Genomic DNA, 274,552 nt, shown 5'->3' on the forward strand with positions numbered 1-274,552 from the left:
GAGCTGAGACATGCCAGGATAAGGTTATGCTCTGACTGCTCTCTCCCTTCCATCTTCTCCCTGATCATGAATTTTTTTTTTTTGATAGCCATTCAATTAACAAGCTGATAGAAAACAGGAAAAAAAAAAAAAAAAGGTCTTGTGTAGATTCTCTCAAAACAGGGCCTGAGACGAATTGTTTTGTAAATTACTGAGGGAGTGCTTCCAATTCCCCTGAGAGTAAGAAATGAAGCAGGAGAGGGAAAGAACCTAGGCTAAGAGGTAAGTTCAGCTGAAGTCTAGCCTCAGTCTGATCCTACGGGCAGTTCTGGAGCAGGAGTTATATCACAGTGTTCCTTTCTTTTGTACCCTGTATTGATCAGCGATTGGCTGCAGGCCACTGATGGGAAGGACATAGTATCTCAGAAATTTCCAGGAGTGGTTCCTAACAGACCAAGAGTAAGTCCCAGGATAAAAACATGAAAACATCCCAAGTGCCCATTAATAGATGCATGGATAATAAAAGAAGTGAGATATTATATATATATATATATATTATATAAAGTAATATATATGAGGGGGACCTCCAAAACCCAGTATTTATAAAAATTTGTGTATTCTTACATGTTCCTCCAAAGTCCTCTCCATTTGATGCAATACACCTACTGAGACATCTTTTTCACGGCTCAAAACAGTTTTTGAACTTTTCAATGTTTTGACGCCTTTTAGTGCTTCTGCCATTTTTTGTTTCACCTCTTCCACATCAGCAGAACATTTCCCTTTGAGGACTGTTTCCACCTGGGGAAATAAAAGAAGTCACCTCCAGCTGAGTGGGAGAATAGGGAAGGGGGGCAATGGGGGTCCTGCTGTTTCTGGTCAAACACTGCTGAACACCCAGCATGGTGTGGGCAGCTACGCTTGTAAACCACCCATCATGAAACGGACAAATGCGTTGAGAGAACCTTCAAAAAAAATTCACTGAAGCCGAATGTAGCCTCTCACAACAACACTAGCTGGTCCACCGATACAGATGGGTTCCTAGAACACTCACGTAGCAGGGGAAGCCTGTACTACAAGGGGCTCACCCTCCATAAGATAATTTGCATTTTGGGCAGGCCCCCTTCATATATAGTAAAATAGTGTCCCTTCTGTAAATAGAGCCAAAATATACTTTTTCCTAAGTGTTTGAAGAAAAACCACACAATAGCTGTAGGTGCTGTGATTTTGGTGGTAATGTCAACCCTCTAATACATTAAACTATAAAGATTTTGAAGGCGATAGTCATTGCACCTGGGAAGCCTAAAGTAGGAATAAACAGAAGGCATGTGGGATGGTAAATAAGCAAATAATATTGCAGAGTATTTTCAGATGTCAAAAAAAAAATCCATTTGAAAGTAAACTTTGCCACCTCAGGAAATATTAGAGCTATTTCAAATGCTCATTGAACGTACCACCAACCTACCTGAAAAAAGCTAGGACTGCTTACTTGGGAGCAGTAGTATTTTCAGAATATAAAAAATGTCAACATTCTTTTTGCCTGTTAAGTGAAATATTGAAAATTATAAACTAATATAAACAAAATAACTTATAAGAAAAATAGAAAGTATCAGGGTGCAAGTGTATTTTCCTAGTTCTTCCACCTGTTTTCTAGGCTTTGTGAGCCTAGAAAAGCTACTTGATTTCTGAGCTCATGCTTCTGTATTTTATAATGAAATTATTACCAATAATGTAGTGATAGACTGTTGTTAAAGTGAATAAAGCAAATGAAGCAGAGTGTATACAGGGTGGGGCAAAAGTGGGTTTACAGTTGTGAGTATGTGAAACAGTTTATTCTTGTATTATTACTGTATTATTTTCCATATGAACAACTGTAAACCCACTTTTGCTCCACCCTGTATAATATGTTACTTTTGTGTAAGAGAAATAACAAAATAAGACACTGTACTCAGAAATTCTACTTTTTGGAATTTATCCTAAGGGAGTAATGAGATGTACTCATACAATGACAATTTATATACAATGCTCTTTACAGCACCCTTATGTGTATTTGCAAGATATCATCCAAATCCTGTACAATCAGGAGAGTGGTAATGTAGGTGATCATTCAAATAGGAATTCTTCTGAGAGGGGAAGGCAGTGCTTTTAATAATTAAACCAGGACAACAGGTATCAACAGGGGTGGTACCAGACAAGCCAGCATGTATTACATTTAAATCAGGAAACAGTTACTTTGAAATCTACTAAATTCTAACAGAAAACACAAGGGCAATGAACAAAGAGAGGGCGTGAGTTGTGGGGTCTTTCAGCTAATGCAGGCTGAAATACTACAATGCTAGCATCAAAGGACTAGAGCAACCCAGGAGGCTTGCCTGGGGACCTTAACATCTAGTTGCTGGCTCTCATGACTCACCTGCTCACAATCTGCTGTTAGATGTGACCCTTTCATGATTCCCTGCTATACATCTAGGACCTCTTCATCCAGAGTTTTGTTAACCTTTAGATCATCAGAACCATCTAACAATATCTTAAAGACATAATAAATCCAATGAAAGAAAAGCTACCCAACACTCGAAGGCCATTTCTTTATGCACACCTCTGTTAATGCGCCAGGAATGACCACGCACAGAGAGAAGCTCTGACAGTTTTGTCCCCACTGTTGTGGAAGCTCAGAGGGTTACCTCACTTGGCCAACCTGACCAGAGACAGGACCAGGGAGGCTCTCTGAGAGGATGGGACATGGAGGTAGAGGCTTGAAGAAAGTCTTCATGTGCTGAGACTGCAGGAAGTCTTAGTATAGTCGTCCCTCTCTATATCGCGGTTCACTTATCGCGGCCTCCCTGTATCGCGGGATTAAAAAAAATATTATATGTAATTATTGATCGCGGATGTTTTGCTATATCACGGGATTTTGCAGTACTGTATATGTATGTTGTTAAAGTTACGTAGGTTTAAGAGAGTAAATATGTTTAAGAACATAAGTAGTGTTTATAAAAGTGGAAAAGGTTAATAAGGGACTGGGAACGGTTTATAAGTGTGTGGGAAGGGTTTATAAAGCCTTAAAATATATATAAATACTAAAATGAATGTAAGGTTCCTACTTCGCGGATTTTCACCCATCGCGGGGGGAGGGGGTTCTAGAACGTTATACCCGCGATAAGTGAGGGAATACTGTATAGCGGGTGCATGAGGTCTAACCTGAGAGCCCAGATTAGATTCCAGGCAAGGTGGGATGACAAGGGTGCACAGGTCCTTCTGCTCCTCCAGTTCCCACAGTCGCTCTCAGGGGTCAAGCCTGGTACCTAACACAACCACCCGTTTGTGTCAGGGGTGGAAGCGAACTGCTGGACCAAGGACTGCCTGTGTTTTGTCAGATCTCCATGCTCACAGCCTCCTTGGGCAGAGATGACAAGACACACCACTGCCCCTTCTGCTGCCCTTGTCTGAGAAGCGGAACTAGCAAGTCGCTTCTACAAATGCGAGCGCTTTAAACTGTGTCTGGGACAAGCACAGACACAGTGGGGTCGATCTACGGGAGCGGTATTAGCAGCCACGGGTCGTCCCACATCACTGAGAGGATTAGCGTTCAGAAAATAATCTCATTATAATTTGCGTCATCAGACCAAGGAACTAAACGGCAATATTATTAAAAGATAAATCAGAGCTGATATGCAGATCCAAGGCTGACTTTTCTTCTCGCCCTTGAATCCACTTATCACCCAAACATTGAGCAGAACACCCCCTCTTTTCCCAGGGCCCCTGTCTCAATACAGTATTCCCTCACTTATCGCGGGTATTACATTCCAGGACCCCCCCCCCCCCGCGAAGTAGGAACCTTAAACATATTCTACACTCTTTAACCTATGTAACTTTAACAACATACGTATACAGTACCGCAAAATCCCGCGATATAGTGAAAAATCCACGATAAATAATTAAATACAATATTTTTAAAAATCCCGCGATACGGGGAGGCCGCGATAAATGAACCACGATATAGCGAGGGACTGCTGTAAAGGCCATCCCTATCCCCATAAAGCTGTCTTTCTCTTATACCTCACTTCCACTCCATCAGCAATTCCTGATCACTCTGCTTTCAAAACATATCCAAAATATCGCCACATCTCTCCACTCCTCTGCTCCAGCTCTGACCAGGCCACCGCCCGCTCACTGGAACTGCTGTCATCGTCCCCTGACATGTCACCTGATTCCAGCTACCTCCCTCCACTACCGAACATGCTTGGCACAGTGGCCTGCGCGTCAATACTTTCACAGGGTAAATCTGAGTATTCCCTAGCTAACCCCCCTCCCGTGGCTTCCCACGCATTGAGAATGAAGTCCGCAGACCCTGTAGACTCTGGACTCCTTGCTGTCACGCTGACTTCAACTCCCACCACCCATCCACGTTCCTTCCCACCCCAGACACTTTGGGCCACTTGATGTTCTTGGCACCACACAGCAGGTTCCCTCCCCGGGGTCTTTGCAATTGCTAGGCCCACTCTTTCCCCAGACACCCAGAAGGCTTGCCTTCTCACTTCCTTTAGATCTCTTTCTACTCAAATGTCACCTCCTCAGGGAGGTGTTTTCTGATTACTCGATTGAAGAAAGCACTGTCTCACTGTCTCCTTTTCTTCTCTCCATGACATTTAGCAGTAATCCTCCCACCACACAGAAACACACATTTGTGTGTCTATTTGTTTAGGGTCTGTCTCCTCACTTAAATGTAATTACCCTAAAATGTAATTTCCACAGATAGTAGGAAATATGTCTTAAAAAATTTTTTTGTATGCCCAGCACCTTGACTAGTGCCTAGAGAGAATAGACATTCAATAAATACGTATTGAACAAATGAACTGTGTAACTAGAATATTGCAAATCGTTAACTTTGTTTAATAACAACTCATATTGTCCCTATAATTATGTCACTGTCACTAACTTGCATTTTTAAATGCTTTCTTAAATAGAATTACAGCTGGGAGCTGAGCCTTGCCTGGGTATCACAGCAGGACAGTGTCATGCCCTTGAATAGTGTCCACCATATGTGTGACAACAGAAGAAAAGTTCCTCTAAAGAGAGAGCAATTGCTCTATAACACAAGTTCTGGCCTCACTGTGCAGTTATTTTTTCCTGGAGGCATTTGGTGACAAGGCAGGGAGCATGGCTTCGAGAAGCTGTCCACTGGCCCTCTTTGGGGAGGAGCTGGGACAGTGTCACCGCCCACATTTAATGCGGAGGCACTGTGCTGAGCCTCCTCTGCAGCAGAGCAAAGATCTGAACATCTGCAGTAGGGCTTAGGATCAAGTGATATTCCTCAACGTTGGAGGGTGATGTCCCTTCTACGATGGCACTTGTCGTTAACCTTGACTGCATTTAAGAGTCACACATCAGCTTTTGTGAAGTAGCAATGTACAGCCACACCCTCCAGAGATTCTGATTTAATTGCTTTAGGTGAGTGTGTAGGAGTTGTTGTTTCTTCAAAGCTCCCCTGGGGATTTTAATGGGCAGCCAGGGGCCAACCGCAGGTCTATAATACTTGGGTTATTATAGAAAGAGGGCTCCCCTGGACAGAGCCAACTCTGAGGCATGGGGGTGAGACCTGGGGACTGGAGCTGCTGTCAGCCCTAGGAAAACTGACAGCCCTTTGGAGAGCTTCCCAGCGGCACCGTCACTTCCCAGGTAGAACACCTGAACACTCTGGGGTCTGACAGCTCTAGAGGTGTGGAGACCTTAGGAAGATCCAAGGAAAGGATGAATGAAAAGATGGAGAATTCTGAAGTATAAGATATGTGGGGCAAAAGTGAAAAGTTAGATTTATTTAGCCTGGAGGATTACAGCTAGTAAAAAAGATTTAGTAGAAGTAGAGTTAATTTTATAACCATCTTTAAGTGTATACATATATCCCCACATAGAGAAAAACCTGTATACCAAAAAACCCCAGATGCATGAAATAGAAGAGAGGGTAATTATCTATACCTGTACTACATACAAAAACACACATTAATTAAAGGCAGATGCTTACAGAGTGTTTAGCATGTGCTGGATGTCATGCTAAGTCTGTGTAGAACTGTGCATATATTCTCACATGTAGTTATTATGACAACCCCATGAGATAAATACAAATATTGTTCCTGTTTTAGGATAAAGAATCAGGTACTCAAGGATTAAGTAATTTGACTTGATTACTATATGGATCTGGAATTTAAACTTAAGCAGACTGGTTGCAGAGTACACAGTCTTAACCATTACTTTGTACTGTACACACATATGTACATATGTCTCTCTGTGTACACATGTGTTATATACATGTCTAGATATATGCACACATACATACTAGATAGGTGGATAGCTACTGCTATGTGTGAGCACACACACACACACACACCTATAGATATGTAGATAATGTTTTAAAGAACATATATACACATTTTGCTTTACAAAAAGATGCACAGTTTCCTTTAAATAATAAGCATCCCTATTTAAGCAACAATTTATAACACTGGGACGCACAAATAAGTAAGCACAAGCTTTACAGAGGAAACCGCTTCCGTGACCATGTGATCACCCAGTACAAACCCCCTGCAGTGGAAGCTGTCTGAGCTGGATTACAGGAGAGGCAAGCAGTTCAATGGAACGTCTTGTGCACTTGTTCTGGGTTATTTCAGCATGTGATAGACAAATGCGGTGAAAAATGTGTCCTTCCCGGGATTTTCCCACTGAACAAGAAACTAACAGAAAAGGCTGACTTTTCAATGTTAATGAAGGCTCCACTTTTCAGTGACTCAATGTCTCATTGTTCTCTGGCTGGCTAACTGGTGTTGGGGGAGTGGGCGGCGGCTTTGAGGGGGTGATCTGGCACCTTAACAGGGCCATTAAAAAGCTGGGCGAGTTTTGGTTTGGTTTGGTTTGCTTTGCCCGTTGCTTTTTTTAAATGAACTAGGCAAGGTGCTTGAAGAATAGTTCAGAAAGGTAGTTGAAATATCATTTTTAAAATTTGATCTAAAATTTTCTTGGAAATAAGGTCTGGGTTTATTTCAATGGTCTGTTAAGTAACAAATACATATATGGTAATAATTATAATGAAAGTTGGGAACCTTCCTATCATGGATTGAAATACCTTTTTGTGTGTATAATGTGATGATTATAATGTGGAAGTTAATTCAAAGTTAATTGAAAGTTAATCCAAAATAAACTCACAACATAATTGGCTAATTTAATTAAATTGTACTGAGTTAAAAAAAATGTGTAGTAATAATGAACAAACAAACATAAATCGAGGAGGAGCATGTAAGTCTGAGAAGCCTCAAAATGAAGAATAAGTAGGAAGGGTGATACCAGTTATATCGGCTTTGTTTTCATTGCACTAAAGTTGTAGGCAGTTACTAAAATATTTGAGTCACAAAGCTAAGGGACAAAGACGCTTTATAAAACACTGCCGATGAAACTCTTTTTGTAAAAGGGCAGCCACCCGACTTGGTTGATGCCTATTAAATACCAAATGAGCCTATTTTTAAACAACAGAAGCCCTGCAGTCCTTCTTTCTCTAGGCTCCCATTCTCCTTTGTCTAGCAGGATGTGTGGTGTGGATGTCAATGAACTTTCCAGACTCAGTTACGAAGTGATTCACGGAGCATCGTCACGCATTTCAGTCCTCTGTTAGCTCGGTGTCCTGGGGTCTGTGGCTGCTACCTCTCTCCCCATGTCCCATCCCGTCATCTCTGCCACTTAGGGTCTCTGGGGGACGGGGCACGTTTTCCCCGTGCAGCTTGTACCCTGCTGATTCATAGCTTAGGTTCTGCTCTAAACCCTTCCCTGTTTCCCGACCCTGGTGAGTGGGGCTATAATTTCAGGCTCCCTACTTTTATCCTTCTGGACAGAGACCTGAAGCAGGTACAGCCCCATGGCCCACCCCCCGCCCCCTTCTCCTGGCACTGTCCTTATCAGTCGGAGGCCACCTTCCAAGCAGGAGGTACCATTGCATCATGTCAGCCCCAGGAGAAAAAAACCAGGCAGCAATAATAGGAGGAACGGCTCAGCCAACTTCTCAAAGAGACAGAACGTGTCTTATTCACGTTCACATTTCCAGAGCCGCCAACAGTGCCTCGCAGTCATAGGTGTTCAATAAATATCGGTGGCGCTGAACTTGAACTTCTTCTCTTCCCCTTCCCAACTTCATCCGCAGAATCGGTGGCTCCATTGTAAGTTTCTTATGAAGCTACCATAAAAAATACTTTACTGATAATGCTTAACATGAGATTTATTCCAGATTAACACAATTTCCAAAATTTAGATGCCTTAAGTTAAAAATTTTTTAAGAATATATGATATATAATTTGGGATATAAAGTGTAATAAATAACTACACATATTAGTCAAAGATTGGCAGTTACTAAGGTGTACTTCAACAGTTAATAGATAAAAAAAATTGTGTTATATTCATGCAATGTAGTATGATACAGCAACAAAATTGAACATCTACAACTACACACAAAATATGAGTGAGTCTCCCAAAGATAATATTCAGAGAATAAAGCCAGATTGTGAGTATAGTGTATGAGTTTACTTATATAAAGTTCAAAACAGGCTAAATTAATCTATGCTATTACAAGTCATAATAGTGATTATTCTAGAAACAGATGTTCTCAAACAGGCATAATTTGGTCCCCAGGGGATATTTTGCAATGTTTGGAGAGTCGTTTTGGTTGTCACACTGGAGATAAGGGTTGCTTCCTGCAGCTAGTGGTAGAGGCCACTTATGCTGCTAAGCATCCCATAATGCACAGGACAGTCCCCCACAGTAAAGAATGGTCCAGTCCAGAACACCTACAGTGGTGGGGTTGAGAAGCCCTGTCTTAGAGGAGCTGTGACTGAACGTGGGCATGAGAAAGCTTCTGGGGTCTGGTAATACTCTCCTATCTGCATGTTGATTACACAAGTGTGTTCCATTGGTAATGTCATCAAGCTGTACACATTGGCATGTATACTCTCCTATATGTATATTACCCTTCAATGAAAAGTTTTCAAAATGTTAAAAAGCTATCTAAGCTTTAGAAAAACTTTATTTAATAAAAATATGTCCTAGGACTGAATTAAAGAATATATTAAGCAGCTATCAGTTTACACTGACCAAACCATCTAGATTTAGTAGAAAACAAACAAACAAACAAACAACAAACATTGCCTAGGAAACACTAAATATCTAATAATAAAACAAAACATAAATATTTTACTCATCAAATCTCAATGAATACCAGGATTTAGGGTGCACTTCAAAATGGCAACGGTGACTTTTTTTTTTTAAATCTTCACCCGAGGACATGCTTATTGATTTTAGAGAGAGAGGGAAAGGTAGGGAGAGAGAGAAAGAGAAATATCAATGTGAGAGAGAAACATTGATCAGTTGCCTCTCGCACATGCCCTGACTAGGGACCAAACCTGCCACCTAGGTGTGTGCCCTGACCGGGAATCGAACCTGCAACCTTTCGGTTTATGGGATGCCGCTCCATCCAACTGAGCCACAATGGCCAGGGAAGCAATGCCAACTTAAAAAAAAAAAAAAGAATTATACACTAATGAAAAAATGCATGAATGTTTTATTTATTAGAAAATCCTGTTGACCTGTAGATAGGAATCTGGCCAAGTCACTTAGAATTAGAATTTGTTATGTCAGCATCTGCCAAAGCCAAGGAAGAAAATAGCCACTTAAAAAAAATGCCTCAGTGCCATCCACAGCCTCTTGCTGGGACCTTTCTCTTTGGCCTGAACGTCTGCAGCATCCTCTGCTCTGTGACTGTTGCTTTGCACACTGGTTCCTTAAACAGAGGAAAAGAAAGACCAAAGAAAGAGGTGGGCCACTCCAGATTGGAAGGTGGCAGGTTTAACAAGCAAGGGAATTTACATAGGAGGTTTGTCTGGGTGGCCACAAGACAAGGAACTCTCTGCACCCACCTGCTAGAATCTTAAAAGGTTATTTAGAGGCCTTAACTGGGTTCAGTCACATATTCAGTCCAGATGGCCTCAACACCACCAACTCATTCCAGACCGCGTCCTTGCAACAGCTCCTAGTGTGGGAACGGTGGGTAGAATGTACATTGCAAGGACAGTGGAAGGGTGAGGAGCCTCCAGATCGCTGGGGTCCAGCTCAAGGGTCAACTGGCAGCCACATCCTCTCAATGACCCCATCCAAAAGTGGTAAGGTTCTTCGGTCCATAACATTTACAAGATTTTTCACAGCATGACTTGTCCTTGACAGGGTATTTTGAATGGAAAAGTCTCCTGTGGCCCTCCATCTGTGCCTCACATTTCTATGTTGGGTGTGTTGGGGGGCATATAACTTGTCTTTTTAGTTCACAGGCCTCTAATCAAAGGAAGCCTCCACTGGCAGGATGTAGGTCCCCAAAACGTGCACTCCATTCCAGATGGAAGGAGATCTCGGGAGGAGGGAAGTGTATTTTGTATGTAGAGGAGACATGAATCGTTGGGCTTTGAAGGTAGATGATGGAAGTTTATTTACAAAAATGGCCATAATTATTTCCTTACCTCTATGTAGACCTCCATGCAATGTGACTTTGCGGCTCTTCTCATATGAAATGGAGTCTACTCCAACACCACCACCACCCCCCTTTAAATCTGAACTGGGCTTGAGACTTGTTTTGACTAATAGATTGTGGGGAAAGCGAGGCCATCCAAGTTCAGAGCCTGGCCCGTGAGACCTTGCATGCTCCCACTCACTTCCTTGGAACTATTCCCCTGCCCTCTGAACTGGCCGAGGCCAATCTGCTGAGAGTCAGAGACCACATACAGTAGAGACAAATCATCCCAGGCGAGGCCACCGTAGACCAGCCAGGCCTAGTTATCCAGGGGCAGCCCATAGACATAAGAAGCAAATCCAGCCAAGGCCAGCTCAGACCGGCAGCCCAGAAAAATCATAAACTAAAGAACTCGGAGTGATTATTTTATGGAGCACATACTTTTGCTCTCAGAAAGATGACTGTAAGGAGCCCTGACATTTATTCTATTCATGTCAAGTCCAGTTTTATTAATAGCCCCTCTTTCTCAATAGTTGAGGGAAAGACCCTGAACTGAGCATCAGTGACCTAGCTCAAGTAACCTGGCTCAGTCACCAGGGCCAGAGCGTTGGATGCTTGGTGATCAGGCCTTGGGTCCTGCCCAAAATATGGGGGAATGCAATGGACTGAGAACGCGATAATTCCCAAAGAGCAAAAAATAATGGACGTCCAGTGAACAGTGTACTCTGTATCTCGTTGCCTCAAATGTGAGAACTGAGCTGCCGTGGACTTTCTAACTGTCTAGTCATTCATTCCTTTGTAGATCCTGTCCCCAGCACAGACACCAGAGCGATCCATTCATTCACCAACTTACTTACATAACTCGAAACATAGAATATCACAAGGAAACAGATGTCCATTTACAACAAATTTTGTATTTTGGATGCTTTAATGCTTGCATTTGTACATAACATACTGATATTTTCTACCCTGTTTCATACTTGAAGCATACCAGAGATCCCTTCTCCCAGAAAATGAAGGGAGAATATAGTTTGGCCAATTTTGTGCCCAAGATGTTAAGGGATGACACACATAGCAGATACTCCTGTGTTTATGGAAAGTAGAAAAACACTAAGCAAAAACTCTAAGAAAGAGATGCTAATGCTTGAATAGTTAAGAACAGAGAGAACTGACAATGGGCAGAAGGATACTATTTCCTTTAATCTTACGTAATAAGCCCTGTCTTCTAGCCTTTTGATTTTCTCTGGCTGACTTGTGGATGTACTTGACTTGAATTCACTTACCCTCAAAAATAATGAAGACTAAGAGGCAGACACAGCACATGAGGAAGAAATCTGGTGGAAAGAATTGACAGAGCTTAATAATCTTTCAGCAGATGAAGACTGTATGGGTACCTTCTGTTAAAACACTGGCTTTGTGATGGGTAAGTCACCAAATCATCCTTGTAAGTACACCACTCAGGGATCAAGAAATGAATTCTAATACATCCATGGGATGGAATAATCTGCAGCTATTAAAATAGTGACATGGGGAAGCATACATAATATTTGACAAGTGAAAAATATTTCTAGAAGTGAATTATGTCATCATTTTCATAACATATATATGTTATAGATATAACAGTAGGGTATCCATAATTTGAGTGCATTTCTCCCTTAAATGCTTCTTTATGTTATATAGGCTCCCAGTGTAAGAATGTGTCATTTTTGCTATTATAAAATATAAAAATAAAAATGCAAAAATGTATCAATGAATTATGGTAGTACCACGTAGAAAGTCATGCTGACAAAATATTTGCAACTGGGAAAAACAGATTCTCTAGCTCCTCAAGATGTGCCCCTCTTGCATACATTCTGAAATCAGTATTATAGTCTGATGTGGTATTTTTTTGAGGGCTGCCAGATCTAAGGTAAACAAAATAATTACTGTCATCTACAGAGTATACCTTATTGTCAGACCCTGTTCTAAGAATCTGACATGTTTTAACTCATGTATTACTCACAGCAACTGATGAGGTAGTTGGTACTGTTATCATCTTAAAAATGAGAAAAAATGAAGCATGGAGATTTTAAATGAAGATGTGTTAAAGTTAGAATCCAGGGTTCTTGCTCTTGATAACTGTTCTGTAGTTCTCTCCTGTTCTGTGAGAAAGAACATTCCAGGCAGCACTCATGGGAAAAAGAAGGGTTTCTTAGAAAGGAAAGCAGATCCGTGAACGCAGAGCTCAAGTAGCCACTAGACAGCCTTGACCTCTTTCTCTTTGTCTATTCATGGAGGAATTCACCTTGAGCTTTGAGGACAGCATCTACCATGTAGAAGCTGGAGCACAGGAAATCACTAAGATAAATCATTTGTCAGATGATTTCTGTTGTACAGCCCATTTCATTCAGTGAGCGAGGCCATTCCAAACCATCTAGCCAGCAGCTAACCTGCTTCCTGAATGAGCGCAGCAAGATCAGCTGAGCCAGTCCAGTTCCAAAGACACCTAACCACCCCATAGAATGCTGCGCTAACAGAGGCTTATTGTTTTACATCACTAAGGTTTAGGGTGGTTTGTTACACAGCAAAACCTAACTGGTACTGTGTTCTGGACATGGCGAGGACTTAAGAGTCTTTCCCTGGATAACTGACTCCACTTTGGCTCATAATGTCTGGACAGAACCTCTGAAGCTCAGTCACACCCCCATCAGGTCCTTGGCCTTGGCAAATCACCTCACATCCCTGTAACAGTATTGCCTAGTTCCTCCCAAAAGTGGCCCCTGCAGGCTTGCTGGCTCTCAACTCACATCACCTTGAACATTCTTTCTCAGGGAGTATGCAGGGATTTATGGATCCCTTCTACACTGTATAAGAGCCAAAGAAGTATCAGGTACCATCTCCTGTTCTTTCTTACCTTAAATCTGCCACAGTTCCATTCCTGTTTGTCTGCAGCTGCTAGGTGTTGCAAGATGGAAGCCATGGGAGGCCGTCTCCTTCCAGAGCTCCAGACTAGCTGTGAAAATAAAGATCATGCAAATAGGGAGACCACCATCCCTTATGTTTGGTAGAGCCAAAGTCTGGCATGGTAGTAGGAAAGCTTTATAATCAAAGTAATAAAGAAGGCGTTAGGTGTGCTTTGATTAGAGGTTGTTGGCATAGGAAATCTGGATGCAGGGTAAGCAGAAGCGGGGCATCTTGTATGATTGGTTTGGAAAGCATATTTGGCTTTCATTGGTTGGTCCTAAGTTGGATGCTGGGGCAAAAACCAGGAAATCTGGCAATTACCAACAAATTGTGAATGGCTCCAAACCAATTGCTATAAAGGTGTTTTCAATTCCCGAACTGGTTGCTGCAGAGGTTGTAAGCCAGCCCACTGTCGTCATCTATGGGCTGGCCATTTTTGACTTGCACACTCAGCCTCTGAGTCTCCCTTTTGGACAACCTCTCGCTGGAAGGGGCTGACCAAGTCAGGGAAAGCTGTAAATCCAGATCTTCACGGTCTGGCAGTTGTTCAGTTTCTCCACGATCAATTGTCTTGCCAGCTCTTGTTGAATTTTTTTGTTGGTGCATCATCATGGTGATTATCTGTTAAGAGAACAGCTATGCAGTAGGATTTAAGATTCTGGAGAGAATGCAAGAGACCAGCATCATGACCACGGACAAAAACTAAATTAATACAGCAGTCCCGCTCTATATTGTGGTTCACTTATCGCGGCCTCACTGTCTCGCGGGATTTAAAAAATATATTATATTTAATTATTTATCATGAATTTTTCACTATATCGCGGGATTTTGCAGTACTGTATACATATGCTGTTTAAGTTACGTAGGTTTAAGAGTGCAGAATATGTTTAAGAACGCCAGTAGTGTTTATAAAAGTGTGGAAAAGGTTAATAAGGGACTGGGAATGGTTAATAAGGGACTGGGAACAGTTTATAAGTGTGTGGGAAGGGTTTATAAAGCCTTAAAATATATATAAATACTAAAATAAATGTAAGGTTCCTACTTTGTGGATTTTCACCTATCGCGGGGAGAGGTCTAGAATGTAATACCCGCGATAAGTGAGGGATCACTGTAGTCCCTATAAGATACTTCAGAAAACCCAGACCAAATACAAACATTAAAAAATGTGCCAGAAGAATCAACCTTTAAAAGCCAAGTAGCTTTTTCCTTAAGGCAATGTATTGCTGGTGCTGCTTTGCCTGTTTTATAAATCTAAGTACAGCAAGAAGGGTTAGCAATGGTGCAGACGCCGCCTTGACTAGCCAGCAAAAAATCTACGGCAATGCAATTGTCCATCACTGCTTGTGATGATGAGTTGAGATTGGTCTGTATTTCATCTAGGGTGGAGATGGTATTGCTAATAACCTCTGCCAAAGTTAATATTAATAATAAGTTGCTTGTAGTACTTTCTGCTTGTAAGGTTTCCACTGTTGGGAACACTGCTCTGATTGTTTATGTAAATAATTAGTAATTTCCCAGTTGGAGTGCCTGAATAATCAAGGATTGGCTTGTTGGAGAACTTACATTTGAGCTGGGATTACCTAAACTGGTGATTCCAGAATTAGGGTCTCTGGGTACACATAAGTCTTGGAATACTATTCCTAAAGTGCAGGATGTACGTATTAGTCGGAGGGAAACAAGATCAGCCATCCTGGCTGCATAGAAGTAGTAGCCAGTAGGGAGCACATGGAGACTCGGGAAAGAAGGGGTTGTTGATAATGGGAGGTCAGAAAAAAGACCTTACATTAGCCTAGTTACATATTTGGATCTCAAGGAGTCTCTCCTAGGAGGCAAGTAATTGGCCCATCACTCCATGAAGGTTGAATTCAGAGGTAAAACCAATTGTAATCGGTGCTTTTTCTGGGAGAGAAGAGCACTACCAAATTCATTGATTTAAGGCCATTTGTCTATGTAGATGCAAAGGCTGTCAGCTGCAACCCCCTATAATCTTGTTTGATAAGACTGAAGTTGTCCAGAGGTTTTATTTTATCATGATGATCTGAGGATGGATGGCAGATACAGCAATCAGTAAGATTCAGGGCAGTGGTTACTGTTTGGAATAATCTAAGAATGGTGTTAGAATGAGGATGTTCTGGCCTAACTATAATAAGGAGGGAAGAAAAGAGAAAAGGGGCCCTTCAGAGTGGACAACAACCAGGAGTCTGAGCAGAGGAATGGTTATTAGGAAGCAGATGAATAACAAAACTGGAATTAGTCAGGGTATCTTAGTCCCATGTCTTGGGCAGCACTGTCCACTGTCCGAAATTATCTGCAGTTTCCAAAGATCTTAGGTCAGCTGTCTGCTTCCAAAGAGTAGCTGCTACTGGCGGATCTCTGAGAATCCTAAACTTGAGGTCTGTTATTGGAGTAGAACTGCCAACTGTGTGGAATTCTGAATTACTTCTTCAGTGGTAAAACATGAAGCCAAGGATGAACTCCCTAGACTTTCACTATGGAATTTGTTAACAGTACCTGATAAGGTCCCTTCCAATGAAGTTCAAGATTCGCTTTTCTCTGGTGTCTTCTCCAATAGATGAAATCTTCTGGTTTAAGATCAGGAGCAGGCCAAGGCTGTTTGAGAAGATGCAGTGGGCAGGTAGCTTTAACCTGCTGATGATAGGATTGAATACATGAGTTCCTTGTAGTATCCGGCCATCTCTGCACGTAGCAGGGCAGAATATCAGAGGTGAGACCTCTAAGTGCACAGGTCTTCCAGCTACCAGATAGTGGGTAACTGATGTGTCGTCTTGGATGTAGTGGCCACAATCTCCTATAGTTCCATCTTTTCTCGTGTGCATGAGTGAATTATGGTCTAATCAAAGTTCATGAGAAATGTTTTGGGTGTGGCTTTTAGTGGACTAAATTTGGGATCTCTCAGGGGCTCAACTCTCTAACCCCCTCTGTACTCAGGGTCCATCTCAAATGCTCTATGGTTTCCATCATCTCACCATCCTCCCCAGGGGGCCAAGAAAGGTTCAGTCCTGGATCCTCAGGAAAACTAAATAGTGTTTTTTAGCTACTCACGTTAATTCCAAATGATTCTCTTGCTCCCCCAGGAGAGAGAGCTGCTTCCTTTTCTTCTTCTTATAGATTAGAGACTTCCTTCAAGTTATATTCCCTTTCTCCTCCACCTTTAGATTTCTATCTTCTAGTGGGATCCACTTTTCTGTCTCTTAGAACTGTAAGTCTCTTGGCTATGTCTTAAAGGTAGTGGTGGTCATGGTGGAGGGGGGATTACTGGGACGAGAAATATCCTCAGTGAACTGGTAATATCACTGCAACCAGCACTGCGATTCATCACCTCTCAAAGGAACTTTAAAATATATTAAAATTCAGGTCCCCTGATTACAAAATATCAGTGTGAATATTCAGCAGGCATGAAAGCTTCTGAACATCTTCGACTTGTAAATGTTGATGGATGAGCATTTTCTCTGGTGGCTTCATTCATTCAATATTCATCCAGCACGTCCTTTGTGCGAGGGTCTGTTCAAGGCACTTGGAGATACCAGTGAACAAAACAAAGATCTCTGCCCTTTTGTACATTTCATTCTAGTGGGGAAGATAAACAAGAAGTACTAAACAGAAGAAGGAAGTTAATAGTGTGTGAAGGGGTGACAAGTACTAAGGAACAAAGTAAATGCAGGGCAGGGCAGGGAGGGTCAGGCACCAAGGAAAAAGGGCAGGTGCGTGTGTCTCCTTGTCTTTGGTGATTCCCGAATTCGCCATTTCAATAGCAACCTCATTGCTAAGCCTCAGTGAACTAGATCATGACAATTAAAGCTTCCCTCGGGGTTTGAGGATTGTTAGGAAGGAGATGCACACTCACACACAGGGCTCTAGCTAAGTTTCCGGGAATTACCGATAATTTTATTAATCCTCAGCACAGCTGCAGGCTGAGTGAGCTGCCACACATCTTCACTGGTTCCGGATTCAGAGAACTCTGGGCTTCATTGTGGAGACGTGATTTTCAGTATTAAAAAAAATAAAAATTAAGAGGAGAAAGTCACAAATCCAGGTTCTGTAAGTCAGTAACCACAGTATTTCTGTAAAATAATATTGTTATTACCAGTATCTCTCACCAGCATCAGGATCCCTTATTGGATATCCTAGTCAGTGAATGACAGGATTCTATTATTACCTCTACATTGTCCTTCCAAGATAGAATCAACTTTACGAAAGAAAGCAGCAAAGCTTTTTAAAAGCCAGTATTTAGTAGGAAACAAAGAGCTGCATAATAAAATATTAATTATTCTAAAGGATATCTTGGAGAAAAATATTATATTCACCAGAAACAATAAATTCTTTTCTCCACATTTCTGTTTCTATTTAGGCCAGTATGATCTGTTTACCCAACTCAAGTTACGCCTATGGTCACATGTCTTTTTTTTTTTTTTAACTAATCATTGCTGAAGAGCAGAAAAATCCAGAATTTCCATTTTGAACCCTCCTGCCCACTGTGAATCATCCATAAACATGAGTATTTTCTTAGTCCAGTGGGGTCCATCCTGTTTCCTTACACAGCAAGCAGAGTGGATGTGTGTTGTGGTCCTCTACCTCCTGCTGTCTGATGGTGGGGTTGTTGAGGACTGGTCCTGTGTGGCTTGATTTGTACAAGCTTTTTTCTGAGCAGCAAAGCGAGGCATTTATTCACGAGTCTGCAGAGTTGGGCGCACTGCCAGCCAGGAGCATGTGCGTGTGAAGTAGACAATGAAAACTGGTGTACGAGCTTTTATGAAATGTAAGTTTCCAGTTCTCTAGAATAAATGCCCAAGGTGAAATTGCTGGTTTGTATGATAGATCCGATTTTAGTTTTAAGTGAGAGAGCCAAATTATTTTCCAGAGTGATCTCACCATTTTACATTCCCGCCAGCAATGAATAAGTGACGTAGTTTTTGTTTCTTCACCAGCATTTGGTGTTGTCACTATGTATCATGTCCATTCTGTTAGATATATAGTGATACCTTGTTATGCTTCTAATTTACATTTCCCTAATGGCTAATGATGTTGAGCGTCTTTCCATGTGCTTATTGGCCAGCAGTATATGCTTTTTGGTAAAATATCTCTTCATGTCTTTTGCCCATTTTCTGATTGGATTGTTTGGTTTTTACTATTGAATGTTGAGAGTTCTTTTTTCTAGATACAAATCGTTTGTCAGATATGTTATTTGATGATATTTTCCCAGAATGCTATTTGTCTTTTCCTCCTAAATAGTTTTTATAAAGATACTGCCTTAGGCACCCAAAGGAATCAAAGATGTGACATGGTGCCAATTTTAAGGCATTTCCACTCTCGTAGGGGATATTGGATGGAGATATAGCCAAATAACTAATATAACATAGCAAATGCTATATGCCATGGAAGAGGTAGAGATACGTTTTTAAAAAAAGAAAATTAGATATATTTTAGATGATAGAGAAGTGGTAGGTGAACAAAAGGGCACAGAAACTTTCTTTATGAACTCATTTTTTTCAGGTTAAAATTATAATTTTTAGATAGCTAACATAATTAAATCTCATTCTGTGCAAAGCAATTCCAAATACACCATATCAATTAATAACAACCTTACAGGGCAGTGGAGAGGATTGAACCATATATTTTATTTGGAGAATCTAGGGTTCAATGAAGCTAAGTAACTTGCCCAAGGTCACACACGCAGGAAGTGGTAAGGTCAGACTGGCACTCCAGTCTTGTGATTAATCTCCCTTTAATTCTACCCAGAATCCTCCTGAGACATGTCCTTTTCCTTTCAGTATAAACTCATCAATCTTCTGGCTAAAAAATGGACTGTCTTATTCACATTTAAAAGAACACATGATACATTTCTTTGGCACTCAAATCAACAAGCTCTTCTTTATAAAGAAAGTCTCCATGAAAACTCTTACAGGGGTCAAGATCATGCAGCAAATGGAAAAACAGGCACTGCCTGTGAGTCATGAGGGGCAAATGAAGGGATGGCTATTGCTGGAATTCAGTAAAATTTTGCTAGATGACAGCTCAGGATGGAGTCATTGAGGAGAGAGCATTTTAGGTCATCTTCTTGCAGGCTCATTGTTACCCTAGGCATCTTCCAATGCCGAACCTTTCATGAGGAATGATTTTAAAAAATCAATAATAGCCCTGGTGAAGAATCAAAGTGGCGTCTGTTTTTGACCTAAAGAACAACAAATAGGGAACTGGGCTCTTTCTCCTTCAGAATGTCTCTGGATTTCCATCTATACTTTCTTTCTGGATTATCTGTGACCTTGCCCAAATCAGTGAACTATCATGTATTTATTTATCTTTCTTTTAAAATGCTTACAACTTAGGCAAGATGTTAGGACTTGTAAAGAGGTGAGTCTATATATTAGGTTCAGCTTTGCCAACACCTGCATGATGTCAATAACCTTTGAACCCAGCCCTCATTCTTGTCCTATGCAAACACTGTTGGGTCACATGTAGAGAGTAATCTTTTCCCATTCTACATTCTCTTCTACATTCATACACCTCACTTGAACCCTTGAATCCACACGTGCCAGAGGTCAGACCTACCATTTTGTATAACAAATAGTAAAAATGAGAACATCAGACAAACACATTTTCTCTAGGGAACTACACAAGAATATGATGGTAATGGTTGCCTCCAGGGAGAAGAATTAAGAGGCTTGGAGACAAGGGTGGGAACTGGGTACTCACTTCCACTTTTCGAATTTCATACCATGTCAATACCAATCAAGCACAGATAAATCAACAGAAACAAAACACAAACATCCTTCTACTTGAACCAGTTTGTAGATAATAATAAAACCCCTTAAAGAGAGGAAAACAGATTTTTAGAAAAGAATCAATTTCTTTACCTTCCAAGTTCCCTTCTGAGAGGTTGTTTTGTTTTGTTTGTTTTTCTTGCTTGCTTGTTTTTTTCTGCTGCGGACAGATCAACAAACGGGGGAGCCATCCATTTCTCCTGCGCCAATTTATGCGCAGAGAACAGTCTCAATCCACAGCCTTGATTGAGGGTTCCCAGGGTTTTGGGAATCACCAATGTAGCTCCACAAACGGTTTATTCTGATGGCGCGTCTTCCATTCTGCAGCTAAAACCGACGATGTGTTTTCACAGCCTAGTATTTGGAGCTGAGGCAGTGCGCCGTCTGAGGAAGATTCCAGGCCTCGTGCCTGATGGATGCAAACGCGCCATGAAGCCCTGGCCTGGAGCGGAACCTTTCAACTTCCAGCCGCTCTTCCAGGACCTGGAGCTCCTGGCCTGGGCCTGGACGCGTTCTTCCCTTGTCGCAATCATGGGGCGTCCTTCTGCCATCGCGGCTCACTAACCCCGCGGTGCGTCATTGACGGGGCTTCGGGGGATTTGGCTGTGCAGTGGCCCGGGACAGCTCCCCAGCCCAGCGCGAACCCAGTCCATGTGTGGAACGAATGAGTGTCACTAGCACAGTCAATTCATGAGAATGAAAGGAATCCAGACCAGGGGATGGGTCACCGCGTTGACTTTAAGTACCCAGGGACTGACTCTGAAGTGAGGGAGAGGTGATCTGCAGAAGCGCCACGCCGCCTCTGGTGAGGTTCAGGCTGGAGGACATCCACAGTCCGGCCCGCGAGCGGCAGTTTGGAGCGGGGGATCCGATGACCTGTCACTCCGTGGTCAGGGAAAAGCCGGGCCCCCCAGGTGCCCAGGGGCTGGGGACAGGAAAAGCCATACTTCGAAGCTGGGAGTGACCTTAGTTCTTGCTTTGGGACTCCCGGGCGGGGGCCCGGACACCGCACTGCGCCGCGAGGAAGAGCCCAGGAGGGGGCGTAGATCCCAGGCCGGGGCTCGCGCAGACCCAGCCCCGCCTCCTCCTGGGGCGCCCCGCCCTCCCCGCGCGTGCCGCCCGCGCGCCGGAGGAGCTCGAGAGGAACCCGCGCGCAGGCAACTCCAGCCGTGGCGCAGGCGCCATCGCGCACCGCCCCTCTTGTCCGCTCCCTGCCTGCGCCCCCGCCCCGCCTCCGCACGCGCCCTCGCTGGGGGCGCCTCTGATTGGCCGGCAGCTGGGCCAGGGTATCAGCCGCGGCTGCGGCCGGGCTGGCCCTGGATGCCTGCGGCACGGGCGACACCCTCACAGCCACTGCCGCCACACTTGCGACTCCAGCCTGCTCCTGGACTCCCGCTGCGGCTGCGGTTCTGGCGGCTGAGCCCCGTGGCGTTGCAGCTCAGAGCTGGCGCGCCGACATACCTGCGCCCCTGCCTCGCAGCTTGCAATCTCCTAACACACGCACCGTGCTGCGGCAGGTGCCCCAGACACCCTGAGGCGCGGTGGCCCGAGCCTGGCCACCATCGATGACCCAGGTCACGGACCTTCTCCGGTCTAGCTACCGCGTGTGAGTACAGTCCCCTCCCCTCCCGCGGCTTTGCGCCACTGCCCCTCTTACGTTGCGGCAACTTCGGGGGTTGGTGTGTGGAGGTGTCTCTCCTGTCTCCCCACACCCTGTGCGGGTCCTGAGCCAGGGTCCCCAGCGAGGCCAGTGCACCCCTGCGGAGGGGGTTTGGGGCGGAGGACTGAACTTGCCAGGGCATCGTCGCAGAGTGGGAATCTCGCCTTTCTCCCGCTGCCGGGGCTGGAGCTTGCCTCTGGTTTCCCGGGCGGTTTCCGATCCCCACGGCCACGTAGCTCTTGGGCTGTGGTTCAGCGCGCACCTATTACGCTACGGACGCACCGGCGGAGCGCCTTAAACCGTCGAGTAAGGGCTGGAATCAGCCCCACTCAGCTGACTTGACTCTTTCGGACTCTTAATTTCTGCAAAATGGGGCTAATCAGGGACTCGCTCAAGGTCACGGCTGGTGCGCGGAGTAAGAATCTGACTCGGTAGCCTCTAGCCAGGTCTCCGGACTGTGGAGAGGGGCGCTCTGATGCAGGGTAGAAAAGGGAGGGGTGTCACCTCAGCTTCATCCTGGTCTCTTGCTCATACTCCCTTCCCCCAACTCTGCCTTATTTGAAGAGGACGGGAGCTGATCCCAAGCAACTCCATGGGGGACCTTCGGGGTGAGCAAGTAGAGGAGCGATTCCGATTCCGCGGTGGGAACGCTCGGACGTGCGACATTTGCAGCATCCCTTCCAGTCCCCGTCAGTTTGCTAACGTCTCGGCAGGGTTTGTGAAATTTACTAGGTGCCTATTCCTAGATCCGTCCTGCTCCATCTCCTCCCAAGTAAGCCCTGTCCCCGAGGATATGTATCCGAGAGATTCACATCAGTTGCGAGCCAGGGACTTCCTTTGAGAAGGGGCTGGGCTCTGGGGTTGGCTTCCCCAACACTGGCTCCCACCAGCCTTTAGAAAATGTCTTGAGTTTGGCTTCATTTCTGCTCGCTCTCCCTACCCCTTGATCTGGATGTTTCACACCTTCCTGGGAGATGGTGGAGGCTGGTCCTAGGAAATGTAAATGCTGTCAGATGCAGATCTTTTACTCCAGATCCTTTGAGGCAGTTCCTTTGGGGCTGTGAGCGGTTCTTAGAACCTTTGGGCTGGAGAGAGGGTTGCCTCTCCTCTTTTGAGATTATCACCCTGTTTCTCCAGTTCAGCCTGCCTCCCAGCTCAGTGATGACATGACTACTTAGTTTTGTGAAGTCTGACAAACATCTTTGAGCCTCAACTTTTTAATCTATAAAATGGAACAATTCCTATCTTTTAGTCTTCCCAAGGCAGTTGGGGTTCAGGGGACATGACATATGTAAAAGTGGAAGGAGGATAGTTGAGGAGGAACTGAACCGTGGGTGGAAATGGAGGCAATTTAAAGAATTTTTTTTTACAGCAGGCTCTAGGCCCCGATTCCCAGATCTAAAAAGTCCTTCTTTCCTGAGAAATTTGGTTTGATAAGACTTTGGGCAGGGAGAAAGGAGACAGTCTATACCCCTGTTAGTTTAAATTGCCATGGCCAGGAAAGAAATAACAAGAGGATGAAAAGTACTATTTTCAGAGAGACAGAAGGAGAGTTCATCTGTGGCCTTGGCCTTGAGTGCAATTGATTTCACACAGACTGAAATACCTCATAGAGAACTGAGCACCCCCTGGTTTTGCCTTCCTGGTTGTTATTGTGTTGCCACAGGCTTTTGTCTCAAGGGCAAGTTGAGGAGGAAAGACTGGGTAGACAGACCTTGGTGTGCTGATTTTAATATTATATTGAAGTGTTTGTGCAGTGGGTTTTCATAAATTGAACATGCCTGTGGAACTAGTGCCCATATTAAGACCTAGAATATTCCCAGTCTTTTCATTATCTCTACAGGCACTATCTCTGAAGGGTAACCACTATCCTGCTCAGTTTTGTCAGATGACTTGCTTTTATGACTATTATTATTTATTTTATCATTTTAGTTTTAAAGCGAAAATGATATGCAAACCAAAGGTAGTTAGTTATACCTAAGTCAGCCCAGAGAGCTAGAACGAGGAATTCGGCCTTGAGACCTGGGTGGACTTTGAACTGCGTTTCCCCCCACCCAACATCCTGATCATTGGTTCTTGGGTGGTATAAACAGCTGGACCCCAGATATAACAGTGCTGACACTGATAAATGAAGGCTGGTTTATTCATCGTGTATTTGAATAATACAGATCTGAAATAGTGTGATAATAAAATATGAATTAAGAAAATATATGAATGAATTCTCACTTGAAACATAAAAATGGAAGTAATTTGAATTCCTCAAAGTTAAAAATTCCACGGAATTTCAAGGCTCTGATTTTATGCGCCATTTGTAATGTTGCCACATGGTGGCGCCACATTGGCGGGAGAACTGAAATGCCCACCATCCTTCCCAAGGCCTCTGAATGGAATCCCAGGAGTAAAATCCAACCGTTAAGAATCTCCAGAAGTGATTTGCAAGCACCGCGGTTTTCCCAGGGTCTGGCAGTCAGGCCTCCCCTCTGATGCCTGCTAAGTCCATGGATACAAGGCTCTCCCAGCGTTTTAGGAGGGTAGCCTGTGGGTTGGGGCAGATAGAGCCAAGGCATTGTTGCCTTCTCTCTAGTAATAATGGAGCTGCAGTACGTCCTTGGAATTGAAAGAGGGTCAGTGGAGAAGCTAGCTTAGGTTAGTTATGGTCCTTTTGGTGTCATTTCACTCCAGAACCCCCCAAAAGTGTGAGAGAAGGAACTGTCTTTCTTGGGGTTGGTAGATCGTTTCACAGTCCTTTGGTGAACTTGAAGAATAAATAGGCCTGGGTGTAGCCTAACTGCTGCTGGAAGAAATGTCCCCTGCCTTCCAGAGTATGGGGGCTGAGTTGTCAGGGGAACCGTCAGGGGGTGGGGATGCCGTATCCAGCCGTGAAAACCTCTAAGGGAACCCAGCCAGTGCCCTTCTCGCATCCATCAGCTTTTCATTTTACTGCCCGTGTGGCTGCGATGCTGCTTAGGTGATTGTAGTCATGTGACGGCTGCCACGCCTCTGTTTGCTAAGTGTGTCGGGTATTTGCCATGTGCTGGACACTATGTATGTATTCATTTAACCTTCGCCATAGGAGAGGGTGCCTTTCCCATTTTATAGATGAAGGAACTGGGCCTTGAAAGCTAAACGCTCCCAGTTTAGACACTATGCGACCCAGAGCGAGGATGGGGCCAGGTCTCTCAGACTGCTTCCCTGGCTGGATTGTACCCTTCTGCAGGGAGAAGACAGCTTTGCGGTTTCTTTCGCTCTTCTGGGCAGCCTGCATAGTATTTTACATTCAGTAGCTACTTAGTGTGGGGATTGCCATAAATAGAAAATTCTCAGCTGAGCAAGAGGGCAATTCCAGCGCTGAAGAATGAGAATTTGGGATTGAGCTCAGACAGCCTGTCACATTGGGACTGAATGTGTGCCCACTGGGTGTTGTCTTCCTTCGTGTATAAGATTTTAGGTAAACGGAGGCCTGTCATTTATTTTGGTGAATTTTTTTAACTTAGTATTGTTTTTGACATGTGTTGATTACATATGTTGATAACTATAGTATAATATTTCTTTGATATCCCAGAGTTTAACTATTTCCCATTGAAAGATGAAAAAGATGTTTTTACCTTTTGCTGTTATAAACAGGATTGCAGGAGGTATCCTTGATAAGACCTTGTAGGAACGTACATGAGTGTGTGGAGGGTATATACTGCCAGAAGTTGAATACCTGCGTAGTAAGATACTCTTGCATCAACACCTGCCTGGTACATCAGCCCTCCTAGGTCTTGCCAACTGCCCTCTGAAGCAGTTGTGCCAGTTACCACTCCCACTGACCCTCCGTGGGAGTTCCTTGGATCCCCATGTCCTTGACTGTGCCTGCTATTAATTTGATGCTCTAATTTTGGTTAATGTGATAAATATGGAATGTATTTCACTGCTTTTTTACTTTTTGTTTCCCTTAGAGATCTTAAAAATATATGTACACCTTGGTTTTCAAGTTTTCTTGTCTATGCATTGCTATTTTTTACTAGGTAAAATTTTAGATTTTTAAACTCATCTGAAATTTATATTTCTGTGTAGTGCGAGGCAGGGATCTAATTGGTTTGCATATTGTAAACTATGCCATTATCATTTAATGACTAGTTAACTATTTCTTATTTATTTTGCTGCTATCTATGACATTTGCCAATTTCTGTTATATTTTTGGATCTGTTTTCTAACTCTGTTCTGTCCTTTTTGTGATTCCTGAGCTAATACTATTTTACTTATTATTAAGGCTTTATAATAAATCTTCCCTCCTTAGCTTTTTTCTTCAAAATTGTCTTGGCTATTTTTGACCATTTAGGCTTCACCATGAATTTTAGGATCTATCCTAAACTAAATATCCCTTCCCATGAAAAATACTGTCATGAAAAGTTGGTAAAATATCAAATAAAATTATTTTCTTGTTTCCTTTTCTTCAAATATAGTGCTAATCAAATCTTTTAAGTTCCCATTCTTTACTGTGACATTTTGGTCCCCATTTTATGTGGATTTACTTTAAGTGACTCTTCTCTGGTACCAGATATCCTTGATTAATAAGGCACACGTGACTATAATTTTTAAGCATTTAAGATCATTTTTTATTAAACAACATATGAGCAGCATTAATACCAATAATTATTCTTCTCTGTCATTTTTATCCTCTTCCTAATCCATTTCATCTATATGCCATAATTTATTCAATAAAATCATTCTTTTTAAACATTAAGCAGTTAACCTTTATTATAATTTAATCTTCGTACATATTTTTATTTGCTTAGGATAAATTACTTTGTCAAAATTTGTTTACTTTAAAAAATTTTTTTGATTTACATTGCCAAATAATCTCCTGGAAAGTTTATAAATGTCAGTTGCTGTTGGTAGTGTCTGAATGTGCCAGATCCCTGTGCTTTGCCAACAATGAGGATTCATCAACTTTGCCAATTTCACTGGCAAAGGAAAAAACCCAGAATCTTGTTTTTGCACTTCGGTTTTTTTTTCCTAGTGAGGCAGAACATATCCTCATGTTTATTGCTTCTTTACAGCAGACTTAACTGTAGAGGTTTCCATAAGGGTTGCTTCTTCCTGTAAAAGAAACTTACATTATCACTTGGTGTTTTTGAGAGAACTATCAGATTGTTTTATACAGATTATGTTTATATTTTAACTGTTAAGTATCATTCCATCATATGAAAATACCATCTTTTATTCATCTGTTCCTCCATGATAGACATTTGATGGCCTCTGTATTTTTTAGCTATTATTGGGTTCGCCAAATGTCCATTATGTTTTTTTCCATACAATGGCTCTAGCTGTGCTTTGTGGTCTTTAACTTCATTTGAAACAATTTTAGTAGATTTTATTGTGACAGCTGTCATATCAGTGTGCATTTTTAAAAAACTTATCAAAATTGGTGAATTTTTGTGTAGCCATTTTAATATTGAAGCTGAAAGAAAATATGCAACATTTGTGGCGTATTAGGCTTTATTATTTCAAGAAAGGTCAAAATGCAACTGAAACACAAAAAATGACTTGTGCCGTGTATGGAGAAGGTGCTGTGACTGACAGAATGTGTCAAAAGTGTTTTGCAAGGTTCCTTGGTACTATTGGCATTTGGGGCAAATAATTCTTTGCTGTGGGGCTGTCTCATCCATTGGGAGATGTTTAGCAGCACCCCTGGCCTCTACCCACTGGACGCCAATAGCAGGAGACAGCTGACATACTCAAAATATTCAGATCAATTAAATTATTGGTGAAAATGAGACATGTGCCTTTTATTTTATGGAAAAAATGTAATGGGCTTTTTGGCCAACCCAGTATATAGATGTGTACAGTAACATCTTTGAAATATATTTAGGCACGTGCAAAAGAAATTCTTGAGGACCTATGCCCAGAACTGGAATTGCAGGATCATAGTTTATATAAACTTACAATTTGACCACTTGGTGCCAAATTGCTTCTCGAGATTGCTATACTCACTTAAACTTCCAGAGCAGTGTGTACACACAGTATCTGTACATTAGGAAACAATAATACTAGAGAAGGAAGAACAAGGTGTTAAAGTAAAAAGTAGAAGGCCTGTCCAGAAAGTATCCAGCCATGTGCTATGAAAAAGAGACATTTACGGAAGAAGATACAAGAAACATTGTACGTAGGACAATGACACCTCAGTCCCCCTCAAAGTAGGCACCTTGGACCTCACACAGTTTTCCCAATCTCCATCAGCTGCCCCATCATATTTTTCTGACTCTCATCAATGGCCTGAAATCTCTTCACTTTCAAAGGTGATTTCAGTTTTGGGAAAAGCCAGACATCAGAGGGCACCAAATCTGGGCTGTAGGGGGATTGAGTCACCTGAGTGATTCGATATTTCACCAAAGAACTCTGCACAAGACGTGATGCATGAGTGGGCTCGTTGTCGTGCTGAAGCTGCCAGTCAACAGTTGCCCAGAGCTGCGGCTGTTTTCATCGTATTGAAGAACAGTGAGGTAGTGCTCTTTATTAACTGTTTAACCTGGAGGGGTGTACTCATGATGGACAACACCTTCCTAATAAAAAAACACAGTTAACATGGTCTTGATCTTGCTGCAACTTTGTTGCGCCTTCCTCGGGCCTGGAGAACCAGGAGACTTCCATTGGGATGGCTGGGCCTTCGTTTCCAGATCCTAGCCGTAGACCCATGATTCGCCTCCAATTATGACCTTGAGGAAATCCGGTTCATTGGTAGCAGTTTGAATCAAGTCATTAGCAACTACAGCACGGTGTTCCTTCTGCTCTGGGAGCAAAAGCTGTGGAACAAATTTTGCCCCCACACATTTCAGGCCAAGATCCTGTGTCAAAATCTCATACATAGAAGTTTTTGGAATTCCCAGATCAGCTTCTAGTTCTTGACTGTCAGTCGCTGATCCTTGTTGACTGCAGCCCGTACACAGTCAACATCCTCAGGTGAAGCCCAGAAGCTCATTGCAGGCCTTCCAGAACGTGGGTCACTTTCAGCAGATTCTCGACCAGCTTTGAAGCGTCTGTGCTACACTTTTATTGGCATTGCACTCATGGCATCGTCCCTGAAAGCCTTCTGAATCATCTGAATAGTTTCCACAAAGGAATGTTCAAGTTTAACACAAAATTTGATGTAGATTCGTTGCTCTGTTTGCTCATTTTGAATGAAATGGCCACACAATACACATGCTCACTCAATCACATCTCCTGCTTCCACTGACTAGGATAATAAAGTCATCGTTTTTTACACATGTGCATTCCAGTCCCCGCTCCTTGGCTGCCAGGTTACATCATGGTCGTGCAAGGCATCCTTGTTATATTAACAATGGCTGGACTTTTTCCAGAGAGAATATGTGTGTGTGTGTGTGTGTATGTGAATATATATATATATGTGTGTGTGTACATGTAAATATCCTTAAGTTCATATAGAAAGCTCAGAAGTTTATGACCTTTTCATTTCGAATTTTGCATCACGTAAGTGATTATGTATAAGAACATAAATCATAAACATCATGTAAATATTTACTTAGCGTAGGAGAATTGGTAAGGGTTTAAGTAAATAATCAACTATTTTTGTGGTGCCTTTAATCCAGGCGGCCTGCAGGAGGAGGTGAGCACCTGTTGATGACCAGAAAAACCCCTCAGTCCCTCTCTGTGCCTCCCCATCCCAGGGCATGGGTTCCACCATTGGACAATTGTTCCTTTTCATAATACTTTTTTTTTTTTTTTTTTAATTGAGAAGACCTTGGTTGGGGAAACTCTGAAGTCTAATGGACTGTGAGCACCCTCATGTGACTGTGTTTATGTGATCAGTTGTCACTATCAATGGTCACTGTCAAACGACAAGACCAGAACAGCATGAAACCTCCAGAAAGTTATGGGGAGGGGAGGCCGAAAGATGGTCTTGGTTGGGAGTCTGGCTGCGTCCTGCACTGAGGGGAACCTCACCTACTTCAAACTCACTTCGAGAATCAATTCTGCCTTTTGTAAGGAGAGCGAAAACAGCTATATGAAATTGCTGGAATGCTGTTTGAAAACTGGTTTGGGTATTGTATTCAACCATGTGTAATTTTTCCTCATTACCGTCCCTGGGTAATTATGAGCTAAATTTTTTGGTATAATATTTATATATCATCAGCTGGGAAAAGAAAAGCACTCCATAGAAAGTTGTTTTGTGGCTTTTTGTGATTTACAGCCTAATAAGACTGATGAGACAGATCATGGGATCTGCAGCTGGGAGGCCCACGTCCATTCCGTGGGTTGACCACTTAACCACACCGAGCAGACACTTGGGAAAAGAACGCAAGACACACAAGGAAGGGTGGGCACCTGGAGGACAGAGGTGCCCATGGCCTCAGGGTCTACTGTGGCTATTTGCCAAAGTCCCCAAATAACCTTCTGACACTGGTGGCTCAGATAACTGTCATTGTGTATGGTTCTCCCTTTTTGGTATGAAATGTAGTTACCTTCAAGTGTGCAGGGTCATTTTCTAGGTGTGGAAGCCTAGCTCTCACTGGAGATTAGGAAATAACCCAAGCCTGTTTAAATTATGTGGTTTTTTTTTTCCCTAAAGACACCCCAATCTACATAGCGGTCGCTTCCAGCCCCGACCCCTTCCTGACCTCCTGTCAAAGACCATTGTCTCAAGTGTCACGTCAGCTTATCTGTGTAGTTCCAGCTTCAGAAGACATGGCAGGGGCTGTCTTCATGTTTGTGCTAAAGAAATGTGGTTTTGTTGTTTTGCTTCTTTTGAAAAGCAATTTAGGGATCATTAGGGACTTTGATTTACTAGAATGACATGTAACCAAACCAGAGTGTGCGAGACTGTTCTCTTCCTTTCTGAGCTAATTAGAAGGACAATAAAAAATGCTGTTTTGACAGAATCCTTGCTGAAAGTCTTTTAGAAATTAGCCGGTAATGGCAGGTGCCTCTCCCAGGACTGCAGATCTTGCCATCTGGTGCCTCGGTGCCCGAGACCCCCCCCCAGCCAACCCTTTGCGTTTCCAGCTCGGAACTCTTCCTGCCCCAGCTCTCAGGAGATGTCTGGTGCTCTTCCCACCCCCACCTGCCTCACCTTCTGCCTCAGTTTCCCTGCTGTCAGATTACGGCTGATGGTAGGTTGTGATGTAACACTGAACTTCCCCCTTCTCTTCTATACATGACCCAAAAGCAACAGGGAGAATGAGAAGCAGAACACCAAACACCATTTTTGACAAATCTGGGAGATGGTTCAAATTGTTTCCCAAAATAGGGGGGGAAAGGCTGCTGGAAGGATCAAAGTCAAGCCGGGGTGTGTGGGAGGATGCTCCGCGTGTCCAGTCAAGACCATTTCTCTGGACGGCGAGGGCTCTCGGTAGGATGCAAAGCCAAAGTCCCTTTTAAGTCACAGTGGGGCAAGGAAGCTTGTAGAGGTGGCCCCAACTTCCTAGCACCCCGACTCAACGCCTTCCCTCTTTTGCTCTTGGTCCTCTTCACCACGGTCGTTACAGGTTCCTTACAGACTTTCCATAGAACCAGCTCTGCCTTGGGCAGACTGGGGCGCCTCCCATCCTGCCCTCGGTTCCTGTCCGCCGGCCTGCAGGGCCACTTATGCTCCATTCCGCGTGACTGAGGCTCCAGCCTCTCTACCCCTCCTAACCTTGTCCAGCTTATATTTCATGGTCTGCCCTATAACCAGTTGTGGGAGCACACCCCTGGCTCCCTTACCCCTCTCAGGCAACACCTTCGTCACGTGGCAGAACCGCACACTGGTTAAATCCTAATTTCTGCCTGCACTTGTGCTACTGAGTGAGGCTGGAGCAGAACTACCGACAGTTGACTCGTCTCACAGGGCCACGAGTGTCAGGTGGATCCTTAATGCTGCCTGACCTTCCCCCTGGTCCTTGCACTCTCTGACTCTCTTCGTTGGCAGTTTCACATTTTCTCCCGTGTCCTCAGACAGCCACACCTCCTCTCTACCTTCTTACACAGGGTCCCTGCTCCCAGTCTCACTGAGAAAATGGAGACCATCAGAGAGGAATCTCCATGTATGAGCTCCACTGTCTGCCACCTGCCCGCATCTGCTGCCATATACTCTGCCTTTGGTTCGCGACTCAACACGAAATATCTACGCTTGTATCTCAAGCCAGCTCCCCCACTCCTCGGCCCTGGAGTCGAGGATATTCCCCACGGTAATTCTCTCCTCTGTTCTGTCTGTCACCAGTTTTCCTCTCTACTGCATAATACTTATTGGCTTACAAACACGTTCCTTCTCCTCTCTTGGAAGACATTCACTCTTCAGCTCACTTCCCCTGCTAGCTGTGGTTTCATTTCTCTGCTTCTCTGTATATAAACACTGCCTTAAAAAAAGAGTGGTCTAGACTCACTGGCTGCAAATCCTCTCTTCTGCTTCTCTGTTAAACCCAGCCCTGCAGATTGCCCGCCCAGCTTCATCAGCTGCACAGGAAGCTGTAATGACCTCCACCTTGCTGAGTACAGGGTCTGCTCTCGGTCCTCATCCTTTATGAGCTTTTCTTGACACCATCTGACTCAGCCAGGCGATCCCTCCTCCTTGGGAACGCGTTCTGCAAAAGCCTGGAGGATGCGCTCTTGATTTTCCTTCTAACTCCTTGGTAGTTCTTGCTCCTTGGTCCAGCTGGTTCTTTGTCTCTTGTTTGACTTGTTAATATTGGAGTGACCACAGCTGAGTGTTTGATCCCCTTTGCCTCTTATTGATATCCACTCCCTACAGACCTTGTCTTATTTCATGGTTTTAAATACTGCCCATGCCAATGATCCCCAAATATATATCTCTAGGTTGGACGTCTCCCCCATACTCCTTGAACAACCTACTTGACATCTTCTCTTGGATGTGCAATAGTCCTCTTCAAATCAAATTTTCGAAAGCTGAATCCATGATCTTTTCCTCAAACCTGTTCCACCTATATTTTTCTCATTTTTGTTGCTTAGATTCCAATCAATATAATCAATATAAGAATTACAGTAATCCCTCTCTATACCATGGTTCACTTCGCGGCCTCACTGTATCGCAGGATTTTTAAAAATATTATATTTAATTATTTATCATGTATTTTTTGCTATATCGCGGGATTTTGCGGGTACCGTATATGTATGTTGTTAAAGTTACGTAGGTTTAAGAGTGTAGAATAAATGTAAGGTTTCTACTTTGCGGGGGCATCTAGAACATAATACCTGCAGTAAGTGAGGGAACACTATTTTTATGTGTTGTATTATCTTTTTTATACTAATCTTTGGAATCTGGTGCATATTTTTTGATCACGGCACATCTCAATTTGCATGCTAAATTTTAATCAAAATTACTTGATTTGTATTTAGATTTGAAATCCACAGTTTAAAAGTACTTCCACATACCCAAGTTGTTCTAAGTAAATTTCAATATTTTCCAGCAGCCAAATGAAATATCATTTCATGGGAAAAGTTATTTTGCACTCTTTTGGTGAGAAGTTCAGAATTTTGTCTGGAAGACTCTCATTTCTGCAACACTGAGAATGGGAGGACGTGGGAATGCAGAAAAGAATAAGCTGACCTCCAAGCGTGTTCTCTTACAGCCCCTTCCACACCCCTACCCTCTCGCCCTGGGTTCATCCCTCCGTATCACCGGCGCACAGCTTTTGTTCATTTGTTTATTTTTTTGGAAATAGTTTCACTGTCTCTCTGAATAGAGAAGGAGGGTGGTTACCACCCAGAACATAGTTGTAGCCACCTGGCCTTAATTTTCTTCCAGTGATTCTTCTCCAGGTTCATGGAAGAACTCTAATCGTGACTTTCCAGTGGAGATGGACGCCTTGCAGTAGTTCCTCTTTTCCTATTAGAAACGTGGGAGAAATTCACTTAATTTCTAGACAGAAACTCAGGGGGCTGAGATCTTCTAGTTTCCTCTCTTAGACTCATTATGGTGAAGCCCCCTTGGAAATAGGCTTTGAGACTTGGGAGGACAGGCATTCACCACTTAATACTCACAACAGATAAATCTGACCCAATCAAAGAGTTTTCAGAAAATGCCATCCATCTGTAGCAGGGGCGTTTGGAGCACCTAGCACTCATCTCTCAGGTAGGGGCTTACTGGAAATCTTCCAGTGAGCAGCAAACACAGTTGTTTTATTTGTTTAAAAGCACTTTATAATGTTGTTTTAGTTAAAGCAGTGTCCCCAGTAAGGCTGCACAAATAAGATGGTTCGACACTAGGCATGTCGTCACCTGTGTCCGTTTTGCTCATCCAGGTGGCTTCACTGTGTCACGGTTGCTCTTCGACAGGTGCCTGAAAATGGGTCTCAGGGGCCTTAATGTTCCTCCCCGTAGACCTAGTCGTTTTGCTTCTTGGAATCCAGGCTAAGGGAGACAATCTTCAGTATGGAAACCCCTTTATGCACACAGATGTCTATCATGGTCCTCTATGAAATAGTCCGAAACTGGAATGAACCCAGATGCGCAACACCAGGAGCAGGTCAGTAAGAACATCTGTTAGTATAATGTAATGTAACCCTTAAGAGTGATACTTAAAGGTGACCATACTCACATAGGGACACACTGGAAATCAAGTATGTAGTGAAGAAAAGATGCTACATTTGTGTGTAATAGGACAGAGACCACCCAGCACCTACCAAGAGTGCGGGAATTGGACTTCAGTGTTAGCATTGGTTGGATTTATGTGATAATGTCAGATGATTCATGTTCTTCTACGACATTATCATATCTTTCTAATTTTTTTAAATGGGATTGGGGAGGGGGGTGGTGCTGAAAACCACACAACAACTCTGAAGAAGGAAATCAGAACGAAAGGGGCAGAGAGCTGTGACCGCCTTCTTCTGAGCCCCTGGGTGGGCTGTTCCCCTTGGGTAACTGTTTTTTATTTTTTTATTTTTTTGCACAGAATGGAGACTTCCAAAGAAAGAGAGGGCAAAGAGGGGGTACAGGAAACGTGCCCTCACCAGGCCAGGTGGAGGTACACATCGTTAGGAGGTTACCCCACCCTTGCCTGTGGAAACTCAGAGCAGGGCTGTGTGCTTCATTTCGGGGTTCTCCTTGGTCTGGCATCTCTCTGGGTACTCATGGGCACTCAAGTTGAGTCTGTTGGCTTTAGGACCCATGGGCAGAGACTACGACAATTCCCACTGGCCATGTTGTGGAATAACTTACATTATTCTTTTAGGGTATTAACTTTGGTTTTTGAAGGGGAAAAACTGAAGAAAACATTGTTTTTCATTTCTACCAATTTGAATTAAATATCCATGGGCACTACTCAATACCAAGCTACCTCACCAACCTTCTGTTGTCCTTATCAAATTCCTGAATCACTTCTTAAAGCATAAAGCTACCGCTCTCTTGGTTAGCTTATGAAGAGTTCTGCGGTCTCGCCTATGGAGTTCTGCAGCACACCTTTAATTATCCTTGAAGTAGCTAACTTTAATTAAAGTCTGTGTCTCTGAACCTCCTGCCGATGGAAGATGTATTGCTGAACCTGCTGTGGATCAGGCTGCTGTTAAAGATCATTAAAACATTTCCCTCCTGCTATGCTACTGAATTGGAGATTTCTTTTTTATTGCCTAGGACAGCTTCATTCTTCTCTTTGTTATCTATTCAAAAAGATATTATCGAGGATCAGATTTCTATAATGTCCTTGCTTATATACCTTTGAATATAACCAGTTTGAAAGGCCTGGCTGAGAACGATATCTTATTGTAAGCTTTTCTGTTTAAAACTATTTTCCTTTTGAAAGTGTCCACTCCAGTCTAGTTTAAACATTTATTTCAACTTTCACTATATGGAGGCTTCAAAAAAAGAAAAGAGGAAGAAGAAAGGAAAAACCCTATTTATTGCATTTGGGCCTTGGGTCATTGCAGAAACCACAGCATGAAAGAGGCAGATCAGAGAGGTGTTTTGAAAATCGTCTGGTCCAGAGGTAGAAAACTGATCATTTTACCAGGGGAGGCAGCACCTGGGTGACACTAGTGAATTCGGTGAACAGGAGTCCGGGGTGAAGTTTTTATGCTACATGGTAGTGATGATTATAATAACAATGAAATAGCAGCCCTGGACCGTCTAGGACAATCCATTAGGAAACAGAGCCTAGAGCAGCGGTTCTCAGCCTGTGGGTCGCGACCCCTTTGGTGGTTGAATGACCCTTTCCCAGGGGTCACCTAAGACCATCGGAAAGCACATGTATAATTAGTTACATATTGTTTTTGTGATTAATCACTACGCTTTAATTATGTTCAATCTGTAACAATGAAAATACATCCTGGCTATCAGATATTTACATTACGATTCATAACAGTAGCAAAATTACAGTTACGAAGTAGCAACAAAAGTAATTTTATGGTTGGGGGTCACCACAACATGAAGAATTGTATTAAAGGGTCGCGGCAAGAGGAAGGTTGAGAACCATTGGCCTGGTGGGACTCTGTGTTTTGGTCAGCCTTGCATTCATTGCCAGGAGAGCAGGAAGGCCTGCCCCTAGTGCCAGATGCCGTCTTGGGAAGAAGGAGGGAGAGAGAAGGAGCGGCCTCTTTGGGGAGTTGAACTTTGGACTGCCTGCACATTTTCCAGGAGGCAAGAGTTTTAATCAGGGAGTCAATTAGTAGGGCGGAGTCCTTTTTCTCCACCTTCTTCATGTCTTAGAGCCCTCATATGGACCACACCGTGGCTTCCACTTACCTGCCTCTGCCCTGTTCACCTCGCTGTCTTCCCCACCGCTACCGGGTGGGTGGGGGGGGGACCCCAGAGAAGCACAAATGCTGCACCTCCAGTTGCTCACCTGTTTAGGACCCTGCCCGTGGCTCGCAGGGCTCTCAGGTGAAACCCATGCTCTTTAACCTGGCTTCCTAGCCTCCCTTCCCAGCCCTGCGGCAGACAGCCTGAGTGAAAAGCTCATCTCCGAGGACGTGTGAGTCTGCAGCCTTCCCTCAGCCTGGACACCTGGCCAGCCTGGCCCGGGCACGGCTAACTCCTGGGAACCTCCCCGTCCCGCCTCAGTGCGGCAGCTCACAGCCCGTTCTTCAGGTAGCCCTTCCCATGCTGCACCTGACTGTCCTTTATTGCAAGCTGCCCCAGACTCTACCCGGTGAAGGCGTGAGTGGCCCGGACAACCCTCGGAGGTTTGCAGAGCCCCAGGCTCTGCAGCTGTTATTTGCTTATACTGTACCTGTGGTGTTTACATATAAATTGATACTCCTAAGTGAGCACCTGATAATGATCTGCTCTCTTTGGAAGGTAAATATTCTCTTTTGCTCCTGTACTATTGGCTGTCTTAATAGCTTTATTCTGAGAACAAATGGAACAGTGCATTTTAGCCTACCATGTTTGATCACCAATTTAGAGTTGATGAAGTCTGAATTAGTGAGTTTTAATGTATAGTTTCTCTTAGTCTCATGTTCTCCATTGTAATTACGTGGTCTCATTCCAAACACAGCCAGCTGCCAGCTCTTATCTTGATGCACTTTTATTACAGACAGAAGAAATGTACCAGACTTTTATCCAGTAGAAAGAGCAAAAAGCATCATTAATCCAGGTGACACTGAAGAGGAAATTCTCAGGAGGCTGAAGAACTGTGTATTTTTATCGGGTGCTCATTATGCTGTCCTCTGTGCAGGGATTAATATGAAATCACCCAAATGATGGGAAGCAGACAGGGAGGCTTCACAGGGCTTCCACTGTGTTCAGAGCCTCAGAAAACAAAAGTAGAGGATTGAAGGCGTGGCTCTAATTCAAGATGGCAGAGAAGTGCGTGGGGCTTTAATGCAGATACTGGGTCTTTGTTTCTTTTAAGTACAGTCATTGCAGAGAAAGCCAGGAAAATATAACCAAGGTTTATAAAGCAGGTCATTTATTTGCCAATAACTTATAATGTGTGTGTACTCGTCAGAGTTCTCCAAGAAAACAGAACCACTAGGATGTGTGTGTATAAATACACATATATGTATCAAATAGAGATAATTATTATGAGGAAGTGGGTCACCTGGTTATATAGTCTGACAAATCCCAAGATCTGCATCTGGAAGGAAAACCAGGAGAGCCAATGATGTAGGTCCCGTTTGAAAGCCAGCAAGCTTGAGACCCGGGAAGAGAAGATGTTTCAGTTTGAGACCAGAGGCAGGAAAAAGCCAATGTCCCAATTTGAACACATCAGAGAGAAAGAATTCTTTCTTGCTTGGGGGAGGGTCAGCCTTTTTGTTCTATTCCGGCCTTCACCTGATTGGATGAGGCCCACCCACATTAAGGAGAGCAATCTGCTTTATTCCACATTAAGGAGGGCAATCTGCTTTATTCCACATTAAGGAGAGCAATCTGCTTTATTCCACATTAAGGAGAGCAATCTGCTTTATTCCACATTAAGGAGAGCAATCTGCTTTATTCCACATTAAGGAGAGCAATCTGCTTTATTCCACATTAAGGAGAGCAATCTGCTTTATTCCACATTAAGGAGAGCAATCTGCTTTATTCCACATTAAGGAGAGCAATCTGCTTTATTCAGTCTAGTGAGTCATATGTTCATCTCATCCAGAAATACTCATACACACACCCAGAATAATGTCTGGCTAAATATCTGGGCACCCTGTGGCCCAGTCAAGTTGATACATAAAATTAATGATCACAGCGTCTGTGAATGATCTCAGAGCCCAGAGTCTCTGTAGTGATTTCAGTCCCTCATGGCTCCGTGCACAGTGACAAAAATGAAGATCCCGCGTGAACTCTGCTGGGCAAGCTTGGGTGTGTTGGGAGGCACAGAGCAGGAGCCTGACATGCTTTGTACCTTTCTGTTTAGACCAGAGCTCCTCAGCCTTGGCAATATTGACATTTTGGATCAGATAACTCTTTGTTGTGCATCACAGGACATTTAGAAGCAACCCCTGACCTCCTCCCACTAGATGCCAATAGCATGTCCCCAGTTGTGACAACTAAAAGCTTCTCCACACATTGCTGAATGTCCCCTGGGAGGCAATATAGCCCTTGGCTGAGAATCACTGGTTCTGACTCCTACTCTCTTGGCCTCCTGCCACAGCCTTGCTAAGTCCCTTCAGTCTGCGCTTAGGCTGTGTCTGGGTGCCCCTCCAATACCATTTGAAACCATCTCCCAAAACCCGGTGCCACCAGACCCTGCCAGCAGAGGCCATGGAAGCATCTCCTCCACCTTTACCATTCTTCTGAAGAAGTTTCCACCATGGTCTAATAGGTAGGAAATGCAATCAAATCTCGTATAGATGTAGATATAAGATCTCTCAACTAGTCTTCAACTTCCAGACCTGCTCTCATTTGCCAGATATAAAATCATAGTGTCACTTCTGTTTAATGGAGGAGGAAGTGTTGCCTAAAATACCACGAGCTTGTATCTTCCATGAGGTATCGGGAGGGTCAGTGGCTCAGATGGAGGTCACAGGGTCACTGGTGCCGGCAATCTTAAGATGATGGCATCTAGACTATGGAAAGCCATGTTTTTGTCTCTCAGCAATGTCTAGATTTTTTCATTTTTGAAGGATAACTTCTCTGAATATAGAATTCTTAAATAATAGTTCTTTCCTTTTAGTTCTTTGAACATGTCATCCCACTACCTTCTGGCCTCCATAATTCCTGATGAGAAGTTGGCCGTGAATCTTATTAGGATCCCTTGTATGCAATACGTCATTTTCTCTTGTTTTTAAGAATCTGTCTTTTCTTTGACTTTTGACTGTTTGACTGTGATGAGTTGAGATGTGCATCTTTAAAAATGTATCCTACCTGGAGTTTGCTGAGCTTCTTGGATGAGCAGATGAATGGTTTCCATCAAATTTGGGAGGTTATGCACCATAATTTGTTCAGATATTTTTTTATCCTTGATTCTCACTCCAGTTTTTCTGGTGTGCTTAATGGTATTCCAGAAGTCTCTGAGACTGCCTTCATTTTCAGTCCTTATTTTTTCTTTGTATCTCAGACTGGATAATCCCAATATTAAACAATCTCAAAATTTATCTTTAAGTTACCTTATTCTTTCTTCTGCCAATTCAGATATGCTGTTGAGTCTAGTGATATTTTTTTCATTTCAGTTATTGCACTGTTAAACTCTAGTATTTCTACTAGAAACGCCACTCTTGTACTTTCCTTAACTCTTTAGGCACGTTTCATTTAGTACTTTGACCGTATTTATAAATAGCTAATTTAAAGTCTTTGTTCAGTAAGTCCAATATATGGCCTTCCTCAGGGACAGTTTCAGTTGGCTACCTTTATTCCCCTGTGTGAGTCACTTTTCTGTTTCTTTAATATTACATTTGTTGTTGTTGTTGGAAACTGGACATTTCAAATAACATAATGTGGTAACTCTGAAAACCACATCTCACCTTCTGTTGGGTTGTTTCTGTTTGTTTGTTTTTGACTTTCCTGGACTCATTGTGTAAGTTCAGTATTCTTTGTCATGTGTGGCCACCGAAGTTCTGTTTGGTTAGCTGAGCAGTCAGCTGATTGGACACAGATTTCTTTAATCCCGTGAATCATTGTCGCCCAGCTTTTGCCACAGGGATTCCGTGTTCGCGTTGGAGTATGTTTTTGATGCTCTGGCAGTCAATTTACACATCTGGCTTAGCCTTCACTTCTCACTTGCTCAGTGCCTAAAGGTTCATTTAGACACAAGAGATGAGCCTTTTTAGCTGTTTCCTGAGCATATGCAAAACTCCGTATATGCACACAACGTTGTATATGCAGGTGGCCTAGTAGGTTCCCAGGAATATATTGGAATTTTTGAAAGCCTCCTGTGGACATTTTATTCCTCAGGCTTTCCTTTGAAGTCTTTTGATCAACATCTTGTTATCTCCAACTAGAAATTCTTCTGTGTGCCTTTTCTGGGCCCCCTTCTGTTCTCTCCACTCCCAGTTTGTTGCGCCCTGTGCACTTCCCAGACCGAGCATGGCTCATTCTATGTGAGATAGTTTGTTGCCTTGCATGACTCTCCTACTAAATGATGATGCTCTTGGAGGACAGTTATCAATATTTTCTTTTTATATCTGAAGACGTGTAATACACTTCCAGATGTTTGTAGAACAAATGAGTATTTATAGACTCTGTAACATAAGGAAAATTCCTCATTTATATGATGTGTGGAGTTTACCATATTGCATTTGGGGTTCTTGTTTGGCACTGAGAATAGTAATTCTTTTTGGATGAACCTTTCTTTGCAGCCTCCACCTTTCAGGCTCGCACTCGAAGTGTGGGAATTATTTATATTCTTGAAATGTGCTGAATATCCTCCAGTTTCTGATGCTGGTTTGACAAGTCTGCTGGCTCTGAGTTCAAGTGGAGCTGACCTTTTCAAACCAAGCCATTCTGTTACTGAAAGCTTGGTATCATATACTGGAAGGTAAAGATTTATTTATTGGGCCATTCAGTAAAAGACAATCTGCTTCACATTCCTTAGAGTAGGCCACCACGTAGATATGATATGAAACTGACATTTTCCTTTGGAAGTAAAGATTACATTTATATAATCTAAAATATGGGTTGGGTGATGTTTGAGCCTTTTAGGTAGATTGAAATGAATTATGCTATTTGGAAGCCGTGTGTCACCATAGGCAGAGCATTGACTTTGGAACTCGACCAATGTGTATTTGAATGGCTAGGCTTGTAACCTTGGGTAAATTACTGAATCTTTGCAAGCCTGGTTTCTTCAGAGGAAGAATCAGATTGTTGATATCTTTTGCCTGATTAGGCAAGGGCTTATATAGGTATTATTATTTATTGTCCTTTTGTTTGTGAAAAAACTGAAACCAACTTTGTCACTATCATTTCCCTTTTACTTGGAATATTTACCTTCTCCTCCTCATAGAAAAATCTCTACTATGAAAATTTGTATCTGTCCCTGTGTTTTATAATTTCAGTATTTTCTAATCAATGAATTAACATGGTTATTTCTAAAAAGCTTCATGTTGTATCCTTGGTAACAAAATTTGTATTTTCAAGCTTTAGCTCAAAATGCCTAGAAGGTAATTTCAGCTCCTCTTCAGGTGAGGAAGCAAGAGTCCTTTAATTCATACATGTGATTATGCCAGTTTTAGTTCTTTTTATTGCAAGAAAAATTTTGGAAAGAGACTTGGAGGCCTCAGTGAGAAAGGAATTAGGATGTCTCAAAGGATCTTGGTACTTGGTAGAATGGGTGATGGAGAATCTCTTCTTGGAGGGGCCTTGGGAATTACTCTCCTAGGGGAGAGATGGATTCTGAACTGGGGGATCTGTGTAGGTGCCATCACTAGAAGGGAGACCCGGAGCACTCCATGCTTGGGGGGACTGCAGGGGCTTTGGCATGACTGGAGTATAACCATGCCCTGGGTAAGCATAGGGCCACTGCTGGAGACTCACCCTGTCAATCCTGTAGGAAGGGCTTAGGATCTCATGCCAGAAAGTTTTGTCTCTTCCTGTCTCTGGAAAACCTCTTCAGCAAAGTGCAGTTCTTCCGGATATCTTTCCTTTGTCCTAAAAGAGGGAGGGAGGGGATACCTGGTGCAGACTAAATAATGTGCAGGGATGTGGGCACCAGGAAGGGCTGGCTGAGGTTGCATCAGACCTCATAACTCCCTTCTGAGTTCCCAGCTGGCAAGGCACAGCACTCTCCAGTGGTGCAGGTAGACTGACATTTTCATTTAGCCAGAGCTAAGCCCGTGCTTCATAACAGATGTTTCCCCCTGGCCAGAGGACTGCTGTACGGTTAGGAAAGATTTTTTTTTTTTGTTTTAGTTTGTAAGCTTCAGAAATACTTATTTAAAAGGGTGTTTTAATCAGTATTCATGTCTTTTCCCCAAATCCTATACACGAAGGAAGCCAAAGGGAAACTAAAATATAACCTTGAATGCAAATTCCAAGCAGTTAAAGAAGTTTTCATCTGCCTTACCCCTAGTTAACTTGCATTTTTTTCCCATTGAAAATTCCATATTTAAACAGCCTTTATTTATGAGCTTAATTTCAGCAAGCGCTTTGTCAGCAACTTGAGCAACAGGGCGATGTGCACACAGGAGTGTCTGTGGGTCCCAGCAGCAGCTCATACTGTCATTGGGGGACAGGCTGACTGATAGGTCTTTTAGTGTGAAATGAACGATGACATGCCTTCAGGTTTTCTGATCTTGATTCCTGCCAAGGAAATGATCATGTTGATATTCCAGCAAAGGGTTTTATTCTCTCCAGTCTCCTTTCTTGTGTGGGTGGGCTGTCAGACCTACTGGAGATTTACTGGGATTTAATGACACTTGCCCTGGGGACCTTCCAGGGCTCTGTAGCTATATCCTGTTCTAGAAGCCACGAGGGCTCATCCAATCTAAAAAGCTGATAACTTCGGCAAAGGCAGAATGTACCCCAAGAAGCGTCACGGAGGAAGATTCTAGAGCATATGCTTGAATACATGCCAATCAAGGGCTTCAAGTATATAAAACTGTATGCAAGTTGAAATGTCAGTCACTTAAATTTAAATAAAGGTGGGTTTGTAATTCAGGTTCAAATTTGAAAACATGCATGGACTTTAGGACTATCCTTTAACATTTTTTTTTCCTGCACGTGGAGGAAAAGATTTGGTCAGTGTGATTACTTCTTACAGTGAGCCTTTGAGCAGCAGGTAGGATGGTGAACAGGTTAGGGACATAGATTCAAAAGTTAAGTCTCCTCACCTGTCGCTTGGCACAGCCATTTGCCAGTTGGTGACGTCCTGCTTATTTAACTCTGCACCTCAGTTTCCTTCAATGAAAGAATAGGATTACAATAACTGTGATATGATTTTTGAGAGGCTTTGGAACAGACCCTGTCACAAATAATACAGTCCATAAAAATATTAGCCACCGTTGTCATTGTTAAGTAAGGATCATAATCATCATTAACATCACCTAGGCTGTGCGCTGGGCCAGTGGAGATATTGTTTGTGGTGTTGTAATGATGATGATGACCTATCAATAGAAATATCTCTGAGTTATCTAGAGTCATTTTTAACTTTCTGAAAACAATTTCTCATGTTATTAGCATGGGAGAAAGAATAGTAAAAGGGCTTAAAAAGCATCAGGCATTCTATATGTATTATACAATATTAGACAAAATACACAGCAAAAAATCAAACCCAGTGCAAACCGTTGTATATCCTGTAGAGTTTTCTGTGGCTGTCATGCATTTTGGATGCCTCAAAACTATTATTTTTTTTAAAAAAATTTATTTGTTTGTTTATTTATTTATTTATTTTTTAGAGAGAGGGGAAAGGAGAAAGAGAGGGAGAGAAACATCACTGTGTGGTTGCCTCTCACTTGCGCCCCCAACTGGGAACCTGACGTGCAACCTAGTCATGTGCCCTGACTGGGAATCGAACCAGCGACACTTGGCTCGCCGGCCGACGCTCAATCCACTGAGCCACAGCAGCCAGGGCTTAAAACTATTATATTTTTGAATCTCTGTATTTGGCCCTTGAGGCTCATTTATAAAATATGGACTACTAGTGAATATTTTGTCTCATAGCCCAGCTTTATTTTTCAGAGTTCATATTATTTTTTACTTACTTTCCCCCAATATGAAACATATACTCTCATATGTCCATATACATCCATACATATACACACACATATAGTTTCTGATTATAAAGTTAATGAATACTTATATAGAGGATCATGGAATTACTGTCTTAATAATTCCAACTCTCTACATACTTTAGTCTAACTTTCTAACAGTATACACTTGATACTTTCAGGTGATTAATGAACATTTTTGAAGACAGGTATACTACATGTCTTCCTACCAAATGTGTTTTCTAAAGCATTTTTACTAAACAGTATACCAAGGAGGTATCAATGAATGTAGATGTGCCGAATTCTGTTTTTTTCTTGAAGTATACAGATTATTAATTTAAATTTGTGTAGAAAATTGACTGATACATATACTGCAAACTTTTGCTTTTAAGCTGTATCATATGAAGTTTTACCACTCAAGGTAAGCTATTGGTAATATTTCTTATAATTATCTTTCTGTGTATTTCTAGACTATTTACGTAGAATTGTACTATTCATACTATGTTCTCTACTTTTTACTGAACCATGCCACACATAGAAGAGCGCACAAATAAAACGTGTACCTACACTTCAGTGAATTGTCACAAACTGAACACACTTGTGTAACAAGCACTCAGCTCAGGAAACGGCATCTCGGCCTGGCCCCTTCTAGCTGCCGTCTTCCTGCCCAGTGGCAACCTCCCCAATGGTAACCACTACCCTGCTTCTAACATGACAGAACAGTTTTGCTGATTTTGAACTTTATATAATTGGAATCATCATTATGGATCTAACTTGCATCTAACTTATTTCGCTCAACATAATGCTTATGACATTCACATGTACTGTTATGGGTAGCTGTAGTTTATCCACGTTCATTGCTGTATAGTATTCCACTTGGTGAATGTACCACAATTTAGTCTCCTATTGGTGAGTATTTATATAGTTTCTAGCTTTTGTCTATTATTAATAGTGTTGCTATATACATTATTGTATTAACAAATGCTCTTGGTAAACTACATGCTGTGTTTTTCATCTGATTTTTTTCCTTAATATTTCATAAATGTTCTTTTTAATACATTTTTGTAGGCACAAAATATTCTATTGTGTGGTTGTATCACAATTTAGCCAATTGTACTTTTGGACCTTCTGTTTATTTCCAATATTTTTCTATGATAAATAATATTAAGATGAACATCCTTGTACATATACATTCTTGCACATTGTTCCAGTTTCTTGAAGAAAATTCTTAGACTGAAATGACTGGGCCAATGTTTAGGTATATTTGATTACTTTTAGATGGCCAGATTGCCATCTAAAACATTTACATTTATGTCTTCCTACTACTGTCTATGAGTACTTGTGTTCCTCAGATCTTCTTAAATGAAAATTGCAACTTACTATAATTATCAGTGCTTCAGTAACTGGTGATATGGAATATTTTATTAAATTATGTTTTAGACATTGATAGTTGCTGAATTGATATTTTTCCCCATGAACTTTGTAATTTAATCTTTAGAGAATTTGATATATTTCTTAGTATTTTAAAAGGCCGCTTAATAAATTAAATAATTATCTTTTCTGTTTTCCCCCAGATCGTCACTTGTCTTTTAAATTTATTAATTATCTTTTTTTGCTCTGTGAACTTTTTAATTTGATGCAGCAAAAGGTTTGGTGTTATTTTTAGGTTATCCATCAAGTTTGAATGAACTTTTACCTCTTCTCAATCCCTTTGTTAGAAGACCTAATATTAAAAAGATGGCAGTTCTTCCCTAAATCAAACAATAAATTTCTCACTCAGTAAAAAATTTATTTGAATTTCAAGTTCTAACTCAGTAAACTGATTTAAAGTTCATGTGGGGATATAAATGGATAATGTTAACCCAACAGGTTTGAAAGGAAAACCACTGACAGGTGACTTTCCATCCCTGTCTGGTCTTGAAGTGTGTTGCTGGCATGAAATCCGGTAGTAGATCACCAGCTTAGGACAGCTCAGGATGCAAAGTCCTGAGAAAGAGCCATGTGTGTCTGTGTGTTGATCTTTGTGCACCTACCTATTTTTCTATCTGTCTATCATCTATCTAACTCCTATTTATCTTTCAAGTCATGTAGATTGGTCAATAAATGATATGGGGACAGCTGACCAATCATGTTAGGCTTGTGAGAGATCTAAGGAGCATTTGTTAGTGAGTTAAAGAAACTGAAGTGATAAAAAGAAACAAAAAGCAAAATGGAAACCTTATGTCACGGATAAAGGGCACTTGGTGGCATTCTCAGGCTGTACTGCAGCAGGCCCCTGCCATGAACAAGCTGACGGTTTCTATCATTCCCAGGAGAGTGACTCTGACATTTAGTATTGGTCCCCTCAATCGTGCCCAGTGACACGGCCACATCTGTGCTGGGCCATTCCTGTGACACACGCTTGAAGGGGAAGGAATGAAGGTCAGTGAGCACTACTTGTTGCCCTAAAGAATAGTCACAGTGAAAGCATATCTCGTGTGTTTTTTCCCTTCCAGGTCAAGTTTCCCCCAACCCATACCAATTGTCTTAAGTGGAGGAGGCGTAATATTTCGATTCCTTTGTAGGAATAAGAGATTTCTCTTCGGTTCTAGTCAAGATCTAGCCAGAGCAAAGAGGGAAGTCCCAGAGTATTTACCCTCTATCACTTTTGGGACTTTGGATGTTCCAAGTTAATCTTTTTTACTTTTCTCTCTATATTAGGTACATCATCACACACATGCACACGTGTACACACACACACACACACACGCACGCACACGCACACGCTTACTGTGAATTTGTACAGATCCCGTTCAATCTTTTGTCCTTGACCTTTCTGTCCTAGGGACTTTCCAGAAAAGTCACCTGTGTATGTAGATATTGACCTTTCATGATGAACCTTCATGTATTTAATGTTCTTGGAATTCTGTTTTTTTTTTTTTATTTGCAAGGTTTGTGCTGACCAGCTTCCTGTAGCAGTGTCTACATTCTTCCGTATGTTAGTTATTCTAGCCAGGAATAGTGTGGACAATTTTCCTTTATTTTGGTCTTTTAACTGCAAAGTTGTTTGCATTTGGTTTTTTTTTAGTCATCATCTTCTAAAGCTCATCTAACTCTGTGGCTTCTTATGATAATCATATTAAAACAACTAAATCAATCCAGTAACCATAGTAGAGTAGCTCCTGAAGTTTGTCATCATGGGATGGATTTTTTGCAGTACTTCTCAAATAGTCATTTTCTGGATGCAAAGAGGGAAGTAGCTGTTATCAAAGAAAGTGGTGTCTGTAGACAAATACATTTGAGAAATACAGGGTTGGGGGGTGGAGGGATTGAGCCAAAAATATGTATATAGGGTTAAAGAAAGTCACAGTGGTTCCTTAGTGACAGGCTTCTCAGAGGCTCTGATAAGCTTACATGCATTGTGCGTCCCCAAGAGAGCAGTACAGTTTGAAACAGTTCTCAAACTTATTTAACTGCTGAGCTCCCCTTTCTCAGATCTCGTATGGGAATGGTAACCTGAGCAACACAGTAGGGAAATGGTTATGTGATTAAATCTTGAAGTGGTATTAATTTTCTCATTACTCAATTTATTAAATGTATTCTCCTGGCTGGTGTGGCTCACTGGCCTGAGCGATGGCCTGTGAACCAAAGCACTGCCAGTTCGATTCGCAGTCAGGGCACATGCCTGGGTTGCAGGCCAGGTCCCCAGTTGGGGGGGCGTGTGAGGGGCAACCACACATTGATGTTTCTCTCCCTCTCTTTCTCACTCTTTTCACCTCTCTAAATATAAATAGATAAAATCTTAAAAAAATAAAATGTATTCTCTCTGCTACTGTGTTAGTTGGGTATAAACCAGAGCAATTCAGAGGCAGGTGTATTGGTCTGTGTGTCAGGAGCATCTGAACTGGGTTTTGTTTGGAAAATCACCTCTTCCTCCTTTTTTTTGTCTTTCCAAAGCACAATTTATTTGATCAGGGTATACTATATATATATGGTAGCACGGTAGCACACAATCATCTTTCTTTCTGTTATTTAGCAAACATACAACTAGGCAGACATATACTTTTTTTTTCTAAATTGGTGGTATAATAGTGATTATAATATTGCTTCTAATATTAGAATCACCTCCTTCTTCTGGACTTGCAGTCAGCCATCTTTCAATGAAAGAATCATACCCAAGTGACCTCTGACGCACGGACACTGAGGCTTCTCCAGCTCTAAGATGCTATTTGTTGCAACAGAGACTCTAATTGTGTTTATTGTAGAAAACAAAAGACGCTTTCCCCATTTCCCCAGAAAGATTTCCTCATTATTCTCTGACTTACCCATTTAGCGCTGCTCTATTTATTTCTTCACAGAAAGCATTTATCGCTCCTGGGTCCCAATCATTCTTCGTGGATTGGATATGATCGGAGCTGCCACTTCCGTCTTTTACTACCCGGGCATCTTAGAGTCTCATTTAGAATTCTCAGAAGCCAGAAGCCAGGGATGTAAAGTAGAAGGGACAGATGTGTCACTTTCTGGGAAACTCCAAAGTGCCATTATCATCTTTAATGGGGTGTTTTATAGGAGGAAGTCGGCCTGCACTTTTCCTGTGCCCTCCTTTGTTTCTTTCTAACCTGCAGAGAAGATGGTACTTTATGAAGTTTCCCTCTTACCTGTGCCGCTTACAGGTGGGGCCTTACTCTTAATTTACTTCTGTGTACCAGCAGGTGCACGGGGTTCTCCCACTGTCCCCATTTCCATACCCCCCCCCCCCACATCACTTGGGCAAAGTGGGCCAAAGATTTGCTTTTGACAAATAGAGTTACTGGCATGAAAAGAAAAATTAATAGATGAAATATTTGTTGTGATTTGTTGGTTAAACCTTGAGATTAGTTCGCATTATACAGTCATGAGGTTTTTAATTAACAAAAGATGTTTAAGGACTGAGACTGTCCTGTTCTGTGTGATTATTGCTGTTGTGTGGAGACTAACCCAGCAGATCACCTTCATCTGAGTAGCAACCAAAGAACGGGGTCTGCTGTTCTTAGCTGTCACGTGCTAGAAAGAGAGGGCAGAGAACTCTGGACCTCAAGTTTGAAAATCTGACCTCCAGAGTCTCGCCCTGCATCTCACAGGAAGGTGTGTGCATGGGTGGACGGGGTGGCTTCTGAGTCAGACCCTACCTGTCATTTGTCATTTGTCTTAGTCAGCACATGTAACTATGAGCCTGCGTATTCTCATATGTCAGTGGTGGTCATGGTAGTGCTTGCCTGTAGGATTTTGTGAGACTTAAGAATATTAAATATTATATGTGTATGTAGAGATAAATGAAAAGATAAGCGTCTGGAACATTGATACATGCTCAATCCATAATGGTAGATGAAAATCATTATCATCATTTTTATTATAGTTCTCAGATATTCCTGAACGATGTTTCATGTTTTTTTACTTTAATAATCATGTCTCCATTATGATGCATAATGTGAAATATTTGCTTTAATTATAATAAAACGAGGTGATTTTTGTTTAGTGCTAGGTTTATTGTGCTTTATGTGCTTATGAATGATGCCTTACAGACAATAATAATGATGATAAGGATGGTGATAGCAGCAGCAGCCCCTCCACTGTCTCGCTAATGAGACAGAACACATGAGAGCTCTGACGCCCTACGTAATCATCCTCGATCAAATCCTCTGTCTCCTTTCAGAAGTCCCATCTTGTTCTTTATAGCTGTACCACATTGATTCCTAACAATACATATTCTCTGGCTTTGTATGCTTTTGATCTTCATATAGAAGGAATCATACTGTATGTATATGTATACTGTGTTTGTAGACACAGGTGACATGCTTCTCAGTCTCAACATTATGGCTTTAGGATTCATTCATGATGATGAATAAACCTACAGCATGTTCTTTTTCAGTGCAGTAGAGTATTCTGTTGTATGAAACAAATATACACTATTTATCTTTCCTCCTGTTTATAGATGTTCGATGTCATTTCTAGGTTTTATTTATGATGTTTGGATTTATTTTGTACTATTCTGCATGTGGCTGCTATAAATATTTTTGTGTTAGGTTGAACTATAGGTGCATTTACAGGTGAAATACTACAAACTTAAAAATTTCTTATGATCCAATCCAATTGGTGCAAATCTGCAAGATTCTATCTGTGGAAGACACCTAGGTGTGGTGGAAATGTTAGTTCATAAGGTGCATGCATCTTCATCTTCGAAATGACACCTAATTGTGTTATGAAGACATCGTATCAATTTATGCTTACTATTTGCCATTGTCTCCTATCAACACTTGATGGAGACTTTTTATTTCAGTGGGTAAGAAATGTGGTTTGAATTTGCAGTTCTGTAACTACCAATGAAATTAAGCATCTTTTCCTATGGGCATTGACTATTTTTATTTTTTTCTATACAAAAATGTGCAAGTGGCTTTGGAACTGGCTGATGGGTAGAGTCAGGATGGCTTTGAGGCACATGCTAGAAAAAGCCTAGGTATCCTTGAAGGACCTATGGGTAGAGATATGGACTTTAAAAGTGATTATGCTGAGGGCTCAGGAAGAAAAGGAGAGCTAGAGAGAAAGGGTCTATCACCTTAGAGAAAACGTATCACTGTGAACAGAATGTTCGTAGAAATATGTTAAAGCTGGGTAAGGTGAGACCTTGGATAGAAATGAGGACCATGTTATTGTCAACTGGAGGAAAGGCAATCCTTGTATTAAGTGGCCAAGAATTTGGCTGAATTGTGTTCTAGTCTTTTGTGGAAGGTAGAACTTGCAAGAGATGAAGTTGGATATTTAGCTGAGGAGATTTCTAAGTCAAGTAATGAAGGCATGGCCTGGTTCCTCTTTGCTGCTGATACCAAGACGAGAGAGCAGAGAGCTAAACCGGAGAAGGAATTGTTAAGCAAACGCAAACATGAAGATCTGGAACATTCTCAGTCTATCCATATTGCAAAAATGGGAAAGCCTGTCTGGGGAGAACATCAGAGGGGTGGCCGGACAACCACGTGCTGAAGAGGTCACATGTGTGCCTCAGGGAGCCAGTCAACAGCTCCAGCGGAAACCAGGAATAGAGATTCAGCTTCCCAGGACCCTCTTGTCTGGTACCCGTCTGCCCCCCGCCCCGCCCCCACTGAATTCCACTAGAAGCCAACAAAGCTTTGGAGAACATATATGAACAGAAACACTGCCAGCTCGGACTACGCAGAGACTGGCTGAAATGAAGGCAGGCTGTTGGACTTCTGAGACTCTACAGGATGGGCCAATAGAGCTCTCTGGCTACAGGCGTGTTATTTTTCAAGAAGAGGGAAGAATGGTCCTAAAGGCAATTCAGAGGTCTGCAGGGCTGCCACTGTCACTGCCACCACAGCCTGGTGGGGGGTGAGGGAGTCTCTCTTCTCAGTTACAGAGGATGGGGCCACTTCCTTGATTTCAGCAGGCCAAGCCACTGTGGCTGCGTCCAGGGTCAAGGGGGTGGGACAGCCACCCTCATGGGCTCAGAAAGCAGGCCACCCTCGTGGGTATAGAAGACAAGAGCATGGAGTCAAAGAGGATAATTCTTGGGCCTTAAAATGGAATAGAGTTTGCACTATTTTCAGGCCTGCTAGAGACCCAGGACCCTTTTCTTCTTTCTGATTTCTCCCCTCTAGAACGGGACTATCTGTCCAATGACCATCCCACCTATTGTATTTTGGAAACAGGTAACTTCTTGTCTGGTTTTCCAGGCTCACCACCGGAAGAGAATTTTCTTTGAATGAATCATAGCTCAAGTCTCACCTATACTTAATTTAGATGATATTTAAATGAGATTTTGGACTTAAGAGTTGATGCTGGAATAGGTTACGACTTCTGTGGCTGTTGGTATAGCGTGAATGTATTTTGTATATGAAAAGGCTGTGACTTTGTGGTTCTAAAATGTGAAGCGTTATGGCCTGAGTTGGGCCGCCCCCAAATTTATATGTTGAAGTCCTAACCCCAGCAGTTCAGATTGTGACAGGATTGGGAGATAGGGGATTTAAAGGGGCATTTCAGTTAAAATGAGGTTATTAGGGTAGACCCTAATTCAACATGACTGATGTCCTTATAAGAAGAAATTTAGACACAGACATGTACAGAGAAAGACAGCCATCTATAAGCCAAGGACAGAGGTCTCAGAAGAAAGCAATTCTGCCAGCATCTTGATCTCAGACTCCTAGCCTTCGGAACTGTGAGAAAATAAATTTCTGTTGTTCAAGCCACCTAGTCTGTGGTACTCTGTTATTATAGCCCTAGCAAACCAATATGCCCACCTGCATGCCAATACCACACTGTCTTGATTAATGTAGCTTTGCAGTAAAGATACCCACTATTGAGTAGACATAGTGAGAGTAGACATTCTTTCCTTTTTCTTGATTTTAGGGTCAAGCATTCAGTCTTTTACCATAAAATACAAGGTTAATTGTAGGTTTTTGTTGTTTCTTTCTTTAAAAAAAAAAAAACCTTTATATGATTGAGGAAGCATCCTTCTAGTCTATGTTTGCAAAGGGTTTCTATCATGAATGGGTATTGAATTTTGTCAAATGCTTTTTCTGCATCTAGTGAAATGATTATATGATTTTTCCCTTTTATTCTCTTAATGTGCTGAATTACACTGATTTTTGAATGCCAAACCAACCTTGCATCACTTAGACAAAACACACTTCGGTCACGGTATATAATAATTCTTTTGAAATCTTGCTGGATTGGTTCCACAAATATTTTTCTGAGGATGTTTATGTTTATAATGGCCTTCAGTTTTAGTTCTGGGTGAATTGCCAGAATTATTTATTTGATTTCATCCCTGTGTGCAGCCAGTTATTAAGAATGACTTTTAGAAATATAGTTCCCTATAATTATTAGTTATGCACTGCTGTTCCATTAAAATCCTTTTGTTTCTACCACCCAAAACCGGCTAAATAAGATTACTTTTGTATATTTTTTCCCTTTTGCAGAAGAGAGTTTATTGATTTCTAGTTTTTATATCATAGTTATGTGATGAAAAGTTCAAGGATATAAAGTATATATAGGGTATTTTTAAAAGTATTGTAATTTATTTTATTTTGCAGTTGCATATAGTACTTAGAATTTAAAACTTCAAACCATAGACATTTAGACTTTCTGGACATTGTCTTTTGGTGTTTCATGGAAATCCACACTAGATCTCATGTATGCTTCATTTTGTTCAAGAGAATAACTTATCTGTTTTTATTTTTTATTTTTTTATTTTTTTACTTATTTGTTTTTAATTTAAGAGTTAGGGTGAATGAAACTGTCAGCCCTCTTAAGTCATCTGTAAATGTTTGCTGAGTATCAGGGCACAGCAAGATACCACCTTATATAAACACTGTGTTTATTAATTTTGTTTAACACCAAAATTGGTTGACTTTATCCATCCGCAGTTTGTATCTTGCCCTCAATCTGTGGTCTCTCCTTGTTTTCTCAGGTCTTGTTTCCTCATCTGTGTTTGGCATTAAATCATGGGGAGGAAGCTGGACCTGTCTGGCCTGACCGATGATGAAACCGAGCATGTTCTCCAGGTGGTTCAGCGAGACTTCAATCTTCGGAAAAAAGAGGAAGAACGACTCAGGTGAGATGCTTCCATTGCCTTCCGGGGTGCAGGGAACCATCTGTGGAGAAGTGAAACAGGTTTCCCAACCGTGTTCCTTGCTGCCGGCTCTGAGTTCGGAAGCCTGTATGTCCCTTTGCAGCGAGGCTTGCCAGCTTCCTTGCTGGGCATCACAAGGTCTGTTATGTGACTGTTCGCACTCCCAGGCAAGGCTTTGTTTGGGCTGCTGCTCCTCTCGAGCATTAGCTGTAGAATGGGTGGAGTTTGTGATGACGGTGGCTGCCTTGAGCGTGGTCCTGCCTCTGGCCTTCCTGTTGGCAGGTGCTACTGAAAAAGAACCAGTGTTAGGTGGACAGATCTTGGGAGAATGACACTCATACCTATGTGGTCTTCTGCTAGAACACTCCCCTCCCCATGGTACTGGATAAGAGCTCTGAAGACCTGGGACTGGAAGTGACCGCACAGGATCACGTGGCCCAGCCCCACCCTCCTCATTTTCTAGCCAAGGAAACTAAGGCCCAGAGGACTGGGGTCTTCTGACTCCTCTCCAGTGAATATGTCCTTGTAGGATGTTCTTGGAAATCCTCTTGCTGCCCCGTGGGGAGTGTGAAGAAGTCGGAGTGAGAGACGTGAGGCCACATGTTGGCCCTTGCATGTTAGAACCAGACAGCGAGTGGGTAGTAGCTCCCGTCACCCATAAATCTGCTCTCCCTTGAGATGCCATGGCTTTGTCATGGCACTGTCTCCATCCTCAGCCACGGAGCTCCAAATCCCAGTCTTTATTATTTTTTTCAATGACAGGTGACATACAATATTATGTTAGTTTCAGGTGTACAATGCAACGATTAGACATTTATATAACTTAGGAAGTCATCACAAACCTCAATCTTTGTAAGTCCTCATCTGACTTGGTTCCCACACCGGGCAGGGCTGGGCCCTGTCAGTTCTGCCTCCTGACCATTTCTCCGACCCCTGTCCCAGCCCACCTGTCATTGCTCTCCATCCAGTCCTTGCAGGAACCTTCTTTGTGACCATCCTGCCTCCACCCTCTGCCGCCACTCCCCCCAATAGCCTCTCAACACCAGGGATGTGCCACATCTCAGCTCGAATCACACCCTTTCCCACTCTGTTGAAATCGATATAGCTTGTTTTCCTTGTCCCTTGGGCTGCCTTGGACTTTCCGTTTCTTTGCAATATTACCTCCTTGACTAGACTGTAAGCCACACCAGTGTAATCATCTTTATTTCCACCATTTTTTTCTTCCATATTGTAAATATTCAATATAGGGATGGACAAAAAGTAGGTTTACAGTTGTGAGTATGCGAAACACCGAGTATACTTGTATTACTGTTTATTCTTGTATTACAGTGATTCCTCACTTATCATGGTATTACGTTCTAGACCCCCCCGTGATAGGTGAAAATCCGCGAAGTAGGACCCTTATACTTATTTTAGTATTTACTGTACAGTACCGCAAAATTCCATGATATAGTGAAAAATCCACAATAAATAATTAAATATGATAGTTTAAAAACTCCTGCGATACAGTGAGGCCATGATAAGTGAACTGCGATATAGAGAGGGACCACTGTACATAGTTTTCTATATGAACAACTGTAAACCTACTTTTGCCCACCCCTGCATGTGCTTCTTAGATGGAAGACAAGAAATCTCTTGATTAAGAAGCTTATTTAAAAACGATGTGCCAGGTAGTGTTCTAGCTGTTGGGTATATAACCGTGAGCAAAGCCAGGCTTTGCCCCCTGGAGTTTACATTCAGAGCTGCACTGACACTCCTACGGCCACCAGCCAGGGGTGGCTACCGAGCACGTGCGCTGTGGGGAGTCTGAACTGAGAGGGAGCAGATTTCCAAATTTCAGTACCAAAGAAATGTAAAATACCCCATTAATAGTTTTTCTATTGATTACATTTTGCAATGCCAAGTTTTTGGATATATGAGGTTAAAAATGAACATTATTCTGTCTTTTTATTTTTTTAACTTACTTTTGAGTATGGCTGTGAGAAAATATAAGTTGAGAAATTTTTTTATTATTGTTTTTCAATTACAGTTGTCCCATTTTCCCCTCATTTCCGCCCCCACCCAGCCCACCCCTTCTCCCACAGTCATATCCCACCCCCTTGTCCATGAGTTATTTATATACGTTGTTTGTCTAAACCCTTCCCTTACTTATCCCCCTTCTCTCCCTCCCCTCCCCCCCGATAACTGTTATTCTGCTCCTTGTTCAATTTAGTTCATTTGTTTGTGTTATTCATTAGTTTCCTGTATCAGGTGATAGCATATGGTATTTTTCTTTCATTGCCTGGCTTATTTCACTGAGCATAATTCTCTCTAGTTCCATCCATGTTGTAAGTGGCAGGAGTTCCTTCTTTCTTTCTACCGCATAGTATTCCATTGTGCAAATGTACCCCACTTTTTTAATTCACTCATCTACAATAATTTTTTTTTAAGTTGAGCATTTTTGAGCACAGGAGTGACGTGATCTGACTTCAGCTTTAGAGGGTCGCTCCGCTGCTTTGGAGGGAGGTAATCATAGAGAGGCGGGAGAAGTAGTGGAGAAACCAGTTAGAGACAACTTCAGAAACCCGGGTGACAGTCCTGCTGCAGGACCCTAGAGGCCTGTGTTGAGACGTGGCGTCGTGACAGGGAGGGAGCCTGACTCCTAAGACATGGGTGGAAGAGGGTTCTGATGACCAGCAAGGGACTCTGTGTGAGAAAGAAATAAACCTTCGCGGGGTTAAGTCACGCAGACTTCGGGGTTTACTTGTTATAGCAACTAGCCTGGTATTACTTTGGCTAATATAGTTTGGGGGACCTAAAAGGGATCTGAGTATCCATGCCTGCACCCTTGACTTGGCAGCTGAAGAAGCCAACTCAAGGGGCACCCAGGCAGTTCCAGGCTGCTGATGCCAGGGTTGCCTGTCTTCTTCTGCCATCTGGCCCCTCGGGTAGTAGAAGACACCTCTGGAAAGATCTTCAGACTTCTGCTAGAATCATAGTTGGTACCCTATGATTTTATATTTCAGGCACGTTTACAAAAAGTGGTTTTTAACAGGACTGTTAATTACACGGTACTCTGGTGTTCAAATTGAGCCTTGGAGACATTTAACGAGATAGCCACAGGCTTGAAAAGTTCTCAAGCGCCATATGCTTGCAAGAAGCGAGTTAGCATCTGGATAGCTTCCAAAGATTGCTGACGTTCTAATGGCCTTGGTCTGTAGGGGCGCAGGGCTGAGATTTGATGGACTTGTTTCCTGTAACTGTGACCGGCCATTCATTGTCAGGGTTTGCTGGACTGACAGTGTACTTATGCCTGCCAAGGACTGCTGGGCCCAGGCACGGCCCGGGCCAGGGGAAGGAAGGGAGGGCCAGGGTGGCAGAATGACAGGGAGGCAGAGAACTTCCTGCCTCATCTTTTCCCGAGAGGCTAGGCTGCCACGGTCCTCAGCTGAAGCGTGTCAACTCCTTTCCTGTGGCAAGGAAGGGAACAACAGGGACTTGGAGACCCATTTCTGCTGCTGTCGTGGTTTCAATGACTCACTTCGCTGACATAGACTGTGGGGGAGGGGCAATCTTCCATTTGTCAAGAGTCCTCTCAATGTTGTAAGGAAATAAATAAGACCTGCTAGCACATGTGGAAGAACCACTGTAGGGAAGCAAAGCCTCTCAAACCCAGAAGTAATTTGTGTGTCTAGTCTACAGAAACCCCTTTGAGGATTAATCATCATTTTTTTTTTAAGTAGAAAGAACAAATTTCCTTTTAAATAAATTAAAGTTATATTCCAAGAACTTAATTTTTCAAGAAGTTTCTTTTTCAAAAAGCAAAATGCCTTTGTATGCAGGGTTTCTTTGTTTGGACAGTTAACTTGATCTCATGAATTAACAAATACTCCTGGTTACATTCTTCTTGGAAGCTGGAAATCGGACAGCCTCGTCTTTCCTCCGTGGGAATCAATATGCCCTACGGCTTATGAAATAACTCTCTGCCCAGAGCACATCTGACCCCTGGGGCTCTTGAGATGCTGCGCTGAGGCTGTGGCGTGGACCTGCCTGGCTGATGCATCTGCTGTCTCAGGGGAAGATGCTGCAGGGCAGGAATTTCTTGCTGGGCACTGGTTGGGCAGAGTAGCCAGCCAGTCCCCTGGCTGCTCTGACACAGCAGAGCCCAGGGCTGCACATTTTCTGGTGGAGTAGAGGGTGTGACACCGCTCTGTGTGACAGTCACTTTGTGATGGGGAAGGCCCAGGAGGAGTCAGGACTGGGAGATGCCAGGCAAGAACCTGGACGCATGTGGAGAAAGATGAGAGGCCCTCTGAACCGGGGGGCAGCCTAGGGTACAGAGTGCCTGTCTCAAACCTACAGGGGGCCTCACAAGATTTTTTGAATCTCCTTTTATTTATTATTACTCATTAACAATGAAAAGGTCAAGTACCGTATTTTTCACTCCATAAGACGCACTTTCCCCCCCCCCCCCAAAAGTGGGGGGAAATGACTGTGCGTCTTATGGAGCAAATATTGCGTCTCAGACCATGATGTGTATTACTTGACCGGTCAGTGAAGGATGAAACCGTTGTACGGTCATTCAAAAAGGTGGCATTGGCAATGCCTTAGATGGAACTGATGATGGTATCATATGAAGATAGCGAAGAAAGTGATATCAGCGATTGTGAGCAACTGAGCTTCTAAATTCTGACACTAGCGATGATGAGTTCTTGGGGTTCCCAGAAAACTAGAAGAGTACTTGAACCTTAAAGTCTCTTCTCATTTGTTAATGACCGTGATGATGGTTCTTAATACCGCTGTTGACTGCTGTCCACTTTACATGGTTGAACTATTATTCTGTTATATTTTATGAAATATTTTAGTACACCATTTGGTTTAGAATATTTTTTTTCTTGTTTTCCTCCTCTAAACCTAGGTGCGTCTTATGGTCAGGTGCGTCTTATAGTGTGAAAAATACAGTATATTAAGTCCATTCATTTGTTTTGAAATCGTATGTTGAATGTCATGAGCCTCCTGGGCAGGTGTGAAGGGGGGTGCTGACAGGAATGGGGAGAGAGGGAAGAGCTCACAAATTTAACAAAAGCCTTAATCCACGAGGAAGGGCCCAGACGGCAAGCTAGTTCTGATGTGAATGATTAGGATGCTGTAGACAGTGAGAGATAAAAACATTAAGGCAGACCCATGGAAGTACTTCCATCTCAGAGGTGGGAGGTAGGAAGGAAGGCTTTCTGGAGGAGGGTGCATGTGATCTGATCCTTGGAAGACAGACAGGAGTTTTTAATTAGATTGATACAAAGTTCTGGGCAACAGGGAGCATCCGGGGCAAAGGAATAAGGGTAGAAAACAGGACATGTTTTCTCAACTCCAGCTCAGGACCCGTGGACGGGGGGTGGGGGTGGGGCGGAGAGCGGCAGAGGAGGAAGGGACTACTTTGCTACGCTGCTCATTGCGTTGGAAGAGTGTGGTGTTCCAGGAATATCACCTCTTTGCATTCCCGGCAGCCCTGGGGAAAAACACTGTCGTTGTTTGCTTCCAAAATGGGGATGTTAATAACTCGGTCTGGTTGTACATAGTGAAAGGTAAATTCAAAGCCAGGCCGTGGTGCCCATAGCTGCGGCCAGGAACCAGGACAGCATGCTGCCCCTGGTACTGAATCAGGGGCACCCAGGCCCCACGCAGCAGAGTGGGCAGAATTAGGGCCATCCTAGAAAATTTGGTACCTGTCCTTGCAAAACCTTGGAGTATGTGCAGGGACGGGGAAGTAGTAGGGTTTAAGTCAGGATATGGGGAGGGGGTAGTTGAGCCATGACAGTGGTCATTAGCAATTGTATCATTGAGCACTGGACACATGGCTTGTCCAAACTGAGATGCAGTCTAAGGGTAAAATACACTCTGGATTTCAAAGCCTTAACATGAGAAAAAAAAAAAAGAAGAAGAAGAAGAATGTAGAATCTCTTATTAACGAATCGTAATGTCAAAAACACATTGAAATATACATAAATTACATTTCAAATAAAATGTATAATTAAAAATAAGTTTACCTGCTTTTTCTTTTTCCTTTCTTCTTTTACTTTTTGCAACGGTGAGTACTAGAAAACTTTATATATATATGGGTCACACTATATTTTTGTTGGACAGCGCTGGTTTAGAATGCCAGGTTAGGTCGTTTGGAATTTATAGGACCGAAAAGTAAGCTCTCTTCTTCAGTTTTGTTTGGCACTAGTCCTTTATAAATGAGGTTTTTAGGTATCTGAAAGATCCAGCTGTTGTCTTAGTTACCAAATTGTATATTGGCCGTTTGGTATTATATTGTCATCTCTGTCCTGTGAAGGCCGTCTCAGACAGGTGTGCCGGGACTGGCTCTACTATAGCGTTTACAAAGGAAAGCATAGTGTCCTCACGCCATATTCACCACGGAGATTTTGTGCATCTCAGGACAGAATCAAGCTTTTGATGTTTCCCTAAACCTAACGGTTGATTAGGTGTGTCTTGGCCTTTGAAATAGTATGTGACTTTAGAATGACCTCATATTTAGAAATTTTATAATGCCTGTGGCACTGTAAAATTGTGAGTTATCACCTATTTGCCTGTGGAGGTCTGCCTTTACAAATAGCCAAGAGAGTTTGGTGCTACACATGAGCTGCTGATGAAGGGAAAAAGGGACTTGTATGAATTCTCTTTACTTTTCAACCTGTAACCGTTTAAGGGTGTGTAGTTACTAATTTGCAGATTCTAGATTCTGGATACATTCTTCCCATAATCCCATTTTTTTTTTAATAACCATTTTCTGCTAGGTTGCTTTTGTGGTTCCAAGTTCCTGATCTTATTTACTTTTCCATTGTAAATGTCAGAGGTTCAACTCTGCTGGGCTCCGATAAAGCTTTCGTGGCACTGACTCTTGGCAAGACCTTCATTTCTCAGACCTCTGGCTGCAGAAAGCATTTCTTTGGCATGAGGTGTGCATCGAACTCAGGACTTGAAGTGAATAAAGAGGAAAGTTTTTACAGCCGTTATAAAAGCAGCTTTCTTCCGCCACAGTGATTCAGGCACAAACATATGATCTGAAACACAGAGTGAGGAGCACAGATGGACAGTGTGGGAATCAGTTTCACTTTCTTCCTTGCCCTGCTGTTGGAATGACTTCCTTGTTCCCACGAACTTCTTTAGTTCCTGAAAGTGGGCCCCTGCCTTCGTGGCCAGAAGCCAACAGGCCCTTGTCTTGGTCCAGCCTGTGTATAATACCTTCATACAGAAATTCATCAACGGCCTCTCTGATTCTCAAGGTGACTTATAATAAGCCCCTTCTCCCAGAGAGGAGATTTTTGCTCCAGCTTAGAGATTCCTTTTTAGGAAACCAGACCGAGGCCTTGAGACCCCAGAAAATCTGGTCTCCTTGTGTGCCGTGACCCCAGCCCTCTGCAGTTCACCTGCCCCTTCTGGCCCAACTGAAGTGGGCTTCTATTCCACATCAGCGATTAATGTGTGTGGGTCTAGGCCCCCTTTCCCGGCTGATTCTTACCCTACGCCCAAGTGCCCAACTCCTGCGTGTCCAGTTGGATTTGGGGTTTCTATATGTAGCAACCTGCCTAGTTCCACCTCTGGAACTAGCCCTGGAATGGCGTGTCTCCTTGTCTTCTGCCAGGTTCCCCCAATAGGTGCGCATGTGGTCAGTTCTTGGAGCTGTGCCAGGGACCCCAGTCATCCCCACCTTCTAATGCTTGCCTGGTCTTTTACATCTTCCAGGATGGACCTCACGGCCACCAGGGCCCATTCCCTGTCTGATGTAGGATGTGCTGGGCTGTGACTTTGCCTCACTGGGCAGCAGGAATGTACCTGGGGCCTGGGCCTCCTCCCTTCCCAAGGCTGCTCCTGGCTCCTGGTGAGAGGGCAATGGTTTTGTGTTGCTCTCCAAATCCCACCTATAGGAACCCCTGCCCCATTGCCTTCCTCACCAGCGCAGAAGCCTAGCTGAGTGCTCCTGCCAGATCCACACCTGCTGGAACCAAGGTGCAGGCCAGACCACCGACGGTGGTGGCTTGTCTCCCTCCCCGCGCTGCATCTCTCTCAGAGAAGGTGGCAGGTGCCAGAGACCCACGTTTCCCCAGGCCCTGGGCTTTAGCCATGCGGCCTTGCCCTGCCCTGTGCCACTTCCCTTCCCTCCTGCCTTCTCCTTCTTCCCCTCCTGGGTCAGCTTCCCCAGCACCATCCAGCTGGGTGAGTCCAGACCCAGATCCTGGGAACTTCTATGGCTGCTAGAGTATAAATAGCTTTGTGTGGTCCCAAAGTCTATGCAGTGGCCTACACTGTCGGCTTTGGGGTTATGTGTGGAGAGAGGGGGAGAGGGAGAGAGAGAGAGAAAAGGAGAGAGGGAGGCTGTAAAATTCATTGTTGATTGTGTTTTTGACTCTCCTTTCTTCACGCCGTATTTATTCATTTTCTATGCACCTCAGAGCCAAGGCGTGGCCCGACACTCAATTGCACTGTGTGTCTTGCTGAAAAAATAACTAAAGGGTTTATTGATGCTGGTTTGTTTTGTAGTCAGAGAATCCTCACCTGATGTGTGACCTTGGGCCTGTTCCTTCATCTTTCTGGGCCTCCGCTTTCCCCCCACTATACAATGAGGCTGACAGGGGACCTGACTGGCATGTGGCAAGGGTTAAATGAATTAATAGCTCAACAGCCCTGTGGACAGCCCCGGGAACAGAATAGGGACTCATAAGGACTCAGGGTGAGACTCCTGGCTGGATTATTAGGTCATAAATTAAATAAGGTGACCTTTAAATATCCATATCTGTTTGGTAAATTGAAGCAGTTTTATGGTTTGGCTTTTCCTACAGCAAGGTACTCCCCCCCTCTTTATTTTGTTATTAGATAATTCACTGCAGGCAGAAAGAAATGCCAGTGTTTGTTTTAGAGCTGATGCTTACTTATGATGTCTTTCTTCATTTTGTATGTTTGCTTGTGTACTGACCTGCTGTGACCAGAGGAGACTCTTAGCTGCCAGGATGTTTTTTCCTTAGAGTCAGAAACTCTGTTGCCTTTTACTTGCAGAGGGTTTTGTATGCATTTTTTATTTCTCTGTATCTTCTGTAGGACCTGCTCAGTGGCTTCTTTCCTTTCTGACTGTATCAATAGAAACAAAGGACAGTCGTACCTCAGTACTCGTCAGCTTCAGAACTCATCACACCCTGTACTGGTTGCGTTTTGATGAGAAAAAAAAAATGTTTCAGCACTGGGCACTTGCTCAGGACTTGTCACACTTGCTAGAACTTGTATGAGTCACAGTGCCACCCATCACTTGTCGCTTGCTTGGTACTGGTTGGTTTTGGCACTCGTCATGAATTCTGGAACACGTTAACGACGAGTCCCGAGGTACCACTGCATTTCTATAGGAAGTAGAAAGTGGGTCAGTGGGCAAGTGAAGAGTGAATTTCTGGAAAGTGTTGGACAGGGGTGTGGGCAGTTGAGGTGAATGCCAGCTGTCAAGGACTTGAAGATGCCAGGGCACAAGGCAAGAAGGGGTTCTGTAAGTCACAGATAGTTGATGCTCAGGGAACAGTGAAATTGAAGAATAAAGCATATTCATGAACTCAGTAGGTTGTCCAAATCCAACCCAGGAATTCTGAGGAGGATAAGGACCTTCCTTTGCTTCAGGGAGAAGTGGATCAGAAAGTCAGGGAAATAGTTCTGTAGGAAGACCAGGGAGACCCGGGGGCCAGGTGTCCTTGGCTTGTGTCTGCACATGGGACTTTCTTCCTGACATTACTCAGGGAATGTATATGCTTTCCCCAATCCCAAGTCATGAGAAAAATCCCTAGAGACATTATAAAAATAGGGGAAAGTATTATGATTTTCCTGTGAGAAATAATGCTTAAAAATCAGCAGAGAGACCTTATTGGTTGGAAGGAATCCAATGATGTCTAGCAAAAGCAAGAACAGGAAGTAACGACACGTGGAGTTGAAAGTGAAGGTCAACATTTTAGGAACAGAACAGAGCAAGTATGAGAGGAGCAGTCATGATCTAATGAGTCGTTCTTGCTTATAGCTATTTCCATGTTATAAGTGTGCATCTGTGGCCCCAGTGGCTGCTAATCTAAATCATATTTGCAAATACAATAATATTAATAAGCTCATAGGCATGCTATACTTTATACAGATCCCATGAGTCATGTTTCAAGGTATAATAAAGCTTGAAAACAAAGTAAAATTTTAACTTGGCAATTTCAACACGCATATCTGTGCAGTGCTGTTAACTTTGCTAGGAGATCCAAATGTTACACTATTCAAAGGCTCCCAAATAATGTTCACCCTCATTTTCTAGTGTTGGAATATTTGGTATAGGCTTTGTTCTTTGTAAATACTGCTAAGTTGAGACCTTCTTTTTTTGATAAACACATTTTTATGGAGACATAATAAGTAAGGAGTATAAAGAATGTTGGAAATTTTTAAAGAAACTAATGATTCTGAAACGTCCCAAGAATTTCTAGAATTCCAATTTCTTATCTGAATCCCAAGGATAACATCTGTGGGGAATTTGGAAGCACTAGCGTTGGCTACTGTCCCTTCAAGGGAGGAGCCAGAACCACAGAGCAGTGACAGGGCATTCATGGCGCTGGATGGAGACAGGAATGAGAGAGGCTTACTGCTGGCCGACCGGGTGGCTTAGCTGTGTGCGTGCATAAGCCCGGAGAGCACCAATGCGTTCAGGAAGTGAACAAGACAGGGTCGGTTGCCCCGTAAGTTCTCGAATATGAGACCTCTCAAGATGCTCACATTGGCCTTCTGAACACACAGCCAGCTGTTCCGCACTGCAACTCAAGGAGATGGGAAGCTCCAGAAAGAGAGGAAGAACCAGAAGGCAGACACACAGAAATATGCTTCCGTCAGAACAAATGAGGACTCCCCACCCCAACCAAAATGGTGCTCAGGACAGGGAGCTCGTGGTTCTGGGCTCTTCTAACCTGACAGATTCCTCCTACGGCTCTAAGCACCCTCTTGAGCACATGCGATTTAAACTTAAGTTTTAAATGTTCATGCATGTGTATGTGTACACATGTCCTTTACTCTGAAGTGAAGTCACTGTCTAGAGGAGCGGTTCTCAACCTGTGGGTTGCGACCCCTTTGGGGGCCGAATGACCCTTTCACAGGGGTCACCTAAGACCATCGGAAAGCACATATATAATTACATATTGTTTTTGTGATTAGTCAGTATGCTTTAATTATGTTCAATTAGTAACAATGAAAATACATCCTGCCTATCAGATATTTACATTACGATTCCTAACAGTAGCAAAATTACAGTTATGAAGTAGCAATGAAAATAATTTTATGGTTGGGGGTCACCACAACATGAGGAACTGTATTAAAGGGTCGCGGCATGAGGAAGGCAGAGAACCACTCGTCTAGATGCTTCAGACGATTTTCAGACAGTTCTCCGGCTCATGAAACCTGAAAGCCACCTACCTGCCTTTGTGGTTGGGCTTAGCGTGGTGCTTTATGGACTTGGTCTGACTTAGTCCTCACGTTAATTGTGTGAGATAGGCATTATTATTTACACCTCAGGAAACAGGGCTCGGTGAGATGAAGTCACTGATCCAGAGTCACCCAGCTCCACGCTGGCAGAGCTGATGTTCAAGCCCAGATCTGCCTGCTCCTCAGAGTGTTAACCCCTGCCCGCCGTTCTCCAGACCAGGTTAAATCACTTGGTGCTTCCAGCTTTTGAATCTCAGATGTTAGAGCTGGAAGGGCTTTCAAGAGACTGTGGGTGGCCTGTCCCTCGCCTCCCCACAGACAAGTTGTTCTGGTCCCCATGTGAGACATGAGCTGTCTGAGCATTTTGCATGTGTCTCGTATGTGGCCAAAGAGTAAAATGTAGAAGAGAAACTAGAGTCCTGCAATTCCCTCTGTCAAACCACGCTGCTCTTTTCTTGGTTTTCATCATTAGAAATTGACAGTTTGGCTTCAGGGATCAGGAGATCATTTGAAAAGGTCTTTGCAGACCAGACCTGTCCTTCGCTCCTGCCCTTTATTTGTCAGATCGCTGCTTGGCGTGATTGCCCAAGGTTGTTTTCCAGTGCGCCCATGCTGAGGATGCCTCTGTCAGCACAGCGTTTGTTTGCTTATCTATCTCTCTATCTATTGACCTATTTACTTATTGTCATGCTACCTTCTTTTTTCATTGTATTTTTTCCATTACCATTCCGTTCCCTCCCCCGACAGTCACCACCACACTGTTGCTTATGTCCATGAGTCCCTCCACTCCCTGACCTCCCCATCCATTAAATGTCATCCTGCTCTCTATCTATGAGTCTGTCTCTCTTTTGCTTGTTAGTTCAATTTGTTCATCGGCCACAATATTTAAAGTCAGGTGCATCAATCTGGCTGCTTCCCTAGTAACAGTCTGACTCTGGTGTGTTCGCCTTCCAAAGACAGGCAGCGCTGCATGCATCATACTTGGGGCAAGATGCTTGTTTGGAAAGCAGTAAGGGTGTTCCTTATGATGGGTGTGTTATTCTTAATGAAAGATAATCTTCTTTTCTTCCATGTCAGGGTCTTGGACACTTTTCTTTCACCAGGGTTTCTAAGGCAGAGATCCAGTGCATTTGGCTCATGCCCTCGGGCTCTTCTCTTCTGAGAAGGAAAAAGATGTGGGCATCCCTAGATGCCTTCTGGGTGCCAGGATCCCCTGAACAGCATCAGGCTGGGTGAAGGAAGCCTCCGAATTGGGGCTCAGACACCCTCCTGTGCTTTATCCTCAGGTAAAGCCAGTTTCTGTGATATGGGCCACATGGGTCTTATATATCCAAGGCCTGTCACTGATCAGAAAAACTGGAATTTATCCAGTAGCATCAATATGGCCTTTCTTTAGGCCTGAATGTTATTTCATGAGCCAGAATTTAAAGGAAGCTAATGAAAGAGACTCACGTAAGAGCTGCAAAGTGACTGGAGGCCTGGAAGATATGATTCAATGAGAAAAATGAAAAACAACGGATGATAGGTTAAACTGCTGATTTTTAATGTTCATAACAATAGTAAATCTTCTTTAGTGGTGCTAGGAGAGCTTTTCGTTTCCCTGAATTATAACAGGGGGAGAATTAACCTCATTTTACATATGTAATAGAAATGAGCTTTGGGGAGAGAAAGAGGAATAATTCAGAACTGTAATGAATTAAGTCATAGGTAGAATTGTAAAGGGAGAGAGAGAATGGGATTCAAATGAAGAAGAGGAAAGAATTGAGGACGACTGCCTGGAGAAGCAGTTGCCAGCCAGCTGTGGCTCAGCTGTGGTCTCCAAGCCCCGGAGAAACAGGGAGACTTGGCGCCTGCCTTGAAACTGAACACACGTGTGTAACTGGCATCCAGATCAAGAAGCAGGGCATGATCCGATCCAAGAAGCCACTCTGTGCCCTCTTCTTGTCACTAGCCCTTAAGGACAAGGCCAATCTGGACGTCAGTGGCATGACCAATGTTGCCTAATTTTGAACAAGGTGACTCATACAGTATACATATCCTCTTGTGAGTTTGGCTTCTTTTGTTCAAGGTTGTTTTTGAGGTTTATCCACATGTTACATGGAATTGTAGATTGTTTATTGTTCTTGCTCGATAATATTTAATGTATTGATCCATCAGACTATCTATATCGCCACCAGGGTAGCTTCTAGTTTGGGCCTATTACAGATACTTCTGCTATGCCTTGAGGTAACCACGTGGCTACATTTCTGTTACGTGTGTACTGAGGAGTGGGATTTCTGGGTCATAAACATGCATGTGTTAGCTAGAGCAGATATTGCCAAATAGTTTTCCTAAGCAGGTGTATCAGTTTATACTCTCACCTGCAGCCTATGAGAGGTCTGCTTGTCCCCTTGCTTCACCCAAACTTGGTGTTTTCTGTCTGAATAGTAGCTTTTCTGGTGACCAATGGGGACTGATGTAACAGATCAGAAAGCGGAGGCACAGACAGGTGCTCATCGTCCTGTTGCTCCCAGGTGGCAAAGCTGGGGTTTGAACCCTCGCAGCTGAGCTCCAGGGTCTGTGTCCTTCCCAGCATATTAGCCTCCCTCCTAGGAGATGCCTCATTTCCTAAGTGAGGACCGACGTTGGTCAGCCCTGGGCAACCACGGCACTGGTAGCTCAGTCAACCTCTGGGAGACCTCGTGTCAACTATTTTAACAAAATCTCATAGGTCAGCCATTCAGTTGTTGAGCCAGTTTACGAAGGTAATTTCTGGACCTGGGAAAGCGGCAGGCTGCCTCAAAATCTCACTTTGGCTTCAGATTTCAAATTGAAATCCTGTAACTGAATTTCTTTACAAGCCACAAAATCGGCTTTCTTTGGGTTCATCTCTTTGTCTTCTCTGGCCGACCTCTGAGGGAAAAGAGGGGTCCCATCAGATGGGAGGGAAAAGAGCAGCCAGCTCACAGCAGAGCCTTCCAGCAGGGAAACAGCCAGAGCGGGGACCATTTTAGCACAATCCAGTCCTCCCTGCAGATGCTCATGGCATATGTAGCTACATGGGGAAATGGGCAAGGAGCAGTAAAAAAAAAATAAAGCAATCTGTAAAATGTTATGATCGCTGAAATTGCCTCTAATAAAACAAACACATGTACCTGAACATGTGTGTGTAAAGTAGAAAGAAAAAGCCAAAGCTTCAGGGATTCCCTTTTCTCCACATTCCCACCAACACCTATTATTTGTTGACTTTTTGATAATTGCCCTTCTGATTAGTGTAAGGTGGTACTTCATTGTGGTGTTGATTCGCATTTTCCTGGTGATAAGTGATGTTAAGCGTCTTTTCATGTGCCAAAGGGCAGGGAGATGGAGGATAGGTGAAAAAAAGTGAAGGGGAATAAAGTCACCGATGTTATGATAACTGCATGGTGACATAAAAATGGCAAATTGGTATGTACACCTGAAACTAATATAACTAATATAATATTATATACAAACTATACTTAAATTAAAAAAAAGGAAAAAAGGCTAATAGTGATTTCTTAGGTTTATGATTTCTTGTATTTTGGAGAATTTTTGCAAATTGCTTATATTAGTTTTGTAAAGAAAAAAATTCAAATTTCTTAAAAATATATATTTTTATGTTTTTCTGCCTATACTTGGGAAAAATAACTTAGAATTATAACCATTTTGAGTATGTGGGGAATTTATTATGCTTAAAAATCACACAACCAAGCCCTGGCTGCTGTGGCTCAGTGGATTGAGTGTTGGCCTGCGAGCCAAGTGCTGCTGGTTCGATTCCCAGTCAGGGCACATTACCAGGTTGCACGTCAGGTCCCCAGTTAGAGGCGCGAGTGAGAGGCAACCACACAACAATGTTTCTCTCCTTCTCTTTCTCCTTCCCCCTCTCTCTAAAAATAAATAAACAAATAAACAAACAAATAAATTTAAAAAATCACACAACTATAGTGTAAAGATTAATGGCTGGGTAATATGATGAAATGAATAACATCTCACAGTCCATGTTGCAATGAGGGAATAAGTCCATATTAATAAAATAAGGCCTCTTTTGGATGTATAATTAAGGATAACATAATCTCTATATATGTATCAATAGGTATGTATATGTGCATAAATAAAAACATATACACTCAAACTGACTCTGCCCACATATATATGCATGTTATTTACCAGTTTATTTATCCTAATTCTCATTAGCCGCCCCCCCAATAAGATAGATCGGATTACTAAAGAATTGGGAAGTAAACTATGTATAATAATAGAGAGATATTAAATAGTCATTAAAATATATCTTAAAGTACAGATTTTTATATGTGTATTTTTTAAGTATATTTTATTGATTATATTGTTACAATAGTTCCAATTTTTTCCCCTTTACTCCCCTCCACCCAGCCCCCCCCAGCACTCCCCCCCCCAAGTCCGTGCCCATGGTTCATACATATAAGCTCTCCCACTTCACCCTTTCATATATTCTTCTTCTTCTTCTTTTTTGATAAATAAATGATTAATTATTTTAACAATAAAATACAATCCCTCCCTCTCAGATATTAAAACCCTTTATAATCTTATAAAGGACAATGGGCGAAGGTCTCAAGCTCCTCTAGCTGCTTCAAGCTGGACATGGTCGTTGTCCTACCTTCCCTTGGGTCCAGAAATCCCTAATAAGAGTGGGGGTGTAGAGGGGAGGGTGGCCTTCCCACGTGGGGAAGGATCGTGAAGACTCCAGGTCAGTTGTCTGTCCCCAGACAATGGCGTGCTTGTTTTAACAGGCTGGCATCCTTGTTGTATTCTCCTCATTCTTATATGTGTATTTTTTAACAGAGTTGAATCATATATACATAAATCGTCATGGGACTACAGAGAATAATATCATTGATTATTTTTTGGTGAGGATATTATAAATTGTTTTCCTTTATTGTATCTGCAAAATTTTTATGATGAACATATGCTAGCGTTTAAATAAAAAGTTGTAAGGTTCTAGTTAAAATTTGAAACTTCCAAGTGTCCTTTGTAAGGTAGGTAAGGATGCAGAGAAGGAAAAGGCAGTGTTGTAGAAACATGCTGCTGACCTTTATTTCCCAAAGGATTACTGAATTGTATTGTTCAAAACACAGCTCTCTTTGTTTTTAGGCAGATACTATAGTAAAAGAATTTTGAATGTTGTATTAGATCTTTTGCTAACAATGAGAACATGTTCTTGGCTTTGTTCTCTTTTCAGTGGTGATTTATTTTCTACCGTGTTTACAGATTATTAGCCCCAACTTCTTTACTTGTCTTGACAGATAGAAAATTCATCATTTTTTTTAACGGCACGTGCTAAAATGTTCCACTCTGCTTTGATGGACAGTGAGACGGTATTCATTGTGTACATTTACGTATTTCTCCAACCAAACAATGGAATAAAAATCTGTTAGAAAGCAAATGGGTATTATTTTATTTATTAAAATTTATTTCTTTAGAAACGCTTTCTGATTATAAACATGCAACAAGTAGAAAACAATGAAAAACATATAGAAGTTTAAAGAGAATAAAAATTGCACCTACTTACAACACCTTAGAAATAACCATTATAAAAACAGTGGTAAGGTGCCCTCTAGGTTTTTAGCCTTTATAACCAGTTACTACCCTTAATGGTAGTTATTGAGCTGTGTGGTATGCAGCGCTGTGCTCTGGGGAGACGTTCATGAGCAAGACAGACAAGATTCTGCCCCCACATAACCTACTAACTAGCCAGGGATCACTGTGTGTGTGTGCTTTGGGACGTATACGAGAGGCAGTGAAGACAAAGCAGGTGAATACTTTCGCAGTTCAGTGTGAGAAGTGCCATGATGGGGGAAATGTAGTCTCTATAAAATGTGTGTGCATGTGTATATACAGTAGACAGATTTTTAAAAAGCAAATTGGCATTCTGTGCAGTGTTCCCCCACTTAATATTACATTAAGATATGACTATATTATATTATGTTGTAATGTCATATCATAAACCATATCACATTGCATCACATGATATCATATGAATGCATCTTAATATAACCATTCCCTGATTATTGGGTATTTGGGTTATTTGTGATGCTTATAACATAAAGAACGCTGCAATGAACATCCTTGTATAGCATGAAATTTGTCATCTTCTCCAGTCTTGCTTCCTTAAACTTCATTCCAAAAAATAGGATGACTGGCTTAAATGTGTGAAATGAAACTTTCCCAGGCTCCAGAGACACACGTCTGAGTTGGTTCCCAGAGGGTCGTGCCAGCTACCTCCCAGTGTGTGCTCACTGGTGGAACATTTTATGTCTGCTCCTGAAACTCGTGGGCAGCGTCCAAGTGAACACACCCTGTGTTGAGTCCTTTATGGCAAGGGCCCTGTTGATTCATTGATTAAGCAAACAGAGCTGAGTTCCACGTACCACGTAGCGATGTTAGCAGCCCCGTGGGCTTTGTACCCCTCTGTGCATTCAGAATAGGACATGTATCTTAAGTGCAGGTCAGGGTAACAAGAGAAAGTCATGTCACTGCAGTTCTTTTAAAAATAAGTTTTTACTTTTCCATTACAGGAGACATATGATATTATGTTAGTTTCAGGTGTATAACCCAGTGATTAGACGCTTATATGTTAAGTGACCACCCTGAGCATTGTGTGTCAGGCACGGAAGGCAGAAAGGGGCCACCGCTAACCAGAAACAATGAGCTCTTTACACCGTGCCAGAATGAAAATGTTATATGAACCCTGCTGAAACCTTGGTGTGTTACCTACCTCCTAGGAATTAGAATCAACCATTTAGGTCGAACTTTTCCCTTGTTTTCAAGACATAATAATTTAGTTCATAAAGATAAATGACTTTTTTGAAAATTAAATGAGACACTTGTTTGCTGTGGAACAGCTCCGTGAACAAGACGATGAAATGTTCATACGCGCACACTTTTAGCTCAGGTGACTCCGAGTCTTGTGTTCTGTAGGCTCTCCTTGAGTACGATGAGGAGCTAAATCTCGTTAAACTGACGGGCATAAATTGCTCTGCTCGCTGACCATCATTTATGACAACCTTCTATTTGTTTTGCATTCTTAAAAATCTACCCTGCAATTTAATATTAAAGCTTTATGTGGCCCTGTCCGGTGAGGAAAAGAAAGTGGTAGACACGTCACTGTTGTTTTGTGTCCTTTTGGCCAAGCAGGGGTCCTGTTTTCAGAGCCGGTCCTTAGGCTTGAAGTGGGGGTGAGAGTCCCTTCAGCGCCTGGGGAATGCTCTCAGCTGAGGATGGCTGGCCCCAGGGGGTGGGGGGGCCTGGGGCAGCATGGCTCTGTGTGTTGCAGGGCCTCTGCCTGGTCCTTGGCATTGGATAACCCTTTTGCTACGTTATCCAACAGAGGATCACCTCCCTATGAGATCAGTACATTCCCTTGGAATTACCTCCTAATGAATTTTTTTGGTGCTTAATCACCGTAAACCTTATTTAATCTCTAGGCAGCAGAGGAAAGTGTCAATGGGATTTCTTTTATCAGCAGTCAGATAAAGTCCCTGGAGACTGTTTAATCAATTCTCATTAGACATTGATTGATAGGACCGAGAGTTCACTAGCTCTCTGCTGCTATGGGGCAGGTTAGCATTTAGGTGGGCGTTGTAGAGACACTCAAGTTTAATGGACTCTAGACCCTGATTGTTTCAGGATGTCCTTAATTTGTGAAGCTTCATAGTAATAGCGTATGTTCTGCATCTTAGGGAAAAGACAAAGGAACCAGGATTGGTTAGAGCATGAACCAGGGCCCATCTGACTGTTTACACTCCCATCCCAAACAACCCTGCAAAACCATACAAAAAAGAAATTGGGGACAGGAATTTGAAAGGACCATGTAGTGTGCTTTGGAACTTTTAAACATGCTGTGGTGGGCTACGCTCATATGTTCGTGGGTGAGAGTAAATTATTTCCTTTATGGAGAGCAATGTGGCTAATAACTATTAAAATAGTTGCGGCCTATAACAGCAACTTCATTATCTCTAAGAATTACCTACCAATTTGAAATGAAATGTGTTTGAGGTTATAATTGTGACCTTGTTTAAAATATACATCAATAAGTTATCGGAAAAGTAAGTTATTGGGAAAATAAGCTATAGCCCACCTGGACAATGGAATGCTATGTTATGAAAAAGAATGACGAAGCACTCCGTACTGATGTATGAAGAACTCCAAGATATGTTACAAAAAAGTAAGGTTCAGGACAATGGGGTGACACAATTTTATATTTTAAAAAAAGGGACAAAAAATTAAAAGTGCAGTGAGAGAAGCAGGAGGAGGAAGGGAGAGAAATTCCATATATGTATGAAATATCTGGAAGAATGCATGTGAAACACTAACTTTGATGGGGGGTGGAGAGGAACCAAGCAGCTAAAGGATAGAACTGAGGGGGTGGGGGCTTTCATTATAAACTTTCCTGTACTTTTAAAATTTGAACCATGTCATAAAACCTAGCCGAATCACTTGTAAATGGAGCCTAGAAAAGCATTCATAAGTGTCTCACATGCTTGTGTGTTGGATAAGTACAAAGGGTTCAGCAAAAGTTTATTTCCTTCTCCCTAGACTTTAAAATAATGCTATTGTACATATATTTGGAAGAGGTATTGTTTGTGTCTACTTTTTCTTTTAAATGGGAAGAGAGAGGTACTCATTTTTATATTTACTGTCCATCACTGTGTGACCCTGAACTTTTAACACATTTAACAAAGTAGAGTTTATAAATATTTTGCTGGAACTTAGTTCTCTTCCTCTTATGGGGTATTTTTGTTAGCTTTAACAAGTCTTGACTGGAAGAGTCTCCAGGGTAGTTTGGTTGATTTTGCCCCTGAGGAAGGGCAGCTCAGAGAAATTCAAGGATGCGCGTGAGGTCCACAGCTTGTCAGGGATGCCAGATGTGTTCATGTTTTATTTGCTTATCTTACAAATATATCTTTGACCCAAGAAATCACAATTATGCCCATGCATTTAATCTCATTCCGAAGGCCTGCCAATGTACTGTAATAGGGGTTGTATCAGCAAGCCAGAAGCAAAGAGTACCTTCCAGTCTTCAACCCAAAGGACTTCTCAAACATTTTAGAACTCAGAATTACCAGAATTCCTGAGTCAATTAAAAATTTAGTCAAAAGAGAGACCTCAAATGAAAGGAAAATGAGTATAAAATAGATGGGACATAATTAAACCTTTAAAATTGGGGTTAGTGTTAAATAATAGTTCTTATGATTGTAAAACTTAATATGGCATCAAAATAATTAAGAGAAGAAACTATAAAAAGCAATAGTAATCTGACTTAGAAAGGCCCCAATCCTATTGGTGGGGGATAAGAAGAGGGTTGATTACATAGGTGTATCTTTAGGTGCTGTTTTATTCTTTACAGTGATAGAGAAAATGATTAAATTGTTTAAAATGTGCAGATAATTGCTTTCAAAATTTAAAAGACTACATATTGCCTTTGGATTACCAGAGAAAGAGCAAAACGATCCAGGGAAGCCTTGTCCCCAGAGGAGAAGATGTTGGGGTGGTAGGAGAGGCAAGGGAGCAATGAGAAAGCACAACATAAAATGACACAAGATGATCAAATTTATTATCCCAGTTCATGTGAATTCGTTAAACTCATTTATTAAAAAATAAAGACCCTCAAATTTAATTTAAAAAAAGCGAAGTCGGTGTTAATTACTAGAGATCCACCTAAACAAAGTAAGATGGAAAAAATAAAAAAATAAAAAAGAAATGAACATCATGGTTGGCAGACTTTTAAGCTGTCCCTCCAGGTTTCATCCCATTGGAAACCCTGTGCTGGGGTATCACCCTGCGTGTGTCTCTCATGGTGGGGACGTTGTGTAATGCAGAACAGCCCACTGTGAGAAAAGGAACTTACCGGATGGGCCTGACCAAATCCCATGAGCCCTATAAAAGTAGAGTTTCCTCTGGCTGAAAGCAGGAGGCAAAACCAGAGAGATTAGAAATGCAAGAGGGGTTTGGCACGGAAGATTCTTACTTCACTGGCCTAGGCATCACGATTTTTCAGAATTGCCCGGTGACACTAATGTGAAGCCAGAGAATCATGTTCTAAATTGTTCTCTACAATGAAATGTTAAAAAAAAAAAAACCCTCGATATAATGAATTATTTTAAAGAAAAATATAAATTTGGGAGTGATAAAATGAACTAAAAATGTGATACATTATCTGAATAGATCACTTATCTTGAAATAACCTAAAAATATGTCAAATGACAACTTCTTAAAAGGCAAGGTAGTTCTATAGCCCAGGAGACAGAAGACCATGGCAGGGGTGCTTTCGATATAGGGCATCCAATAAAGCTTAGACCCGAAGTTTAGATTCTCTAGGTAAGAATGCATTAGAACCAGCCCCCACCCCTCCATCAAATTGCAGAAAATATAGTCTGTTAACAATCTAGGACCTAAGAGGAAAGTGAAAAAAGGTCTTCTCTGATCTCCCTAAAGAATTTCTAACCATAAGGTAACATCTTTGTATTTGCTGCCCAAGTTTTAATTACCTGTGTGACATCCATACCCCCAAAGATGAGTATGTAAAGGGGCCCCAGACTGGTACTGCTCCCAGATGCCTAAAAGAGGCCAATACAAATTCTTTCTGGAGGAGCCTACCATCATGCTAGGATTTAACAAATTTCTGCAGAAAAAGTTTTAATATGAGCAGTAAATAGTTTAAAATCATGAATCACTTAAGGAAACAAGGTGATATAAACCAGGGGAAACAGAGCTGGGTCTGTAAAACATGTAGACACAAGAATTAACAGTACAGAGTATAAAGAAGTCAGGCAAATATCAAAATATGAATAAAGAACAAAAATTGAAAGATGAAAAGAACTTATTGGGATAAAGTACATAATGATTTATATTAAAACCCCAACCAATGTATTACAAAGCAAGTTAAACACAGCTGAAAAGAGAATCAATATACTGTAAAATGCAATGTTTAAGTCTAGAAGGCAACAGAGAGAAACAGAAATGAAAATATGAGAGGTTAAGAGTCAAAGGGAGGGTGGAGTGAGGAGGGCTCACCGAGAGTTCCAGAAGGCAAAAGAGAGAAAGAATAGGATAGAGACAATATTTGGAGAGAGATTCGCTGGAAATTTTCCAAGAATTGATGAAAGACTCCAATCAGGATTTTCATGAAGCCCACAATTTCCAAGCAGGATAAATAAATCTATACCTGGACTCATCTTAGTGAAGGGGGAGAACATCAAAGACAAAGAGAAGATCTCAAAAGCAGCCAGAGATTAAGAGGTGTATTTCAGAGGAGTAACAGCCAGACTGACACTTGATTGTCAACAGCAATGGAATAATACCTTAAATGTGCTGAGAGCTATTTCAGAATAAAATTGGTAGGCTTTGGCAATAGATTGAACATGAAATCATGGAGAAAGCATTTCCAGAGTATCTTATTTCTGGGGTGCACACGATATGTTCACTGAGATAAGGGATACTTAAAGAGAGCCAGCTGTGAGGGCAAGAAGTTCATGCATTTGCTTTAGATGAGGTGAATATGAGATGCTTTGAGACATTCAAAAGAAGACGAGTTTCCTTTTCCATCCCATTTTCTAGCTCACAGATTCTATCTTGTCTAAAAACATATTAAAAGTAACTTAGTCAAATGTGTTGAAATTGACTTATGATACAGGGGTGGGCAAAAGTAGGTTTATAGTTATGAGTACGTGAAATACAGGGTTCATTCTTGTATTATTACATATTAATTCTTGTATGATTTGTTTGTATTACAACTGCAAATCTACTTTTGCCCACCCCTGTATATTTATGACGATCCTTCGTTCTATCAAAAATGAAATTAGTTCACCATGAATTGATTTTGAGTTGTAGCAGTCACTCTGTGTGACTTTGGACATACCTCAATGTTTAGAAACCTAAATTTCTTCATCTGTATCATGGCAACAGCAGCATATAACTCACGGAGGTGTTGTGAGGACTAAAAGATATGTTATATCTGAAAAACCTTAGCGATATAAAATGCCACACACTTTACTTATTTACTTATTTATTTTTACTTTTTTGGCCTCGTATTTTATTTATTTTTATTGTATTTTTTTCCATGACCATTTAACCCCCTTATACCCCCTCCCCCCTGCAATCACCACACTGTTGTCCGTGCCCATGAGTCCTTGTCCCTTTTTGCTTGATACCCCCACTCCCTCACCTCCCCCAAGAGCTGTCAGCCTGCTCTCCATCTGTGACTCTGTCTCTAGTTTGTTGTTAGTTCCGTGTGTTCATTAGATTCCATATATAAGTGAAATCATATGGTATTTGTCTTTGACTAAATGCCACACGTTTTAGTTAGTGATTCCTAACTCCTCAGAATCAGCTTCTTTTCCCAAGCGCTCATTAGCCACCTGTTTCATTAATTGCCTGTCTGGAATTTGTATCAGGCATTGATTTCAAGCTCTCTATTTAAACAGACTCTACTTTCTTCTCTTCTCTTTTGAAAAGTGGATCACTGTTGATGTGAATCAAAGCTCTTGGTGCCTGTCCTTAGAGACTATTGACAGTGGTTTGTAATCACAATTCCAAGTTCTTCCGGGGCCCTAGGATGTGATTTGGCTCAGGTGGGCCAAATGAAAGTCAGTATAAGGCCACCTGTGTGCTCTTTTGTTTGAACTAATTTTATCTCTTGTCTTGGGTTCCAGTTTCTTATTTTAACTGGAAAATAGTCCCTTCGGTGGAGAAGATGGAAGAAAAAATGTTGAAGAGTTCTGAATTTCCCACTAGCATCTGTTAACTAGCATGATACCATCTGCCCCTAGCAATATCGCTCTGTTTCTTACTTCTATTGCCCCGGAACATAATTTCAGACATGATTTATTTTTAGTGTTTTAGCTCGTCACGAGCTTTTCTGTATATGTTCTTATAGATCCCTGCCATTTATTTTTATGTTCTTTTATCTTTAGTATATATTTGTCGAAAAAGAAGTTCATTCTTCCATCTTTAGTTTGTGCTTCTGGGATTGCTGTTTTTTGAACAATGCCCAGTGGCAGAAAGTGTTGCTGTGCTCCTCCCCGATTCCAATGGCCTTCCTTGAGCAGCGAGACTGCGGATTTCTGTGGCTTGACTTCCCCTGATTGAACTACCAGCTGGCAGGTGTGTGAGGGAGTGTGCCGGAGAGGAGGGCAGAGGGAGCAACCCCCAGTTAAAACAAACAGACTCCCACTGTTCTTGCCTGAGGGTCAACAGTTTTATTTGAATAAATGCTTCTAATTTGCTAAGTGTCTTTGGTCCATTTCCAGAGTCTGGAAACAGCTATTTTTGGCAATTAAAAAAAATCTTACCATATCTTTCTTAGTCCACCAAGGTGGGTAGGCTGAATGGAGCACTCATGACAGCAGGTATAAAAAAGATGGGAAAAAAGACTATTGGGGACAGGGGACCAAGCAGGAACAGGTGTCAGCTTCCTGTGCCTCCACAACCTCCCATTCCCAGTCCCAAAACAGGCTGTTCTCCTGATCTTGGCATTATTTCTGGTAACAAATGGGACCAGCAGTAGATGTGACAGTGACTTGCTGTTCCAGTCCCCCATCGCTGGCCCAGGGAACATCAGAGAATCAGAGGATTTGGGTCTTAGAAGTAAGTGAAAAGCAAACCCCACTAAGTCCCACATTATGACCGCGGTTCAGTCTATGTATGTTTCTCGTCTGCCCCTCACTACCTTGCTCCCAAATGGCCATCACATCAAAAGTGGGCATCAGTCCTCACTGAGCGTTCACTCCCGAGACCCTCTTGTAAAAAACATGAGCCCAATTAATAAAGTAATGATTTAATTGTACTTCGGGAAGCAAAGTTTAATAACAGCAGTAAACTGTTGTTGCTTACAACGATAAGATTGTACTTTTTTCCTATTTCCCTAATCATAGCATCTGTAGTTCATTAACAGGTTGACTTGCTCTTTTTTCCTCATCCACCAAATGGAATTTAAAAAAACCCATACAGCGTTGCAGAGGAACAATGTTACATAAAGACAGCATTGCACCTACAGTTGGACGAACAGGACTAGCTCAGGTATCAGTTTAATGCTACTGGCACCACCCACAGCCTGGGCAGAAGTGGTTTTACAGCTGTGCTAATGGAAAAACACGTGTAGGTTATGATAATTACAATAGCTTTATTAACTCAAAAGAATAAACTCTGTGTTTTGCGGACTCCCAATTGTAAACTTACTTTTGCCCCTGCCTGGACACTGGTTGTGTGTTTTTTCTTGGCAAAGCCACCACGTAAAGGAGTTGAGTGTTCGGGGGCGCTGTGTGTTGGCTTCCCCATCACAGGTTGCTGATCAGGACAGAGGCAGACACCGCCTTAAGCGGGGGCTTACATAAGCCGCCTTAGTCAGCGCTGGTTTTAAACAATCGCATTTTTTAGGAAGCAAGTTGTACACTGGATCTTCCTTCTGAAAAGCGACGCCCTCCCCCCTCATGAGGGGTATGCTGTGCAGGCAGGAACCTCATGGCGAGGAGAAGTGTCACTTTGATGGTTGCTGTGCTTTTAATGTCACGCTAAGTGGAACGGCACTTTGCAATCTCTCAACTACAGCAGTTTCCTCTTCTCGTTCAAATCTAACCATGCACACGTTTCCCTAACTACTGTTTGAATCCAGAATGTTTATCTGGCAGACCCGTGCAAGTTGAATTCTGGAAGGAAGTCTAGCTTTTAAAAAACATGTTTCTTAGAACATTGTGTCCAGGGTTGCACTCAAGGATTATGTGTCCCACACATTTTGTTTTCCAGGCAATGTTTCTTGTAGTTTTTTTCCTGGAGAAGTTAAGCGCTTCTCAGTGGAGAGGAGTGGCAGTGGGAGACCCAAGGAGCCCCGGGACCCACACACGTTTCCCTGACGATATTGACTCTATTCACTTACACCCCTATCTTAGTCCAGAAAGGAGTGGACGTGGCTTGCTGATGTAACTGCAATTCAACTAGAAGAGCGAGGCGAGGGAAATAGCTCAGAAACAAGAAGAGATCGACTGTCATTAATTGCTCTAGAGTGAATCATTGGGGAGCCCTGTCCCTCAAAGCCCATTTTCCCCTGGGGCTCTGGGAATCCAAGCAGGAAAGGAAGGTGTTGGATCTGGATGGTTGAGGCACTGGCTTTGCAGGACAGGATCAGCCACAACACTCTCATTTCCTGGCCTCACTCTCTGAACATTTCCAGATTTGGATTTTGAACTCAGTTTTCCATTGCTAGTTGAGGTATCTGATGTCAGAGGGCCACATAACAGCACCTTTAGTTCTATTCCATCAGGTCTAGTTCTGTAATTAGCTACCTCAGCAAGGCACATTTTTCTATTCTGCTGTGAGATATCGATTTATCGTCCTCTCAGTCAGCCACCTGTCTGGCAGTAGGAGCATTAGTGGGGAATTAAAAAGAATGAAAGGCAAGTGGTTCAGGCAGGCTCAGGGCACCAGGGCATTTGGAGGCTGGTTGCATGGATGGAGTAGCAGGGTTAAAATTATTACTATGCAGTTATATTTCCTGAAGATGAGTGGACTTTCTCAAAAGATTTCACACGGCTGGTTACACAGAGTCTAGCATAGCATGGTCTCCCCTACTTCATTTGGCTTCAAATTGCAGATCTACCTTTATTTTTTGTAGCCATATGACCTTAAACAAGTAACAATTCCTCAGAGGCTCAGTTTGCCCCATTTGTGAGATGGCTGTAATAATGCACATAAGAAGTTTAGGCATTACGTGACACACAATAATCCCTCCCAAATATTCGCAATTATTGTGTCTAAGCTCCTGAACTTGTTGTTGCTGTGCAGCTCTGCATTTTCCTTGTCTAAGGATCTGACAGTCAACGAAAAGGAGTGAACTTGCTTGTCAGTCTGTTGGAAAACAGTTTGGAGATGGGCAAGAACCCAGAAGCACTGTGGGTTATATATTCTCTGACTCAGAGCTTTCTTCATGCATCCAGTGAAGGGATGGAAATGGAGCGCCTGTAAAGTCCATTCTAATGTAGAAATTCTCTGTGGGTGACAGGGTGCTGTTTGCTTGTCCCGAGAGATCCACATCTCCTCTAAGAAGGGCCTCAATTGTGCTCCAGAAGGGGTGGGATCAAGGGCTCTGGTGCAGTTAGCTCTAAAGACACTGGTCCAGAGCTTCCCCCACCCAGACATTCCAGTGGTTGGGGTGAAGAGCCAAGGGCATCCCTAAGCCTTGGGGAATCAGGGCTTCATGTTTTAGACCCTGAACTGTTGACGGTGAGCATGACTTAGAATTACTGTGTAGGAACACAGACCATTTCTGGGCAACGTGCTGGGTATTGAAGCCCAAAATTACTTGACTTGGAAATGATTTCCATGTCAGAGTGGGAGAATTATGGGTGATTGATTTTTCAACTTACTTTTATATTATAAAGTTATACCTCAGTCTTATGAAAGAACATATGCATAAAACAAAGCAATGGTAAATTAATATGATGATGTACAAATAATTACATAAACTCATGTGTAAGAGGAGCCTCATATCATCTAGATGTAGTAGAAATGGAAGCAGAAAAAAAATACATAGTTTGTGTTAGAAAAGGCCTGGATTTGAATCCAGCTTCAGCACTTCCTGAGTGGCTAGTGCCTTGGACATGTCACTTTTCAGAACATCAGTCTTCTTATCTGAAAAATGGGCAATCTTACTTGATGTAACAGATGTGCCATCCCTTCTTCCCTGCTCCCTGGCAGCGGGGGTTGGGGGAGGTCCAGGTAGGGAATTGATGGTGTGAGGAATGACCTATGGACAGAGTGTTAAAAGTGGGGAAACTTTCACTTTATTTTCAATTAAGCCTACCTGGTCATCCACTCATTCATCCACCCATCCACCCACCCATCCATCCATCCATCTTTCACCTTATTTATTCATGTATGCGTGCATTCATGTATTCACTTATTCATTCAGCCCTTTTATTGAGCATCTTGAATGAAAATATGATCACATTAAAACCTTAAAGCTTAGAAAAGAAGACAACAAAGTCTATGCTCTTTAACAACTTGGCATCCTTATCCAAACAAATATTACTAGATAAGCAAGAAGCAGACATACATGATGTGCATATCAAAGGAAATACAGGTCATTAGATACATCCAAAATCACAGACATGTCAAAAGTAGGACACAAGGGCTTTAAAACAATGACCAAACAGATGGGGAATCTCAGAAAAGACATGGAACTATAAAAAGAAATCAAATGGAAATTCTAGATCTGAAAATGATGATATTTTAAGAAAGAAATTTATTGGAGGAGTTTAACAACACATTAGATACTGGAGAAGAAAAGATCAATGAACTTGAAAATGAACAGAGAAGTTACAGACTGGAGGAAATATTTGCTTTCTCTATATGTATCTGACAAAGGACATGTATCTTAAGTATATGAAACACTCCAAATTAATAATAAAAAGTCACTTCTATAAAAAATTGGTGAAACACTTGAATAGAAATTTCATAAAGAAAGATATGCAAGTATCCAGCAAGCCTTTGAAAAAGTGCTCAACATCGTTAGTCATCAGGGTAATGGAAATTAAAAGCTTAAAAAGAATCTTCAAGCTTAGTCCTAGAATCAAAGATATCAGAGGAAGTTGAATATATATATGACTATGTGTCTATTTCTATTTCTACAAATTACTTATCTGTATTAAAAGTAAAGGCAATATTTTTCCATGTGATCTGGCTCAGTGGCTTAGTGTTGACTGCTTACTTTACCAATATTCATGTTATGTGGTAGAAGGTTACACCTTCAACATCAGTTACTTTAGGTGTCTAGAGTATAAACCTAGGACTAGGTCTGCAAGGATTAGGTCTCAGCAATTACATGCCATTGTTTATTTTAAAAGTTTACTGTCTTCCATATCCTGTGTTCTATCCAGTGCAGTATGTGGTGCTGAGCCATTCTTGTTCTTTCAGATTTTCTCTTTAGCTCTGAGTTTAAATTGCTCTCTTGTGTCAGGGCCTGACATTCCACCCGAGAGTGCCACCTGGTGTGCTCGGAATGGCCAAGTATTTTCATCCTTCTCTGGCTTCTTGCTCCTGATGGACTTCCAGCTCTTAATCGCCATTCAGAGCAACTTGGGTTCTATTCTGTTACTTTCACTTCAGAAAAAAGCTTTGTCAAAACTGTTTGCAAAATATTTTAAACAGTATAAAGAGTTTTTTTAGTGGTGTACACGGTCGTACAGCAGGTAAGAAATTTCTAGCATCAATTCCAAATGAAAGGACAATGAAATATTATTCAGTGACCATTGAAGAAAGAGGCTGCAGTATGGGGCTCCTGGTGACTGTATTATTCTAGCCTGAAAGTGAAAATAAAAAACCTCTCTGTTCTCTAAGAGCCTTTTCTATTAGCTATTAAGTTGTTATAGATACGTTCTTAACATCCATTGAAGGCCTTTGTCTGCCCTCTTTAAGAACTGGGGGAAGGTTGACTTTTGCTCATGGCAAAGTCTTGTTTGGATGTTCAACTATTGACAAGATCACTCAGATGCCTGACTGTGGTGCTGTGGATGAAACTTACTTCAGGGTCAGCCTGCAGGTAAAGACCATTCAGAAGAGCTCCTGGGCTTTTAAGAAGTTGTCATGAAACTGTTTCAAGAAGAAGGTAGAATTAATTACATATACTGCTTAGAGAATCACAGCAAGAATAAATATCTTGGGTCATTTTTATACAGACATTTTCTCGTTTTAGAGGAAAAAGGATAGGTGTACTTACTATATGGAATAATAAAAAGTCAGTTTAGAAACTCATAATGTTTTAATACTATATCTTTTAAGTCACTATAGACTTTACATAAACTTATAATAAAATTCATCTTTGCAATGACGTCTGAGGCATGGGATAACAATTTAATAAAAGTTTTTATGTACCAGTATAAAGTTAGCAACAATTCTTTATAATTTGTTTCATGTCTTCCCGTAGATCCCTTAAGTGGACATGTTACATATTAAATTAAATTTTGTTCCATTGAATTGATTTGCAGTATGTCCCGATTGGATTTAACTTTCTTTATGTACGTATTTGTGGATCCCAGAAGCCTCCAGGTGAACTTATTTGGATGATTTCTTATACATTCCTTACAGCCATTTTCTGGATGCTGTGTAATTCTGAATTGCACTAAAGAAGAAAACAGCATTTTATAGAAACTAAATGTGATTTCTCTCAATTTAAACTGAGTTCTTACTTTAGGAACTACTTAATGATTTGCTACTGTCTTCTTCCCCTGCCCCAAATCAGTGCAGCTTTAGTTTTCTTAATTATAGCAATAAAGAATATTTTTGAAATCTCAACTGTTTGGTCTTCCTACTAGATATTTGTGTCATTTGGGGTCAACCAAAGAAACAGAACCCGCAGGGGATATGGATTGAGATTTGTTGCACAGAACTGGCTGGCATGGTTGTGGGAGCTGGAGGGGCAAGTAAACAATCCACAGGGCAGGCCATTGCCAAGAGCAGGCTGGACCCTCATGCATGAGCTGCAGCTGATGTCTACAGGCAGAACTTCTTTCTCACGGAAGCCTCAGTTCTCCTCTGAAAGCATTTCAACTGATTGAAGCAAGCCCACCCAAATGATCTAAAATAATCTCCCTCACTAACGTCAACTGATGATGAACTTGAATCACACACAGACTAATGTTTAAATAACTGGAAACCATAGCCTAGCCAAATGGACACATAAAATGGACCATCACAATATTTAAATGTAAAAAATGTCAAATTCAGCAAAACTCATGTGCGTGATTGTGCTTGTTTGATACCAGTTGAAATTAGTTGTTCCTTCGGTCTTGCAATGAAATGCACGGTGTGAAAGTAAAGGTTCAGGTCACCCCTGTCTGGCTAGGGGTTGGGGGGCAGGGGTGTTAGAGAGAACTGACGTGGGTGGATGCCCCTGAGCTTGTCTGTCCTGCTGCCGAGGCAGCAGGCACGTGGTGGGGTAGTTCCAGGCCTTCCTGGGGCGCCCACCGCAGTATATCCTGGCTTCTCTAGCTCCTCAGAACCAGCCTTTCCGAAGGGCGTTGCCCAGTAAAGTCAAGAGGGCTTTCCTTGGCTGATGCTTAGAGTGTTCCTGCTGCTGAACAATTATTCAGAACAGCTGAGCTTAAACCCAGACACCTGAAAAGCCAGGAAGAGCACCCTGAGTTTTACCACGAATGTTATAAGAGTGGTTCCCCAATAATTGCCAAAAAGGGGGGTTAGAGGAACTAGGTATTTGAAAACACGGACTACTGCATCCCCCCCGCCCCCCGCCTTCTCTACTTCTGAGAATAAAGCTTCTTGAAGGCACAGACTCTCTGTCCTCAGAGCAGGTCACAGTGAATATCATAGGTAGCAGTTTATTTATATCTTTATTGAATTTATTGGGGTGACATTGGTTAATAAGATTATTTAGGTTTTTCAAGGGTACAATTCTATGCGGGTTTGGCTCAGTGGATTGAGCGTCGGCCTGCCAGCTAAGTGTCGCTGGTTCGATCTTCCAGTCAGGGCACATCAGAGAAGGAAAACTCTGACTCCAAAAAACCTCCGCTGCCTTGCGGCATACCTTTTCAGGGGAAAGACTAGGGGAGTAAACCCTGACAGAAAATCCGGAGCCGGAGTCCCTAAGGCGGTTTGACGTTGTAGTCAACACCGGCAACTCCTGCGGCGCACCTGAAGCCAAGCTGTATTGACTCCGTCTTTCCCTTGGACGCTTCAGCTGCGAAGAGAGGGGGGGTCTGCTGCATGGGCAACAGCAGACCCTCCATATCACCCTGCCCAGGCTCTGTAGCTTCAGCTTCTCTGGAGAGGACACTCCAGCGTCATCATAAGATGTCGATTCAACACGGGAGGAGACAGATACCGTGTCACTCCCGAGTTGGACTGCACAGCCATTCTCGGCGGTGCAGATAGACAAGAAGCTACACCATCGTCTCTCGAGACGGACGGCTGCCGACGACGACGATATGGCATTGTGTGCCCACCACCCAAAGTCACAGCATCTTCTGTCACCATATCTTTGACCCCCTTCACCTTTTACTAACCCCTCTAATGGCCTTCCCTCTGGTACCCTCCATACTGTTGTCTGTGTCTGGGAGTTTTGTTTTCCTTGTTCGTTCCTTTGTTGCTTTTAGTTTTATATCCCACATGAGTGAAGTCATATGGTTCCTGACTATTTCTGTCTGATTGATCTTGCTTAGCCTGTTATTCTCAAGGACCATCCATGTTGTCACAAATGGCAGTGTTTCATCTTTTCTCATGGCCGAGTCATGTTCCATTGTATACATGGACCACATGTTCTTTATCCAGTCATCTATCAAAGGACACTTTGGTTGTTTTCATATCTTGGCTACTGTGAACAATGCTGCAATAAATGTAGGGGTGCATTTAGACCTCAGGAGAAAACAGTGTATTCAAATTAGGATAATTTGAGGAGAGGTTAACAAAAAGGCCGATTGGTAAGGCTGTGGACCCTAGGGAAGCCCCAAATGGTACGTAGCAGTACCCTGTACTCATACTCATCACCAGTGTCTGGGGTTAGGGGAGGGAGAGGCGACTGGAAGTCTGAAGACAAAGTCTGGAATGGAGGGGTGCTGCTCTGGTCCCTCCAAGTCAGTCCTGTGATAGGCACAGTGTGGGTGGATCTGGAGGGGCAAACAGGAGACCCTAAGCCCCCCACTCGTGTTATAAACAGCTCCAGGTATGTGAACTTGAACAAACTGTGACATTTCTCTGAGCTTCAGTTTTCTCATTTTAAAAATGGAGTCATCATAGTTATCTGGCTAGGTTAGTTTGAGGGCAGATAGTATATGTAACTTAACTTTTAACAACAGGTGACAGTTAATATAATAGATGCCATTGTTATTATTATAATTACCACCACCATCGTTATCTTAACTAACTCTTAATATAGACATGAGGTTCACATCCCAGTAAAGAGGGAAGATGTACAAAAAGCATTTTGAACTATTTCAGAATAACCATGGTATCTTAATAGCTCTATTTATATTTACACTGTAACCTAAATACTGATAGTAGTTAAGACAAAACTCCCACTTCCTCTAGATGCTCCTTGTGACCATACGTTTTCACTTTTCCCTCCCTACTTGCCAAGAGATAAAAGAAAATCAGTGAATTACCCCGATTTGAACTCCCATTTCCCTTTTATCTACCTCATGGTGGAGAATTTAAAGAACAGAGAAAATGGCCAACAGATTTACTTAGGATCAGCAAAGAAAACCTGAAGCTCATGCACAGTGCCTGACTTTACTCTTACTATAATTTGATGCAATTTTATAAAAACTGTGAGTATTAGGCAGGTAGTAGCAGTGTGATACAATAAATGTGCCCACATTTGTAATTTCTCCTCTCTATAGTGTCTAGGATTGTAAAGGAGAATTTACAGATAAAACAGTATATAGATAATAGTGTATGCAGATAGTATAGATTACTGTGCTTTCTTTGTGACTTAGATCCTAAGTCAACTAGAAAGCCACGTGGAAACATCTCTAAAATTTATCTCGGAGAAGGTGCAAAGGGAATCTGTTATCTTGGCAAGAAAGAAACCTGTGCCTTCAAGGTCCTGGGGACACCAGCCAAAAAGCATGCTGATTTTGAAAGAAATTCTTACTCATTCCTTATGACAAGTGTGTGGTGCTGTCTGCACAGATGAGACTCCTGGCTGGGAATAAAACCAGGGCAGGGGCTTTGCTACAGTTTATCATATTATACCTATGAATAATTCATGAGCCATCTGTTGACCAGAAAGCCAGTTAAGGAATTCTAATAAAATGCATGATTTCCACTTGCTAGGATAGAGAGCCACGCTGGGTTTATAGCCTTCCTGAGCAAAAAAATGCCAGTGAAAATATAACTGACAGTTATAGGTCTTTGCTATTTCTAAGCATTAATCACCTCAAAGCACAGGATCAGGTAGCTTCACTTCTAGAACTATTAGCAACACAATGTTGGCAACATGTTAAACTTCAATTACGTCTTATAATATCCTGTATTCATATGAGCAAGACTTTGTGACTCACAAGGACAAGTTGGAATCAATAGGGATATTCACCCTGGAATTTTCTCTTTCAACAGCAATAATTATGAACAACACTCGTTTCTTCTCTGAGGTAGTGATTTTTGGCAGTTTAGTTCTTATTCACAATGTACTGAAGGTGTGATTATTATTAGTACCACTCTTTCCCAGAATGTAATTATTCACATATTAACTTCTTTATATTGGGTGAAAGAGGCTCCAGATCAGCAGAGGGATATGCATTTGGACTCTCACTGATGCACAATAAGTTTAACCTGGAGATCAACTTGAACTCATAGGATTCAGGGTTACTCTCAAAAGTCATAAATACTGGCATTCAGGAACTCCTGATGATGCTGGAAAAGATAAGGACATAAGTGTACTTTAAAAAGTATCAAGTTCCATTTACATCTTTGCCATTTTGATATTTTTGTTTAGAATATTCTCTCTCATTATCTTCTGATATAGGGAAGTGTTCTGATTACTCTCTGGCAGGTGAAAGTGAGTTTGCACCAGAATGGATTAAGAGAGAGAGACATGTGTTGTAGGAACCTCAGGGCTCTCTGCTAACCTGACAGTCACTTCTCTTTCCTCCCCTCAGTTTTTTCTTCTGAAATGGGAGAATAAACCCTTCTTTTTATAGCGGCCATGGAGCTAGATTCTGTTGGTGAGCAGCTCCTTTGGACCAGAAAAGAATTCATGTCCTGAATGTTTTGATTTTCTCTCTCATTTCAGCTAGCTTGAGTAATGTGACTCTGTTTATTGGACTGTCTTTGTATTTGAATAAAGATAATAAAATGTATATGTAGTGAGATAACAGTTTTCTGAATAGAGAATGGATGTATGTGCTTTTGTATTGATTTTATTGTAAAAGATTTAGAGGGAATATTGCTAAATATTGAAAATGATTTCTCCTGGGTGACTTCTGTTTTCTCTTTTGTACTTTATTTTCTAAATTTCTTTTATTATACAAAGAGTTGATTTTTTTTATTTTATTTTTATTATTTTTATTTTTTTGATTTTTTTTTTAAAGTGGTGATGCGTAAAAGTGCTCACTTCCCTCTGTGCCTTGTCCACTAAGGAGCACACCCACAAAAAGCTCTATAGAAGGCCGAAAGAGGACCTGTATAGAGGGTGGGGGGTCTGTGCCAAGGACTGAGGGGGTGCCAGGGTGGCAGGCCCTTCAGGCCAGGCACCAGCTTAGTCAGAGCACTGAGCAGATCTCTCAGGGGACAGACCACTCAACTGACCCAGGCTCCTAGAAACCGACAGGTAAGTCAGAGCCCAGGACCCCAGCTGACATTGGGGCCGTTCCCACCTCTTGCGCAGGATGCCCTGTTGATGTGGTTGGTGCCTTCGCTGTCCTACTAGATCCAGAGCTGATGCCCGTAGCCCACGAAGCCAGGACAGACCCTGCTCTCACAGGTGATGCCTTTGTCAGCCACCTCCATTACACGGATGCACTGCTCTTGTTGAAGTGCTCGGCACAAGGACTTCCTGGAAACATGACTGGGATGAAGCTAGCTTTGTGACGCTCAGACCTGCCTAAAACATAATGAAACTAAAAGACTAAAACTTGCGATCCTTGAGGCTATTTAATTTCAAAGTCAACTTTTATTCTTCCATCTATTATAGCTTCTGACCTCTTCCTTTGTGCTTTCTTCAAACTGAACCTTCTAGACTTTTCATGTAAAATTCTATCCCTTCCTTCTTCCCAGATGGTCAATGCTGGTCATGACCTTCCAATACAACGTCCAGCTTTCCCCATTTTGTGTTTGCTCAGGAATTCATTCATTCATCAATGTCTGTGGAGGTCCTGTTGTATATGTCTGAGGGCCTGGGCAGGAGAGATATCTTCACAGACCCATTTGTTAATAAAAAGGCCCTCCAGACCTCAATTCAGCAGGACCCCTTAGGGATGAGTTCACTGTGTAGTTAGAGTGATTAACCCTCGTCCTCCAGGTGTGGTCCTAGACCCAGGCTTGGTACCATGTTATTACTGATAAGGGCTGGTACTAACTGATGCTTTTGAGCTGAGACCTGGGGTAGCATACAGCATATCTGTGAAGTTCTCAATATCTATCATAGACGTCAAGTATAAAAAAGGAATTCAGACAAGCTGTATGTTGTACATTGGTATATATCAGACCTGTGGCATGCTGGAGGTTTAATTTTGACTGGATAGGGGTACTGGGATAACGTCACGAACAGGTAGCATCTCAGTTTGAGACACTAAGGTTAAAAGTGAGTGATAAGCACTGGAAATATTGGAGTGTCTGCACGGTGGCGTTTGGCTGATGTCTCCCACAGGAGTCTGCATTATCTGCTTGTCATTAGGTGACCTTGGGGCTGCGCAAAGTCAGTGTACAGCCTCTCCCTGAGTAAATGCCCCTTGTCACTCTTACATCGTAAAAGCACCTGTGGATGCTCTGCTCCACCTAGGATTATGATTTCTTAATGCCATCTGTTTGTGTTGACATAATCCAACCTTGATCGGATTATTGAATTTGACTATCATGCTCTAATCTTTTTTATTACCAAATTTATTGGGGCGACGTTGGTTAATAAGACGGTATGGGTTTCTATGATATGTGATCCAATGTTGCATTGTGTGCCCACCGCCCGAAGTCATGTCGTCTTTCATCGCCATGTACTTGACCCCCTTTACGACCCTCACCCCCCTTTCCTCTGGTACCCACCATGCTAAGCATGTGAGAAACGGAAAGTAACAAATAAACAAAACCTTACTGCTGTCATCTGTACGTGGATGGCTCCATAATCTTGTCAAAGACACTCATTTGAAAGGAAAGTACTTTATAACTTATCTTTGTGTTTTATTGAACTCTGCATTGTTCTTTTAATGTTATCAGAATCCTCATGGGATCGCCTAGGTCCCCAGCCTCTCTATGTTCTCGGTTGTATCATAGCATTTTCCTTCTTTCAACAAAATATTTGGTACAGAATTTGCTTATTACCTCACTTTCGGAAAATGGTATAAAACAGGAGGGAATTGTGCAGGGGGAGGAGGCGGCTCTCTGTAGAAATGGCCCGTGGGCTTATTGTATTTTCTCATTGACTGCTGAGTGAGAACAACCTCAGTTAAGTTCGCCGTGCTTAAGGCCGAAATGTTTTCATATACTAGAGTTTTGCAGAGCACTCAACCCAGACTCTTAATGAGTTTGTCTCTCCTGGGATTTGCAGTGTTATTAAAACTAAGCAGCTCACTTGCCAAATATGCTCAGGTGAACAGCCTTTTGTCACATGCCGCTGGAGGATGATTTCATGACATTTAACAGGTGATTTTTAAATGGCAAGTAAACTGGCATTTGGTTAGATTTTTAAATGACCACAGCCACCACAGAGATACTTTGTCACCTGGAATTAGTATCAACAGGATACTTTGGCCATGAAAATGAACATCAGTGGGGAAAAGATTCTTACAAGGGCTGTTTAAAGTAGCCAGTGAACGCGGGTTGTGGTGGTCGGTACCCAGGACACAAAGCTGAGCGCAGAAGTTCCCACGCCGGTGGGGAGGCAGAAATCAGTCAAAGAATCACAGAAGGAAGTGGGAGAGTACCGTCGTGACACAGGTCATGAAGGAGGAGAGGCCTAATGATGCTTAGGATGGGTTTTCTAGAAGCAGAGCCAGAGCCAGGGGTTCGGGTGCCCGAGATTTGCTGGGGGCGTGCTCTTAGGAGAAGGGGCGTGTCCAGAGCAGGGGGAGACAGGGAAGGGCGAGGTCTCAGCTGGACTGAGCTTCAGCCTGAGCCCATGGGGAGCTCGGATCGTGAGTTGCTCAAAAGTTATCCCATGTTAAGGCAAAGGACTGGCCTTTTGCAGTCTCCCCATCCTGTCCTAGTCAGACATTAACCAGGGTCTGACCTGGGGGTGGGGTGGGCATGGCCCTGGGTAGGGGGCTGTCTACAAAGCCCAGGGCAATTTTCCAGAGGAGGAGGGCAACCATGGAGAGAATGAATTGTGAGGGGCCCTGGCTGTGACCCCAGTTGCATCCACTATAGCATTTAATATATCATTCTCCTTTGTTCACGTGGGTGGCCTCCCATGTGACAGAAAAGAGCCAGTGCTCTGAACAGGACTGCCAAGGCTGGTGGGACCTGGGACGCACTCCGACCTTATCTTATGGCTGTCTTTGCATCCGTGCTCAGTCGTTCAACGTGATACTTACTGTTACTCCAACCTTGTCCTGGCTGGATTTTCGGTTGCCTTTGCTATTGAAACAGCAATGTAAGTTTTGGACGTCATTTGACATTTCCTCAGCACGTATTGAGGCACCCAGTTTTGTGGTCTTATATTTTTATGCCAAAGGTCTGTAAGTGCTCTAGAATTTTGTTTAAGTTAAAACTTGACATATGGTATAGCTCTTCTGGGTCTAGAGAAATCTTTTTTCCTTCACCAAACATGATCAAAATTGCTGCCTTCATTTGAAATTGGCTTATGGTTGAAGATAGAAAAAAAGAGTCTTTGAAATCAGCATCTTTTTAAAAAATTTTACTTTAATTTCACACAAAAGGATTGCTAGATTCAGCAGGCTTTCTTATCTGGGCTGTCTCCTTACTGTTACAGCTGCCTTTCCTTCCACGTGTAAATTTGTCTCTTAGACCTCGGCTGTCTGAGCTCTTTTCACAACCGTTTTCAATATTATTACTTCTCCTTATTATTTCCTATCTATTACTTTTTTCCTTCCTCCTTGCATTCTTCACCTTTCTGAGTTCTATTTTAGCACTCAGTTTCCATTTTATAGCAAATCAAGGGAGGTTATTGAAATCTGGTCCTTTATCAAAAGAATATGCTGCCTCTGCGTTACTCACTATTCGTTTTGTTGGAGGCCCTCTGTTGATAACATTGTGATCCTTTCTTTGAGACGTTTTGAGTCATTTTCATGATCAGCCCGGCTGCTAGATTTGAAACACTGCCAAGTTCCCGAAGAGACAATTTTATCTGACAAATTTCTTCCAATTGCGAGAGCTTATGTTACTTATAAGACCCATCTAAGGACTAATTTTACATTGGAGGTTAGAACACAATGGCAAATATATATGGAGGGCCCACAGTGTGCTAGCCAGGGGTCAGGGTTGGGGGGACTTTCCACACAAAGGAGGGGCTCGGGAACTCTATGTAGATTGAATAAAAACTGAGCTGGCTGGGTTGGAGAATGCAAAGGTAAACATGGTTTCGAAGCACTCAGAATACTAGAAGGGGATGTGGACTTGCAGACACTTGATTATAATACGCTATACTACGCCTCAGTTTCCTCATCTAGAAATTAGGGTCAAGATCGATCTTCTGAGAGTATTAAATGAAATGACGCCATGCAAAGTGCTTAACAGAATGACAGACTTAATGTTAGAGCACTATTTAGTAGAGGTACATACAGAACAGGGAGAAAGTAATCGATTCTGTAGAGAGTAGTGGGTAGCTATACTTATCCAAGAAAACGTAACAGACATAGTGCCTGAGAGTTGAACAAGAGTTTGTGGGTTTACCTTCCCTTCACGAGCTGCACTGGCAGCAATTCCTGTGTCTGTTGGTGGCATCATATATGTTTATGTGGGATGAGAAATTGAACTCCCGTGGACAAGTTTGATCCCCTACTAATGCTTAACGTTTTTGTTAGTGGAATTGCCAGTTTCATTGCCAAAAGAAATTATCAAAGGAACCACTTACAACTGCAGTTAAACATTATTTACAAATACTCAATGGCCTTGATTGTATTAAACAACAATAATTGCTAAGCATCGTGTTTCAGAAGCCCAGGGCCTGCCAAGTCTCTTGGGAATGACACAAAATATTTTCGTAACAAATTGTCATTTCAACACCATAAAATATCTACTAGGGAAAAGTAACCAGTAAATATTATTACCCTGAAAAAAATATTTTAAAGGAGGGGTGTCTTTTTAGTATCTGTTTTATATTCAATTCTTTTTTTCTAGTTGTTGCCTGAATCATGATTCTAATTACTAGGTCTTGTTTCCCCTGAAAATGGAATCTTAGAAACACTTTCTGGTTTCTGAGGCAAAGATATATTCTGGTGCATTGGCAAAAATTCCTCAGGGATTATTTACCCTGTAATGTCATCAAACTCATAGATAAGAAGATATGTCAACTTTCTTTCCCATAACTTTGAGTTGTCTAGAATATTATGGAAAGACATTTATTGTGATGATGAATGGGTATTAGGTGCTTAACCAAGGTTTAGAAATATTTAAAACCTAAGGCAGTCACAGCCACTTATTTCTTCAGAAATCTTTTTGAAATTTTACCTTTGATGAGGCTTAATCCATAACCAAATACCATTGCTAAATATAAACCTGAAATACAGGTTTCTGATATTTGAAAAGGTGGGCCCGGGTGACCTTTCGGCCTTTACCCCTTTCGGCTTTTAATCCCCGTCAGAGCCTGTGCGGAGTATGGGGCCCTGGATGAGACACCAGCAGGAAAACGGGAAATTGTACTGCAATAGAAGAAAAAAAATCTAAAACCAAACAAAACAAAGGGTAACATTAGTTTCCTTGATCAAAACTGTCTCCTTAGGACATTAGGTATATGTGTGTATATTTATACCTCTTTGCTGTACACCATGATTTTTTAAAAGTATATTTTATTGATTATGTTCTTACAGTCGTTCCAATTCTTTTTCCCCTTTGCTCCCCTCTGCCCTGTACCCCCCTTCCCTCCAGCAATCCCACTCCCCTTAGTTCATGTCCATGGATCGTGCATGTAAGTTCTTTGGCTTCATCCTTTCCTATATTATTCTTAACTTCCCCCTGTCTATTTTGTACCAACCGACTGTGGTTCTTAATCCCTGCACCATTTCCCCATTTCTCCATCTTCTTCCTCCCAGCTGATAACCCTCCAAATGATCCCCATATCTATGATTTTGTATACCATGATTTTTAACCCTAAAATGTAACAGGAGTTACTGATTATAAATATGCTCCATCACAGAGTATTCAGTCTTGATTGTTATGCTCGACTGTTTTGACCCTGCTGATATAGTTCCTAAAAGCCTCTCTGGCGACATCACATCCCCTGATGCTTGACCTCGTCTACTTGTTTATTCCACAAGAGTTGACAGCCTGCTACTGGACCCTGCGGGGAGGCTGGGCACCCAGTGGTGAGTCAGCCACACAAGGCCTTGCCCTCCCAGAGTTCCACTGGAACTGACAATTCACGAGTAAACAAATGAATAGATATGTAAAGTCATTCATTGCACATTGTGATAAGGGCCGGGACAGAAAGAAGTGGAGCCCTAGGTAGGCGTCCTTAGGAATGCTTTCTCTACAAAGCATGGGAAAACATGAACCTTTCTGCCACTTTACCCAGTGCAAGCACCACATGAGAAATTTAATTTAGAATTAGGTTCCAGGAAGTGCCACCTGCTGTTAGGAAACGGTGGCCTGCCTTCTTTGTGAAACTGAAAATTCTATAATATATCCTTTTTCCTTTTTTTTTGCTATGGTTTTCAGGAAGCTTGGAGAACACTTTGATGCCCAATGAACGCATGAAAGTATCCCTTCCTGTCAGTATCTTTGTGTAGCACATGAGCCAGTCACCCAGCCCCTGCGCCCCTGTCCCAAGGCTGTGTTTGTGAAGGAGTGGGGGTTCTGGGGCAGCCCAGGGGCAGCCTGGACAGACAAGGACATGACTTTTCAGGCCAGAGCAGAGACGTTTGAAAGGGAGTTTTTAAAAGGAGTTTTTCAGCGTGAAAAACTCATATCTCCATTTCTGCACCAAACTCAATAAAATCGACATTGCTCTCCAGTGTCTGGTAGGAGTGGATTTGTGTTTGAGGGATGCATCCACATGTTGAGGCTGGCCTGACACTGGCCATAGACTTAGAGCAGATCTCCCAAAGGGGCCAGCCTCATACGGGTTACATCTGATTTTTTTATCTTTTCTTTTCCTGGTTTATTGATCTTATTATATTTACACATTTATAAATAACATCATTGGTGATAACTACAAACAAGTCTCTCTCTTTCTCCCTCAACTTTCCTGAGAACTTAGATTAAAATCCTTGCTCTGATACCTACCAGCAACACCCTTGGACAAGAGGCTTACAGGGGGAGCTGCAGTGCCCTGCCCAGGTCCCCTTTACCAGTCCAGGGCACCCAGAGCCCAGTGTCTTCGAGTCTTCGCTGCTGATGGCTCCCAGCTGCTCCCAGCTCAGGAGAACTTTTCTCCCTAGAGATTACACCCTCTTTGGGTCGGGAGTGGAGCGGCTTCCTACAAACAGGCCAGACTAATACAAGGCTACCTCTTTTCTCAGAGCGGGACCAGCTCTACGGCACAACCCGTGGGATCAGACTAAAGCCGACTCCAGCCAAGACCACATCTCTGCTTGCTTCCTTCCTCTTTCCTATTCTTCTTCTTCCTCCCACATTTCTGTAGTACTCCTACAATAAATCATGTACACAAGAATCCTTATTCTTTGGGCTCCACTGTTGCTATGACTCTCTTTTCCCTAGGTACCTGTCCTGTAACTGTTTCCCCAACACAACAGGCTATCTTATCTGTAAAGTGAAGATAGACTTAAAAACAGGCATTATCTGTTGCTATGTTAGGCCACATCCCATAACTAAGGAAATGTTGGAAAGCTGTAGCCTTGCTGAAGATGGCAGAGTGTCTTGTTATTCATTCTGATTGTTCTAGTCATCATGACCCAATCAGTGACACACAGTCCAATGGCTGAGGGATAAGCTTTTTTATTTTCCATTTCTAAGTGCAGGGCTGCCCTCTAGTGGACTCTGAATAAATGTTAATTGAGAATAATAGGCTATGAAATAGAACTCTTGCAGCCACAGAGCAAACTGTGGGATTAGTCTGTCTAAGCGTCAGTGCCAACGAGCTTCTGGCCGCCTCCACAGAGAAATTCCTACAACCAATTAGACATGTGTCCCTATTCCCATGAGGCCTGGGTTTAGAACCACAAGGAAGCTTAGAGAGAACTCGGCTCCAACTTCTCATTTCTGGTGAAGAACGTCAAAATTCAGAGAGGTGAGGGTCAATGAGGGAAACTAAATTCTAACTGTGGCTTGCTTGGCTTTCAACTCAGACTGTTTTTGTATGATGTGCTACTGTCCACGTGGACCTGGATTCTTTCTCTAAAAATAGTTCCCATTTACTTAATCACATTTATTACTAATTACATTTATTACCTTCCTACTTCTCTCCAGGTTGCTCACTTTCCCCTAGCCACCTGTCCTGTAACATCAGCGGTCCCCAAACTTTTTGGCACCAGGGACAGTTTTTCCATGGAGCTTGTCCCTGGCCATGTCATGAGAAGATACACACTGTCTCTTTACATAAACCCACACCTAGAAGGTACTTGAGAGATTGAACTTGATGAGATGTAAGTTTCTTTCTTTTCCTTCCCTAATTTTTCTTTATGAGCCTTTTTTTTAGTTTATTTTCATTGTTTTTCTATGACAGTTGTCCCACTTCTTCCCCCTCCTTTATGAGTCTTAATTTCATGAGATAAAAACCCGACAATAAGCCAACAAAGTGGACAAGATTGGCGCCAAGTCCCGCCCCCAGCTCCCTCTTCCCCAGGGTGGCTGGTCATCCTCACAGAGAGCTCTGGGCAGCCCACACCTGTGATGTCTAGAATCCTGTGAAGTTTTACAGATGAAAATTATACATGCTTGCTCATTTTTCCAAATGATGCTCTTAGCTTAGAAACGTGGCAGGTTACCTTCTCCTTTCTCCTACCCTGGGTCTGAATGTCTGGAAAACATTGAAAGCTTCTGCATTTTGGTTTTGATTTTCACAAATTCCTTTAGCCGTGTTTCCCAGGGTGTGGCGTGTGGGCCAGATGAGTGTGGGCAGTGCAGGACTAAACATTTCTTATGTGAACAGTTTTAATACATATTAGGAAAAAAATGTAACGCACATATTTAAGCTGATATTTCATGGAAGTAAATGCTTAGAACTAGTCAAAATGATACTTAATATTTTTAAGAGAGCTGTTTAAAAGAAAAATATTACATCAATAGTAACAAATTGATTTATACATTTGGAAAAAATTTTGCAACTGATTACCTACAGACTCACAATGAGAGAGGGATGTGTTCAATGGGCAGAAGGCATCAGACAGTTTCTTAAAAGGCAAAGGGTGTGGAAACTTCTGGACATGAGTCCATAAAACAAGAGGCGACTCAGCATAATCCCACGTGGAGAGGATTTTTCTCAGGAACTCTGGAGAGGGCAGCTGCCAGAGATATTATCCATGCAGAGCAGGGATTATTTTACTGTTCTTATAGGGCTTTGTCTCATGAAGAAGAGGTGGGAACCATTGTGTCTTTCACTTTCAGAGTTAGCAAAGAACCACGTCACCACAACTGAATTCCTCAGTCACGCACTCCACAGGCACCACAGAGAGCCTTTGGGTCAGGCGCCGGCCGGGTGCTGGCGTTGGAGGAGTTGAGAGGGCTGTCGGTCACAAGGTTTAACGCCTGGTGCTGACTTATCGTACTAGCACTTCTGAAATACCATTCTGCTGTCCCCATGAGCGGATGGCTCAGAGAAGAGGTGATGGCAATAAGACATGGCGGTGGCTTGGAGCAGCATCGTGGCAATGGCAACGGAGGGAAACAAGCAGTTTTAAGAAATCCTTCAGGTTAGATCCAATAGGCCACGGTGATGGGTTGCACATTGTGGATGAGAGGAAGAGAGAAGTCAGGGAGAACGCTGGGCTTTTAGCTTTGGGGGCCCCACGGAAGGCAACTCCAGGCCCCAGAACTCACGTGACACATTGTGGAGTCTCAGGGTCACATTCTCTAAGAAGACGCAGTTCGTGGCCTGTGCGTCAGCCCCTGCTCAAGGGTCTAAGGGGTGTCTTATTCTTCTGGCACGGGGCCAAGCATGTAAAAGACATTTAATCAATGTTGACTAAAGGACTAGTTGAGAACTTGGGGATTAAGAACACATGGGTGGTTGACTTCTGGTGTAACGCAACGTCCTCTGCCTCATTTAAAATTTTATTTTGGATAAATGATTTTGAAGCTGGACTGCAGTATTACCTTGCCACTGTAAATATCTACATGTAAACACAACAGAAGCCCTAGCCTTCAGCCTCAGAGACATAAGAATATGCTTAGTGACAAGCAGAGCTGAGACCAGGTAGGCAGCTCATGGTGCCTGGATAACGGAGGGAGATTAAAACCAATCAAAGCCATATTGTAAAGCCAATCAATAGCCATATATATAGAAAAAAATTTATATCCATATGTGTCTCTATATTTACATAGATCTATATCCATATCTATATCTATAGATAATTTATTTTAATAGTCTATGAAGCTAAATTCCAGAAATTACTCTGTAAGAAAATATAGTTACAATTTTCTCATCAATCAATATAAGTGGTTTATTTACATGAATCTTAAGTGATTTATAGTCACTTTAGAAGGTAGGCGGCATTTTAAAGCTGAAGAATATACAGGAAGTATAGAATCAGGAAGAGGATGATAAACAGGAACAAGGCAGAGAAGGTGAGAAAGAAACAATGATGAAACATTGACTAATGGCCCAGGACAACCCATTCGAATATAAAATAAGCCAGCAACCTGCACCAGCACTTTAGGCTGGCCCTGTGTGGGAAATAGTGATCTCTCTCTAAGTGGCAGCCCGTGAGCCGTCTTGAAGAAATTTACAGAGAGTGGACATGTCCAAGTGACAATGGGAGCAGAAAGAGAAAACAAACTTGTGAATGAGACCTCCTTTGTGAGTCGCCAGAAACTAGGTGCTGAAGACCTGCTTGTACATGAGTTGAGTCTCTTGACACAGAATTTCATTGGTTCAGAATGACTTTAGCCCTGGAGACCAGAGTTGGAAAATTGGTCTGCTGCGGATCCAGGAATTTAACAGGCTGGAAAGGATATGTCTCAATGACAGCTCTGGATGATGGGGTAAAGAGAAGACAATGGACTGGCTTTCCTTAATGTAATCTTTCACCATTCCAACAATTTTTTGAGATTCTATACCTTTGTGGCTAGCTCTATATACACTATAGAACAGCGCTTTTCAACTGGTAGGCCACAAGAATTCTTAAAACATGCAACACCTGACTATTAAGTCAAGGGCACTGACCTCTTTTCCCTGAGATTATCAAATAAACAAATGACAGCAGTCAGCACAACAATAGCCATCCAGTATGAATGAATCAAAATTACACTATTTTTTTTGTCAGATTGGCAAAAAATGCGCTCTTTGGTGTGCCGAAGAACTTTCATAATTAGATTATGTGTGCCATGAGATGACAGAAGTTGAAAATCACTGTTATAGAATACATAAGGAGTTCTGTGGCTCTTTCTTCTTAGGCCTTTTGGAACTCTGGATATGAAGGAAGATGCCTCCCCAACCAGGTCAGATCCATATTTACTTAGCAATGGGGTCACTGTATTCTTGCTTCTGTTTCGGAAAGGCTTACATCCTGACCTCCGGCTTCATGGTATACTTCACGCTGTTTTCCTGACCCCAGTTTTATATAGGAATAGTTTTCTCAGGGCCAGGTAAGTGCTGCATGGTTGTTTCAGCCCAAGTCTGACTGTGAAGTTTATGAACTTCCTGCTGTGTCCATCTGCCATCCTTCCTATTTACCATGTAAAAATATCCAGACAATTTTAGAGACTGTATCACTCTCCCTGAGCCCTGCTCTTGAAACCCCTAGGTGTCCATAAACATGTTAAAATCCATGTCTGACTCTGAGTTCCTAAACTTTCTGCTGTAAAAAGACATTGTGATGTCTCCTCTTCCAAATAGCTTTTAAAGGATTATTATTTCTTATCTTTAGCTGAGTGGGTCAAAGGAACCAAAGAAATATTAGAGAGAGTGCATATGATAGAACTTAGAGCCACAAAGCAGAAGCTCTGCCAGAAAGGAATCCATGATGCCCAGGAAGGGTTCCACCCTTTACCATGATGCTGGGATAGGATGAAAGTGGGACTGTGCTAAGGGGCCAGTGATCCACTGTGGGCCATTGAATCTGGCCCACTTCACGACAAGCCCACTCCAGGCCATTCACATCCTGCTTCTTCCTAATCCCCCCATGTTATGTGTGTTTATGGTCATCTGCTCCTATATATTGCTGGCTCCTGTCACCAATCCACATCTGTGACCCCTGGCACCTGATGCAGTGCTATGAGAAAGTGCTAAGTCAATAGTTATTAAATGCATGAAGAAACACATGTCCATGTTTGGGCCTCTTTTACCATCAGGTGCAATTTCTATAATTAAGTTCATTCTTGGGCCTAATTGGCCATTAAACTGTCTCTTTGTTAATTGCTCTAATGTAAAAGTAGATGCACAAAATTAATAAGCCACAGCAATCATGGTTTTCAAAATGACAGAGGTGAGAGTATTAAAATGTGGAAAATAGACTTCATAGGGGGGTGATTTGAAACAGTGTGATTTGACTTCACGGGCATCAAAATGAAATATTTAGTAGTGGGAACACGGGCCGCGCTGCCCCTCACTGTTAAGGGCCCTTCTGTCAGCATACCCGTTGTCCTGGCATCTTTGATCATCTTGTCTATATTTTGCAACACAGAATAATCTCTACTGTGCAATACTTTGCAAATCTCCTTTGTAACCCAGTCTGTGGTGCTGAAACAGACATTAAACAAAATGTATAAAAATATAATGCACCTACGCATGTATGTCATTAGAAATTGTGGAAAGTCTACAAAGGAGAAAACCAGGGTGCTGTGAGAGACAATCACTGGGGGACTTGATTCACTCTGAAGGATAAAAGAAGGCCTTTCATCGAGAAATGGAGGAGGATAGATGGACTTAGGATGAGCTTTCAAGAAGAGGGATCCTGTAGGCAAACCTCAAAGAAGGAAGAACATGGCATTGTCAAAGGACAGCAAGAAATTGAACAGGCTGTGTGGTTAGAGCATCCTTAGAGGAGGGGGTGGGTTTGGAGGCAAACAGCCCATGTGGGGTCCCGTTACATCTTGGAAAAAAATCTGGAATTTGTGGAAACTTTTGAAGCAAATTGGGTGACCCAGATTTTCATACTCAAAAGGCTTTTCTTGCTGTAGTTTAGAGGAGAGATTGGGGAAGAGGAAGAAGTGTCCTCAGTTTAGAAAAGGCTGTTGCCCTGATCCCAGGAGAGATGAGGTCAGGTCAGATGGGGGGTGGGGCAGGGGGCGCAGGTAAAGCAAAAGTGGAGACAAGTAAATGAATGCCAAATCTTTTATATTTAGAAGATATAATACGTAGAACCTGGATTGACTATGATGTGTGAGGAGCAACAAGACCAAGGAAATGTCCTCTGTCTGTCTTTAGCAGTTAGGTGGATGGGGGTTTATTTACGTGAGCCCAGGAAGCTCAGGAGAGGGGTGATTTTTCAGGGACTGATCAAAACTGGTGTTTGCAGTCCTGTGTATCAGGAAACAAAACTCATAAAGCTCAAGTGATTCTGTAGGTTGAGTTCACAGAGTGTTTTTGAGCCCCAAAGACTTTCCTTCCTGGATGTTTTATTCCATTTAATTTAGTGTCTCTGAAATATCAATAGAAACCAGTCAGTTGCTGAGGCTGTTCTTGTATTGTTTACAGACGTCAGAGCCATTGATGGCTTAGTGCTTCTGCTCTAAATCTGAGGGACTGGATAATGGCACCTTCATGCCTTAAGACAAAGAGCCTCTCCTGTTTCCCTGTAAACATTTTGTTCAGCAAAATATGCACCTCTAATGTTTTACCTCATAGAATTAGTAGCTGTCCTGATGTAGTCTCCCCTTTGAATATGAGATTCAGGCTTCCTTTATCATCCAATGCTCAAGCCACAAATCAGCATCGGAGACTGCTGTGCAGAGCAGTAAGCCCTGCTCAGCGGTGGGCAGATGTGTAAGCCAGCTCAGGGCATCCGAAAGCTAAAGCTGCGAACACTCTTTGAATTGTCATGGGAAAGTGTTTATGATATATGGTTGTTAAGTGAAAAATGAGGTTATAAAACCATATGTAGATTTCCAATTCTAATAGAAGGGTGGGATAAGCTAGTGCCACCCTACTCTATACTAAAAATACATTAAAATACTAATAAGATGCAAGGTTTAATATAAAATATTTGCAAATTGTAAAACTGATAAGACTTGTATCCTGAATACATATGAACTCTTCCAGCACAACAATAAAAGGACAAGTAATCTACTTAAAAATGAACAAAAGATTGCAATAGATTTTTCTTCAAAGAAGATGTACAGATGGTCAATATAATGAAAATATGCTCAGCATTATTCATCACTAGGCAAATCAAACCCACAATTATATACCACCTCAGCCCCCACGCTGGTATGGCTTTAATGGAAAAGATAGGCAATAAAAAGTGTTGGTGAGGAAATCAGAACCCTCATATTCCAAATGGCACAGCCATTTGGAAAGCAGTCTGGTGATGTCTTAAAAAATTAAACACAGCTTTACTATAGGACCCCATGATTTCACTCTTGGAATTAAAAAGATATATCCACACAAAAACCTATACGTGAATGTTCATAGCAGCATTATTCATAATAGCCAAAAAGTAGAGACAACCCAGGTGTCCGTCAGTTGAGGAACAGACAAATTAAATATGGTATATCCATAAAAGGAATATTATTTGGCAGCAAGAATATTACTGCCAAATACATCCTACAACATGGGTGAGCCTTGAACACATGCAAAGAAAGAAGCCAAACACAACAGGCCACAGAGGGTACAATTCCATGCCTGGTACATATCCAGAATAAGCCAAGTCCTAGAACCTGTCGGTAGATTGGTGAGCAGAAGGGACTGAGGGGGGCGAGCAGTGAGGAGGGACTGAGTAAGTGTGGGCTTTCTTTCTGGGTTGAGGAAAGTGTTCTAGAATCAGACAGCAGTAGTGCTTAACAGAACTTTGTGAATATACTAAAAACTACTGAATCGTACCATTGAAAGAGTAAATGTTATGGTATGTGAATTATATGTCAATTTTTTTTTTAAGTCAGGGGAAAGTAAGAAAAGGAAACTTCTGGGGAATAGAAGTGAAGAGGGAATTTAAAACCAGAGTGACCAGCCCTGGCTGGTGTGGCTCAGTGGATTGAGAGCCGGCCTGTGAACCAAAGGGTCTCCCGATCAATTCCAAGTCAGGACACAGGCCTGGATTGCGGGCTGGGTCCTCAGTGTGAGAGGCAGCCACACACTGATGTTTTTTTCCCTCTCTTTCTCTCTCCATTCCCATCTCTCTAAAAATAAATAAAAGCTTAAAAGAAAACAAACAAAACAAACAAACAAAACAAACAAACCCAGAGTGAACAGCCTCATCGAATGAGGCAATCAGGGGCTGTGGGCCCTGCTGACAGGGGCGTGCAATGTTCACTTGGGTGTGGGGGCAGGAGATGTGGCTTAGGAGCCTTTGGAGGAGAAGCAGCTGTAAATGGAGGTACCTGCATAAAGATTGGGGTAAAAAGCTTAGGCTCAAACAAGCAATATTTAGAAAGAAAAGGGGAACAACAATTACAAATACAGCAGACGTCTTAAAGCATAAGAGAAATCTGTGACCCACTTTATGCCTACACACTTGAAAATCTAAACAAAAAGGACAGTTTTCTAGGCTTCAAAATTAGAACAGTATATATAATATCCTCCCATTTTAAAACAGGAGGAAGTTGAGGAGGAGAGAGAGAGAGAGAGAGAGAGAGAGAGAGAGAGAGAGAGAGAGAGAGAGAGAGGAGAGGAGAGGATGGGTACGTGAATAACGCAGAGTAGTAGAACACAGGTAATTGTAACATTTTTTTCTTTTGCTTGACTGTGTCTGATTAGTTGCCTAATGTGTCAGGCAAGGATGACTCCTGTCTATGCAGCCATTGTTCACCATTTAGGTTGGATTTTGAGAATTTTCTTCTGCTTGGCGGACCAAAGAAGGGAGTTGTCTTTTATCCAACTCTGAGTCACCCCTGCTTAGGATTTGCCCATCACCCAGTGACTCTTTATCGACTCACATTGATTTGAAAGCTTTTAAAACCCCTGGGTGCTTCCGATTCCAGGGATCTTAAATAGGGCCAGCGCCTCATCGATCATATTCCCAGCAGGGCTGTTGTGAGGATTAATGTTTTAACACAATCACATCATAACACGATCTCCTGCTCCTGTGAAAAGGTGTTAGTTAATTAAGTGAAAGGTTTTATTTTTTCGAGGATGTGCTTAGTTTTATAATAATAAACTGTATCTCAGTCTAGTGGGTGAAATGGAAGTGATAAGGTTTTCAGGATTTCTCCTAAAAACCGTGACATAAGGAAGCCCACAAAATTAATCCACCTTCGGGGTTGGATACCATGTCAAGCAATTGATCTCTGTGAGTTTTATTGCTGGACAGGAAGATCCCACCCGTGGCTCGGCCTGGGGAAGGGCTGGGGTGGGAAGGCTGGGGGGGGGGCGGGGGGGAGCCCCCTGACCTGGTCTGCGCTTTCCTCCCCCTGCCCTGTCCCAGCGAGATGAAGCAGAAGCTGGACGAGGAGGGCAGCAAGTGCGGCATCCTCTCCAAGCACCGCAAGTTCGTGGAACACTGCTGCATGCGCTGCTGCTCGCCCTTCACCTTCCTCGTCAACACCAAGCGCCGCTGTGGGGACTGCGCGTTCAACGTCTGCAAGAGCTGCTGCTCCTACCAGAAGCGCGAGAAGCTGTGGATCTGCTGCGTCTGCCAGCAAGCCAGGTGAGTGGCCGCGTGTGCCCCTGGGGGCGCCACCCATCCTCCGGCAACCAGGTAAGGCCGGCAGCGGTCCACCCGACCCGCCGTGTAGTTCTGGGTGCAGCCAAGAGATGCCCCAGGTGAGGCGCTGGGAAGGATGCGGCGTGAGCGTCGCAGAGAGGACGAGAGGGGTCTCCTTTCTCATCTGGTCTCAACTTTTCACTCGTCCACTCCACAAGTACGTGTGGGAGTCTTAGGAATTACGCTGGACGCAGGAGCCGTGACGGTGAGCGAGACAGGTTGCTTTGGGGGAGATTGGATGCATGAATGTCATGATACAGTACTGCGCCCAGCCGGCTGGGTGAGCTGTACACCGCACGGGGCTCAGACACCTGCCGTGGCACCGGTGTGCTGCCCGACCTGTGGTGGACGCTTCAAGGACAGGGCCCGTCCCTGTCTTACTCAACTCCCTTTGTGGTACATGGCATCGCCTGACGTGTAAGAGGCACACAACCCTCTGTGGCCTGAACAATAGACCAGGACTGTGTTCAATGGCAGAAAAAGACATGGTTGAAAACATGTGGTTTAAAACGGAATTTTAAAGAGAAAAGGATCCAGAGAGTATTGGGGTGTCCTAGAGAGGTTTTATGGAACAGGAGGGGACCCCAGGTGGAACTCAGGAGGAATCACAGAGCATCCTTGGACAAGGTGAGCAGGGGTAAAAAAGACAGGCTCCCCCAGGTGTGTGGAAGGTCTGGAAGAGATGAGTCTTGAGGTGGTCAGTTTATGTGAAGAATTTGGGTTTGATCCTCAGGGAGTTGTGAAATCATAGAAAATAGCAGTTGAAAATCATTATGAAAACATGCAGTCCTTTACTGTCCTTCAATATATGCACCCCCACACAGAAGGAAACAACAGTATCTCTAACAATCTTGTTTTTCTTAGTTTTTCTGTTTCTTTTCTCTGTGGATCAGATAAATCTCCAAGATTACTAAACAGTTAATAGCAGGGAAACATAGAGTTGCAGCCTCTCAACCCCACACTGAGCCTGAGTTGTGTGCGTGAGGTTAGTCTCAGCTCCAATTAAATGACACGTTGCTTTCATCCAACAACAGTCATGGAAGTGACTAGTACGCTGCCTCAGGATCCCGTCCCTTAGAGCTGGAAGAGCGTCGCCTCAAAAGCCAGTCTTCCAATTCCAATCCTGGGCTATTCCATTTATACTAGATTGTCTCAACAAGTAGTCAGATATTGAAGAACAAGGTGTAAAAAGGGCAGCAAATGGCTCCTCAGGCTACATTACAAATTTCCATTTCACATTTCTATCCACTTAGGGAGGAGCAGGAGGCGTAGGTAATCCTGCAGAACTTGCATCATTTCACTGTAACCCTTCCATGACAGCTCCTCAAGTCTCAGAAGCAGGACATCGGAAAATGACAGACCACTTGTAGGAAGGTACCTGGAAAGATATCCAAAAAATGAATGTACATTTGTTCCAATTTTTACTTAAAAGGGGAGGATTATTGAGGAGTCTTCCACGTTCAGCATGTCTAGCATAGACAGAACACACCCAAAAGTGTTTAAATCGAAATTGGCAGAAAGGTTGCCGAGGAGAAACTGGGAATTTTGCTATTTTAATCTTGAATGATGTCTTGTGGGGCATCTCAGGAATCTTGGGATTATTGTTGTCTGACATCAAAAGGGATGGAAAAGTTGAGCTCCTTTCTGGTTTTTCCAGATTATTCAAGTTCATTATAGGAACCCAGCTCAGGAAATAAATTCATGGTACATATGGCAGGTTTTTGCATCTTGAAATTTCTCTTGCCGTTGATAGAGAAGTATGTCCAGGCGAGAGGATCGCAGGGGTATGGATTGTGGCCTGACGTCGTCTACATTTTACAGGGTGCCCCAGAAGGGTCTGTTTTATGTATGTAGTAACAAGCTGCATAAACCCCCAGCATCACACGAGACACAGCAAAATTTATCCCGTGAAGTTTTTAAGGCATGTTTTGACTTGAACAAGCAGGGAAAGTTCCAAATAAATAACAACTTTAAAAACCTGCCCAGTCTTTTGAAACAGAAAAAGAATAGTTTACAACAGATAGTTTAGACTTTAAATACAGATATTATGTAGCAAATACTGGTGTCACGTTAGGAAACGATGTTGTGTGGCACTGCCTACTGCTATCCACTTTGTCTGTCTGCTCCTCTGCCCCTCGTGCAACCTGAAATTAATCCACCTCTTGGTTTATAAGTGATTTACTTTATGTTTCAGCCTTTGGGACATCCTTCCGGATATTCACATTCAAGCAATTGGATTTTAAAACGTAGTACAGTCGTCCCTCTCTATATCGCGGTTCACCTATCGCGGCCTCACTGTATCGCGGGATTTAAAAAAATATTGTATTTAATTATTTATCGTGGGATTTTTCACTATATTGCGGGATTTTGCGGTACTGTACAGTAGATACTAAAATAAATGTAAGGTTCCTACTTTGCGGATTTTCACCTATCGCGGGGGGTCTAGAACGTAATACCTGCAATAAGTGAGGAATCACTGTATTCTATATGTCAGATTATCGGAGAAGGAAAACTCTGATTCCAAAAAACCTCCGCTGCCTTGCGGCATACCTCTTCAGGGGAAAGGCTAAGGGAGTAAACCCCGACAGAAAATCCGGAGCCGGAGTCCCTAAGGCGGTTCGACGTTGTAGTCAACACCGGCAACTCCTGCGGCGCACCTGAAGCCAAGCTGTATTGACTCCGTCTTTCCCTTGGACCCTTCAGCTGCGAAGAGAGGGGGGGTCTGCTGCATGGGCAACAGCAGACCCTCCATATCACCCTGCCCAGGCTCTGTAGCTTCAGCTTCACTGGAGAGGACACTCCAGCGACATCGCAAGATGTCGATTCAACACGGAAGGAGACAGATACCGTGTCACTCCCGAGTCGGACTGCACAGCCATTCTCGACGGTGCAGATAGACTCTTAAGAAGCTACACCATCGTCTCTCGAGACGGACGGCTGCCGACGAGGATATGTCAGATTCCATGAAGAACCCACTGTGTGTGTGTGTGTGTGTGTGTGTGTGTGTGTGTGTGAGAAATCTCAATAAAATAGCGGATAGCAGCTCTGTGAAGTTGCAGAGACGACCACTTTTGTGAGACCCCCTTCAGGCCTATATTTCACCCCCCACTGCCCATGATATACTTTTTCTTTCCCATAAAAATTAATCAATTTTTGATGTATTGGTTTCATTTATAACTATTTATCTAGTGGCTACCATGTTCATGCTTTCTGAGATACTATGGAGCCGTGAGTAATTATAATAATAAAAATGTTTGTCTGCCACAAAATTAAGGACCTAGGAGTTGAAGTTAGACATCCATGTAAAAATATTAACAAATTGCCTCAGAAGTAAGTAGCTGGATCAAGCACCTGGGTCTGTCTCTGATGTAGTTCTAAATGAATGACTTGCATTAGAAATGTAGGTTCCGTCAGGGAGGCCTTGTCACTGTGAAATCGACAGTATCTCTAACCGCAGCTTTCTTCTTTGTCATCTCAATGAAAAAGAGCCTATATGTCTTTGTGTTCTGTTTGGTTATTTATTTCAGTAAATCATTTTTATTTTAAATGAAAATTCACTTTTCACGGTCATTGCTGTAATTATGATCAGATGGTTCTTCTTCATCTGTTCTTTTGCAGCATATGTTTTGCATTAAAATGTGTTTCTGTTGTTGGTGTTAGTTTAAAATTTTTAACTTTGAGGGATTAACAAACAGATGAATTTATTATGGAATGAGTGATGGATTCCTTACTTTTAAAGTTATATAGCCAGCGGGATACTACTAAATCATTCCCATTGTCATTTTTTATTATATATAAATTTATGTTCTTGACAACTTACTATACATATTCATTCAAACGTTATAAACAAGGACATATAGTAGTTGCATTTTAAGGTCTTCTGCAGGAAACAAAACTTTCAGAGTAAGTGCAGCCCGTATACATCACCCATTATCATTTGGGATTGAACTGATTCAATTTGTTCTTGGGCACAAAGTGGCTTCCTAGTTCTTTGCTTTATTATAAAAATTGTTTTCTCTGATTTTCTGTCATTTTGTGCTATTATCTTTAACATGGACCAATTTGAGAGATTGTTTTCAGGGACTGAGAGAAAAAAATGATGCTTGGAACTGAAATTAAAACACAACTCCTCATTATGCCTGTGGCATTTTGCTTTGGTTTCTCTGAGACAAATTAATGCTTCATTCCTTTCCACTTGGAGTTGAAATCTTGGCTATCTGATCACTTACTTACCTCTTAGTAGTCACACAGCCCACATAATTCATAAATTAGCATGCTGGTCTTTTGGTATAAATTTCACAGTATGTTCTGGAGATACCCAGTGGGTATGCAATATCCCTAAAAAGATATAACATTCAAAATGATCACAATGGGATAAGGACATTAGCAAATATATAGGGGAGTAATGACCCTCACTAGAAAGCAAGGGAATAGAGTTTATACTTCAAGTAGCTATTTTTTCCTCATTAGCGATTTTTTTCATCATCCTACTCTGTTGACAAGGGGAGATTGAAAAAGAGACTCTTGCTCATTTGCTGGTGCAATCTAAATGGGCATAATCTTTTACCAACATGTATCAACAGCCTTTAGCATGTCCAAAACCTTTTACTCACTAATTTCATTTTTGAAAACCTTAAAGAAGAAATAGATTATTTTTTAATGTTGTACAAAATTGAGGTGTACTGAATTATTTGTAATATTTTTTAAAAACCCAGAAATAATCTAAATGCCCAACCATAGAACAGTGAAAGTAAAGTAGTACAGTTAACCCGACGATACGGCGAGATCTTTAAAATAATGTGTGTACTGAATTAACATGAATGAATTCTTATATTAAAATTTTAGATTTAAAACTGCAATGCAAAATGCACATGTAATATAATCACTATGTAATGAAGAAAATTTTAAAAAAGACTGAAAGAAAATTAATAATAATTGCTGTTTATGAGTAGTTGTTCTTTAGAAGGTAGACTTATGGATAATTTTTTCTTTCTTCCTTCTTTTATTTTTAATCCATTCAGCCATGCTCTGTGTTTTGTGTGTGTGTGTATGTGTATTTTATTGATTATATTGTTACAATAGTTCCAATTTTTTCCCTCTTTACTCCCCTCTGCCCATACCCTCCTTCCCCCATCAATCCCACCCCCCATAGTTCATGTCCATGGGTCGTGCATAGAAGTTCTTTGGCTTCACCCTTTCCTATATTCTTCTTTTTTTAAAAATTAATTAATTAATTTTTTATAACAATAAAAAATAACAATTACCCCCTGGCAGACTTAAGACCCTTTATAATCTTATAAAGGACAATGGTCAAAGGTCTCGTGCTCCTCTAGCTGCTTCAAGCTGGACATGGTCATCATCCTACCTACCCTCAGGTCCAGAAATCCCTAATAAGAATGGGGGTATGGAGGGGAGGGTGGCCTTTCCACATGGGGAAGGATCTTGCAGGCTCCAGGTCAGTTGGCTGTCCCCGGACAATGGTGTGCCTGGTTTAACAGGCTGGCATCCTTGTTGTATTCTGGGGGCAACAGATTTGGCAACAGGGTTAAAAGGCATCATTCAATCCATAACCACTAAATGACAAAATGCAGGGATTAATTTTTCAGTGTCCCATATTAGAGGGGAAAAAAGGCTCTTTGGAGGAAGGTGTGCCAGGCACATCTCACCTGTCCAAAACCCTTTTGCCCACTATGCTTAGTTTGGGCTGAGGGGAATATCTTAGGTTTCCCCCCTTTCAGACCTCTGGGCCCTTTCTGTCCAAGCCTTTAGGATAGAAAAGATAATTTTTTTCTTATCTCTCTATTTTCCATTGTGTTCTCAACTTTTTCACCTTTTGCACATGTGCTTTTATAACCAGGTATAAGTAAAACAAAAATAAGGAAATCTAGGACATGGTCCTTTCCTCCTCGTTCCAAAATCCCCTCCTTCATCACATAGTTTTGCTGTCCCCCAACAGCTTCCCTGCTTTACACCCAGTTTCCTAGGGCAAATGGAGCCATTGAAGGGGACTTGTATTTTGAAGAGACCATTAATGGGTAGTTTCCATTATAGATCTGTCTATAACAGATCTCCGTAGAGACTGTGACCCTGGTACTCAATCTAACTACTGTCAAGGTGACTTGAATCATGAGGCAGATGGGAATTCTTTTAAATTGAAATTGCCCCCAGTAAAAGCTAAGCATCTATTTTCTGTTCACTAATTCTTTTCTATCAATAGATTAAATAACAAATAAATATATCAAGAGTGCCTGCTATGGACACGGAATTGAATTTGCCCTTTCAGATGAGTTATTTTGTCTAATCCTTATAAGAACTCTGCAAGGGGCAAGAGATTAGTGCCACTTTTGAGCCAGGAAGGTATGAAACTGATTGACTATGTGGCTAGATGGAATGTTTAGGCCAAAATGGTGAAGAGGCAGTGACCATCCTGGCATGGGACTAAGGAGGGGCTCTTATAATTTTTTAATGTTTCCTAATCTTCCACACTTAAATGTGGTCTTGATATTGGCAGGCTTACCCAATAATTAAGTGTACCCTGCAAAAAAAAAAAAAAAAAAAGGGTGCATGAGTTTCCAGTTTTCAAATATCCCTGGTGCATAGCAGACAGAAAGTCTTCATCTACAGCATTAATTAAATGTGTGTTACCAAGGGAAGGGTATCTCAATAGAAATGAAAAGGAAGACTCCTTTTGGAGCTCAGGTGATTCCTGCTTACTTACTTTCCACCAGGTTAAAGAAGAGCTAAATGTCCACTAAAAATAATGTTGAATCTTAGATTGCTATATGATTTTTGGCCTATGATTCAGATGGAGTTCTAAGTTGAAGGACATTATTATTAATGCTGCTTCTATTCACATCAATAGGAACAAATTTCCTCACAGCTTATAAATTTTTTTTAAGGGCTAAAACCAGTGCTGAACACTAACTCATCCAAGTAATAAATAATATTCCTCTATGCTGAAAAGAAACCAATAAAAGAGCTATCTCATTGTAAGATATATTTCCAATAAATGTATGTTTTCTTACTGTTTATCAGAATTTTAATATATTTTTGTTTTTGATCAATTGGGTTTTAGTCAAAATTGGTAACTCAAGCCAAGATAAATATTTTGAAACTTTGAACTTCATGGCTCAAACAAACTATTAAATTTAATGCATTACACGTATTTCTGTGGCAAAGAATGACAACATGGTGATAAATAAAAAACTAAATGTAAAAATATGTAACATTAAAAAAATTCTGTAAAGGAAGTAGAGTAGGAAAGAAATTTCTGTTCAAGGAGAAAACAGAAAAACATTAAGTTCTGATAAAGGAGTCAGCAAACTATGGCCCACAGACCAAATCTGGCCTGTCACCTGTTTTATAAAAATGTCTTATTGGAATGCAGCACTTACATATTTTCTACGGCTGCATTTAACTCCAACAACATATTTGAATAATTACAACAGAGACTGTATAGCCCACAGACTTGAAAATATTTACTATCTGGCCATTTCCAAAGAAGTTTGCCAACCCCCAGCTTAGAACAGTCCGGGCCCATCACCTAGATTTTAGCACATTTCCATCCCAAATACACTGTGACACTTCCCCTGAGATGTTTAACTAGGATGGGATGGCAACCATGAATGTCACCACGATGCACAGTGTAGAATGTCTGGAGATTTTAATAGCTGGCAAGACATCACACAGGCCAGTAGCACCCATCCTGTTCTTTGACTGCAGACCTGTGGACCAACGAACCCCACTGAGAGGGCCACCCTTTCTGGCCCTGAAATAATGAGTGAGCTTAAGACAAAAGAATGGATTCTTTAGCGTCATTTTCTGGTAACAGGACCAGTCTAGCAGCCGTCATCATCATCAACTTTGCTTATTGACATGGTAGGAAAAATGCCAAATTTTCATCATTCTAGACTGGTATTTAAATTTTTGTTTTTGTTTTTTTAAGATTTTATTTATTTATTTTTAGAGAGTGGGGAAGGGAGGGAAAAAAGAGAGGGAGAGAAACATCGATCAGTTGCCTCTTGTACACACCCCGACTGGGGACCAAGCCCACAACCCAGGCATATGCCCTGACTGGGATTCAAAGCAGCTACCTTTTGCTTTGCAGGATGATGCCCAAGCAGCTGAGCCACACTGGTCAGGGCTGACTGGTATTTAAATTTTTGTACTCAACCTTAAGGCCACTAGGCATTTCCCTGCATCACCTTAGCATATGATTAACCCGTTTCTTACCCATGACTACATCAGTGCTGGATGTGTCTTAGTGACATTAAGAGGAAAATAGCTCCTGAAAATATAAGATGCTTCTGGACTAGATATGGCCACAAAATAGCTTTTAAGGCTTTAGGGAAAAGCAAAATAAAGAGGGAACTTTTATCTTTTGGGCAACTACTGAAATAAAGGAGGCTATTAAATAGAAAACAACCTGCTGTCGCAGAGAATGGTTTTCATTTAGCCCCTAATTGATGCTATGTTCACATTGAGAGAGAAAATCAATAGAAAATGTTTTTTAAAATGGACCCAGCAGTCAAACAGCTTGCCATCATTTGAGAAAAGAAAAAAGCCAAAAATATAAAAAGCACCTGTGTGCCTCAGCTGGTCGATGACTTTCCGGTTTGTCTCCCGTCATCCGCCATCCGCCACGCTATCCCAAGGACGTGAAGAAGCCTGACAAAAGAGAACCCCCACTAGACAAATGCTTCTCCTCCCCACAGCACTTCACTGTCTTCAGCTGCCTCTGTTTGGGAGTCACATCTGGAGCTAAAAGACCTTGTAAAAATGCCTTTTCCTAAGAGAAACAGCTCCTCTGTTCAGCCCAGCCTTGGACCAGTATCTAGGCAGCAAGAATCCACTGCAAGCTCCAAAACAGATTTCAGTTTTACATTAGTTGGAGGTTCCCCTTTAACTGGATAATACAGAAACAGGAGAATTAATTCAGAATGACTGAAGCCATGCCCTGGACTAAACCGTGAAAGATAACTAACCTTCACATAAATATCATTTAACAAATACAGAGCAATGTGCCTTTGGGTTCTAATGCTAATGTCTGTTCCCTCCCCTGCCAGGGACGCAGGGAAAGCTCAGGTAGTGGGGAGAGGAGTCCCTGTGGCAGGCCCCATCTCCAGCGTCATTCCTCTTCCCGGTTCTTGGTCTGGTCACACTTTCTCTGCGATCCTCCTCAACCTGCACTAGAATGTTTCATTCCTCTGGGGTTTTCATAACAGTTATGAAGATGCAGTCCTTCTGCGGTTGCTCTGATTTTATAGATTAGAGACTAGCCTTTGACAGGGTGATTCTAAAGGTCCAGGCGCCTCTGCTCCTCCCTGGCACCTGCTGCGACCCATGAATCCCTGAGCTCACCTGGCATTCTCTGCCACTCAAGCTTGTGCAGGTCCTGAAAATGCCATCTCTTGCTCCGTGCGCTCTCCATGAACACCGTGGGGTTTTTGCTTTTCAGTAGCACCAGAACGTTCAGCCTGGGCTTTTATCTAGAGTAATGAGAAGTTTCTAGGGCACAGGAAACTGAAAATGCATTGTCTTAACTCAGTTGGTCCTGGCCACCATATAGACAGGGCAGTCTTATTTCACCTCTGATAAATGCAAAGATCAGGCCAAGAGGTTTGGGGCAGGGTCGCCCAAGTTCATGCACTTGCTGCATGAGTGACAAAGGCTCAGCAGCCATTACTGAGTTCCCGAAAGCCAGGGTCCAGCATAAGGGTCATCTTCTGGCACATAACCAGCCACCAGTTAACCATGGTTGACATCAGACCTCTGGCTTCAAGTTGGAGGCCTGCACTGCCCTTCCTAACACCCTGAAGCACATCAAGAACCTCCTTTGTTGTCTGTCTTCCCAGTCTTCCCCACCCCGGATTCTCTGAGCTCCCTTTTCTCTTTCCTCCATGAACATGGCCCTTGACCCAGCTGTAGTAGCAGCAAGCTTTCTTTAGAGAGACTTTTACATAACGACCACTTACATAACGCAATGTGCTAGTCAATGCTCTAGGAGTCTTATAAATATTACCTCTTTTAATATTCATCATGATACTGTGAAGTAGGTCCTGTTATTTTTCCCATTTTACGTATAGGGAAACTTAAGCATAAGGAAGTTAAGTTAGGTTAAACAGGTTAGTTTTCATTAAGGAGCTTTGGTTCAATAGATGGGACTGAACTGGCTGAAAAACTGTAATAGCATGTCAGTATTCAGCAGGTCGAGTACCTTAGTGAAGTCAGTCATTCTGCGTGGTGTGTTGGAAATAGCACAGATTCTGGAATTAAAAACTGAGTTCAAGTCCACCACTCGCTGCGCAGAAGACAGGGATAATAATGCCCACCTCTTCGAGTTGTTGTGAGAATTAAATTGAGGGAACCTGCTTCAGGGCCTGACATTTAGGTGTTGAGTGAGTGTCAGTTACTGTTACTGCTGCTGTCATTGATGTCAGGATCCCAGCATTGCTGGTTCTCCAGGGACCCTGAAGAGCAGTGCCCTGAGCCTGTGGACCACTCTGGTGTTGACCTTCCTAGACCCCCTCCCACCCCTCATTTTCTCTCCCCACCCCCCATGCCTGCCTCCTTATCTGCTGGATTCTGGAGCGCTCTGCTTGCACAGAAAGGGCCTCAATTAAGATTTCAGAAAAGCCTAAGCAAAGTCTCATCGCCAGTCATCTTCAAGTTTTCCTTTAGCCTGGCTTATCCAAACAGTTTGGTTACTGGGATTGCGTTTTGGGACAAAGGCAATTGATCTTTCAAAGGGGATGGAGTTTACAGAAGGATAATTGAAAAGTATAACGTGGCAGAGCACTTGAAGCAGATCCCATGTGTCATTGTTCATTAGCAAGGAGAAAGATGCTGACCAATGACCACAGGTACCAACGCCTTGGGGACTCCCAGTAAGTCCTGCTCAGGGACCACAAGGGCTCCTCTCAGCCGTCTCTCTCCCATCCATACCTTCCAAGCATGGTGGTGCACAAATGGAGTGATGGGGTCTAAAGTATATTATCAAAAAAGGAGACGATCCCATACACTGGAGCCTTGTGTTAGGGGGAAGCCTAGAATTTCCTCTGTTGGCATCACCTTCCGGAGGAAGGGATTAGGTTGGGCAGTCTCCTGGGGTCCTTTTCCACCCTACATTCATTCATTCATTCATTACATCCATGTGGTCTGCATCAGACCTGAGTTTGAATTCTGGATTGGTCTCTGATTTGCCTAGTGATCCTGGGCAAGTTATTTACCCTTTTTGATTTCGGGAAAAAGACGATGATTCTCCAAAAGGTTATGGTAAAGAAAAAGAGAGAGAAGATATGTAGATCCTTTAGCAATGCCTAGCCACAATAACTGGTAGCTATTATTACATTGTTTTTATTGCGAGGTAGTTAAAAAGCTATTTCCTTTCCTTTATAAAATATTCAGCACAGTATTATTGCCTATGAGCATGAAGGCTTTTTCTCAGTTTGTAATACTTCTTTTTCTTTTTTTTTTAGCACAGCAGAAATAATTTAATTTAGGTGGTTAATTCCATAGTTTCTTTCTCAGCATTGACCTGAGGCAGTCAAAGATATCACCACTTGGGAATCAACAAATGAGGAGACTTGTACATCTTCTGAAGGATTTCCTGTGATCGCTCATTGAATGTGGGAGGGTATTAAGATGCGAATCATCATTTAATAACCTTAAGTGTGTATTATTTTAAATTCTAGTGCCCATAGGCACTGAAAAATGTACACAGCAGACTGTAGCATCAGTGCAAACTTCAGGTAAAAATATTTGTACTCTATCACCTTACACATTTCATATTTTTTCTGTTCTCCTATTGTTGGGGAACATTTTTAGTTTTGTCTTGTTGTTTTTTTTTAAGCCTGAATGCCTATAGATAGGTCGTATGTTGACTATTCAGTACTTGATGTTCTTAAACTTCGCGTGTCCTTTAATCTATAATTAAGAATTTTCTTTTATTTGGGGAAAACCTTTTCTGTTATAGTGAATTTCCAACTTGAGTGTGCCTTAAAACGACCTAGAGAGCTTGTTAAGAACAAATTGCTAGCCTTCTAGGTCTTGAAAGGGGCTCTAACATTTGTATTTGTAATAAATTCCCAGGTGATGGTGTTGGGCTGAGGATCCCACTTTGAGAACCACCGTTCTAAAATATTGCTACATGTTGATTTCCTATTGCTTTCATGCCTGTCTTTCTCAGGGACTCCAATTATATGAACAGTCGACCTCCTTTACCTGTCTTTCATCTCCATCCTGTTCTCTCTAGTCCTAACGCCTCTTCATCTTGCATTATCTTCTCCAGTCCGTTCTCTGTGTCCTTGACAGGGTGTTCAACCACGTCTCTTCTCCTTTTTGCCACCGCTCATGTGAATTTCTGTGATTGTTCTTTGTGTTTTCATTTCTTTCCTGAATTCTGCTGTTTCACTCTTTACCTATTTAAATTCTCTTCGTCTTCGGAACTTTTTTCCTTCTGGTCTGAATTTTTTGCCTGGCTCTTGTTTATAATGTTTCTTCTTCTTTTTGTCTTAAAGTGTCTTTTAAAAAATTATATAGTGGTTTCTTTGAAGTATGTCACTTTTTTGAATAGAGAGCATTCTTCCTGGATCCACCCTTGGTGGCAAAGGAGCCTGAAAAACAGCCTAAACAAAATAGCAGTGTACCTGCAATTTAGGTCTGCTACCACAGAGCATTTTCGCAAGGACCCACAAGAACTTGCCTACACTTACAGTGAGCTCCGGAGCCACATTCTGTGAGTGCATGCATGTCTGTGTGTACATGAGTTGTCAGCGTTTACTTTTCTAGCTGTCTGAGGGCAGACTCTCTGGGGAAGCTGGCCACCTATACTTTATCCTGCCGTGGTGACTGCTTGCTTCTTTTCATCATGGATCCCTGTGTGTCACCTTATTCAGCTGCCTCTGTGCTCCCAGTCATGCTGTAATGCATGCTGGGCGGCTCCCATATCCCACAGGTACCTCTGCCTTGCTATGACTACCACTGCCCTCTGGCGCCTCAAGTACATATCGATCGAGGACATGGCAGTCAAGGTATGCGTAAGACAAAGGGAAAGATCCCCCAGTCTTATCCCCCGTGGGTGGCCGTGATTCACTGAGGCAAGAGGTAAACAAAAGGAAAAAGTACATTATCTCTGGCTTTTGTTTCAAACATTTTGCTGTTTTTTCTTTTCATGAATATTTCAGCATGTGGTAGTTATGCTTTCATGTACACAGCACCATCTAGACTGTACTGACAGTGGAAGGATGGAGGGTTCATGTCCACTGTCCACTGTCAGGAAGGCTGCAAGTGTATCAGGCCTTGGCAGACACTCAATTGGAAAACACTGAATTTGGTGTCAGTGGCTGCAAAACCTGGGCGTAGCCCGTTTTCACCCACTGGCTTGTTATAGTTAAAAAAAAGAAAAGAAACTGAGAAGCAAAGCCTGGCTTATGCTGTAGTTTTAAATATATAGTGATATGGGCCTGCCTTCCAAAATAGAATGCGTATATTGGTAGTTGATACCCATAAGAAGACAAATGATTGGAGAAGACAAATGCATTGAATAACATGGTCCCTTTGGAAGAGCAAAAGGTTGTCACCCACTTTAGGAAGCACCTAGATATCTCTTCTCCCCCATATTCTGGCAGTGGCCTCACAGATGTCACGCACACCATCCATTTTCATCCTTACTGCCATTATGTGTGTGGTTCTTCAGGTACTTTTCATTTACTCATTTCATCAGAGAAAAAATTTATAACACATTTTAATCCAACCTATATCCAGGCCAAATCTCACAAGATGTACACACACACACACACACACACACACACACACATGTATGTGTGTGTGTGTGTGCATATGGCTTAAAGTTGTGGTAAAATATACATAACATAAAACCATGTTGACTTTTATAAATATATAGTTTTTTAGCATTAAGTATACATTCATATTGTTGTACAACCATTATTATCATCCACCTCTAGAACTTTCTCATCATTCCAAACTGAAACTCTTTATTCCTTAAACAGTAACTTGACATCCCTACCCTACTCCCAAACCCTGACAATTACCATATTATTTTCTATCTCGGTGCCTGATTGGAAATGCCTTGATTTTGCCTTCATTTGTGAACGTTATTTGCTGTGGTATAAAATTCTAGGTTAGCAGTTATTTTCTTTTACCACCTCAAAACTATCTTTCCACTGTCATATCACTTCTAGTATTGCTATTGGGGAATCGGCTGTCTGTCCTTCCTTTAGGCAATCTGCCTTTTTTTCCCCCTCTAGATGCTTTTAAGATTTTCCCATTACTCTTCTTTTTTTTTTTTTTAGTTTTACTAAAATGTATCTAGGCATGACTTTTTAAAATTTTCTTACACATCATTGGACTTCTTGAATCAGTATATTGGGATGTCTTTCATTAGTTCTGGGACATTAGACCTTCTACGTGGGCCAGCCACTAACAGCAACTGTATAATGAGAAAGATATCAAAGAATATTTTGTAAAAAATATACAGCTTTGGGATATCACAGGGGGTAAATGCTGGTGGCTAGTTACAATATAAGCCCTCTTTTAAAAAATTAATTAATTAATTAATTTGTTTATTTATTTTTAGAGAGAGGGGAAAGGAGAAAGAGAGGGAGAGAACCATCGCTGTGTGGTTGCCTCTCACTTGCGCCCCCAACTGGGGACCTGACATGTAACCTAATCATGTGCCCTGACTGGGAATTGAACCAGCGACACTTGGTTCGCAGGCCGACGCTCAATCCACTGAGTCACAGCAACCAGGGCTATAAGCCCTCTTATATATACAATCAGGACTCATTGGTTTGTAATTCCCAGGGGAATGATCCTATTCAAGTATGAATGTCTTAAACTTTTTAAAACTGAAATCATATAAATATATATTTATTCACTAATACTTTAAAGGAGGACTAAGGTATGTTCCTTGATTGTGGATTTAGTGGAATTCTACATAAACTGTATTCAAAATGTTCTATATGAAGATTCCAATTGCAGCTTATTCAAATTAGAGCAAGAAGGTAAAGATACTTTCAAAGCATAATAAAAGCAGAATTCTAGTTTATCTAGTTTTTTTCAATCTTTTAGAGGCCCCATTCTGCATAATGGGCTTATATCCAGGTGACTCTTAATATTAAAAGTATAATCTGATGGTGTCCAAGCCTTATATGAAGGGCCTCTTTTCAGATTTCTCCACATTGGTGGGAGCCCCTAAAGTTTATTTCTTATGCCTTACACCTAGCAGAGTTGTCAAAAGAGGAGCTGCAGGTTATCTGGATGCAGCTGAAGCCTGGGCAAATGCACCTCCGTATTTGCTTACTTCCTTGAATTCTCATTTTTGTGAGCTTTTTTGCTTTGATGATTTCTCATTTTCTTTAGTTGTTTTCAGGGGATTGTAATTCAGAGTATGCAATCCACCATATTGCTGGAAATGGAAGTCAGCCTATAAATATTTAGTTTATGATGTGACCAGAATTCAGGGATATAGTCTGTTGGATAGCTCCCTCACATCCAGCCGGGCATTTCTGAACCTCACAGTGGCTGAAGCCATAGCAAGAGCTGATGGATGAAATCAGTAGCTCCCTGGCAGTCTGAGAGCCAGCATTTAACCAATCCCCGCAGCTTTGAGCTCTCTCAAAATAGCAGACACCTGTCTCTCATGCGTGTGTATTTCATTAATGGCTTAGTCAATTTATATTTAATTACCCAAAATGATAAACTTCAAGCTTATTTATATTTGGTCCAGAAATGAACAATTCATCTCTTTAGCACTTAGTGCTCTGTATGCTTTTCCTGTGATCATTAGGCTTCATAGAGTGTGTGAACACTGTAATTCTAATTAGAGCAGAGTTAGCAGTATATTTAAAGGATAAATCTTATTGCCCACTATAGGGGCTGAAGAAAAATAAAAAACAATGAATTTTCACCCTGCATATTACAGGGCTCTTCTCAGTGTGGCCACCCAATCAGAAAGGAAATGACAGATACATATACAATAGATGCATTTTTTATCTTAACCCTTGATAAATCAGCTGCATTACTTTTAACAGATAAATTTGGGGAATTGGTTCTATAACTCATTCTGTAATAAAACAGTTAATCAGTTAAAATCAGGTTAAAATCAAAGTATCTGCTCATAAAATAATCCAAAATAACATTGGATCATTTTGAGTAAGTAACTCAATTTGAAGAAGCTGAGCCATGACCTTGCATTAAAGACATTTAATAGAGTTTTGTCAAGACTAGAAAATAAAATCTCCTGGTAGCTTATTTGGGAGCTGACGGGGATTTAGTCATTTATTCAGCACCTATTTAATGAGTGGCTGCTATGTCATGGCACGGAGGCCCAGCATTAGGGATTCAGAAGTGAGCAGAACCAGACACCGGCTCTGCGTTCATGGAGCTCATGACCCAGAAAGGGAGTAAATAAATTACTGCATGATTCTCATTGAGGTAAGTACCAAAAAGGAAAGATTCAGTGCTGTGAGCAGGTCCTCATTTAGGCCGTGAGGACCAGGAATGCGACATTTCAGTTCTCCTTAAATGATGGAGGGAGCAGGTCAGACAAAGGCAGGTGACTGGCCCGTGTGGGAGGCAGAAAGAGGAGCAGTATGTGCCCAAGAGAGCTTGCTTCCTTATTTCTCTTCCTTTTTCATTTATTTCCTTCCCTTCATTTCAATTTCCATCCTCAACAATAAAATATAGTAGTGCTACTAAAGGCAGATGGAAGAAGAGTAGTGGACTAATTAAAGAAATCAGAGGCCAGCGTGGTTGGAATCAGAGCAGGGAGAGAAGAAAGGGAAGGGCTGAGGACAGAGGGTGGCAAGGGCCTGATCTGGTCCTAATCAGGAAGTTCAGACGTTTAATTCAGCAAGTATTTACTGAGCACCTTCTCTGTTCAGGCCCTTCTAGGCTCAGAGAGTCCTCCAGAACAATAAGCAGACTCCCTGCCCTCATGTGCTTATATTCCTGGGAGGGGTCTTGTCTGATAGCTTCTGCAGGGGCCCCGGGTTAGGGATGAGAGTGAGGAGGTTGCAGAAGGGAGAGGAAAATGGATCTGAGAGAGAGCTCAGACGTCTTCTCCTGATGGAAACACATGGTCTCACAAGACTCCCCCAATATATATTCTCATAGTCCTTTCACTTTTTCTGTGCTATGACACCTCAGTTTGTAACTACACATTCAGCTATCCAGATAGTTCCTTAATAAACCTTTCTATTCTTTTTCATTGAGTAAGGCTTCATGAAACCAGGAACTTGGTGCACTTCCTGAGTTTACAAAGCCACTTCTACATGTCTCTTGAGAAATGTCATTTTAGAGGACCTTCTCTCTTTCGGCTCCTTGCCGTGTGCCCAGCACCTGGCACAGTGGGCACTCAGTGGATACTTAGTAAATAACTGCTAGTTGGAGGAAGAGATTGGCTATTGGCGCATGAGGGAGGGATCCAGGATGACTCCCAGTTTCCTGGCTTACCCTCTGAGAGGAAGGGCGATCCCATTTATGGAATTAGAGGGGAGTAGTAAAGCACCATGATGACAGGTTTGGTTTTGCACATGTTGGGCCCAAGGTGCATTTGAAGTGGCGTGTCAGATGGGGAGCTGGTTAGAGCTCAGGGCTCATAAGTACATGGATGGTACCCAGGACAACAAGGAGAGCACTGAAGAGGAATTGTAAAGTGAGGGAGAAGAGGGCCTAGGATAAGCCTTGTGGTTAAAAAAAATTCAAGTTCCCTAGAAAGGGCTCCCAGGACATCAAGTTAAGATGTGAAAAGAAGGGTTTGCTACCCCAGCATAACAGGGGGCTAGCCAGTAGACAATACCTACACTTCACTTCATAAAAACCTCGAAAAATGTAAATCCTTAGAAAGGTCCTGGAGAAATAAGGTCTAATTTGGACAGAGCAGGATTCAGCATGAAGACAGTTCAGTTCAGCAGAAACAAATGTGGACAATGACGCTGTATTTATTCTTAAAACTATAAACAGACAGCTCTTAAAGTCAAGACTCAAAGCGACTGCAGTGTGCTTTTCAATTTCCTGGATCCTCATTTAGGAGTGGGAGCAAGTGGCCTAAAGAAGGCAATCTTGAATTCAGCATCGCCTGTTAGGAGGGCCAACACATCTGCCATGTATGATAAGTGGGCTGCCTCAGCCTGGGCTGGGAAGCCATACTGGCATCCGTTTTCCTGGGAATCCTGCCTGGGGTGTGAATTGCTCTCAGAATCATCATAAAGGCACTGAGAATATTATGCTGCCTGTAATTCAAAGGCAGCATCAGCAGGGGAGTATTTAGGAATTCGTTGGTAAGGCAAGAATTGAAGAGGCTTGTAGGTTACAACAGTAGAAGTGAAGATGAGAGATAATTAAGGAAAGAGGATCTAATTTATTCTAAAGAATTGTGCCAGTTACCCCAGCTTCCCAGTCAAGCAGCTTCCAGAAACTCCTCAGAACGAAACCACACAAAGACATCTGCCTCTTCCAAGGTTGTGTGTCTGGCAGGGGATTTGTGCAAGCTGAGAAGTGAGAGTCTCAGCCTAACCTCTAGAGATATGTAGAAATGGCCTTGTGAACGCAGGAAGTGTAACAAACTCCAAACAAGCTAAATAACTTTAAAAAGTCTTTGTGGCAGCTGTGCCTCTCAGAGGCAATCACAAAGCACTAAAATTGTTTCATTGCTTCTAATCAACTTAGCCTAGGTCTCTAACTTTGAAAAAAATAATAGACCATGCAGCAGGTAGGCTAAGTCTTGGGCCTTGTGTATTAATTAACAAAAAGAAGTGATTTCCTTTTCACCTTTTATAAATTATCTATGTATTAGATTTTGTCCTTTATGTTTAAAAATTCCCTTTAGGAAACCTAAATTTGTTGTATATTCTCATATAAATGGTATCTGTGTGATTTATTTATTTAGTGTTTATGTCAACTTGCAAAAGAGAAGGGAAGGCATCATTTAAGCATAGATTTGAAAGGGGGAGGGAGCCCAGCAGAGGAGGGGTAAAACAGGATCCAGGGTCATGAAAGGGTATGTCTTTTCCAGGGGCAACAAAATCTGTGTGCCTGAGGCATGGGGTGCATTGTAGTTGTTGTTGGCAAGGTAGTCGGTGGATGATGCTGGGAAATTCGGAATGGGTAGAGCAATAATTTAAAATGATGCAAAGTGTGGAGAGGTGCGAGGGTATGTTTCTGTGTGTGAGTTTATTAGAGAGGTAAGAATGATCCCCTCTCATCTGGCTTCCAAAGATTCATCAAGAAGGGACTGAAAACTGTTTGAAGAGCACTAGAAGAACTTACTCAGACCTCTTTTTATCAATATAGCAAGATTCTTCATTCCCTGTGCCCCTATGGCTAACAATAAGAGAAGCATAATTTTTATAGCAAAAGCAAACAAAACAGAACAAAACTGGAATTTTCTGCTACATGGTAGAACTGGGGCAAGAGGAGTCTTCATTGCCTTTGTATGATTGTGTATTTTCAGAAAAGGCATGCCCACAGATGCCCATAGCAGTTTTTTGGTAATACCCCCAACCTGGAAACCACCCTAAAGTCTATTAACAGGAGAATGAGTATACAAATTTGGTATAGTCGTACAATGAAATACTATACAGCAATGAAAAAGAAGAAATTCCAGTTACATGCAAAAACATAGATGGACAGATGTGTTGTTGAGCCACAAAAGTCAGACAAAAATAGCTACATACTGTATGATTTCATTTATGTAGAGCCAAAAAAAAGGTTCAAACTGATCTATGATGAAAAAAAGCAAAATAGTGGTTTTCCCTTGAGGGGAAGAGGGATTCCTGACTAGGAGGGGACATGGGGAGCCTTCTGGAGTGATTCAGGTATACTGTGCCTTGAATAGGTGGTAGTCTTACATGCATACACATAGTATGTAAAAATTCATTGAAAGTGACACAATTAGTTTACTTTATTGTATGCAAGCTATACTGCCATAAAATGAAAAAATTTTAAGTCTACTGGGACATTTACCCCGAATCTCCCACTTAATAGCTGTGTGGCTACTGGCCAGTTGCTGAGCATCTCTGAGCACTATTTTCCTCAACTGAAAAATGGGAATGAGTGACACTTGGCTTATAAGGTTGCTGAAGAATTAGAGAAAAATGAATTGTGCCCATTGTTGTGTCTGTCACATGGTTAGGAGGATGTCAGTGATGAGAACTTCTGTTTCTTTCACTACAATAGACTGCAGGCCAGAGCCCTTGGCTCTGATGGCTCTAACACTGGTGGCATAGCTGCAAAGCCATACTGGGTCCCTGCAGGTGTGCTAGAGGATGGCCTTTTCTGTGACAAGAACATTGCTTCTAATTACCCTCTTCAAAGGATTCTAGCTAAACTTTTTTATTGCAGTAGAGGATTTTCTAAGCATGAATGGAGATGATTAGAAACTTCCAGATAAGTCTTGTAGGTGGTACTCAAGGGAAGTGAAGACCAAATAAACTTACTGGCTGATTTTGAGGAGAAAAAGAAAGGCATTCACTGAGGATAAGACCACAGTATGTCCTTGTAACTCTGAAAAATAAACGCACAAGTTGGAAAACCAATACATTCAGATTCATGCCAAAACTTTTAAAAACTAAAGAAAAATTAAAAAATCTTGAAAGCAGCTAGAGAAAAACGGTGCTTTTCCTATAAGGGAAGATCAATTCAGATTACAGCAGATTTCTCATCTGAAACAATGAAGGCCAGAAGGAAGTGGCACCACATTTTTTAAGTGCTGAAAGGAAAGAACTGTCAATTGTAAATTGACAGGAATTGATTCAGGAATCAAGGGGAAATGAGCTTCTCAGAAGAATAAAAACTGAAAGAAGTTGTAGTTGGCAGATATATCCTTAAAGGGTGGCTAAAGGAGGTTCTTCTAACAGAAATAAGGTGGTAATAAAAGGAATTTTGGAGCATCCAAAGGAAAGCGAAACAATGGAGAGCGTGGAAATATGGCTGCACACAATAGACTATCCTTATAACTCATATACGAAAATGGAAACAAAAATTATAACACCACCTATACTCAAAATAATGATATTTAAAAGTAGAAAAGGGAAAAAGGGAACTAAATGAAATTAAGGTTTCCACACTAGGCTTGAAGTGGGAATATGTGTGAATACCAAGAGACTGTGCTGGGGACCATATGTGTGTTGTGATGCCCAGAACAACTACTATAAAAAATATACAGAGATACACTCAAACAGCCCCTAAATAAATCAAGATAGAATCCTAAAGGGAATGCACAAGAAGGCAGAGGAGACAAAGGAACAAGAACCAAAAGGAACAATAGCAGAAGGAATTGCTGAAGCATTTGTAAAATCTGGGGGAAATTTCTTCCTGGATTTTTGGAAAGTTCTACATCTTTCTAGCAGAGCCCCAGTTGAGACTCTAAGACAGTGTCTTCTCACTGTCTGAAAGGTCCACTTAAACCAGGGTGTCCCACAATGACTCAGAAGGAAGATATGGTTCCCTAAGTAACCTGAAGTACTCTAAACTTAGCAGCCACCTTAAAACAAAGCTAAAGAACTTGCTTTTCACTATGTGGATGCTGCCTTTTAAGGGCTGAGAAGACTTAGTAGCAGTGGGAGTTTCAAACCTTGGGCAGATCTTCCCCAGCACAGAAGGGGCTGCAGCTCACCCATAACAGGGTCCTGCTTCCCAGGTGCCAGGATGGGAGACTGAGAGAAGGAGCTGCAGGGCATAGCTGTAGGCTCACAAACATGTGGGCTGCATGCTCTTTGGGTCAGGTGCTGGGACATGGCAGTGAGAATTGACTCCCCTGGCCATTCAGAGGCCTGTCCTCTGCCTTACACTCAGAATCTCTGGGGTTGTGGAAAGAATGCCATTCCTGCTATCAGGCATGCCTGGTTTAACCACTGGCTTGGCACCTCCTAGCTCTCTGTCACCCAGTCCACTACCCAATAGAGCTGATGCTGGTTTGGGGAAGCACCTACTGTAGTGGACCCCCCCAGTGAATGTTTCCCAAGGCGGTTCAGAGAAATGATTTGGACAGCTATGGTTTGCATTCAGAGCTCTAGTGTGGGGACCAGGGAAACCAGCTCCATGCTCAGAGCCCAGGATGAAAACTGGGGGCTGCTGGGACATTCAAAACGTACCACAAGACATCATCAATTAACTCACTCCGTGCCTTTGCTATGGGATGAAAATAGCACCTCAGCGACTAGCACTGGACATACACAGAGGCATAATTATTCCCACAGAAGGAGGTCCCAAGAGGGAAGCAGGGCAAATAACTCTATAGTAGTGATGGGGAGGCAAAGTGGCCGAGTTAGCTTGGTTTCTGATACTGGTACCGCCTGCCCTCAGGCAAGGCTCCGAAGCCTCACTTTTGTCTGCAGTCAGACAAGTGCACCAGCAGCCCCAGCCTGCCAGTGCTGTGAGTGGGACTCAATGAGGGGCACATGCCAGGGCTCAGCCCAGCGGCTGGCCCGTAGTCAGCTTCACGAGATGTTAGCTGTTATTATTACCATTGTTATTGTTGCTGTCGCTGGGGAGGGAGCCAGGCAAGTAGATCAATGGAACCAAGAGTACAAACTGCAATGTCTGCTTCAAGAAAGGAGGTTGTTAGGAGACTGCCAACCTCAGCTCTGTTGCCCTTGTCTAGCGTGACTGTGGCCAGCGAACAAGCCAAGGCGAGAGAGCTGGCCAAGAGTCAGTAAATGTTCAAGAACTAGCTCTCCAGGGATTCAAGAGAAATCTGCTTTATAGCATTTGCCAAATTCCATAGCGTAGATGCTCCCACCATATATGTTTTCAAGCTACCAGCGTGTCATTGCTGAGCGCCACACTGGGGAGAGATGCTCATTGTCAACACCTCCGAGCCGAAACAAGCCTGGCCCAGCACACCACTGACTGCAATGGAGCAGAGTGTTTCCGAGAACAAGAGAACGAGGCTCCTACCCTCTAAGGTCTCAGAGTCTAATATGGAGGACAGGAAAGCCTCAACCATAACCATATGGAGTAAATGTCGAGTAAATGTAGCTGGGAAAGTGCCCAGAGGCAGTGCAAAGGCCCTGAGGTGTGAGCCAGGGAACCAGAGAGCATCCCTAAGGGCCTGTGCTCTAACAGTGGTTGGGGAAGGGGGTGCTGCCTGGGAATGGAAGGGAGTGCAGGCCCTGCCCTACAGGGCCTTCTCAGCACTGGTAAGGAGGTTAGGGTTGTCTTGAGCACCAAGGGCAGCCATGAGATGCTCAGGCATGACACTCTCAGATAGATTCATGTTTTAGGAGGATGGCTCTGGATGCTGTATGGAGAAAGGTGCAGCTGGAGGCAGGGAAACAGAACAGGGCCTCTGCAGTCATCCTCTAGACAGGGATGCGGCCCTGGACTCAGTAGCCATGGGAACAGAAAGACGCAGATAGATGTGAGAGAGATCTAGGCCTTGGATGGGGGTTGGGGGGAGTCATGTGATGCTGCAGTTTCAGCTCTGCCCCTGGATGGATGCTGGTGACATTCCCAGGGAGATAGCCCAGGGAATGCGCAGCTCACGGGGAGGGTGATGTGTGAGTGTGAGGGCCTGTGGTCCCCACAGTGTGACCAGAAGAGAGGGCTGGACAGGAAATGTGGAACAGATGTCGCCAACAATGTCTTAATGGCTGAGTCCAAAACTGGACTCTAGCTCAAGAAGAATGCAGCCATAGCTTATTTACCACTTAAATTTAGAAAACTTTTGGTTTGCATTATGTTGTTCTAACCTCTCAGCCATCATGAAGTATGTGGAGCCAATATTCCAATTCTGTAGCTGAAGAAATGGATGCTTACAGAGGTTATTATTGCACCATCCTTTCTATGTATAGCCCTCAAAAGCCGTCTCTGAGCTTCGTAGCTTTCTAGGCAGGTTCCTTAGACTGAGGTGCTCTCCTGGGCAGGAGACGAGGGCATGTTCACACAGAAGGAAAATCTGGGTCCTAGATAGCGTTGGAATATGCCAAAGTGCTAGAGGCGTTGTCTGCGGCTCAAAAAAAAGCAGACATGAGGCTTAGCAGAGTGTTTCCCTAGGTCCTCGCGACTGTAATCATCATCATAAAGCTTTTATGCATTAGGTCTGAGGCAAAGGCCTCTTTGTCCGATGTTTCTGGGCATATTGTATGGTAATGGCCTTGGCAATGGACTGTTTATACAGAATTGCATTTGCTTTCCTAAGACCACATTCTATAGATTCCTGTTTTCTTCTCTCAAATTATATACAGGATTTTTAGGCCAAGGTGTGTGTGGATGTGCAAGAGCCCATAAATCTATTTCAATGGGACAAGGTCAAGGAAAGTCACTTCCTGTGCTGCGTGCTTCTCTAATAATAATATAAAAGCCCTTCTCACCATCCTTTTGTTTTTGACCTTGGGAGAATCTCCCAAGAGCTTATTGAAAAGTACCTAGTATGGTGTTGCTGGATGCTGAAAAACACTCCACGAGTGCTTGTTGCATTTGAAATTTCATCAAGAAAAGTCAACATGTTTCATTTCATTTCTAGTCAGACTTTGTTCTTGCTTGGCAAACTTTGATACCTTGTACAAAATCCCTGACCTTTCTGGGCCCCGCTATGAGAATGACAGTGATCGGGGACCCCAGCGACACATTCCTCAGCGTGCCTGCAGGGCTGACCAGCAAGGAGCTGGACAGGTGCTCTGTGCAGATATTTGCTGATATTGTGAAGGGGAAGGGCAGTGATTGCGCTCAGGCTGCACCGCGCACTTGGACATGGGGCAAGTTGGGGGAGAGAGGAAGGGGAGGGACAGCAGAGGAGTTTGCCCTCCGTTAGACAAGTACCCCCTGGCAAGAGGCTGATGTCTGCAGACAGAGCCTGTCTCCGTGTTGACCAGCCAGACTTTCTCCTGGCACCATTTCTGCTGAGGACGGTTTCTAGTTTCCAAGCCAAGTCAACTCTAATTATCACCGGGTAGGGTTTCACTTTTAGGAAAGGAAAACCTACCTCAGCTGACAAGCTTCATTCATTTTTAACTCATTGTCTATCAAACCTGCTGCCTCACACATTTCTCTGCCCAGAGCCTTTTCGGTAATAAAAGACCACAAGGTGACATCTTCTGGGGCCCACGCATCTGTGACTTTCTTTCCCCGGAAATAGCGTCCCACTTCCATTTGGAGTGCGTTTGCTGTCTGGACCTCTGTGGAGGACGGACAGGACTGAGGTGTATTCTAGTGTGGGGGTGCTGTGGAGCCTTAAGCAGGCGCCACGTAAAAGCGCTGTCCCCAGACACTCCCGTGGGGCAGAGGCGGGTGTTCAGTCCTGGTTTCGCAGGTGTGGGCATCAGGACGACCATGTGGGTGCTTCCAGGTGAGCCAGTGCAGCTGGTTCCTGCCACGTGCAGACTGGCAGGCCTTGGCAGGAATCAGGCCTATGTGTACCAGAGAGATGACCCAGCCAGGGGTCGCTCAGTGTTCCCCTCTCTTTTGCAGCCCCTGGGCCTTCATCCGAGTCTTGGTTAGGCCCTATGGCCTGATCGTCTGGGGCTCTCCCCAAATGAAGGAAGGGGTCAGCCACTAGTGGACATGCCAGGGTGGCAAAGGGTCTGGCTTTCAGGGTAAGACCACAGAATTTGGGCTTACTGATCCAAATGCTTCATTCTTCTGCTTCCAGCCACTCTTTTTTTTTTAAATTAAAGAATATGGTGTTTCTCTGCAACAGTAGTTTTAATGGCCATGTGAAAAATCAAGGACAACACAGATCTTTTCATGGTTTTCTTTTCCCCATTTAAAATTTTAGTTTTCAATTCCAGTTTGCATTCGATATTATTTTGTATTAGTTTTAGGTGTACAGCACAGTGGCTAAACAATCATATACTTTTCCAAGTGTTCCCCCTGATATTCCCACTGGGCACCATACAGTTATTACAATATTATTTATTACGATATTTTTGACTATATTTCCTATGTATATACTTTACATCCCCATGGCTAGTTTGTAAGGACCTCTCCATGTTTGATTTAAATCACTTAGGCATACATACGAGCAGGCAATTAAATGCTAAGTATATTCTGGAGGAGCTGAAATAACAGACAAGACGGTTTAATGAGTGCTTGCATCATGGCACAGAACATTTTGCTCATCACTTTGAATTCTCCCATTTAATAACACGCTTGGTTTACAAATTAGACTGTAGGATTCTTGTCCGAGCCGCATCAAGGGCCAGGTAGGGTAGGGAGAATTCACACAAGAAAAAAGATCTGTTTGGACGGTTTCCTCCTTTTCCCAGAACCTCCCAGAGGGAACATTTCATGTGATCATTGCCCAGGGGAAGTCTTCCCCGTCCACTCTGCCCCCAGTAACGGTGCCAAGGGTTGAAATTGCCTGGAAAGAGACGCCGCTGCAGAGAGAGACCTGTGAGGATGCGTTTTTAGACGCTGTGGACGGCTCGGCTAAGCCTTGACACGGACCCTGTTCTCGCAGAGTCTGTTCGGTGTGTGTTTACCATCCCCTCCCCGGCCTGCTCGTCTGGGCTCATTCAGAGGATGGGGCCCCTGCCACTGTGCTCCTAGGGCAGCAGGGCCATTTCCCTCCAGGTTTTGAAACTGTCACTAACTCTCAGTTTGCAGACCCTGCCTGGGGTCTTTGCAGCTGGCTGATGGTCAGCACCTCAAAACCCCCAAAGATGCCCACTCCCCAGGTGATTAGCACCCCTCCTGGGGTCTCTCATCCTTTTCCTCTTGATCACAGTCAGCTGCTAGGAAAGGCATCTACCCCACAGGGTTGGGTGTGTCTTCCTAAATCACTCTCCCTGCTGATTAGGGGTATTCTAGAAGTATCTGGGGCTTTATTCTGAGATGCTTTCAGCAGTGCCTGGAGCTGCCATGGCTTTGTCTTGTCGCGTGTGGCTCAAGTTGGTCACCCAGGACCCTGAGAAAGGAGGGAGAAGAGAACTCAAAGTCACAACACACTTGCTGAGCACTAGGCATGTTGTAGATGTTAGCTCACCACGTGCTCAGAAAGCCTACAAGTATTATCCCTGATGGACAGGGTAGGAGAGAGGCTCAGAGAGGTTAGTAACCTGCTTAAAGTCACACAGCTAATCAGGTACTGAGCTTGGATTTCAAATCTAGTCTGTCTGACTCTGAAACCCACCATCTTTCCACTGTCTCACTCTGCTCACCTGTGGGCACGAGGCCACCACCGCTGGCTTCCAGAGGCAAGTCTGTCTCAGGTGCTCCCCACCCCAGGAAGTTCAGTCCGCTATTGGGCTTCGTGTTCAAGGAGGCCCACGTGCCTTGGTACCCACGGTTTTGTAGTTGGTGGCCACGCCCCCTCCATGGAGCTGAGGCCCACGCCCGGGATCTCTCGCCCTTTGACCAGACTACAGAAGCAAGTCTGCCATTGCCCACGACCAGCTCCTGCCCCAGCACTGGAACAGCGGGGCACCCTTGTCTCCACGTTGCTCAAGCGCGAGCTGCGACGCACCCAGCTTTCAGGCTGCTCCTCTCCTCACCTCTGTTCTCAGCCTAGTCAAAATGCCATGGCAACTGGATGCAGAACCAGCAACAGTTTGCTCCCAACTCCTAATTATCCAGAGGCAACCCATCCCTGTTTTCTTTTGCTCTTGAGATAAAACAAAACTCATCATCCAATGAAGGCCTGCAGGGTCTGTCCCACCTGTTCTGCCACCGCCCCAATCTTCATAATGGGGGTCTCTGTCAGTCCTTCCTCCTCTCCGCTTTCCATCTCCAGGAGACCTTTTGCACATAGTGTTTCCTCCACCTAAATGCTGTCCCCTCCCTCCCTTTTCACATGTTGAATCCTTCTTCTGCTTTCAGACTTCCCCTCCATGGCCACAGGTAGTCCCATCATCACAGACTGTCATCCAGCAATTCTATGTTCATTTGGTGTTTACCCCCCTGGATGATAGGCTCTCTTTCTGTTTGTGTCCATGTGGTGGCCACAGTTTTTCTGGCACATAGTAGGTAGTTAACAAACATGTGTTAGGTGGCTGATTAAATGTTTAATTCTTACAACAATCCTATGAGATAAGACTCCCCCTTCTACAGGTGAGTGAATAGAGACTTAAAGAGGTGTGTTGGGATTTAAGGCTCAGTCTCTCTGTCTCTAAAGCTGGTGTTTGTTCCCCAGTGACAACCCCATGGCCCAACTTCTCAGTCCCCTGCTGGCCTCCCCATCTTGGCTTCTGGATTAAGGCTGTCCAGCTCCTCTCCTTTGTAGCATGAGGATTTCTGTTCCTGGGATGTGGGCTCCTTGTTCAGGCAGCTACCTTCCCTGGTGACTGGGAGTCCCCCAAGGACAGGAGTCTTGTGTTTAGTCACCTCCCCCCACCCTCAGCACCTGTTACTATACCTGCCCAGTGTGCATTGTGGGTTCTTGGTAGGGGTTTGGGAATCCCATTCACCTCTGTTTTGGCCAGACCTCTATGGATCACCAATGATAGAAAATCCAGCCTACCCCAGCTTAAGGAAAGAGAATATATTAGCTTGTATAGCTTGTATAATCAAAGAAGTTCAAGAGTAGTGTGATTCAGGCACTGCTGGATTCCATTCCTTCAACTTTCTGTTGCTTTCTGCTGATGGGCTGCAGTTTTAAATTTCTCCTGATAGCATATGGTGGCCAGAGCTCTAGCCCCCGCTTCTCTCAATTACACATCTAAGAAACCACCCACTCCCAAGGGCTGGACAAAGGCTGAAGGCATGGCTCCCATTGGCCTGATGTGGGGTCACTTGTCCCTCCTTGACCTACTCACTGTGACTGGGAAGGAGGGGAGACAGCTGATGGAGGCAAGTCACATCTTTGGAGCTGAGAGTGGCATCAACTCTACCAGAAAAATGAGAGCTGGGTGGGAGAAGGTGCAGTTCCCCAAATATTTGGGGTACGGGTTCACCAGGAAGCGAATGAATGGATGCTGCTGCAACCTCCCTTTTCAAATTGCCAAACCGACCTCACACCTCTTGCAAACTTAGTGCCATTCCTGTTCTTCACAAGGATGGAGCGTGATGCCCCGTGCCTCACAGCCCCTGCAGGAAGACTTCCCGGGGTCTGGAGCGGTACCGGATCCCAGCATCCTCCCTCCCTGAGCAGAGAGGGTGAGTCAGCTTCTCGCTGCTGCCTACACAGGCTGAGCCACTCCGAGAAATCCCAGCTTGTGTGGGACCAGTGGGCCCGGCGTGAGGACCACCCCTCCCATCACAGAGCCAGACTTGCAGATACCCAGAGCCAGAAATCAGGCCCTGACACGCGGGGCAGGCCCCCCGGGGCGGCGGTTCTCCTGACCCTACGCCTTCAGACTTGGAGAACTCAGCCTTGCTTTAGAGACAGTGAGAGGAGAGGGTTCCCCAAAGCCCCTGTCTGTGCTTCTCCAGGGAGCTGGGAAGCTTTCTGAGAAATGTGTGGGACGGCTGTACATACCATCCAGCCCCCAGTCACGGCTGAGACACACCACACACACACACCACACTCACAGACAGACGTGTAGTCACACCTGTACACACACCACAAATACCCTCCTTCCCTCCCTCCCTCTCTTCTCTGACTCTCCCCCCTCCCCCTCCCCCTCCCTGTTCTCTCCCCATCCGTCCTTCTCTCTAACCCGTACACGTGACATACACAGCGCCAGTCCGAGTCCCTCGCATGCACACCCTCCCCCTTTCTCTCACACACATACAGGCTGTACAACACCACACCTCACCCCTCTCTCCCTCTCCCCCAGTCCCCAACGCACACACCAGCCCCGAGCCCTCGGACCATACCTGTGAACCCCTGACCCTTCGAGATCTCTCTCCGTGGTTTTGTTTTTCTCAGGCCATTCCACATCTGCATATGCCCTGGACGGCAGCCACATCCTACCCTTACATTCCGACTTCAAATATAATTCCAATGTCAGGCCGCTGTGGGCTGCCTCAGATAAGAAAACTACACTCAGGGAAATGAGTGTCTGAGCGTGGTCACAGAGCTGTTGTGTGATGGGGGTGCAGGGGGTAGCATCTTGCCTCTGGGCCTAGGCTAGGACTTTTTCCATGTCTCTCTTCTGACTGAAGGGGCATGTCCTCTGCCTGAAGTCCTCATTGTGTAATACGGGACACACTATGACAATGAAGTCGAATTTAGCACATGACAAAGGTCACCTGATGGGCCCATGGGGAGGATCTCTGCAAATGATTTTCAGTCCATACTTTCAACTCTCACCTGACAAAACCCTCCTCTAAGTGACGGAAGGCATCAAAGATTGTTTTCAGCGGGTCTGTGTTGGCTCTGACCACAGGGGCAGCCATCCCAGGCCAGCATTTCTGCGTGATTTCGGGCCGTAACTGCACGGAGGAGGGTCTGGGCCAGCCCCAGGTGAGCAGCTGTGAGAGCTGCCTGGGAGGTTGGGGGCTCAGCCCAGCAGCTCCGCCCTGAGCCCCCCATGTCACAGCAGGACAGGCTGGGAGCGCGGGCGGCGTACAGCCGTGGACAACGGCATGGGCATCTTTGAAGCAACGAGGTTTCTTTGCCAGGCAAGATGACAACTGTTCAGAAAACTCTGGGCGCTCAGAGATACAGCAGCTGTGCCGCTTGGCGAAGCCCCCGGTTTAGTGTTTGGGTGAAGCGAAGCGCTCCGCCCATCATCCGACCTCCGTGCCGGCTGCCTCCGTGCGCCGTGGCATCGGCAGCCCTGCCAGCACCCACAGAAAAGGCTCATCGGTTGCCATGGAGGCTTTCAACTGCTCCGGGGGCTGGGCCTGCCATCGGCAAAAGCTGATGGAAATGGGAAATCCCTTTTCTGTGTAATAACTTGTTCTGTACTGAGTCACTGCTTGAAGCACTCAGTTACCATCATAACAACTTTCTAAAGCAGCTGTATTGCACCCATTTGACAGATGCAGAAACTAAGAAAAGAGAGGTCAAGGAACTTGTCCACCGTCTCACGGGCAGGATGTGGAGTCAGGGTTGACTCAGGCAGGCTGGCTCTAGGGTTGACATGCTTGCCCTCTGCCATCTGATGCTGTCAGGAACTCAGAAGTCTGAGGACTTTCTAAAGGGTAGGCTCTGGGGCTCTTCCCTGAATCCTGGTCCGTGGCTTCCATTTTTGTGAGAACACCAGCCAAAAAGACCCCCCTCAGAGCCATTTATTCAAGGCTTTTCTCAAGAGATATTCTTGGCAATGCACAGATGGACTAGATCTTTCTATTAAAAGTCTTGAAGTCCATCATGGTAGATAAAGCTAAAATAAAATAAAAAGCAGCCCACCAGCCCCACCTCCACCGCTGGCATCTTCGGCCAGGCTCCCACTCCGGAGGTGGGGGTGTGAGAAACGTGCACGATTTCCATGCCTGAGCGACCCCGCAGCGCGGGCCCAGAGCTCAGGCCCCCTGACTTTCTCGGTAGGCACAAACCTGCAGAGGCTTGGGGTTGCCACGAACCCCATCTGGTGGTCCCGTCTGCTCGAACAACTTGGACACTGGAAGGGAGATTCGTGATCCTCCATTGATGACAAAGGGGACGGCGAGAACCTGGATGAATATGAGCTCGGTGCTGTAACGAGAACAGAAACGTTGCCCGAGAAGTTCAGCTGGCAGAGTGTTAGAGGATCCCGGGGTTCCGCACCTGTCGGAGCAACCCCAGAAACTGACGTTCGCGGTTCTTACTGCACCCCCTGGTGAGTCAGACGTGCTGGCACCTTCGCCACCACATGATGTCTTGATAGATCGGCAGGTCAGATGACTCGCGTTTGGCCTTGACAGAGATCACCCCACGATTTCAGCTTATTTTTCAAATCAGTCAACAACAGCAGTCTTTTTTTTTTTTTTTTTCCTTACCTTTGAACCGAAGTCCAGTAAGTTCACGTTTGGTTTGCAAGATATAAATGTTTTCCCATTTTTTGTAAAAAATGGCCATTGATTTTGCACAAAAATGAATAGGTGAGGCATGTGCCTTTTCACAATGTGTGTGTGTGTATCCCGTATAAGGAAAGAGAACCCATTCCTAATGCAATGCATTCCAGTAAAGTGTAAACAGAATTTTGCGCCCGTGCATTTGTCTGGAAGAAAGGGACCCACCTGCAGAGGTTGCAGTTTGTTGGCAGTGCCGAGAAGACCCAGTTTCTTCCTTTCCTCCCTAGAGCCCTCGTTATCTGTAAGTGCTGTCTGTATAAACAGCGGTAGGCTGTAAGCAGGGACCCTCGGTCCCCAGTGGATATTCTCAGTCACGCACAAGCGCTCACACAGGGAGGGGAGCTAGGTGATGACTTGCCAAATAGTCTACCGACCACTTCACAATAAAGGGAGAAGCACATTCTTCAAAATCATGCCTAGATCCTCTAGAGCGAAGCTTCCCCAACTCTTTCCTGTCAAACACTCTGCTCCCTCTGTGTATGTGTGCGTGCATGTGTGTGTGTGTGTGTGTGTGTGTGTGTGTGTGTGTTTGAGTGTTTGAGCAGGAACTGCAAGGGAAGGCTTCTTGTTTTATTCAGCCCCACGATGAAATCTTATCTGAAAAATCGACACTGGTCTTGGACAGAGAGCAGACTGGCCCAGCTGAGAACTGGTCCTCAGAATGGCACTGGGCAGTTAGGCAGCTTTTCCTGTAGAACCTTCTGTTCTCGTGACCACCTGAATTTGTCCTGCCTGCATAGAAGGGAGGGGCATTCACAGCAGAACAGGAGGGACATTGCAAGTGCCTGGGGTCACAAGTAAATGTTCTGTGATATCTCCTTCATAATTTGTGTGCTCAGAGAAAACCATTATCTGTGTTTATTAGTAACAGTGCTTTCTTTGCAGATGAGATGGCGCTAATATTTGAGTGCTGAACTATGCACAGTATTGTAACTTGAAGCACTACAAGCATAGTCCGTCCTGATCCTTTTAGCCAACTGGGGGTGGGAATGATGCCCACTGTACAAATGAGGATACTGAGGCTCACAGAAGCAAAATAAATTGCCTGTGGTCACGGCTAGTGAATGGCCATATCCACTAATCACGCTGTAGCTACGTTCGTGCACACTGGTGTCAGTATGAACGGGGCAAAACATGTGCACACATTCCTGTGTACTACATGGAAGAGTGCCTGCTTACCCTGCCCAGAGATCCCCTGAAGTTCTCTTCCACTCCTTCCTTCCCCAATCCACGCTCTTGCTACCGTGGCAAGCATGTCTGTGTTGAGAACATCTAGCCAAGCAGACCCGATGGTCTGACATGATGAGAACCCACGAGATGAAACCATGTCCCGGGCAGTTCTGTGTCACAGGATCTTGAACTGGCAAAGCCAGAAAGTAATGTATGTATGTATACGTACATACATGTGTGTGTGTATGTATATATATAAAAATCCATGTGCCATTTCTTCCACACAATTTTATTCACTTGGACAGCTTTAAATGAGTTTTGGTCCCTCTCGCTCCCCAGCCGCACACATGTTGACGGGTTTTTCTCAGCGTGGTTGTCTGAGATTTCACAGCTCTGTCACCTCCCTTCTGAAGCCAGTAATAGAAACAGATGATGGCACTGAGCTGTTCTTCCCCTCGGAGGTGGCTCTGCCGGGAGACCTGTGTCTTCCTGAGAAGGATTCTTAGTTCATGCTCTGACTGTGGGCTTTTCTGGCCATGAGGATGTGGAATGAAGATTTGGGGACTCCATTATCTGTGTCCTGGCATTTAATTCTTTCTCAAGACACTTGAACTAGATCTGAGTAGAAGAACTTGGCAGAAAGAAACCTACTGCTTCCGGTAATTTTAATAATTAAGCAATGTTGACTTGTCCTTTGTTTCACATCTTGCTATTATTGATTATTTCCTATAATCCTTTATTACAGGCTTCCTGGTTGTTGTCATTGATGTTTTCTGCAGAGCTAGGGCATTTTTGTCCTGTTTGGTGCATAAGTTTTGAGTATTTTACATACGAGTATCTGTGCAAACGTTAAGAAATGAATTTTAAAGGACATGGTGTACTGCTGGTTTCATTTCAAAAATAGAAAAATGTACGTCTCCTCTCTATTGACCGCGTTGCAAGGATGGGAAGAATTTTACTCTGCTGCTGATTAAACAGAACTGTGATGTGGCGAGAGCTGTAGGTGAGGCTGCCTGCCCTGCAGACGTGTCATCTCTGGGTCTGCGGCTGGACTCTACTTGATTCCAGCAGGGAGCAGGAAACGCACGTCCGCATTGAGGGCTGGCTCTCCCAGGCTAACTCTACACCCAGGCAGTGTGGGCAGTCACTGAGGGCACCTGTGTGTTCTCAAGGATTTCATTGATTAAGCTTAGGTTTTCACAGAGCAGCTGCAGAATGGTAATAGCGTCTGTCACCCGGAAGGGACATAAGGGATTTCTCAGGGGCTTTAAGCAAAGAGCTAAATCCTTGGGTCTTTATTTAATTTTACTGTCCTTAAAGTCATACATGTACCTGCTTAAACTGGCAACTAGTTCTCTTGACTTATTGTACCCCAAAAACAGTAGTCCCTTGCCCTACCCAACCCTATTCCTGCTTTCTAAATACAACCCTTTTCAACTTGTAGCTTTCTTTTTGGTATTTATCTCCAAACTTCTAAAGAGCTTGTGTGTGTGTGGTTTCTTTTTTTATTTTTTTAAGAGTTTATCTCTTTATTCCTCAATATGAAAAGGTTTTATTCTCTTACTCCCCCAAACGCACTACACATGCATCCCCCTTCCCACCATTCTCCCACTATATTTAGAAGATCATCTTTGTTAGATCAGTTTTTAGTATTTTATTATTGTGACTACAAAAACCAGCTTCCTGGTGTTGCTATTGAGTGGTCCAAAGGTACCGTGATATTTGGTCCTTTGTATGTGGCTTTCCCTCCTCTCTCAGTCTGTAGGATCTTCTCTTGGTCCCAGTGTAATAAAATTTCGCAATGATGTACTTTCATTTTTGTCTTTTCCCTCCCGTTGGCCTGGGCTCTTAGAGAACTGTTTCACTTTGGAAATACAGCTCTTTTGGGCTTGGGAGATTTTCTTGAGTTATTTCTTTGATTGCTTCATTTCTTCCATTTTCCTTGTTCCTTCAGAAGCACCGATATTGGACCTCACAGATTAATTCTCTGGTTTTATTTTTCTCCTGAATTCTTTTTTGGTCCTTTTGTTCTATTTTCTGGAAGGTATTATTGTCAACTCTATCTTCCATTTTTTCTACTGAGTTTAAAATTTTCACACCGTTAAAAAAAATTCTTAGTTATTTTTGTTTTTCTGTTCCTTTTAGAGCATAATATTGTTGCTTCATAGCTGCAATATAGTCCCTTATTAATATTTTTTGAAACTTGTGTGTTCTTTGAGTTTCTTTATCCTGTTCATTTTGGTATTTATCTTTCATGATAGCTGCTTTGCTCAAATATTTGATGACCCAGGACTGTCAGTATATCCTTAAGAATGATGCACTACAAGCTGATTTGAAGGCCAGTGGCATTCAGTGACTGCTGGGTTTTAGTCTAGAATGCTCTGGCTAGACCGTGTCATTGGGGGGACTGTCGGTGGGTTTTTTTGGGGGGAGTTCTGTCAGTTTCCCCAGAGCAATGTTCCAGTCTCCTACTGGGGGTGCAAGTCTGAGAGTCACTTTAGGGGAGCCCAGTGGCACAAGAAGGCCAAGACCAGCCCTAGCATTCAGCATGGGGGCTTTCACTCCATCCGTCTGTTTTTCATGGGTGCTCCTGCCCTCGACATGTCTGGCGTCTAGTCCCAGGTATCCATATCAGCCTTTCTAAGGTGTAAACCTTGAGTCTGCTGCTGTGGAGAGCCATTGGCTGAAGAGAGTGAAAAAGGGAACGTGGGAGTCTTACTGCTTCATCTACCTACACTCCCACTGCCAAAGGTCATTCAGGTTATTTATGTCAGAATTACCTAGTAACCTTTTCTACCTAGCCATAAATGTTAGAAATATCTTCGTGTGAAAGAATATTCTTCAAGGATAACATGCTTATATCATTGTAGTATGCTGTAGTAAAGATAATTTATTAAGCAATGTTCTGCTGTTACATACTTAATTACTACGTTTTTACCTGTGAAGAACTGCTTTATGTGTGTCTTTGCATATAAGTCTAAATACTTGTAAGCACTTTGACTAGGTTCTAGATACATACTGTCAAGTCTCTCCCCAGAAGGAAAAAGCCATTTCTATGCCCATGTGCAGTGGGAAGGCCTGTTGGGCTACATACTGGTTACTTGTAGGCATTATCATCTTTTTAACTTCCATGGAAATGTTAAACTATCGTCGTCGACAGCCGTCCGTCTCAAGAGATGATGGTGTAGCTTCTTAAGAGTCTATCTGCACCGCCGAGAATGGCTGTGCAGTCCGACTCGGGAGTGACACGGTATCTGTCTCCTCCCGTGTTGAATCGACATCTTGTGATGACGCTGGAGTGTCCTCTCCAGTGAAGCTGAAGCTACAGAGCCTGGGCAGGGTGATATGGAGGGTCTGCTGTTGCCCATGCAGCAGACCCCCCCCTCTCTTCGCAGCTGAAAGGTCCAAGGGAAAGACGGAGTCAATACAGCTTGGCTTCAGGTGCGCCGCAGGAGTTGCCGGTGTTGACTACAACGTCAAACCGCCTTAGGGACTCCGGCTCCAGATTTTCTGTCGGGGTTTACTCCCTTAGCCTTTCCCCTGAAGAGGTATGCCGCAAGGCAGCGGAGGTTTTTTGGAGTCAGAGTTTTCCTTCTCTGATGTGCCCTGACTGGAAGATCGAACCAGCGACACTTAGCTCGCAGGCCGACGCTCAATCCACTGAGCCAAACCAGCCAGGGCTTTGTTAAACTATAGTAAGGTAATATGTAGTAATCATTTCCTTTATGGTTCCTACCTTTAGTGCCACGCTTAGAGAGGACTTCCAGAAACCCCAAACTTCTTTTTCTTGAATAGGAAGTTACCCCAACTGAAATGCTACTCCCAATTTTCCCAATGAGAAGATGAACCAAAGCAGAATCCTTCTGCCCTTCACGGATGCATTTGTGAGGTGTATGTAGATGTAGCCATCAAATGTCTCCTTATAAATAAGTGTATTAATACAGGGAGGAACACCTTTAAGACCACTCATTATGTCTAATCATATATTGCCTGGGAACTGTTGCCTTTATCTTCTCGTATCTCAGGAACCAGTTTTCCTGAAGCCCGTGGTTTATATCAGCATTCGCACCGTCAGACCCCCTTGGAGTCATGTTCCCTGCTTAGCCCAGGATGGCAGCTGCACACCCGTCTCAGTTATTTTGAATCAGTGTAAAGCTCACGCCACGAAGACATAGTCTCACGCTATCAGCTCTTAACCCTATCCTGCAAGGGTATGCTATTGTTCTTCACCATGACAGGGTTTATGTCTTACTTCATAAGGTATTTACTTTTACTAAAGATGTAGGCGCACAGAGTTTAAAGAGTTAAGCTTTGTTATGAAAAACACAGTCTTTCGACTATTCTTCATCACCCTCCTCCCCTCACCACTCACCTTCACTTATAATTCTTGATCAAGTTGTCTACCATATTTCTGTATAGCATGCCCATACCGTTCCTTGCTCACTGGCCAGTTTTCAGCATTATCTCTTATTTCCAACCACGGAACAAGAGGACTTAGCAGCGTCCACCCCACACTCCCTCCCTTCCCATCCCTCGCCTTTCAGTAATTAATCATAAATCAGTGCTTTATTATTGTGTGTGTAAATGCTATTCCCCGCTGAACCATGTATGAAACTGTAGTTAGTGTTTTTCTACTCTTTCTTTAATTTTTAAAAAACTGTGAAATACGTTATACATATCAAAGCATATATATCATGGATTTTTAGAGTTTAAAGAAGAAGAATAAAGTGAATGTCTAGGTTAAGGAAAACAACCTTACCACAGTCAGACCCCCTTCTCTGCCCAGAGGACTTCCTTCTAAATTTCGGTGTTCAATCATCCTTTTCTTGATGGTTTTACCACATCTGTAGACATCTCTGGTCAACACCAGCTGACACGTTAAAAGAATTACAGTGTAAAAGCCGTGTACTCTTAGGGGTCAAGGAGCACATGGACATTTCACATCACTGCACTGGCTGTGAAACAATTTGACAGCCTGCATTGTATTCCAATAAGTCATGTGACCAGTAGGTTCTCCATGTCGGTCTCACCTATGTGTGAGAAGAATACAAAACAGCAGGAAACTCCACAACACAGTGAGATGTTTTAGTTTTTTGTTTGTTTGACAAAAGAGTTACCTAAGAGGACTCTTGGTGGTGGAGGGAGGTAGACATCTAAGTTGCAAGTGGTTTGAATTTTCATGATTACATGTTTGTTAGGAACACCTGCCTTTGTAAAGTCAGTGGATTTTGTCTGGACAGGTTATCTACTTTGGAGAACCCACTGAGGCTATCTTTATGTCTGGAATGTAATTTTAATTTTATGAATCTTCCTTGCATATTTGGGAGAAGGAACAAGACTTTGCTATTTCATAGATATTGCTTTTTATTTATATTTCCAACCAAGCTGCTAATATTTACTTTCTCTCTGTTCTTGTTTGATCTGTCAAAGAATGATAGAGCTTTCCAAATCCCCCCACTGTGATTTTTAAAAACTTCTCTTTGTTTTTCTATATGTCAGTTTTATTATTTGGCCTATTATACCTCCATTACTGATTATTCCATCTATCAGTGGGAAAATAGCCATCTCTCTTAATTAGCAGGTTTTTCCTGATTTTGTTTAGTCTGATTTGCTCTCTTCTTTTCTTTGTGTTATCCTGCTGCTTGCTGCTCTCTGGCCTTTTCCTTCATTTTTAATCTTCTCTATGATTTTTTGACACATCTCTCATCAACCGTATATAATTGGGTTTTGATTTTTTATTTTTCCAAGCATCTGTCTGCTAAATATAGGCTAAGCCCATTGACCTGTATTATGATAACTGATACATCTATCACCTTTTATATGCTTTATCAATATATGATACTACTATTGCAGCCCATCATCTCAGTTTTTTTAATTGGATGGTGATGGGATGGGTGGCAACGAGCAGTGATATTCACATATTTTCCAATTCATAATTTTTTCTAATAGTGACTTAATGGCTGCTGGGGACCAGGTGCCAGGCCAGCCTGCTGTATTTGGAGATCTAGCAGAGAACATGGCAGGGCCACCTTCATAGATGTCTAGTCACTTCAAGGCCCCAAGCTTGGTTTAATGCTCTGTTTCTGTTGCCTTAAAATTCTTAATAATTTTGGACAAGAGGATCTATGTTTTTCTTCTGCACTGAGCCTCACAGATTGTGTGGCTGGTCCTGCCTATAAGAACATAAAGTTGTGTGAGAGACAGAAAATAGGGAATTTCAATATGGCATAATAAATGCCCTAATGGGATCAGCAGAGGGGCCTGTGAGAACACAGAGCCTTTGTTTTCACAAAACAGTACCTGCCTCATAGTTTTGTTTTCAGGACTGAAGAGGACCGAGCTTGATGGCATTCAAGTGGCAGATACTGTTCATTACATAGCAGCCCAACACTCCAATGAAAGTATCTTTTAAAAGCTGTTATTTATTTATTTTTAGAGAGAGGGGGTGGGGGAGAAAAAGAGAAAACCATCGATGTGAGAGATAAACATTGATTGGTTGCCTCTCACATGCACCCCCAACCAGAGGCCTGGCCCACAACCCAGGCATGAGCCCTGCCCGAGAATCGAACTGGTGGCCTTCCAGTCTGTGGTATGATGCCCAACCCACTGAACTACACCAGTCAGGGCATCAATCAAAGTATTGTAATATGAAGAAAACAGTGACTTTTTTTTTTTTTTTGGCAATATCTTAGCCATCATTCAATATACAGCAATCTTTGCCTTTTAATTTTCAGAGCAATACATTGTGTGTGTGTTATGGCTATAGTCCAGAATTAGTTAACATGATCAGCAATCAAATCATCTTGTTCCAATAACCAGCTTAGACCTTAATTTAAAGAGAAAACAGAGCTCCGGCTGATGTGGCTCCGTGGATTGAGCACCGGATTGCAAACTAAAAGATCGCTGGTTCAATTCCCAGTCAGGGCACATGCCTGGGTTGCGGGCCAGGTCCCCAGTTGGGGGCCGTGCAAGAGGCAACCACACATTAATGTTTCTCTCCCTCTCTGTCTCCCTCTCTCTAAAAATAAATAAATGTTTAAGAAAATAAAAAGGAAAAACACCACTATAGAGCATGATGTTACCATGAACAAAACAGACGAATAAACCAAAAGAGTAGGAATTGGGCCCATTTCTTAATGCAAGTGTGGAGACGTTAGCAGAGCAGAACCGGCACCTGTCAGTATGTCAGGACGTGAGAGGTGAGGTGATACCAGAGGCAACGGCGTGGTCCTGGCAATTCGGTTGCCGTAAGCTGTGACCATTTCTATTCCGAAGAGGAGGCAGGTGAGATGCAGAGAGTGAAACTGACGTCTTCAAGGCCACATATTGAGTGATGAGGTGGGGAAAGAATCCATGTGTGCTGACCTTTCTTTGCTGCCTCAGTCACCAAGTCATCCTAATTAGCCTAGCAGAGAGGACGTAAGGGTTCCCTTCTGGGCCAGGGTAGCTCCGAGGGCACATTTCTGCAGCCAGAGCAAGAACAGCAGCTCTTCAAATAAACTCAGTTAAATTCCCTTACTCGTTTCACGCTGGCTCTGACAAATAAAAAAAAGGAAGTCCTGATCAGTTTTATAAATAAGCAGGGGAAAACAGCCATATTCAAATGGCATTTATTCCTGCCTCCAAACAGCTGAGGCTAAGAGAAACCGTTTCCTTCCCCCGTCCCCCAGACTTGACAACTGCCTGGGTGAATATGAGTCAGACTCTTCAGCCACACAGTGAGGAATGAATCAAGCGTGAGGGCGGAGTCGAGAGCCTTGGACACCACCTGAGAGACGGGCAAGTTCAGGCCAGGTCAGCGCCAGTGGCCTCAAGCCTGGAGAGGGCTCCTTGGGGCCCAGAGAGGGACAGCTGGGCACAGTGGCTGCAGAGCCCTACGAAGGACACCTGGGAAGTCCTGGAAGGAACAGAAGGTGCCCTGGCACATCCACCACCAAGCCTTTTCAGGAACGTATTCTTCTATAGGCCTTTCTTGGGTGATGGTGTTCCATTGGCTTTCATCCCTTACTACTAATGCAGGACCCCCCTCCTTCAAAACTCTTCTCCCCACCCCCACCCCCATGGAGCCTCTAGGGCACAAGTCTCAACTAATATGTGAAATCCATGAATTTTTTTCCCCCTCAGCTTTTCTCTGCTGTTCTTTATCCCCAGTGTATTCTGGACACTGCCACCTCCAGCCCCCTCCACGCACTCCTAGGGGTATGTCCTAGGGGTGTCTCCTCCTCTGGGCACGCCCTTCTCCTCCTGGGACCGTGGGCTTCATGGGTCAGTTTTCCTTTCACTGCCACAGCTGTCTCCCACCGGGCCCTTTTCTGCTGCCATGGTAACCTCGAGTCAACGGTGCCCCGTGGCACTGCCCATCAGTGCTGAGGTTGGGGTTAGCAAGGCACGCACCTCAAGTGACAAAAATCCTCATCATTCAACATAAATAATATTTTAGTGCAGTGTGTTTAAAAATAAAAAAATAGTACTGAAAATTTACAAAGAACAAAATATAACAATTTTAATAGAAGCTAGGATCTGCTTGCTAAAAGTCTATTGGAGAATGGGACAAAAGGAACTATGTCCCTCTGTATGTTTTTATGTATTTTTAATGATTAATTTTTCTAGAATGTTAAAATATCAGAAAAGATATTGAAAAATTGAAGAGTAGGAATATTAAACTCAAAACATCATTTTTAATATTTTACTTAAATCAGAACTATAACTTATAGTTTTATTTCCCTGGCCTTAATGGAAGCACACTCATCAATAATGTTTTCAAAATCTATTTTGATCTCTCAGTTTTAATTGAGAGTTGAGAGAAAATAACTTTGAAACCTATTCGATGAATGTAAAATTTTAGCCAGACAAATGAATAAACCTCCCAAACTTGAAAATACATGAAAAAGAAAATGGAAATGTATGAATTACTGTATGAGAGTATCAATTATTGTGGGGAAAAGTGCTTATCAAATAGAAATGAATATTAGAGATGGACTAATTTCACGTTGAAATAGAGATATGAAAATTAAACAAAAGGCCTTCAGATTTTGAACTGTTAACTTGAGAAAAATTATTTTCTATAAATATATCTTATTTACAAAAAGCAGCTAGTGATTTGACTCTTAGTCTGATGATTTAAATCCTATAGAAATTTCCTCCAACATAGTTTTAAGCAGCATGCAATATCGATAATTTGTAATAAAAATCATCATCATATAGCCCCAGCTGGTGTGGCTCGGTGGATTGAGCGCCAGCCTTCAAACCAAAAGGTCACCAGTTCAATTCCCAGTCAGGGCACATGCCTGGGTTGTAGGCCAGGTCCTCAGTTGGGGGGCGTGCGAGAGGCAACCACACACTGATGTTTCTCTCCCTCTCTTTCTCCCTCCCTTCCCCTCTCTCTAAAAATAAATAAATAAAATCTTTTTAAAAAATCACCATCATATTTGGCACTTTTGAAGCTGATTTGTAAATTGTGTTTAATCCAATCTTACCCAAATTTGAAGTGTTGGAATTTTTTAACAAGACTGGCCACCCTGGTGTTCTGTGAGAGAAGTCCGAGTAAATTCAGAACTGTTTAAGATTGTCATTTTTGTCAAGGGGCATCATTGCCAAATGTAGGCACTTCTCTTCATTGAAAATGGGGCTTCAGCTGGAGGGCCACCGTGACTGTGACGAGAGCCAGCCGGCCGCCTTTTCTCGCTCTGTGCAGTCAGGGCTTCCAGTGTGGCCTCCCGCTGTGCCCCCTCCCGCCTCCACCCCATGGTCTCTCCAGCGTGAGAGTCTCAGAATAGCTCCTTCTCTTACGCTGCAGCCCAGGGCCCCCAGATAGAGGGCTCTGAGCAATCTGGAATGCACGTGCAGGACTTCTTATAACATAGCCTCAGAAGTTCCAGAACATCACCTCTGCCACACTCTAAGGGGCAAGCAAGTCCCCGAGGCCCGCACGGATTCAGGGGAAAAGGGAATTTATACTCTACCTTTCAAAGGGAGAAATAACAAAGAATTTGTGGCCATCTTTAACCTCTCCCACCCCAACGGAAAGACGTGTTCTTCAGAGCTTGACTCTGAGGCATGCAGAAACTTGGCTGCCTGAGTGCCAGCTGTGGACGCGACCAAGTGTGACTGCCTTGGGCCAGGCTCCTCCACTGCACGCGGGGGCCTTGCCGAGTTGCTCTCTGTGACTTTTTATGTTTTGAGTTTTGCTCTGGAAGAAGGAGGTCCCACGTTTGGTTAGTTCACTGGAAGAAGTAGCAGGACTGGCCACTGTCATGGCCAGGGGTGATGCTGAAGATGGCAGAGGGAGGGGACAGCCGGGTCAGCTCGCACCCTTCTTCCTGCACACGCTCTTGCCCCTATTTGGGGCGTTGCAGGGAGGTTCAATCCTGGAGAGAAAGACTAGCCCCAGGGGGGAGGGGCATCTGGGATTTTGTGCAGGCCTGGCAGGGATGTTCTGGGGAGTAGTGGAAGAGGAAAGAATGTGATTGGATCCAGAAAAGGTGAGTCCAGTTGGATCAGCAAAATGCAGCTGGAAGGAAGGGCAGTTGGGGTCTGTCCACAGACACAGGTCTGCCACCAAGCCTTCCTCAGCAGCTGCTTCCTCATCTCCTCCAGAACTTTGAACAAGCCGCACACCTGCCTGTCTTATTATCTTTCTCCTTGGAATGCCCCTCCCTTCCAGGGCGGAGCCAGCACAGTGCGGTGGTGATGGGCACAGGCTCAGTCCTGGATCTGCCACTCACTCACTGCCTCTGTCCTCAGGCGGCTCCATAGCCTCCAGTGCCTCCCCTGGGGCACGGGATTCCTAAGCGTGCCTACCCCATAAGGCGGCTGTGAGGAGTAAATAGGTCATTGGTATAAAGAACGTAGAAGATTGCTGGCACTATGGGAAGTATTGGGTGAGAGTCCCCACATAATCTGCATGGTCCAGGCAAGACACGGGCTTTGCAGCCAGATGGAGCTGCCTTCAAATCGCAGTCCTGCATCTTGCTAGCTTTGTGACCTTGGGCTTCCTGAGCCTCTTTGAGCCTCAGTTTCCTCGCCTGTCTCCCTCTAGCTGCTGTGCAGATTAGAGAAATTGGGTATAGAGCCCAGGAGCAGCTAGGGGTCTGTCCCATGGACATCTCCTCACTTCTCTTCCAGGCTTCTCTTCCATCTTGCTATTCATCAGCTCCAGCTTCTCATCCTTCACAAGTTGCTTCCCATTAAAGGCATTTGTCACGTATCAACGGAGCAGGACACTCTCAGACTCCTGGCCATGTCTGTCTGCAAATTCTCGGTGACGCACTCAGGGGTCCCAGCGTGAGGGCTGTTCTTTTTCATTCAGCCACTCTTGACTTTCAAAACTGATTGCTCTGACTCTGGGCTCAAGGGTGTTCATGCTGTCAGGATGGAAGGAGTCTTGTGTTCCGAGCACCTGACCGCCCTTCTCCTGTTTTTTCCCACAGCTGGCAATCGTACTGTGCTCTGAGGCATGCCAAATCTGCCCTTGAACTCAGTGGTTCTCCAGTGTGGTCCTCGGAGCAGCAGCACTTTGTCATAGATTGTTCAGGGAACCTTGCTGTGTGTAACGATTCGAGTTTGTAGCAACAATATTTGTGGCATTTTATTTACTTATTTTTTGTAATGTTCTCACCTGAATTTTGGAGTAGCATTTGAATTATTCTGTTCCTCTTCAAAGTATTTTTTTTTAAATCCTCACCTGAGAATATGTTTTCTGATTTTAGAGAGAAAGGAAGGAGGGAGAGAGGGATAGAGATAAGAGAGAAACATCAATTGGTTGCTTCCCATACGCCCTGACTGGGGAATGAACCCACAGCCTTTTGGTTTATGAGACAACCCTCCAACCAACTAACCATCCAGCCAAGGCCTCCTCAAAGCTTTTTATCACCTAGTCCACTTCTTTTTTCTTGGAAAGTCAGCTCGTCTATCTCTTGTTCTACCTTAGTAGATTGTGATCAAGATTTAAAAGAAAAAAAAAAATGAGGAAGACTCAGAAAAAAACCTAGCTAATTTCACTAGGCCAGCGCTTCTCAAGCTTTGATGGGAACAGTTATCACTTAGGAATCAGCAGGTCTCAAGGGGAGGGTGGAAGGCTGGGTGTGTGCATGTCCTTCGAGCTTCCAGAAGGTGCCCACACTGCCGGCCCGAGGACCCTAGTGGAAGAAGCGAGGTCTGCAGAATCTCCCCGAGGCTCACCCATAGCGCACTCCGTGAGCTGTACCCTGCTGGGCGGATGGCCCCGAGAAGCCGGGCTTTGTCACTAGGAGCCGAGGTCCGAGCTCTTCGTAGGTAGGCAGTTCCTGTCTGCTCACTGTCGTGTTACTTTAGTCTAATGAACCACAATCAGTCTGGCATTCCTAGGCGAAGCTTTCATGGGATTGTAATTTTCATGCTGTTCTTGTGTTGAGTTATGTGATTCCAGTCTGTCTTCTAATGAGAATGCATCCTGTTGACAAATTTATTCATGTCGTAGAAAAAAAAAATTGGGAAACTGCTTACACAAGTGCCTTGAAGTGATTAGTATTCACGATGTGATAAGGAGGATTTCCTTAAGGAAGCAACACAATGATTTTAGAGTTTCTTCTGACCCCTGCCCGGAGCTGAGAATTAGTGAAGATGTTGCGAACTGAGTAATGAGCCGAAGCTGAGAGGGAGACAAAAAGAAACATGCTGTTGATTCTCCGTAGCTACAGAAAAGGAGTTTGACCTTCGGTCTGGGTTGCAGCTGATCTACCAGAGAGAGTTTTTCCCCAACGTGTGTTCCCGGATGCCATCCTAGAAGTTCCCAAACAAATGTTCTTTCCTGCCCCTCTTTGCAAACTGAGCAGATGAGCCCCTTGTAGATGTGGAACGAGACAGCCTGCTCTGCCTGAAGCTGCTGTGCCCTGCCCTCCTCCATGCCTCGTGACTCCTGAAACTGTGCTGTCAGTCTCTGAAGAGATTAGTCCGGCCGTGCTGTTGGGCGTGGGCCTCATCTGTGCTTCACCCTCTGCATCCCTCGCACGGTGCCTGCCACGTGGTGCATTCAGCGAATAGTGAAGGAAGGAAAGAAAGAATGAGTGAACCAGTGCGGGAGTCCGTGAGCAGGCGCAGGGGTCCCCTCTGCCTTCCATTCCAGCAGGACACCGACACAAGGCTCCTTCCTTCTCCCCTCTGTTTGCCTGATGTCCTGTCTGTAGGCGGAAGCTGGAGGCTGGGGCCGGGGCCGGGGGATGAGGGGCGGGGATTGCAGGCTGGGCAGCTCTGCAGCACCCTGAGCCAGTCTGCACCCCTGGTGCCGGCGTCCTCACAGCCCTCTCCCCCCACCTCTGCCCATGAGCCACCTGCATCCTCCGAGTGTCCTCGGAGCCATGAATGTTAGAACATGTGAAATAAATGCGGTAATACCAAATGAGGGCAATCGCGAGGAGCCTTCCCTGAGGCTTCCAGAAAAGCTCTCCATATTCACTTTAAGTCAAAACATAAGCTAAGCACATCACTTCTTAGGAAAAACTTTCTGCTCTCCAAAATGGGCTATGGATTTGCTGATCATTCTCCAAGGATTTGGTGCCATCCTCCGCCCTCCCAGTAGCCTCAGTGTGGTGACTTGATTCCACTCTGTGACTTGAGCAAGCTGAGGCAGTCTATTTTAGAGGACACTAAAGTGTTTCTGAGTACCAAAAAGTTTTGGTATAACCAGGGAACAGAGGGCTCATCCTGTGATGAACTTGAAGTATTAGGACTTGATTGCAAATATTGTAGTGGAAACCCAACTCCAAAAGTTCTAAGCAAAAGAGGAAATTAATTTATTGGCTCATGTCATGAATAAGTCCAAGGGTTGACCTTGGGCTTGAGTAGATCCAGGTCTTCAAAGTCTATCAATAGGACTCTATCCCTTCCCACCATCAAATCTGCTTTTGTTCAGAAAACCACAAAGATCCCCCAAGTGATGGCAAAGATGGCCCTGGAAGCCCCAGGCTTTCATTCTGCAACGGAGCCAGCCCAGCAGAAAGGGAGTACCTCTTCCCAACAGCAGCAGTGAGAGCCCCCACCCAGACCCTGATTGGCAAGGCCATGTCACATGACCAGCCGCCCATGGCTGTCAGGGGTGGGGCCAAGCCTTTCCAGAGCAAAGCAGACTCAGTTGGAGTGAAAAAGGCAGTATTCCAAGAGGAAAAAAAAAATCCTTTTGTCAAAAGAATGAGGGGGACAGTAACAACCATCCCCACCAGTACCATTGGGACCCTCTCAGCTACAGAGTTGAGTCCCCCAGCAGGTCCTTCCTGGAAGTCAGTGGCTCTAGAGCAGGGTGGAGTGTGGGAGAGGCAGCCCGGAGAACTTCTGTCTTCTAGAATTGTATTTCTTTTGTGCTCTTAAAGCTATGAAGTCAATCAGAAGCCCAGAGGTTATGGTTACCAAGGACAAAGTCTTCTGTATTTTTTTTTTCCTTTCTACTGTATTATTCTAAATTCTGAAAACAGCTTTATGGTTTTTTTTTCTTTTATGACAGATGCTTATCATAATAAAATGCTATAGAAAAATACACTGAAGAGAGCCGGCTGTTCTTTACATGTGCATGGTTGAGCTCCCGTTTTTTTTATCCCTCTCAGTCATTTGCTCCTTTGGGCAAAAGGCACTTGACCTCACTGCATTTCTGCTTATCACTTATAAAAATGGGACTCATCCTTATAGAGCCATGATAAGAAACTAGGGGGCCCTTACGTGGTGCCAGATCCCTTATCGCTTGTGTTTTATCATTCCATTGTCAAACAGCTTTATAACGTGGGCACTGTCATCCCTCCTATTTTATAGATGAAGAAGGTGAGGCTTAGAGGGATTAATGAATTTGTTCAAGGTCACACAGGTAGCAACGCCAGGACCTGGGCCCGTCCCAACCTGCCCCGGCACCCGTGTGCTTACTCATTGTGCTGTACTTCGTGAGAATTAAATCATGACCCAAGGAAAGCTCTTGACACGGCACCTCATACAGAGCCAGCACTCAACAAATGGTGTTTATGTTTATTAAGATACTGCGGAGTTATATATATGTAAACACATATACTATGTAAGTGTTCTATTGGAAGGAGAAAATAGATAATCAGCAATATAATAAATAATTGTTACTTAGCACACTAATGTATTATCTTATGAATAATGAATTATGTATAACTGAATATGAGGTACAGAGACACACGTATAAAAATATGGGGAGAGAAAACGAGAGTAAGAGGACAGAAGCTCTGTCATCATGGTGGCCAAAGAAGGCCTCCCAGAGGGGTTGACATTTGTGCAGGGAGCTCCAGTTTGTAAGCCAGGCAGGCAACTGGCAGGCTTGGCTTTGGGGTACATGGATAGGATCCGGTGGGCAGGCATATGAGGGCTCCCCCAGAGCGAGAAGAGGAAAGATTTGCTGCCAAGACGGTAACTCCCATATTGAAGTCCTAGTCCTCCCCAAGTAGACTGTGCAATGTTTTGAGAAAACTGCTCTCTAGTTTTGACCCAGGACAAAGCATCCTTGAACCAGTTGTCCATTTGCTCGTGGATGGGGGCCAGGAGGCCTCACTGTTGCCTACATAGCCATCAGATTAGCTTTCTGAATACTGTCCCATCCTCCCAGCCTGCTCTCTGTACCCACCAGCTCCGCACTGGGCCCCAGTCTCCGAGTCTCAGCTCTTCTGTCTGATTCGCAGAACAACATCCCCTCTGTCCCCTTCAGTTTCCCAGAAACTTGTCCGAATCTCTGATCCTGCCCTCGTCCTCATTCTTCTTTTTATAGATTCCTTTCCCACTGGGTGTCTTCTCACATGTCACTGGCATCTGGGGAGGACGATCAGTCACGTGTGCTTCCTCTGTATTGAATTAGCAGCATCCATATTAGTTTTGCTGTTCTGAATTTTCTAAAATGAGTATGCATCATTACATTCATAATGAGAAAAATAACAACAAAGGCTCTTCTTAAAGTGAAAAGGATTTAGAAATATGCTCTTGTCAGCCAGAAGGAAGATGACTCGTGCCAGGGTTTTGCACCAACCATTATAGCTCTGACCAGAACACTCCTTTCCCAGTGCTTCCAGCTGAACGAATAAGAGGCTGAGAATTTTGCTATAAAGCCTTTATCTCACTTGTACTTATCATTTCAACAAGATAAATTAGAAATGCTGCTAATGCAATAGCAGTATCAAACATAAAGCCTGCTATTAAACAGATGTATCCGTCAGTGGCTTCGCGTGGCAAGCATGTATAAGCTTGCTCTTGGGATGGACTCAGGTGCACGGTTCTTCTGCTGGTCTTACCTAGGGTCACTCATGCATCTCCAGTCAGCTGGCAGTGGATGGCCTCCCTCACCTGTCTGGGGGTTGGCTGCATACCTGCTGGGGCAATAGAGGTGATTGGGCCATTGTCTCTCATCAACCCAAAGGCTAGCTTGGCCTTGCTTCCAAGAGCAGCAAGGGAGGAAGCTGCAAGGCTCAAGACTCACATGACATCATTTCTACTGCTCTCTAAGGTCAGAGCAAGTCAGCCAGCCGAGATCCCAGGAGGAGAGACATAAACACACCTCTTGATAGAAGGAGCCACGAAGTATGGTGGCAGCCTTTGCAATCCACCGTCCCGTAATCCTGTTTCGTAAATGAACCGTTCCCTTTTCTAATTCTGTGTTTCCTGCAGGCTTCTGAGAACCCAGTCCCTGGAATGGTTCTACAGTAACGTGAAGAGCCGTTTCAAGCGCTTTGGCAGCGCCAAGGTCCTGAAAAACCTGTACAGGAAACACCGGCTGGAGAGCGGAGCATGCTTCGACATCCTGGGTACGTGGCTGCCTCCTGCTCCTCCTGCTCTGGGAGACCTTGCGGGGCTGGTGGGGCAGAAGAAGGCCTTGCTTGGAGGCCCCATACGCTGAGGTACACTCACCTTGGACAGAGAAAGTCCCTTAAATATCCGGCTCTAGGGAGGAGCAGAAATAGGACGTACAGCAAAGCGTCAGTTAAATTTTGAGTCTTCTGGCTCCGGCATCCCCACCGGGCTGGATATATTAGGAGCCGGGAGGACCAAAGTGTTTCTGCGAATTGTGGACATTTTAATTCTGGATCCTTAGAAATGAAAGGTTCTTGGCCATGTTTCCCTCATGATTAAAACATTGGAAAGTCATCATTGGCTGGCTGGATAGATGAGGGCTTCACTCAGGGGAAGTGCCCTCCCCTTCCCTTCTTCTGACTCCAGAATTGCATTCAATGGGAGGGGAGTGTGAGGAAATGTCAGCTTCGTCCAGGAAGCTGGAAAGAAGCATCCTGCTTATGCCGTTGTGTATAGTTAAAACAACTGATGTCCTTGATTAGAACGAGAAATTATATGCTGTAGTTTCAATAAACCAGCCAGTAGAGAGAAATTATTGTCAGAATATGAAAAGCGCGTCCTTCAAAAAAAAAAAAGAAAGGCTGTTTTTTCCTATCTAGAGACGGGGGCAGAGGCAGATTTTTTTATATTCTTTTCATCACTTTGCTGACACAGGTAAATTTTTTTTTTTTTCTTTATCCATGAGAAAGAGGAGGGGGGAATTTCCTGCATCTCATTTGGAGCTTTTTCACCATCATCATTTTATATTCTCCATTAAGTCTTCAGTGGTGTTTTATCTAAAAATATGTCAGCCAATGAGGACAAGGGAGGAAATAGGATGGAGCTTTAAACACAGGATCATTAGCGCCTCTGTGGCAGTTGTGAGAATCTCTGTCTTTCAAATGCTCAGGAAGCCTGTAGCTAAGAGAGCAGTGCCCAAGGTTGCCACATATTATTTTTGTCTTCTCTTTATGGGTTTTTTCTAAAAATTTTCTCTAGGAATGGAGGCAGAAAAGAAAAAAGTAATGGTGTGAACTGTAGTTTTTCAACCCAAAAATATGTCTCGAGAAAGTTCCAGAATAGAATTGACTCACTCATTTGTATCCCATCTTTTCCTTCCTCTCTCATACATCCTCCAGTCTGCTTTAGGGACCCCTTTACATGTCCCCCAAATTCAAATCTCATGGGTGTTCCCTACTGCTTACTGCAAATGGAGGGGAAAAACAAACCCATGTGGAGACTCTTAGAAGACAGAACAGAATTCCGGTTTCTTTCCCTTCCTCCTAATGACCCTGCCAAGGGAGCAGGCCAGCGTGACTCCCAAGTGGGCCAGCTCAGGGCTTTGAAATCCTCCAGTGTCATTTTCAAAAGAGAATCTATTGCCCTGCCAGGGTTGAAGCAGCTGTTGGTCCTGGGCCCTCTGTAGCTCACCACTTCTTCCACGTGGGCCTCAGTCATGCGTGTCACTTACCACACTGCACTCCAGTGATGACTGACAAAGTTGCTCTCCTGCTGACCACGTGCGGACAACAGCTCCTTTATCTCAGTGTTCCCAAAGCAGGGCTCACTGTCTGGCATGTATTATGTTCTCCATGCTGCCCTGACTAGTTCAATCTTAAAGCATTGCTTTAATATGATTTATATCTCCATTTTAATTAAGGCTTCCCTTTGATAAACATGAAGACAAGCAGACAGGAGACATTTTATGGGATGGTACTCAAGCCTGTAAACCATGATCATAAAACAGTGAGATTTATTCTACCCACCACCTAGAAGATTGAGTTCCACCTCACATGCTTACATGGCCTCCTGGTTATGTTAGGTGACAGGGGAGTCATTACCATTTTCTTCTACCTACCACGCAGCACCACCCTGGTGTGGTTGTCACCTGTCATCCTCAGTCCTGACTACATATTAGAATCACCTAGGGAACTTTGAAAAAAATAATCCCAGTGCCCAGATCCTCTTCCACGCCCTGTCAATGACTTCCGAATCTCTGGAGGTGGGCCCAGTAGAGATATTGTTTAAAGTTCTCTGGGTTATATTAAGGCACTGCCAACTTCACTATCATTTGTTCGGGAGAATTCTGAATGAATGACTCTATCTTGATTCCATCTAAGGGTACTTATTTTCAGAATTCTGATCGTCAGAACGTAACATGCAACATCTACGGTGTGCAAGGCAGATGCTGTGCTCCGGAGCTCTCAGTGCAAAACTGCTTTACCTAAGAAACATCTCTACTGTGTGGACCAGTGTAGTTTGCCCTAAAAACAGCCCATTGAAAATTCACTTAGTTCACAGAATCTTCTGGGTCACCTATCACAGGCACACCTTGTACTGCCATCAGTCCCTCCCAAGGTTAGGCCTAAACGGAGACCCATCCATTTAATCAGATACATCGAAGATTTACTTATTCCATCAGTAGACATTATTGAGCACCTACTATGTGTCCACCTGGTTTAAGAGATGGTGGTGATAAGACAGGCAAGATCCTGCCATCTCAGAGGCAACATTCCAGTAGAGAAGTAAATAAGTAAATTTATTTTAAAAATATAATGTCCAGTGGGAAAGAGTGTTCCCATGGTTTATCTGATGGATTCAGCATGATAGTTTTAACAGGTAGCCTAAAAACAAGCACTAGATGAAAATATAAAAGTAGCCATTAGTAATATACTTTATCCCTAGACAATGGGATAAATAATTGATATGCTTATATTTAGTATTAGATAAATAAAGTGGGAAAATAACCACTGCTTTTATTTATTAACATTATAAATCTATTTCTGACATGATCTTTGAAGAGGTCTATTACATCTTTCATCTGGGATTTGACTGACAGACATGGTCTTTCTGAAAATACTGAGCCCCATGAAATCAGAGGCTCCTCCAACCCATGAAGATGTGACTTAATGTTGTCTGGCTGCTGGGTCAGGGCTTTCCACTGCTTTCTGCCCTTGGAAAGATTACATCATCCTAAATGACATTCAAGCGCCCACCTGTAGACTTAAAGGCACCAAGGAGAGGGGTTATACTGGTCAGCTTAGTCTCCCAAAGATGTTTCCAGACCTTCTCCTGTCTCCTCAGACTCCCCTCCCCCACCCGCTCCACTCTCTCAGCAGATGACCTCACCTCCTCCTTCACAGGGTAGACAGCGTGCGCCTTGGCATCTGATCCCTGTCACCTTCCAGGAAGGTCTCAAGGTCCCTTCCATTTTCTAAACCCGTCCTGGCTGCACATTTGCCTCCACTTCCTGCCCTGCCAGTCTGTTTCCTGTCCCAGGCACACTCCAGAGGGTGGGCTGCATGCGTGGGTCCTAGTTCCGACCCTTCCTCCCTCCACCCGACACCCATCCCTTCCACGCAGCAGCCAGAGTGCAACTTTAGAAGCACGAGTCTGACCAGCCCAACCCTGTAGAACCTTTCCTGGCTTCACGGGGCTATTGGGATAAAGACCATGGCCTGTGTGGTCTGCGTCTCCAGGGCCTCCCCCCCCCCCCCAGGCTGCCTCTCCCCCCTGCAGCTTGCAGCTCACCCTGCTGCCCCCACTGCCTGTCCTGGGCAAGCTGTTTGCTCTCCCCCGGACTCTCCCCTCTGGCTGGTTCCTCACTGTGGATCAGTCTTCCCTGCTGAATACTTGCACTACGCCGCCGTGAAGCACCCAGTCAGAGCACTTAACATATCTATACTCTTGTATTTATGTATATAAATCTTTGGTTAATGTGTTTTCTCCCACTAGACTATCAAGTTGGTCAGGGAAGTGAGGCTCTCTGGCTTTGCTCGAAATATACCCTGATACCCAGACACCCAGTCCAGGGCCAGGCACCGAGAAGGTGTTCATGGAACATTTGCTGGGTGAATGAATGAATGCTGGGTAGAGCTGGGCCAAAGTGAAATCCGAGCATTTAAATGTAGAGCCTGGGACTTGAGGAGGTGACTTACCCTAAAGCCTTATTTTATAAGTGGGGAAACAGAGGCCCAGGAAGACAAAGTCAACTTCTCAGTGTTGCACAGCTAGACTAAATGGACTTCAGGCCCTTGGAAAGCCTGATGAAAAAACCCAAACACAGCGCATGGTAAATGGTCGGACTGAGTGACCATGACAGGCCGCGCACTACCAGCCTGTGTCATTAAGGTGGGAGCCTGCTAACCCACTGCAAACAGCCCTCCTGTCCTTAGAGTTCCCACATGACGATCCCCGTGACAGCCCATCCAAGAAAACGCAGGTGCCTTACACGTATCAAAGGCCTGTTGCCTCAACGTGGCATCTGTCGCTTTGGAGCGAAGGAATGTAAACCCGTATTTATGTTCTTGGTTCCATCAGTGTTTTCCACTGGCATTCGGTTCAATCATTTTTTTGAGCCACCTGCTCTATGGGCACTATCTTAGGTACTGGGGATACAATACAGTGATTTAAAAAATATATCTATGATCCTCATCTTCAGAGCTCTCATTGGATGCAAACGCATATAATAAAAATGCCCACCTTTAAAGGTTTTAAAAAGGGCTCAGCCAACTGGTCTTCTCAGACTGGAACTAAGACCAGGATTGTGTGATCTATTCAAAGAAGACCAGAGAAGAGGCCGTGGGCCTTACAAGATGAAATGCCATTCCTTGCCTTATCTCTGGGTTTGCTGCTGCAGAAGAGAATGATGACAGTTAAATTATTCGCTAAGGGCAACTGTTTGGATCCGTGCCATGGACTGCAGCTCAGCTAAAGATCAGACACCCAAGGTCTCATTACCCACCGGGAGGAGAGCGCTCTTGTTATTCCTCTTTTTCTAGTAAGGAAGCCAAGAGTCGGACAGGTTAAGTGGCTTGCTCAAGGTCACATGACCAATAATTTTTAAGTCTAGGAACTGACCTCACTCTCTCTGAATCCAATCTATTTTTCTGTCTTTGACTCCACACTGCTTCCAAAGAAGGTACTAAAAGAAAGTTGAGGTGGCAGCAATGCTATACCAGGAATCAATGTGAGAGGAAAAGTGTGACCAAAGTGTAGCATTGTTTTCTGACCCAGTGGTTGCCCACCCTCTTTGCAGGGCTGCCTGACAGGGAGTAACTCAGTGCATCCTTGCTCACTGAAGACCTTTGATAATCAAATTCATTCTCCCTCTCTCTTCCCCCGCTCCACCCCCTCCCCACCCTCCAGGAGGAAGCTTTTTTGACACAAATCTGGAGAATGAAGGGAGTGTTTCAAGCAGCGATGCAACATTTTATAGGCAGTCAGAAGGTAAGGTTGCTTAAAAATTTGCTGCTAACGGGAGGTTGGAGGAATAGAAACACCTTCAGATACTGTCAGAGTCTCCCAGTTGCGTTGTAACCACTCGATACAACTATATATTGCTGTTGAGAGTCTCCATGGGTCTTCCTGCTGTTGCCATTTGTACGTGTCCATCTTCAGAATAGATAAGTGAATCCAAGGTGTGCCCCAGAGAAGTTCATTCGCTGCCCAGCTGCCCGACCACTAAATACTTTATGATCAACTGGTGAGTGCTCTAGAGTTGGCATATAAAAAACAATACACATGTGCAATGCATATTAAAATATTCTTATCAAGAATGCATCCCTCACTGATTAACTTCTTTTTTTATACCAATGTCATAGTTCCCTTAGAGCAGAGGTTAAAAACAAAAACAATTTTCGAGTTTCAAATAAAGGCTTCTCCAACACTTCAGCACCTCCTCCAAGTCCTGGGCCTTGGGGGCTAGTGCCTGTGGCCCCCACAGCTCTTCTGTGCCCTCTGTCCTATTCTTTGGGGTGGTCTCTCATGAAGATCCCATCCTCCCTCATCCTTTCTGCCTGAAATTTCCCCACAGGCTATCCCACATGAGGATATGGCCTCGGTACTCCTCTGTGTACTGCCGAGCCTGAAATGCAGATCCTCCAGGGTGCCTAACCAACCTTCGCATGTCCTAATCCAGCTCCTTGGATTGTGAGGATTGGCAAGCCGAAAATCTCATAGTAGGTCAGCAGGCTGGAAACTCAGGCAGGAGTTGATGCTTCATTCTTGAGGCAGATTTCTTCTCTGGGAATCTTGTTTTTTGCCTTTACAGCCTTTCAACTGATTGGATGAGGCCCTCGCATATCTTCAAGGGCAAACTCTTTTTACTTAAAGCCAACTGTTGTAGATGATAACCACATCTAAAAAACGACCTTCAGAGCAGCACCTACATTAGTGTTTGGGTAAATCACAGGTGTGATAGCCTAGCCAAGACTAATCATCCCACCATCTAACCGACACTCTGACCTTTGGTCACTCTGCCTCCTTACCCTTGCTCTACACCCCTGCCTGTTTTCTCCCGGAAACATCGACCCAAGCCTTCGCTTTCAGCCAGAACATTCTCAGCTCTCTGCATCAAAAATTATAAACATGGTATCCAGAGCCTTTTTGGTGTTGGCTCCAGGCTCTGACGTTGCAGGGTGGTGTGGACCTTGGTAACCATCCCTGTCCCAGGATCTACTGCCCACCTCTTGGCAGCTACCTATGCACCTGACCACCCAGGAGGGAAGAACACAGAATGTGGGCTTAGCTTGTTCATTAGGGCATCACCGGGGGCCCTCACAGAGCCTGGCTCTCGGGAGGTAACTGGTTATCTTTGACTCAATGAGAACTTGTGGGGTACCTCTTCTGCACACAATACATTGTTGAGTATCTGGAAGAAGAGAAGGAAATACAGTGCCTATCTCCACGGAACAGTTAGTGTGGTGTCAGCTTAAATTTCCTAGCCTCTCCTTATAGAAACATTGGGAAAACCGTGTGCCCAATCAGCCACGGAGCAGATGTCCTCATCCGCTGACTAGATCACTTTGACCTTAAGTGAGTAGGTTTTGGAGATTTCGTTTACCAAGTGCCACTTTCTGTCTACATTTGTGTCTTCAGAAATCTAAGAAGTTTGAATTATGTTTTTTAATTGAGGGACTGATTAATTAATGAATTGATGTATTTACACCTTATCTCATTCTACAGAGAATTTAAGGCAGCTTTCAGGACATTGACATTTGTTAAGTAATGCATGATTTGGAGATTATAAGCTAATACAGGAGGTTGAACTTGGGGGAAAAGGAGGGATAGGCACATAGCCCTCATAGACCTACGTGCTTGAACCTGATATGCATTGGGTTTCTGGAGTGAAATAAGAGGAATGATAGAAATGCTCACTCTCAGTAAGACATGGAAATCTAAGTATCTTGGGGAAACAGAACTCTTCCAAGTACTTAGCTTAAAACATTTTGTCACCTGCAAAAATCCTTTGGCGTAGAGATGGCACTTCCTCCTATTTCTTGCCATATGCAAAAATTAAAAAAAAGTGTTCACTAAAAATATGATAGCATTTTAAAATCATGTTAGCTTGTGTTTATCTTACTCTTGTGGTTAAAAATGAGGGCTTTGGAGATGGAGGGTCCTGAATTTAGAACTCATCTCTCTTACGACCTCACTGCGTAACCCTGGGCAAGCTCTGCTTCAGGTCCCTCGTCTGGAAAACGGTACCTACTCAATGGATTTCTGTAAGAATTCACTGTCATCATCTATGGGACACAGCCTGGAACCCAGCGTGGGGTTAGCCAGGGTTATTGTTGTTGGGAGTGTTGGTTTAGTCTAAAACATTCTCCCATGGCTTTTGTATTTGCATTAAACCATATGTACAGCCCTATGTCCTTAGAACACTTAATAATTTTTACCCCTATCATCATAATGAGAGATTATATGCACAACATAGCACATGACTTTTATATAGGAAAGTAGATGAAGAGCCATTATATTAAGTCCTTTTGTCTGCGTGTTTGGAACTGTGCTCGGTGTTAGAATACAACAGTGACTATGATCAAGTCATGAGAGAGAATAACCTGGGGGAGGGGGTGGAGGCTTTCTGGCTCCCAGGAAAGCAACCCCAGAATATCAGATGGACATCCAGCCAAAGGGGAGACTAGAAGGATCTGAGAACGTTTTTCAGAGGAGGAATCCAGGGGTCAAGAGTTGGGGTGCCTGGGAACCAGCTGGGTTACAGAGCAGGAGACCAGAGTGAGGAGCGACAAGGTAATGGTGTCATGAACAGAGAGGTGGTAGCTCTCAAAGATTCACAGGGGACTTGTGTCGCGGGCAGGATGAGCGGGAAGCAGTGAGATGTGTGAGGAGGGGTTTGTGGACCCGGGGAACGGTGTGGAACATGTCCCAGAGATCTAAGCAGAAGAGCTTACAGTGTTGGTTGGGTGGCTTGCTTGGTTGGAGTGTTGTCCTGTAACCAAAAGCCTGCGTGTTCGATTTCTGGTCAGGGCACACTCCTAGGTTGCGGGTTTGATCCAGGTGCGTATGGGAGGCAACCAATCGATGATTCTCGCTTGCATTGATGTTTCTCTCCCTCTCTCTCCCTTCTTCTTTCTATAAAGACAATGAAAAAATAATATCCTCAGGTGAAGATTAAAAAAAAAATTTTTTTTAGAAAAGAAGAGCTTACAGTAGAGCAGTCGATTTACTTCCCTTTCAGAAGGGGACCTCTGTTCTGTCTCCCTTCTAGGACACAGCATGATGGACACATTGGCTGTTGCCCTGCGCGTGGCCGAAGAGGCCATCGAGGAGGCGATCTCCAAAGCAGAAGCCTACGGGGACAGCCTGGTATGGGCCCCCTTCTCCTCCTAGGGGAGGCTTGGGTAGGGTACATGGATTCCAGGAAAAAATGCCACTTGTCAGGAAACCGGCATCATGGCAGCCACCCTTGACTGGAGCAGTGCTCAACCTCCCCCTGCATTTGCAGTCAGGACTCCCCCAAAAATGATCGCCAAGCACCTGAAACCTGCCCCATCACACGGCATTCTCTCCCCTCCCTCTGCAGGACAAGCAGAACGAGGCCAGTTACTTGCGGGACCACAAGGAGGAGCTCACTGAGGAACTGGCCACGACTATCTTGCAGAAAGTAGGTGGCCCTGGACCCTATGACAGCAGTTTACCACCCTGGCCCAGAGCGGGGCCTCTGCCAAGCTGTTGAGCAACCACTGGCCCCGTGGTTGTCTTGGGCACCATTTCTGTGCCTTATCTCTGTGCCTTCTGTGCTTTGTCACTTTGCCTCCTGTGCTCTCAGGGCTAATGCAGAGGGATTACACTGAAAAATCTAAGACGAGGGATGCAGAGTGGCTGCCTTTAGGGACTGAGCAAGTGGGTGGGGAGCCAGGAACTCAGCACAGAGTTGGTTACACACTGGCTTCCTGTTTCCTAGGCTTTGTGTGTGTGCAAGTGTGTGTATGTATGCGTGTGTGCATGTGAGCGTGTGTGCGTGTGTGCATGTGTGTGTCCTCTTCTCATATTTCTCAAATAGTCTTCTGCTGAAGAAGCTTTGCAGTCACTCCTTGCTACCTACATACCCTACACTGTCCCTTACATGCCAAATCAGTAATGACTACTTAGAAACCAACGCCCCCCAAAACTCTGGCTCTACACAGGATTATTTCTGTCTCACAGCCAATTCTTCAACCCCTACAATTCAATTCAGTTCTGACACTAGTCAGAGTTAGCATAGACCCCAAGAGTTAAGGGCTCAGTCCCACAAGATGCCAGTGCAAGTCTCAGGAGTCCCCAGGTTACCCACTTCTGTCCAGTCTTCTACAAATTCAGGGATTCCCATGACCCTCCCCGCTCCCCACAGTTGGATAATTTGCCAGAACACTGCGCAAAACTCAGGAAAGTGCTATACTTAAAATTACCCCTTTATTGTAAAAGATACAAATGAACAGCTAGATGAAGAGATAATAGGACCGCAAGGTCTGTGGAATGGGCGTACAAATTTTCCATGCCCTCTCTGCGCCCACCACTCTCCCACACATCAATGTATGTGCCAGGAAGCCCCTGCCCCAAGCCTCAGTATCTCCATTTTTAACAGAAGTTTCATTAAGTTGGCGTAATTTCTTAAATCATTGGCCACCTGAATGAACTCAATCGCCAGTCCCTGTCCCCGCCCCAGAGGTTGGGGTGGAACTTGAAGTTCCCTGGTTTACATGCTTGGGGTATGTTTGTTTGCTTGTTTGTTTTCATTTTTTTCAGTTACAGTTGACATACAATATCATATTAGTTTCAAGTGTACAACGTACGTGATTAGACATTTATATAACTTGACGAAGTGGTCACCCCAATACATTCACCAACAACCTGGCATCATGCACAGTTCTTACAATATTACTGACTGTGTTCCCTGTGCTGCATGTTACGTCCCCATGACTGTTGTGTAACTCACCATCTGTACTTCTTAACCTCCTTGTCTTTTTCACCCAGCCCCAGCCCCCTCCCCTCTGGCAACCATCAGTCTGTTTTCTGTATCTATGAATATGTTTCTGCTTGGTTTGCTTGCTTATTTTGTTTTTTAGGTTCCACATGTGAGTGAAATCATATGGTACTTGCCTTTCTCGATCTGGTTTTTTCAGCCACCAGCCTCCGTCTATTTAGTGGCCTTGGCCAGGAGTCACCTCATTCGCATAAGAAAGACACTCCTATCACTCAAAATAGTTCAAGGAGTTCTGAAGCTCTTCCCCAGAAGTCAAACAGCAAATATATATTTTTTTATTTTACCATAGTGTCTTTCTCGTTCATGCACCTGGAGTGGCTTCGTCTAAAGCAAAGGGTTGGGATCAAGTCTGTGCAGTATGCTCCCTCTGGGGCCCTACTGAGGGCACTCCAGCTACTCATGGCCATGACAGAGCACCAGACAGCGAGAGGAAGCCAGTGACGCCTGCCGAGGCCCAGGCTCGGCCCTGACATCCTGTCGCCCATTCCCTCCTTACATGTCATTGGCCAAAGCCAGGCACACGGTCAGCACAAAGCCAGAGGAGGGAAGTGCACTTGGCCCTTGAACAATGTTGGGTTGAACTGCATGGATTCACATATACATGGATTTTTAAAATCTGTGTTTAATAGACCCATGCAGTTCAAACCTGTGTTTTTCAAGGGTCAACTGTCTACTCTACCTGTCCTGGGAGGATTGCGGAGTCATACAACAAAAGGCTATGTACAGGGAGCATTGAGCAAATCCAGTCTTCCCTTTTGGTCACAATAAATTCATGTCCCTTCTGCATGCCATATACACTCACCCACCCAAAGACCCCCCAGCTGTCTCATTCAATCACAGTTCAAAGTGCATTTGGTTCAGACTTAGTCCCTTTCAAGATGGAAGCCTATGAACTAAGCACACAAGCACCTGTCCCCATGTACCCAACATACAATGCTGGAGCATGGACGGAAAAGCTGCAGAACCCCACCCCCCTGCAGAGATGGGAGGTGACTGGTCCACAGCAGTTCTGAAATCCTGCTGGGCACACGTGCCAGGTCCCCACTCTGTGGGTGGGGGTTGTGCCTTGATCAGGCCCAGGTCTGTCCCTGGGAACGGCACCATAGTTCATTGCTGTCCTTGGCTCTCCACCTTCCTCTTCATCATCCTGTCTGGTCTAAAAAGGCATTGAAGAATATGCCTGCCTTGGTGGCTTGGCAGTTTTCTCAGCTGCTTCTTGCCTGTAGGAAGTTGGGAGTCCGGAGACCATTGTATAAATGGACTCATTAAATCCACATGGCCGTGCCCAAAAGAGCAAGTGGTACAAGCAAGCTGAAGCCCGCCCTGATGGCTGGTGGCATCTTCCCCCTTCATAGGCCTTCCCAATGCTTCCTAAAATCAAGTTATAGCCAGAGACGCTGGTTTGAGATTCGGCTCCATTATTCATGAGCTGTGCATCCTTCGATAATAACTGCTCTGATTCTGTTTCCTCATCTGCAGGATGGGGACCATTACAGTATGTAGCTCTTAGCAGTGTTCTGAAGATTAAATGAGGTAAAACCTCTACAGTGCCTGGCCCAGAGTCTGGTACATGATAAACACTGAATAAACAGAAGTTGTTAACATCATAAAATGTTTATTGTAAACTGTCAAGTACTGTGGAATGCTCAGGTTGTCCCATTTTATTATAAGGCAGATCTGAAACAGGCTAGCATTCTGTTGAAACTGAGCTCTTACGGCTGAAAGAAAAATCCTGAAGGTGGCCCCCGTGACTCCACGCAGCACCCGGAGGCCTCACCAGTAACGCGCTCCCTCTGTTCCCTGCCCCCATCCAGATCATAAGAAAACAGAAGAGCAAATGTGAGCAGCCAATGGAAGAAGAGCCAGAGTGGTCACTGCCCCAGAGCTGCAGCACAGAGGCTGCTGACGTGGGGACCACAGCCTCCAACAGCCTCTGGGTGAGTCCTGTGTGCTGTCCCCAATGACTTCACCATCTGTCGCTGGCCCATGTGCCCACCAGGCAGTGTAAAGGTCCCTAAAGGGCGGTGGGCAGGGGGAGAAACTGAGGAAGTGGGTGCGGTGGGGGGGCAGGAGGGTGAGAGAGAAGGGAGAGACGCAAACAGCTGTTGAAGGGTACGGAGGTGGGTTTTTACAAGGAGACCGATTTAGGACAAATAAACATGTCAACAGGCACTTTAATTCATTGTGGAAAGAGGTGTACTAAGTCCCATGGGTTGGGGGTGGGGGGAGCAAACAAATAGCTTTTTCAGGAAGATCACTTGCTTTTCCAAAACTGAAAAGTGACAGCAAGAGGATTGCCACTGTCGTTTGAGTCATGGTGTGGATCAACCTTCTTGTCTGTCCCCCTGACATTAAGCCAAGGGCGGAATCACAGAGCACAGCAGCCTTCCTGTGACCCAGGGGTCTGGGCCTGCTCATGTCTGCAGGAGTCGCCACACCTGTAAAATCCTGGTTATCTGTGTCAGTGGTCCCAGCAGAGAACACGCAGAGCGCTGGGGGAGACAGGCTGAGCCTGCAGAGCTGGGCCTTCCGTGCGGAGACTCGCAGCAAAGAGAAGGAGGGGCTGGCTGGCAGGCTGGCAGGGCTTGTGCTCCATCAGCTACAGGTGCCCGCCCTCAACACAGGTGCCAGGGGCCAAGGGCAGTGCACAGGTGCGATTGAAAACTGGACAGTCAGCCTGGGAAAAAGCCACGCCTAGTGGTCAGTGCCATCCGTCCCTATCTAAACAGAGTGAAAACAGGTGTGCAGGGCAGCCGCGCGGTTTCCGAAGAGATGGCCCGTAGCCTCACCTCCAAAAACTCTCCCCAGGTCTCACCAGTCGCCAGGTGCATGGGGGTGACGAGGAGTCTCTTTACGGCTTTCTCAGAGATTTAATGTCATTGATTTATTGGCAGAACCTTTGCTTGGCAACATGCTGTCAGCTTATTTTATTGCTCTTGTGTGCTTGGCACCAAGGAGAACAGAATAAATAGGAGGTTCAGTCTCTGCCCTCCAGGACTTTATAATCTGGTTAGCGAAGCGGGGGAAGGTGGGCATGCAGGATACAAGACAGTTCACAGTGGGCACAGTTGAAAAGTTGAGTCTGGAAATGGAATTGTAATTCAGAGAAGGGAGGGACCCCTCTGGCAATGAAGGGGGCACGTGGTCTTCAAATAGCCTGTCATTCATATAGTTCACTAACTCAGACCTGCCATTCCCGGGTTCAGGCTGATACAGGGTGACCCTCTGCCTTTGGGGAGTCTTTCTGAAGTATTTTCTACAAACTGAATGAGTTGAGTTTGAGGGGCTCTAGGAGGTGGAAACCCCTGGAGTACCCCAGACTCGACCATGAGCTGAGGGGTCAAACAAGTATAGGGAGCTTGGGCTCTGCCTCTGGCACTTCTTGGGGTGGGACTCTGGATTTGCCCTTCACTGTGACCTTGACCAACCATTTAATTCCTGTCCGTAAAATGGGGATAATAACCTGTCCCAAAGGATGGCTCTGAGGATTCCTGGTGTAGCCAACATAGTTCTTACAGAGCTCCTACTGTATGCAGATGCTGTGCTGGAGGCTGCAGAGACGGGGGTTCCTACAGATACCGTGGCCTCCACCATTGCCTAGTGAGGGAACACACCCTACACACAAAAGCCACAGAGAAACATAGGGGTACAAGGTCCAACCATTGTTGTCAAGAGGAACCAAGAGGATGAAGGGGAGAGAGTACTAGGGTAGGTACAGGTCTGGTCATCAGGGAGTCAGGGAAGAGCATTCCCACAAAGGGAACAGCATTCCCACAAAAGGAACAGCATGCACGGAGGCTCTGAGCTGGAAGGGGCTGAGCATGCTCAAGGAATAGAACAGCGATCATATGTCTAGGAAACGGTGACTAAATGACAAGTGGATATTGGCCACTTAGGTGCACATAGGTGTCATCCCCTAAGCAATATCTATTGTTCTTATTAATATTACTTTATTTCCACATCTCAAAATCAAGGTTGCTGTCACCAAGGTATCCTTAGGAGTTAGGAGATGAGCCTCAGTGTGTTTCCGTCAGCTAGGCTCCGGGCCCAGCCAGCAGCTGCTGTGTGTGTGTCACTGACCCGCCTGCTCTGATCCACAGACCACCCTGTCCCTCTGCAAGGCAGGCCCCCACTTTGGGTGCTCACGGGGGCTGTCACCCCTTCCCTCCCCCACACAGCCAGACAGTGTCATCTTGCTTCTCTTCCACTGTCTGAACTCACCCACAGACATCTGGCCACTCACTGCACCTGGGGCTGTTCTTGCTCTTCCTGCAGCAGAGGCCAGGAGCTCCTTCCCTGACCCTGCCCTGCTCCCCCTTGCACTGAGGAGACCTCACTCCTGGTGTCTCCTGTCCCCATTAGACAGCGGCAGCTCTTATAGTAACTCGACTTCTCATGCAGACCCCACGAACAAAGAGGTTCAGAGTCATCACGGAAAACCTGAGTCATAATAGCAATAATAGGAGAATTGCCAAAGATCTACAGGGCTCACACATGACCTTCCTTTAATAAACTTTACAGGCACCGTATTCACACATTATTTCATTTGATCCACGAGAGTACATCCTATATTATCCCCATTTTACAGAGGAGTAAATGGAGGTCTTGCCAGTCAGAGCCGCTGGAACTAAGTGGAGGGGCCAGGGCTAGAGCCCAGGTCCCCTGCGCGCTGCTGTCTCCTGTTTCATTGGGAAGCTCTGGCTATGAAACACCTGCTTTCCCAGCAAATGTTCACTGGGTCTCTTTGTCATGCCTACAGCTAAACCCAGAAATGGTATTCCTGCCACCTTATAGAGGCAGAAGAGACTGTGTGTCATTAGCGATGGGGGACAGTGGGCTGTGGCACCTGAGTGACAGCAGCGATGGTGGGTGTAGGGTCCCCCTTTCCACAGCAGGACAAGAGAGGCCTTGACCCACACTCCTCAGCCAACCGCTGGCCTAAATCTTCTTAAGATAAACAGCCATGACTCTTCCCAAGGGGACGGCTCACCTGGCCCCTTCACTCACCGGAAAGCATCTAGCCCAGCGGGGACGCAGGCGCGGCAGTGGGCTGTCTTATCTGAGGGAGCCGTTCAGCGGCGGAAGTCAGCATCGCACAGGACTCCCATGTGGGCTCTAAAACAAATACCTCTCAGGGTTTTCTTTTCTTGCCAGAAAATCTGTCTTGCCAAACGCCTGCCTCCCACACAGCAGACTCTTCACTGTGGCTTCGGCACCAATGTAGACAGAGCTGACTCATTTCTTACTTTTTTCCCAGGGCAAATAGCAGCCTGTGATTTAGTTCTAGGTTTGAGTATAGAATAAGACCTAGTGGAAGTACCTCTCTGATTCTAAAGTATCTTTTGAATCTTGTTGTGAGAGAGTCGTCCCAGGGATGAGTCCATCTTTCAGCTCAGAGATTCTAGGCTGCACTGTCCAATATGGTGGCCACGAGACACAGGTGACTATTAATTAAAATTAAATAAAATTTAAAATCCAGTTCTTTGGTCACACGGGCCACATTTCAGGTGCTTGACAGCACCCGTGGCTGGTGGCTGCTCCATTGGACGGTGCAGATATGGAGCATTTCCATCCTCCCAGGGATGTTTACTGCGTAGCACTGGTCTCTGGTTTAGATCAAGAAGAGATAAACAGGGAGCGTCACAGAGAAATGTGCCCAGACACTGGCCAGAGCCTGGACACGCAGTAGCAGGCCAAGTCTTGGCTCTTGGGGACTTCACAGAAGGTGACTGTCCTGTCTTCTCATGAGCAGTTTCCACCGAGGGTGCAACTCGGCACACCTGCCCGAGCCCCGCTCCGGTGGTGCCCACAGGCTGCAGGCTTCAGAGTGGCCTGTCTGTGACACCTTGAAGGGGGCTTCCTGACCTACAGACCATGCAGGACCCTAAACTGTGGCCTCCTGGCAACGTGTCCTCTGTTCCCCTCCGTTTTCCAACAACCCAGGCCCCTCTGGCTCGGGGAGTAACCGTGCCAAATCCCAGGACGCTGCGGGCTCCTTGGGCTTAGCTGCAAAGCCCAAACTTGATTCATCCCCGTTCAGCCCAGATTTCTCATCTGTTTTCTTGAAAGAAGACTCAGGGTGATTGCTCTCTTTTTAATTTCCTCTGTTATTGTGTGGTTCTCTGCCAGGAGTGGGGTTGGCACAATTCTCCTTTCAAGGCCTTATGATGCAATATCCTAAAAGGCACTAGCGCAGGGCTTGGAAGCCATCCAGTGCCTGTCCCTTTGGGCGTGCGTGTATGAAAAGGTGTCTCCATAATAATACAGTGATCCTCTTGGTATTAAAATGATGGCGCGGGGGCCAGGCACACAGGACGTGCAGATGACGAAGCTGTTTCTGTCTCATTCTTTCTCGTCTCAGTCCTGTTCTAGTGCCCTCCGCCTTCCCACTTGCGTCTCTGTTATTGTCTCCCTCATGTTAGCTCTCTCCTTCGACTGACTGTAGTGTAGCCCTGAAGAATTTTTTATTATTGTTTCAATGATGGGATTGCATTTCATGGCTATGGCTGACCCTCCAAATCCAAAGCAAAGCTACGTCTCAGCTGTTGATTCACCTGACCACTGTTCTCGGTCCCTTCGCTCCCAAACCCTTGGTGCAAACAACATTCTCTCCCTGGTTGCTGCCCTGAGCTCCTTGACAGCAAAGACTATTTTGAAGCCCTGATCGGTGCCTTGGGGAGCCTTCCCTGTTGGCCCCGATGGCAATTACAGCCATCACGACAGCACCACACTCTTCTGACAGATACAGGTAGAACACACTATCGCTGCCCACACAGGATGCAGCCGCTGTAGAGGAAGGTACAGTTGGCCCATGAGCAACCTGGGCTAGAACTGCGCAGGTCCACTTCTTTGTGGAATTCTTTCCAATAAATACTGTGAATGTATTTTCTCTTCTTTATGATTTTCTTAATAACATTTTCTTTTCTCCAGCTTACTTTATTATTAGAAAACAGTATATAATACATGTATAATACAAAATATGGGTTAATCAACTGTTTATATTATTTGTAAGGCTTCCAGTCAATTATAGGCTATTTATAGTTAAGTTTTGGGGGAGTCGAAAGTTACGCACGAATTTTCAACTGCATGGGGCTCAGCATCCCTAACGCCCACGTTGTTCAAAGATCAACTGTATAACAAAGGTAACTGATAATCCCACTGTGTGTTTCACCCAGAGCTTCAGGGCCGTCAGGTTCAAGGGCAGGTCCTGCTGGGTTGGAGTGTGGTAGCCAGGAGGGCTTTGCTCCCCAGCTTTCAGCCAAGGCTCAGGCATAGCCCCCACAGGGCATGGAAGAGCGTGCACTTAGAGCCAGAGAGCCCTGAGTCCATCCCCTGCCTCTGTCCCCGACGGCCACCCACGTGCCTTGGGAAAGTTATTCACTCCTGCTTCAGTTTATTCGTGCACACCCCATCAGAGCAAGAGAATGGGTATGGTATATGGCTCCCTAATAAACCTTAATAAATGCTCTAATTTTAACTATTTATTGAGTGCTTTTATGTGCCAGGCCTGACCCTGATCCCTTTGCACGAGGAAACTGAAGCTTGGAATAGTTGATCCCATGGAGCTGGCGCTGACCCACTCCCTAACACACCACCCATTAGTCAGTACCTGAAGAGTTAAGAGGCAGGGTTGTGTGAAAGCTCAAATTCTCAGGACCATCCTTGCAAGACTCTGCTGGCATGCCACACCGATGTTCCCAGACCCAGAGGCTCCCCCAGCCGTTCCCAGCCCTTCTTGCCTAGAGGTGCAGACGCTGTAACTCAGGCCAACCCTTCCTGCCATCACCTGCCCCGCTTCTTCCATGCACCTTAGGGTGGGATAGAGGAAGGAAGAAAAGCGGAGTCTGTGGGTGGGAAAGAAAAGGTGGGTACCAAGGGTCCGGCCAGGGTTAGGAGTGAATAAATGAATGACTCAAGTAATCCCGTCACTTCCCAGGAGCCACAGAGGTTGAACTAACTGGTGAATAAAAGCATTGTCATGGCGCCACCTACTGCTGCATGTGTTCATTGCAGCACATTTGTGGGGAAACCAGGTCTGGGTCTCTGAATGGGGACTTTTCCACCCTGGCGGGAGACAGTGGCCCAGCCATGTCTTGAGCCCCTGCAAAATGTAACATTAAATATTATTTCCCCCCTTTTAAAACACGTACTCTGTGACTTACAGTGAGGGGCCTGGAGATATAAAAAGGAAGACCAGGGTATAGAAAGTAGTTTCTGTGAGGCTACAGTAATATCGCACCTGGCAATAGGCTGTCAGCAGCTCAAGGCCACATGGGAGTCCCACAAATTTGGCCACACACGTGGGACTGGGGACTATGCCAGCCTTTCGGGAGCTCACAGCCTGTGGAAGAGTCAACAAGTTGGTGTATGACTGCCACAGCATGAGGGAAGCCTGTGACCACATGGAAGGGGAGTCTTCTTGCCTCAGTTCACATGGGAGGGGTGTCAAGTGTATGTTCCCCTGAATACAGGGGGGTTTGCCATAGAAGGACATTTGTCCTTCATTTTTATAACGCTACTTGCCAGCTGACCATCAGCCTTGATCTCTCTCCTCTGATAGCCACTTACTATCTGTCAAGGATTTAGCAAAATCCCAGATGGCTCCCTGAATACCCAGCCCCGTGAAAACCTTTGATGCCATCAAGCATCAAAGCTGTCCGGGACCCTAGGGACAGGATGAGTGCGTGCAGTGCCCTCGAAGGAAGGAGGTCCCACCAGCTGCAGGCCACTGGATGGGCCGGGTAGCTTGGCTCTCCCCCAAGTGAGACATTCCCTCTGTGATGTACGTGGGAATGAAGGAGGACATCTTTCTTTCTTTTGCTCCCTAATTTTCTTTAAGAAATTTGTAAAAAGAAAAAAAAAAAATCAGGCACTTTTGAAAATCCATCCTGTAGCCCACCCTACCCCAAATCACTTCCACGGCACAGCACTCCTTTATTCCCAGTTCTGGGCTGGTCAGCCTGCCAGGGGCTGCAGAATGTCACCGTCAACAGGCCCTTAACTGCCCTCGATTGCTCACAGTCTCGTGGGGACACCAGGCAAGAGGTAGCTGCTTGCAGCCCAGGGAAGCCTAGAGGAATCCTAGGCCCCCAGCCCAGCTTGGGCAAGGGGGTTTCCCGCAGATCACGGCCTGTTTGATCTCAGTGCACACAGTGTCTTGTCAAATTGATGAGATGGAGAGAGCTCATCAGGCCCTGGGGCTGCATTGACCTGTGACACTGCCTTGCAAGGCGAGTCTGGAGGCCCCTCTGCCCTCTCCTGTCTTCAGAGGGATGCAGGGAGGTTGTGACCCTGTACACAGCTTTGGCCTCCTAGCTCAGCCGCAGGCAGTGGGAGGAAAAAGAACAGGTTCCCCAGGACTCCTTCTGAACCAGACCTGGCCTGCATCACCCTCTCCCACGAAGTGTGCCAGGTGCCCTACCTCTGCGAGCCCCTGAGCCCAGGTGCCTGATGGGGATGCTGGACCTTGACCCTCCGCTCTCTCTGTGTCTTTTCTCAGACGGGTTATCCACCCTTCGGGGCGAGGCTGCCGTGTGCATCAATCTCACCCCAAATGCCAGCCATGAAGCTCAGTGCTGCCACCAGATATCCTGGTGCCGGTGTTTGCTCTTTTTTTTTTTTCTCTCGAACACCTTTTTAAGCTCCCACTTGTTATGCACTTACTGTGTGCAGGGCAAGGTCCAGCTTCCACGTCTCTCAAGGAATGAAGTCCCTTTGTGGGGTGTCCCATGGGTCCTAGATGTATCAGGTGATCACTTTGCAAATTATATAAATGTCTAATACTACGCTGTCCACCCGAAACTAATATAAACGTATGTCCATGGTAATTGAAAAAGAAAAAAGTGATTTTTTTTTTTTAAAGAGCAATGAAGTCATTTGGCCAAGGTGTTATAGCAGAGGTGGTGCTGGAGCCCTGCCTGGTCCAGCAGACTCCTGGGTCCGGCTCCCAGCACCCCAGGGCCCTGGCCACAGCTCTCCAAAGGCGCCCTCCTTTGGTCCCCTAGCACCTCCTTTTCTCTCCTCAGCACCTGGGGTGGGAGAGGAAGAACACTGCCCAGACGAGCACATTTCTCCCTGGGAGAGAAGACGTAGGGCGGCAGGTGGAGACAGACCGCCCAGGGGACCTGAGTTAGTGGTCACGACTTGCGTTCATGTTGCATCCTAGATGCTGCTGGTGGCTTTGCCTTTTCCCTCCTCATCTGATCAGTAGAAAAAAAAGACAAGTCACCCACAAAAGGCAATTCGTTTACTAAATGACAAAGGACAAACATTGGTCTCTGTTAGATGAAATTCTTTATATATAACATTTGAGCTTCAAATTCTCTATAGATAATGATTGTTACATACAGATGACATGATTTCAACACGTTTCCTGTTAGTCCTTGGAAATCCCATGTCTCTCGCTTCTCCTTGGGTTAGAGTTTATTTTCCTTTCTTTAATACAGGCGCTAAGCAGACTAGGTTGCAATAGCCCGGAACGTGTGGATTGGCCGTGCTGGGCTCACTTATCTGTTGTAGCGCTTACGTTGTACTTACTGTTTATCCTGCTGCAACTCAGGTGTGGAGTGTCCATGAAGAATATGCTTTCACTTGTATCACACGTAGTTTGCCCTAAGAAATGCTGGTGCAGGGAATGGCTGGATAAGGAGCCTGGTGAGAGCCTGCTCTGTCTGGTCCCACAACATCTCCGATGGTCTCTAGGATGCCTGGCCTGCTTGCAATGGAATAAACAGGAACCACATCCGCCATTCTATGGCCTTATGTACTGATTTGCAGCCTTTAAGCCTAAACGCGAGAAAAGCCCACACTGCCTCGTCTTCTCCACACTGGTACAGTGTCCGTCACAAAGCTGAAGGCATTCCTCCCGGTGACTATACCCTCTTTCCTTTCCACAGCGGCCCCAGTCCGCGTTCTCACCCACCAGAGAAGATGCCCTGAAGACCCCTTCGCTGGAGGCTGTGTCCGGGCAGCCGGGGGCCCCGGGCCGGCAGCGCAGGGAGGAGTCGGCGTGGCCCGGCTGGGAGGGCATGGACAGGCTGGACCACACAAGTAACTGTTTGAAGCAGCGTCTAGTTGGTCTGTGGGTTTCCAAAGTGCTGTTTGGTGACATTCACGTGGCCGCTCAGCGCTTCTCCCATCAGTCTGAGTGGTGTGTGCCTTTTTGGTACAACCAAGCCACAGACTCACGAGGCCCCGGCACAGCACACAGTCCATAACGTGGTTGTGTTTTCTGCCTGGGCAGTGCTCCTGCGAGACCTGTGGGACAGCGGGGGGCTCCTGGGTGTGTGTGTGAAGTGCACACAGCTGCACAGCCCACTTCAGCTCCCTATAGGGTGGGTGGAGAGCAGGACTAGCCGCTAGTCTATGGACTGGCAGGATGTGTCTTACTTATGTCAGCCAGAAGCCCTAATCCATGCTAGCAGGGCATGTCAGTGTTCCAAGGATTTGGGTCCCAGCCTCTGGTTCTAAGAGTGTCCTTTCTGAAACCCGACATGTATATTTGTTAGGGTAACACTTGCTGCTGTGCCAAACAAACCAGACATTTAGGAGGTTTAATGCAATAGTTTTATTCCTCATCAGACAACAGGGCAGTGTAGTGTCCTGTGGCTCTGCCATCCTTTGGGGGCCTCTGAGTCCTCTGCTGGGTCAGTCGCATCCGGCCCGCAGGTGGAGGAAGAGAGATGGAGAAGCCAGTGCACCTGCTGCCTGACCGCCTGAGCAGGGTCTCGCAGGGAAGGGACCCTTTGATGCCACAGGACAAAAACAGCATTTCACAGTTCAAGCTCATAAAATGAAAAACATAAAGGATATTATCAAAACTTCTAAAGACACTCCACTTCACAAAAGAGTTCCCCACTGAATTAGGAGCACTCCAAACCCATTTGCAGAGGGTTTTGGTTTTCAAAACATGACTGTTTGCATAGTTTTCTGTAAAATAAGGCACCCACATGTAATTTATCAGTTGCATATGAACATAAAACTTAGTTCAGCATCATCACACACACACAAAGGTTTCACACTCTGTCCAGACCTCCACGCATCCCTCTGGCTGAAGACTGAAAACAAAACAATATAATAAATAAAGCCCTTGTGTAGAAAGCTGCTGGTCTTCCTGAGGAATGCTGTGCCCGTGACATGCTAAAATGTCCAGGCAAACCCCAGAGAGGTCTGGACAGAGGTCTGATATGTTTGGCCGGAAGCAGATTCCTCCCGGGCGCATGACTCAGTCTCGGCAAAGCGCAAAGGTAGAACAGAGGAGGTGGAGGGCCCCTGAGAAGGCAGATGTCCACCGGGCTATTTTCAGCAGTTCTGTTTATGCCTCAGGGGAAGAGTTGGGGTTGGAGCCTGTTAGTCCACAGTTGGGGGTCAGCAACGGGGACACCGTGGATGGAGGAAACCACAGCAACCATATGTTCAGTCTTGACAGCACTTACAGCAGATAACGCATTCCCCCGCAAGACATTTTCACTTTAGAGACCTTGACGAAGCCTCTCCTGGACATGAAAATCGGGGAACAGTCCCTGTGAGGCCTCAAGGGACTCCCTGGAGACCTCTAAGCCTGTCCCCAAATAGGTGTGTCCCTATGGACTTGCTAGAGTAGGCGGCTCCTCGAGACCCCCAGGAGCCAGTCATGGGGAAGGGACAGATGGCAACCTCACCTTGCCCCCTCTGGCTTCTCTCCCCCTCCCACCTGCAGACCTGGCCCCAGTGTTGCAGAGCCCCGACGGGAACTGGCTGGCCTTGAAGGACGGCGCTCTGCCCCCCACCCGCCTGCTGGCCAAACCGAAGAGTGGCACATTTCAGGCCCTGGAGGCCACCTCAAGCACGGCATCCGCCTACGACGAGATGGCGTCCGACAGCGAGGAGGACTTTGATTGGGGTGCGGCCTTGAGCACGTTGTGCCCACGGCCCCAGGGTCTGCCTGGGGACCCCCAGCCTCAGCCCATGCAGGCCCAAGGCTCAGACCAAGTCCCCTCTGCCACCTCCACTTCCTCTAGGCTGTCCCCCAACCTCGAGGCCATGTGCTCTGATTCCGAGACCTCCTCCACGGGCTCTCCCCGGGAAGCCGGGCGTCAGGCCAGGCTGTCCTGGTTGCAGAGGAAGGCCCCTCGGAACCCTGCAGCTGAAAAGATGCACCTCCAGGGAGAGCTGGACGTGAACTTCAACCCCCAGGCAGCCAGCAGAGAGACCTCGGACAGCAGCGAGCCTGAGGAGGCCGCCCACGCTGCAGGTCGGCGGCCCAGGAGGTGGAGAAGGACCCGTGTGGACCCAGAGGGGCCGAGCAAGGATCTCTCTCCCCCCAGCGCCCGTTCCCAGGAGGTGAACACACATCAGGTAATAAAGCAGGTGCGTGCAAGCGCACACACCCCTCCTCCAAGCATGGGGTGCAGAGAGAGTCCCGAGTTAAGAATTCACAGACCCAGATTCTCATCTTGGTTTTTGCTGCTAAATAGCTGAGTGACCTAGGCAGGTCTCTTCAACTCTCTGGGGCTCCACACCCCCCTCTCAAAGATGAGAGCTTAGAGTTCAAAACAGGTTTGCAAAGTGTGGTCCCAGACCAGCAGGATCAGCACTACCAGGGAACTGGTTGGAAATGCAGATTCTCAGGCCCCGTCCAGACCTGCTGGATCAAAAACTCTGAGGCTGGGGCCGAGCCATCTATGCTATAAGGAGCTCTCCTGATAATACTACTGTGCATTGAAGTTTGAGGGCCACTGGCTTAGGGATAAGGGTCTGGGGTTTAGAGTCAGCCTTCCTGGGTTCAAATCCAGCTGTGTGACCTGGGGAAGGCATCCCTCTAGGTCTCAGTTTCCTTGTCTGTAAGACGGAGATATTAGAACCCACTGCAAAGAAGGGTTGAGATGGGTAAATACAATAATGTTTATAAAGAGCTGAGCTCTGTCCTAGACACAGCACAAGGGGTCAGTAAATGTTATTTCAATAGGATCATTCAGGGCATGATTTCCTGGCATTCTGTGAATCCTTAGTCCATTTCATACCCCTTCTCAGAATTCTTGGTGGCTCTGTCCATATGGTTTATTCTTGAGTGTGTGTAAGAAGGTGGTCTAGTTTTATTTTTCTGCACGTATCTGTCCAATTTTCCCAGCACCATTTATTGAAGAGACCATCTTTATTCCATTGTATGTTCTTGCCTCCTTTGTCAGTTATTAATTGACCATAAAGGCATAGGTTTATTCCTGGGCTCTCTGTTCTGTTCCATTGATCTATATGTCTGTTATTAAGCCAGTACCATGCTGTTTGGTTTACTACGGCCTTGTGGTATAGTCTGATATCAGGTAACATGATTCCTCCAACTTTGTTCTTTCTCAAGATTTCTGTGGCTATTCGGGGTCTTTTGCGGTTCCATATACATTTTTGGCATATTTGTTCTAGTTCTGAAAAATAAGCCATTGGTATCTTGGTAGAAAGTGCATTGAATATATATATATTGCTTTGGGTAGTGTGGGCATTTTTTAATATAATATTTTTTAAATTTATTTTGAGAGTGAGAGGAAGGGAAGGAAAAAGAAAGGGAGAGAGACATCAATATGTGGTTGGCCTCTTGCATGCCTCCCAACTAGGTTCCTGGCCCATAAATCAGGTGTGTGCCCTGACTGGGAATCGAACCGGTGACCCTTTGATTTTCAGGCCAGCACCCAATCCACTGAGCCACACCAACCAGGGCTAGTATGGGCATCTTAATGATGTTAATTCTCCCTATTCATGACCATGGTATCTGCTTCCACTTATTTGTACCTTCTTCAATTTTTTTCTTCAGTGTCTTATGGTTTTCTGAATATAGGTCTTTTACATCTTCAGTTAAATTCATTCCTAGGTATTTTACTTTTTGGATGCAATTGTAAATGGGATTGTTTTCTTAGTTTATTTTATTTTTATTTTTTTTCTTCTGATAGTTCATAGTGGTGTATAAAAATGCAACTGATTTCTGGATATTTATTTTGTATCCTGTTACTATACTGAATTTATTTATCGGTTCTAGTAGTTTTTTGGTGGGATCTTTAGGGTTCCCTGATAAACAGATTAATTTTATACTCTCCAAATACATGCTGCTTGTCCCCAGATCATGCCCTGCCCGTCCCCTCACTCTTCCCGGTGAAGGGCTGTGATCACCGTGGTCTAAGTACCTAACTCCGTGGAGCCCACCCTGGCCTTCCCATAGCAATGTTTTCTAAACTCAGAACTGACACATGTAGCCAGGCAAGTTGACATGACCTTATACAAGCCACGGATGGCAGGATTTGAAACTGAGAGTGCTATGGAAGATGCAGTTATGTTGCCCGTGCCTTCTGTAGGGACATCCCCATCCCTCTCTTGCATTACTATCAGCTTGATTTTTTATGCTCCTGCAGAAGCCATATCCACTTCCTGAATGTCATCGCGTCTTCAGGAGTACCCAGCCATCGCGCCCTGCACTCTTAGTTCGGGTTCCACCTAAAGCAGGTCCTGAGTCAAGGATTTGGATGTAGGTTTATGTGGGAGGAGATGCCAGGAAGCCCACGAGTGAGACAGGGGAGTGAGAAAGGCCAGCTAAGGTACGCACGCTGTAGGCACTAGGGCTCCGTCCCACCACGGAGCCTCTGAGAAGCCACATGGATCAGAGCTCAGAGTTGTTCCACTAGAAGACAGAGTAGTTACCATAATTTCCCAACTCCCAGTGGCGGAGAGGGATCCCACCCAGGGTGGCCATGACCTCTGTACACAGCCAGGTTGGCATGGATGGTGCCTGAGAAATCCCTCAGATGGGGGACTAAAGCAGGGAACTAGTAGTGGGCCAGGGACTGTCCCTCACAGCTACAGGCAACTGATGAAGATCCAGGAAATACAGGCTGGAGACACCCCCAGCATCTGCCACAGTGACCTTCTATGAATGTGTCAGACAGACCCCTGATCCTGGGGCCCCTGTGAAGAGAGATAATTGTGGACCCAAAGGTCCTCAGGTCACAGAATTGGGCATCACTCCTGCCTGGCCTGCAAATACAGTGCCTAGAAAAAGTCCCATATTTGGTCCAAGCTCTCATTTTCTCCTCTGTAAAACAAGATCATTACAAATATGCCTCCTGGGATTTTTGTGATGGTAGAGCAGAAATATAAACCTCTGGGCAGCTGTGGATTATTATTATCTAGCTCAAGTGCAGATTGTTTTCCAGAGACTCTGAGTAACTCCCCTCAGGAATATTCTGGAGGGCTGTCTGCACACTTGCAGGTATAAAATGCCATATATGCACCATAACTAGGAGCCTGAAGCTTCCTATTTATTCTGAAGTGGCTCGAAAGTTGTCTTCCGGCGTAAATCTTTGCAAGGCATCTAGAAGAAGGCAAGGGCCTGGACCCAGGTGCTGGGACCAGTGTTAGGTCCCCCTCCCTGGCAGTGTCCTCTCCTTCCCACTAGGTGGCGATGGCGTTGCTCTTCCAGGGTCTTCAAAACCCTGGCCTCCTGGTCTTCCCTTCTGTTTAGTTTACTATGTATTGTAAATTTTATTAAATTTTATAAATTTCAGAACCCGCTGGGCAGGCTGCTTCCACTGTCCACCCAACTCCCTGAGTTCGCCGCCGCTCCGCGGTGGGGAGGAATCAACAATCAATAGTTCCCATAATGACGGGTATTTAAGACTTTGCAGCGGTTGATGTTATAAACAACACTGCAGCGAATACCATTGTGCAGGTCTCTCTATAAAAGTACAGGAAGTAGAACTGCTGACTCGAAGGTCTTTAATTTTAATGAGCACTTGCCAAATTAAGCTCCCCAAACCTCGCTGCAATTTTGCCTGGCCAGAGCGCACTATTTGAGTATGTTTTCTCCTATCGTCCACAGTGCTTAGGGCTGTTAGTCTGTTAAATTGTCACCAACTTACCTGAGGGAAAGAATACATTTCCTTTTAGTTAACATTTTCATAGTTACTACTGAAGTCGAGTTTTTTTTTTCTATACTTAAAGCTATTTGCATGTTTTCTTCTTTGAAAGATACTTTTACCTCCTTCTATTGTTTGATTGCAACATTTGCCTTTTTCTTACTGATTTTTATGAATTGGTTTTATTTTGTAATTATATTGTGGATTTTAGTTTTCTGATGGTTACACATTGACAATATTCTCCCTAGTTTATCACTTCTGCCTTACCTTTATTTAAGTCTATTTTACATGCAAAGGTTTGTTACTAATAATTTATCAATTGTTTTTCTTAATAATAATTTGTCAATTATTTCCTTTATGTTTTTTATTTTGTACCTTGTTTAAGAAAGCTTCACATCCCAAGATTATAAGAATATTTCCCTAATACTTTGTAGTTTTGTATTTTCCATTTAGCCCTTTAGTCCATCTGTACTTTACATTTCTGGATGAAACGAGAGGTGAAATCTAACCTTATTTTTTTGGATTAAATATTTCTCACCAAGTCATTATTGAATAACTCCTCCTATATCTGCTGGCTTCAGATGCCCTTTTAAATATATATTAGCCTTCTTTTATTTCCATGAGCCTGTTTTTTTACTCTCTTTTTTGTTCCATTCATCCAGAATTCCCATTTATGTACAAAAAAAAATTTATTTTAATTACAAGAATTTTATAGCATATTTTGGTACCTGACAGATGGTCTTGCCTTTACTGTTCTTTTTGTTAATGACATTTTATAAATGTGTCTTGGCTTTTATCAATTCTTTTACCCTTATAAATGACTTTTCAAAATCTGCTTTCAAATACCAAAACAAATAACTTTTTAAAGTTTTGATTGAATTGCTCCCAACGTATTTACTATACATTTGGGAGTAACATACGTCTTTATACAATTGAGCTTCCTGCAAGCTCCAGCCTCCTGAAGCTCATACTTGTTTGCCTTCCTACCTGTCAGTCTTCATTTCCCCAAGTCCCCACCCTCGGGCACTGTTGTCTCCATCCTTCTGTGGCTTCCTTCCTGTCTATCTCGTTAGCTGGTGAGTCACCCAGATGACGCAGCAGCCTGGATCTGCTGTTTCACTCCCGGCTGCACCCTTCCCCTCATCTGCCAAGATGAGCAGATGAAGGCTGCTGAGCGGGGACATTGTTCCCCGCCGCCTCTCACTTCGTCCCCGACCTCAAATCTTCCCTCACGCGTAGCCTGGCACATCGAGTCTCTCTGCAGCCTGTCATCAGAGAGCTGAACACATCCTTCTGTCCTAAATAAACTCCAACGCCCTGCTGTACAGAGGTGACATGACATTTGGTGGTCAGGATCTCTTCTCCAACTCTCGGCAGCAGATAATTTTAGTGTTGGGTTGAAGCCTGAAACAGCCTCATTTTTCCTTTAGACAAGGGTGGGCAAAAGTAGGTTTACAGCTATTAGTACACAAATCACAGGTATATCCTTGTGTTACTATTGATTAATTATTGTATTATTTTCTATACCAACCAACAACTGTAAACCTACTTTTGCCTCACCCCCGTATGTAACCTTTGTTTCTTCTCTTCAAAATTTATTTGATTTGTTGTTTCTTTAAAAAGCAAACATTTTTGCCAGGATGGTAAGTATGCGTTTATTTCAGACTGTGGCATGTGATATGTGCTCACTCAGGTACTCTTTCAACTCAGGAGCATTTTCTTATATCATTGGGACTATTGCTTCTTCCAGGCCACTCATCATTTGTATGTTGGTATTGACTCTGTCTTCCATGTCTCTGTCTACCCACTTCGATCTTTTCCTCGGCCTTCCCAAGTTTGTCCTCCAAGTCACTCATGTTCTCCCAAGATTAAGTCTGCCGTTCCTCCCTTCAGCTGCCCGTGCTAATCCTCTAGTGTTGTTGGGTTTTCTTCTGTCTCGTGTCTCATCAGGCTCCCCGTTTCATCTCATCCTATAGTCTTTTGGGCTGGGTGCTTATCCCCTATAACTTCCACCACTTCACTGACTCTCTGTATTACTCCTTTTTAATGAAAATCCAAAGCCACTCACAGACATTGTATCCCAGTTGTTAGTAAAAGTTGCGTGATGGCTTCAAGCTAACTTTTGCTTTTTTGCTCTGCTGTATTTGTCCATAGGTTCATGTTCACATTTTCTGTTAGTCATTTTTGAATAAGGATAATGCTGTCCCGACCCCGCTGTTTGCCAATATCTAGCTACTCAAGTCATTTCCCCTCTGCTCGCTTAAGATAGGAGTTGTTTTCCTCTCTCATGGCCTCACTACAGGTGTCTTTGAACAGATGGCTAAGAGCCCAGCGGCATGCTTATATATTGTATAAGTGAGAGGATAGAAAACAAAACTACTGTATACTTCTCCATGGTTTTTATAGTCTCCATCCTAGGGCTTTACATTTCATGACCCCACCTCCTAAGATGTAGCTTGGCACCATACCTAGTTCTTCCCTTTACCCGTGTTTTTGCATGTTTGGGGGGAAATACATTTTTTTAAGTGGCCATAAAACAGGGGAGTATTAAGGGACGGTAGGGAGTAGAGCTTATCTTTGGATGCCGGAGAAGCCCACCACCACAACAGAAGGCTCAGAGGCTGTGTTTTTGTTCGTTTGTTTTATGATGAGCATTTATCTTACGGACCAGGGTTTGAGGTTGGGAGAATATTCTTACTACAGCAGGTCCTTTGAATAACATCATTTTGTTCGTCATTGTTTCATTATAACATTGGTGAGAATATTAAAAAATTGATTCCTAGCCAGGGCCATTGTTTGGGTGGACTTTGCATGTTTTCCGCATGTCTTCCTGGTTTTCTCTGGGGGCTCCACTTTTTCCTCACATCCCAAAGATGTCGATTCAACACGGGAGGAGACAGATACCGTGTCACTCCTGAGTCGGACTGCACAACCATTCTCGGCGGTGCAGATAGACTCTTAAGAAGCTACACCATCGTCTCTCGAGACGGACGGCTGCCGACGACACTGTCCCAGTCTGAGTGAGTGTAGGTGTATGTGAGTGGCCCTAGGGTGGGCAGGCATCCTGTCCAGGGTGGGCCCCGCCTTGAGCCCTGAGGTGCCAGGATAGGCTCCAGATCCTTGCAACCTTGAACTAGAATAAGGGCGTTAAAAAAAAATGACCTTACTTGTTTTATTAACCTTTCTTAAATGTATGTGTAGCTCGCCTTTATTTCAACGTTTAATATTAGAATTATTTTTGGTCTTTCTTTGGTGATCTTTTTGTGATCAGAAATATGGCTTAAGAAGTTGCCTTTTGTTTACACCCATTAGCCTATGGTAAAATTGGTTTCATTATATGTCGAATCACTTAAAGTCACAGTTTCCAAGAACCTATCAACAGCATTGAAGACTTACTGTAGCTATTTCTCTTTGAAGATGTAAATATTTGTTTATCTGCTTCATAACCCTTACGTGGCTAAATATTACCAAGTTATTTTTGAAGCTCTGGAGGCTTTTGATAATGATGCTTTCATCATGTTTACGGTGTTACACCCCCCAGGTGTCAGATCCCTGTGCACATGATTACAGGGTCCTTATTGAGCTCTAGGGTCACCCCTTAATGTTAATACAATGTGCAATTCAAGTAAAACATGAAGTAGATCTTTACAGTTTTCAGAATTCTGTTCTTTAAGCTTCTGCTCTGGTATCACCTATTCCAATTTCCCTTCCCTGACAACATTCACGTCCTCCGACGAGGTGAGCCTCACGAAGCCCTCTAAGCCTCACCAGACCCTCACATGTGTGTGTGTTGGACCCCGATATATCCTGATACTATTGTCAGGTGTTCCTCTTGCCATCACACCGTGAATTCCACCAGAGCAGAAACATCGTCCCTCTCGCTTTTGAGCATCCGTGGCCATCACGGGACCCAGCACGTAGTAGGCACTCAGTACATGTTTGCTGGATGTGGACTCAATCACCATTGACCAGTTCTTCGTAAGTTCTTATATAATTAAAAAAAACATAGGCCAAAGAAAAGCAAAGCAGAGTTAAGATGGGTGTGTTAAATCTATTGAGTGAGATGGTAAGAGAAGGTTATCAGGTGTGAGTCTGTAGCTGGTTGCTGACTCCATGGCTGATGTGGGGCATACCACCACAGCAGCAGACCAATTATTTGCTAGAAGAAGCTCAGTTCCTTTGGCTGATGCTTAACCCTCTGCAGTCTGATCCAGGCTGTTTTCTTCTGACCCCCAAGCTCCCCACTCTCTCTACTTCTAGGCCTTTTCTTCTGACTGCACCAAGCAGTCTCGCGTATCCCGGGTCTTGCTGGTCCTGCTGCTTCCTCATTAAGAATGCCTGACCTCATGTCTGCATATTAAAATTGTCCTCATATTTCAAGAACCTGCTCAGAGGTCTGTGATGCTTCCCTGTGTCCCCCCAACAAAGGAATTCCTCCTTCACAAGCAGGACTAGAAAAAATAGTCATTTCCCATCGACCGTTCTTCACATATCAGTCCAGCGATTCTGTTTTTCATTTCTATAACCTATTTCGTTCTAATCACCTTTATGTATTCAGCTGCCTTTAACATTTGTTCTATTATAAATTGTATCAAACACATTTGATGCACAAATATCATTAAGAATGAAAGACTGTCACTCATCTCCTTCACAGGACAGGGCGGTCCAGATTCTGGTTGCAAAATGGATGGGATAAAGCCCTTCCTGTTGAATGACTGAATGAAAATACCATATTTTTGTCCTTATTCACACATTGGTTGCTCATTGATTCTCGAGTTTAAGATAATTCACCTAGGATGCTATCATCTGAAGACTCTTAGTCTGAGGTTTTGCATATACAATCAACTTTACCGTCATTGTTAGAGTCCAGAGAGCTGAGCTCCTCTTTAAATCCATCTACTGAGTCACCCGATCATTGCAATGTGCTGTTCCCTGTCAGTTTCTTCTCTTTGCCAGTGTGAAGTTTTGGATTCTCAGTTGTATGCAATGAACTAAAAACAAACCCAAAATAGTGATTATTTATTTCTCTACTGAGTCATCCTTCTAGGCAATTCTATTCTCCTGTGTTATTGTCTCAGTCTCTTTTAGCATAATTGGGAATAACCGATGAGTAATAATGAAAGATATTTCCCAAGATGATGAAATAGCAAAATGTTTCAAAAGATGGGAAAAATAAGATCACAAAGATCCCACTGTGTACCTTAGGTTTTTTAAAGGGCCCCATGCATCCATATAGTACGTGTAAAATAGAATGAATTATATTTTATTTAAAATATAAGTAAATTTTTTCTTTATCCTTTGGAAGCCCTTCACTAAATAATAAAAACCAAGAAATATCAAGCCTTATGAAGAGATTGAACAACTCAAAGAGGAAACTCAAAAACTAAAATTGGGTCTCATAGACCCTGATGGTATGCTGAGGGTTATCTTAACATTCTGTAGACATCTGTCCAAGTCAAGGTCAAGACTAAAGTGAGGGTCACAGCCTCCATGTCCTCCTGGAGTTCCTCATAGAAGGAGCTTAGGAGATATTCACCAAGTGGAGAACAGGATCCATCGATGTAATTACTAAGCTAGAACTGTAATTATCAAGGGAATATCACACGGTATTCCTTACAAATGTGCAAGGAACTTGCTCTACCTAAAAATGTGGCCCTTTGCCTAGAATCCTGTTCTTCCCTCTCTCCCTTTAAGCTGGGTAACTGCTATACTTGGAATGTCAACTCAAACATCACTTCCATAAGGAAGACTCCCCTAACCCCACACTTGCAAGTGGCCCTCAGTGGGCTATCAGAGCCCCCCTCCCACCCCACCCCCGTCTCTGCAGTCACCACAGTGACAGTGTAGAAGGTGTTAATGTGTCTGCTTCACTAGGAGGGGACCAGGTTGCTCAGCCTTGCCTTATCGGCACCAGCACAGTGCTGCCCAGGCTGGGTGCTCAGTACGTATTTTGTGAATGAAAAACACTGATGGCTTCCAGCGCATTTCTGAGTACAGATGCTCTTCTGCCTGAACCCTTTCACAAAGGGTTAAGATGCATATATTTGAGAAAATAAAAGCAAAAAGTGAATGTCCATCTGAAGAGGAAGCAGACCAGGTCAGAGAGCTGTTCCTTTCCTGGTCGGTGTTACTGGGGACAGCAAGCCATGTGCCTATAGCAAAGGCATCCTCAGCTCATGATTCCCGTTTTCATTCAGGTGTCGGGTGATTTCTCAGAGACTGACCCCAGCACTGAGACTCGGCACCCCTGGATGGGCACAGACACCACGGAGGAGAAAGTAAGGAACAAGTTGTTCGAGTTAGCAATGAAAATGAGCGAGAAGGAGTCTTCTTCAGGGGAGGACCAGGAGTCTGAGTCCAAGACAGAGTCTGAGAACCAGAAGGAAAGCGTGTCCTCGGAAGACAATAACCAGAGCATCCAGGAAGAGCTAAAGAAGGTAAGGGCTGTGAATCCCCTACAGACAGCTCGGTTTCTGCGGCTGGGGTACGGGGACAAGTTCTGTATTTGCACAGAGATGTGTGGGGGTCCCCAAAGAGCTCTCTCTAAAACGGCCTTCCCCGTGCGCTTGGGAGAGCCTAGAGAAGCCCTTCTGATTAGATCTGAGTGATTTGATCGAAAAAAGAGCATTGTGTTTTATGGAAGCCTTCCAAGACTTCTCAGCTCCTACCCACTATCCTTCATCAACATGACCCTTCGGTCCTAAGTCTGTAATTTCATGCCCATCACACCTTTCACTGGTAAGGAGCAGGGTTACCCACCCTCCCGTGAGGAATCTTGCTTGTGGATTGGGAACGTCGAGCCATCCCTCTTTTAGTCAATGATGAAGCCTCCTGTTGTGGTCTTTGTGTGGAAGTGACCTCCTGGATCATTTATCTCTGCCGTGTTCAGACTTGGGTTTGTTTGTCTCAGCCTCAGAATCCTGATGTGAAATCCCAGTGTTATAAGCAGATTAAAAACACTGTTACTCTCCAGCCCCACCCTCCTCACACCCCTCCACCCCCTGACTAGCCAGCCCCTGAGTTCCAAGTGGCCTTGTTGGAAAACCACAGAGGATAGACTGAACCACTTGAAGAAAGGGCTCCCAGACTCCCTGCTTCCAGTCAGTGCTCTGCCCCTGTCTTCCAGCATGTGCCTGGGTTCCCTCGACAGCTTCTCCAAACATGTTCATGCAGGACTGGGCCACTTCAGTGTCGGGATATCCCTGATGCCCCCAGCAGAGGGGGGAGAAGCTGACACTTGTTGACTGTCTCCTCTGTGTCTCATGCTTTGCACATACTGTTTAGTTCTTTAATAAAAACTCTTGGATGTAGATACAGCTCTTTTTGCAAAAGACATAACTGAGGCTAATCAGGAAGGAGCTCACCCAAAGCCCACAGCTGGAGGGTTTCAGAGCTGGGGCTGCACCATAACGTGGCATGGCACCAAATGATTGGCTCCTTTCTTTACGACAAGTTGCCTCTTCTGTAACTCAGATAAGCTCTTGTCTGGAAACATCTAGATTTCTTTGCACTTGTGATTAGTTTCCTCCTGTTTTGAGACTATGCCATGTAAGCCAGCAAGTTACTGGTAACCCACGTGGATACATGAATGAGCCCCCTTTATCTGCTTAACAGCCAACTTGGGGTACCAGGGAGTAGCCAGGCCAGCCTCGGAATGACCCCAGGTGGTCAAGAGCAGGCCCAGAGGGAAGTGGTGACCATCCTCCATGGCTGAGCCCCTGAGTTCTTCAGCATCTCAAACTCTGCCTTTCACTCATTCCCACCCTGCCCTCCGTGGCCATCAAGTCCCCACTCATGAACCTGCAGGACCCTCTGCCTGTGACAAGCACACACCTCTCTCCCCTGGCGTGTCTGTGGCTTGGAGAGCAGAGCTCGGCCTCACGGGCAGCCCCTCCCTGGGGTGTGGGTTCCAACCCATTGCTTCCTCACTGGTCACCGGCTCTGACCCTCTGTTACTTGAACTGATGCTCCATTACCGTCACACTTGTCTGCTAGAGAATCAGATGGTCACTGAGGGATATATCCTGTTATTTCTCACAACGACTCTGCATCCTGCTGGCTCGGTATTCCCAAGGCTCCAAAAACTCATGTTGTGCTGGTGGCAGGCCAGGCCAGATGAGTCAGGCGCTCCCAGCTCTCCTCTGCCTCCAGCCTACCCTCTCGGGTCACAGCCCCCATCGGGGCTCTGTTTTCCTGGGCAGCGTGGGAACATGGAAAGGAGGAGCCACAGGGGGAAGATCGCAGGGACTTCCTCAAGCCCCCCATCCCACCCTGTGGCCTCGCTGAGCAAGATATTAGGAGAGTTGCTCTTATTCAAACTTCTAACTGTGTCAGTTTCTCAAAGTTTAAGTCTTCCCTCCCCAACCCCTGCCGCCCCACCTACCATGAATCAATGAATTAAATATCAGCCGGGTATCATTTGCCGTGTGTAAGAATCCATGTAGCAAAGAGAAAAGATAATTATTTTTTCTCCGTCTGGCATGGGCTACTCTGATGAAAGGAAAATCGAAATTCAGGTTTACATACTGAATATTATTTAGGAGCCAAAGGGCATAGAGATAGAGGTCAGGATGAGACTGAGTTTGAAACACAACCACGCAATTTACAAGCTCCGCCTGTGAACTTGGGTTAATGTCTTAGCTCACTGCCCCTGCTTAGAACAAGCCATGGTAAAGTGTCTTTGTTTACTAATTATTATCACAAGCCGCTGAATCATTGTGCTTTAGTTTTCACAAGGGAGTCACAGACCAGCTGATAGTTCTCACATTTATAGTTTCATGGAACATTTCTCATCGAAGTACTGAGACTTCTATAAACTAAGAAATGTCTTTGTGTGTCTTCTCATGGCTGCTCCCCATTTACTAACATCAGGTCACATGGAAACACAGTCCTGGTCGGTGGTCAAGGAGACAGGTTTATTGGCTGTTGTCGGAGAAAACCCAGAGCCTTGAGTTTCTGGAGTTTAATGTGCTCGTGACGCACTTTTTGTTGACATCACAGTGGTGACATAAAATCAAGTACTGTCCATGTGTATTCCACCCTTGTGAAGTGACGCCATTTGCAAGAGGTTCACTGTCTTCCATCCCAGGTAGCCCTGGATGACGGAAGAGTGGCTTTGTCTTTAGTTGGCGCTGAAGTGAGCGTGATGTTAGATACTCACTTGTACCTTTATGAACTTCTCTGATCTCAGTAGGCCGCGTGCCTGTGGAGGGATTAACACCTCTTTTCTAACTTTCTATTTAACCATTGCCCTAGGAAAAAAGAGAAGCGTTAGCTGTCCACGTAGAGTTGCAGCTCTTATGCACAGTGCTTGGACAGGTGAGCAGGCTCACTTCATGTGGCCATTGGCTTCATCCATTCCCACAGCTGTGTCCTGTGTGCAGACACAGGGCAGAGCCTGCCCGTCTGGGAAGACGGAGTTCCAGGTTCTCTCCTGGATCACTGGGGCTTCAGCCAAACATTTTCCTCTCTAGGCAAAAGATGAACTGAGCACCAGAGAAAGACTGACCAGAACACAAAGATTCCTTAAAGCCTCTCTAAAATACAGGTGCTATCCGAAGGGTCAGGAAAAACCAGTGTTACATCAGCCACAGCGGTAGAATGGGACCTTGGACAGATGTGGTTTGAAGAGTAGTTCTAGAAGGCTATAAGTAGAAAGGTCTAGAAAACAAGGCACTGGTTTAGAGCTCTGACCCTACTAAAGCCCCAAAGTAAGACACCCTAAGGGTAGAGGACCGTGGGAGGTAAGAGGGGAGATAAGAGAAAAGAGAAACTGTATGTCTGAAGTTCCTCAGAATACACAGGACTGTGCCCTTGAAAAACATTCTGGATGGAGAGAATATAAAAATGGAAGAAAGGGAAAAAAGGAAGGAGGGATGGAAGGAAGGAAGGAAGGAAGGAAGGAAGGGAGGGAGGGAGGGATGGAGGGAGGGAGGGAGGAAGGGTGGTCTCAACTACAAACACAAGCACCAAAATCCCAAATAAAATGATAGCAAACTAAATTTTGCAATATTAAGAGATACACGAGCCATAACTAATATATCCATTCTGAAAATGCAAAAATAACATTAGTAGCAGGAAACCTCATTTAGTATGTATTATTTTTTTTTCCCTTGGGTAAACAGGAGTTTTTATTTTAAATTATTCAAAATTTGCGCACCTGGCAATATAAATCTTTACAAATAGATAACAAGTAGATTTGAGAAATCTGACAGAGTCTAAGGTTTTGTTGAGTAATTGTGTTTATGTCCTAGATTTCTGAAATAATTGGTGTTTTTGGTCTGATTTATTCCCTTAATTATACAGTGCATATGTCTGCAGATACACTCGTTAGTATATCCGTTACCAACTGTCTAAGTCTGCCTAAGTCTCTTTGAGTCTTATTTGTCGAATGAGGATGAGAATGAATAGTTCCTTGGGTTTCGGGAAACACTAACTGAGATGCTGTACGTGAAAGTGCTTGGCTCAGGGTTTGGCACATCACGAACACTCAGATTTTTTTTTTCTAATCAGAATTGTGGTGTCTAATATCTGTTGGGTTAGGGGGAAGACGCTAATTGCTTCACTTTTGAAAGCTATGTGGGGACATTTATTGGGCCCTCTGTGTATTTTTTAAAAAAAAAAACAAATCACAATCTCAAATGATGCCAAAATGGTCCTTGGAAAAATTTAATACATACTACATTTAAAAAGCTCTCAGTGAAAGAGATAATTCTGATCAAGAATACCCATTTCAAAGCAATACAGTGAAACCCTAGAGAGTTTTCCCTGAATGAGACCTCATTGTAAATATCGAAAAACATCTTGAACATCATAATATTCTACTATTGATCAAATAAATACATAACAAAGAGTTGTGAATGTAAATGCTGTTACATAAATGTGTATTTTGTTAACTAAAATGGAATGTGCATATGTTTGAGAAATAAGAAATATGTGTGGCTTTAAGATTTTTTATATTATAGGTGAGTAATTTGATATTGGCAATAATTTTTTAAATACTGATTATTTCCAAAGAAGTAAATGAGCAAACCTGGCTCTGGAAGTGATATAAAACCTGAACAGACCATGGAAGAGATTGTTAAAGTAGTCAAAGAATTATTCCTCAGGGAGAAGCTAGACCCGGTGTCTCTGCCAATAAAATCCATCAAATGTTTATGGTACTAATTATTCCCATACCATTTAAACTGTTCTTTAGCATTAAGAATTTGAAAGTATTCAAGTTCATTTTATTTATTTAAAACCTTGATCTGAATTCTGACCCAAAATTCACACACCACTGAAAATTTTCATATTAATTCACTGGTTAATAAACATTTAAACAGTCTCAGTGTGTTAGCAAATTGTTTCTAATTACATAATGAAATAATTTACAATGGCCAAGTAGGATTTAGTCTAAGAATGTAATTATATCAATTTTAAGAAATTTATTAATATTTTCCATTATATTTATAAGTAAGAGGGGAAAAACATGGTTATCTTGTTAAATTCATAGATTTGTGTTTGACATAAAGTAGGAAATTCATAAATGTTGAATGAAGAATTAATTCCAAACAACAGCCGATCAAGTTAAGCAACCATTCCTGATAAAATAAGGTAAAAACTCAACAGCAGTATCTGTTAGCCGTTTGAGGATTGCAGACCTCTTTAGGTATTTGATGAAAGCTATGACCCCTCTCTCCATAAAAGTGTAAAGAATGGCAAATATATACATTCGCACACACGCATACACTCCCTGGACGAGTCTCGCCCACCCATGCATCAGATAGTTGGCACACAGACCTTGGACATGGCTCTGAACCCTGAAGTGGCCTGTGAACCAACTCTCGCCCCCTTGGCCATGGTCCAGGAGCCCCTAGAGAACACTAAATAAAACAATTACTCATGGACAAGAGAGCCTCTGTAGAAGTCCAGGAGCCCAATGAAGAAGGTTGAGCACACCACTGATGATGGAAAATCAGCAACATACAAAGACAGCATGAGAGGAAGAAAAGAACCAGAAAACAACAAAACAGCCAGAAAATAATTAAAGATGGCATTAGAAAGTTTTTACCTGTCAATAATCACTCTAAATGTAAATGGATTATTCTCCAATCAAAATATATAGAGTAGCTGAGTAGCTTTGAAAAGAAGAAGCCCTGACCAGTGTGGTTCAGTTAGTTGTCCCCCCCCCCCCCCCCCCCGCCCCGGAAAGTGAAGGATCACGAGTTAAATTCCCAGTCAGGGGCATATGCCTTGCTTGCAGGTTTGATTCCTGGCTGGGGCACATGCAGGAGGCAGCCGATTAATGTTTTTCTCTTGCATCGATATTTCTCTCCTCTTTGTCCCTCCCCTCCCCTCTCTCTAAAAAATATAAAAAATAAACCCATAAACAAATATTTTACAAAAGAAGAAGGCCCAACTGTGTGCCTACAAGAGACTCATTCCAGCTTTAAGGACACACATAGACTCAAAGTGAAAGGATGGAAAAAGATACTCCATGCAAGTAAAAATTAAAAGAGAGCATGAGTAGCTATACTTATATCAGACAAAATAGGCTTTAACTCAAAAGCTGACCAAAAAGGTGATCATATAATGATAAAGGGGTCAATTCATCCAGAGGCTATAACAATCATAAATAAATATACCTATAAACCCAACATCAGGGCACCTGAATATATTAAACAAACACTGACAGATCTGAGGGGAGAAATAGATAACAATACAATAAAAGTAGGGGACTTCAGTACTTTCAATAGATCATCCAGACAGAAAAGGACCAAGGAAATGTTGGACTTAAACCATTTCTCCAACGAACAGCACAGTCCTGTGTATTCTATGGAAGAGACACATACAGAATGTTCCCTGCAACAGCAGCAGAATACATTGATACTTCCTTCTCCAACACATACAAAACATTCTCCAAGATAGGTCTTATGTTAGGTCACAAAACAGGCCATACCAAATATCTTTTCCAACCGCTATGGTATGAAACTAGAAATTAATAGGAGAAAAATTGGAATATTCACAAATGTGTGGAAGTTAAACAGCACATTTCTGAACAACCAGCTTGGAAACTCAAAGCCCTCAAAGTGGGCATAGCCTTTGATCCAGCAATCGTATTCCATTCATTTATCTGAAGGGAGAGCCAAGGGACAAGCGGCCAAGGGCATCACAATGCAGTTCTCTAAGCATTATATTTATATTATAGGAAAAGACTGAGACAACCTAATTGCCCAACAGTAAAGGACTCTTGGGCAAATGGAGGTGAATTGGAATAGCAAAGACAGATTGACCCAGATACAAGTAAATGGGTAAATTTGATGTTGGGAAGTTGAAGAGGTTTTCTTTTAGGTCCTATGCTTTTCCCTCCTCTCCCTCGCTCTCTGACTAGAAGGCTGGTTTGTCTTCTCAAAGTGATAATGGAAGTGGGGTTTCAGGACTGTGGAGAGGGTTTGAAATAGCTATTGCAGAGAATGGGAGTGAAAATGATGTGGAGGGATAGAAAGGATCCCCAGCAATAAAGACCTGAGTAAAGTCAGAGATCACAACATTTACCTGAGATACAGAGTCTGTAAGAGAATTCAGCAGCCTTGCAAATAAATGCAAAATAAAAATTCATTATTTTTGAAGGAAAGGTCTATTGGTAGCAGGTCTGTTCATAAACCCATATCATTCAGCATAATTACATGGTACAGTTCAAGTGGTTATGGGATTTATGCTAGAACTCCCCATGTCAGAGTTTCTAGTTTAGCTATTAATTTGCCATCAGTTGAATTTGCAGATGAATTTCAAACCAGATTGGGGGAGGTGGAGGGATAAAATAGAAATTAATTCCATCTATAATAGAAGGAAAGCATGTGAAATTAGAACTTAACAAGAAAACTGCAGATCTCCAAGAAATCTAGCAGTTTGCTACTGGGAAAGATAGTATAAAAATGAATTCTTCCAAAATTAAGGTACAGGATTAATGGAATTCAAGTCAAAATCCAAAATGAATATTTTTTAATGTTCCAAAAGCATTTTTTAAATCATCTGATAGAATAAAATCAAGAATAATTTGGAAACACTTAGAAAAAATAAAGGAAGAATAAAGAGAAAGAGGGCCTCTCTATTAAGATAGCACACTACATTTTAAAGGCACAATAATTAAATTTGTGAATATTGATACTAGATACAATGAAATAGTCCAGAGTATAGCCTAGAGCATACAAAAATTGACCTCACTATCTTATGATTTCTGCCCACCTCTCACCTCTGGTTGTGATGAGGTCACTTCTCAATAGGTGGTGTTGGGACAAATGGTCACGTGTTCCTTTGGGGAGCGGAGAATGGCAAGAGGGTAAGTCCTTAATTTCCACTCCAGCAAAGGAACAAATGGATCTTCCTGGTTTGCAGGCCCAGCGATACCTGCAGGAGACAGTAAAGAAAGACACGCCCAACTTCCCTTGGGAATTTGAATCCCTGTTCATTCACCATTTAGTCAACAAATGATTGTTGAACGAAGAGATACAATATAGTCAGAATAAGAGAGGAAAGTTCCCTGCCCTCACGGCAGAGGCGGATTAAGGTCGGTTGAGGCCCCGGGCACAGAAGAAAATATTGGGCCCCTTAAAAAAAAAGAGAGAGGGAAAATAAAAATACATGTTAACCATATTTTTAAATAAATAAAAATATTATGTACTATTAATGTTTTATTTCTGATAAAATTTGAAAATATGTATAATAATAGCATAATAATAATCACAAGCCCTGGCTGGTTTGGCTCAGTGGATTGAGCGTCGGCCTGCGAGCCAAGTGTCGCTGGTTCGATCTTCCAGTCAGGGCACATCAGAGAAGGAAAACTCTGACTCCAAAAAACCTCCGCTGCCTTGCGGCATACCTCTTCAGGGGAAAGGCTAAGGGAGTAAACCCCGACAGAAAATCCGGAGCCGGAGTCCCTAAGGCAGTTTGACGTTGTAGTCAACACCGGCAACTCCTGCGGCGCACCTGAAGCCAAGCTGTATTGACTCCGTCTTTCCCTTGGACCCTTCAGCTGCGAAGAGAGGGGGGGTCTGCTGCATGGGCAACAGCAGACCCTCCATATCACCCTGCCCAGGCTGTGTAGCTTCAGCTTCACTGGAGAGGACACTCCAGCGTCATCGCAAGATGTCGATTCAACACGGGAGGAGACAGATACCGTGTCACTCCCGAGTCGGACTGCACAGCCATTCTCGGCGGTGCAGATAGACTCTCAAGAAGCTACACCATCGTCTCTCGAGACGGACGGCTGCCGACGACGAATAATCACAAACTTTTGATGTCATTTCATTTTTCTAGCTACCAATGAAAATAAAAATATAAAATTTAATAGTCTGAATGATTAAAATGCTAGAGAAGAGATTTTTTGTTATAGTGCAATAAATTAATATTAATTAAAATTCAAAAATTATTCATAAACTATGAAAATCCAGGTGCTGACGTAACAACAGGAATTAATGTTATCTTAATATAACTTCAACAATAGGAATTAATTTTATTTTAATATAGTTTCAACTTACCTGGGTATTTATCTATACACACAGAAAACTATTTTTAAAACCGTAAATGAAACAAATACATATCCACAAACTAATTTACATCCCTGCACATTTGCAATTATCGTGAGTCTGCACTGCAGAAGGACCTTTGTAAGTACAAAGTAGCAAATATAATTCTATTACTCCGATGAGTGATAGCGCAGCTGTGCGGGGCCTATGCAGCGTAGTGTGTGTATAGTATGCAGCGTAGTAATGAAATAATGAAAATAAGCAAATATAAACATACTATCAGGTTTTAGCGCCGACTGTAAACTTGTACGTGATTAAAATTGCACATGTGAAACCAAACTTGGCGTCTAGAAAAAAGTGTAAGGTTGGGGTTTTGCGGGGCCCTTCAGAAGTCGGGGCCCAGGGATGTCAGATGGTGACCAGCCCCGAGAAGAAGACTAGGCAGGATAGTGACAGGGGCAGGTGGGATGGTCTGGCCCTTTCTGACCAAGTGCCTTTCAGACTGACACCTGAAGGACAAGAAGAAAGACATCAGGCAACAATCTACAGGATGAGCTTATCAGGCAGAGTAACACATGCAAAACCTTAAGGTGAAAATGACCTTTACAGAAAGATGTCAGGCAACAACCTAAAGGATGAGCTTATCGGGCAGAGGAACACATGCAAAGCCTTAAGGTGAAAATGACCTTGACAACTTCAAGGAACACATCAAAGGTCCATGGTGGCTGGAGCAAGGTGGCCGAGGGGAGAGCAATGGGAAATGAGAGAGGCCAGGGGCCAGAGTGGGCAGGGCCATGTGGGCCACACAAAGAATTTTCGCTCTGTCCCGGACGACAGAGAAAGCACCCGGAAAGGTTTCAGCAGAGGAGTAACAGGAGCGCCTAACAAGCCACCCTGGCTGCCATGTGTCACCTCCTTTCCCAGTGAACGTGGAGGGCAATTTCACATCTTGTTGGACTTCTTCAGAGCTGAATCTGTGCCTTGGTTTCCAGGAGGTATCAGGAACCGATTTTTTCCCCCAAGGAATAGCCAATATACAAAAGCAAAAAATACGGATGACCACAATCACCTCCCCAGCCAGGACAGGAAGTCTGGCTGCTCTGCACCTGCCAGGGAAGGTTCGGTCAAAGGTCATGGCCCCAGCATTCCCCTCCTCTCTTGTCCTCACCAGGTCCTGAGATGGCCTCGGTCAGGGGACCCACATCAGACAACAGGGTCTCCACCCAAAAAGGGCAGGAAAATGACCTCCAGGAAACAGACGGACCAGTGGGTTTAATTCAGGAACTAAACTGCAAGTAGCACATTAAAAAAAATTCATTTCTATAATCACCATTTTTAAAAAATCCTATTTCTTTCATAAACGGATTGATCATCAAAACAAATGCATCAAGAAACCACTCCTAGAGTCCGTTGTCTAATCCCTGTTATGCTTTGTTTCAGTTTATTACATATGCTAATTTATTAGGTTTGCGCTCCAATTTCTTTCCACAATTCTGGGCCACGCTCCTTCATCAAGTCACTCTTTGGGGACATGAGTCTGTTGGTGGAGAACGTATTTGGACAGATTGTAGAGACATCGCCAGAGCGCCTTATGTTCCATGAGAACCGAAGCATATTTTCGTCGAATTTTTCTAGCAGATTTCTGTCAGCTATTTAGGAGGACATATGGAGTTTCTTTTCTTACCTTTTAAAAGGGGAAAAAAATGCATGAAATCAGGGCGTTCGGACACATTTCCTTGCTTGCTCTGGTAGTTTGATAGAAGGTTTACCTAAAGCCAGGACAGCATTTGTAACCTGGGGAGTCTGGGTCACACCTAGAGCAGGTTTTCTTAGAGACCGCAGTCGTCTTCATGCCAATTGTCCTGGCGGCTCCATCCCCGGTAGGGTCAGGTCAGGAAGGCTTGGAACAGGAGCTTGTCACTCAGTAGGTGTCCAGCTCTACTGTGTGTCTTGGATGTTGGTGTGCCGTATCAAAGACCTCATCCTGACCAATGTCCTTCTCTTGCTGATCTGTTGTTCTCTGATCTGATTATTCTATTCAGTTCTATTCTGTTATCACTTTCTACAGTCCATTGGGTCTCAGGGATTCTGCACATGGAGGGGGGTGATATGACAGGTTTCAGGAAGGAGTGTGGACTTTGGAGACCAGATTCTCTGAGCTCAAATCCCAGCTGTGTATATTCTTCAATGAGCCAGTTTCTTCACCTCTTAAAGACAGGGTTAAAACATCAAACATGTCGGGCTGTCGTGAGGGCTACACGAACCTAGGAGAAGCCTAGCGTCATACTCAGTGCAGGATGGAGCCACGTGGACTCTGAGCTGGCTTCCTTCTGTCTCTGCTCTTTCTAAGGGTCTCTGTCAGGTTGTTTGCTGTCCTGTCTTAGCACAGACCATTCCGTATTCTCATATATGTTCTCCTTTCTTGAAATTGAAATCCCTTCTTTGGGAAAGTATGGTGGTGGTAGCCAAGATTAGATCACAGGGGCTTTTATTTTTTTTAAATATTCTTCCTCAGCAAGAGAAAACGCTGGGACACAAAGAAGGGCAAACTTTAACTTTTTGGCTCGAGAACAGTAAGACGTGTTCTTCCAACCACCAAGCGGTTGGGAAGCAAAGATGTTTCAAGAGTCTAGTGTGTGATGAACAAGTCTGAGTTACTAGACCCTCCCCAGTAAGGGTCCCACCTTGAGCCAGTGGGGCAGGTGAGAGGAATTTAGGCGGGCGCAACCCCTCCGGACCCAGACGTTACGTAGGCACATGACACATGCTGTCTAGTTTGATCTCAAAAACTCCATAAGCTGGATGATGTTATCGCCATTTCACAACTGAGGCTCAGAGAGTCACACAGAGAGTGTGACCTGAGTTTCCCAAGACTCGTGGTCTGGTGTGTGCGAGTGAGGAGGTCACGTGAGCATCAGTCCCCAATAAGAAACCATAAGACCATGACACCCACTCACCCCCATTGTTTCCCTCCATTATTTTGGGAAACCCACGGGAAGGTTCTCCCACATGTTCATGAATAGTGTTCCCACGGGGGCCTTCTCGGGGCTCTCACTGACATCTATGGGGGACATCAATAGCCCTGGGGGACAGCGTCACCAGGCTGCTGCTGCCCAGGTCCGCCCTAGGAATCGGGTCCTGCTCTAAAGCCTCCTCACAGAGGGGCCCCAGATCAATAAGACCAGGACTAATTTATGCCTTTTCTAGGATCCAAGAATATATTTCTCCATGGGTTCGCCACCCCCCCCCATTAAAAACATTTAAAATCATATTTTACAACTGGGTGGGTATCACAATTAATAAATTAATATCATGGATTAAAACCTGTTCCTGGACCTAAGAGTTCATTGTTTTCTTCCAAATTTAAAAGAAATTAAAGACATGTTTATGAGCCCCTAAAAAAATGGTGGGCCCAAGCCTTCATACCTGCTGAGCCCAATGGGAGGAGGCCCTTGGCCAGACCCTGCCACTGCCCCTCCCTAGAGTTCATAGGTGGGCCCAGGGGCCTCACAGCATACAGCAAGCTTCCGTATCTCCCAAAACAACCCAGTGTTTGGGTGCCTTCAGCTTTCCTGATTTAGCCTCTTTTCTCTTGTTATAGACGTCAGTACAGTCCCCAAGGCGGAGCTAAGAACATCCTTCTTCTGCCCCAAATACCTGCACATGTCATTTAATCCCCAAAGCTCTTTTCCCCACATTGCATTAGATTATATCATATCAAGACTAATATCAAGTGGTATAAATAGATGTCCCTGGTCTCTGTCAAAGCCCCGGTTCATCACACACAGCCAGACACTGGATCTGTTTTGGCCCAGCTGAGACAGATAGACACGCATGCGTGCACTTGCCCAAGGGCAGGGCTGGGGCTGGAATGAGCCCGCTGTCATTTCAGTGCGTCCTCTTCCTATTCAGCCAGGCAGCTAATGAGCCCCTGCGGCTCACACATGCACAAGCCTGAGCCATTTGATAAGAAGCATTCCCTCTTAGGCCAGTGTCAAATGAGTGTGCATTTCTTTGTCCAACATGAACCTTTGGAATCAATGAAAGACATTGGGAAAACCTCAGGAGAATTGGCAAAGATTACTAACAAGCAGGTCTACCTGGTGTTTAGGATGAAACCATTTTTTAAAATTAAATTTTATTTTTCAAACACCGTTTACAGTCAGTATTTTGTATTAGTCTTGGGTGCACAGCGCAGCGGTTAGATGGTCATTTACTTTACAAAGCAATGCCTGATATTTCCAGTACCCACCTGGCAACCATACATAGTTAGTACAATACATTGACCAAGTCATCACAGGGATGTAGAGTACCACATAGGGAAACTATTCTCTTCTTTAGAATTCTGCAGACTCCGAACGTCCACCCTGGCAACACCTTGTATCCTGCATGTCTTTGGAAAACAGTCTCTAAGGACGTATATAAATGGAGGGAGAATTTGTTTCCAGCAACGTGTCTGCGATGAAGAGAAAGCCCATGGGAGCAAGATGGAGAGATCACTAAGGCTAAAATTGTGTGGCCTGAGGCAAAAAGTAAAGAAGTCTCGCTCTGCCCTGCAGTCCCTAGAAAGAACTGAGCAGTACAGTGTGTATTGGGGTCTGACCTGCTCTTCTTCTTTCTTGGGCCCATTGAAATGGCCACTGTGGCGGAGCTCCAGCCCCGGGGTGGTATCCAACCTTCTCAGAGCTCTGTGTTGGCCCTATCGCTGGTTGTAGTCAGGCAGAATGTATGAGTCTCTGTTAAGGTAGACGCTTGCCCACTGCCTCGCTGGGGAGTGATGGAGGACACCCCACCTTAGGCCAAGAGGAGACCCTGAAGTGTTTCTTATCACCTTCTGTACCCCAAACGGTAGACTGTTGGTTCCCGTGCAGGTGGTTGTGAAGCTGATGTTGTGGGTTTGATGTTCCACGTGGGACTGTGACACAGACGGAGCCCTGCAAGTGGGCAGTCAGACTCTCCGGGGGGACGTCAGTGGTGGGGAGACCAAGGAGTGTGGGTGCGTCCCAGCAGCACTTGCTTTCTCTGCGGGACGTCACAGTGGCTCACACGGCATTTAGAAAGGGCACCGCACATCTGTCTGGCCCTTAATAAAACTGATTGTTTAATTTGTATCTCTTTGATCACCAGAAGGTTGAATTTGGTTCCTACATGGGTTCACTGCCATTTTCAGTCCGTTGTCCATGGGGTCCTTGGCCACAAATGTCTTTGGCCAATCTTCCTGTTCCGTCACCTGATTTCCTCCACATTTTCACCTCTCCCTGGTTCGATACTATGAAATTGTCACATTTGATCCCTTTTATAATTAACATCTGGAGCAACGTCAGCTACCGTAATAGAAAGCTCGTGTTGGCTCTCTGATTGTGCTAGGTTGTACCACTCAGCTCATGTCTCCGGGGCCGTGAACTATGAAGCAGAAAGGATCCTTAGCTTCTCATTTCTCCCCCACACGGGGCTCCCTGTCAGCACCCTGAATCCCCACCAGCATTTTATCTGAACAAAACCCTGTCCAGTGCCACGTGGAACTTTAGCTCCCGTAATTGGGGAAGCCCAGCTTTGTACGTTTACATCTGGACTGGGCGGGGAACAGGACGTTTACATAACAAGCCCGTGTTCGCCCTGCCCTGTAACGGACCTCCTAATCTCTGTTATAGAGCCAGGGGGTCAACGAAGGAACAGGGGGGTTGGGTGCCCTGCTCCTGCCCGGCCGCTAACAAAACGCCAATGGTCCTGACTTCCAGTCCTACCCCCAGGTTGGAGCAAACCGCCCACTCCTGTGCAACAGACAAGAAATGTGTGACTCCCTGCAAGTGCTTGTGGATTCCACATTGTGCTTCTCAGTGGAGAGCAAGTCCGGGACCCCCACCAAGCAGATAGATCCAGTTTTCAGAGAATTATCTTTCAGATCACAGACCTTCCAGTGAAGCCGTGGTGCTCCATACAGACCGGTTATGCAGGGCTCCTCCCGTGACTCAATGGCAAATGCAAGTGCCTTTACGGGCCATGAAAGCATGGCACCTCGTCAGGTGGCTTGAGTAGGGCTAACAGCATGCCATGAGGGCAGGGGCTTTATCCAATGTCCACTGCTTCGCCTGACACCTAGAACAGAGCCTGTACGCCATGGGCCCCCAATAAAATACGTAGGATGAAGGGGGATTCCTGTAGACAACCGGGAAGTGCTTGTCTCAGATGATGTCCTTATCAGAAGAGCCTGCCTTTAGGCAATAGCTGATTTCTGCTTATAATTCCTGTGAATGAATCGTCGTCGTCGTCGTCGGCAGCCGTCCGTCTCGAGAGACGATGGTGTAGCTTCTTAAGAGTCTATCTGCACCGCCGAGAATGGCTGTGCAGTCCGACTCCGGAGTGACACGGTATCTGTCTCCTCCCGTGTTGAATCGACATCTTGCGATGACGCTGGAGTGTCCTCTCCAGTGAAGCTGAAGCTACAGAGCCTGGGCAGGGTGATATGGAGGGTCTGCTGTTGCCCATGCAGCAGACCCCCCCTCTCTTCGCAGCTGAAGGGTCCAAGGGAAAGACGGAGTCAATACAGCTTGGCTTCAGGTGCGCCGCAGGAGTTGCCGGTGTTGACTACAACGTCAAACCGCCTTAGGGACTCCGGCTCCGGATTTTCTGTCAGGGTTTACTCCCTTAGCCCTTCCCCTGAAGAGGTATGCCGCAAGGCAGCGGAGGTTTTTTGGAGTCAGAGTTTTCCTTCTCTGATCCTGTGAATGAATAAACAGCTGGTTATGGGTGGAGTGGAACAATGACTCCCAAGCAACACTGATGTCTAACTTATTGCTTTGATAGTGTTTGGTCAGCTGGACTCAGGATGCAGATCACGCTTTTGATTTAAGCACCTCTCAAGTCCTTTCCATTAATAACCTTGGCTTGTTAATGACCCTGGACTAATTGGAGATTGGTATAAATGTTCACACTTTTCCTTCCATTGTGCTGTGACCTCACTTTTTTTCTGAGTCTCTTAGTCATATGTCTTTCTTTTCAAAGGACGAACAAGGGCACCTCTTCTACCAAATAAGGGGCAGATTTTCTAAATTCATGTTCTATTTATTAAGAGAAGGGTAATGAATCTTCTGTCATGCATACAGCCTTGCCTTTTCTAAAATGGACTGAAACAATAGTGGCAACTGCTTCATGCCAAAATCATTTTGAGCCCAAAACATCCTCTAATGAGACAAAACCTACAGCAGAATCTACTTGGAGGACCAAACTTTGCAAAGTAAAGCCATAACTATCATTAATGTTTTGGCCAGGATAAATGAGATAGGTACCTTAGAAAGCACCAAAGGCATTAAGATTCCAAATTTTCTTGAAACGTTTTACTGGTTTGAAAAAAAAAATGCGTGTGGGCAATATTTGACTTCCAATTTATAAACCCTCTGATGGGATAAAAAGAAGGATTACAGACGGAAATCATTACTGCCAAACAATATTGAATTCTAGCTTATTGCTTGATGCTGTATGTTCAGATGAACTCAAAGATGCAGATAATTCTTTGTGGTTGAATTACTTCTGCTTTATTAATGACCTTGGCCCAGATCAGGACTGACTGTAATTCTGAGCCATGAGTGAATGTAAGACTTAGAAGCAACTGTGTCATTTAGGAACACGTTCAGCCATAACAGAAAATTTGGCCAACAGTAGCTTCAACAGATAAGGAATTATTTTTCTCATGTAACAAGATGTTCAGAGGCAGGTAGTGACTGATAATGGTTCAGTTGATCTAATGCTATTTGGGCTTCAGTCTTTCTGACCCACCTTCCTCAGCATTTTCGTATTCATCCCCACCTTTGTCATAACTGCACATCTGTGATTAAGGTAGAAGTGGGGAAGGGGAGCAGCAGCTGCATCTATTCACCTGTTAGGAAGATAAAAGCTTTTCTAGAAACCCTTTCATTAGCCTTTCCCTTCAAGCTCATTGGTCAGACCTATGTCACATGGCTCTCCTTAGCTGCAAGGGAGGCTGGGAAATGGAGTTGTTGGTTTTGTTTGTTTGTTCATTTCTGTTTGGCCTCTATGGTGAAGAGCAAGGGAGAATGGGCCAGAGAATAGGTGTGTGTGAGCTAACACACAGTGACTACTACAGAGAAACTCCTTTCCAATATTTTCATTGTACAGGTGACCAAACTGAGTTCCAGAACTGGGACGTAACTTGGCTAGGGTCCTGTAACTAGGTGAAGTTAGAGCCAGATGTAGAGCCCAAAACTCCTAACTCCCAGTCCAGAGAGCTACCCACTGGACTACACCATGGTTGTAATTTAATAGAATCTGTGACTCAAGCTCTGGTGAAGAAGTAGAATATCATCCAGAAAATGAGGTGATGGATATATACTCTTAGCAGTGGGCAGAGGACATAGTAGCTGCCACTTGAGCTTTCTTCCCTCCCTCCCTAAGAATCTGAGATAATTCAGTATGAGTCCCAAAAGGTAGGCCAAGTCAAATCAGGCCTCCTCCGAGGTTCCCACTGCTGTGTAGATTGTTTAGCTTCTTGTTCCTTTGGCACATTGGTGTTTGTGTGTGTCACAATGGAAGCGACCTCATGATGATCACCGTGATAATGTAGAATTTCCACGTCATTGTTAATGTGCTGTTCTTGTCTTCTGTCCCCTTCTGTTATTGGACCAAACAGAAGTATTCTGCTGTTTCTCTCTGCAACATCTCCACAGAAGTCCTGAAAGTCATCAATGCCACAGAGGAGTTGATAGCAGAGTCGACAGGGCCCTGGGAGTCACCACCTGGCCCTCCTGACAGAGAGAAGGGGACATTTCCGCTTGGGACCGACCAAGTGAGACTGGATGAGCAGCTGACTTCCCTGGAAGAAAACGTAAGCATGTGGATGTGCTTTGTCTAAAGCAGACACAGGTGAAGCAGCAGCTCGTGAAGTTATAACTCTTCACAAAGAGCACAAGGACACATACTCACCACCACCACCGCCACCACCAGAGCAAATGCATTCTCAGGAAGGGTCTTGGACTGAGGTCCCAGAAGCAGGTCCTGAGATGAAGATTTGCCTACACGTGATTTAACAGGGAAGTGCTCTCAGGGTAGGTTAGTAAGGGAGTGGGGAAGGAAGCAGAAGGCAAGAAGCCAAACAAAGGTATGATCATAGACAAAGAGTAGCTTCAGCTTGCTCCTGCAGGGAACTCTGGGGTGTAAGCTGCATCTCAGAGTTGTCCTGACCTAAGGTAAAGAAACTGGCCCTTCCTCTAGCCAGCAGACTCTTCAGTGTCTCTGCATGCAGGCAAGGTGTCCATAATAGTGCAAAGGTAGTCTTCAGTGTAGATTTGAGCTGTTGGGAACAAAAGTGCACTGAAGCTTGGGGACAGGGTGGGGGGGACATGGGAGGGACTCTGCAGGAACTATACCAAGGATGTGTGGGGATCCAGGTAGAGAGTGACCAGGAATGAGGTTGGTTGCCCACGGAACTTGAGTTACTACAACTGGCCTGTCCTGCTTCACAGATAAGTCAGTTGGTAATAGAGTTTTCTATCCTTCTGACTTGTGATGACAGAAGGAATGTAACAGATTCTTACGTAGCAATATCCACAATCATTGCTGAGTATTTCAACAAAGGTCCAGTGAGACTTTTCCAACAATGCAGATCAGGGGTGACACAGAGATTTGGACATTAGCTACTCAGGCCATAGTCACCACCACCAGCTGGCGTAGTCCTGCCCACGAAACTGGTGTCAAATCAAGTTAGCTGATTCCATCTTTGTAGACCCAGCAGAATGAGCCCTGATTGGCGGGGTGCTCTAATGAATGCTCTTCTCAGAAACCAGGGACTGTTATTAGAGGAAATTTTTGCTAAAAGTTGGGACAACAAATCAAAATAACTCAAAGTGTTACCAAAAACAGCCAATGTTTATTTCACTTTAGACATCAAAGTCTCTCTCCCTTTGGAGTCCCATAAAACCTCTAAGCACATGTCTGCCGAAGCACTCACCTCTGTCTTCTGTCCTTTCTGGTCACCCGTCTGTCTCCTCTTAGATCGGTGTCATTGACATTTTGGGGTAGATAGTTCTGTGTTGGAAGGGGCTGTCATGCATGCTGCAGGATATTTAGCAGCATCCCTGGTCTCTATCCATTAGATGCTAGGAGCATCACCATCCTAGTTGTGACACTCAAAAATGTCTCCAGACATTGTCAAATGTTGGAGGGGGCCACTTGGGGAAGCAGGGACACTGTCGTCCAAGGTTTGGAGCCAGATATATAAACTCCTACAGAGCAGGGCCTGCTGGCTCTATCTGTGGCCCTGGCCCTTGGCCACACAGCCTGACACACAGGAGGTGCCCGGAGAATGCTTATCTGATGTGCAATCTCCTCAGGTGAACGTAGTCCTTTTTTTAAAGAAATGATTTCTAATGTACAGGGTCCCCGTCCCTTCACTACATCTAGAATACAGTTCTTTCAGTGCCGATCATCCTAAAATGGCCCATTATAATCCTGGACGTGCTGAATTGAAATGGTTAAAATAAAGACATGGTTCACCAGGAAAGGGATGCACTTTTTTTGTAAATATGATACAAAGTATGGTATCCAAAAACTTCCAATGCATGAAGCCATTGGGATTTAAATGATAATAGTCAGTCCCCAGGGCACAGTTGAAGTGAAGACAGTGTGCCTTTCTTTTCCCCCAAGAAGCATGAAAAATGTCCTTGTTGGAGTTGTCATTGTTTAAGGTCTTTTGATTGCACATTATGCTTCTTTTCTTGGGTTCGTTAGCACTTTCTGTTTGAAACACATCCACTGATTCAGGTTGTCACCCAGTGGGGACACGTGCTGAAAGGACAGGGCTTGTCATTTACTGCTTCCCTGTCCAGCACCTCCAAGCCACCTCTCCCGCCCTGAAAGAGTTAACTGCCTTCTTCCTCCTCCTTGCCTTCCCTGTTCCTTTGAATTTTATGGTTTTTTTTTTTTTTTTTTTTTTTTTTTGAGAAGGGATGACTCTTTTCTTTATCTCTTCAGTGCACCAGATCACAGAGCCAGAACAGGTCGCTCCGCTGTGCAGTTCCCAGATGGCATGCGTTTGAGCGGCAGGAGAAGGCCAGGGCTGATTCTTAGACTAGCCCCTGGGTGCAGCCGATTTCATTAAACCGTGCCTTTTGTCTGTCCCTCCTAAAGAGCACGCCTCATCCCTCCGCCGCCCTCTCCTTTGTGCTGAGGAACCCGGGGACTGTCAGGAATAGCAACAGCCACACTTTTTCTCGCCTTCTGAACACGGGCTACTGCAGACCAGGACTCTGAAATGAAAGAGAACATTGGCTTGAGAATGTTTCGCCTTTAAAAATACTTCTGAAGACTGCAGAGCCGCATACGCTAAAAATGTCACGTTCATATGTCAGCTCTGTGTTCATAAACTACCGTGTTAATCCACTAATTAGAGGAAAGCATGGGGAGCTCAGAATTCCCCTCGTCTCTCGGCGTGAACCCTTCTCAACTGCTGCTGCAGCCGGCACTGTGAAATGAGCTCATTCTCCCCAAAAGGCAGGAGGAACCTCGGCCCGTCCCGGTCTCCCCTACACATACAATGGGGCCTCAGTTGCTCGGATTGAATGCCTGGGTCTCCCGGGGCTCTTGGCTGTGAGCTGTGAGCGTAGGAGTCTATTGGCTGGGAGAGGAGCGTTTCAGGAAAGGATGACTAACTGAGATGTGGGTAAGGCTAAGAGAGGCTGTAGCATCCAGGGAGTAGCAGTAGGAGGAAAGGGTCACCAGCCCTAAGCCTGGCAGCCCAGGGAGAACTGGATTCTGGAAGAGCACCCCTAGTGGAAGTGTGACTAGGGAGCCCAGGAGAGGAGAGACTGGAGGGAAGACTCTTAACTTTTTTCTTCTCTGGCCTTTGCTCTCTTACTGGTGCCTCGCATTGGCCAAACCCATCCCAGCAGCAAGGAAACTTGGTGAGGAAGTCCATATAGGTCAGCCCCACGTGGAACAAACAGGTCAGGGCAGAGAAGTATGGAAAATGGGTCTAGGGGTCAATAGAGAACCCCTAGCCTGACCATTCTTGGGCCTGCACTGTGAATAGCAGGGACCCAGTAGGTTCCCTCACCCCGCCCCCAGCCCCATCTGAGGACCTTGCTTATTCTCGTCTTTGCTAAATAACAGAGACAGCTTGGGGTACCCCATAATTCCCAGCCACAGAGGCAGGGAAGGGAACACCCCAACTTTCCTCTTAGCTCTGCCCTGTAACTCTTGCCAACACCAAATATGTTAGCCAGTTTTTCTACAATCATTGACAACAGATACAGTGGAATTGCCCCACCAGGATCCCAGCTCTGCCACGGAGCCCAGGACGGGCAAAGGACGCTGGGCCTCCTTCTCAAAGCTCTCGTGAACCCCACAGCACAGAAGAGGGTGTGGCGCTGGAACTTGCGGAGGCAGCCATTGCTTCTCAGGTGGTTCTCTGACCCCGGAGAGCAAGGAAAGAAATACCACCTGTTACTGTCTAACATTAGGCCCCTAAAGTATATTTCACGGGAGCCACATCCAGTCAGATGCCGTAAGATCCAGTAAGTCTGAGAAAGCTGTATACTCTTTCTAGGAAAACCAAGATACATGTTAGCACATGAACGACTCTGAGGAATCCTACAGTAAGAAATCTGCCTAATTCTCTTTATCAATGGGGGCTTTGACCGCTAAGTCCTTCTTTAATGGAACACCTGTTCTTATCCCTGGACCTGTTTGGAGAAAGACTTGTTCAACCAGGAGCCAGTGAAGGGGGTCATAGGGTAGGGAGAGGACATAGATTAGTCAGACATAGTAACCATAGTTCTCACCAAAAATGGACCCTTACTAAGCAAGCAATGCCAGGTTAATGTTTTTCAATGGCTTTTTTTTTTAAGGTTAGAGAACATTTTCATTATATAACATGTTCAATTTTGTTATTTCAGCCCAGCAGCAGAGCCAATGTCATGTCAACCTATAACCACAATAACTCTAGTACCTTTATGTCAGAATGTACAATGTAAAAGCCATAACATGCCAACCATGGTTAAGTATCACAGCGTCCCAGGGCAGGGCATATAGAGGTACCGGCTCTGGCATCAGCCCTTCTGAGCTCAAAGCCAGGCTCCCCCACTTCCCAGCTGTGAGACCTGGGGAAGTCACTGAACTCCTAGGACACAATGTTCTCATTCTGAGTACAGCGGTGATATTAGTTCCTCACTCAAGGGTTGCCCTGAGCATTAGATAAGTCACATAAAGCCCTTCGCTCAGTGCCTGGCTCAATAAAATACGTGCCATCGTCACCATCATCATCATGACCATTATCATCCTCCTCACGTCCTTCAGGCACCACCACCTTGGGCTGTGAGTACCTGTCCAGCTGGCCTCACTGCCCAACCACAGGGCCTCTCCTGCCAGGAAAGCAGGGAACACAAAGTAAAAGATGAGCCTTCTGGCCCAGCCGAGGGCTTGGAGCTACTTCCTGTTGTTTTGTCTTGGCAGAGAAAGCAAAGAACACTAGTGGGTGACCATGATGACAACAAAAAGCAAGGTGCTGTGACATCGATACGGCCCTCGGGTGTGATGACGTTGAGTTTTGCGTGTTTCTGGAAAAAGCAAGGTTCCCAGAACAAAGTCAACGTCGACTTAGGTTTAACCACGGCCACGCTCAGATTATTCATTTTACTTAAAAAATAATTTTGAGTTTTGTTCCAAGTGCAAAACTGTAAATTTATATTTAAAATTATCATCAAAATAAATTTACCTTTTGCGGGGTGGGGTGTGGCTAGAAAAAGTGTGAAAAACTCAAAATGGTCCTGTCATTCCCTTCTTCCCCTCTCCCTTCCCCCTCCTCAACTTTTCCTCCACTGTGAAAAATTCTTCGACTTTGAAACTTTTAAGAGACAACTTTTTAATTTCTCCGCTCAACTTTGAAATACTCATTTCCTTCACGTGACTAAGTCACGTTCCTTGTTTTGAAGGCAAAGATTAAGTGGCTACATCAAACCGTGAGGATCTTTTAGAAACAAGTTCTCTAATGCTCGCATATGATAAAGAAATATAAAATTAAGGGCAACGTGAACTGTGGCCATTGTCGGCAGACGAATGGCTGCCGAATCCCTTAATATGATGTCCCCATGGGTTTGCTTTCATCAAACCTACACCTGCCTTTGCTCCTCTCTGAAACGTGTTGTAAGGTTCCCAGTTTTAACCCAGATGCGTGAATCATGCCAAGGAACCCACAGAGGGGGAGCCTCTCAGGGTTCTTCTCACTGACGCTCAGCCTCGCTCAGCGCGAAAGACATGCATGACTCATGTGCACCAGCTCTCAGCTTGCCTCACGCGGTCACAGCTTTAACTCAAGTGCAAGAAACTGTGTGAGCGCCGGACTGCCTGCTCTTCATGCGGATCAGTTCTGAGTGGCTGTGATGACATGTCTAGAGCATGCTGGTCACACCTCATGGACCTCTCTTCCAGGAATCACCTACTTTAGACGCACCTGGTTCTCTGTGTTGTCCCTTGTTTGTTCCCATTATTGATTAGGCTGGAGAAGCATTTGTTTCATTCACCCCAGTCAGCTGCCCCCAGGCTGAATTATTCCAACAATGTTACTTTCTGTTTGTCCACTTTTATAGACTCAAACGTCAAATGTCTTTTTCTCTTGCCCTAACCAGAGTGGCTCAGTTGGCTGGGCATTGTCCAGCAAAGCAAAAGGTTACCCGCTCGATTCCCGGTCAGGGCATGTGCCTGGGTTGCGTGTCTGGTCCCCAGGCAATGTGTGTACAAGAGGAACTGATCGATGTTCATCTCTCACATCGATGTTTCTTTCCCTCTCTCCCTCTCTTCCGCTCTCTCTAAAATAAATAAATATAAATAAATAAATAAATAAATAAATAAATGTTTTAAAATTACATTTTTCTTTTAATTTTTTCCCAAATTACTTGCTTCCTGTATCTGATTTTTTCTTTAATCTTCAGTAGCTCACAGAAAAACTCTTAAATGACAGATAAATAGATTTGACCTGCTTTTCTTAACAGCACACTGTTTTCTAAGAAATAGAGCATTTTCCTGCTATAATTGCAGGCTTATTTTATTTCCTTCGCCTGTTGCAAGCAAGCTAAAGGTGACTAATCACAGATAAGTCACTCGAGATTTGTAATTGTTTTCCATTAATTTCACGTATTTCATGTTTTCTGAATGTTTCTCAGTTACAAAATGCCAACCAAATTTTTACTCAAAAACCCACATGATGCATTTTTCCCTTTGTTTCTTCGGTCTTGATAGTATAATTATTATAATCACTGGACAAATTCACAATTTATGTAGCTTATGTCATGTATTTTTAACTTATATTTCCAAAATTTACAAATTGCTTTTTCTTGCGGAAAAGTTCAGGGAGGGGGACTGACAGTGAACAGTGGCAAGACCTCATGCTGCCATTTAAGTGCAAAGAATGTTTATACACGGGGGCATTTCCTGTCCTTTACCCTCAATGTTGAGTCTAGTTCTCTCTTGCTCCCCTGAATTACTGGGGTCCCCTGAAAAGCCCCACCAGTCCTGGGTCTGCAGACCTGGGCTCAAGGCTCTGCCTCCTCTACAGGTGTACCTGGCCGCGGGCACCGTGTATGGACTCGAAGGCCAGCTGGGTGAACTGGAGGACGCTGCCCGCTGCATCCACAGTGGCACTGATGAGATCGAACTGGCAGATCTGGAGGACCAGGTGGCCACGGCGGCAGCCCAGGTTCACCATGCTGAGCTCCAGGTAAGAGGGCTCCTCTCTGCCCCATGGGAGACCACAGGGCAAAAGGAGAGGGCAACCCATCTTCCACAAGGATCATCGCAAAGTCTTTGTATCTATCAGCTCCTGCCATTTCTAGCTCACTTGCATGGATATGATCCTTCAGGATGGATTCCATGAAATCCCCCCTTTTTAAAGTGTGTTACTTATCCCCCTGAGCCACAGTTTCCTCTTCTATAAAACCAAGAGAATGGTGCCTGTGTCACTGGATTATGGATGAGTTCATGAACAAGTTCATATATTTAAAGCACTTAGCATGGTGACAGCACATCATAATGCCATTTTCTAAGGGTAGGTTCTGTGTCTTCATCCCTGGGCCAGGGGTGGACCAGGGTTCTTTCTGGCACTGAGTGAGCTCTTTCTCTCTCTATCTGGTTCCCTGGGCTTCCGTTGATCCCTAGGGGTATCCTGACATGGGCAGTGCTCTAGAGTCACCAACTAGAAATTCACACTTACAAAGAAGGGCCTGTGTTGTGTCTTCTCACTATAGCATTAGGTAGAGGAGTGTTTGGTAGAAGCTGAATGAATGAATGAGCATACCTCAAAGCAGATGTGTTTTTTATAGATTTATAACACTCTTGACAAAGATCTCTCCTCCTCTGCATTCTCCCTCCTGATTCTGTCTCTCTGCTACGTTAAGATTTCTGATATCGAAAGCCGGATCTCAGCCTTGACCGTAGCAGGATTGAACATAGCGCCATGTGTGCGCCTCACAAGGAAACGAGAGCAGCAGCAAAGGAGCCAGGTGTGTGTCCCTCACTCCTTCTGTGGGAATTTTGCACAGCCCGGAACACTGAGAGGATAAAAGTTTTGGGGTTGGAGAAGGTGTATTGATTGCTATGTTCTGTTTGTTAGGTACAAACTATAGACACATCAAGACAGCAGAGGAGGAAACTGCCTGCTCCACCAGTGACAGGTACGCTTGAATTAAAACCATAGAGCTGCAGAGACGTAAGCCTGACTCATTTACTTTGAGTAACTCAGAAATCTGAGTTTGAGGATCAGATCTGATGGGGAGTTCTCACCCGGAACTGCTCTTGTGGACAGTCTATCTTGACTTGGATCCCCCAAGAAGCAGACCCTGGGGCGAGGATGTGAGTGAAAGTAGCTTATTTGGGAGGTGATTCCAATAAGCACTGGCTGGGGAAGAGAAGAAAGTTGAGTCACTATAAGGCATTAAATACTTCTGGGAATTTCTGGGAGGCAATATTAACTGCACCTCAGAGTTTCTTGCCCAAAGAGTAGGAAGATTAGGTATTTTAACTCTCATTCATCACTGGCTGCAGGTCATCCCTGTGGGACATTAACTTCCTGGTGCTTCTGACCTGTCCCATGCATGGGCAACAGAGAGTGGCAGTGCTTGCTGTAGGAGGCTGTCAGAATGTGCTGGAACGGTGACTGTCAGGGAGATGCAGGCAGGGCACCAAAAGCATCTAACCAAGAAGGGATTCCAGTGATGCCAATTGTATCACCCTGGACACTTCCAACAAGTTCTCTGGATTCAGGAGCCACAGAATGACGACGCCAAACTAGAACTTAGATCTACAAATTCGAGGAGTAGAATGTCAGAAGATAATATGTTTAATGTTGGTTCTACCATTCAGTGTTCAGACAGTTATTGCATGCCTACTTCATATTCCACAAAAAACTTACACAACGAAAACCAAGTGGCTCAGTCCGTTGGAATGTTGTCCCACACACCAAAAAAGCTGCAGGTTTAATCCCCGGTCAGGGCACATACCTAGGTTGCAGGTTTGATCCCCAGTTGGAGTGCGTACAAGAGGCAACCAATTGATCTCTCTCTCTCTCTCTCTCTCTCTCTCTCTCTCTCTCTCTCTCTCTCTCTCTCTCTCTCTCTCTCCCCCTCTCCCTCTCCCACTTTCTCCTGCCCTCCCTCTCTTCTTCCTTCCCTGTCCTCTCTCTCTAAAAATCAATAACTATATTCTCAGGTGAGGATTTTAAAAAAAATTATTATAAATCCATGATACCTTATGTGAAACCCTTAGGTCAATATGTGTTTCAGGATTTCTTGGACATTAGGGGAAGGGGGCTGGAGGGCTAGATGGAAAAGGTGAAAGGATCAAGAAGTACAGGTTGTCACTTACAGAACAGTCATGGAGATGTAGATTACAGCAGAGGGGACACAGTCAGCAATATTGTGACCACTGCGTATGGGGCCAGGTGGGTGCTTGAAACATCAGGAGAACCGCTCTATAAAGTACGTGATATTCTTACCACTATGCTGTACATCTGAAACTAATACAGAATAATATTGAATGAGAACTGTAATCAAAAAATAAAAAAAGAAAGGCACTATGGTATATGTACTGCGTATTATATAACAGCCCCCCGCCCATGGGGTCTGGGGCAGCCTCTGATAAACACATCGATAGCCTTGCAGGGAAGCATGACAACGTTCACACTTGGTGGGGGTGGACAAGGACTTTAAATGGCCACATGTCAGTTCAAGTCACATTTTGCCATCAGACAATTTTGGCTCCAAAGTTATGAATGTGTCTAGTTTTCAGAGCCTTTCATATTTCCAAATGGCCAATAAGAATTTATGAGCTATATTGGATGATCTCTAAGCTACCTTTCCTCAGAAAGCTACTAATGATGCCTTATTTGGTTCATTATAAAGACAAACACAAAATAAATCGACAGTCAGACCCATGGACCAGAATGAGATTCCAAGCCCAGAACAAAAAGCTGGATAACCTGGACAACCCGGTCTTCCTTCCTGAACCATCAGTTCAGCCTCTGGGTAACACTTATTCTCCTTTGTTTTCTTTTAGCTGAAAAAACAGAGGCATCTTCAGTGACCACCATCAAAACATTCAACCGCAACTTCATTCTCCAAGGCTCCTCAACACACAGGGCTAAAGACAGCAGAAGCGCCACCGAGGATTTGATGGTAAATGTCCGCTCTGTCCTAAGGCCCATCACATACATTCGCTGTGGGCGCCACCCGCATCCTGTAGCCCCTCTGCCTGTAGCTTCCCCAGCAGAGCCGCAGGGGGTGTCCTTTCTGCACCGCCCTCTGATGTATGAATACATCCTCTCGATGGTTTCTCCTCCTCCTTGTAGAAACCGATTTCGATGTAAGAGAAGTAAAAACAGGTGCCCAGGAATGTAAGGTTTAGCTGAGGTGTAGGAGTTTTTATTCTGTCTTTGAACCGTATCCACGCTTCCTTAAATTTCCTGTTAACCACGTGCCGTGGTCCTGAGAAGTCAGCAGCTGCCCCTAAATGAGGCAAAGAAAGGGACAGAAGATAATTTGCACCAACTCTGGAGATCATGGGGAGAGGGCTAACAGAGTATTTGCCTAAACACTAACATCTGCATCGGAACTGTGGCAAATGCTGGATGCTGCTCACGAGGAATATGAGGATCCAACTAAACTGCCTCAGTGGTACCATTCCACTAAGGGCTGACGGTGTCTGTGGTGACAAAGTCGAAGCAAGGACAAATATAATATGTTGCCTTTTATGCATCACCCATCACTCCCTTCCCCATTCTCTTTCTCCTTGTCCCTGTGTACTGAGTGCAAAAACACCAGGTGATGGCGTAATGCTGGGCATGGCATTTTGAAGTACCAGTCACTGCATCTATTAGGCACCACAAGGCAACAGTGGCCCGCTGCCTCTCCTTCCTTGGCCAGCCACTACTCCTGACCTTTCAAAGTCCAGTTACCTTGCTCCTGGCCATTACTTTAAAGAGTGAAAAGATTCATTATTACACTAAAAAGGCAGACCACTAGGGCCAGGGAGGGGATCTGTTATAAATCAGATAGTTAAAAACAAATTACCCTTCATTGTGCTGGAACATGGATCAGTGGTTGCCAGGGACCTTGGGGACAGGGAATAGGAGGAGACTTCTCAATCGGCAAGAGGTTTTACTTTACAGCAATGGGAGTGTTTTGAAACCACATAGAGGCAATGCTCGCATAAATTGTGAACATATTGAATGCCACCGAGTTGTTCACTCTAAAATGATTAATTTTGCGTTATGTGAATTTCACCTTAATAAATTATTTTTTAATAAGTTACCTTTAAATAACATAGAGAGGTTAAAAATGAAAATGTGGACAATACTTACTGAAGAAATGCAAACAAAATAGAAAGGACAGAAATATTGCTTTCAAACACAAAGAAGAATTCAAGACAAGAAGCATTCAGAGAGAAGACAGGAGGAAGGATGTCTTAATTGTATAAAACACAGTAGATTACTCCTGAGCCTTTCTTGCATTGGCACGCAGTAGAACAAGACAATGGACTGTGCTGTGGTTGGTGACGTTAAAATCCCCTTGATTACTTATCTAACTTTATCCTTTACAAAGCATTCACTTTCTTTCCAGCCATCAATGGACCATTTATAAAAACTGATTGCATACCAGCTACAAAGAAAACCTCAATAAATTCCAAAAAGTAGAAAGTATAAAACTACCTCCTGTGACCCTATACCAACAATAATTGAGACCAGCACACTGTTCAGTAGGCCTTTCTGAAATACCGCAAATGCCCATGCGGGGCTACTGAGCACTTCCGTTGCGGCCACTACCTTGGAGAAACTGATGTTTAAATTGGTGTCTCATTCTAATTAACTAAATGTAAACAGCCACAAGTAGCTGGTAACATACTGGACAGGGCAAAATTAGAACAAAAGTTAAAATAAACAAAAACCTTATTGTGATTTATAAAACCTGTGCACCCACATACACGTCTATACATATATGCAAACATACACATATGCGCACTCTGGCACACACGATCTGAGGAATTATGAATTAAAGAGAAAAGCAAATCCACAGAGCATTTTGGAAAATAAAAAAATTATATATATCAAAACAAATGGGACCCACATGAAATTGCACAGGTCAAATTTATAGTATTCAGTGTTTTCTTTGTTATTAAAGAAGGAAGAGGCAAAACTAATGAACTAGACATTGAAATCCAGACATCAAAGGTAAATGCAAAAACCAATTAATTAAAACCAGGAGACTATAGAAATGATAATAAATCAAAGAGTTTGTCCTTTGGGAAAATAGGAAATAAATTTTTTTTGTGAGCCACATCAAGAAAATAAATAAATAAAATAAAAACAGAGTATAATAGAGATGTAAAATTTTATTTAAATATATAAATGTGATGTAAATCTATGTTAATAAATTTTAAAGTCTTAATTCTAATGCAATCAGAATTCAATGAGAATATTAGTGACAAGTTATTTAAGAAATAAGTTTAAAATTCATTAAACCTTCAAAAAAGATTCTTTGGCCAAGAGGTTTTGTTGATAAATATTAAAGAAACAGTTAATTCCCATGCAATATAAAATGTTACAGAGCAAAAAAAAAAAAAAAAAAAATTAAAAGATTCATGTTGTGAAGATACTATAACCCCAAATAGCAAAGCCTGACATGGCTGGTAAGTGACACACACAGACCACACCCTAGTGGTATTTCTTCAGAGAGATGACACATACTAAATAAAGTATCGGCAAATTAGGCACAGCAGTACAGTAAATAATAAATCACCAGGTAAATTTTACAGGAATGCAAGGATACCTTTTTTCCTAATAAATTACATCAATAGTTCAGTAAGAAAAGTTATTTCTCAAGTTAATTTATATTTTAATCCAATTCTCATAAAAATCTCAGTGGGATTTTTTTTTTAAGTTCACATAGGAATAAATCAGACTAGACAAATGCATTTTGCAAAGTTTAGGTGATTTTTCCTGCCAGATTTTCAAACAAATTAAAAGCTGTAAAAGCATTGATGATGAATGGAATAAAATAGAAAGCTCAGTTATAGATACAGGCACCTATAAAAATGTGGTATATGAATGTTTTAAAGCATTCAGAACTAGTAGAGGAGGTATAGATTTTCTTTTTTTAATGTGTTTGGGAAGTTGGCCAAGGGGGTGGTAGTGGGAAGGGCACCAGTTTGTCTTATTCCTTATACCGCAGTAAACTTCAGGTGGATTAAGAAGCACCTGTAAAAAATGCATCAATTTTTAAATACTGGGAATATGTAGCAGGTCAACGAACGTGGATACCTTTTATGATATAAAGAAGCAGTAGACGTTTTATGTCGCCTCTCCTCACTTTTGCCGAGTGCTGATGGCGCTGTGCTTGCTCACGTCTCACCTCAGGAGCCCGCCCTGGAGTCTGCTGTGATGTATTAGCGCCATAGGACCCTCCACTGCCAGTGACCCACTGCCTCCGGCGTACACGACAGTGCCTTGACCCCACCGCCATTGAATACTGTGTGGATTTCCACCCGAGGAGAGGGCCCTGGGAGCCGCAGTGCGCAGGGCCGTCCCGACACCTCACCCAGAAAGTTCAGCATTGCGGTCTCGCCCATTCTCTGCCTTAGGTACCTAGGGGTATCTGAGACAGGACACCAAGACGCTGGCTTCCAACAGCAGAGCTCCGTGTCCCAAAATGCATCGTTTTCCCGTTGGCTTTGCTACTGTGTGTCGTCCTTAGGATCTTTCTTTCTTCCTTCTTCTTTTTTCTTTTGATTCCTTTGATTCAACAAGAATTACATATCAACTATTTGTCCAAAGAAAATAGGGTTGGGGGGGATGGTGGAGGGTAGGGAGATGAGTATTATCAATCAGTTCATCATCAATTCTTATTCATCTCTTCCAAGCATCTTTGTCTTGCAAATATTAAGGGAGAAAGTGAAAATGCCCCTGTAGTGAGCACTAGGGACTGTCAAAACTGGAGTGTGCTCAGCCATCAGGATGCAGGTCTCCCTTCAGCCACCTTCTTCCTGCTAAGTCCCTAGCCCACCGACCCACCGGTCATCCCCATTGCTTTGCGCTCACAGGCCACAGAATGGAAAGCTCTGACTCGCCCACGCCATGCCCAGGTCCACCTGAAACAATGGCTCATTGAGAATTTAGCTCCTTCCTTGGGCTTCCTGAGACTTTCCCCACTCTGAAGTGGAGAGGGACTTGAGAAAGACCACCATTGGCTTAACTCTTGGGTACTGTCCAGAGTCCACATGACGTGGGTTAGCGATGACCACACCTAAATGATGTTCATAGGTCAATGCATTATCGCAGACTATAGCCAAATGAGAACACATTGTCCCCCCAATTTACGTCCCAATAAATATTCAGCAGAAGTAGTCAAATGACCTTAAAGACATAAATGGTTAAGGAATAGACAGAAAACTTACAGGGGTGAAAAAAAGCCAGAACAAATTGTGAATGTAATGGACGAAAGAGTTGATACTAACTCCATGTTTCTGGTCTCAAATGTATGACTGTGTAGAGTGAGTTTATAAAAGCAAACGAAACTGGAATTTCACTCAGTTGATCATTTTGCTAATAGATTCTGAATCTAAGGAAGAAGGCAAAGATGGGAGGCAAGGGATTAGTATGACTGATGTTTATTCTTCTTCTCATTTTAATCCGTAGAGCAACCCTATTCAGTAGGGGCGCCCATTTTTCAGATTTGAAAACTAAGGGCCAGAGAGGTTGATTTACCAAAGTCCCACCTGCAAGCTAAGTACAGTTAGAACGCGTCGCAAGAGCGTCCCTCTGTGTCGTTTCCAGCGTCCGTGTTCTTCGGCTGCTATGCGCATTTCAGACCCGACTTGCTGTTGAAACGCGTTACGATGCTTTCCTGATGGGGTCCACCTTGCGGATGCTGCGGATGTGCCATCCAACAGAAATCATGCCTTTGAAATAAAGTCCGTCGTTGGCTTCTTGTTCTGTTGGCGTGATTCAAAGCAAATGCGAATTTGAAAAACACAACAAAAAAAGATCGGAGTTCCAAATAGAACGTTTTCTTTAAGAGGCATGAAAAGCAACTATTGTTGTGTTCCAGTGTTAAAATACTCAGTTTTCCTTGACAAAAAAAAAAAAAAAATGTGTACTGTGTAAGCCTTGCAAAAAAAAAAGAAGAAGCCTGCTCTATGGCATTTGAATTTTTATAAAGGTTTCCTTGTGCCAAATAAGTGCAAAGATTTAATTTACTTTTAAAAACCATAAGCATATGTTATAGTTCCAGAAGAATTATTTTGTCATCAAGTGATTTTGATCTTCAGTGTCAATATTTATATTTAGATTAATTTTTATAAATGAAAATATTTTACTGGTTTAAGAAAAGGAGGACATAGGGCCGTATCCTTAATGACTTCTGAAAGATAAGCTTGCCTTCATGTTATATGCACCTTGCTGAGAATTCTTGTCAGGAGAGATGATAAAGAAGTAAAAGTCATTTATGAAAATAATGTTTCTAGGTGTGTGATTTTCTGGTTTGTGTTCGGTTCTTGGCTAGGGAAGGCTGGGAGAGAAGAGAGGGAAAGCAGTCAATGGTTAGTCGTCAGAGGGGCCAAGATTCAAGGCCACCACTGCCCTCCAGTGACACCATTCACCTCTCCGTGGCTTGTTGTCCTGAGAACAGTTTCCTAGCAATCGCCCCTCCACTGAGTGATCACCTGGGTAAGACCAGCAGCTCTCCAAGCAGAGGATCGGGGCCGGGGGGAAGTGGGAGGAAGGGGGGGTAGTGTGATTTTGCCTCTTAGGGGACAGTTTGGATCGTCACACCATGGAGGGGTCAGGGTATGTGCTACTGGCCCATAGTAGACAGAGGCCGGGGTTGCTACTAAACATCCTACAATGCACAGGACAGCCCCCACAGCAAAGACTGTCCAACTTAAAATGCCAGTTGTGCTGAGGTTGAGGACTGAGGTAAGCCTGGACATCCACGGGGGAGCCCCTGCCAATCTCTGCAGGGACTGAGTAGCTGAGCAGGAAGCAGGTCAGGGGCTCCCCCAGAGTCTCACACAGGCTCAGGGCAGTTGTTGCTCCTCTGAGTCTGGCCCATCCAGGACAACGCAGCCAGACATTGTTGCCCACCATCCGCGAACAGGAATAGGAGCCCTCCACTAACCTGAAATGAACGAGTGAATGAAAACACTAATGACAGCCAAGAGCCTTCTCTGCCCAGTGGTCCAGTGCCGCAGTCCTCAGAGTCCCCTGTGAAGGCACAGACTCATGGGAGAAATCCAGGCAACCCCAGTCCTCAGCCTACCTTCCTACTCTGCCGTTACTGGGCCTGGCACAGCCATGTTGGCTGAACACTCACAACAAACAAGCTCACATTTAAGTTGACAGGACATTTCAGATGGGGGTTGGGGAGGATGGTATCAGGAGACCCTCCTGACATCCTCACCGGGCGGCAGGTCCTGACCAAAACTCCTGATTTCTCCATCCTCCCACTCCACATCCGCACCCCCATAAAATAGCAAGACAGTAAAGAGGGTCCAGTCACCCTCAAGTTACCTGAGCATTCAGCCTCCCTAACCTAGAAGCCCCAAAATCATGTGTTCAGCAACCAGTCAGCATGGGCAACCTGAATAGTCAAGAGAATCGATTTTTTAGTCAACAATTTGAGTATCAAGAACGATGGGGCCCTGGCTGCTGTGGCTCAGTGGATTGAGCATCGGCCTGCGAGCCAAGTGTCGCTGGTTCGATTCCCAGTCAGGGCACATGACTAGGTTGCACGTCAGGTCCCCAGTTGGGGGCACAAGTGAGAGGCAACCACACAGTGATGTTTCTCTTCCTCTCTTTCTCCTTTCCCCCTCTCTAAAAATAAATAAATAAACAAAACAACAAATAAATTTAAAAAAAAAAAAAGAGTGATGGGCAGCTATACTCAAAATATGTACAGCTCTGCTTGCCTCTGGGTAAGTAGGAACAGTGTAAAGATAATATTTTCCCCTGAGAAATAAGTGCTTCATTTTTCCATGACCAAAAAAAAAAAAATGGGACCAAATATTCAAAGTACTGAGTCTACCAGAAAAAGCTAGGGTTCACTCTTAGACTTTCTCACCTCACGTGTAAAATGGGGTCACAGATATCAAGGGTGTATAAACATTGAGCTACTTTATTTTCATTTAAATTATATTTTATTTATGCGATTACAGTTGTCCCAATTTTCCCCCTACCCCCCTACACCCAGCCTGTCCCCCACTCCCTCAATCAACCCCCACACTGTTGCTACTTATTTTTTTTATAATTTATTTACTTGTTTACTTATTTATTTTTAGAGTTAGGGGAAAGGAGAAAGAGAGGGAGAGAAACATCACTGTGTGGTTGCCTCTCACTTGCGCCCCCAACAGGGGACCTGATGTGCAACCGAGTCATGTGCCCTGACTGGGAATCGAACCAACGACACTTGGCTCGCAGGCCAATGCTCAATCCACTGAGCCACAACAGCCAGGGCTTTGTTGCTACTTATTTTTGATGTTTCACAATTTATATATGAAACTTTGATTACATTTTTAGGAGGATATCTATCTCAATGTGCGCTTGGGTTGCGATTTCACAAAGGGTCCTCTAGTCATCGAAGGTTTTGATAAGACTTTAAAGCACAGAAGACATTTGGTACAGTCCTTTAAAAATAACTTCTCACTCAACAGCCACTCTGTTTTCTCCCAGAAGTCTTTCCCGTACAAAATTTGCATTTAACAGAACAGTTGGTTGCATGTGCCTTCTGTCTCTGCAACTGAGTTATAATTATGATAAAGTGCAGGTAAATTGAGTTGCATTTTGAAGAGATTTCAAAGGGCTGGAAAACGAATATCCACTTTAAAGATTGGAAACCTCAAAGACATTATTCAGAAGGATCCAGTTTGGTGGAACCAAGTCATAAAAAAGAGAAGAATATGTTTTACATCAAAGTCATCGTGTTTGATAAAGATGAAAGACTTAAGGCCGTTCTTCTCCAACGTGAATGTGCGAACTCTGATTCAGCGGGACTGGGACAGGACCGCTGGCACTGCTCGTGTGACAAGCGCCTGGGTGGGGCCCATGCTGCTGGCCACACGGAGCAGCAGGGTTCAGTGGGTCCCTCTGAGAGTCCCCTGCAGGATCGAGGCCGTTATCCACAGTGGTCACCCGTTCACTGGTGCTGCTTTTGTGACGTTCCCTCCCCTCGTTGTCTCATGCCCCGGTCCCTCAGCACGGATCCTGGGGTCACAGTCTGCTTTGGGGAACACCCGAGCTGAGATGTCGCCTGCAGGGCACGCAAGTGTTGCACGTCTTTCTCCTGCACTCACCTGAAAGCTTCTGGAGGAACAGGGTTCCATTTGTCCCACACAGAGCCTGTCACAGGGCAGGTGCTCGAAGCACACTTAGTTCACCTGAGGTGGCCCTGGTGGCCTGGATCTAGGCTGTGGTTACGCCACGCCGCCGCATGAGTGAACTGAAGACTGTGTATGGCAGGGAAGCAGTCTCATGGGGCTGGGGGTGAGCATCCCCTCAATGGGGAAGGGTACAGGAGGCATCCCAACACCAAGATGGGGGAGCAGGAGGCTCCTCCAAACCTCTACTTCACCCTTACCCCGCTTCTAAAGAGGGTGGTGCAAACTCGGATGACAATGAGTGGCCCACACACCTGCTCCTCCGAGTCCAGAAGCACAAGCCCCTGTATCAAGACACCCGAACTCCGTGGGCCCCAGTGGGACAGCGGCAACTTTGGCTTAGTTTAGCCAGGCCTCAAAACATGGCCTCTGCGCTGAGAAAGAGTTAACAGCGTTGTTGGGTGCTGTCACCCCTTCCGGCCATCACCGGTAAGCGAGGAAAGACTCTTAAATGCTCTCCCTTTTCACTGGCTTCACTGAACGTACCCCATGGGCCCAGACCGGACCCTCTTCTCTGAATGGATCCTTCTCCTTCATTCTTTTTTATTTTTTTTAAGTATGTTTTATTGATTATGTTGTTACAGTAGTTCCAATTTTTTCCCCTTTGCTCCCCCTGCCCAGTACCCCCCTTCCCTCCAGCAATCCCACCCCACTTAGTTCATGTCCATGGGTCATGCATACAAGTTCTTTGGCTCCACCCTTCCCTACACTATTCTTAACCTCCCCCTGTCTATTTTGTACCAACCGATTATGCTTCCTAATCCCTGCACCATATCCCCATTTCTCCCCCTCCCCCGTCCCAGCTGATAACCCTCCAAATGATCCTCATACCTATGATTCTGTTCCTATTCTGGTTTGCTTTGTTGGATTTTGTTTTTACTTTTTAGATTCAGTTGTTGATAGTTGTGAGTTTCTTGTCACTTTAGTGTTCATAGTTTTGATCTTCTTTTTAAGTCCCTTTGACATTACATATCATAATGACTTGGTGACGATGAACTCCTTTAGCTTCACCTTGTCTGGGAAGCACTTCATCTGCCCTTCCATTCTAAATGATAGCTTTGCCGGATAGAGTAATCCTGGTTGCAGGTTGCCTTTCATCAGATTGAATACTGCTTGCCAGTCCCTTCCTGCCTGCAAAGTGTCCTCTGAGAAATCAGCTGATAGTCCTTTAGGCACCCCCTGTAGGGAACTCTCCGCCTCTCTCTTGCTGCCCCCAGGACTCTGTCTTTATCTTTCACCTTTGGCATCTCAATCATGATGTGTCTTGGTGTGGTCCCCTCTGGGTCCAGCTCGCCGGGACCCTCCATGCTTCCCGGACCTGTATGTCCATCTCCTTCACAAAATTTGGGAAGTTTTCCTCATTTTTTCAAATTCTTGCTTCCTCATTCTGGACTGATTGACTGTTTTTTTCTTCCTTATGTTCCAAATCATTGATTTGAACTCCAGTTTTCTTCCCTTCACCATTGGTTTTGTGTGGATTTTGCTTCATTTTACTTAACATAGCCTTCACTTCTTCTCTTATGCGTTTGCCATACTCATGCATATCTGTCAAGCCTGTGAGCATCTTTATCACTGGTGTTTTGAATTCTGCATCTGTTAGGTTGTCTATCTCCTCATCTGTTAGGTTGGCTATTTCCTCATCACTTAACTCTCCCACTGGAACCTTGATCCATTTCCCCTTTTAGGCCATACCTCTCTGTCTCCTCATCTTGACAGACTCCTGTATTTGTTTGCCTCCGCATCCCAGGTAGAGCTGTCGCTCCTGTTATGTTGTAAGGGGCAGGGCCTTAGGGACTTGTCAGTACAGGGTGACCCGTTTCACCATATTGTGGTGCCATATGTGGGGGAGGGGTTCGAGAGGGAACAATGCCACCTGCCCAGCACTTGTCCCTTTTCCAGGCACCTCTCCCACTTCCACACCTGATTGGCACCCCTCTAGCTGTTGCCCTAGCCATTATTCCCAGAGTGGGTGGGTCTGCGAATGTTCTAGGACCATGGGGGTCATTTAAACAAGCTGACTCTGCTGAGAGACCAGCAGTTCTGCCTCCACCCCAACCCCCACTGGTCTGCACAGTCAGTAGCAATGAGGCCTGATTTTCCCTGGTGCTGGAACCATGAGCTGTGAGGTCTGGTCAGGAGCTGGGAATGCTCCCCAGGTGTCCCTCCTGACTTTAAAACATGTGACTGCGATTTCTGCCAGCCTGCTGCTGCTGCCACCACCACACCGTGTCCTCTCCGCCCTGGCTCCGCTCCTCCTACCTGTCTGGATGAGTATTTATTCTTTGTATCTTTGTTTGCTGGACTTCCATGCAGTTTGATTTCCTGGAACTCCTGGTTGTTTCTAGTTCTGAGGTAGTTGTATTCCTTCTAGTTGTGGAGGGAGACACAGCGTGTCTGTCTAGGCCTCCATCTTGGCTGGAAGTCTCTCCTTCATTCTTTGCATGTAAAAAGCTGAAACTTGAAGAACTCTGAGGTTAGAGCAGTATGCCCAAAATGGGGTTCAGACCCCATGTGATGGTCAGCTGGAAGAAGACCAAAGACAATATTAGACTTTTTATTTATGCTTATGTTTTTTATCTGAAAGTAAGCTTCACCAATATTAAATATATAGATAGAGTACATGTAACTTATAAATGAATAGATATATTCTGGGGGCGCATTGTCAAACAGTTTTTATTGATGGGATGTGTGTCAAAAATGTGGGGGGTGGGGACCAGCTACCAGTTAGAAAACCTAGTAAGCTTCTGATGACTCCAATTCCCTCTCCAGATAGTCCCACCCCCACCCCATCATCAGGGCAGCGCTGGCTCTCAAAACCTCTCCATGCTTGAAGGGCAGGGGAAAGCAGGGCAGCAGTGGGGAGGTGATCCAGCACGTCCCCGTCCATTGGTTGGGCCCTGTGATGAGTATTGTTCCATCTCTTTAGGTAAAAGCTTTCTGTCAGTCTTGTCTGTCTTCCTTATTCTCCTCCCAGAACTGGAGGGAAAGTGTCTGTTTACCATCAACGACCTTAACTGAAATTCTAAAGGACTTCAGGTCACTGTTGTCCAGAACCAATCCCACAGGCTGCTCTGAGGTGTGGGAATTTCCCAGTCCAGTTCCTCGTGGCTCTTTGAAGTGGACCAAAGTTCAGTCTCTGCTAGTAGGGCTAAGGGCCCTGCGGCACCCCGAGGCAGGGGAACCAGGTAACGGCCTCCTCCTCCCTTCACCTGCATAAGGCCCAGCGCCAGCCGGGCAGGGACGTCGGTTTACACACCCAGCACCTGCAGACATCTGGGGAGTCTAGCTGTGCAGGGGACGTGCACGGGAAAATCGCACCAAGCATCCCGCACATCTGTCAACTCGGAAGGTCCTCTGGGTCCAAGGGAGTCTGGGCTCTGCTGTAATCAGAGCAATTCGGGGAGCATATCCTCAGCACTTGCCACACAGCCTCCCAAGGGTGCCGGGTTCTCAGCCTTGGACTTGCTCGGGGAGGTCTGAGAAGACAGGACCAAGATCGTGATGGCCTCAAGACCACGAGAGTCCCCTTTTGCTCTGTGTGCTATGGATGCCTAATGACAAGGAGCAATGCTGGCCCGGGGCCACATGGTGCCACAAGCATGAGGTGCTGGTGAGGTGACAGGAAGAAAAAGCCCAGAATTGCCATCCTCATTCACCCAGCAATGTGGTAATCACTTAATTGAAAATGGAAGGGCTCCTTGCAGGCAGCGGTGGTAGTAAGTGTTTTCTGTTGCACTTCTCTCTCCAACATGCCCTTTCCTGCTTCCTGGCAATGACAATAATTTGTGCTTTCAAGCCTGTCCTTTCTGATTCATTCTTCCCCACTGTTTCATTCATTCCACGGCAAACCCATTGGGAAATCAGAAAAAGATTTTCACATCTGAGGAGGGCCAGTCCGTAAAAGGGGAAGGCCAGACAAGTACTCTTCGCCCTGGTCAACATGGCCTGTGTGTAGTGACTGCACTATCAACAACAGAGTCTATGCATGGGCATTTGCACCCATTTGTAATTTGGCTCTCTGGGGAACTACCTTGCTGACAAATGGGTTGGGATCAGCCTGGCAGAACTGAGGCTCTCCTTTGTCTGTAAACAACAGTAATTGTCTTTTCCGTGGCCAGTAGCAGCTCTTCTTGGTGACCCAGGGCTGCTGAAATGCCCACTGTCTAAGGTACAACAGCTCAGATGTCACTCGGCCCGTTGTCAGCTGATGCCCATCAATGGTTGAGCTGTCTAGTGACAGACGAGTAAGTCACCCCTTCTTGATTGGAAGCAGTTAGGGTTCTGCTCTCCTGGCCTCCGCTCTGTCTATGATCGCATGGGAAAAGCAACATCTTGGCTATTGCTAAACAGACAGACCGAAATCTGGTGGGAGAGTCTGTTCCAAGTGCTGCAGAGCTGGACTCTAACTGTATAAAAATCCCGGACCACAGCTCCAGCAGGGCCTCATTTACCCTCTGTGGGTCACAAACCACTAAAGCCAGGACCCTTCTCAGCTCTGCATCTTCCTGCATTGCATTCAGCCTTCTAGAATGCCTCCCTCTGATATTAAAAATCCCTGCCCATCCTTTAGTAAGGTTCAAATCAAATGTCACCTTCCCTCTGATGGTCCCTGACCCCTCCCCAGCCCAGGAGAATCCTAGTGAACCCAGATCATTGAAGGTGGGAGTAGGCTCCATGCCATTCAAAATCTAGGTTCAAATTGCTGGTGAGGATGTGGAGAAAAAGGAACCCTTGTGCACTGTTGGTGGGAATGCAGACTGGTGCAGCCACTGTGGAAAACAGTATGGAGTTTCCTCAAAATACTAAAAATGGAACTGCCTTTTGACCCAGCAACTCCACTGCTGGGATTATACCCTAAGAATCCCAAAACACCAATTCAAAAGAACCTATGCACCCCTATGTTCATAGCAGCGCTGTTTACAGTAGCCAAATGCTGGAAACAGCCTAAGTGCGCATCAGCAGGTGAGTGGATCAAAAAACTGTGGTCCAGCTACACAATGGAATACTATGCAGCAGAAAAAAAGAACTACCTTTAGCGACAGCATGGATGGAACTGGAGCGTATGGTGCTAAGTGAAATAAGCCAGTCTGTGAAAGACAAATAACATATGATCTCACTAATAAGAGGAACCTAATGAATAAAAATGAACTAATGAGAAAGATAGGACCAGAGGCATGGAACCATGGACCAGATTGACAGTGACCAGAAGAGAGAGGAGGGAATGGTGGAAAGAAGGGGAAGGAACTAGTCAAAGAACGTGCATGGATAACCCACGGAACAGGGACAACAGTGTAGGGACGGACTGTGGGGACAGGGGACGGCCTGGGCAGAGGGGGGCAAATGGGGGAAAGATTGGGTCAACTGTAACAAAATAACAATAAAAAAAAAATTAACTCTAGGTTCAAATCTCCACTGGTTCACACCCCTAATTCTATTTCCTGTGAAGCTTAAATCCTTTCCCCAAAGCCTGAGAATTTGTGCTTTTGGAGATTAAAGGTTTCTGGTCTTTGCTTCTGTGTTGTAGCCTCTGCTTTTGCAGAATTTCCAGACAAGAAATTCAAGCCCTTCACTGTTTTCACTTAAAGCAGCAATAACGGAGAGACCACCCGACCACACCTAATAGTAGACCTCACTGAAGGGCTGACGGGCAGGCAGGAGCTGGCAGAGGGTTGGGTTGGAGGTGTGGGGGACACATAGCATATCGCCTAATAACTGAAAGCCAATCGAGACATTCCTGTTTCTCAAAAGTTCTCTTTCCAGCCAATAGGGGGCTCCAATGCCGTGGCCCCACTGCAAATTCAGAGCCCAGGTGTCCCCCTTTCTGGCCCAAATACCTACCCAGAGACCGTTGTCCACCTGGCAGAGTGCTGGCACTCACTGTTGAGTTATCACTTTCTACCTAGTGACAGGGGTCATTTGTATACAGAGCATTTTGCATGGTCCCCCATCACCATCCTATTTATCACAGACATCATTAATGTGCTCACCTGGGTTGATATGGCGCCTTTTGTCTTTAATCCATGATTAATGGTAAGACACCACAAAGTTCACGAGGAAAGTGAGCTGATCAGAATTGTTAGTTAGTTAGTTTGTTTTTTAATCACTTTGATATTTTAGTGTAAGGAATACATTGCAGCAGGGTAGAGAGATTGTAGGTAGACTAATTAGGAGATTTCCTATAGAGTCACAGAAGGAATCAAGACAGTTTAGATTAAAGCAGAGAGGAAGGAGAATTTCAATGAATCCAGGACACATTTAGGAGGCAAAAAAATAAACAAGATTTGAGAATTGGCTGGATATGTGTAGCAAAAACATTGAGGTAGGAAGGATACTGTCAGATCTCTGGCTGAAAGAGTAGGGAAAACATGGTCCTATTCACTGAGCTGGGCAATGATGAAGAAAGGTAAATTCCTTTTTGGATATGTTCGAGTGGAGATGTTGGCCATGTGGAGAGGTCAAGGAGGGAGGCAGAGCTTCATTTGCAGAGATCAGGACTGAAGGTAGAGGTCTGAAGTTGTTGGGACACAACGGGGCTGGAAGCTGCGCACTTGGATGAGGTCACCGAGGGAGCTTGTAAAAGCAGATAAGGACCAAGAGTCCTGAACCCGTAGAACAGTATCAGCAGAGGAGGAGCAATCTGAAAGGCAGACGAAAAATCAGGAGAGAACAGTGTCTCGGGAAATAAGGACATTAAAGAAGGAAAAAGAGTGGCTACTGAGCAGTCATGTAGAATGAAGACTGGAAGACATGGGACTCTGATTGCATGGCTCAGTCCCGCCAAACAACACAGAAATGGAAGCACAAGGTTGAGAAAAATCTAGATTAGATGATCAGTGTTTGTCCAGGTTGAGTTTCAGGTGCTTCTGGAACATCTTTATAAAGATGTGCAGAGCAGATTATTAACACACATTCACTCACTGAATTCGCAACATGTGCTTCACGTCTGCCCTTTGGCCAGGCATGGTGATTGGCACTAGATACTGTAGGGGGAAAGAAAAAAGATACAGTCCTGCCTTCTGGACGCCTGCAGTCTAGGAAGGGAGACAAGACACAGAATTAGAGAAGGATACGGTCAGACTGGGCAGAGTCATACTTCCCAGAGACAGGCTGGAGGTAGTGGTCCAAGATCTCTACTGAACATCTCAAATCCACATCTCGGGCCTGTCCTGATGTCATTTCAGGTCTCCTTTAGAATGCCTTTTTGTTCCTTTATTTTGCCTGAACGGATTCATTTGGGATTTGGAAAAATCTATTCCTCCTGTGAAAATTCTTGGATTCCCTTTAATCCTGACGATCTATATTATACCTTGGGGCTCTTCCCCGTGTGGGAGGGAGGGAGAATCGGGACCCCCTGGGTGCTTTTTAAGGACATGCGCCAGTCCCATTCCCCTTCCAAAACCCGAACACTCCACCCCATCTTGTTCCCTAAGCATCTCCCCACCCAGGCCCAAGGCAATAGGGAGACTGAAGGTAGAGGCTCGTGGGTTTGAGGCAGACTGAGACCAGCAGAAAGAAGGGGGTGGAGGGCAGAAGGGAGTGAAGAGGCCCCCAGGTTTCTCACCAGGAATGTGGGGTCAGTGGCAGCGCCATTAGCTGAAATAGTGGGATCAATATGGGAAATACTAGTACCTTCTTTCCTTCTGAAGTTTGCTCAAATTTTTTGTTTGAACTGATTTTGCAATCTCTACACTTTTTAATTAGCTACCCCGGAAGACATCTAAAATGATCGTTCTGAATAACCAAACAAGGTCATTTGTGGACTGGTTGTACATTTCCACCACTTAGCATCCCAGCCATACAACAGGGTGACTGAGTTTATAGCTAACAATTGACATTTTTACAACAACCTAGCTCATGCATGAAGACAAATCTCATCCCATCTGTTTTTCCTGCTAATGGTCAGGGATGTTCCCACAAGCTAATTACCACAATTACGTAGAAAATAATGTGTTTACTTTGAAAAGCCAGATTTGGTTTTCGTGATTGGGTAGTTTTGACAAATACACAACTGTTTCTAAGAGGGTGAAGGTCCTTACTCTTTTGTTATCTATTTTTTAAAAAAGAAGCCATATGAAATCCCTTTCTGCAGTTATAATGAAAAATGTTATTGAGGATATTGTCTGTCCTATTGACCGGGGTCCTTTATTTTTAGTTTTGGAATTATACTCCAAGAAGGACCAACATTGCCCTTCAAACTCATTGCTGTTACTGACAGCTCTGCAAATTCTCATGTTTTGATTAAGGACCGTTATATTAATAAAGAGGCCTAATGCTCAAAGGGAATTAAGGTGAGCTGAACTAAAGAATAGATTTTCTTTTCTTTAATGTTTTATCACTGTTATACACCTGAAACACTTATCTGTCAACTGTAATTGAAAATTTTTTTAAAAATTGTTTGTTTTCTCACCCTCTTCATGTTCTACCCATTCCTCAAAGATGCTTTTGATGCAGAGTAACTTCCTATCTTTTCTTTTTTTTTTTTTTAGCTCAAGGGGAAATTTTAATGCATCTCCTTTTCGCTGATAGCTTATTGCAACCTATGCAACCGAGACAGAAGTCGTCTCAGACCCCTTCCTGATTTCATGAATGTCTGAAAGCAGCTACTTCCTCCATTTTGGCTCTGTTCCCTCACATTGCCATCGTGATGCCACTGAATGCAACGCTGAAGACGCCAAGCCAGGGGGCAGAACTGTCCCCTCCTGACCCAGCCTCTGGGATGTGTACTCTCTTCCCTTGGCTTCTGAGACACCACCGTCCCCTGAGTTTCCTCCTCTTGGAAAGACCACCCTGGCACAGTTTGAGTAGGCAAGGAGCCAGCAGAAGGGTTGGAAACAGTGTGATCGATGACATGGAAAAGGGCCAAGAGAGTGATGTCATAGAAGCCAGGAGAAGAAAGGAGTAGTTCACCTCGTCCAGCGCTGTGGAGAGGGTCAAGGGGATAAGGACAGTGAAACGGCATTGGGTCGGCCATACAGGGGTCAAGAAAGCCTGGACATGCGTGGCCTCGGTGCCTCAGTAAAGATGGGGGCCCGTTTGGAGGGCTGGGAGGAGGGAGTCATTGGCACGTGGAGAGACGGGCCAGACGCCTCTGCAGAAGAACAGAGAAATGGGTCCTGGTGAGAAAAGGATATAAGACCAAGGGGGGTTTTGTTTTTGTCTTTTTAAGCTGGAAGATTCTAGAGAATATTTGCATCCTGCTAAAATGAATACAGAGAGAGAGAGAGAGAATGAAAATAAGTGCAAGAGAGAGAAGGGAATACTTGCAATGTCCTTGAGAAAGTGGAAGAGGAAATCAGGGATAATGCATCCATTTTAATGGCAAGGTGAAGAGCCGTGGTACAAACGGAGGGAGGTTTGGGATTTGGTGTCTGGACGAGGTCTGTTCCACCTGATTACTTCGATTTCTCATTAAGTGCGAGCAAGGTCGTCAGCTGCGGATGCACACGGGGCAGGCCCTGGGTTTTGAGAGGAGAGAAAACGCATGAAATCATCCCAGTACAGAGAGAGAAAAAGAATGGCCTGGGAAGGGCAGTAAGAAGCGCGGGGCAGACTGCCGGGTTGAGACTGGTGGTCCAGAATCGAAGATGAGGCTGGCTAAGGACGGTCGAAATGGCTCAGGGAAAGCCCTTAGCCCAGGCCTGGTGCACAGTGCGCGCTCAGTCAGTGCAGGCTGTGACCGTTCTGCCACATGAATGCTTCTGCGTTGTTTGCTTAGATGAGACACAATCCAGTCCAAGAAGAAGAAGAAAAGAAACGAAATCTTGGGTAAGGCTGTTTTACCAACATCGTAAATCCATTAAATACAATGTTTACAGCAAAGTAAGATTAAATTTCAAGTCGTGAAAATGTAGAGCTGGTGGCCTAAGAAATTGACAAACCATGAAGGGGACGATATCAATTAAATAAGATTTTATGAAGACATGGTGCCACGGGTCTGCATCTCAGTGTGGCTGTTACCAGAGCTCTGGGCAGCCCCGTCCCGCGAGGGCACGCAGGGTTGGCCTGGGATTGTGTCCAATGATGGGCAGACTGTGATATGGGCATATTGAATATGTTTCTATACTCAGCATAGCTGGGGACTCAGTTCAAAGAGCGATAGAATCGATTAAGTAGCTTTTATATTAAAGCGAGCTAAGAAAAGACGTCAGGGAAGCTATAATTACACTGAAAATATCAACATAAAAATTTGAGATTTGGAGAGGTCGCTCGTCTACCCTTGAAATTAAAAGCAACAATCTCCTGCATCACGCAGCTTCCAGAAATTTTATGAGATAAAATAGTACCCAGCTTTAAGGCCACACTGTGGTCCTTGGCCCTTCCCCCATTGGGAGAAAGGGCAAGGGGGCGAGGTGTTATCCTTGGAGAATAGAATCAACTCTCATTGATTTTTTCCCCATCTTATTGAGATGACCAGAGAGCTTACCGTCCTTTAATATATCAGAGTATTGCGGACAGAGCTGGGGGGTAGTCAGTCTCTTCACAGTGTGGTAGAGTATCATATCTGCCATCAGAAGTTAAAGCCTCAACGAAATGATACTATGTGGCTCCCCAGATGTATATAATCAGTATCCCTTTTCAAAGAGGTTTTGTGAAGTCCGCTGACTCGTGACTGTTGATTTCTATCTTTCTTTCCCGCACTGCAAAGGGGGGGGCTGATCTCCTCCATCTGAGAGACGCTAGGTCCCGGTCTCTTCTACTCAAGTCTCACCAAGTCTCCATTCTCTTTCTGAATGTCCCAAGGACTCCCCGACCTTGACACAAGGCAACTCCCAGAGTGGTCTTGGTTATATTTATGTTGTAAAGGCCTGTTATTTCGACGTGTGCAGGACCTGGGGTGGGGAGGGTTCCTCAGCCCTTGCCTGGTGACCAATTCTCCGTTCCTGCAAAATGGCAAATCCTGAATTTAAATCCTTACATGTTAAATTCTGAATCTTTTACTGTAGTTATACTTACATGGATTATCCTGGCACCTCTGGGTTAATATGTTCTTTTTGATATAATGCTGACTGGATTTGTTAATATATTTTATTTTATATATGCACAGTGAATAAAAGAAACTTGTTTCCACTTTTTTTTTTGCATACTTTATATTTATAACAGTTTTTTAAGATATAATTCACATACCATACAATTCATCCATTTAAAATGTAGAATTCAATGTCATTTTGTATATTTACAGACCTGTGTAACCATCACCATAATGAATATCAGGACATTCTCATCACCCCCCACCCCCAAAAGAAACTCATTAGCAATAACTACCTGTTTCCCCTCAGACATATCCCCAGCCCTAGGTAACCACTAATCTACTTTCTGTCTCTATAGGTTGGCCAGTTCTGGCCAATTCGAATAAATGAAATCATACAACATGTGGCCTTTTGTGACTGGCTTCTTTCACTTAGCAGGCGTCATTCCTTTTATAACTAATTAATATCCCACTGCATGGACACACCAAATATTTATTCATCAGTCAATGGACATATAGGCGGTTTCTGCTTTTCTGGCTATTTAACTCTTAAACCTAGATTCTTAAATATTACACCATAAATAAGCCCTCGGATCCAGGTATAGTAAAAGCCTCCACCCCACCATAAGCCACCACTCCCACAGAATAAAAGTAAGAAACACGAGTAAAAAAGAATAGAAAGTGAGACACCCTATGTGCATGACCTGTCAACATTCAGTAGCTTGTTCACTAGTAAACGCGGCCGATCCAGTGTCCCAAGAGTACATTCAGTGTCCCAGGTTACAGAAAGGGGATTTATCGGTTGTTGGGAGAGGCAATCCACCATGGCCCCTGAGAGCGCCTGCATGTCCTTACAGGTTTGGCCAAGAATCCAAGAGACTGCTTTTCACTCCACCCATTTTTTCAGGGTAATGTTTGCAGGGAGCAATCCGGAGGGATGAGGTACACATTCTGCCCCCAGACAGGCTTATTACTGCTTATTAGAGAAGTGACAGATTCCGGAAGCACAGTGCCCCTCTCCTGGCATGCAGCCCCCCGACATGTGCAGGCATCCACCTCAGCCCACCTGTGTGGCCCCCTGGGACTTGGGGGCCTGGGCAGCCAGCATGAACATGAAGCCCTGGCTGATGTTTTTGCCACGAGAAATAAAGTCTTTTGTCTCTAACCCTGGAGTCTCGTGTCCTCTGTCAGCATCCATGAAACTGTGGCAGGCTAACGTGTTAGCTTGCAAGTACGGTAACACCTCAGACCCCGCACACTTCTTGACAGCCAGAGGGAAGGGTGAAAGGGAAGAAACAGGAATGCATCTCTGCCTCTAGAACCTTCCTTGCGACTAGAAGTTGAGGGTCATGGCCATGTTGCCACGCTCCCTCCTAATCACAGTCACCACTTGAGTTATCACCACAGCGGAACGTCCTCAGATTTCTTGGGTTAACTCTACTAAGTCTTCAGCTTCCTTAGACCCTTGAAATTTTCTTATTTTCATATTTGCTTCATGATTCCATGTTGACTTCGTTTAACTCTCCTTTATGATTTACAAGCACCTACAAGATAAAAATAGGTATCAACTCAATACATGTATACTTTTTGTCTCTCTTCACTGTAATACTTTGTAGATACTTCGCACACATAATGTGTGGATGTCTGTGTCAGGCACTAGGCAAAGATTCTTACCATCAGATATGCAAGCTACAAAGGGCTTATTTTAGGGAGCACAGGACACACAAAGTTTCTCTTAGCCTCGTAGAGTCTAGCACAGCTCACCAGGCGATTTCGGCGTTTGGAGGAAAAGCCTTGTGGTAATAACCAGTTATTTTAACTACAATTTTCCTTCTACCTATTGTCTCCTCACCAATCAGCATGGAGTTAGGTACATCACTCCATCAAATGGAATTAGACGTACAAGACATTTATTGGGGGGAAGGCCTGTGAGGAAAAGAGCAAGGACAGAGGAGGGGACCCTGGGAAGCAGAAAGGCAAGAAAGGTTGAAGAAGGAGATTCTTAGGCTTCAGCCCAAGTTTGAGATGGTTCAACCAGGCCAACGGGGAGTCCTTGAGGAAAGCGGCCCACCCAAGCGAGAGGTCCCACATCTCTCAAGAGCAGACCTGCAATAGGATCCTCACCACACTCAGTTATTGGCTGAGTGTAGCTGCTGGGAAACGTGGCCTCAGAGATGCTGAAGTCACAGGGCAGCAGCGGGGCCGCTGGTCATTGGTGCTCACTGACGCAGGAAATCTGGGTGGCACGCTATCACCTGCCCGCCGCAACGGGCAACCTATGGATGGATGAGGACCCCAGGTCCTAACCTGATCCCATGTCCTTGTGACTGGCAGTGTAAGAAACAGCTGCATAAAACCCACCCTTGTCCTCATCACAGGCAAACTGCTGGGGTGCTGCTAAATACATCACAGTGTCCCCTTTATGAGGGCCCAAGAACAATATGTCCTGTGGTTCAAGGCCAGGCAAAGTCATTCCTCCCACACCACTGGTACGTTCTCACCCTGTAGACATATGGATTTTCTAGCCGACTTCTCTTTCTCTTAACCGTGAGGATAGTAAGAGCCAGTTTTGGGGTCTAGCTCTAGCTTTGGGGCCTATCTCTAGCTTTAGGGTTTTTATTTTTCAACTATTCTCCTTTTCTTTATTTAATCTTCCCTGATTCCTTTAGTCAATACTACTGTTCTCGGCTAGTAATCTAAACTCCGCCCTGAAATAAGATGGAAAATCATCACCTTAAATTAGACTGGTACCATTTAGAACTAAAAATACTAGGTTTTAAATACTTTAATTTATTCCTTTTATAACTTTACATATAGGTCAAATCCTTTCACTATAAACCAGTGCTATTTAATAGAAATAGCATGCAGGCCACATGTTATTTTAAATATTTTAGTTGCCCTATTTTAAAAAGGAAAAAGAAACAAGTGAAATGGAGAGTTTAAGCCTGGGAAAGGTCAGTGTGGACTTTATACTTGGAGGATATCTCATTGTGGGCCAGGTACCCTGCAAATGCTCGAGGGCAACATGTCCCTGCATGGGGCAGAGCACGTCTAAAGGCAAAGGCCATGAATGACCAGAGAGCCAGGAAAGCTTTTAAGATAATAATCACAATCGTGTCTAACCTGTATTCATAATTGGATTTGACTAAAAATTTCTGAACTCCTCGAGGTTTCTGATGTAAACACTAGGTCTAAGAAAGACTATGAAACCCCTAAGACTTTGATTTTTTTTTAAACTCTGTTTCATTTTTTTTTTTTCCTTATTGGACCACCTTTGGCTCCTCCTAAGAAAAAATGTAATATCAAATGGTTTGGGACAGCTGGCAAGAAAATAAATAGAGATGTATTTTCTTTATTCTGCACTTCATCTAGAATAGTATTTAAAATTACTCTAATGTGAGTTTATGAGAGTATAAGACCAAAGAACAGAAACCATTGTAGCTATAATCAACAAAACACCAATTAAAAAAAAATTCTCCTTGTTTCAGAACCAGCTCTAAAACTCCACACCTTAGTTTGGATAATAAATATGTTGTTCTTTTAAATCAGGACCAGAAGACCAAAAGCGTAGCTGGATTCCTGAGAGTTAAGAATTTTATTTTTTAGGCAAATTATTTAACCTACAAAAGAACCCCATTTCTACGTATGTTAACCAGTGTAATAACTACAACACAGAATGGCTAGGAAGATGAATAATATTGCATATAAACCTTAACAGGCAAATAGTAAGCACTGTTACTTATAAAAGATTATTAAATCCAGATATTCCTAACATAGGGTCTGCAGACCCTTGGTTTATTGATGAATTGCTGGCAGTGTGTGTGTGTGTGTGTGTGTGTGTGTGTGTGTGTGTGTGTGTGTGTTGGGGGGGATAGGGTATGTGCTAAAACTGGATAGGAAAAAGGATCGTACCTAAATTTTCACTGACTTCTAAGCAAAGTTTAGTATTTCCTTCATTAGGAATGCCGGCAACATGACAGTAGTATTAGAAGGGCTAGTCGCTTGGCCCCATAAAAGTCACAGATATTTTAATATTTCTGATGTTTCAGACGTCTCAAAATACCTTTTATCACCTTTTGCAATTCTAGTAATTAGACCTGCTGCTAGATCTTGTTAATTAATGCAATAGTAAAGAAACAATACTATGTTATCAATGTATTATTTTTAATTTGAATATAATTGGTTTCCTTTGTAACCCTGGATGTTTTATTTCCTGTACTTAAAGCATGTTCTGAGAAGGGGTCCATAGGATTCATAAGACATGCAATGACACACACAGACACACACACACACACACACAAAGTTAAGAATCTCTAAATTTTAGTCTATCTCTTTGCTTCCAGAAAGCCAACCAAGTGAGCCCTGCTTGGGTGAGCCCACACTCCCCAAGTTTCAGGTTTATTTTTCTGTGCGTAGCAGGATACAATTCTGGTACCTGGCTCTACATCAAGTAACCTTCTACTGAGCTCCCCTTCCGTTTCCGTAACGCACCTACCCTGTTCAAGGTTCTGTGTTCAAGTTCACAGGCTGGTGTTCTGGTATGTTCGATTGACACATACCTGGCCCCCACCAGATGCCAGGCCCCTAGTGAAGGTGGGCAGTGGTTCTAAAGTGGGGTCCCAGGCCAGCATCATCAGAGTCACCTGGAAGCTTGCTAGATTTGCAAATTCTCGGGTCACATCCCAGGCCTCGTAAAACAGAAACTCTGGCTCTATTTATTTGTTTTATCAAGCCTTCTGGGAAATGCACTCTGTTGTTTGAAAACCAAAGCGCTGGGAATTGGAAGGCGGCCCAAGTCTGCGGGGAAGGGTCCCGCCTCGAACCTCGGTAGGGACTAACGGGGCTGCTGCAACGCGGGCTAGAATTGGGGTGCAGGAGGCGCTGAGAAGCGGCCTGCCGAGGGGAAAGCAGGGGGGCTAGGGGGCTTATTGTGTTCCTGCACCCCGGTTTTACTTCCATGACCCCGGCCTCTAGAGAGACTGATGGAGATTATCACCCCAGCACCCACCCCTTGGCCCCACCACCTTACGGGGAGGGAATGGGAGCGCCCGAGAGCCGGAGGGCCGGGAGAGGCTCAACCCAGGAGGGCAGGCTCCGCGGGGGCAGAGCTGCACCCACCTGGACCATCTTGGTCCTGGCGGCCAGCGCTGGCCCGCGAGCTCCCTGCTGGGAATTGCGGTCCCGGAAGCCCACCCGCCCCAGGCTGGCCGAGCGCTGTTGCCCCTAGAAAACCACAAGTCCCAGGATTCCTGGCGCGGGCGAGCACGTGGGCGGGGCGGTGGGAGCATCAAAATAGTCTCCACGGCCATTTTGTAAAAGAAGCCGCAGCGCCGCCTCTTCTTTCGCGTCTTCGCATCCGTCGCCGCCGCCTCTTCCTCCGCCTCCTCCCGGCTTCCGCTGCCGTTGCCGCCGCTCCAGCCGAATCCCAGTCCCGGGGCGAAGCATTTCCTTATTTCCGTTTTCTCCCCGCTGCAGCCTCTTGACACGGCGATCCGGGCGGGCCCCGCAGGAATTTTACCCCCTCACCGGCCTCACACTAGTATCGCATGTCCACTATCCAGAACCTCCAATCTTTCGGTAAGATCTGATCGCCGCCGCCGCCTCCTCCCTCCCCAGAGCGCCTCTCTGCAGGCTGGCCGCCCATGCCCGCCCTCGCCCGGGCATAGTCCTGACCACCGCTCCCCGGGCGCGCCCCCCCCCCAGCCCTCCCCGTACCCCGAGTGGGGCTTTGTCTCGGCGCCCAGAAAATGGCGACTGGCCCCCTGGCGACCCCCTCCCCGAGGACGGCCTGCTGACCCCGGCCCTGCACCCGGAGCCCCGGCTGGGACCCGGCGCCCGCCTGGCTCTGCTGCCCGCTGACATCTGCGACCCCGCCGCTCTCCGGGGTGACGCCGGCCGCGGGGCTGGGGGTCGGCGGCCGTTAGTGGTCGCAGCTGCTTCCGAGCAGGTGTTGGGGGCACTGACTAGGAGACGTGGAGGCAGCCCGCTGAACTGCCACAGGGTCCAGTGTTCTCAGCTTGGCCAGGGGTTGTGCATGTACGCCTCTCGGTGCATCCAGAGGCACCCCCACGTGTGCATGCGTATCTTTTTGTTGTTACTTTTTGCACGGCACCTTTACGGTGACATGATTGGGGTGGGCGGGTTTGAATGTTTAGTGTTATTCCCAGAATGTAATCGGGATGACGCACATTTTTATCGTGGCTATAAAATTAAGGTTGTAAAATCTCTTGTCTCATCGGGGGACTCTGTTGAACGGGAACATCGTCTACGTAAGAACAACGTTTTTCTGTTCAGGTATCAATGGACGTGCCCATAGTTCTCTTTTTGTGGAGCACTTGGGCGGTTTTATTTCTGCCCCACCCCCATCCCCACCCGCAAAGAAAGCAAAGGCACTAGAAACTTCTTTACTGACTGTCTAGACTGGAGTGTACCATATATTTGGAAATTACCTACTAAGAAAATATTTTCTGCTTTTGATTTTTTTTTTTTTTTAACTCCTCTGCAGACCCCTTTGCTGATGCAACTAAGGGTGACGACTTACTCCCGGCAGGGACTGAGGATTACATTCATATAAGAATCCAGCAACGGAACGGCAGGAAGACACTGACTACTGTTCAGGGCATTGCAGATGATTATGACAAAAAGAAACTTGTGAAAGCTTTCAAAAAGGTAAGGGTGTTGGAAGGAAGAGATTAAAATGGGTTATTGATGCACCCCTCTGAATTGGATTATGCTTCATACATTACCAGTGTGGGTCCAAGAAAGCTGTGCTCATTTAACAGATATTTATGTCTCATCTCCCAGCGTAAAATAAGATTTACACGGCCTCAAACAATATGTGAAATAATTTAGTTCTTGGTGTCCCAAGTAAAGTCCTTGCCTTTATGTGACCTGCTGGCTCACTTCAGATGAACTTGGGAATGTCGGGGATGACAGGAGACAAACTTGTTACTTAAACATAGATCAAGCCTACTGAGTAGTTCATCTTAATCTCAGCATGAAAATAAAACCTCAATGTATTTGACTCAGTTAGGTCAAACATTTATATTCTCCAGAAATTTGCCTGTAATGGTACTGTGATCGAACATCCCGAGTACGGAGAGGTTATTCAGCTTCAGGGTGACCAAAGGAAAAACATTTGCCAGTTTCTCTTGGAGGTGAGTAACCACTTTGTGTACAGCCTTAAAATGCTTTGTCATTAAATGACCTGATCATTCCTGTATCTATTGGGTGTTTTCTGGCATGTGTTGAATTATTATTAACAGTCAATGACACGCACACAAGAAAAACAACGCGCTATTAATGATTCTTTTTAATGGTAGCTCCATGTTTTCTTAGGGGTGAATTTATATATTCCTCAAAGTGGTAATGCTAAATTAAGTTTTATTTTGCAGGTTGGCATTGTCAAGGAGGAACAGCTTAAGGTTCATGGATTCTAAAATGACCCTGAATACGTGCAGAAGTTCTTGAGTAATTTTATTCGCTAAATCCAGTTTGGCTGCCTTGTGAAATGGTTCTCTGCAGTAAATGGACTTTTCATTTATTTAATCATTCAAACTTCCATTCACATCTGCATGGTTACAGAAAACATGGGGTATGTAAGCTAGTCACACATAAGAAAATTGCAGTAAGATGGTAACGAAACCCCGTATTCATCTTAACATGTTTCCAATGGAAAATATTTTGTTTTGAGTGTTTATTTGTTTATTGTTCAGTTTATTACTTTTCACTTGATTAAATTTTTGTTGTATTAAACCATGTATGTTGCAGCTTAACAATAAAAAAAGTATGAATTCTTCTGTGAACGGTTAGGCTCTCGAATCTAAACAAGTAAGATGCACATATATTTTGTCTTTCATAATTGGCATCCTCATTCTGTAAGTATTCCTTCTAATTAGCTTCCACTTCTGTTAAACCCAAAGTGAGAACATAACATTGGTTACATGTAGCTTGTGTTCTTCATGTACTGACTTAGGATAGAGCCCTAGCCAGGTGGTTCAGTTGGCCGGTACACCAACAGGTTGGGGCTTCAGTCCCTGGTCAGGACGCGCAGACGGGAGGCAAGTGATCAATGTTTCTCTCCCCTCAAAATCAATAAACATCCTCTGATGAGGATTTAAAAAAAAAAAAGACTATAGAAATGAGTGTAAACTCAGCCAGGGCAAAGAATCTCAGAATATAGTGTTTTTTATAAAATAATGGGAAGTAGAATTTAAACCTAAGTAGTAGCACATAGAATTCTTTTATATGTTTTCATTGGTGAAGTTGCTGTGTTGCCCACATAAGTATCCCTAAGTGCCAGGTAACAGCAAGCTTTTAACATAAATGAGTCTTAGGCACTGCCCTGCAAGTGGGGGTGATCGTGATACCACCTTAGAGCTGGGAAACAGGTTCGGGTTGATGTCCCTTGAGTGCTAGAAAGTGACAGAGCTGGGATGCCAGCCCAGGGCTCCTGGCCAGAAAAGCTATGTTCTTTCGGTGCATCATGGTTTTGGTGTGTTTTCACCAAAGGAGGTGAAAGCCACATGTGATAACGTGTGGGCATTGGGGACGGTGGGAGAAATAATACAATTTGCAGTTCTTAATCGTGAGATTTCTGCAGCTCATCTTGAGCTTCAAACTTACGCTTTTCATTGACTAATTATTTGCTCAGTTATGCAAGTTTTGTCGTTAAAACCACTAGGCAAGGCGTGCATCTGCAAGTGCATACTTTCTGGTTTAATGCAGTGGAATAATGATGGTGTGAAAAATGTCTCATCACTTGGATCACTACATTCTGTACCCGCTGAACCCTGGCTCCTATTTTGAAGATTCTGCTTTTGGGAAAAGAAAATCAGCCCCCACAGACTTACCACTTAAAGTCACTTACGTAATAGGTTTTGTTACTTTCAACCCCATCCTGCTTCCAGTCAAGAGGGACCGTGACTATTCACGCGAGTACACCAAAATGGAGTGGTGGGTTTGTAAGCTCATGTCTGAGAGACGTTAACATAATTTGACTAAAGATCAAGAGGTTTGGGAGAGTTTTTCAACTTGGTGAGAAATCCTCACGGTATCCTTGTGTAATGATTGCACGTCTCGTTGAGAGGCTGTGGAGATAGTTTGTGGAAACGATACAGCAGAAACTTACATGAACATGTAATTAAAGTGTTTCTTCCTCTGCTGAGTTGTCTGTTAAGATGAGTATTGAATAAAGGGGCTAGAGTGGCCAGGGAAGCCTCATAGGGGGGAGAGTAAGACCCTCCATCTTGACCCCCATAGGTAAGCTTCTGGTCGTCTCTTCGTGTGTCAGGCCGCTCCCTTTGGATGGGATCAAAAGCCTTGAGCAGAACAGCTTTGTGAGGAAAACCTGCCCGATCCTTCTGCCTGTGAGCCCCAGACCCCTGATTGGACTTAGGCTGTAGGCCAGTCCCGATCTTTAGAGCAAGAGCAGGTTCTGTTCCCTTTCCTTTCTTGTCTTTGAGCAATGCAGTGAAAACAAAGGACGTAATTAAGACGGGTTTCTGCAGTTTTACCGAAACAATCACAGGATAAAGATGGAGTATCACCTGTACCTGGGAAGTGGACTGGGAGCCTCGGGCACCTGAGAGCATGGGGGCAGGGCTACCTGCTCTTGTCCGCTTCAGGGGCAAAAGCCACTAGGCAGCGTGTGTAACAGGAGGGGAAGCAGACCACACAGTGCAGCAAAAATGCCTACCCAACGTGGGTATCTCCTTGTGCCTCCTGTGTGGGAAGATGGCGATCTGCACTTTCTTTAGTGATCTGCACATTCAGTGCAAAATGAAGAACACCAAGTAAGGACAAGACTTGTCCCTGAACTTGCGGATGTGGCAGCAGTCTTGGCAAGGCCATTAGGAGATGGATGTTGGAGGCACAGGCTGGTATGAAGTGCGGCTGACAGATGTCCTGTGAGCACCAGCCCTGGCCCCCGAGGCAGACGCAGGCTGGGGAAGCAGCCTGCCCCATCTGCTTAGGAGCTCCAGCAGGAGCCGTTTTCGGAACCGTCCTGGAAACGGGCTGGGTGTGATCATGTGGAAGGAACGTTTCTGGTCCCAGCTGGGTGTGATCATGTGGAGGGAACAGTTCTGGTCCCAATCAGGAGAGCAGTTAACCAAAATAACTGGAGAAATACAGAATGGTAACACTTCTGTGTGCCAAGCGTCACCCGCCGGGCTGCAGCTAAAGGAAGGTAGTTACAGCTCAGGAACAACCAGCCTCATTAGATCGCCCACACAGACCTGCTCCTTGGGGCCATGAGGATTTCCTATCCCAAGCCAGGGTTCCATGTGGGGAGGAAGGGGGGAGGCGTGGCTCTGTGGCAGCTGAAACCAAGGGAATCCGCATCGCCCTCACATGCAGGCAATAGCCAGATGCTTGTCCGGGACCAAGTGAATTGATCCAATAGGAGCAAAACTGTGTCAGGGGCCCTCAGCATCGACGGCTTTTCCTGTGGCTTTGCTGACATTTAACTCCGTTTTTATCTGGTTAATGGAAGCTTGGAAAAAGAAAAGTCATAAATTGGGGGCATGGTGGTGTTTCCCTCCTGGGACACCATTCAGGGTGGAATTAGTGCCAGTGGAGGAGGGGACGCTGGGCTGTCCGGGCATTATCATGCCGGAGGACAGGTGGCCTGTGGGGGTTCTCTGACCTACATGGAGAAGTTAAATGGCGATTCACACTCAGCCTTGGCCGTGCGGGCGCCAGCATGGGTCACCCGTTAGCCTATCAGTCTGGTTTTGAATGTAGCAGGAGGAGCAGCGATCTGCCGTGGTCTGTCGGTAGCTGTTCCCAAATTCTAAGGGCCTGAGCTGCCTCGTGGTGGTGCCTCCATCTCAAACGTGAACAGCCAGGCTTCTCGTGCCGAAAGCAGGTACCACAGAGGTGGGCACCATGCATTCATTCAAGGCACACAAGGGGACTCGAGTTCAAAGCCAAACCCCCTACAGGGAATCTGAGTGATCTCAGCTTCCAAACCGGGCTTCAGCTGCAGCCCTTGGCTCCAGCCGGGAGGGTTTTGAACGACCTGGGTCTCACAGAATGTTCCAAAAGGCCGGCTGTGACCCCGGGGTTTGTCTCCAAGCGTCCTTCGCCCACTGTCCTCAGGACCGCGGGCCCCACCTCCTCCGTTCACTGGGAAAGGAAAACATGCAGTCCGGGGAGCGGAGCCAGGACCAGACGGTGCTTTAACCCCTGCCAACCGTGACCACGTCTGTGGGGGAGACAGCATCGGGGATTTGGGGAGAAGTACAGTCCTGCGAAGGAGGAAAAAGTCCCATTCACTCCCTGGTCACAAAAGTCCACTCTGAGTGCTTTATTGCCATGGACTTGTTATATGAGACTGTGGGAACTACTAGCGACCTACCTGATACACCAGGATTGTTGAAATGAAACAGCCTCGGGACCCGCGAAATGAAACGTCAAGTAAGGAATGGAATGGGGGCGGGGCGGTGATGAAAGCAAGTATACAGTCCTCTATCACCCCCTTGTGGCCGCTTAAAAAACTCGCCAGATCCTGGCAGCTGCCGGGAGATTACAGCAGGCTGATGCTGTCGCAGGCATCGTGAAAGCTCCCGCTGGCAGGTTGAATTCTGTCGGCCCTCAAATGGGATGCAGAAATTGATGCAGTCAGTTCTTTATTATCGAAATCTACCGCAATTTACCTTTACCTGGGAGAGACAAGAAAATGCCTTCACTGTCTTGCCCTGGGGATACATGAAAGCACCTCACCTATTATTTACAACAATGTTATTAGGAGGAATTTCACTCAAAATGTAAACACAGACATCTGCTGGTGGCCTCCAGGGAACGGGTGATTGAGCCAGGAAACAATTCGGGCTCCTAAATTGTCACGTGTTGAGGAACACCATCTGGAATTATACACCCACACTCAGTGTATAGTGTTCTCGGTGTAAACCAGTTTCAGACCAATATGCGGGTTAGTGGGCCTTTTTACCTCCTGCAAAAGCAGCCGCTTGGAGGGTGGCTTGAAGATTAGCAGCTTCTGTATGGGAAATGAGTAACTGAACTCCAAGACTCTAGGTCCACAATACAGGCCTGCCCCAGAGAAACTCGTTTATTTCCAGACCACCGCAATAAAGCGAGTCGCGTTCTTTTTGCTGGGGGGGGTGGAGGGGGGGTCTTCCCTTCAATTTGTAAACAACGCAACATCGGCGAAGCACAGCGAAGGGAGGTCTGCCTGTCCATGAAGCCGCTCCGTTCGTCCTAAGGAGCCCAGAACAGGACTCAGAAGCCCAGTCATTCGCTAACACACTCATTGGAGGAGCTCTGGCAGATCCCACCCGCTTAAGTAGGGGAGGCCCCCTGAGAGCTTGGGGTAACCTGGAGAACGTACTTGAGGGATTTGATTCTACCTGAGCCAACAATGTCAGTGTCATGAGACAGACACCTGACCAGGGCATCCCCCAGAGAGGTACTGGGAGGTGTTTCTTCTGAAAATCTGCTGTCTCTAACAACAGATTATTTGACCCTTTCCACGCGTCTGCCGAGCGCTGTCCCTCATTGTCTCCCTTCCTTGCGGTAAAAGTGACTAACGTCTTCTGAACACCTGTAACCTGGGGGTCGGGGTGGGTGCTCTGCATGCGTCAGCTTGGTAATTCTCACAGACTTCATGACCCAGCATAGATGCCCCGGCTTACCATCATACTTCCCTCCCCCACCCCAACCATTGCTAGCAAACAACCTTGTATTTTGTCGTCTTCATAATATTTACCTTTATCCAAAAGAACCCTGTTCATTGTCTGGTTTTGCTAGCTGACTTTCCACCTAACCCCACCGCCACTACCACATAAGGCACACAGACACTTGTCAGAGATAGTCAGGGCCTCTCCCAGGTCCCCTTGGCGCTCCCTGTCCCCAGGAGTACCTGGGCCTACCCAGGGCAGGATGGAAGTACCAGGGACCCCCTCTCCCCGCTTGAGGGGCCCTCCACCAAGGACTGATAGGAGTTGCTGTAGAAGTACCCCAGCTCCCTCAGCCTCAGGTGGGGAAGCTCGGAAGCACCTTCTCTACTGGCTCCCCAAAGGCTCCAGTCAGGTTGGACCCCAGTTATCCGTAACGGTCACCTGTCAGGGAAGCACACTTCATTGGCTTCCTTTCCTTTCCTGCCTCATGTCTCCTCCGTTCTTCCACCCGTGCATTCTGCTGTCACCGCCCAGGTAAACTCTTAAACTTACATTCTTGTCACCACCTCTGGGGAACCCATCAAAGGACCCCTCTGTATGTCTCACCCCCAATGCTCAGAATAGGCTCTGGAACACAGTAGGTGCTCAATAAATACTTCAACAAAGGACTAAGCCTCCCTGCCTCTGACCCCCCACTCGCCCTTTGCAAAATTCCAGTCTAATTATCCTGGAACGTAGCTGTGGCTCATTTTCAGTTCCGAGGTAGTTGGACCCTGTGAAACCCCGAGCTGGGAGGTGGCTAAGACGATTGTCATAGGATTCTTGGAACATAGTTATTTCTGGCAAGCCACTTCCTCACTCTTACCTTCCATGCAGTCTCCCCTGGAGAGTAGAAGAGGACAGAATTCAGTTCCAGGAGGAAGAAAGCCGGCAGATGCCTGGCACGGGCACATTCCACCAGGGACTTGGAAAGACCTGGGCTCTAGGACCCCTACCCAGTCCCCAGATTCCTGCGCTACACGTCGCCAGCCACTGCGCCTCGCAGAGAAGTGCCAGGCTGCTCCTGGTCCTTCAGACCCCCATCCATCCAGGCCCTTGTCACATGGTCTTTTTTTCAGTTTTATTGAGACATAGTTCGCATCCCATAAAATTCAGCCACTTAAAGTGTAGCGTCCACTGGGTTTTAGTGTAATCACAAAGGTGAGCGATCATCACCACAATCGATTTCAGAGCATTGTTATTGCCTGCGATAGAAACCTCATACCTATTAGCCGTCATTCCCACTTTGCGTGTTTGCTTCTGGGAGTGTGTAGTTTTGGCTCATTAAAGTCTGTGTATCAGTGTAAATTAGGGATCTAAGTTCATCCGTTTACATGTGGGTATCCAGTGGTCCCAGCATCATCTGTGAAAAAGATATTTTCTCCCCCACTGAATGATCCTGGCACTCTTGTTGAAAATCAGCCATAAATGAGTGTGTTTCTAGACTCTGTTCTGTTCCATTGGTCTGTGTATCTATTTTTATGCCAAACCCACATTGTCTTAATTACTGTAGCTTTATAGTGAGCTTTGAAATCAGAAAGTGTGAGTCTTTCAACGTGTTTCCTTTTTTCAAGGTAGTTTTGGCTATTCAGGGTCCCTGACATGTCATTGCGTTAAGAAGGGTTCCTCTGCCTCCCACGTTCGAGGCTTTGTTGTGTGTCCAGGTCTCCCTCAGGGCCCTTGTGGGGGGGGGGGGCTTGATTCCGAGGTGACTGGATGCCCTGAGCGTCTTCCCGGCTCACGGCCTTCCAGCCTCCCCTTTGTACTGAAGGGCAGCAGAATATGTCACTTTGGGTTATTTTGAGCTGAAGACAGTTGAGAAGAAGCAGACACAAGGAAAGCTCTCTGGCCTCCCCCTTTTCTGAATACAGGACATAAATTTGTAAATGTGTCTCCCCTTCCCTCTCTACTGGGAAGGACGGGAGACAGCTGGAGACAGGACCAGAGGAACCTACGTAACAAACCTACGAAGCAGCCTTTTCCCATCGTTGGTTTCCCCATATGTTTGTCTTCCCACAATCCGCTGCCCCTGGAAGTTCAAAGTCCTTCCCTTTTCTCTTCACTTCTCTACAAAACTTAGCGTTCTTTGCTAAGATGCTTCGTGGGCCCAAGTTCTAACCATCCCTTCGAGTTACTCATCACTGAATACTCTCAGGTGCTAATAAACTTCTGTGTGTGGTTTGCTCATTCATCTATCTTCTTTCAGTCTAATTTCCGGGGCCTCGGCGGAGAACCTAGGAGGGTAAAAGAAAAAAGTTAAGTTCTTCCTCCCCCAGCAATATCAGCACCTTAAACTCTGTAACCAACACCCAGTTGGGCAAAAGCCTCCTCCCCAAATGCCTCAGAGCAGAGGCGCTCCAGGAGAAACCTGCTACAGACTTCTCACAATGACTGGTTTTCTCTCCACTCAGAGAAAGAGAGGATTTATTTTGAATTGTTTTTCTTTTGCTTGTTTTTCTTGCCAGACCCTCCTGAATGTAAGTTCAGTAAAGATAATTCAACGCCGGGGTGGGCAAACTTTTTTCTGTAAATGTTAATCACACACATTTCAGGCTCGCAGACTATTTGGTCTGGGTCTCGACTGCTCAGCTGGGCTGTTGAATCAGCTGGGCTGCCCCAGGCTAGAGTCTGAGCATTGGTGCGGCTGTGGTCTGATAAAGCTCCCTTTCTGGACACGAAGTCCCAATTCTGCATTCTTTTTGCATGTCACAACATACTATTCTTCTTTTGATGTTATCCTCAGCCATTCAAAAATGGGAAAAACCATTCCTTCTTAACTCATAGGCCATAGAAAAACAAGTGCCGGGCAGATTTGGCCCATGGTCCTGAGTGGGCGGATGCTAATGTAATGTGAGACGGGAATCATGGTGCTGAAAGGAGTCTCACGCTGAGCCAAGAAGCGTGGCTTAGCAGCTCATTCCCTCTAACACGGCATGTGCAGAACCACGTGCTCTCTGAGGTGTAGTGGGGTTTGACCTGAAGTCCCTAAAAGTAAAGTGTCATCACCCAGGAACAGCAGATAAAAGCCTGGTTAAAGATGGCATTTCCAAGCCTGGCAGGAGAGGGGGGCCTTGGGGACCTGCCCACAGGTAGACATGGCCATGCGAGGGCCCGCATCCAACACCAGAGTTGCATCCAGGGATTCATCCTCTGTCACAAAGCATGTCCCACTCAATCTAGAGAGGGACAGGGAGAAACAGCATTCAGAGTCGCCTTTGGGGCAAAGGCAATGTGGGGGTCTCTAGGACTTCTCATTAAAAGGGCATGATGTCAGCTTGCTCTGTGACCAAGAGAGACTCCAAACCCTGAGCGCTTGGCCCAAATCTGTGCACAACCTCCTTCAGACTGTGTGAGAGTCAGGTTGGTACCCTTGGTCCCAAACCTCGGTGTCCTTATCTATAAAATGGCGACGATGACGGCCTCAGAGGCTCACCGCGGGGAGTACTTTCTTGGTACTTGGCACATAACAAGCATGTAATTTAATAAATATTTCTATTATCTATCAAAGGAGAAAACACTGGTCATGGAAGTCAAAAAAGTAAGTACATGATGTGGAAATGGGAGAGGGAGAGTTAAATCGGAATTTCCGTAGTCTCTTTACAAGCCAGGCCTGCCAACCAAATCCTGGGGAGGAAATTCACACAGGCGGTTGGTGGCAGGGCATAGCAGCGCCGGGTTCCTACTGGCCTTCAGAGAATAGAGTGAGCTTTGACCTTGAGCTGCTCAATCTCTGCAGCATTGGAGACGGGGCTCCTCTCTTATTCTTATTTGCCCCTTTTCTCTTTCTCCTTCTTCTGGATCAGCATTGCCCGAGGCTTATCAGATTTTCCTTTAAAAAAGGAACAACTTCCTTGGCTTTTCTGACCTTCCCTAGTGCATGTTTATTTTCTGCTGCATTACTTTCTGCCCTTATCTTTTCCGCTGTCTCGCTTCCACTTGCTTCGTTCTGTCCTTGCTGTAGCTTCTCAAGTTAGCTGCTTAGCTCATTCACTTCTAATTTTTCCACTTTTCCACTGTATGTGTTTAAGAATGTAAAGTGCTCTTGGACAGCCCACAGGTTTTGATGGTATTTTGGTTATCAGTCGCTGAGAAACATTTTCTAGTTTCCGTTAAATCTGCTCTTCTCCGCGCGTTGGGGAGCTCTGTGGTCCACCCGTCCTGCTCCGATCTGCAGAAATAGGCACCTGCTCTCGGCATCCTTCTGACTTTGGTTCATTTTCACTGTTTCTGTCAAACTCTCCTCAAATATTGTATTCGGAGATATCACATGTTTCCTGAAAGTAGCGCTTCTTTTTCATTTCCTTATTCTTTTTATTGTTTCTCTTTGTTACAGTGTGGCAGGGGTGTCATTACTTTGCCTTAACCACAGATCCCCAGGTGTGTTTTTTCTTTCACGAAAAAAAAAAAAAAAAAAAAAAAAAAAGTAGCAGTACATACATATCACCAGTAGATGATGCCATTGACCCACTTAACGCTAGCCCTTAACTGTTTTCTACAGTAATCTAATTTCCGTTTGCTTGCTTTGAGGTTTAGAGAAAAGGTCCATCTCCCAGCTGGTGATGAGGGTCTGCGGGACACAGTTTGAGTAGCAAGGGTTCATGGCCAAGTTCACCCAGAGAAGACCAGGCTCCCCTGCAGGGTTAGAGGAGGACATCAGAAAGAGGGGTTGTACTTAAAGGCATCAACTTTCAACAGCCAACTGTGGTACCGCAGAATGTTACTCTGTACCCCAGCCACCAAAAAAAATAAAATAAAATAAAAAATCCTCACCATTAGACAGTAACAAACCTGAAACAAATTCACTTTAAGCTTCAGGGCCTTTGCCTGTCCAGGCTTCCTCTGGGCCTCGGAGCCTAGATTTGCATTCACGTGTTTTATTTTTCCTTTCATAAAGAGTGTCCCTGAAATTGCATAGGAGATCAGGCCCCTGCAGGTCGATTCCTGCTCCCAGAAATTGGAGCTGGGAAATAATCAAGCCGTTAGTAGCAGGTGCTGCAGATTCTGAGAGCAAGCACGTGAGTCCCGATGAGAGCAGGAGCAATGGGCAGGCGAGCCAGAGGTTTGCCTAAGCTGGAATTACGGGGCATCAGTTGGGGGGCGGGGCCAAACTGAAGGCGCAAGGAGCACATGGCTAAACGGGATGCTGTGATCAGGGTCTGCGTGTGTGCTCAGCACAGAGTTGATGCTTACTAAACTATTATTATTAGCATTATTAGTATAGTTGATATGACTGTGAAGATCTGTGAACTCCATTTGCTGAGGTCCCTGGCGCTGCGGTGCATCCAATTTCAGTCCCTCTAAGGCCTGGCACAGCTGAGGTTTCTTTGGCAGATTTCCATGAAAGTCTGCCTTCTTCATTGCCCTATCATATCCTCGCAATAAATAAACTCCCACCTTGCAGCGGGAGGGGTCTACCTCAGGCAGGCATTACCGCAGTGGGGCCTCCAGGTGAGGTAGGGGCAGGTGACCTAACCCCCGTTTCGCAGGTGAGGAGACTTTGGCTTGAGGAGCCCCGGCCTTGCCCCAAGTTCCAGAGCCAGTGTGGGATGAGGCCGCAACCTGACCCTGGAAGCTGCTTTTCTGATCTTCCAGCGACTTCTCTGAGTAGGCAAGTCAGCTTGGCAGTGGAGGGAAGAGCCGGCTTATCCGTCCCGGTGAAAAGTATTGAATAGCGTCCTCTGTTCCTTAACTGTTTTTCCAGGAAATGAGGTAGGTGGAGGGAAGGGTGCATGGTCATTGATTATGGCATTGCGGGTTTCGGAAGAGGATGTCTCCCTGGAGCAGAGGCTTTCCAGACGACTCAGGGTTGGAGTCTTACTGCGTGTGGGGAGGGCACAGGGCAGGAGAAGAGGGCGAGGGGACCCCGGTGTGCTGAGCCCTGTACCCACGGGCTCAGGCAGCCTCCCTGAGGCATTGTTGGCCCTGCTCCCGTGAGCTCCACAAGGCGCCTTCCTTCCTTTTCTTTACCCCCTAAGGACTCCCTCCTGTGGGTCCTCTTGGCAATTTTATTTCTCATCACAAAGAAATTCTGTTGGCTTTAAGCAGTTTTTGAGTGTGGGTGGCATGAACCAGCCCCCACCCCTCCCCGGAGCTTGGCTTCACTCTGGGTGGAAGTCCAGAGCTGCAGAACTGAGGGTGCCCCCCACTTTGCCGGGGTGGGGGGGCGGGCAGCAGGAGGAATGGACCGCCGTCCACTCCACGCCCACACCAGCAGCAGGGAGGTCATCGGGCAAAATGATCCTTAAGACCCATGAGAGTCAGCTCTGTCCCCAAGGAACCGTTTCCACCTGGTTTTTGAAAGACGGCTGCTTGGAGCCCGAGTGACAGCCCCACATTTGCTACTCCAGCCTCCCCGTGCCGGCTGTCAGTCCTTTTACTACCATATTCCTCTGCATTTTTTAGTCCCTTCTGCAAGAGAGAAAGAAAGGTGGCCCGCAACATATAAGCCAGGGAGGGGGGTGTCTGACATCACTGGGGGTCCTTGAGCTGCCCCTTCGGCCCCCACCCACCCAGCCAGCCCACACTGACTACCCAGGAGGAAGCAAGCAGCTTCACCTACAGGGCAGCATCACCTTTAATTAAACTTTAATTCACTCATGCCTCGTCCCTGTGGCCACATGCTGCTGGGAATCGGTGCCACTGTAACCTGGACTCAGGCCAGAGCCTCACAGGAGAACTCGCAGGGGCAGCACAAAGTCAAAGTAGGTTTTCCTGACTGTCCCAGCTGAGGCTCCGCTGAGGGAGCCCAGGAGAGCCCTCCCCAAGGAAGTGGAACTGCACGGAAGAGAGAACACGGGCTTCCAAGAAATACCCGCCCCCAACACACACACACACGCACACACACACACATTTAAACAAATTGAGATTATGCAATGACCCATTTAAATTCATCTCCTTTCTGATGGAACTCATCCAGAGGAGCCTGAGCAAACCATGAGTGTCCAACCACTGACACCTATAAAGTGCCAGGCACTGCGGGGGGGTGGGGGAGGCGGGGGGGGGGATGAGATCAGCTTTCATCAGCCAGAGACAATGCCCCACTCACCGTGCACCTGGAGATCACCTGCCGTTCACACACAGGCCCACAGCTCCCTACCCAGAACCCTGTGTCTCTCTGACTGGAGGGTCTCCTCGGGCTGTGGGCACGTGGGGCATGCAAGCAGGATGTCCCCAAATGCCACAGAGTCAATGCCCTGGGAGAGGAGGAAACCTGGGACAGGAGCTAGTGGATAAATGCCCAGCTTCCTCACTTCTTGCTCCACTTAGTCCCTCGGAGGGTCCCCAGTGGGAAGGAGTGGCGGTTGCCCACCTGGGCCCCTGCGCATTATCCGCCCTGTATCAGCATCCATCCTTTTAATCCCAGCTTCCCTTACCAGGCTGTGGAGAATCACTTTTCAAATACATGACCCGCACCCAAATCCTTGCCTCAGCATCTGCTTTTGGAGGCACTCCAACCAAGGCTCAACTTTGCTCTTGATCTCGGTAATGATGACGTTTCTGAGTTAGCTTTACTGAAAGGGAGCATCTCAAACTCAAATATCTGCAGGCCCAAACCAGCGCGTGCAGACGCCAGGCGGAGCCCAGGGTCCCCAGAGAGCCGTGTCCTGGCTCAGAGGCAGCCACCGCTCCCCAGGTGACCTCTTCCTGGGCAGTTTAAGCCCAGAAGCATCTTCTGGAGAGCTGAGGAAAGAATGGGAGGTGAGAAAACAGACAAGCTAGTAGAGGTGTTTCTTTCCAGAACACAGAGAGAGAACTGCTCGGGGAAGTGTTTTAGTTTTCGAAGTCTGAGAATACCTGTGTGCAGAGAGGAGAGGTCCAGTCACGAAGAAGAGGTTCAAGACAGAGGAGGAAGGTGGGATCACTCAGATAAGGGCAAGAAGGGACTTGAGTGGCAGCTGTGGAATCCACCTTTAGCCTGAGGGAAGCCCCGCATTTTCTGGGGGTGGGAGGGGAGGGGGGGCGAGTGAGGGGAACAGACGTGTGACACCCTAAAGTAAACATGCTGAAGTACCCAAGGCAGAGTGACTCATTCCTTTGAAAGTAACAGCTATTAGGTATTTTTACTTATTTTCATGATCTAATTACAAAATTGATGACATGCTTCTTGTGGAAATGTTGGAAATGCAGAAAAGCACAAAGAAGAAAATAGAAATTTCCTGTTACGGCACCCCCTGGAGATATCCATCATTAATATTTTGCATCTCTACCTTCTTTCTTCAAACTTGGATTATACTGTACGTCCTGTTTTGTAATCTCCTGTTTTTACTTCATAGCATATCATAAACACTCAAGGTATGATTATAGGCATGTTGGACTTTCCAAAGATGCCTGCACCAGCATGCATTCTACCCCACACTCCCGTCCTACAGTGTGACCTTGGCGTGCCACCATCGAGAACCGGGGCCTGTGTTCCTCCCTTTGAGCCCAGCCAGATTCTCATCACTACCGCAATCAACAGATTATAGCATAGATGATTCCATATACCCTCCGAGGCTAGGTCACAAAGAGAGTCTGCCCGACTCTCTTTCTTTCTTTCCCACCTTGGGATCAAGCCCCCGCATTTGGAGGACGTCCACACTCTATGGAAAGGCTACATGGGAATGTTCCAGCTGACACAGCCAGTTAGGTCTCTTAGCTAATCCGCAGTATCTGCTAATATGTGAGCAAACAAACCTTCAGAGAATTCCAGCCTGTAAGTTCTCCAGCTGGTGCCCCAGCCATCAGCGCCCCTGCCGTCAGGGAGCGGAGATACGCCATCTTCCCTGCATCCCGTCCGAGCTCCTGACCACAGAAACCGTGAGAGGTAATAACTGAACACTGTCAGGGAGCTAACGCAGTGTTATGTTGCGTGAACACATCCTAGTTCTCCTTTCTTGGGCTTTGAGTTGTCTCTAATTTTTTCTTGTTATACATAACACTGAAATGAGCCTCCATCGAACTGATCCTTTGCCGAAGTAACTGTCTGTTTCCTAAGAATAAACTTAGAAAAGTTCCATAACTAAGTCAAAGGCTATGATCAGCTAAACAGCTTTGGAAGCACGTCACTCACTTGCTTCCTAGAATGACTGAGTCCGTTTCCATTCCCATGGGTAATGGATGAGAATGTGGGAATGTACCAAATGAGTTATTCTTAGTCACTGTCCTCTGGCAGCTTCTCATTTCTTTTCCTCAAACTGTCAGCCCCACATTTGTCAGCCACTTGTTGAGATGTATGATTCTGGGGTTCGGCAACTAATGAGTGGATGCCATGCTGGGAGCCGTTCAAGGCCAAGAGTGGACAGGACCTGTGGGTGGGACAGCTGTGGGGCCCAGCAGCTTTGCTCAGGACCAGGGTCCTGGGAGGGCTACTGAGGTTTATTCCATTGCACCCAGAGGTGCCTCCTGCCCTAGTTGGACGGAGCCTAGAACAGCAGCTCCAACCACAGTAATAAACCCAGGAAATATGCCTGCCCAGGCCCTGCTCCTAATTGGGGTTGATAATAAGGATGGGAATATCCTTTCTTATTTCTTTGTTGTGGTTGAGATGAAATTCACATAACATAAAATCAACCATTTCAAAGTGATAAATTCAGTGGCACTACAGTAAAATGCACAAAATGTACAACCACCACCTCTACTAGTCCCAAAACATTTTTATTTTCCCAAAAGAGAAGACCCCAATCCCAGGAAGCAATCCCCCCCAACACCCCACCCTTGCCTTTGCCCTGAGTACCTGGCAACCACCAGTCTGTTTTCTGCCTCTATGGATTTGTTTTTCAGAGGATTCCATATAAATAGAATCATACAGTATGTGATGTTTTTGTGTCTGGCTTTTTTTCACTAAGTACAATGTTTCTGAGGTTTATACACGTTGTAGCATGTATCAGGACTTTGTCCCTTTTACAGCCAAATAATATTCCATTGCATGGATAGGGCACAATTTGTTTATCCATTGATGGACATTGGGGTTGTTTCTTAGTCTTTTTACCAGGATATTCGTATTGGAACTTGTCCCACAGATGTCATCATTCCTTGTCACTTCTCTGACTGAATTCATCACAAGTCCTTTGACTCAATTATGAGGAATATTCATCCCTCTATAATTCACCCCGACAAACCACCCGATTCCTTATTAAAGCCTCTTTTAACCTGACATGGAATCAGCTTCTCCCATTTATTTTCAAAGAAAAACAAAAACCTTCCCGTTGGGTTTCTCAGGCAGCTCGGCGGTGGCGGTGGCTGTTTGATAGTCAGATGGAGTGGGGCAAGCCCTCGCGTTCTGGCAGGCATTTCTGACTTAGCTGGAGGAATCTCGGCCACATAAACAGTTACCCTGAGATACCGCGTTGCCTGATCCCCTTTGTGCTTCCACATGGTTTGGTGAATTACGCACTAAACTAAAAAGGGAAAAGAAGGCAGTCATTCAGGTGTTAGAGCCAAGTCACCAAGGAAAGAATCAGTGGCACTGTCTCCACCCAGCCTGTGCTCCCCACGGGCTTCCACATGGGCCTCTCGGATCCACATGGGAACTCAGGGAAGGGGCCTTGGCCAACACATTAGTATTAAGGGCTTGTGGCTCATTCCCTTATTCCCTCCAACGTTCTATTCCCATAGAGGGCTAAATGTACTGTGTTCCACTGGTCCAGCTTACTCAGAGAGAAAACATTTATTAAGGTTTAAGGATAACAACATTTCTACGGCCAAATAGTACCATTTCTAGGTTTGGCCATCAATGATTCAACATCAGTCATCAACATCTTGATCTGTTGAACAATGTAAACCAAATCTGAACAATGTGACTCTAATTGTCCAAAGTAAACACTAGGAAAGTTGCTGAAAGATTCTGTGTCATATTCTCTGATCCCAGAGATCAAGGAGATATTTTGGCCCCGGGTGGGGTTTTTCAGGCGCTGATCAAAGATACTGAGATCATCGGATGTGAAGCCTGATGACAGGTACCTCCCCCAGGTGGGCGTCTCTCAATTGGCAACAAAAATCCGAAGGTTTCAGAGGTAAGCTATCTCCTCCCATGTCCTGCTGTTCGGGGGGTAGGCTGTTGTAGGGATGGGGGTAGGTTGGAAGGGAATATATTTTGCACTATAAATAGAAGCATGTATTATTAGTCCATGCCCTGGCTGGTTTAGCTCAGCGGATTGAGCGTCGGCCTGCGAGCTAAGTGTCGCTGGTTCGATCTTCCAGTCAGGGCACATCAGAGAAGGAAAACTCTGACTCCAAAAAACCTCCGCTGCCTTGCGGCATACCTCTTCAGGGGAAAGGCTAAGGGAGTAAACCCCGACAGAAAATCCGGAGCCGGAGTCCCTAAGGCGGTTTGACGTTGTAGTCAACACCGGCAACTCCTGCGGCGCACCTGAAGCCAAGCTGTATTGACTCCGTCTTTCCCTTGGACCCTTCAGCTGCGAAGAGAGAGGGGGTCTGCTGCATGGGCAACAGCAGACCCTCCATATCACCCTGCCCAGGCTCTGTAGCTTCACTGGAGAGGACACTCCAGCGTCATCGCAAGATGTCGATTCAACACGGGAGGAGACAGATACCGTGTCACTCCCGAGTCGGACTGCACAGCCATTCTCGGCGGTGCAGATAGACTCTTAAGAAGCTACACCATCGTCTCTCGAGACGGACGGCTGCCGACGATTATTAGTCCAGAGTGTTTTGGTTTCATGTGCCGGAAACATAGCACAAATTAGCTTAAGCCTAAAACGGTGATTTGTCGGTTCATTAAACGAGAGCTGCACGGTCACAGCTGCCGTCTCTCACAGCTGAATCTAGGAGCTCGCCCTCCATCACCCATTCTGCCATCCCCTGTGTTGCCTTCACTGGTAGGCAGTGGCTGGGGTGGGCAGCGCCATCTGAACCAAAACAAGGAGAGGGCTAGTTCCCCAGAATAAAAGCCAGAATCTCGGGGTAGACAAGAACAAGAGATTCTCCCGCAAAAAGTCATCCAAGTGACCTCCATGAGTTGTCCCATGGAGTTGGTCCCAGCGTGAGGCAAGAAGGCAGGACTTTGGTCCCCCCATGGCGGTCAGTCCCTGGCTGTGGGCTGCCCCGGGTGGGCTGGGGGTATAATATTCCAGGCCAAGTAACTCCTATTCTTTCAGGACAACTCTGTGTAGTGGGCAGCTGTGAGTCATGAATGACCAATGCTCCCGGCAGCTGGGACTGGGTCCGCTGGCCTGGAGTAGACATGGCGGGGGGGCGGGGTCCAACTGTGTCCACTACAAAGGGGATGATGTCGGGTACCTTTTTTGTTATGTAATGCATAATGCCTATTTATATATTGGTCAGCAGCTTTTTTTCAATGACTAATTCAGTTAGTTAAATGATATGACCAGGGAGCAAAATAATAGAAATAATAAGGTGGGGAGAATTAAAACTGTCTTGAAACCGTTCCTAGAACCTTGGTGATTCTCTTAAGAAAAAAATAATGATAAAATGAAGGCCACGTTGTAAGCTGAGTCTTTCTCAACAATGCCCAGGGTACTGAGGGGAAGTTAAGGGGCTGAGGTTGACTAACGTCAATCATACTCAATGCCTGGAGAGGGCCACACCTACCAGGAAATCTTTGCTCCCTAAAAACAGAAGCACTGCCTGGTACAGCGAGGGCAATTACAGCCATTAATCATCTGTAACTGAACGCTTGTAATGGAATAAAATGGGAGCTGAAAACCCTGAATCTAATTTGTCCGTAATGGACAAAACACTCTACCTAGAGGGTCATTCGTTGCAGATAAACAATAAGCAGTATCCGATGCTTTCTTCGATTTAAAGTAACGTCCCTCATTAGGAATTGCAGCTTCACTGACCGCACAAACTTTACAGGCATTAAGGAGATGTTGAGCCATCCGCTGCTTGCCTTGAAGGGGAACAGGAAGCATGGGGAGCCCAGAGCCACATCGCAGTCAGGGCTGGGGATGGGGGTCCTGCACCCAATGGCATGAGAAGCAGTACCGCTGGGTTTTGTGTTGAGGGACTGAAATGAACGCACGCTGTGCTCCCTTCTATACATGCAGAGCTCACTGTCTGCATTAGCAGGACTTGACTATTCCATTGTATTCGTGGGTATAACTTTGCCATGCGGGAGACTCCTGCCTGGGAAAGTAGCTTCAACGTTATTACACGAACTTCCTTGGGGACATGTCAAAGCGGCTATAGGAAGTCTCAGCAGAAAGTTTACTCCCTAAAATGCTTCCAATCCAGTGCTAAACCACTATGTCATGATCTTGACGCAATTCTAATCAAGCATCTCACTAAAAGTCTTCCAATTGTCAGTAAAACCCAGTGTTGCCTTTGCTCCTTGAAGGCCCAGCCGGAGCTCTGGTGCCCTGGTGTGTTCCCTGTGTCTCTCACTGTGTCTCAGTGCTCTGCTCAAGGTCAAGGTGGCCCTCCATAACTCCCCTTTCAGGCACTGGTCACTGCTCCCCCCTCACTCATTTGTGTCTAGTAGGGATGATGCCCCTTACATTTCCCTCTGCCCTGACCACACCTTTGTACAGAGTGCTTTGCTAAACTATTCTAGAATTATGCAATGGGAGTGGGCCAATTGTTCCCTGACTGTGGCAACACCCCCGATTTTTAAAAATTATTAATTTTTAAAAGTATTTTGGCAAGCCTCATCAAGAAAAAAGAGAAAATCCATGCACATTATTATCAGTAAGGAGAAACAATTGCAAATATGGAAGAATTTTGGAAGGAAAAAGCAATTATATCAAACTCTATGTGAATACATTTGGAAAACTGGAAAAATGGATACTGTTCTAGGACAGAACAGATGATAAAAATTGGTTTAAGAAAAATAAAACAACCAGAAAAGAAAAGGCAGCTAAAGACCTACCCTAAGCAAGACACCTAAATGATTAAACAGGACAGCACGGGAAGAGATGGGCACCTTCCTCCCTCCTCTATGACCCTGGCATACATCCAATTCAAAAAGCAGTGAATTAGAAGAAAGCGATTCATCGATTCTACTTAGGAATATGGATGAAAAATATCCTAATAGAATACTAGCACATTGAGCCTGGGAGTGGATTAAAAGAATAATATATTATGGGTTCATTCCAGAAGTGGAAAGATGATTCAGCATTATCTGCTACTGTAACTCAGTATAGTGGGAGACTGAAGGGGAGAATCACCGTCCCACTAGATGCTGAAAATCCATGTGACAGAACTCAACATCTATTCCTATATTAATTTGTTAAAAACAAAAAAAGCATCCCCTAGCAAAACAAATGAAAGGAAACTCTCTTACCTTAACGATGGGTAGCATCTAGAAGCGGGCAGTCAGCAAGAAGGGAACTCAAAGAAGCAAGGCCTTTGGATGTTTTAATTTAATTTATTTATTCATAGATAATGTTCTGCGCTTCAAAACTCAAAAGACATAACAAGGTATAGAGTGAAAAGCTCTCTCCTGGGCCAGTCGCCCTCCCGATAAACAAACAATGTAATGACCCCATTGGCTACCCTTCCAACACCAGCCTGTGCATTTGCAAGCAAATTCACAGATATATTTTACAAGGAAAGTAAACACTAGTTCTTATTTTTAGCAATATATTATTCCATGCTGGTACATGAAAAGCTTCTTTATATTTTTCCTGGCTAAAAAGCATCACATTAGATAAATATAGCATAAATTTATTCAACTAGCCCTCCACTGAGAGATAGTTAGGTTGTTCCAGACTTTGGCTACGTCGAACAATGTTGCGGTTAATAAGCTTTCCATGTATGTCATTTTGTGTACATGTGACTGTCTATGGAGGATCGTGTACTAAAGAGTTTGACTTTGCCCAAAGAGAAGGTCTGGCTTTTGCCCTCAGCTTCTGGAAGGTAATCTATGTCATACTTGATAGGAGAGTCTTTGTTCAGGGTGGGCACACCCAACAGTCTCAGGGTTTAGGACCAGCCAGAAGGACCAACCATGTGACTCAGGATGGGGCCTTTGGGTCACGGAGCATCGGCCAACCTGGGCCCTCAGTTGATTGCATGTTTTTGTGTTTCAGGTTCCTAATTCTTACTTCTGAATATTGTAGGAGGTGAATTTTATTTCTTTCTCTTTCAAAGAGTGTGATTTGGATGCCATTTATTTCAGAAGACTGCCTGCTTGCTTTATTCCCTGTGGATCAGACACTCTTGACAAGACAGATGACGGCTGCCTGTCCTTGTCTGGAGTGGAGCACACTGCACAGGCTTCCCCGAGCAGAGGAGGCTTTCCTTCCCCTGTGCTCAGGGCAGCCCCTGTGGCCTTACTCCTGCATGCACGGCAAGTCCCGCACCTCCCATCCCTTGGCTCTATGTCACTGCCCTTCCCCTTTTCCACCCTGGCTATGGACGTTGCCAGAGACTTTTTATCTTATATCTGGCTAGAGCACTTCCTGATTTCTCCCGCCACGGTTTCTGTCCAGCCCTCATCTCTCGAGGCTCTTACAGCCACGGTCCACACCCCACCCAGCACGCCTACTCCTACAGATGCCCTGTCCAGCCTGGAGGGTCTTGGAGGCTCCTGACCCTTGGGGACAGTTCCTCTCACCTCGTCAGAGCTGCTCACTGAGGTGTTCAGTCTGTGGAAAGCCAAGGAGCACATTCAGTCACATTTCCAGAGACTTCCCGTGAAAAGAGTTGCAGGATGTCCTTGCTGACAGCTCTTTACACCTTTGATAATTCATTGCAGGGACGCAACCGGGTTGGAAACTGGATTGCATCTCAGTTCTGTAAATACCAGTGAGCCCCTAAGCCAAACGCTTCATTTCCCTGGGCCCCAGCTGGAGAGATAACTTCAAAGGGAGTTTCCAGCTCCAGAACTTATAATTCCATCAAGCCCTTTGGTTAGTTGGCATCACAACAAATAAAGTACATCTTGTCGACGAGCTCCTGCCAGCCTCCCTCCTCCACCCTGTAGTTTCTGAACGTAGCTCTGCACCGATGCGTGATAGGCAGTCAGAAAGGTTTGATGTTTGAATGAATGAATGAATGCACAGAGGATATTAACAGACTGTTTGGTGGTAGATGTGGCAAATGACATGACGGTCAAGGAGTTGCAAGGACCAGCTTCTCTCACCTCCTCTGCAATTAAACAGGGCAGCCTTTGAGATCTTAGTCTGCTCCCTGCCCCTCCCCCACCTCAGGCTCCTCTGCCGGTTGAACATCATACTTGGGAATGAATCCCTGGAGCTCGGTGGAAAGTGCATGAGACACACTGTGCTTAGTAACCAGGCAGGCTGCTCCCAAACTGCGTCTTGTCTTTACCAATATCTGTAATTGACTCTTAGGCAAACCAGCAGCCAGACTTCCCATTAGCTCCGGGACAGAGTTCTGTTGTCAAGTGTAAGGACAGAACGTTTGGCTTGAAGTCAGAATTCCTCCCATTCTCAATGTGGCAGCCACTATAAGAAAATTCAAATCTAAAGCCCATGCCAATGATAAGGGAGAAAAACTGGTAGTAATTGTAAATCTGTTGGTTTTTAATTTAACGACATGCTTCGGTTTTTCCCCCAGAAACAGTGTCATTAAAGCAAAGGCAACTCTTGATGATTTTAAGAAATTATGACAGTCTATTCATTTTCCACAAAAGTCACTTTATAGCATTGAGATTAAATTTATTTTATTAGACCATGAGAGCTACCTCCGCAGACTTTCTTTTTGCCTTACCTTCTTTTAAACTAATATTCATTTTAATAAAAACAATATAAGCAAATGATCTTTGAAACAATACACAAGGAAAAAATGTTGGTTGCCTTGGCAGAGGAGAAGTAGGTGGGATCAGAAAAGAAGTGCAGACTTTCTATAGTACCATTTGGATTTGGAACCATGTGAATACAGTTTCTGTTATAAAAATGAATAATAAGGTAACACAGGCACATAATTTAAAAAATTAACAGAATTGAAAGACAGGCCTCTGCCCTCACTCTCCCCACTCCCACCCCATCCTATCCTTCAGAAGCATCATTTTCAACTCTTTGGCTGCTTCTTTTACTTATTTTCACATTTTTAAGTCACATGCTCTTGTTGTTACTTCTAGATTTATCTGTTTTAGAGAATGCCTGTTAACTTATAATTATGGTATTTGAGAATTTAGTTCTCTTACACTCCATGACCTTCTGCTTCCCTGTCTTCCTCTTCGCAATGTGGTTATATAATAGTTTTTTGGTTTAAAAAAGATAGCCAATGTAAGTATTGTTCACTGGTGAGCCAGGTAGTTCTATGATTTATTTCTTCCTCTTACAGTTTTCTATTTTTTGCCCACGTTTCTAATTGCTTAATTTTCTGTGATATTTTTTCAAATAACCCAATAGATCTGTTCCATGTCTAACAGTAATTTTTCCAAATGCCCAAGCACATCTACTATCCCCCAAATGTTTTTTTTAATTCTGCCCCTCCTGAGATTATCGATGCTGGTCATCAGCTCCTGCATCCAAGGCGGTTCACTCCCTTCCTCAGAGCCTCCTTTGTTAACACCAACTTTCCACCACGTCTCTGTCACCAACGCAGTCCTACTTGGAAAAACGTCAGTTAAATCCTGTTTCCTCAGGGACATGCCCGCCTCTCCAGAGGCTGCCAAAACACCCAGAGTGTTCTTCCCTTGAACTTCCTCTCCTGCCTCTCAAGGTAAGTGAGGCTCAAGGTATAAATACGTTTCGTCCATACCAGGACACATTTCAGCGTAACCAGCTGGCTGCATCAGCAGACAGGTATTTGTTTATGCGCCTAGTGTCGTAGTGGGCGAAAAGTATCAGCCATTAGGCCAAAGACTTTCCCATCAGCCTTATCTACCGTGGAGGTGCGCACAAACGAATAATGAGTAAGTGCTATGATACTGTTTTTCCCCTTTCTACCACTGACTGATATTTCCTTCACACCTTAAATATAACAGTCTTTGTCCAACCTTCTCCTATCCGTTCTCTTGTTCTGTGTCTTGACTCTTATCCTGTGTGTCAAGAAAAACATGAACGTCTTATTGCATAATCCAGCTTATTTTCGTAACTGCTGGGGGGCGGGGGGGACTTGTTTTGCCTCTAAAGCTTTCTATCTGCATAACTTTTAACAAGCTTGTTAATCTTGTTACACTTCAGTTTCTTCGTTTGTGAAATGGAAACAATAATAAAAGTCATCTATTAAACTTGTGAGCGTGAAGTGAGAGAAGATCGATGGGAAGATTTTAGCTTATTTCCTGACACTTGGTAAGCAGTCAGTAAATCCTAGTGATTGTTTGTTTATTGGAGTTATTATTTTTTCACCATTTTCATCCTTTTATTTGGTTTAGAAGGAATCTTAAGCATAACTTCACCATTTTCTAGAATTCAGTGTTACCATTAAGAAATCTGAGAGCAATCTGACTTCCATTTCTCTGTAAGTGAACTGTTCTCTCTCTGTCTCTCTCTCCATTATCAATGCTTTGAAAATTCACAATGAAGTGCCTTGTTTGCCTCTTTATTCATTTATTGTGCTGGGCACTCAATTTAGCGCTTTCAACCCAGACATTACTTTTCTCCAAAGTAGGGGTTTTTCTTACCTTGCTTTTAATTTCTCTCCATTTTCTCTGCTCTGTCCCTGAATCCTGCAACCAACCACATAGCCCCTAGTAGGCAGAGGGTCTCTGGACACAAAATTTAATTTTAATCTTTTACCTTTTCAAAGAAATTTATTTAAAGGATGAGTAACCCAACAGAAAAACCATGAGTAAATGATATGTACTTCCAGTTCACCAAAACAAGCAAAAAAACAGCAAATGGCCAATAAAATACAGAACAATACTAACAATCATTGTCAATGCTTGGATAAGGTTACATCATTCTAACTTTGTTATAAGAAGAAAGGTGAAAATGTTTTGAATTTCCCCTAATTTTATATTTTTACTTTTTTCTCAAGCCAACAAATGTCTCTCTCTGGGCCCATCATAATTTTTCCTCTGTCAGAAGAGCAAGGTAGGCTTACTATTTCAAAATAAAAATGAATTCAAAGAAAGTAGAGCCTAAATATATTCACTTCTTTAGTCTTACTGACTGTCTTCTTTGATTTCCATTATCCACAGTGTAATTTACTTTGGTATCAAGTTCATGCTAATATCTATGCTGTCTGTGCAATTACCAATGTCATCCTAACTGTGATGGTTTCAGAGCTTGGCATGTCTATATTTAAAAACAACACAATACCCCACAATTAAAACTAAAATTATAAAAATGAAAAGGATAGGCCAGCAGGGCAGATATCACCTCTTCTGACTTTGCTCTGGAATAATTTTTAAATTACTTGATTCAAAGGAATGCATTTAGTGCTCACCTCTTCTCTGCAAAGAACAAGAGGAGACAAAGGACTTAAAAAATGGAAGAACATGAAAAAGGCCTTGAGGAGGAACTGTGGTTCATCCACCTCAGAATTTTGTCTCCTTCATGTCATCAGCTGGGCTATGGACTATGGGGTGGGACCCCAAAAAGTCTATCAGCGTTCCATCTCATCAACATGTGACATGACCAGCATTCCTGATTGTATCCAAACCCATTTTACGACTTTTGTATGTCCTGACCAGTCTTACTTTTGAAAGCCCCACCTATAGTCTTATCAAATCCTTTATAATACACCCATATCATAATAACTTATTGAATATCTACATTGTCCTAGGCATTGTTCTAGAAACTTGTCATACATTAGTGAACAAAACTAAGATCCCTGCCTTTGTGGAAATTGATTCAATATAATTTATATAAAACTAAGGAAGAGTCAGGTTGAGCTGAATATAATTGAATGGTTGGCTTGTTACATTAAGTAGACACTGCTATCAGTCGGGTTAGGCTAGACTGTGCTGAGATAACAAAAATCCCCACGATCTCAATGGCTTAACATAACACCAGTTTACTTCTGACTCACTCCCTGCCCAGTGTGGGTTGGAGGTGCTATGCTTCATGTAGTCACGTGGGAACTCAAACTTCTGAAGGCATTGCCATCCGGTAGGTGCACCAGTGAAAACATGTGACTTCTTCAGTCTCCATAACTGGGAAGGAGTAAGCTGGAGAGTCACACATTGGCTTTAAAATGTCCCATACTAGGGACAGAGGCCACTTCCAGTCATACCCAGTGGCTCAAACCAAACACAAGGCCCCACCTAATTGCAAGGGAACTAGGAAACAGAGGGGAACCGGAGCTATTTGTGAACAGTAGATGTCCCTTCCGCAAAACTTCTTTAATATTTATTGATTTTATTTTGCAGTTTTCCTTTTATATTTCTGAGCCAATAGATGTTCTTTCAAACCACAAATATTTGCATGCAGAGCCACACACCCTGAGCACTGTTGTGTAATTACAATTGTTTATATTTACTGATAGCTCGTTATAGGCTAAGCACCTTCTAGAACTTCTGTATGTGTATGCAAATGTGCAGCTCATTCACACCAACCCTGTAGCATCGGTACAATTCCTGCCCCCACCCTGCAGCTGAGGAAATGCAGGCACAGAGAGGGCGAGTCACACAGCTGGTAAACAATAGTGCCTGAATTTGTACCTCCTAGTTACAATGCCTTTTAAGACGTGAGGGATAAGACAGCTGTGGGACCTATCTTTTCTGCCTGTACCAACATTTATGGTCACAATAATGAAAGAGCAGAGAAAAGAAAGGGGAAAAGCGAGACTCCTCCTGCCCAATTCAAGACCAGTAGTGAGCAGTTCTTATTTTCTTTTGGGTGTGTTTCTACCCAGCACAGTGCTATAAAGAGATAGGAGAAATGGGCGAGGGCCCTCCTCCTTCAAAAGCCTGGCATTTCAATACCCACTACAGTCTGCCTTCCGATCAAATGGGATAAGGCACTTAACCAGTGCTGCCCCAATGGAGTTCATTTTGTTTATTTTGTTTCCACAGGCACATCTAATGTGATTAAAGAATGGAAGTTATTAAACAGAGAATGTGCACCAAGGTAATGACTTTCATTATTGCGCCCAAAGCAAACATAAATGTCTCCAGTTCACTCGAGATGGTGCCTTACCCAAAACCTGGTGGTTAGAGCTCTGGAGAGCGTCCATGACTCAGCACACCCTCTGCCAGTGCATGTCCCTTCTGTCTGCGTGTCTTTCACTGTGTCACCGAGAAGGGCAAACAAGACTCGCCGTACAGAGGCATGCATTAGCATGCACGCACTCCTTCCCTAGGGCAGCGGTTTTTGACCTTTGTCATCTCACGGCACACAGAAGCTAATTATAAAATTCTGTGGCACACCCCAAAATATGTTTTTGCCAATCTGACAAAATAATATATTCATTCACACCAGATGGCAATTGGCAATTGTTGGTTGTATTGGCTATTGTCCTTCTTCTTCTTCTTCTTCTTCTTTTTTTTTTTACAATCTAAAGGAAAAGAGGTCAGTGCTCCTGACTAAAGAGTCAGGTATTGCGTGTTCTAAACATTCTTGCAGCACACCGGTTGAAAATCGCTGACCTAGAGTAAGGAGCCACACTCGAGAGCCCAGGCTGTGCCATTCCATTTATATAAAGTTCAAGAACAGGCAAAACTTATTTATGGTAACAGATGTCAAATAATGATTAATCTTTGGGAGAGGTACAAGGGAACATTCTGGAGTGATGGAAGTATTCTATGTCCTGAACTAGCTGGTGTTTGTTTACACGTTAAAAACTCATCGGACCAAGTGCGTAAGGTTTGTGCATTTTACTGTATATAAAGTAGACCTCATAAATTTACTGTATTCCCCTCTCTCACTAGAAATTGCTAACCAGATAGGACATGATCCCACCATAACGGGGTCAGACAAACTAGGAGTCGCCTTTATGCGTTAGCTGGGTGATCTTGGCTAAATCACTTAACCTCTCTAAACCCCAACTTCCATATCCTTAAAAAAGAAGTCACTATGCCTCCCTTCAGGCGTCCCTACCTACACCCTCCCTTAGCCCAAGGCACAAAAAGCTCTATTTATATTTATGAATCCATGTATACATATTAATATATGAATATGTATATTCATATACACATATTTACATATATACATATTCACACACACGTGTATATATCAATAACCTCGATGGCCCATCAGTACCGGCGACAGAATCAATAGCATCCAACAACTGGTCCACAGTTCCTAAAGGAAGGAAGAACTGAATCTTCAAACAGTCCCAGAGACGAGGGGGGGAGGGCTCAAGGAGGGGCACACCTGGCACTGCAAGCTTGGAAGTGGCTCCTGCAGAAGTTACCGATACAACAAGGCAAGAAGTGGGGAGCGAGGGGAGCCCTGCCGCTCTGGAAGCCTGGGTGCCCAGCCCGGCGCGGCCACTGTGTTGGGCGGTGTAGGTCGCACAGGGCACGGCCGCAGGGCTCTAGTTTCCGTGAACGGTGCGCCCTGCGGCTGTGTCGGGCACGGTCACTGTGAGAGGCACCATCTGCTGCACGTCCCACCTTCCCCGAAGGAGAACCTCTCAGGCCAGAATCTCCCCTTGGCTGCATCAGCCCTTCACCTGGTGATTTCTCAAAGGAGCAACGCTTATCAGCACAGCGGGACTTGGTTCCATTCCTATCTGGGTGTCCTGTTTCATGTGCCAGGAAAACTTAAATGCAATGGTGGCCCCGGACACCACCGGGGTGAATGTGTGAACCCCTGCGACTGTACTTGAGGAGGTGGGGACCCCTGAGCTGAGCCACGTTGGTGAGCCCACCCCATTGTATCTGCTGACAGCAGTGGTATTGTATTACCACTCACACTGATAAACCTTCAACTCTGGCTGATTTGGAGCTTTGATATGAACGAATTTTCAGTACATAAATGAAGTCAAAACAAGTAAGGACACGGTGTCATAAAACAAAGAGAGAATTAGAGGCCAGAGGAATCAATAAAAGCTAAAAATCACTCCAAATCAAGAGAATGTCAGACCCAAATATAGATCTCAGAAACTGGAGGGTAAAATTCCAAAACATGTGATGGCAAAATAGATCTGGACAAATATGGACTTGAATTCATAATAATGTGTCAATATTAATTTATGAGTTGTGATAAATGTACCAAAGTAATGGTCCATTATTTTGGGTATGAGGTATACAGAAACTCTGTGATATTTTGGTCACTCTTCTGTAAAACTAAAACCTCTAAAGTGAAAAGTTTACTAAAAAAATTGACTTCTGAAGAAGGAAACAATACAAATGTAAAGTTATAAATAGGAGCAATACTGACTCCAGGTCTCTTAAATCAAAACCACTGTTTTGTTTATTTTTAGATGAAAAGACATTTTATTATTATTATTTTAATCTATAACATACTAGCGACTATACCTGATTGCAGGCACAGTAATTTTTTAAAGTGCCTGAGGAAGAGAGGCAGAGACAGTGACAGATGACACAGAGAAGGGGGGACACTGTGACATTATGGACTATACCTTATCCCCCCAAACTGAAGCTCTACCCCTCAGTGTGACTGTATTTGGGAGACAGGGCTTTTAGGGTGGCACTTCAAGTTAAATGAGGCCATAGCTAATCATTTTGCTCAAGAAGTTAGAAAAAAAACAACGAACATTTAAAAAGTGGAAAGAAGGAGATAAAAATAAGAACAAAATTAGCTGTGCTTGCAAACAAAGGCGCCCTGTGGAGAGAGGACTGTTAATAAAAATGACAACAGAATTGTGGCTGACAGACAAGAAAACTATGAAAAGAATGCAGAACCTAATCAGGCAGAAAAAAAAAAAAAAAGATAAATTGAAAGCAATCAAGTGGAGAAGAAAATTAGGCATATTCTAGCTAGGGGTGTAGAGTTTCATTCTCCCCCATCAGGTGATAAAATGTGGAAAGAGATCGCAATTAAAATTGGTGCCCCGGGAACATTTGAGGCACTTGTTTATAAGTCTCGGTGCCCCCGAAAGGATTCAGTTGGGCCTCCCTGTGGCTGCCTGGCCCCTGGCACGGACAGGACTCATTTCTAAGAAAGAGCTTAGCACGTGCCTTTCTGTGACTCACGCAGAACTGGCTCTCACTTTCATAGGTTTTAGCTATCGATAATGAATGCATTAGAATTTATAACTAGAATTCAAAAATATTTTAGTCATTTAAAAATACCAAGACAAAAAATATAAAGCAAAATGAGAACAATCCAAATATTAACAAATACCGAAAAGCTTACATGCACTGTGGTTTATTTATACAATACATACGATACAGCTTATTTTTTACTAAACCTGTAGATAACAAGCTGTTAACAACAAGTCAGGGTTAAAAAAAAAACAACCTTTTGAATAGAAAAGGCAAATAACAAAGAAATAGAAAATACAATACCATTTATGTAAATAAAGGCAGAAAACATTAATTGGTAAAAGTTCATTGAAAGCCTGGCTAAATTTGGACCTATTTCAATAGGCAGTGAGAGCTCATTATTGAATGAATGAGTCATCCAAGGATTTGAGCAGGAAACCCCCACCTCTGCTATGAGAAGCAGTCTAGCAGGTTCTTAACCTGGGGTCCACACACAGAATTCAGGGGGCTTGTGTTCTTGCGTGGGGGGAAAAATGCATCTTTATTTTCAGGAAATGGAATATTTCTCTTAGGAGTGTCATCAACAAAGTTCAATGGGATTGGCTGGACCTGTGACTGTCACCAAGCGTAACCACGGAGATTTCATATCACCTGACAGTTATGGTAAATGTCTTTAAATATCCTTTGCACTCATCACAACATTATATCTGCTGCTGGATTTCATTACTTAGTGACAATAAGGAAGCACACTGATATTACATCACCTATAGGATTTTTAAAACATTTTGAAAACGCATGCACACACATGTACATGTACACACACACCACACCCTAGCTTGGAACCCTCCTCTCTGAGCTCAGAGCCTCACAGGCCCAGCTCTTCAGGGAGGGCAGGCAAGCCCAGGACATAGCTGGGGCTTCTGCTCCTTCTTCCAGACAATCAGGATCCACGAGGAGGAGTGATGGGACTGAAGGCAGGTTAGGCCTCTGTCTGGGATCATTGCAAGGATCCCCGGGGTCGTTGCGGGGGGTTGGGGGCCAGGAGGCTGCCTGCTGCTGCATGAACACCAGACTCCTGGAACATCTGAATCTCTGCAGCCCTCATGCGACCCCTCTGTCATTTTTCCTATTTGGCCTCTTTCAGAACATGCTTGTCTTGATTTTTGGCCTGATGACAACACATGAAATCGGGAAGGGGACAGTATTGCTCAGTAACCAGTGAAAATGTCCCCTAGCATGGCCAGGGCAGATGTGTTAAAATATGGAGTGGGCAAAAGTAGGTTTGCAGCCGTGGGTATGTGAAACACAGAGCTTATTCTTGTATTATTAACTATTAATTATTGTATTGTTTATTTGCATTATTTATTATTATTATTGTTATTAC

General features: G+C 44.4%; 2 protein-coding genes across 2 annotated transcripts; both read left to right on the forward strand.

The window, feature by feature from the left end:
- The first annotated feature begins 21,533 nt into the window (after nucleotides 1–21,533).
- MYRIP (myosin VIIA and Rab interacting protein) lies at nucleotides 21,534–217,533 on the forward strand. Its single transcript, XM_090284952.1, has 17 exons — nucleotides 21,534–21,829; nucleotides 53,828–53,971; nucleotides 105,946–106,167; nucleotides 155,866–156,002; nucleotides 161,176–161,256; nucleotides 164,540–164,637; nucleotides 164,855–164,935; nucleotides 168,109–168,231; nucleotides 177,190–177,343; nucleotides 178,992–179,629; nucleotides 189,363–189,602; nucleotides 207,316–207,510; nucleotides 214,231–214,392; nucleotides 215,069–215,173; nucleotides 215,284–215,344; nucleotides 217,224–217,405; nucleotides 217,516–217,533. The coding sequence occupies exons 2-17, from the start codon at nucleotides 53,862–53,864 to the stop codon at nucleotides 217,531–217,533; spliced, it is 2,607 nt and encodes an 868-aa protein (XP_090141078.1). The 5' UTR covers nucleotides 21,534–21,829; nucleotides 53,828–53,861.
- A 24,313-nt stretch (nucleotides 217,534–241,846) lies between these two features.
- Nucleotides 241,847–244,361, forward strand: EIF1B (eukaryotic translation initiation factor 1B). The gene is made up of 4 exons (XM_090284548.1): nucleotides 241,847–242,133; nucleotides 243,062–243,225; nucleotides 243,612–243,713; nucleotides 243,951–244,361. Exons 1-4 carry the CDS (start codon nucleotides 242,103–242,105, stop codon nucleotides 243,993–243,995), a joined length of 342 nt encoding a protein of 113 aa, XP_090140674.1. The 5' UTR covers nucleotides 241,847–242,102; the 3' UTR covers nucleotides 243,996–244,361.
- Nucleotides 244,362–274,552: the final 30,191 nt, after the last annotated feature.

The sequence above is a fragment of the Furipterus horrens genome, unplaced genomic scaffold (assembly GCF_987537825.1).
Source record: "Furipterus horrens unplaced genomic scaffold, mFurHor1.1.pri manual_scaffold_7, whole genome shotgun sequence".
NCBI classification, from domain to species: Eukaryota; Metazoa; Chordata; class Mammalia; order Chiroptera; family Furipteridae; genus Furipterus; species Furipterus horrens.

Bases quoted from the DNA above. Each gene is read 5' to 3' on its own strand.
- MYRIP (XM_090284952.1), top strand. From the start codon at position 53,862: ATGGGGAGGAAGCTGGACCTGTCTGGCCTGACCGATGATGAAACCGAG. The intron at 164,936-168,108 runs GTAGGTGGCCCT...GCCCCCATCCAG, and splicing joins CCACGACTATCTTGCAGAAA to ATCATAAGAAAACAGAAGAG. The intron at 215,345-217,223 runs GTACGCTTGAAT...GTTTTCTTTTAG, and splicing joins GCCTGCTCCACCAGTGACAG to CTGAAAAAACAGAGGCATCT.
- EIF1B (XM_090284548.1), top strand. From the start codon at position 242,103: ATGTCCACTATCCAGAACCTCCAATCTTTCG. The intron at 242,134-243,061 runs GTAAGATCTGAT...ACTCCTCTGCAG, and splicing joins CCAGAACCTCCAATCTTTCG to ACCCCTTTGCTGATGCAACT. The intron at 243,714-243,950 runs GTGAGTAACCAC...TTTATTTTGCAG, and splicing joins TTTGCCAGTTTCTCTTGGAG to GTTGGCATTGTCAAGGAGGA.